General features: G+C 42.0%; 4 protein-coding genes across 21 annotated transcripts; 3 read left to right on the plus strand and 1 right to left on the minus strand.

Moving 5' to 3' along the window:
• The first annotated feature begins 403 nt into the window (after positions 1-403).
• On the plus strand, positions 404-121,943 carry LOC124139629 (E3 ubiquitin-protein ligase MYCBP2-like). Of its 14 annotated transcripts, none has more exons than XM_048387783.1 (90): positions 404-677; positions 3,435-3,501; positions 5,630-5,857; positions 7,869-8,022; positions 10,186-10,382; positions 12,008-12,146; positions 12,597-12,706; positions 13,239-13,304; positions 14,684-14,780; positions 15,876-15,946; positions 16,388-16,541; positions 19,252-19,539; positions 20,166-20,333; positions 22,443-22,598; positions 23,852-23,920; positions 24,772-24,883; positions 25,961-26,085; positions 28,088-28,216; positions 28,754-28,873; positions 29,067-29,148; positions 30,108-30,222; positions 30,974-31,067; positions 31,687-31,818; positions 33,083-33,161; positions 33,900-33,974; positions 35,462-35,631; positions 36,292-36,417; positions 37,593-37,720; positions 39,255-39,346; positions 40,448-40,582; positions 41,468-41,551; positions 41,873-41,969; positions 42,814-43,006; positions 44,087-44,361; positions 47,382-47,414; positions 53,059-53,115; positions 60,047-60,277; positions 60,989-61,189; positions 61,968-62,171; positions 63,126-63,260; positions 64,160-64,338; positions 66,573-66,712; positions 67,642-67,742; positions 68,937-69,140; positions 69,921-70,161; positions 71,078-71,196; positions 71,408-71,495; positions 71,965-72,020; positions 73,435-73,607; positions 74,019-74,163; positions 75,499-75,690; positions 76,841-77,012; positions 77,382-77,470; positions 78,276-78,392; positions 79,538-79,787; positions 81,049-81,173; positions 81,871-82,141; positions 82,547-82,573; positions 84,149-84,196; positions 84,770-85,093; positions 90,253-90,357; positions 92,135-92,486; positions 93,056-93,202; positions 93,310-94,858; positions 95,577-95,775; positions 95,924-96,135; positions 96,477-96,629; positions 97,198-97,338; positions 98,141-98,284; positions 100,846-100,936; positions 101,439-101,572; positions 103,074-103,139; positions 103,834-104,073; positions 104,448-104,603; positions 105,793-105,899; positions 106,788-106,938; positions 107,340-107,493; positions 107,896-108,028; positions 108,775-108,862; positions 110,094-110,213; positions 110,788-110,895; positions 111,986-112,114; positions 112,416-112,542; positions 113,167-113,279; positions 114,091-114,282; positions 115,674-115,781; positions 116,451-116,660; positions 117,501-117,611; positions 119,111-119,276; positions 120,248-121,943. In XM_048387783.1, exons 1-90 carry the CDS (start codon positions 562-564, stop codon positions 120,361-120,363), a joined length of 14,187 nt encoding a protein of 4,728 aa, XP_048243740.1. In that variant the 5' UTR covers positions 404-561; the 3' UTR covers positions 120,364-121,943. The 14 variants fall into 14 exon arrangements, with proteins under 14 accessions (XP_048243740.1, XP_048243743.1, XP_048243741.1 ...); XM_048387786.1 differs by having other exon boundaries at positions 79,538-79,766; XM_048387784.1 differs by having other exon boundaries at positions 60,989-61,183.
• Positions 121,944-123,148: 1,205 nt separating this feature from the next.
• On the minus strand, positions 123,149-167,108 carry LOC124139628 (histidine--tRNA ligase, cytoplasmic-like). Of its 4 annotated transcripts, none has more exons than XM_048388350.1 (15): positions 166,959-167,108; positions 165,855-165,964; positions 146,275-146,361; positions 141,846-141,965; positions 140,700-140,795; positions 139,784-139,909; positions 138,761-138,868; positions 137,996-138,094; positions 137,619-137,712; positions 134,119-134,246; positions 130,401-130,473; positions 129,456-129,634; positions 128,142-128,258; positions 126,416-126,562; positions 123,149-125,501 (listed from the first exon to the last, which is right to left on the minus strand). In XM_048388350.1, the coding sequence occupies exons 1-15, from the start codon at positions 166,999-167,001 to the stop codon at positions 125,433-125,435; spliced, it is 1,596 nt and encodes a 531-aa protein (XP_048244307.1). In that variant the 5' UTR covers positions 167,002-167,108; the 3' UTR covers positions 123,149-125,432. The 4 variants fall into 4 exon arrangements, with proteins under 4 accessions (XP_048244307.1, XP_048244308.1, XP_048244306.1 ...); XM_048388351.1 differs by lacking the exon at positions 166,959-167,108 and adding an exon at positions 153,271-153,417; XM_048388349.1 differs by lacking the exons at positions 165,855-165,964; positions 166,959-167,108 and adding an exon at positions 155,581-157,288.
• A 2,895-nt stretch (positions 167,109-170,003) lies between these two features.
• On the plus strand, positions 170,004-171,745 carry LOC124139627 (18S rRNA (guanine-N(7))-methyltransferase bud23-like). The gene has a single exon (XM_046506856.2). The coding sequence runs from the start codon at positions 170,855-170,857 to the stop codon at positions 171,686-171,688; it is 834 nt and encodes a 277-aa protein (XP_046362812.2). The 5' UTR covers positions 170,004-170,854; the 3' UTR covers positions 171,689-171,745.
• A 16,668-nt stretch (positions 171,746-188,413) lies between these two features.
• LOC124139626 lies at positions 188,414-230,827 on the plus strand. Of its 2 annotated transcripts, none has more exons than XM_046506854.2 (8): positions 188,414-188,710; positions 209,005-209,139; positions 213,580-213,826; positions 217,018-217,134; positions 217,731-218,370; positions 219,552-219,717; positions 228,883-229,304; positions 229,755-230,827. In XM_046506854.2, exons 2-8 carry the CDS (start codon positions 209,033-209,035, stop codon positions 230,387-230,389), a joined length of 2,334 nt encoding a protein of 777 aa, XP_046362810.2. In that variant the 5' UTR covers positions 188,414-188,710; positions 209,005-209,032; the 3' UTR covers positions 230,390-230,827. The 2 variants fall into 2 exon arrangements, with proteins under 2 accessions (XP_046362810.2, XP_046362811.2); XM_046506855.2 differs by lacking the exon at positions 188,414-188,710 and adding an exon at positions 207,710-207,883.
• Positions 230,828-236,068: the final 5,241 nt, after the last annotated feature.

Genomic DNA, 236,068 nt, shown 5'->3' on the forward strand with positions numbered 1-236,068 from the left:
TATCTGTTTTTAAAAGACACGGATTACAGAGAACACTGAGTTACTAACTACACTGTGTACTTAATGCATACCGCATGAATGCATTCAAAGTCTACGGTGATTCCGTACAGCGAAGTACAAAGCTCGTATGTGGTAACATGCCTATTATGACTAAGTTCTATTTTAAATCACGATATCGATCTGTGACTTGCAGCACATGCTTTCATCGTCAGTTAATCTGAAATATAGCATGTATATGTGCTCACGTTGAGATGAAACATTTAAGACCAGTTGTTAACATTCACGATATCAAAATAACCAAAATATAATTGCATTCAGTGCAAAAACAATTTCGATGAACATTTCCGGAAATATCCGGAACACTCCGACGTCGTCTGCTCGGGCACCGAACATTCCCAGAATTCATCATTCAAAATGTCAGCCTACGTCAAAATCGAAAACAGAACAGCAATTTCTTAATTTCTTGTGCATATATCTGAAGATCTGGGAAGATCGGTGGACAGGAAAGCGCTAAAATGCCTTGTAATATATGATTGATTGACTGAGGGAGAAAAAAATACAATGGCGACAGCGGTTTTGCAGTGCTCTAGAAGTCAACTGGACACGTTTTTGCGTGGCGAAGAGCTGTGCAACAAATTTCATGACCTCTTCCGCATTCGCGATGACAGCCCGAATAAGTGAGTCATCCTGTAACCCCTAATACCCTTAACTTACGATTTCCATATATGTGTGCACCTCATGAATATAGTTTTCATTCACGGGAAGGTCATTTTAGATCTTGAAATGTTCTGACAATTTGGTGATTATTTTGTAATATTTCTCCTTTTGATTTGATAGACCTTGGTAAAGTCCCAAGTATATTTGATCTAATGATCACTAAAGTGGAGCTTTTTCAGATAAGGAATATTTTGTGATCGTTTTACAATCACGAGGATAAATTCATGGGCTCCACAGAAGCGTTCACCATCTCATCAAACGTACCTATTTGATCTATCATATTGACGACATTGATTTAACATTGGCATAATTAGTGAACAACTCATTTATGAATGAAACTGAATATTGGCAAACTATTAAGTTTAATGAGTGAATACATGTGCCCTCTTTTTGTTTTACTAATAAAATAAGCCTGTAGGGGAATGTAGTATATTGAGAAAAAGAGGAAAAAAGATAAGAACAAGGAACTCACACATAAACGTAACATGGGGTGTTGTGCAGAAAGTGAAATGGTTAATGTCAAACTTTGGTACTGAATAGATATATCATGTAAATATTGATTGAATTATGGTGTCAACAATATGAATTTGGGATCTTTTGAATATATGCATCTTACTGTCAAATAAAACCTATCTTGTGGGTAATAATCAGTTGCTTTTATTGCCGAGTCATATAAGCTCTAAGGGTACTTACCATATTAATTTATTTTTTACCTGTGGTACGATTCCTTTCTGTTCCCTATCTCCCCTTCCACAAGAAATGTTCAAATTATACAAATTAATTCTGGGGTGGTGGGGTAGCCTAATGGTAAAAGTGTTCACTCGTCACGCCAAAGGGAGGTTTGATTCCCCACATGGGTACAATGTGTGAAGCCCATTTCTGGTGTTACCCGCTGTGATATTTCTGGACCATGGCTAAAAGCGGTGTAAAACTATATTCACTCACTCACTCAGAAATGAATTCTTATCATTATCTGGGAATGATAATATTGATTATAGCATTTATATAACTGAAAAAAACTCTCATACCAGACATGCAGGCCTGTTCCTTTTGCCATGTCATTTATTGTAAAGGGAAACTGAAAAAGAATGTTCCAAATGTATTATTGTCTGTCTTTATTCATCAATGTTCATGCTTGATTGCAATTGATCAGTGTTTGTTTTATGATCAATGATTGAGTGTTTAGAACAGCCCAATTATATCAGTCAGTCCGAGTAACTGATTTGTCTGCTTGCCCGAACTGTCTTTTGCAGACTTTTCAGTAGAATATAGTCTTCACTATTGTTATACCTCTATTAAGAATCTTGCAATTTCATTGGTTAATCTGTACCATGTGACGAAACAAAACATTTGAAGGCTTCTTAAACTTTAATATGAAAACAAGGACCGTCAAACCCGACCCCTTCAGTGGTCTGAGGAATTTCGGGTTAGAATAGATCCCCAGCAACCTTTGCTGGTCGTAAGCAGTGACTAAGTAGATTTGGTGGTATTGCTTGGTTGATTGTGTGTCATTGTACCCTGACAACATGGGATGTTGCTCATTATATCAGTCACTGGTTTGTCTGGTTCAGACTCTATTAACTACACGCCTCTATCATACAGCAGGAATATTGCTGAGTGCACGGTTAAACAACAAACAACATGAAGAAACCAAAAATACTAAGCTTTGCCAATGATTCTCCATTAATTTTACTCTAAAATCTACTGGCAATGATGTCAAGTTAAAACATTGGTCTTGTAGACTCATGATTTTGGCACAGACTACTGCTGAGTGAAGAACGGTGGTATCTTAGTGAGATTTCCAGAAGACATCTTCCTAGTGTCTGACTTTGTTAAGCTACACCAAATAGTGCAGCATAACCAGAATGTTTGAGCAGGATTAGAACAAAATGTTGTGGAGTATTTTTTGCACCTCGAACAAGTTGAACTGCAATTGATTTTTCAAATTTGCTATCTTCGCCCCATACCTAATTTCCTCACAATTCCTCACACAATGTAGCTTGTGATTGAAGTCTGATCCATTTCCTCAAATCCACCCATTCAGGAACCAGGGAAAAGTCCCATGAAGAATCCGGTTAGATCTTCGTAAGAGGCGACTGTACTTGTCATAAGAGACGACAAATGGAATTGTATGGTTAAGCCTGCTGACTTGGTTGATGCATGTCATCATATCCCAGTTGCATGGATCGATGCTCATGACATCAATCACAGGATGTCTGGTCCAGACTCGATTATTTTACAGACCGTGGTCATATCGCTGGAATATTTCTGAGTGCGGCATTAAACAACAAGCAAACAAAACAAACAAATCAGGGTAGAATACAGAGTTACACATTGGCACTCATCCTATAGTACTTCCCAAACTGCCAAATAGTTTAGGTATCATAAGGACTATTGGAAGTTTGCCATAGTTTAGGGTTTTGCTATATGTTATCATTATAAGGACTAGTGGACTAAAACTGTTAGTTTCTATTGCTGGATATGTTCCCAGTTCCCTGTTGTTGAGACTAAAGGCCTGGTGACTTGGTTGCTTGCCTATTATCTTACCGAATTGGCATGGGCCATTGCTCATATCATTGATATCATTGATTCAACCACTCGTTTGTCTAGCCTGCTTTTCAGACTGCCATTATGAAGCAGGAGTATAGCTGACTGGCGCTGAATAACAGACAAACAGAACCTGAAATCCTTAAAATCATTTTTTTTTTTCTCAACAGGAAAAAGGGTGACAAGAAAAAGAACAAAAAGAAGGGGAAGAGCAAAGCCAAAGAGAGGAACAAGAAGGTTTGTGGTCACTTTTTGTCCAGTGTCTCAAGACCGCCTCGGTGGTATAGTGGTAGAGCGTCCACCCGGAGAGCAGAAGGTCTGGTGTTCGATCCCCGACTGCATCATAAGACGTTAAAAGATGGTACTTGTTGTTACCCTGTCTGGCGCTCGGGATTAAGGGGCTAAAGCAAGGACTGGTCGGCTCAGAGTCAGTATACTGTGTCTGAGTGGGGTATTCATGTAAAACTGCGGCATGGTATCTCAGTGGGCTAGCACTTTAAATCGGCATCAGTTCGGACTAGAACAATCAGCCACACACACACACACACGTGTATGCACGTTGCTATATAAGTGCAATAATCTTGGACGCGACGTTAAACACCATTTCACCTCACCTCCAGTGTCTCAAACACCTTGTCAGTAGAGATCTACGGTATGTTTAGTTCACTAGATTGTGATGGATGTCAGCTTTAGCATATTTAGTGTGTGTAAGTTGTCATCAGGCATTGTCAGTTATAATCTGGTTAACAAGGATTTGTTTTTTTAAGGCTGAGGTGTTCACCTTGGACATGTTAAAGCTGTTGAATAATGAACAATGTTTTTCTTGAACGTGTAGAGCAAAGATTCATAAGTACTTGTAACTGATTTTAATTCTAATGGAAAATAGTCAGAATTGATTTGAGTTCCAGGAACAATTCACAACTGTAGGTTTTTTTACATACATATGATTCCATATACAACTGGGCACAAACTGTTAAAATGTACTGATATATCCTCGTGGTTTGGGTTTTCGAGCCCCTATCAAGTATTTCTGATCACATGTCTAATAACAATACCAATACACTGAAATGAAGTCTTACCTTTGAGAACATTTATTTCTGTTGACACTTGGATGGTCCAAATGACCATGTCTTGTTAATTTTATAGTGATTATCCCTCACTGAGAGGGACGACTTGATCAGGCGCCACCTCCATGACAGCTAAGTTAAAATAGCTGCACAACATGATCAGTCACATGACAATACACACAGTTTGTTTACAAACAGCAGCTGATACATCATTGGTGCATATGATGTTAGATGCAAAATTATTATCAGATCAAGTTTGATCAAATGTGCATTAGTGAGAAAGTAAGTTTGAAAGTAAGATTGAATATCAACCTCGTGTAGCTCTATTCGTATCATAACTTCAGTAGCAAGAGACTAACGCTTTACTGTGGGCTTTGAGGCGTCCACCTTGATTACGTCATCAAGCGCATGGTCATGTATTGTTTAGGGGCTAAAAAATAGGTGAGGCTCAAAAACATGTCACATGGGGATACATAAATCACCTTTTGAATATAACTGGCCCCGTCTTATGGTTAAATATATTTACCTGCCTATTTCAATTATATTAGTGATGGAATTATTTCACATATTTTAAATGAAATATATCGTTTGAAATTTTGGACAGTTACCTCAACCTTAATCACTGTGAACCCCCTTAGGGGTTCCTGGGGAAGAATAAATCCCCAGCAACCTATGTGTGTGGCACAAGGCATCTACGTGGATCGGATGACAAGGCTCCGTGACTTGGTTAATTGTGCAACCTGACTTTATAGGACATTGTTCATATCAGTCAGGGGCGGTCGGGTAGCCTAGTGGTTAAAGCGTTCGCTCGTCACGTCGAAGACCCGGCTTCGATTCCCGACATGGGTACAATGTGTGAAGCCCATTTCTGGTGTCCCCCGCCGTGATATTGCTGGAATATTGCTAAAAGCGGCATAAAACCTCACTCACTCACTCACTCACTCACTCACTCACTCACTCACTCACTCACTCACTCACTCACTCACTCACTCACTCACTCACCCACCAACTCACTCACTCTTCCACGCACCCACTCGCTCGCTCGCTCACTCACTCACTCACTCACTCACTCACTCACTCACTCACTCACTCACACACTCACTCACTCACTCACTCACTCACTCACTCACTCACTCACTCACTCACTCACTCACTCACTCACTCACTCACTCACTCACTCATTGATTTGTCTGGTCCAGACTAGACTATTTACAGCCCACCATCATATAGCTGGAATATTGTTAATGTTAAACACAGACTTAGTCACATTCTTCAGTTTCATACTGAATGTGTTTCAGCGTGAGGGAAGCCCTGATATTCCTGATGCCCAGTTCCTGTCTGTGGAGCTTCAGGGCAATGCTTCAGGCTTCAACGTATACGCCAGCGTCCGGCAGTCTGTCCTGGAGCAGTGTATGCGAGACACAGCACGGCTGTACCGACTCGCCACAACCACACAAACATCAGACTCGGAAACTGATGATGATAATGATGACAAAAACAAAGATTGTGCAATCAAAATACCAAAGGTAAGTCTTTTTGCAAATATTGTTATTACCTGTTTTAGTACCCATGCTCATGCCTTTCTAATACATTTTAAGAATAATTCTGTATATAATGTTTCTGTAAGTAAATAATTATAATATTTATGTAAGAAAATATGTGCATTGTCAGTCATTTGCACACTGGCAATAAATTTCATGACAATTTTTCAAACTTGACACTTGTCTATTTTGTGAGTCAAAAAGAGCTCTTATCACACTTTGTCCTTTGTTGGAAGTGAACTATTTCATGATAATGAATATTCTGAATTTGTCACATACACAAATGTAGCAGAAATAGATGCTGACATGACATAGATAGTGAGGTTCTCTTTGTATCAAATGAACCAGTTAAGGCTGCAGTGTTCATTATGGTTACTGACATGCCCAAGGGTCTTACAACAGGAATAAAGTCTAACAAACAAATTGACTGATTATGTAATAGATAGAGGACGAGTGCCGGGACTTGATGGGGTATAAATGTACTGTCTTGAGAACAAAGGGTTCGGCAAGTACTTTATTGGAATATGAACATATTGCCGGGAGAAGCCGAGCCCTTTCTTCTCATGAAGGTTAGGGTAGATCTTCAGCAAAACATGTTTGCTGTAAAGGGCGACTCTGCTTGTCACAAGATGCAACTAAAGGGATCGGATGATCAGGTTCGCTGACTAGTTCACTGCATGTCATCGTATCCCAATTGCTTGGATAACTGGAATAATGTTAAAAGCGGCGTTAAATTCAACTCACTCACTCACCTGCTTAGATTGATGCTCATGATCTCTATCACTGGTTTGTTTAGTCCAGACTCGATTATTTACAGACTGCTGTCATATAGCTGGAATATTTATGAGTGTGGCGTTAAACAAGAAACTATGTTAGAACACAGGCAAATACTGGAGTTCCATGATCTATACACTGCTTGTAGCACAATCTCCACCTTAAAATTTGTGAAGCAGATTGCACGATTTCATATGAATTGTACGGTTCGTGCAGTCAAGTGTTTGTTGTTGAAGGCCTGTCATGCTGAAATGAACCACGAGAGCTTTGTGCCTCTGTATACTTTACAGTACTTCATCAGTTTATGTACCATCTTCCTGAGACAAGGAAGTTATCTTACTGTAAATCTCCAGTTTACACACTTGCCGAACTAGGCTGGAATTTCTGTGCTCAATCATGGTGCCACCAGGGGCTATTACAAGTTATATCCCTTCTATGTCCCTCCTATTGACCAATCCCATTCCATCTCTCATATCACTTGCATTTGCTTCAAACAAAATGGCAGCGCCCAGTGAAGACGATCTGATTAATAATCTAGTTCTTTTGTGTATTGAAACTGGTCTTACTTTGCGAAGTGCATCATATCCCATGATCACCTTGATTTAAAACATGAACAGATTTGGAAAATGTCTGTTGCTGCAACCAGTCAAAACTCCCCACAGTGATAGATGACCACAACCATGCTTGGAGTTGAACTTGCAACTGAATGACTGTTATGTTTACAAACAAGTGGCAACCTCCGTGAGGCTGGATACACTTACCCCTGCTAAATTACTTTCTTTATTTGTCAATTTGAATTTCTATTTCATTAAAACTATCATGTAATTGATATAGTTAGTATGTAAGTGAGATGTTACACACAACAAAGTAAATTCATCTGGAAAACATGGTCAGTCATAAACTTTTTCAAAATGAACTTTGATGGCATTCCCAAACACATAAACACAAGTATGAACGTTTCTACATTTGGGGTTAGAGGGCAAATTTCAAGATTCTTGTAATGGCTGTGCCCACCTGATGTTACCGAGAGTGTAACGTAGGTGTCACGCACTGGGAAGGAGCTTGGAGAAGATGCTTACGTAATCCACCTGATCAAATTAGTGACCAGTCATTGGACGAAAGTATTAATCTGTGCTCTAAATATCATTCTTTGAGATTAACTTTTTTTTGTTGATAGGCCATGACATGTGGCTTACATACTCTCTATTCCTGTTATGTGCAGATCGTTGGCTTGGGCTTGAATGGAGTGTTTGAGCTGGTGCGTGAGACGAGGCACAAGTACCCCGACCTGTGTGTGAAGGCCCTGAAGGCCCTGCTCGACCTGCTACAGGGCCAACAGCCAGAGGGCATGAAGTGTGAACCACCAGATGTTGTTGGTAAGAATTGTCTGTGAAATGACTAAGAATGTGTTATCAATAATTAGGGATTTATTTGGAGATACAGAATTTAGGGTTAATCATGCTAATAACTATGGTTAGTCTGCTAGTGGGAGACTAGTAATGTGAATGTGTGACAAGGAATTTTATCACCATTTGTGTGGACCATAAGGATTATTATTTTTGACAATATGAAAATCATTGACAGTTTCTGAGGTGGTAGATTTAACAACAAATTCATGTATAGCTTGCTGGGCTTTCAAATGTTACATGCCCTTCTCCAAACTAACTGGCCCAAAATTAAATGTTGGAGGCCACGACTTACCCAGGGGGTTCCAAAAACTCCTCAACCCTAAAATGTCATTTCCTGCACTCTGAGATTAAATCTTGACTTCCATTTGCCTTATTTCTTGGTGATTTCATGAGCATAAAGATGTTGCACAGAACATTACAAAATGGCTGTCAGTTGTGTCCTTCTACTGAGATGATCTTGAGACAACCATTCACAGGACTTGATCCCCCCTAAATATTTTCTTATCGAAATTACATGATTCACAAGCACACACAGAGAAGGGGGGACATTTTGACTAGCCAGACAGACTACTTCATGTTTCAGCAAGTCTTTTGTAATTTTAACTGGCCATGGGCCTACAGGCCAGCAGTTAAATTACCCCCTGTTTATGGGTTTTGTTCAGTGCTACATATTCATTTGACTTGCTAAATATGCATCTAAAATAAGAATTTTGTGCAAATTACATGTACCTCTGGTTGTACTAAGTACCTACCAAAATGTGTATTGAGTGGTCAAAATGGCTACTGATTATGGACATAACTTAGATGGGTGACCAGCAGGTAGTTCTTGAGATTGATAGGAACCTAGTTCATTGACTCCTGAAAACATCCGTGATGACCCTCCATTTCTGAACAACATTTTTTCCATATAGTCCACGTCATCTGAGAGTTAATTCCCTTATCCTTACCAGGATCCATTGATTTTAGGTTCAAATCACAATCTCATTAAAATTAGACCTTAGTTCCCGCAACTGCTAAACAAAGATCTCAGGACATCCCATTTGGTTCACGTCAGACCGGCCTTTTGCGAATTTTGACCGACCAGTGGAATAAGTGACAACACATTCCGACTGACACTTTCCTGATCTGGTAAGCGACACTCTGATTGGTTGGATGAAAGGTAGTTCTTATGTGACCCGTAATTGGATGTCCTCAGATCTTTGTTTAGGGGTAGCGAGAATTAAGATCTGGTTTTAATGAGATTGGTTCAAATCCCAGACTTACTCTGACATGACCCTTGGTTTGGCTTTGTTACTTCTACTTGTGTTCCTGGGTTGTAAATGTATGCAGGATGCAGGTTGTGTAATCCTTGCTCCAAAGTGGTACATGTCTAAGACCTGCATCACTTTGGGTATTCCTCCCACAATGGGATATTACTTTAGTACTGTTCAAAACAACATGAAGCCGAACTCTGAATGGTATGTTGTCATATACTCAGTCATTGCCAGCAGTTCCATGATTTATGAACTGATATACTGTTCAAAGCAGCATTAACACTAACTCACTTGCTGACAGACCCGTGAAGATCGGGGTAGAATAGGTCTTCAGCAACCCATGCTTGCCGTAAAAAGGCGACTTTTCTTGTTGTAAGAGGCAAATAACGGGATCGGGTGGTCAGGCTCCCTGACTTATTTGATTCATATCATTGTATCCCAAATGCGTGGATCGATGCTCATGATGTCAATCACTGGATTGTCTGGCCCAGACTTGATTATTTACAGACCGCTGTCATATAGCTGGAATATTGCTGTGTGCAGCATTAAACAACAAACAAACAAAACACTTGCTGACTATTAATCTTTATATGTGGTGGCTCTTAAGTGATCAAATGAAGCTCTGAATGGTATGTTGTGTATTCTAATACTTCTAACATGCTGACAGAGAAATCTGGTGCTAAGAGATAAGAGCAATTAGATTTGGACTTCACTTTGGTAGCCTCTGGTTACAAATTTTTCATGATATTTATCATCATAACAAGGAGATTTAATACCCTAGATAATCAAAGATGGTTTAGGCTTGACCACATACTGCCTTTTGTGATCTGGTTGTATTGCTACCACACCAAACTACAGTCCATGTTTTTGTCTTCAGAGAACCTGTACAACTTGCTGATGGAGATAGCGACCAACGTGGGCTCGGACATAGTGTTTGACGGCCAGTCACTGACAGCTCTAGCCTGTTCTGCCCTCATCAGCCTCACTATTGCTCTGGGGGACACAGGGAAGCTGTTGAAGGCTGTCAAGGCTCTGCTGATGAGCCCCTCGTCACTGGCATCTCAAGATATACTGGTAGGTATAGTGCTTGTAACGTTGTATCATGCTGTCTCCAGTCCATTTCTGTGGTAGCAAAATAGCTAAATCAAAACATGCCAAATATGGTTGTGAAATAAGAGCACTTAATTTAATAGTTTCACCTAGTTCAGTGTGTAACCTTTGTATTAACAGGACCGCCACCATGGTCTAGTGGTAGAGCGTCCGCCCGGAGAGCGGAAGGTCCGGGGTTCGATCCCCGACTGTGTCATACCAAAAGACGTGAAAAGATGGTACTTGTTGTTACCCTGTCTGGCGCTCGGCATTAAGGGGCTAAAACAAGGACTGGTCGGCTCGGAGTCAGTATACTGTGTCTGAGTGGGGTATTCATGTTAAACTGCGGCATGGTATCTCAGTGAGCTAGCACTATAAATCGGCATCTTTCCTGGACTAGTACAAGCAGCTACACAAACACACACACGTACATGCACGTCGTTATATAAGTGCAATAATCTTGGACGTGACGTTAAACCCCATTTCACCTCACATTTTCACCTTGTATTAACAGTGAGTTCTGACAGTGATTCCTGATCAGTGTGATTTTCTATAAGTTTCTTGGTGGAGCAGAAACTTACAGCTATATAGTTTTCAGGTTGCGAAAATGATTTATTGGTGGCAGTATTAGTATATAAGTAGTAACTGGTAGTTAAATGGTATGTGAACCTGCTCATAATGAACTTGGGCCAGGTTTGATTCCACACAGTAAGTGTAAAACGTTCAACTCACTTTCAACTTACAACGCCCTGCCATGGTGTTGTAATGACTAGGGCATCTGCCCCAGGAACAGTAGGTCGGTTTCAATCCCCTGGTCACGTCATACCAGGTGTTGAAATAGGTTGCTGTAACCTGTGGCTTGAGCTCGGCATTAAGGGGATAAAGCATCAGTATCTGGGTGGGGTTTCCATGTTAAACTGAGGCATGGTATCTCACTATAAAACCTACATACCTCTAGACTAGTACCAGCAGCCACACACACACACATGCATTCTCATCATTATAAGTGAAATAATCTTGAACATGACATTACATCCCATTTAACCTCACCCTCCTTCAACTTGCAGCATTTTTATTGCAGTAAAAGATCAGTTACTTTAGGCTAAAAAAAATTAGTCTTGGTTCTCAGTCACCGCTCGCATCATCGTAAAGTTCACCGCATGTTTCGTTTTTATTTCCATTTTTAATTAAAAAAAAAAAAAATCCTTAAATCCAACGGTAGTCCAATACTGTATTCCAGTATTTTACTCATAAAGGAATACATTTATGTAGGGAGGCCCTTCCCAGGTTGATTGTACACAATTGCTTATTGATTACGCAACTGTTTATTGGTTACATACTAGTTTGAACACCCCACCCCACCCAAAAAAAAGACACCGCCCACTCGCTTTATATATTCAAAAAACGTTGCCTGAGAACCAATTCTTTTATTTTTTAAGCCTTATCATTGTATTTCTTTACTTCATCAGTTTACTTTATGATAAAGAAGGTCCATCTTTTGCCTTCTTGGAGGTTTGATTTGATGTTGATGTTCATGGACTTCTTGTGTTGAAGTGTCTTCCAACTAGCCCTGTATTGCAGACTGTATGATTTACGATGTGTGTCTACAGGTGCCAGGAATTCTGACTTCTCTACAGAAGAGCGTACAAGCCGTGTTACTGGGAAAGGCACAGCTGCCAGATTGGTTCAACAATGGGGTGAAAACAAAGTCCCACTCTCACAAGTTCAATATAGCGAACTTGAAAAATAGTGAGTTGAGATATTATGATGAATTGGGATGAATTTACAGATCACGTCAATGCTTAAAGAAGAGAATAATATTTAAATGTTTTGATGATGGTTTTGGAGAAGCCCTGTGGTACTATCACCACAATGATTGATGTTTATTAAGTCCTTATTAAGTTATGAAGTGCTGTTTAAATGCCTGTATAACCAGACCGGTTTCCTTTCATTTTATGCAGATTAATGTGTTATGATGCTGGATGAGGCTGGCTGTTTTATTGTCATACGAAAATCCATCCTGAAGTAACAGTAACGGGAAAAACCAGAAAGGTTAAAGTGAGCTTGCTTCCCACTCTAGAATATGTCTAGAATCTTGGCAGGTTTTTCTGAAGGAAAAATAAACTGAAAGGCATGGCCCTGAAACAGCTCTGGGTCTTGTCACAGAACACTTGTTTATGCTATTTGTTGTGTATCCAGGTGAAAGTACAGTGGAGAACAGTGCAGTGGCTAGTGATGGAAGATACCTGTATATACTCAACAAGAAGGGGCTGTTTAAGATAGGAACTGGATATGGCGGAACGATCAAGGTTTGTGTGTCTTGTAATGTCTACGCTAATGCTACAGAAAATTTGACAGAACAGTAATACAATCAAGGTATCTGTCTTGTAATGTTGTCCACACTAATGCTACTGGAAATGATGTCAAGTGACAAGTTCAGACTAACACACTGATTTACCACAGACTGATTCGGTGCTCACAGCTTTATCTTCTAATCTTTAGTACTCTGACAATGCCTCTTGATACAAATCAACCCGTGAAGATTCCGGGGTAGAATAGGTCTTCAGCAACACATGCTTGACGTAAAAGGTGACTATGCTTGTCGTAAAAGGAGACTAACGGGATCGGGTGGTCAGGCTTGCTGTCTTGGTTGATGCATGTCATCGATCCCAATTGCGTGGATCGATGCTCATGATATTAATCACTGGATTGTCTGGTCCAGGCTCGATTATTTACAGACCGCCGTCATATAGCTGGAATATTGCTGAGTGCGGCGTTAAACAACAAACCAACCAACCAACCTGATACAAATCTTCACCTTCATCCTGTTGTATCTTCCAGGGCAATGTCTACAAGCACAGAGAGAACTTCCCAGTCAACAGGACAGTGTGGCTTGCCTTCAGTGGGGTAGGAAATCACATTGTTTGTACTTTGACAATTGAAGATAACTGTTCATATCTTATAATGTCCCTCATGTTTTGGAACTGTAAAAGTAAGTTGATTCATTTGTACTCCAACATGTCCTGTGTTGAAAAGATGCGCAGTCAACTACGCTTTAAACGAACATGCTTACAACAAACTGCTTTTTTGTCCCCTCCATTTTCTGTATATATATAAATGCTGTATTTATGCTTATTATGAACTACGGTTATAACAAACTAAAATTAGTGGTTCCTTTGAGTTCACTATAACTGTAGTTTACTGTATGTGTAAATAAAATTGAGTTTATACTGAAGATTTTTTAATAGAAAGAGGAAAACTGCAGGACAAAGTTCATCCTCAAAATCAAGTGTATTCCATATTCGTTATTTTATTATCAATACCAAAAGAACCTTTTGCCACCATAGCTTTGTTTTGTCACGTGACCATGTCCATCCCTCGTATCACTAACCAGCCCATAATTTCACTCGCTTAACAGCCAATCAAAATGTCCTCTCTTATCTAGAGTTTGCTGTCATTGTAATTTTAGAATTGTGACTTTATACAAGCAAGCCCCTGATGAATTTAATCAATCCGAAAACTATTTTAGCTGGAAAAGATGTTGACCTGAGTATAAGGATGTGGGTCAATCTCATTAAAATAAGATCTCAGTTCTCTCTAAGCACAGATCTGAGGACATCCCATTACAGGTCACGTCAGACCGACCATTTGCAAACTTTGTCCGACCAATGGAATGACTGACAAGAAGTTGACATTAGCCAATCAGATGGCCGCTTTCTCATGTTTTACGGCATAAGTTTCAAACTGGTGACGACGCTTTGAAACATATTTTGACAGATTTTTGATTGAAATTTGAAAATTGAACAAAAGAACATTCGGGAATGGCTAACAGATGACCTAGTTTGGATGGATTCAGTCGTAAAGCCCGTAACTGTTTTTCGGAATACCCCATGTTAAATTTTTTGATGTTTGCATGATTGGAAAACACATTCCAACTGTCACTTTCCTTATCTGGTAAGCGACACTCTGATTGGTCTGATGAAAGGTGTTGTTCTGATGTGAATCGTAATGGGATGGTCTCAGATCTTTGTTCAGAGGTAGTGAGAACAAAAATCTGATTCTAATATAGAATTGATGTGGTTGGGAAATCCCTCCAGCATTGTGTCATTCCTACCGGACTCAAGACAAAGCTATGTTGGCGACTGATCCAGACTAAATGCTATAATACAATAGAGATACAATACACTCGTTAACTGATAAATGCCAAAGTATGGAGGCATGTATTGTGTTGTAAAAGTGAATTTTAATTTATGTGATTAAAATGAAACCGTGCCCCTTGTGTGCAGGGTAAACTGCTGTGTCGATCGGACAACAACTCCTCCCCCGGTCTGTGTGTCATCAACAGAGACAGTCTAGACGTGAAAGCACCATGTGATTTGGATGGTAGGTTGCTATGACAACAGAACAAAATATGTAAAGGAAATGATACAGACGGACTTCTTTTGGACATGAGGGATTCTGGGTCAGAATAGATCCCTAGAACCTCTTGCTTGTTTTGTGAGCTGACAAAATGCTACTGGTTTCCAAATGAATGTGCTCAAATACAGAAGACATTGTTTGGAACTTGAAGCTTGAAAGAACATTTATTAGACTGTGTTTTAAAAAAACAATATTTACTGTGTAATATCACCTTCCCGAGGCAATGGCATTATCTAACTGTAAAAGTCCAGTTTCCACACTTGCTTGACTAGGCTGGAATTTCTGGGCTCAATCCTAGCGCCATCAGTGGCTATTATGAGTTATGTCCCTCACCAATAAGATTTCACTCCTCATATCACTTACATTTGCTTCAAACAAAATGGCATCTCCCAGTGAAGACGATCTGAATGATGATCAAAATCTATGTTGGAATAAAACGGGTCTTACTTCGCGAAGTGCTTCAAATCATGTGAGCACCTTCATTAAAACATGAAAAGACTTGGAAAATAACTGTTGATGCCGAGTTGGCAGTACACATGCTATGAAAATCCTGCAAGCGACCAAAATCTGCATGGCAGTTTACAAACCGGATGAATGTTTTATTACATGATTGTGATTGGGCTATGCATATACTGGTTAGTCCAGCCAAAATAAAACTCCATAATTCCAGCCTAGTTCGGCAAGGGTTGAAACTGGACTTTCATAGTCAGATAACTCCCTTGCCTCAGGAAGATGGTGTAATATTTGCCAACTGACACACTTGTACTCTTGTGGTCTACACTTGGTTAGGTGTTGGTTGATCCATGTTTAGTTTATCAGGAAGTGTATATACTCCAATGTACAGTGTTTACATTAACCCTTCTGTTCTCCAGGGGCAGTCGGGTAGCCTAGTGGTTAAGGCGTTTGCTCGTCACGCCGAAAACCCGGGTTCAATTCCCGACATGGGTACAATGTGTGAAGCCCATTTCTGGTGTCCCCCGCCGTGATATTGCTGGAATATTGCTAAAAGCGGCGTAAAACCATATTCACTCACTCACTCACTCCTTCTGTTCTTCCCAGGTCACACTATTGGACAGAGTGTGTTATTCAGTGATGGGGAGAGCATAGGTCAAATTGCACCAGCAAAAGATGTAAGTATTTTCACAGGAAATGTTATTTATTGTGAATATTATGTATTCATATTTCTTCCCATTGACGATTATTTCGATTATCGCCTGGAGAGCAGAGGGTCGGGGGTCAATCCCTGGCCGTGTCGTTCCAAAAGACTTTAAAAGATGGTACTTGTTGTTACCCTGCCTGGTGCTCGGCATTAAGGAATTAAAGCTAGGTCGGTTCGGAGTCCATATACTGTACCTGAGTGGGCTATTCATGTAAAACAGTGGCATAGTATCTTGGTGGGCTATCACTATAAAATCAGCATTATTCCGGACTAGTAAAAGCAGCCACAATAATCTTGAACGCGACGTTAAACTCCATTTCACCTCATTTCACCACCCCTTGTCTGTGTAACTTCTCTGTACCAGTATCCAAGATGGTTGGGATGACTATTGTATGTGACGTAATTGTTGTAGTGTTTACAGCAGGACAGCTTTGTGGTCCGCACGTTCAGTCCAGATAAGAGTCCCATGTCTGTCATGAGTGAGATCCCCCTGAAACTCACCCGCAAGTGCATGGACGTGTTTGGCAGTAACTCCCTAGACCCGGAGATGGAAAGAAGATCTATCCGTGAGTGTTACATGTTGAAAATCTCCTGAGGTATTGAAATTAGTACTCTGTAGTAGTGTAACAGTATTTGTCTTGCGAGAAACCAGCATCTAATGTTCATCTGTTTGGGACATTCTTCTAACTCCTGCAAATAGGAATCCATCGTCAAAACTTCATGGGCTTGTTGTATACACTCGGTTCCTCCAACACCTTTGAGTACATACAGACCACCCGTGAAGATCCGGGGTAGAATAGGTCTTCAGCAACCCATGCTTGCTGTAAAAGGCAACTATGCTTATCCTAAGGCGATAGGCGACTAACGGGATCGGGTGGTCAGGCTCGCTGACTTTGTTGATGCATGTCATCGATCCCAATTGTGTGGATCGATGTTCATGATATCAGTCACTGGATTGTCTGGTCCAGTCTCGATTATATACAGACCACCGTCATATAGCTGGAATATTGCCAAGTGCGGCGTTAAACAACAAACCAACCAACTAAACCAAGAATACATACAGCTAACGTTTTATATGATGCTATTTCGAATAAAATGTTTATTTTATATTTTTGTTTGTGCAGTGATCCACATATCCTTTCACCTATTATTAACATTGATGTCTACACATTATTTCCAGTTGTCATTTATCATTCAAAATCGTCTGTGAACGATCACATTTCTTCTCTGTATCAAGTTACTATTTTCTATCCCAGAATGCAATATATTTTTCCCCGGGCATGCGCAGTTCTACGGATGTGACGTCATTTTGTTTTTCTATATTAACAACAAGAGCCTCAATGTCGTTCAGCTTGTTTCCATTGTTCTCTCAGCTGTCATTACGACCCTCCATCCATCCCCATCTCCACCAAGGGGCTGGCTCGGAAGGGGCTTTGCAAGCCAATCATTCTGTAAACTATCACTATATGGCTTGCGGCCCCCAAAGTATTTTCATTTTCACTTATACCCACAGGGTATCACCCTTTCTACATATTTCCATTTTATCTTTTTAGATCTGCCCGCAGGGTTCTAAATCATTTTCATATACATTTCAAATTTACTTATGCAACCCGCAGTCTGCCTTTTTATACTACTTACCCGCAGCGTAAGTTACCTTTCCATCACCGAGTCAGCCCCCGAATCTTATGCCATGTCTTGTATATGATAAACATTTGATCGTACTCAATTGTTTTGTTGTCACTGCACAAATGTCCTACCTCTAGCAAGAAGTAGGTCAGAGAATGCTCTGACCAATAAGCGCTCAGGTTATATCAGGTTAAAAAACAAAGATGGTGTCCCCATGTTGAATGAAACTGGTGAAAGGATTCTTTAGAAAACTTAACATAAATTGAAACTGATGTATTTTAATGACAATCTGAAAAGAACAATACCGTATTCGACATAATAAGCGCCCCGCTCTAATAAGCGCCCACAACGATATTTGCTAATATATTTGCTAGTGAACAATCCCAATTAGCACCCCTTCTGATTGATCAATGTACACAAGACTTATTTATTCGTGTATAATACATGTGTTATATATGCATCCTTAATTGTGGGAAATTAGATTTTGGAAAAATACATTTGTCGTATATAAACATTTCAAGCTGTCAGCATAAACCACGAAATTTACGATCTTTTAACCCTGTTGTTTTTCACCAAAATAATATTGTAATAAGAGCCCCCTATTTATAATTTTGAGAGTGCCCTGGGCGCTTATTGTGTCGAATACGGTATCTTTTTAGCATTAATAACAACAGGAAATCTTTCCTATATCCATGTTCCTTCCTTGCAACTTCTTACCCTACACTTTGCTTCTGCAAGGTTCAAGCCTGGATTATGACCGATTTGACCATGAGTTGAACACTACCTTTTTTTTGGCAGTGGAGTAGAATAGTGGTCAAAGCATTTGCTTGTCATGCTGAAGACCTGGGTTCGATTCTCCTCATGAGTACAATGTGTGAAGCCTATTTCTGGTATCCCATGGCTATGATATTGCTGGAATATTGCTAAAAGTGGCGTAAAACCATACTCCCTCACTCGCTACCCTTTTTCATTAGCTGACTTGTAATAGGCACTCATACCACAAACCACATGATGGCTGAATGTTTGGACGTGTACAGTGTATGTACAGTGTGTGTACAGGAATGTAGTGTACACAAGCCTGTGTGGCAAGAAAATAACAGCAACCAAGATGGATGCAACTTTGCTTCTCCATTTAAATATCCTGATGGACGATTTTATTTGGGGAAGCGAGCTGGGAAATTGCTGATGCGGCGTAAAACAATACTCATTCATTCATTATTGGGGTAGCTAAGTTGTCTGTAGCACTGATTCAAGTGTTGGAAAAATGTATAATTACCTATGTATAATGATGTATAGTAATGTATAAAAGTGTATATCTTTATTAAAAGTACTCATTCCCTTTGACTTATAAATCCCATTACGATTCAAATTAGGAACAGGCTTACATATGTAACCCACCAGGAGAAAAGAGACCTTATGGGTGTTAGGAAACAATTATGCTATGGCTTCATAAAGACGTTTGACGTCAACTTACTTTATGTGTGATGTCACGTATCTCTGCAATAAATATGAATTGAAACTTATGAATTGTATTTTTTTTGTTCTTATGATACAGTAGTTTTAGAGTATAATGAAAAGTCAAACTGATTTTTCACTCATAAGATCCCTTACGTCATGGTTGGTCACATATGTTTACAATCTCTGTTACAGATACAGGATTTGACGAAGACATTGCCTCGGTCAGCACAGGTAAGGAGTTCACCCTAATCCGGACTGTGGGGGGGAAGCTGTTGTACAGTGGCAAGTCAGCAGCCCTCGGGATCAAGCAAGGCGGCCCCTCCCAGGGGAAGTGGGCGGAGCTCCCTATCACCAAGAGCCCCAAGATAGTCCACCTGGCCGTAGGGCACGATGGACAACATGCTCTCATGGTGTCGGAGGATGGGGGCGTGTTCTTTGTCGGCACACCCAGGAGAGGGGAGGATGGAGATTCCAGTTTGTGTAAGTTAAGTTTCATCTGTGTTGTAAATTTGTAAACTGAAACTTGATGGTGTTTTATCATTGCTACTATATCATTGTAGTGAAGAGAGTGGTTAGTGTGGTGGTGGGGTAGCCTAGTGGTTAAAGCGTTCGCTGGTCATGCTGAAGGCCTGTGTTCGATTCCCGACATGTGTACAATGTGTGAAGCTCGTTTCTGGTGTCCACTGCTGTTATATTGCTGGAATATTGCTAAAAGCGGTGTAAAACATTCCTCACTCACTATTGGTTGGTGATATTTGGGTTCGTGATATGACTCTCTGTTTTGATTTTTTAAAAGGAAATTAGAGTAAAACCAAAGTTGGCAAGTGGCAGTTTCCAATCTTTTAAATATTTCAATTCCAAATTCAAGGGGAAGACCCAATATAACCTTTTTGTGATGAATATTAGTCATCTGACCAAGCACTGAAATGATAATTTGGTTATTTGACAGATTGACTGGGTGTGTGTGGTATGAGGCACTTTTATTGAAACAATAGAAGTACAATTCTCTGATAATAATGTTGGAATACAGATTCTGAACATGATAAACCCTCATCAAAGCCCTCTCTCTACAAGCTGTGATGTGTTCATATCATGTTACACTGCAGCCAAAAACCGAAGACAACCAAAACCAGTAAAACCAAAGAAGATGATCCGCCTGGAGTCGCGGTCGGTGGTGTACGCGGCCTGCAACAGCGGCAGCAGCGCGGTGGTCACCAAGGAGGGTGAGGTGTACATGTACGGCAAGGACACCGCACACTGTGACCATGCGAGTGGTAAGTCTGCTGCAGTCATGCTAATCTGGCTGGTTCTACTGTCTGGGACGAGATACTGGTCCGACGCCCAAGACTTGTGTATGGCAAGATCAACTGATGTTAATATATGTACTAAGCAGTGTTTGCAATACAGTAGACTACGGTTAAAACGAACACGCTTATAACGAACTGACGGATATAACGAACTTACTTTTTGGTCCCGACTATTGCTGTAGTTTTGCTGTATATATGCTTATAATGAACTACGGTTATAACGAACTAAAATTAGTAGGCCCTTTGAGTTCGTTATAACCGTAGTTAACTGTAATTTTAAAACCAAACAAGACAGTCGGGCAGGTGATCCATAAGAGTTGCCTACCAATCTTCAAAGTTACCTGTCCACATTTAGACATTATTAATGTGGAAAAATTGCAAAATATAAGAGACAAATAGTGTCTTGATTAAGTGGAAATAATGCAAACAATTACTTGAGAATCTACAAGGAGTTATGATAAAACAGAATTCATAAGTAGTAAAAATATTATCTGCCAGACAGTCAGACAGGTGGAGGAAAATTCATGCAGCCCGATAGAAAAGTTACCAGCCACTGGCAGGTGGGCAGGCCGTTATTTCGGACATTATGACTTAGCCCACAGTCTACTGAAAATAATGCCAAAATACGAGTTTGGGCAGGTAGATGGAAATTGTTTTTTGCACTGTGTCTTTATACATGTATGACAACATCTACAAAATCTGTAGCTAGCTAGCACTTGCCACAACCATCTAACTACAAGCACAAATAGTCAAAAGCAATGTTTTGTCTCAAGCCTCTGTCAGAGTTTCCTACTTCATGATTCCATACACCGACCTTAAGTACAAAACATGTTGTGACCCGTGAAGATTCCGGGGTAGAATAGGTCTTCAGCAACCCATGCTTGCCGTTAAAGGTGACTCTGCTTGTCGTAAAAGGCGACTAACGGGATCGGTTGGTCAGGCTCGCTGACTTGGTTGATGCATGTCATCGATCCCAATTGCGTGGATCGATGCTCATGATATTAATCACTGGTTGTCTGGTCCAGACTCGATTTTTTACAGACTGCCGTCATATAGCTGGAATATTGCTGAGTGCGGCGTTAAACAACAAACAACCCTTGGGCAAGTGACTTTGTTCGGCCTCTGTTCACCAAGCAGTTAATGGGTACCTGGTAGGATGAGATGGCAATGTGGCTGTTAACCTTCTAGCCCCTAACAGGCAGTTTGGGTTGTATGATCCCCAGGGAGCTGAGATTGATTGTAGAGTGCAGCTGAAATACTGTTCAAGACAGCATTTAACTGAACTCATGCCCATATTCCATGTGGCTGGCTGACCAGAGATTGCTATCATCCATGTTGGGGTTAACTTGCATGGATCATATAGGTTTATTCTTGTATTATTTTTCAGTCAAGTTTAACATTATTTCTTGTGATAGGTAGGTAAAGGTAGCCTGTGCTTGGTTATTGCAAAACTTCATAAACAGGTTGTACTTTTTGAAAGTTGAAACTGAATTGAATATAAATTGATACATGGGTAGGCATCTAGTTTATCTTTAACTACCGGAGTTTATTCATGATTGATGCATCAATGAATCCCGACACCCCTAATATTTTGCCAAGTACAGGGGTAGATTTAACAACAAATTTGTATGAAGCAGCAGGATTTGCTCCTTTTTAAAGTTACCGGCCTTTCTCAAAACTATCTGGCCTACAACTTAACCTTAGGTTGGGTAGCTACCTCTGCAATTTTTATGACTCCTTATCCCTAAAACACTGACATATATGTTTCTTTGAGTAAACCATTCACAGGACCTCATCCTCCCTACATATTTTCCCATTGACCTGCGTACAATTAAAAAAAAAAAATCATAGATGGAAAAGGGTGAAATTTTGTCTAGTCGGAGAGGCCATCTACTTTATGTTTCAGCAAGGTTTTGTAATTTTAACTGGCCATGGGCCTTACAAACACCCCATACTCTTTTGTTTATGAGGTCACAATAGGTGCTGTATATGTACTGTAATCATGTGTAGCCAAAAAGAAGGACCACTCTGAGCAGTGGTGTGAAAAGTCTTGACTAACCTTGACCTTATTTCCAGGTCATGTGACTGACCTGAAGGACGTGGTAGTGACCCAGATTGGCCTGGGCAAGGCCCATGCTGTGGCCCTCACAAACAAGGGTCAGATCTTCACCTATGGGATCAACAACAAGGGCCAGTGTGGCCGGGACTTCAACCCAGGGGCATCCAGAGAAAGTGAGTTTTGTCGGGGGCCTTGTGAGATGGAATCAATTAATAGTTCATCTTCCCGAGGCAAGGGAGCTAGCTTACTATAAAAGTCCAGTTTCCACCCCTTGTCGTACTAGGCTGGAATTTCAGAGTTACATTTTGGCTGGACTAATAAGTCAATGCAGAGTCCAATCAAAATCGTGTAACGAGCTAGACATACGGTTCGTTAACAACTTGGATTTGAATGTGCTGATTTCGGTCAACTGCAGGACTTGCAATGCATGTGTACCGTCAACTGGGCATCGACAGATTTTTTCCAAATCTTTACCATGTTATTAATCAAGGTGCTCAAATGTTTTGATGCAATTCAGGAGGAAAGACCTGTTATTACAGTATTTATCATGATAATCTTGAGAGGTGGAATCTGATTGGTCAATAGCAGGGACATTGAAGGGACATAACTCATAACAGCCACTGGAGGCGCTAAGATCGAGCCATGAGATTCCATCAGCAAGGGTGGAAACTCGACTTTGATAGTCAGTTAACTCCCTTTCCTCGGAAAGATGTAAATAGTTAACTGAGAGAAAAATTAGTTTTTGTTAAATAATTTACATATGGACTCTCTTCAGACTTGATAGTAAAATGGGCAGAAAATGTTGAGTGTGTGAAGACATTTCATGTCCATTGTGACTGTAAGAATGCTGAAAGACTCACCTCACTAACAAGTAGGATATATTTCCAGTTGATTGGTTGATATCCACCTAAATCAATAATGTTTGTTATACCTGAATTAAGAATCTTGCAATTCCATTGGTTATTCTGTACCATGTGATGAGACAATACATTTCAATGTAGACCCTGAAATCATGTGACCTACACACCTCGAATATTGACTCGAAAAATGATCAGTAGAATTTTGGTGAAACAAAACAAGTGAATTTTGGTGAAACGAAACGAATGATTTCTCTTGACGAGACCAATATGCAAAAACAAGTACCCTCTGACCCGACCACTTAGGGGGTCAGACCACCTCAGGGGTCAGGTCCACAGGTCCTTGTTTTTGCATATTGACCTCGTTAAGAGTAGTTATTTGTACAGTAATTATTTGTATAGTAATGACCAGTTTTGGATATGAATGCAGAATGTGGTAAACAAAATATTCAATCTCGTTCAAATCGGATCTTTTACTCTGAATGTTCTACAATTATGAAAGTAACAAGTGGATGTTACTCTTTTCGTATGTACTTCTCCCATTCAGTGAGGTGTTTGTTGTGTTGCAGCAAGCAGCAATGTGATGATGGCAGAAGAGGAGGAGGAAGTGGAGAATGATGATGCTCTGTGTGGACCAGGTCAGTGTATAGGAGTATGTGATGGAATGCTGATCAGTTGAAGGATTGTTGTACAGTATTTGGTTTGGTTTGGTTTGTTGTTTAACGCCACACTCAGCAATATTCCAGCTATATGACGGCGGACTGTAAATAATCGAGTCTGGACCAGACAATCCAGTGATTGATATCATGAGCATCGATCCACGCATTTGGGATCGATGACATGCATCAACCAAGTCAGCGAGCCTGACCTCCTGATCCTGTTAGTCGCCTTTATCAACAAGCATAGACGCCTTTTACGGCAAGCATGTGTTGCTGAAGACCTATTCTACCCCGGAATCTTCACAGGTCCGTTGTACAGTAACAATGTGATCCGCATATAATAATCAAAAGTTTGTACAAGGTTACTGTTTTGGGGGTGTTTGACGTTTATGTATTCTATATATGGTATTGTACTGCCAGGGCAATCGCCTGTCATTCAGGTCAGATTATATTCTGCAGGTGCAATCAAGCACCTTGCCCTGTCAACACCTATGCTTAATGGACAAGGATTATGATCGTCATAGCACAAAGATTCCTTTACTGGCTCAGTTATGTGACACCTGTGAAGATTCGGGGTTGAATAGGTCTTCAGCAAGCCATGCTTGCCGTAAGAGGTGACTATGTGACTAACAGGATCGGATGGTCAGTCTTGCTGTCTAGGTTGATGAATGTCGTTGTATCCCAATTGCATGGGTTGATGCTCATGATATCAATCACTGGAATGTCTGGTCCAGACTTATTTTAAAGACTTCTCTCATATAGCTGGAGTATTGATGAGTGCGAAAAACCCCAAAGAATTCTGTGGATGAGATTGTGTTCTGTCTGTGCAGGCAAACACCGGTGGAAGCAGGACCAGTGCATGGTGTGCACCGTGTGCGGGGAGTGTACTGGCTACGGCGTCAGCTGCATCAACAGCAACAGGGTGGACCGCAACCCTGGCATGTGAGTTACAGATTACGGAATCTAACACTGTTGGAATATGTCCACAGCACTATTGTGCCAGACAGCTAAGTTGGATTGGGTTGTGAGACTATAAGACTTGGCTGATTCTGTGTCATCGTGCTCTGATGGAGTTGATCATTGTTCATGTTTTCAGTCGGGGCGGTCGGGTAGCCTAGTGGTTAAAGCGTTCGCTCATCACGCCGAAGACCCGTGTTTGATTCCTGACATGGGTACAATGTGTGAAGCCCATTTCTGGTGTCCCCCGCCGTGATATCGCTGGAATATTGATAAAAAGCGGCGTAAAACATACTCACTCACTCACTCACTCATGTTTTCAGTCACTGTTTTGTCTCATCCACGCTCAGTCATTCACAGGTCGCTGTGACCTAGCTAGTATAGTGCTGACTTAAGCATTGAAAACAATTAATTCACTCTCACTCATTCTGGAAATTCAACACTGAGAGGAGCAATAAGATAAATGTGCCGTTCAGTTCAAGTGATCCAGGTTTGGAATTCCAGGACTTTTTAGCAGCTGTTACCGGTATGTAACTTAGAGATGGCGGATTATTCCATAAATCTTTATTCAGTCATTCCAGTAAAGGAAAGTGGCCGTCCCTGGCAGCTGTTTATTGTAATTTGAAGTGCCATGTCTTCCAGATAAGGTTACCAAGATTGTGATAATATAAACGTGATAAGGCTTAAAAAAAAAGAAAAAGAATCACTTCTCATGCAATGATTTTTGAAGGCGGGCGGTGTTTTTTGGGGGGGGAGGGATGAAGGGGGTTGTTCAAACTTGTATGTAACCAAATAAACAATTGTGTACAATCAACCTGGGAAAGGGCCTCACTTCATCAATGTATTCCTTGATGAGTAAAATACTTGAATACTGTATTTGGCTACTGTTGGACTTTGAATATTTAAGGATTTTTTTGTGTGGTTTTTTTTCAAATGAAAAAAAAAAAAACACACCGAAACGTGTTGCGAACTTTATGATGATGCATGCGGTGTCTGAGAACCAAGACTATTATTTTTTAAGCCTAAGAGTATGTCCTGTTTTCAACACTGTTTCTGTTTCAGGCCCTGTGGGTGTGGCGCTGGAGACTCGGGGTGTGCCGAGTGTGGGGCGTGTCGTGTGTGTGCGGGGGAGAAGCTAGAGCTTGAAGAGTTAGATGAACGAGGATTGCTTGAGGTGTTTGCTAAAGGTATTTATTCATTCTTTTAGCTTCTTAATTTCTACTTAGTCTACTAGTCCTACTAGTATTAGGAATGCAGTTAATTTTTTACTAGTTTGTTGTTTTTTACTTTCGTAATGTAAGACAAGTTGTTGCAATATCAATACTGTTATCCACTGTCCCTTTTGGAGTTTTGATGCAAAATAGACCCCCCAGGCCATTATGCTTGAACAAGCTGATTGCAAGTACAGTAAGTATGGTTATAACGAACTCAAAGGGATCACTAATTATATTTTGTTATAAACGTAGTTGGTTATAAGCACTTTGACTAAAATATACAGCAAATCTCCAGGACCTAAAAAACAGTTTGTTATATCCGTCAGTTTGTTATAAGTGCATCCATTATTAAGGTAGTATACTATTCTTTGGTGACCTCTGACCCGACTGATTGTGTGCTCTCGCTATCAACCACTGGCCTGTCTGACTCAGACTTCATGATTTCCACCTGTGGGATTCTGAGGTAGAAGACGTCCCCAGCAACTATCCTGGTAGTAAGAGGCGACCAAATGGTGGTCAGGATCGCTGACTTGGTTGATACATGTCATCGTATCCCAATTGCGTGGATCGGTGCTCATGATGTCAATCACTGGATTGTCAGGTCCAGACTCAATTATTTACAGACCGCTGTCATATAGCTGGAATATTGCTGAGTGCGGCATTAAACAACAAACAAAACAAAAACAACAACAAACTAAACATCTTTTTGAGTCAACTTGTGCAAACTTTCCTCTTAGCTTTATTTTCTGAATATTTTAGTGTTACTATATGGACAATTATTAGCTGAGCTTCCTAGACCAAACAGGCTTAAAGGGACAGGAAGTCAGCCGTTCGGCTTTATTTGTAATATTTGTTTCAAATATTCCAGAGGTACGCCCATACAGCACAATGTTAAAATGCCCCATTGTATTTGAAAATGTGGGCCTTTTTTCAACTTTAGGGGTTAAAAGCACAAGGCCCCACCCTAGAATTATCCCTGTACGTGATAAGTTTGATAAAGAGATGTGTCATATTATCTTTCAGTACAGATGTGGATTTAACTATCCTCATATACTAAATATAACATATCAAATTGAAATTTATCAAAGATATGGTGCTTTAACTGCTTTAAACTTAGGTCCCAGAGTAGTTATTGTGTACTCTATATTGGATTTGTGTGTATTGATTGATATGATTGTCATATTCTTATTGTAATTGAAGCCTTAAAACTAGATTCAGTTTTCATTTCAGTTTTATATAATTTGTATTCTTTTGCTTCATCATACTCATCATGTTTGAATATTTTCTTACAACAATTTTGAGATAAAAGTCAGCAGTCCGAACAAAATATAATTCCTGTGAAGAGCCCCTATTACATCACTGACATAAGTCCTGTATGGTCATCACACCATAAAAATCTTCAGATTTTCAACAGAAGTCCTCTTCACTGTCAACTATCCATTAACAGTTGTGCAAGTAATAGTATCTTGCTGCCCAAGCCTTATGCAAGGAGACAAACATCATTTCTTTTCTGTGTGTGCTTGCAAAATCTTTATTGGCAGTTTGTCACACTGAATTATTTAAATGTTTTTGGTTATTTTAGCCTGATATTGAATATTAAATAATGATGAAATATCATTCTATCGTGTCTGCTTTATTCAGTATTTGTCAGATACGATATTGAATATTAAATAATAATGAAATATCATTCTATCATGTCCGCTTTATTCAGTATTTGTCAGATACGATATTGAATATTAAATAATAATGAAATATCATTCTATCATGTCCGCTTTATTCAGTATTTGTCAGATACGATATTGAATATTAAATAATAATGAAATATCATTCTATCATGTCCGCTTTTTTCAGTATTTGTTAGATACTTTTTATTAAAGTAAAGTGTTTTTCATGGAACTTAGCATCGGTTTAGTGTAGTGGGTAGGAATTTGTCTTTCATTGAAGATGTTTACTGGCATAATTATGTTAATATAAGATGGACCAGTCCGTGTTTCAGCGAGTAGGCAGGGTGTGCGGCATGTGGAGCAGCTGGGCAAACGTCTGGAGCAGAAGATGGAGTTACGAAAAGCCCAGCAGAAACTAGTCAAGGAGAAGAGACAACGGGGTCAGTGTCACGGCTGTTCATGTTCTTGTCTCCTGGTGGAACATACCTTAAATGTCGGGTCGTAAATTTGGACTTGACCCAGCCCTACTCATCTGATACATACAAGAAAACTCTATATAAGTTGATGATACCTTGGTGCACTGGTACATCGTCAGTTTTCATGTGACGATACAATACACGTTACGTTTTTTTCTGTGTCGATAAAAGACAATACACTTGCTGAAAAAAATCACTTACTAGTTTTATGACCCCTGGCATTTTTGTCCGTCAGATATAGCAAAATGTGTTGTAATTAGCGTTTCAAGTTCACTACTAAAAAAAGCCGCTATGAACATGTGTCTGCAGATAGCTTTTCCATTTCAACCTGCTCAGAAATATTTATTGTCAAGAAGTTTCCATGTGATTTGACGAATTATGCATATCGCGAAACTTATGATATCGTGACATATGTATTGTGATATGTATCGTATCTTGACCTTGCTGTATTGTGTCACCCCAAATATAAGTATATAATAAGTAATATAAGTATTCTATCAGAAGGTGGAAGTGACCCGGAAGCCGAGAACATCAAGCTGGTGAGCCTGCCGCCCCTGGAGGTGCAGATAGGTGCCGGGGATGTGCAGGTGACGCAGATCACCTGTGGACAGCATCACACTGGTCAGTAGCAGTTCTACATTCACTCAACATGCTGGCCATCGTCTTTGATAATTTACAGGAGAAAACAGTTCTTTAAGGATTGAGGAAATTTCAAGAGATTTGATTAAGAACTTGGCAGGGTTTTTTGATTGATTTATTTAAATGATGACATTGTTATGCCATCATTTTCATTTGAATTATTTTGCATCTCCAGTGGTGCTGCTGCAGAACGGAGATGTGTACACATTCGGCAGCAACCACCAGGGTCAGCTTGGACTAGGAGACACTGGAGTCAGGTAATCAGGATTTATGATTCAGATACTAAATACTATGCATGTAAACTCACTGACGAAAGAAATGCGAATTACATATGAGTTGGTTGATATATGAAGTACCGTATTTGACGTAATAAGCGCCCTGCTCAAATAAGCGCCCACGGCGATATTTGCTGATATATTGGCTAGTGAACAATCCCAATTAGCACCCCTTCCGATTGATCAATGTACACAAGACTTATTTATTCGCGTATAATACACACTCGTGTGTTATATGCACCCTTAATTATGGCAATTAAATTCTGGAAAACTATATCTGTCGTACACAAACATTTCAGGCTGTCACCATAAACCACAAAATTCATCTTTCAACTCTGTTTTTTTCACCAAAATAATATTCTAATAAGAGCCCCCCTATTTCTAATTTTGAGAGCGCCCTGGGCGCTTATTATGTCGAATACGGTATTACTCATAATCAAGAGATATGAGATTGGTTTGAAGCACAAACGAACATACTGGTATGTTGTGTGAACCAATGCTCAAAAACGGATCACCTGTGACGGCATAGATCCATGACTCGAATACTGTTCAAAGCAGCATTTAACCCATCTCACTCACTCGCTCAGTGTGTGGATGACATAGTGACCAATAACTGACCATCACTATCTGGCGGCTTATTCACAAAGCTGTCTTAGCTAAGGCGTGTCAGCTTAATGTGGGAGGAAAGCCTGAAGTGATGCATGTCTTAAATGTTTGCCACTTTGGTGAAACGGACAAGCAAGGGTATGGTGCTGACAGACCTAGAAATATAATCGTGAGGAACTGACATTCAAACCCACTATCAGGTTTCTGACGTGCCCAAGCCCAAAGGACACAACTCTGTCCAGCAAATTGTGGTGCCTGAGATGAAGGGACCCTCCATGACACCCCCCACCCCACCCTCACCCAGACATTGATGTTTTGCTATACTTCTCATGTAGAGGCAGCCCCAGCAAGGTGCCCCTTCCTCTATCTGCTGTTCAAGTGGCAGCTGGCAGCTATCACACGGTCATCTTGCTGACCAGTGGTCAAGTCTACACATTCGGCAACTATCAGGTAAGAATTAATAAGAAGACTGCAGCTGAAAGAAGAAAGACTTGTTTTTCATGCATTGTCTGCATTATAAAGATCCGTCCATTTTGTTTCTGCATTATACCAACATTATTATTTTAGTCCAGGGTAGTTAAATTTTTCACAGAAAATTAATATGGTTGATAGCCCACATATATACTGAACCGCAACAGAAACATCACTTCTTGAAAGTACTTCATGAAAGTTTCCCATTGAAATATCAATGCATTTTTTGGAGGTATCTCGTTTTTGACATTAGTCTGTGTCCAAATTTAATGTTAATGGCCAAAAGTGCCACAAATATGGATATATGGGTCACCAAATGCAGCTAACAAGTGACTATGGTACAAAGTCCCGAATACTTTCCATGAAAATCAAAATGCATTTGCGTTGCCTTGTGCTTTTTCTGATAAATGGCACTCCAATACGTAGATCAAACATTCTTGTGTCGATACTAGCACCATGCCAAGACCTACAAAGAATATAGACTATAAGATGTGACTATGAAAAGGTTTTGTTCAGCCTTCATTTTTTACTTTGAGAAAAAGCTAGGAAGCTGTAGTATCCATGAAGACCGGTAGACATAGATTTCAGCTTCATTATTCTCTCAATACAAGTCAGGATAACTTGATTCATAAAGGTATAGCATCTGTGTTGAAACATCACATTAAAATAATTAAGAAATTTACATTCATAAATTAATCCTGTCTTCATTGAGATGATGTCTGTGTTTTAGAAAGGGGCTCTTGGTCGGATGGGCCCGGATGAGGGCGGAGTGAAGAGTAAGAAGGGACCATGGTACTCGATGCCTGGACCAGTCCCTGGTGTGGGTAAGTACCCTCTGCTTCATCAACATCTTGGATGAGGCGGGCGGTCGGGTAGCCTAGTGGTTAAAGCGTTCGCTCGTCACGCCGAAGACCCGGGTTCGAATCCCGACATGGGTACGATGTGTGAAGCCCATTTCTGGTGTCCCCCGCCGTGATATTACTGGAATATTGCTAAAAGCGGCGTAAAACCAAACTCACTCACTCACTTGGATGAGGCATCTCAAACATGCATGCTATCAAATTCCACTTAGAACATTATAATTCCTTGTCATCAGGATATATACTAATATGCTTATTTGACAGCTTCCTCACTAATGTGTTTTTACAAATTAAAAAGAAAATATTTGATCGTGATGCCAGCAGTTACTTCCATGATTTAAATGCATCTGATGTACTTCTCAGTTCGGACAAGTGATTGATACAATACAGTAAGAATATGAAACAATATGTAATCCTTCCAACTTTACCAGCCTTGGGACTAGCAGACTACTGGCAGCATCTAATCCTGCATTACTTACATCACAACACTTCCACATTAAGAAATACAAAATCATTTGATTGAAATTGCCAGGAACATTTCAGTGTCTCATTGGTCAGTAATGAGTGAAATTGCAAATTGCAGGTTCCCGATTTGGTCGTCGTGCCACGTGGATCGGAGCCAGTGGGGACCAGACTTTCATGAGAGTGGACGAGTCACTGATAAATGCTCACACCCTCGCCCGCTCAAACCTGTTCGCTAGTCAGACATGTATAGGTGAGTTTTTAATGGATTACCAACCTAGGAGGATAGGTTCCAATGCTCGTCCAAAGAGGTCAGTTCATGGTCGGACTGGGTGACTTGGTTAAATGATCATCTTCGTACCCCAAGGCATGGAGTATTGCTTACATTATCTATCACTGGATTGTCTGGTTCAGACGTGATGATTAACAGACTGCCATCATATAGCTAGAATATTGTTGAGTGCAGCATTCAACAACAGACAAAACTTAAGTGTGTATTGATACTCATACATACAACGTTTGCTGACACTTTCGGAGTGTACTGATGCTCATAGTCACGGGGTGTACTGATGCTCGACTCACTGTACAGGTCAAAGTAATATGGCTGTAATACTGCTTCTGAATGGGTTCGAATCCCTGTTTACCCTAATTATATTTCTAGGTCTGTCAGCACCATACCTGTGCTCGTGGGTTTCACCAAAGTGGTAAACATCTGAGACCTGCATCAGTTCAGGCTTTTCTTTCACATTAAGCTGACACGCTGTGGTATTACTGGAATTAAACCCAACTCACTCACTCACTCACTCACTTCTACTGACTTGGCATTATCTCCCCAATCTTGCTCATTGGAAAGTAGATGTGATGACATTTGAACTACATCCTTGTTATCCACATGAATAGCTGCAGTAATACCAGATTAGGTGTAGCAGGATCGTGAGGGGTGCATGGAGTTTAATGCGTCCTGTGTTAGGTTTTACAGAAATAAAAACAAATGCAACAACTAATTTATCTGACCGACGTGTTCCAATATGATATTGTAAAAGAATTAAACAAATTCAAAATTGATAGAAAACAGCTGTTTGATTGAGCAGAGGTTAACTTGTGCTATGTCACGTGACTTTCATTGACTTGGAAAAAGCGTGCAGCTTTTTGCTTCGAAGTGCGGTAAATGGGATTTATTCGGCCTCTCAGAAATCCACGTGCAGCCTGTAATGCTCATGGCGGGGTATAAAGGATTTTTCTCCTGCTGAGAAATTTATTTCCCTCCAAGGCAGGATACATCATATTTTATCAAGATGTCGTGAACCAATCAGATCTCATCATTCTGACATGGGGGTATAAGTATTTATGATACCATCTGAAAATGGATCCTGATGGTAGATGTATTAAGTCTGACAGTCTTATTGTTTAGGATACAGTGATTCTGTCAGATAAGCTGGCCTCGTTGGAAGCTAATGATGGGTCGCCATGTTTGTTATTAACTTATGGCTTGTTCAACAAAGTACATTTGTGTGCAGGTTTGATCCCGAAGGGCGAGGACAGTACAGCCATAATGAAATGTCTGATGATTAGTAAAGTGGATGGAAGTTGTAAGAGGTAGGTTCATGATAACTGTGGCTTCCTCATCATACACTTGTTAACTGTATCCTAGCAGATGTTCTACATGTCACCACTGAAGCGGCTGCAATGAAAGTCTGCAGGCTATTTTGGTAATTACTTGTTTTTCACAAAGTCTCATCTTGAAATCAAAATATATATTTTTTTTGCTTAAATGCTATTGCAGAGTGAGTGAAGAATGAATTAAATTAAATTAAAGAAATAATTGTTGTATTTAAAGACATGTCAAAGGGTTTCTTCCTTACAGACCTACTTTATATTCATTGCTGAAAAAACGAATTGAAGAAAGATTCATTTCTTAAAATTTTGGTTGGGCAGATTTTGAAATCAAGTTACCAAAAATACACCTTAGCTACAAATCATTAAGCACATCTAGTTCATTTGAAGGGAACCAACCTGTGAAGATCCGAGGTAGAATGCGTCTTCAGCAACCCATGCTTGCCGTAAAAGGCGACTATGCTTGTCATAAGAGGCGACTAATGGGATCGGTTGGTCAGGCTCGCAGACTTGGTTGATGCATGTCATTGTATCCCAAATGTGTTGATCGATGATCATGATGTCAATCACTGGATTGTCTGGTCCAGACTCGATTATTTACAGACTGCCATCATATAGCTGGAATATTGCTGAGTGCAGCGTTAAACAACAAGCAAACAAATGAAGAGAACTGTTCCCAATTGTAACCATTGTGCTTCATCTCCACTGTTTTATTATCAGCTTCAGTGGCTCGGAGCAGGTGGACTTGAGTGACCAGGCTGTGTGTCTTGACCCCGTCTATGATCTGCTCTGGGGGTGAGGAAAACTTTCAGATTGATATATTTTCAAAGCGATTCCAGGGAACATTGTGTTAAGGAATTTGGTCCTTGAAATCACCTGGTGTGACCCAGTCATGTAAGGCACTGCAATTTCATAGGAGCCAGAATCCAGTGATTGTGGGTTGGAATTCCTGATTCACTTCATTATGATTCTTGGTTCATCAGAGGGCGGCGGGGTAGCCTAGTGGTTAAAGTGTTCGCTTGTCATGCTGAAGGTTGAGTTCGATTCCTGACATGGGTACAATGTGTGAAGCCCATTTCTGGTGTCCCCCCCCGCCAAAGGCGGCGTAAGATACAACCTACTCACTGACTCTTGGTTCATCATCACCATACCCATACCCATACTCTCTCACTCACTCGCTCACTCACTCACTCACTCACTCACTCACTCACTCACTCACTCTCCCACGCACGCACCCACTCACTCACTCACTCACTCACTCACTCACTCTTCCACCCACGCACCCACTCGCTTGCTCACTCACTCACTCACTCACTCACTCACTCACTCACTCACTCACTCACTCACTCACTCACCCACCCACCCACCCACCCACCCACCCACCCACCCACCCACTCACTCACTCCATAATGAATGACATACAGTTAGATAATGAAAGATAAAAGAAAACAGTTATGAAGTAAAAGACCGCCTCCGTTGTCTAGTGGTAGAGCGTCCGCCCGGAGAGCAGAAGGTCCGGGGTTCGATCCATGGCCGCGTCATACCGAAAGACTTTAAAACATTGTACTTGTTGTTACCCTGTCTAGTGCTTGGCATTAAGGGGCTAAAACAAGGACTGGTCAGCTCGGAGTCAATATACTTTGTCTGAGTGGGGTATTCATGTTAAGCTGCGGCATGGTATCTCAGTGTGCTAGCACTATAAATCGCCATCAGTCCGGACTCGTACAAGCAGACACACGCACACGCACATGCACAAGCACACGCACAAGCACACGCACACGCTCTATAAGTGCAATAATCTTGCACGCAACGTTAAACCCCATTTCTCCTCACCTATGAAGTAAAACATTTATTAGACTTGAGGAAGAAAATTTACGGATGTCATCGTCTTTGTTGTGTTAGGACCACAACGTTTGGAGTATACTTACTCCTTCATCTGGTGAATATATGCTATGAGGCAGAGAGCATATATATGTACCTGTAAGAACAACAAAAGTATTAAGATAACAAAGGTGGAAACTTAAGAAGGGGAGCCAACAGATAACTGGCGCTGTGTTCCTCATATAAAGAAGTTGATATCCAAAAATTCTCTTCCTTAAATGTGTATCACTTCTAAAGGCCTTTCAAAGACTTAATTTATTAGACCTGTTATGTACCCTTATAACCCCCATCAATAATGGTTAGATGATCAAACACTGGTTACATTTTACAGATAGGAATGTATTTTGAAAGAGTTGTTTGTGTTGTTTGCGATTGCTACAATCCTGGATCCTTCCATTCAGATACTGTCCAAAGACCCAGGAAGTGAACTGTTACAATGTGCTGGTGACAGAGTCACACGACCTTCAAAGTGTTGACCCGGGTTACTGCGACCTGTTCAGCCCGGAGTTGGCTGTCCCGACCAGGATGGGGTGTCATGCCACACGCTCGCATGCAGCTCTACATATGCTAGGTGAGTCGTAAGTCTTGAGGATGTACGTTGGTCTGTATTAGGAGTTTCTTTTTACTTACTTACACATTCTTAGCAGTAACAGATGACAAAATAAACCTGATCTGTTCAGGGGTTGTGATTAGCTAAGTTGATAGTGTTTGCTTTACTAAAGTCTGATTCCACATATTTACATGTGAAGCCTGTTCTTTGGCCTTGTGGTGAAAAGCAGAGTTCAAAGGCCTTGAATTGAACTTCTGCCAGAAAATGGATTTAAGCCAGTTGGTATAGAGATAATTAACCTTGCATTTTTGGGAGGGTGCCTTGTAAAGGCCTTGAATTTTTTAACTGAAATTCTGTACAAGTCCATCTTCCCCAGGCAAGGGTGTTGACTGACTATAAAAGTCCAGTTTCCACCCTTGCCAAACTAGGCTGGAATTTCTGGCCTTGATCGTAGTGCCACCAGTGGCTATTACAAATCATGTCCCGTCTATGTCCCTCCTATTGACCAATCAGATTTCACTACTCATATCACTTGCATTTGCTTCAAACAAAATGGCGGCACCCTGATATAGGGTGGAAACTGGATTTTAATAGTCAGTTAACTCTCTTGCCTTGGCAAGATGGTACAAGTCCTGATTTGGCTCCCCTAAACCTATAGTCACTCCCTCCCTCTGTGTACAGGCTCTCTGGACACTCTGACCACTGCCCATCTCCTGAACATGACTGTGATAGAGGAGGCTCGAGAGAAGCAGTCCACGTCAAAGATATACACCAGGGAGGACTACTCCATCATCAATAGGTTTGAAAGTAAGTGCTTTTGGTTGGAGCAATGAATTCATCTAAGCCCTTACATAAGAGTTGCATCCCTTAGATGTGCCAGCATCTTCTGATCATGGGTTCCAGTTTCATCCTGATTGTGATTCTTGGTTTGTTCCATACCTGTTCTGCCTGATGTGTATATATGATAAATATATTTGCAGTTTTTATTAATCATTTCATTTTCTTAATTGAGAATCTGCCAGTTTTTAATGTGAAGTTTTGAATAGAATCTAATATTTGGCTTTGATCTTCCTTACTCAAATACAAATTTCCATAAAGCACTGTTTTTAAAGAGTAAAAAAAACACCAATGCTTGCCGTAAAGGTGACTAAGCTTGTTGTAAGAGGCGACTAATGGGATGGGGTGGTCAGGCTTGCTGACTTGGTTGATGCATGTCATCATATCCCAATTGCGTGGATCGATGCTCATGATGTCAATCACTGAATTGTCTGGTCAAGACTTGACTATTTACAGACCGCCGTCTCTATGATCTAATGGAGAGTTGAGTGTATCACAGTCTATAGTCTCTATGACCTAATGGAGAGTTTAGTGTATCACAGTCTATAGTCTCTATTATCTAATGGAGAGTTGTGTGTATCACAGTCTATAGTCTCTATGACCTAATGGAGAGTTGAGTGTATCACAGTCTATAGTCTCTATGATCTAATGGAGAGTTGAGTGTATCACAGTCTATAGTCTCTATGACCTAATGGAAAGTTGAGTGTATCACAGTCTATAGTCTCTATGACCTAATGGAGAGTTGAGTGTATCACAGTCTATAGTCTCTATTATCTAATGGAGAGTTGTGTGTATCACAGTCTATAGTCTCTATGACCTAATGGAGAGTTGAGTGTATCACAGTCTATAGTCTCTATTATCTAATGGAGAGTTGAGTGTATCACCGTCTATAGTCTCTATGACCTAATGGAGAGTTGTGTGTATCACAGACTATAGTCTCTATGATCTAATGGAGAGTTGAGTGTATCACAGTCTATAGTCTCTATGACCTAATGGAGAGTTGAGTGTATCACAGTCTATAGTCTCTATGACCTAATGGAGAGTTGTGTGTATCACAGACTATAGTCTCTATGACCTAATGGAGAGTTGTGTGCATCACAGTCTATAGTCTCTATGACCTAATGGAGAGTTGTGTGAACCAACAGGCCATGGTGGAGGGTGGGGCTACTCTGGCCACTCAGTCGAGGCCGTCCGCTTCATGTGTGATACAGACATTCTGCTGGGAGGATTTGGACTCTTCGGAGGGAGAGGAGAGTACTTCGGCAGGATAAAGGTAAGGGAGATAACTGCTGTTATTTTTTGGTATATCTGTAATTTCATATCATGATAACAAAATTGATATAATCTGAATATGAAAAATGAAATATGAACTATATTTTGGTTAATAGTCCATGTTTTGGTTTTTTTAATTTAATAAATGTGACGACACACAGCCTAACACATATATTTTATGATGCTCTAACATTTACTGTACACATCACAATCCAATTAACATTTGGTATCACTGTGTTGACCCACAATATGATAGTCGCTTTGAAACATGTTATGTGACAATGTTTCCTGAGGCAACAGAGTTAACTGACTTTAAAAGGTCAGTTTCCACTCTTGGTGCACTGGGCTGGAATTGGAGTTACATTTTGGCTGGACTAACGAGTCCATGCATAGTCCAATCAAAATCCCGTAATGATATCGACATCTGGTTCATGAATAATATGACAAATGCTGTGCCAAATTAGTTTGATTGTAGGATTTGCAGAGCAGGTGTAACATCAACTCGGCGTTGACACATATTTTTTTCAAATCGATTTAATCGTCTTGACTGGGTGCCGTCTTGATACCATTTTATTTGAAGCAAATGCAAGTCTATGAGAGATGGAATCTGATTGGTCAATAGGAGGGACATAGAAGGGACATAACTCGTAATAGCCACTGGTGGCACTATGATTGACCTCAGAAATTCCAGCCTTGTTCAGCAAGGGTCGAAACTGGACTTTTACACTCAGTTAACTCCCTTGCCTCAGGAAGATGAATGTTTTGATGTATTGGTGATTTATCCCAACCCCAAGTGCAAATAGGCTTTCTTGTGGCCCAAGAACGCTTATGTCCAGTTACTACTTGTTGATGTCCTGCGAATTATTGTGACGTCATAGCTGATTATTGACATCATTAGACAATTGTGGGTTTCTAAGACGTTGGTCCTCATCAGTACATTTGTTCTTATGGAGCAAAAAGTGTAAGAAATAATGGATAATGAAGAAATTATTAAATTTTATCTTATCCTGACTCATACAAATAAGTAATAAGTATGAGTCAGGATAAGTATAAATGATATTTTTACTCTAAAAAATACATACTTGCATGTGTAACATTCTGATATTACGAAACTCAAGTAGGAATTCATGCAATACCCTCGTTTCGTGAAATCTGTATGATGCATATGATCTTTTATTAATCTCATTGTATGTGTCAGCGTCTTATTACATAGTTTTCACACTGGACACTTGAAATATGAAATATGAATCAGCAGGGTTCCCTCTAGGAATTTTCTGACATGGGTCTTTTATGTGAAAATTTCAAATATTCCAGAGGTATGCCCATGCAGCATAATGTTAAAATTCCCCATTGAAAATGTGTGCCTTTTTTGCAAATTTAAGGGCAGAAAGAACAAGGCACCACCCTAGAATTATCCCTGCCTCAGTTAGATACCTACACTCGAGACTTATGACTTCAAGTTTGTTATCACATGTCTGACTACAGGACCTGGATGTACTGTATCTGCATCTGTATGTTGGCACAATGTGTTCCAGATCTTTGAACTGGGGGTGGATGGAGGTGAAAATGAAACAGATGGAGAGATGGTTGCCGAGACAGAGGAGGTGCCATTTGAATGTGCGGCAAGGTAGGACAAATTTAGGGAACTGTGTAGATAACTCAAGGTGGTAGGGTCAGTCTGCTTTTCCAAGCATTAGGTTAGGTTCTCTTTCTGGTTAGTCATCCTGAAATTATTCATGTCCCCCTAAGCTGTGCCCTGCTGTGATATTGCTGGAATATTGCTGGAATATTGCTTAAAGCGATGTAAAACCCAACTCACTTACTCACTCACGAACACCTAGCTATAGCTTCACAGTTAAACACTGCCTCTGTGGTCCGGTGGTAGAGCGTTTGCCTAGAGAGCAGAAGTTCTGGGATTTCGATCCCCAGCCGTGTCATACCAAAAGACGTTTAAAGATAGTACTGGCCACAAATGGGATCAGGTGGTCAGGCTTGCTGTCATGATTGATGTATGTCATCATATCCCAATTGTGTAGATTGGTGCTCATGATGTCAGTCACTGAATTGTCTGGTTCAGACTCAATTATTTACAGACCGCTGTCATATAGCTGGAATATTGCAGTGCAGCTTTAAACAAACTTGTTGTTACCTGGCTGGCAGACAGCATTAAGGGGCTCAAACAAGGACCAGTCAGCTTGGAGCCTGTATACTGGGGTTAAACTGGTATCTCAGTCGGATAGCACTATAAAATCAGCATTAGTCCAGGGTTCTATTCCCCTCATAGGTACACTATGTGAAACCCAATTTCTGCTGTCCCCCGCCATGATGTTGCGGGAATATTCCTAGAAGTGGTGTAAATCCATACTCCCTCACTCACACACTCAAGTTGACTCATACATCTAGATAAGCAGGACTTGCCCTATGACATGCCAATGCACCTGTTTCACCCATCTCATGTGCTCCTCATCAAGTTGACCCCTACATCTAGATAAGCAGGATTTGCCCTATGACATGCCAATGCACCTGTGTTTCACCCATCTCATGTGCTCCTCATCAAGTTGACCCCTACATCTAGATAAGCAGGACTTGCCCTATGACATGCCAATGCACCTGTGTTTCACCCATCTCATGTGCTCCTCATCAAGTTGACTCCTACATCTAGATAAGCAGGACTTGCCCTATGACATGCCAATGCACCTGTGTTTCACCCATCTCATGTGTTCCCCAGGGAGAAGTTTGCCATGCTGTTTGATGAGCCCGTCCACCTCCAGGCCAACAACTGGTATGTAGCCTGGGCCCGTATCTCCGGCCCCAGCAGCGACTGTGGCTCCAGCGGGCAGCCCTCCGTCACCACAGATGACCAGTGAGTAGCCACAACAACCTGTAAAAAATGGGATTTTAGATATAGACCAGTGTTCTGAATTTTAATGTAAATTTTGATACATTTTGATCCAATAGGAAACCAGTTCTGACAAAAAGCCATGGGATATAATCATGATAACAGACTGTAGTGACTTAGCAAATAGGATCTGTATATGTATGGCCTAAAACATATGTCACTAACAGCATGATGGATGTTGACAAACAAATCATTATCATGATTATCAAGTTTTTTCTGGGTAATGAAATAGTTTGGGCGTTATGTCAACCATGTGCTGCTCACACTGAAGATAATGAATGTGACACTGAAGCTAGTGTTGAAGCTAAGAGGACTTGTTTATTGTCAAATATAGTTTAAAGATATATAGGACTGGGCGATACACTTAAAACAGTACATATCGTTATGGTAAAGTTGGCAATGTTGCCTAAGAAATAAACGACAAGTGGGAGTTGTTTATCGTACAATAAAACATTGCAGGGAGAATAAACCATGAGGGGAACATATGTTAGAAATGTGTGAACAAGTTGCAACTTCGAGATGAAGGTACAAAATTGTATAGTAAAATCAAAATTGGGAGTCCTAGGTTCGAGATAGCGCTTTGTATTTATATCTGGAATTCGGGACAAGCGGGCAAATTTATATGTACATGTTTTTATATAGTGAGGTGGTCGGGACGGGAGAATAGGTTCGAAATATTGGTACAATCGAGATCGGGTTTGAGCGTATCTGTTTTTCAAATTATATTCATGCCATTTTACTTATCTGACTTGTGTATCATTTTGTGACAATGCCTGACTTACTGAAACTATACTAGTGTTGTGGACCATGGTCCGGGATGCTTAATATGATCCATGCTATTTTTCACAGAGTTGTTTTCAAGTTCAAGAGCTCCAAGAAGTCCAACAATGGCACTGATGTCAATGCTGGCCAGATTCCACAGTTGTTGTACAGGTGAGTTGATACAGACAGTTTTGTGAAGTAGCTGGGGGCGTCGGGTAGCCTAGTGGTTAAAGCGTTCGCTCCTCACGTCAAAGACCCAGGTTCGATTCCCGACATGGGTACAATGTGTGAAGCCCATTTCTGGTGTCCCCCACTGTGATATTGCTGGAATATTGCTAAAAGCGGCGTAAAACCATACTCACTCACTTGTAAAGTAACTGGGATTTTGCTGCCTGCAATGTTTATCATAAACAATCAATCAAGTGTACATGTATTAATATGATTATGATAATAAGGTTAGGAACATCATTGATGCTTGTTGTCACATTGCAGACTGCCATCCCGGGACAGTCCGAGTGTCATCAGGAGGACGGAGCTCGTGGAGCCAGCGCATGTCCTCAGCCAGGACTTTGCCCACTCCGTCACACCGGTATGTGTAGATGTGCAAGAGGAGGTAGTGTAGAGAGGGGGTAGTGCAGAGAGAATGTGTGCCAGGGTATTAACCGGATTGCTAAAAACAGGGTATACTCACTCAGGATATAATGGTCGTGCTGGTGAAACATGGTTGTGATATGGCTGGAATAGTACTGTAAGCTGCCCGAAACCCAACTCACTTGCCTGTGACCCAGGCTGGGATCAGTTGGTGGCCTCCGTGGATTTGCTGCAATACTGGCAACACTTACAACTTTGTGGGTGTCCGCTTGATCAGTTGCAGGAGATCTAGTCAACCACCTTCCCCCATCCTCCTATCTCTTCCTCCTCTTATTCCCCCCCCCCCCCCACACACACACACAACTGTCTGTGGGGAATCTTGGATACAGTTGCTAGTGTCCTGTGCTTGTCATTAGATTAGGTTTGCACTATGAGAGAGGAAGGTTGGTGGTTTGATCCCACGGGCGCGTATTACCAAAACACATGATATAGCTTGAACATTGCTGGTCACTGAAATACTGTTGGCAGTAAATCCAATTACTTACTCCCTCACTGGAACGCCTCTGTGGTCTTGTGGTGGAGAGTCATCCCGTAGAATGGAAGGTTGGGGTTTGATCCCTGATTGTGTCATACCAAAAGATAGTACTTGTTATGTTGCCTGGACTCAGAGAAGGACTGGTGGGCTTGGAGTCTGTGTTTGAGTGTGGTATCTCAGTGGGCTAGCACTATAAAATCGGCATCAGAAAATCGGACAAGTAGCCAGACACACACATGCATGCACATCGCTACATAAGGGCAGTAAGCTAGGACACGTCGTTAAACCCCATTTCACCTCCTTCCAGTTGTGTTTCGAGTCGCTGCTGCGGCTGCTGGAATGGGGCTGGACCACCTTCCACACAGCCATCAGTGAGATTGATGGACTCAAGGGACCCAACTATGAAGCTGCTGCGTCGGACCTGCAGCGTCTTGTCTACATCTGCCGTGCATGTCTCCGCCTCATACGCATCTACGTCAACGAGGTCTACCCTGATGGAGGTTAGTCATTTGTTTGTTTATTGTTTAATGCCACACCCAGCAATATTACAGCTATGACGGCAGTCTGTAAATAATCAAGTCTGGACCCGACAATCCGATGATTGACATCATGAGCATCAATCCACGGAATTAGGATATGATAGTCTGCGAGCCTGACCACCCGCTATCTTGGGTGATGAAAATTTGTCAAGTTTAGTTATTGTTTGAATCAACCTCAAATCTGCACAGAATTCATTCACAAATGATCTTTCTCTTCGAAATTAGTTGACAAAACAGTGGAAGCGATTTTTTTTTTCTCCCCCGTATCCATAACTACAAAATGGTGGTGACTGACCATATTGACTTTGACATCCTAATGTTTACTTCAGCAGGGATGAAATAGAATCTGCGTGTACAGTCAGTGTCAAACACTTTAGCTCCCAATATATTGCTATATGTATCTCAATACTAATACTTGTATTGCCGACCTGTGAAGATCCGGGGTAGAATAGGTCTTCAGCAACCCATGCTTGCCGTAAAAGGCGACTATGCTTGTCGTAAAAGGCGACTAACGGGATCGGGTGGTCAGGCTCGCTGACTTGGTTGATGCATGTCATCGATCCCAATTGCGCGGATCGAAGCTCATGATATTAATCACTGGATTGTCTGGTCCAGACTCAATTTTTTACAGACTGCCATCATATAGCTGGAATATTGCTGAGTGTGGCGTTAAACAACAAATCAAACAAAAAACAAACAAACTTGTATTGCCATAGTTTATTTGCCAATGCACATCCCTAGTCATGACATAGCAAGAATATTGCTGGGTGCAACAGGGATAGACTGTTCGTCTGATACTAGTAACAATCTTGTTGTTTTATTGCTGACTAGTTGGATATGACCAATGGTGTCTGTCCATGCTACAAACATGACAACTTTTCCTCACTTACTAATTGAAAACTTGCTATGCACAATTAGTGCCTGAACTGTCTTTGGCTTTCAACTTTAAGTTGACATGAAATATTATGACTGGTTTGATATTCACATCTTTCACTACAAACATATGTTTGTCATTGTCTTGCTTCATAATTGTATTACCAGTGACCAAAAAGAAATACCCCCTGGAGACCTCTTCAATGGCAGAACGTATTGGTGACACACGAGACCTACTGAGACGCATCCTAGCCGAGGAGGTTCACATGGTCAAGTTTTCCGTCTACCTCCGTGAACCGCCGAGCGTGTCAGCATTCCAAAACCTGAAGGAGGAGATCCTGTACGAGTGTCACCAGACGTTCCGAACATGCTTCCACGCGTTCTACCCAACTGGAACGCTAAAGTGGTGGTGTCTTTGTGACCTCCTGTGTCAAGCAGAGCCAGTAAGTTGACCTTTACAAAACTAGACTTCAGCCATTGTTGTTGCTTAGGATTGAATTAAAGTGAACTGCACTGATTCTTGGGGCTTTATTGGTACACTAATCAGGTATCCTCAGAGTTTAAGAATAATTTATGAAATTCAAAATTTGATTTATTAACAAAATGCAACACAGTTGGCCTTGTGCAGATAAAAGATAAAGCAAATATTTTGGGATCCCCTTAGCTTCCTTTTTGTCAGATACCTTGATAATTCTTGACAACAATTATTTATATTTTATAAAAAAGATACATAAGGCTAAAATTTTAAAAAAAAATGTCTTGGTTCTCAGACAACACCCGCATCACTTAAAAACAATGCGATCCAATATTGCACACAGTCACTTCTCATAACATGTGCACTGCTTCACTGCACGTCTTGTGTTATGGTCATGGCGGCAATAGGAGTTAGTATGTTTGTTTATGTAGGTTGTTTCCCAGGTTGATGGTTCACAGCTGTTTATTTGGTTACATACTAGTTTGAACAAGCAAAAAAACAACCCAAAAAACCACTGCCTGCCCACACAATATTTTCAAAAGTCATTTCACCGAGAACCAGTTCTTTTAGTTTTTTAAGCCTATTTTTTTCAAAAAAAATTTCCTCATGTCATGAAAACACCTTTACAGCCCCACTAATATTGGGATGATTTGTGTTGATTTAAACATATTAACACTTTGATATATAATCAGATTTTGGTTGAAAAATGTGTCAATCTCGTTTTGAAATTCATCAAATATTTTGTCATTTCTAATTTCTAATTTTGATGACAGAACTGCACATTGTATGACAGGGTAGGTTTTTATGATCTGGAAAATCTTTATGTTCAGTGTTGCTGGAAACTTGATCTCCTTTCCTGTAGATAGACTGAGATTTCCATGTTTCCTGCACACTTGATATTTGAATCTGTTCTGTGTGATATCCTGGTATAGTCTCCACATCGGTATCACTGTGACCTTGAAGGGATGACAGAGTTGTGTGTCTCCCTTGTGGTGGGCTAGGGTAGAATAGGTCAACTGTAATACTGGCCATGAGAGCTGAATAAATTCAGTTGTGTTATCAGGCTCTTTGAATGGGCTGGCTATGTGTCATCGTGCAATATAGGTGTATCGTTGCTCATTTTATGAGTCACTGGTTTGTCTGGTCCAGACTTTATGATATACATGCTGCCATGATATAGCTGGAACATTGCTGGTCACTGAAATACTGTTGGCAGTAAACCCAATTACTTACTCCCTCACTGGACCTCCTCCGTGGTCTAGTGGTGGAGAGTTGTCCCGGAGAATGGAAGGTTGGGGGTTTGATCCTGTGCCAAAAGATGGTACTTGTTGTTACCCTGCCTGGTGCTTGGCAATAAGTGGCTGAAACAAAGACTGGTTGGCTCGGAGTCAGTATACTGTATCTGAGTGAGGTATTCATTTTAAACTGCAGCATGGTATCTCAGTGGGCTAGCACTAACATCTGTATAAGTCTGGACTAGTACAAGCAGCCACACACACACATACATGCACATCGCTATGTAAGTGCAATAATCTTGGATGCGATGTTAAACCCATTTCACCTCACCTACTCCCACACTGTGGTGATACTGCTACAGAATAAGTCTCCTGGGCCCCGTTCCACAAAGCCGTCTTAGCACTAAGACGATTGTAACTCCCATACCTTAACATAGGCTTATGATACACATAGTGCTAAGATGGCTTTATGCAATGGACCCCTGGTTCCCATTCCTGTCATGTCCCTAAAATGGGGATTGGTCGCCTACAATGGCTGCAGAGTTTGTCCCGTTCTCTCGTGGCTCACCAGTATGGCTGACTTCCAATTTTATCTTTTTTTTTAGCATTTTGCACTCACACTATCAACCACATGTTGGCTGTTCCAAAAAGTTTCTACCATTCTATTACGTTTAATCGATAGCTCTGTATTGAAATGTAATATTCGTTATGTACAGTTATAGAAATAAGCCTTTTCAATTTTTGTCATATATATGTATATGTTTGATAAAATTTACAAATGTTTGAATGATTATTGAAGCATCAATGTCATATTTCCATTTTAAGTTTACATATAGAGAGATGTGGCAGTGCATTACCCTGCCCTATACGTAACACTAACCTGTACAAATAAGTTTTAGACTCTTTGGAAGCATTAGTGGTATAGAGGCCGGAGTATACACCTTCATCCTGTGTGGTCCCTGACACTCACACGCTCAGGCCTACCATAGACATTCTGTGTATGGATAAAAAATGATTGCAATGTCCACATTATTTTACCAATTTGTGCATAAAAACATTGACAAGTGTCATTGTTTGACGATTTTGAACGTGTTGTACTATCTGCATCAAATACGATAATAATCAGTGTTAGAAATTGGCACTCGTTCTATAGTCCTTGCCAAACTGCCCAATAGTTAAGTTGTCATAAGGTCTAATTAAAATTTGCCATTTTTAAGGGTTTTATGATATGATATCATTATGAGGACTAGTGGACTAAATATGTTACTTTCCGTCGCTGATAATAATAATTCCCTTCATATTGCACCAGATTCCAATAACCAAGCATACTAATAGATTACATTCTCAGCTCCCTTGGGTGTATACAACCCACACAGACTTTTTAGCCACGAGTATTTTTTTGTTCACAGTCCCATCTCATCCATCTCCCATCCTATTAGAAGCCTTTTTTCTTCCCTAGAATTCATTGTGTTAAAATGTACCCTTGATAAGTGTTGCTGCTTATTTAGATATTCCTTATCTAGATTTTCTTTTGTTTGATGCAGATATTGTAGTAGTATTTGTGTACAGATGGTGCTGTTTTCACCATTTTTTGTAGGCGAAGATGTTTTTGGACATATCATTTTTTTTGTCCATATTAAAGAAAACTTCTATTTTACTCATCATCTTGCTAATACTAGTTTGTAGTTCCCAATATTCTGTTTATTTTGTGATTGCTGTGAAACACTGACACCTTGTTTGTTTGCTGTACCAGATACTAGAAAAAAAGCAAAAGCATGAACAACAGGTTTGTATGAGACCTAATGGTAACTCACCTCCCATACCCTCAGCATGGAGCAGACTACCTTACCATTGTTCATACTTCTCTTGCAGGGACTTGATTTTCGAATTGATCTTAGCCCTAAGATTACCATAAAGTTATCAAAAGGAAATCATAGACTATTTCTGAAACTATTGTAGCCCTAAGATATCGTAAGAATGTCGTAAATCTAAGATAGCCCCATACCTGTTGTAAGTTTATTTTATCTTCCTACAAGATGGCGGCATACTTTTTCAAACAAATAATCTGCTTTATGTTGAAACACTGACATTTCATTTTGTTGAACTGTGATTCAAATCGACCCGCCAAATTCATACAAAACTCATCAAAGATTTCTCCTCCGAATTTTCACCACATAACTATGGTGTCAATTGCCTAAAATATAATACAGTAAACTACGGTTATAACAAACTCAAAGGGACCCCTTATTGAAGTTCGTTATAACCGTTTATTATAAGCATATACAATGTATTCAGCATGTACTCAGCAAATCCCCGAGACAAAAAACTCAGTTTGTTATGTCCATCAGTTCATTATAAGCGTGTTCGTTATAAACCGTAGTTTCCTGAATCTATCCTAGTCTATGCTGAAGAAGAGTGAAACAACATACCTTTGCGACAGGTTTTTGAAAATGTATCTTATCGTAAATTTAGGATATCTTATCTTTGAACGTAAGTTGTTCAGATTAATCTTAGCTAAGATTGTTTCGAAAATCTAGACCCAGACTCAGAAACACCAGTTACCTCCCTTTGTGTTGTCATTTCATGGGGTGTTGGAATAGTGTTGGAATATGTTTTTTCTCTGTTTATAATCACATTGCAGCAGTGTTTTAGACTTATTTGAAAATTTGACTCATCCTGAGAGGATATTTTGTAATTATGAAATGTAATTGTTGAAAATATATAATTATGTATAAAAAAATTCAGGAAAGATTGCTGACTGTTAAAACTTTAAGCCATTTGAAAATCATTCATTTCTACCAATTAACTTGGTCATGCTCAGTCCCTTCTTTTAGTAAACTGAGAGTTCTCTCCCCTTAGTATACTAGGTCATTGTTCAATCTCAAGGAAACAAATTTAATTGCAGGTATATTTGATTTTACATGTGAATTATAAATCGATAATTGTGGATCAATTAGATATCCCTAGAGAGGTATTCTAAGTTTCTGAATTGCTCTGTTGAAAGTTTATTTTCTTGGTTTTATTGATAATTGAATCTCAAATTATTGTTATGCATTTTAAAATTCTTTTGAAGCTTGTTCTTGTTGTTGCATTTTGGAAGTATGAACAATGTAAACCTTATAGTCAAAGGCATATTCATCAGTTTCAAACACACTTTACTCAATTGATTAAAACATAATGATACAAATAATCACAAATTAATATAGCAATTAACAAATACTGTAAATTTGGAAGTTTTGCGCCATGAAATTATTGCGAATTGCTAACAACTGCGTCTGGAAAGGTTTGCGACACCCTGTTGAAATAACCGAAGATAAAAAATATGTTGTTTTTTTATAAGTAGGAAGCGGCATAATAACATGGTAACTCAGTGTTTATTAAAACTATAGATGTGTTATTGCAGTTAACAAGGGAGGTTGGAGTAGCGTGTTTATCTAACAGTATCGACTGGCTGGCGTATGTCGGGACTACTCAGTGTTTTCGCAGTACCTTCCTGTTCGCAAAACTTTCCAGATTTACAGAAAGCGCTTTGATGCATGGATGATGCATTTATGGATGCATGTTCCAGCATGAATGCTGTGTGTGCTTGCCAGTTTAGTTGGTCTTTATGCATGGTGATTGATTATTGACATGTGAAAATAATTAGGTACAATAAATCATGAACTTAATGGGAAAAAATTGAGTGTTCCTTGCTCGCATTGATAAAGGACATACAAAGTGCATACTTGGACACAAGTTTATCAAGCAGTTATGACAGCCACCAACCATTTGTAGTGGTGTCTTTGTTCTTTGTAACTATAATCTTATGATTACAAGCAAAACACTGCTCACCCACATAGTAAGAATGTACAGTACAGCAGAGATAGCAAATGCTGTTATTCAACGGAACGGCTATCACCCATACTATGTCATGGAATTCTAAATTTAGTCTTGGTGTTATCATTTGCTGATTAGTTTTTGAAGTTCAAAGGCACAATCTCATTAATATCAGATTAGTTCATGCTAATGCTAAACAAAGATCTGAGGACATTCCATTAAGGGTCATGTCAGGACGACCTGTCCTATCCGTTTTGAATATATCAAACTGGAAATTGTGGGAGGGGGATAGTTAAGTGGTTAAAGTGCTTACTTGATACTCCAAGGCTCAGGGTTAAGTCCCCAATGACTACAATGTGTGAAGCCCATTTTTGGCCTCAGCTGTGATATTGCTGGAATATTGCTAACAGCGGCAAAACCCATACTCACTCATTCACTCAAACACACAAGGTGTAGACACTGCCTGTTGTGTCCTAGTCTTGAGCTGACACTGACTGGCAATGTTTGTACCTTTGTTTGGTATGCTGTATCAATCTAACAATAAATGACTTCCCTATCACAGAGACAATGTCTCATTCATGAGGCGCTGATCACAGCATCTCAATTACTAAATTGGGTGCACAAAGGTGCCAGTCGTCTAAGGTGCCGCAATTCCCCGTGCAGAGTATGTCCTTTGGCTTTCCTTTGCCAGAAACCTATAATCGTGGCTTCAAATCCCGGTTAATTATGTTTCTAGGTTTGTCACCATACCTGTGAATCACTTAGGGCTTTCTTCCCACATTAAGCTGAGACACTGTGATATCACTGGAATACTGTTCAAAGCAGCATTAACCCAACTCACTCACTGTAACTAAACTGAACATGGAAACATCCCGTGGAGTTTAGTCTCTCTTCATGACAATAGAAGTAATGGCATATCTTCATATAGTAAATATATGATGGAGTTGCAGTAAGAGTGATAACCAGGACAAGTCATCCAAGTCTTTGTTTGCTGGTGATCTTGAGAATGTCCGCTTGTCTGTGTATAGTATTTATCTTTTCTAAGATGGTATTTTTATACCTTCAGTGCCTGAAATTGGCACTTGTCCTGAAGTCCTTGCCAAGGTGCCCAATAGTTAAGGTATCATAAGGACTAGCCTACCTTTGTCAATTTTAAGGGTTTTGTTAAGTTATCATTATAAGGACGAGTGGACATATGGAAAATGTTAACATGTCATAATTTCTCTATGGTAGTGTGCAGATTTTCTTTATCAAATTAATAAAAATGTGGCGCTACTCTGATTCACTTTACCTGTAAGGAATATGTGACATGTTGTAAATTTGGACCTAATACACTTTTTGTATGATATATATTGCCATATATTTGCCATACATTTAACTATTTGACTTTAAGTGTCTGATTCTTGGAGGCACAGACTGACTTAAAATATGTCAGCAGACATCCTATTATCCAGGATTTCAATATTAAAGAGCTCCTGGTCTTGTCTGACTATCGGTAGAACCCGTGAAGATCCGGGTTAGAATGGTCTTCAGCAGCCCATGCTTGCCCTAAAGGCGACTATGCTTGTCATAAGAGGCGACTAACCAGATCGGGTGGTCAGGCTCGCTGACTTGGTCCATCCCATTAACTATAGCCACATGAAAAAATTGGGTCTTCTTGAACTTCTTTTGAGTAGTATAGATCAGTTGAGCCGTTGCAGCGCCCCAGCATCCATCCTACATCCACATCACTTCTGCTGACATGTATGGTTTTGGTATCACTTGAAGAATACTTGATGGGATGGTGCCACATTTTGTCAATGGAAGGTGAAGGTTGACAGACATAAAAATCAGTAATTGTCCACAAGGACAACACAAGCCATAACTGACGAGTCTGGTTTTCAGGTCATGATAACAAATATTGATGTATACACATGTCAAATTTGATGATTAGGAAAATTTATATGTACTTATGCGGTCTAAGGTCACATGATTGCTGCACAGGTAGAGTATCCACAGTGGAGCAAAATCTGAATGGATTGGGGGTAAATGTTTCGGTAGGTAATTAGAGCAAGAATTAATGATAATGCATGCTGTTTAAGAAGTAAATTCAAGTTTAAATAATAGGCAAAGATTGTTACAGCTGGTTTGTTCTCCAAGAAACCTTTAGACATTTTCTCAGAATATGTTTAAAATATATTGCATGTCTAAAGTAAGCAATTAGCAGAGTTCTTACCAAATTACCTATGACGGAAATCTGCTGCAAGTTTTCGTCCTTGACTGGCAACATTACCTGTGTGAGAAATGACCATTAGTCTCATTAATCAAATTTACCTACTTATGTGTAGTCCCTGACTGAAAATCCTTAGATATAGATGAGTTTGACATATGTAGATCTAACCTAAGTGCTGTCACATGTAGAATACCTGTGATATCTCGTGGAAGTCAGATCTTTTACCCCGATTTGATACCTCTCTGTCAAGATCTGAGAAAGACTGAGGTCATGTCAGATAACTTTGACCAATCAAAATGAAGTTCTTATCAGTATTTGTACCAATCGTTGAATTAGTTCTCATCTTTCTAAAATGACCAGCCCACCCTACATTGTCACCAAATATCTTAACTGCCTCTGTCAACTGATTCAAAATTTTTAGTCTGAACAAGAGATGACCCACACAAAACATCATGTTTTCTTGGCAGTATAACCTTTTTGGCTGAGATGCACTCAGAAATGACAGGATGTTTTTCTATTCACAATATAGAATGGCCTTTATTATTTTCCATTCAGAACTGTCTGTTTACATTTGTTTTCAAGATGCAAAAATCAAAATTGTTGCTCTGAATCGCTTGCTTCTGCCGAGAATTTACAGTGATTATAATGGAAGGTTTGTCAGTGCTTGAAAGAAGGGGATGTCACATTAGCGTAACTGATCTGATTTTATGAGATTGAAGACCTACTAAAACAGCTGACTTTGAAACTAACCCTCTGCCTTGTGGAATGAAACAAAACAGATACAGTGAATGTGAATTCAAATTCATAACATAGATTTGATAAACTATTTAGCACTTGCATATTGACATTACTATAAATTTGTACCAAATTACATTGTTTGATTGAAACTGAAATATACAATGAATTATTATTGATTGTAGATTTGTATACTCAGCTACAAAAGTTACTGTGATCATCCCAGTTTATGATAACTGAAAATGATGATTATGATGATTATGATGATTTTGACTCCGTGGATTTACAATATTTTCAATCTTTACTGAACCACTGGGCAAGACAGACCAGTGTTTTTTTATGGAATTTTTAATGAATAGTGTGGTAAAGAAGAAATCACCTTGCCTTATCCCTTCTTTTTCCCTTACAAACAGCCTGAATATTGAATGGTTAATGAAAATAACCTAAAATTTCACAACAAATTGTGTAAGCAAAACAGAAATTGTTTGGCAGAATTTGAAATTTTGAATCTTTATCAAAACTATTTTATGCCTATCGTGCCCAAATAAACACTATTTTAAGAGTTCTTTTTAATATAAACATCATAATCATAATATGATGAGTACATGATCATCGTAACTTTTGTTGTTGTGTATATTTTGAAGATTTTGAAAATTTTTCATCACAGTTAAATTTGGCAAGCCGAAAAAGCTACAAACGAAACATGTCGGGGCTGAGTATGACAGTGAGTACAAAGAAAGGAAAGAGGGACGTGTTTGCCGTAGAGACGGGTTATATTAGTTCACTGTGTCTTATATACACATGGCATTTCCTTGCTTGTTCAAAGTTGGACTGATATGTGTTTTGTTCCTTTACCTACATGGTTGTACACGACATACGATCAAAGTGGTGCGTGTGATATATTCACCTTAGAAGATAGTCTCACTTAACCATATAATTCATCAAATTATTCATGGTTAGGTTAAATGATTTAAGAATTCAAAATGACAGTTTTTGCATTTAACACACATTAGCACACATTTATGTTAATTATGAAAAGGTGGCATGCTCACAGTCGTGTTGCTTATATGAAAGCAACAATTATTTGAAAATATGTTCTCTTAACAAATTTGTTTTCAATTGCCATTCAAAATAAGAATAAGTATTTATTTCTAATATTTTGTGTTAACTTATCTGTATTAAAAAAACCTTTCTACATGCAAGAAAAATGATATTCTTTCACATCTTTTAAAGGTTAGAGTGTACAGATCAATAACCAAATTCATTAAAAAAGAAACCCACAGACTTTTAAATCCATAGAATTAAAACCTTTTGGAATTTTGAATTTTGAATGCAGTTAATTTGATTGAGGTGGGTGTGGTTGTGTGTTGATAGGTTGGGGTGGTGGTGAGGGTGGGGTGGGGTGTTGCAGCATCTAATTAAAACAGATTTTGAAACCTTGTCTGATGTTGAGGTCTGTGTAGTTGACCGATATTGTGTTATATTATGAGAGAGAGAGAGGGAGAGGGAGAGAGAGAGAGAGCATTCTACCTCACCCCACCCCACCTCACCTCACCTCACCTCACCTCACCTCACCTCACCTCACCTCACGTGTCTAGTCAGCTAATGTAAAGAGGCTGTGTATAGCACACACAAGTGAAATGAGCAGTCTCAATCCCATCTTCCCGAGGCAAGTTAGTTAACTGACTATAAAAGTCCAGTTTCCACCCTTGCCGAACTAGGCTGGTATTATGGAGTTACATTTTGTCTGGACTAACGAGTCTATGCATAGTCCAATCAAAACCGCGCTCCAAAATCGAAATCGAAATTGTCGTGCAGATTTTGGTTGATAGCAGGATTCGGAAAACATGTGCACCGCTAACTCGTCAACAGATATTTTCTAAATCTTTTCATGATTTTAATCAAGGTGCTAACGTGATTTGATAAACTTTCGCGATGTAAGACTCATTTTATCACATATATAGATCTTGATTATCGATCAGATGGTCTTGACTGGGCGCCGCTGTTTTGTTTGAAGCAAATGCAAGTGATACAAGAGGTGGAATCTGATTGGTGCGTAGGAGAGGCATAGAAGGGACATAACTCGTAACAGCCACTGGTGGTGCTATGATCGAGCTCAGGAATTCCAGCCTAGTTCGGCAAGGGTGGAAACTGGGCTTTTATAGTCAGTTAACTCTCTTGCCTCGGGAAGATGCCTTAATCCGTGCATGAAATGTGCCATCCGTCACCTGACGTTGAAGCTGCTTGTAGAGCACATGTCAAACGAGAATCATTGCAGTAGACTGAGAGTTCATTGGTCTCAGTTGGGAGTACCATACAGGCTTAAAGTAGTTGATCCCCAGATTCATATACTCCAGCAACAAAGCTCCATGACGCTAGGGTCCTCCTTAATTTTGAACACTAATCATACAAGTGTTTGTATTTAAATTGTATGCTTATCAATTGAATTTTATAAAAATTCCGAACATGAAATCCAACCTTTTAGTGATTTTTTAATTTTTTTCATGAAAGTTTTTGCAATATTTTAGTTGACTGCTATTGGAATACTCTTGACTGTTAGTCATCTGTTTGGTTGTGTAAATACTATGGATAAGGTATCCATAAGATACTGTTGATCAATGGCAATCTTGAAACAGTGTGCTCTTGCGTATAACAAGCCCTAAATGGGGGTTGTTGATGTAAATTCTTAACTGCTTTAGATAATGTCCTTGCTCCCTATAAGGTATTCACCTTTTCTGGTTCATAATGTTTTGTGTTTGGTTTTGTGTGTTTTGTTGACTCTACTGTATCCTTCTTCCCGAGGCAAGGGAGTTAATTGACTCGTTAGTCCAGCCAAATAATAACTCCATAATTCCAGCCTAGTTCATGAAGGGTGGAAAGTGGATTTTTAGAGTCAGTTAACTCCCTTGCCTCGTGAAGATGTATGTCATATATCATGCTTTATTTCTATCACTATTGGTTTCATGTCTATAAACTGGGGATTTGTCCCCAGTAGCCTATGCTTGTTGTCAGAGGCGGCTAAGATATTGAACTGGACCCCGTTCCACAAGGTGATCGTAGCACAACGGCAGTGGTTTGTGTGTGTTAAAGAATGGGAGTTGTGATACCGTTAGTGTTATGATAGCTTTGTGGAACGGACCCTGGTGGTTTCCGGACTCCAGTCTCTGTCCCCAGGACTATAGTCTGGAAGGTAATTTAAGGTACCGACGTTTACTACAATATCTGAAAAACTATTGGACCTACTCTAGTCAAAGTTGGTATGAGATTATTAAACAGTCATACATCATTGGATATTACATTTCTGTCTGTTTAGCTAATCACGGACGTTGAGACGCCCAATGCTAACACCGTATTCGTGTGTGCGTGATTCCCGTGACTTTCGAGTTGAGTTGATTGGTTCAACTGTGTCATATGGCCCTGTGACGCAGGGGTAGCATTATGCAGATGGCTGTTTCAATGAATGCTCGTTCCACCGGTGACGAACAGGTCTGGTTGTTGATGAAATATAGAGATAGCTGAATAGACAGATTTTTTATCCATGCACCGATTGTCTTTAAATGTAATATCCAGTTATGTATGACTGTTTAATAATCTCATACCAACTTTGACTGGAGTAGGTCCGATAGTTTTTCAGATATTGTAGTAAACGTCGGTACCTTAAATTACCTTCCAGACTATATATAGATGTTGAAAAATATGACTAAACTGCAGATGGTCAGACTCTGTGACTTATTTAATTGTGGGATATTGCTCATAATATCAACCACATGTCTGTCTGACTCCGACACGATTATTTAAAGGCTGCAGTGATATAGCTGAAATATTGCTGACTGTGGCGTAGTACAACAACACGTCACATGTAGGACATGTTTTTACTTTTTGTATTAATTATTGAGTTTAAGTATAAGGTCTCTTGCTGTATGTAGTTTTTTATATTTTTAGAGAAGGTTATGTAAATCTAAAAAAATATCAATGCAAATTCGAAGAAGCATTTTCTCATATAGCTTTGTATAATGATGTTCAGAGGAATCACTCAGGTGAGAAATGAGTGAGGTATGAGAGCTTTCTTTGACACAACGGAATTGCAAATCTTTTTATTATGAATTTCAAATAACGGTACTTTTAGAATTTGTTATAAAGTTATCTAAAATGATGATGATGATGATGATAATAAACAGTAATAACTAATAATAAGTTTTGTCTAAAAACTTCATGAAATTGTTATTTAAGTGTCTTAAGTGATTATTATGCTACAAATAGACTGTATGTCCTTTAGATATAAGGTTTCACCAGCTATACATAGCTAGCATATGTAATATATATACATATATGTTTGTAAACATTACATATATATCAATACAGGTATTATTAACATGTGCCTTGAAACATATACCTACATTTAAAACTACTAACATCATCTGCTTTTCCTGACTAATATACTAATCCATATACTCCCTCATTATTGGCTGTCTGTCAGTGTTCCCTGCTGAACACAAGCCTTAAGCTCAAGCTGCCTTCTTGGGGTTCCGCTGTTGTGCCCTCTGCCACTTCTTTAGTAAGAAGGGACCGAACTAGTGATTGGATGGGCACAATGGTGGCTGAATATGAACTGCACTTGAATGGCAATCTCTTTAGAATCATATCTTTACTCCGTTAAGATATCTCCATGCATGAAGATCTGTAGATGCCTCTAACATGGTTGCATCAGGTGGACTATTTCTACAGAAAAACACAGCAGAGGCTTCAAATTTCTCAGAACGAGTGAGCTAAGCATTCAAACATGAATATCTGAGTTATGCAATTCAAAAATGACTGATCAGGAAGTTCCAAATGCAAAAAAATAAAGCTGCACTATTGTGTTATTGTGGATAATTTTACATGCTGTCGTTTCTAAGAGGCCATGTAAACCATTTGTGTTTTGTGGAGTTTTTCTTTTGCTGTCATCAATATTTCTGAATTTGGGTAGTAAAAAAATATACCAAATCATTTGAGAAATGTGACATCTGATTGGCTCAAGAACCTACGCATCCTTCATTTGGATTGTGTGATCAAGGTTCGTTCAGGGTTTATCTCCTTTGGTGGTGTCCTCAGGTCTTCATGCAGACAGGTATCTCATCGGAGTACAGTAACCGTCAGCCATTCACACTATTGAGTATTGACCTCCAGTTTGTCTGATCCAGGCTTGAATACATGACATGTCACTGTAATACTGCTGTAATACTGCTGTAATACTGCTGTAATACTGCTGACTACTGCTAAAAAAACGTAAGAAAAATCACCCAGGAATTGACCCGAGGATCTGCATAGTCTGTGCAGTCTATAACAATAGTAGGGGTGGAAAGTTGCTTGTGGCCTTCAGTGCATGTATAAAGTCGGCGTGGTGTATTGATGAATACACGTACAGCATGATCTCCATGTGCTCCGAATGACACGCCACCGTAGACCCCTGTCCTGAATCACACTCCACTCTCGTCCCCTGTTCAATGGAAATGGAATCTTCAGTTGCGCGATGAACGCCACCCAAAATGAGGTGTTCACTCCAATTTTTCATAAGTTCTTTTAGCAGTATGTCATAATATGATGATAGTCTTTACTCAAGATTCAGCATTGTAAATGTCCTGTTAGGTGTGATAATTGTCTGTATACAAGAGAGTAAAAACTGATAGATATGTCATGACAAATGGAGTGAAGTTCCTTTTTGCCCCAAACTGTCCAGTTGCCATATACTAGACCTAGTTATCAGTAGATGCATGAATAGGGCTGTACTGATACACTTTGTTAAGCAATACATAAACATGAGTTGATACAGTACAATAAGTGACAGACTCGTGAAGATCCGGGGTAGAATTGGTCTTCAGCAACCCATTCTTGCCGTAAAAGGCGACTATGCTTGTTGTAAGAGGCGACTTATGGGATCGGGTGGTCAGGCGTGCTGACTTGGTTGATGCATGTGATCGTATTCCAGTTGTGTGAATCGATGCTCATGATGTCAATCACCGGATTGTCTGGTCCAGACTTAATTATTTACAGACTCCCGTCATATAGCTGGAAATTTGCTGAGTGCAGCATTAAACAAACAAACAAACAAACAATAAGTAACAACTTGACACTTGTCACTTTAAGATTCACCTGTGGGGATTCCGGGTTAGACGCTAGATCCCCAGCAACCTATGCTTGTCGTAATAGGCGACTGAATGGTCAGACTCTGTGACTTGGTTCATGCATGTCATCATATCCCAATTGCGTGGATCAATGTTCATGATGTCAGTCACTGGATTGTTGAGCCCTGACTTGATTATTTACAGACCACTGTCACATAGCTGGAATAGAATGTAGTATTAAACAACAAACAAGCAAACATAGCACAACATGTCAGGGAAATCAGGGACTACTTCAGAGAATCGTTACAGCCCTATGCATGATGGATTAAACTCTAAAGCTATATTCTTTATTCCTGGTTGTAGAGTCAGTGTCCGAAATAACTGCTTGCCCGCCTGCCCGAAGCTGGTAACTTCTCTCTCGGGCTGCATGAAACTTTCCTCCGTCTCCCAGACTGCCTGGCTGAAAAGTTTAAGACTACTTACATATTCAGTTTTATTATGACTCCATCCAGATTCTCAAGTAACTGTTTGCATTATTTCAACTGAATCAAGATGCGACTTTTCAATATTTTAAATTTTTTAATGTGGGCAGGTAACTTTGAAGATGGGCAGGCAACATTTATGGGTCATCTTCCCGGCTGTCTTGTTGGATTTTAAAAATAATTTCAAACACTGTATATAGTGTATTGGTTGCTGAATGAACATAAAAGTATAAAGAAAGGACATAAAGAAAGGATGGGGTATGGTGACAATCTTTTGGCCTCTAGATCTGCATGATGAGGGACACTTGTAGAGAATGTTATGGAAGGTTTTATATGGGTTCAGATGAATGAGAAAAAGACTTTGTTCAGTTACACATTTGCCTGTTTTGGACTTCAAACCAAACCAAAGATAGAAGTAAATCTAAAATGCTGACTTTCAGTTATCAGGAAGCTTGTTTCTTATGTTTGGACATGAACAAGTCTTTGACCCAGGCTGATTTCATAGATGTTGGTAGAGACAGAACAAATGTATTGGGCAAACTTCATCTCCGGTCATAGACTTGCTCTTACTCGTTGTTAGATGAGAAACATACATCCTATCCATTTTTGCATGTACCTCTCGTGTTATATATCCAAAACTTGCAAATGAGATAAACAAGCATAGTTGTGAGTCACATGAACCCTTATAATAACTGCCATAACAATATTTGAAAATTTTCTCTTTTCACATTTCCAGGGGGCCAAAAAGCGACTTGTCATAGCTTGTCCTTTGATAAAGTGTTGATGTGTGTTCCTTATATAGTTCATATCAGAGCTTGAAATCATGTTTTCCATTTACTTACTAACTTTTAATGTTGATACAACCTCTTTAGAATGACTTAACTTAATTCAACAATTCACATACTAAAAATGTTATGGTATGAAAATTATGTACAAATATTTTCTTGAATTTCGTTAGAATCACTATGCCAAGGGTAAAGGATGTTACTTAAACTCTTGTTCCATACCACAAGTGTCAGCCTTGTTAGACACTGATGAACGTAGTCTCTCTGACAGACTTTTCTGTCTCCAGGGGACCTCCAATGTTTGTGGGGTGGGGCGACTTTTGGCGGCAGTGATGGAGGCCATGTGCCACCCCGCCATCAAGCTCACAAATATCATGCCCATCAACTGTGAGCCCGAGGCGGAAGAGATACTACGCCGGCAATCACTCTGCATGGACGACAACACCAACAGCGCTGCCAGACTCGGGGAGATGCACAAATACCCGCTCCTGGCCAGTCATATGAGTTACAGAATGGAGGTAAGAGAGTTTTTTTCTGTAGACCCAAGTCTGAATTTTGACTCTGAGAATACTGAGATAATATCTGTAACTGTATTTATTTGGTGGAGGTATTTGGTCCTGTGCACAGTGCAGAGGTCACAAATCAGATGAAGCAGTTTACGTCATGGAGAGTCTTTGGATGGGTGACTGTTACGGCAGCTTGGCTCCTGAGAGTTATTAGGGCTTTAGTCCTGCCCCACACTGAAACACATGTGGTGTCTCCTTGGGCAAGTGACTTTCTTCAAAATGTACCTCTGTTCACCAAGCAGTTAATGGGTACCCGGTTGGATGAGATGGCAATGTGGTTGTTAACCTTCTAGCACCTCACAGGCAGCTTGGGTTGTATACTCCCAAGGGAGCTGAGAATGATTGTTGAGTACACTGATTCATTGACTGGGGTATAAATAGCACTTTGAGCATGCCCCTGTGTGGTGTGGAAATATCTGCAATATAAATGGCCTGTTATTAAATTGTTACAGGATGGGGTAGCCTAGTGGTTAAAGTGTTCACTTGTCGCTTGCCTGGGTTCGATACCCCACATAGGTACATTGTGTGATGCCCATTTCTGGTGTCCCTCAGCATGATCTTCCTGGAATATTGCTAATAGGGACATTAAACCTGTTTAACACACTTTAAGTTTTTATTTCTGATGAAGATGAAGATGGTGATTCCTATGATCTCTTGTTTCAGATTGACAGCATCACTGGCGGCAGTCACATCTCCTTCAAGGAGGTGCTGGACCGTCTCCTGCTCATAGTGGCGCTCCCTGTCAGGCAGGCATTAAGCAAGGAGAAGTCTGTCTTCCCATCTTCACTTGTTGCTAATACATGTGCACTGCTCGTAACCATCATCAGTGAACTTGCCGCGTCCTCCACTGGATTGGAAGTTGGTGTAATTTGATTTGATGTTGTCATAGATGTGGCTTTGGTGGACCAGTTTTGTATGTATCATTTGGTTCATCTGATGAGCAGGCTTTGTATATTTGGCACCCAAAGAAATTTAGTTATGGTTTTATCATATGCACAGTTTCTTATTTTTTTGCCTAGTATAAATATATATCACTAGGCACCAAAAGAAAATGCATATGATTTTATTGTATGCAGTTTCTTTTGTAATATATATATATATATATGATTTAGTTCATCGATGAACAGTTTTTTGTACGTTTGGTTTGAAGAAAAGGTTATGTTTTGAGGCAAGGTGTTTACTCATCATCGTCATCGTCAGTTAATTTGTCTGTTCCTGGCTTGAATTCTAAAGAGACAGTCAAGCCCATTTCTGGTGTTCCCTGCTGAGATAGTGCTGGAATATTGCTAAACGTGGCATAAAACCATACTCACTCACTCACTCTAAACAGACAGCTATGATATGGTGGTAAAACTGATTAAACCCAACAGTAATTGTGAAATTCCTTTGAATGACATCACTCAAAAAAGTCCTCTTGTATGTGTTTTACTGACATTTGCAACCGTTTTCAACATCTTTGGTAACTCAGCTTAATGGCATTTGATACTTATTTTTCATGCTCTTCAAAGTTTTTAAAAAATGGAGCAGAATTACTTTAATTTCTCGATGATAATCATAACATTAATCAAAATTTTACAAATCAATGTCCAAAAATATTTTTGAAAAAAAGTGTATTTCATACACTTCCCTCTACCCTCAACAGATTGACCTGAGTACCACATCGCGCCCAATGCTTGTGACGCCGAACCGATTCACACGTACCAGTCAGAGTGCCTACTGGAATGCTGGGAATGGAAGTCCAGATGCTGTGGCCTTCACAGTTGACCGGCCAGGCATCGTGGTGGCCGGAGTGTGTGTGTACGGGGGCGGAGGACATTACGAGTATGAGGTGGAACTTCTGGATGAGGTAGGAAGAGAAATACTAATGCAGTGTTTGAATTTAAGCATTAGGGTAAAGGGTCGTGGTCATAGCCCTCATGTTGAAAACAGTCGGTTCTATCTGAAAAGCGCTGGTCACATGATAATGTTCACTATCACTGTTCATTGATTTGGCGTAGTTATTATGAATATACTACTTGGCAAAGGATTGTGGGGTCTCTGGGGTAGGATAGGTCCACAGTACCGTTGCTTTTTGTTAAAAGCTAACTCAAAAAAGCATTGGGTGGCCATTATGTGTGGCCTGGTTGTACTGTAAATTCACCTGTGTATGCCTTTACGTCCTCACAACCCAACAATCGACTGACAATGTCAGACACCAAAGCACATGTCTTTGGCCAAGGACTCCTTCCGTGCTGCGTAATTGGTCTTCCTGTCATGGGCAGTTGGTCTCACTGTGCCTTGTTCCTCTTCCGGGTTACGGGGGTGGTCGGGTAGCCTAGTGGTTAAAGCGTTCGCTCGTCACTCCGAAGACCCAGGTTCGATTCCCGACATGGGTACAATGTGTGAAGCCCATTTCTGGTGTCCCCCGCCGTGATGTTGCTTGACTATTGCTAAAAGCGGCATAAAACCATACTCACTCACTCACTCTTCCGGGTTATTTGATTTCAACATGTATCTTTGGTCAGTGTAGTCTTATAGCACTCATAATGTTGACAGTTATGTTTTACGTTGATACAAGCATGCCAAGTTAACATTTACAATCCTATTGTAATCTGATGATATGGTTGAAATGATGTCAATCCTGGTTTGACAGAATGTTTTCGTGGTGACATCCAGGGATGCTGCAAGAAAGATTATTCTTTTGGTGTGTTCGTGTTATCCTCTACTCTCTGAGTTCATGGGCAAACTAGAACCCTGGTAGTATGATGTCATTTAAAAATGAGAAACATAGATGACTGTTGGCGTGATGTCATCTTTGCAGCAGGGTGAAGGTCAAGAAGACGTGTCACACACACAGCGGTGGAACAGTCTGGAGATTGTCCGTGGAGCATACTCCCCTGAGGACTGTGTGAACGACATTGCAGAGATCAAGTTTGATAGGCCAGTTCCCATCAAGGTATGCTCAAAGACAACTGCTTCTTCATCCAGTGATGGACTGTAGCGTCCATAGTAGACTCTGACTTGTTCTTTCTTTTGACATGTTGAATAATGTATGGTGATTGACAGAACGAAGAAACTGTACTTATTTCTGTGTCAGTACTTGTTTAACCTGGGCAGAACTGGTCCCTGTCAGGGATGTATCTATAACCTGCTTAAATGTTTGCATTGAATGCAATGTTAATATACCTCTGAATTTAGAAAAATAAAATCTGTAAGAATCTTTTTAGGAAAATAAGATCTTTAACAAAAATCCCAATTTTGAACAAAATAAAAGAATAGGTCTTCGGCAACCCATGCTTGCCGTAAAAGGCGACTATGCTTATCGTAAAAGGCAACTAACGGAATCGGGTGGTCAGGCTCGCTGACTTGGTTGATACATGTCATCGATCCCAATTGCGCGGATCGATGCTCATGATGTCAATCACTGGATTATCTGGTCCAGACTCGATTATTTACAGACCACCGTCATGTAGCTGGAATATTGCTGAGTGCGGCGTTAAACAACAAACAAACAAAGGATCCTAGATAAGTGTCTGCTGGTAGCCTATGGCTATCCCTGAGGTTATAGAGTGATGGTTACCACTTCAGTGACCACTAAGAGTTGAGAGCCCCCAAAAAGGTTTTGGAGAGAGTACATCCTGTTTAGACAACGCTCAGGTCCAGAATAAGAAGCAGTCTATTCTATATTGATGTTTTTTTATTTTGATCAGGTATGTTTTATTATGAAAACTGACATACCAAACTTTTCTCATTGTTAAGTGTCTGCAGCATTAAACAACTCTCATTCACGGATATTTTGTTGTGTTTTTATTATCCTTTCATTCGCAATCCAATTTCATTTGTTTTTAACTTCAGGAAGGAGTGAAGTACGCAGTCAAACTCCGCAACCATGGCCCCAGGACCCTGAATGGTGATGGTGGAATGAGCAAGGTGAAATGTTCAGATGGAACGACCTTCACCTTCACTGCATGTTCACTGAGCAGCAATGGCACCAATCACATGAGAGGACAGATCCCGCAGATCCTCTATTACAGGTGAAACACAGCTTCATTGTAATTCCTTAAACATGTAGGATAGCACTGAAATCTAAATGAAGTGACCTCTGGAGGGTTTGTGAGATCTGTATGGAGAGAGGCATCGAAATGGAGTAAACAGAATTTTTCAGAGTGTTATTTCTCAATTTTGTTGACTAAAACTGGATTTTGCGTGAGACCAGCAGTTACATCATTGCCAGCTGCTGAACTGATGGTGTGAGATGTTAAAGTGAGATCATGTTGACCAGAAGTTTATTAACATGAATAGTAGGTCATTTAGGATTACTGCATATGCCATATTACCGTATTTGACGTAATAAGCACCAGGGCGCTCTCAAAATTAGAAATAGGGGGCTCTTATTAGAATATTATTTTGGTGAAAAAAACAGTTGAAAGATAAATTTCGTGGTTTATGCTGACAGCCTGAAATGTTTATATACGACAGATATATTTTTCAAGAATTTAATTGCCCATAATTGAGGGTACATATAACACACGTGTGCGTATTATACACGATTAAATAAGTCTTTTGTACATTGATCAATTGGAAGGACTTGAGGTAACCAGGTTCACTGGAGTAAAATTTTGAATTAATGTCATTTGGAAGGCGGCATGACAATATGGATCTGTGCTCTCGTGCCTTCTCTACCACTGGTTTCTCTGGTCCAGGGCCACTTTCCAAAACATGATAATTGGGCTGGGACTGTTGGATGTCAGTGATAGCGTGTGAGATTTAGTAATGTCTGAGAAAGGAGATCACTTTTTGAAACGAGGCCCAGTTTTCCATTCCACAAAGCAATCTTAGCGCTAAGATGATCATAACTCTATGTCAAAGTATGGGAGTCACGGTCTTCTGAGCACAGAGATCACTTTGTGGAACTTTTGTAAGCCAAGGTAAAACCCCGCACACACGATGTCACTCTGGATGCCATGATACAATGGCTGCTGTGTTTCTTATACACATTCAAAGCAACAGCTGATGGACACAATATTCCCTTTACTATGTCACATTTATTTTGTTTTATTTTGTTTTTATATTTGAGACATGATTGTTATTAAGATCATCATTCACACGTACTGAAATGTCCCGGAGATTTCCAGGCTTTAAGTTGTTTTACAATGATACAAGTTGTTAAATACAACAAGTGTTTCCCTTCCTGCATGTCCTTGTATTTCCTTCCACCAGTGTATGTCCTGTTGACTGTACTGTGAGTGACAGCTAGATGTGTATGTCCTGTTGACTGTCCTGTGAGTGACAGCTAGATGTGTATGTCCTGTTGACTGTCCTGTGAGTGACAGCTAGATGTGTATGTCCTGTTGACTGTACTGTAAGTGACAGCTAGATGTGTATGTCCTGTTGACTGTACTGTGAGTGACAGCTAGATGTGTGTGTCCTGTTGACTGTACTGTGAGTGACAGCTAGATGTGTATGTCCTGTTGACTGTCCTTTGAGTGACAGCTAGATGTGTATGTCCTGTCGACTGTGCTGTGACAGCTAGATGTGTATGTCCTGTTGACTGTCCTTTGAGTTACAGCTAGATGTGTGTGTCCTGTTGACTGTACTGTAAGTGACAGCTAGATGTGTATGTCCTGTTGACTGTCCTTTGAGTGACAGCTAGATGTGTATGTCCTGTCGACTGTGCTGTGAGTGACAGCTAGATGTGTATGTCCTGTTGACTGTCCTTTGAGTTACAGCTAGATGTGTGTGTCCTGTTGACTGTACTGTAAGTGACAGCTAGATGTGTATGTCCTGTTGACTGTCCTTTGAGTGACAGCTAGATGTGTATGTCCTGTCGACTGTGCTGTGAGTGACAGCTAGATGTGTATGTCCTGTTGACTGTACCGTGAGTGATAGCTAGATGTGTATGTCCTGTTGACTGTACCGTGAGTGACAGCTAGATGCGTATGTCCTGTTGACTGTACTGTGAGTGACAGCTAGATGTGTATGTCCTGTTGACTGAACTGTAAGTGGCAGCTAGATGTGTATGTCCTGTTGACTGTCCTTTGAGTGACAGCTAGATGTGTATGTCCTGTCGACTGTGCTGTGAGTGACAGCTAGATGTGTATGTCCTGTTGACTGTACTGTGAGTGACAGCTAGATGTGTATGTCCTGTTGACTGTCCTGTGAGTGACAGCTAGATGTGTATGTCCTGTTGACTGTACCGTGAGTGGCAGCTAGATGTGTATGTCCTGTTGCCTGTACTGTGAGTGACAGCTAGATGTTTATATTCCAGTGCGCCCCAGGATGGAGAACACTATCACCAGACCACCAAGAACCTGGCGGAGCTGCAGGCCAGGAAGAATGCCATTGACATCACTGGCGCCATCTGTAGGATGACTACAGACCTCCTTCACCGATCACACTCAATGCATGGTAAGTCTCTGACAACAATAGAAACTAACTGTTTTTGTCCACTAGCCCTTATAATGCTAACATGATCAATACCCTTAGAAATGGCTAATTTCTTCTAGTCCTTATGATACCTTAATGGGCAGTTTAGCAAAGACTACAGGACTAGTGCCAATTTCTAATGCAGCCTCACAGAACATGTGTCCAATATCCTGGGGGTGACTGGAAGTTGCATTGGTGACATCAGTGGGGTGTTAGTGTCTGAATGTGTCAATAAGGGCAACCACATACTATCAGTGGTTGCCGAGCTATGAAAATCACAAGTTGAAAATGAACTTGTCAGATGCACATCCAATGACCTCTGTTTTCATCAACATTGATGGTGCAATTAGTAGCTGTCTCTCAACTGGCATAATAATATATCTGTTTCATTTGTAGAATATTCTTCATGTTGACTTTCGGTTCTGTCAGTGTTCTATCTAATATCATGTCACATGCTTGTCTGTACTGAACACCAGTTAGTTGTGTACACTACATTGCAGCAACAAATGATTTGTATCAAAGTCTGTCCCTCAAACTGAGACTACTATCCCGAACATGGCTCTTAGCATAATTTTTAGTAGAATTTAGTGTTACAGTAAACCATGGTTATAACGAACTCAAAGGGACTATTGATTTTTGTTTGTTATGGCCGTAGTTCTTTATAAGCATACATACAGCATATAAACAGAAAATGTCCGGGACAACAAACAAATAGTTTGTTATACCCATCAGTTTGTTATAAGCATAGTTTGCTGTATTATATGGACTATTATTAGCTGAGCTTACTGGACAGAACAGAATTTTACTTGACTCGAGTTTCGGTTTAGTGGCTAAAGTCACAGAGTGGTATCACAGCGATGAGATTTTCGTGTCATTTCTGAGATTTGACCCCTATGATGTTTGTGTTTCAGCGGAGGAGGTGTGTGATGTTATTGGGAAGTCCCATCTCTTCTCATCCCTGCTTCCCCTGTCTCTGGCCTATGTTGGACCTGTCGCTGCACAGGACCCCCGGGTAAGGACCACATCTACTTGCAAGAACCTTCACCCTATCTCTACATTTAACACATAAGGGATGACTTCTCCTTACTTGACTGACCCTCAACCTGTGAGGACCTAGGTTTGAATAGGTCACAAATAATCTCTTGCTTTTGGAATAATACTGAAAGGCAGCTAGATTCGATCCGATGGTCAGGATCAGTGACTTGGATGATTTGTGTCGTGGTAACCTAATGAAGTGGAACATTGCTCCACTGGTTTGTCTGGCCCAGACTTGATTGTTCAAAGGCCACGTACTAGCCATGAACTAGCTCAAATATTGCTTACTAAGGCATAAAACTAGAAACAAAGAAACAAACCCAATCACAATACTATCAAGAATATGGTAGGATGATATCATGGAACTATGTTGCCAGAGTGTGGCAGGTAAGGTCAGTGGAGGGTTCCCTTTGCTCAAACCCTGAAGGGATTCTTCAGAATCAGTCCCCAGCACTTCATTACCCATAAATTTTGTTTTCCCATCTTCAAAGTTACCTCCCCGCATTAGGACATTATAAATATTGTGAAATCATGAAAAATAAGAGACAAATCGCGTCATGATTCAGTTGAAATAATGCAAACAACTACTTGAAAATCTATGAGGAGTTATTATAGAAGTGTATATGTAGGTAGTCTTAAAACCAACTGATAGTCGGGCAGGTGGAGGAAAATTTAATGCAGTCTGACAGAAAATTTACCAGAGACGGGCAGACGGGCAGACGGGCAGGCAGTTATTTCAGACAGTGCTCCATGCAGCCATAAGAGCAGGCTTAGTAAGTGTGTTAAAATGTCCAGCCTGATAATTGTACCCTGACAACATGGATCATTGTCTTTCTGGTCTTCTTGGAGCTATCTGGATTGTTTACAGGTTGCCATGATAATGATGAATGTGGTGCAAAATAATGATAATGATAATAATAAATGGTTATTTGTAATGCCCTCTAGTCCATCTGTTGAAGTTTAATCAAATCATGAACACAAATATTATCCCGGTCAACAGATCAGTGTGCACTCGATTTTCTTTCTCTGCTCCCTGGGAGTATATGACCCAAGCTGGCACAGGAAGGTTGATAATAACACTTCTCACTCCCTTTGCTCAAAATGTTTATGGATATTGACCTGTCGCTCTCACATTTGAATCTACATGACAGTCATCTCCCTTGTGTTGTAGGGGGCAGTGCAGGTGCTGTACCTGATCCAGGAGATTCTGCCAGCAGTCGTGACGCTCACCAAGAACCTGGTCCCGCTACCACTCAGCAACTCGGCCGTGTTTGACTCCAGCGTGGTGGACAACAGCCAGAGCACCACCTCCCAGCACTACGCTGTCGTGGAGAGCGAGCACCCGTACAAGCCGGCCACTGTCGCCAACTACAAGGTACGGTCTCTACATGCATGGTATGAACTATTACAAAAATCGAGATATACAGAAACATGTCTGTGTAAGAACCAACTTAACATGGGAATGGGTTATATAAATGAATGTTTGTGTGACTGTACCCTCAATCTGGGTCATTGCTCATGCTGTCAACCACTGGTTTGTCTAACCCAGACTCAATTATTAACGTGGGCATGGGTGACCAGGTGTCTAAGGTGCTGCAATTTGCTTTGCAGAGTTGCATCCCTTGGGCACACCATAAACCTATAATTGTGGGTTCGAATCCTGGTTCAGCTCGATTTTGTTTCTAGGTTTGTCAGTACCATACTCATGCTTGTGGGTTTCATGAAAGTGGTAAATGTCTAACACTCACTCACTCACTCACTCACTCACTCACTCACTCACTCACTCACTCACTCACTCACTCACTCACTCACTCACTCACTCACTCACTCACTCACTCACTCACTCACACTCACTCACTCACTCACTCACACACACACGGGATCAGGTGGTCAGACTCGCCCACTTGATTGATGCATGTCATCGTATCCCAATTTTGTAGATTGATGCTTATGATGTCTATCACTGGATTTTCTGGTCCAGACTCTATTATTTACAGACTGCTGTCATATATATAGCTGGGATATTGTTGAGTGCAGGATTAAACAAACAAACAAACACTTGAAATACTTACCAGTGTGATTTGGTCCTGTGATATTTTCTTCAACTGACAAGTTGAACTGCACTGGATACTATACTGACGTTTGTGTACATCAGGTGGAGTTCCCGCCCTGTGTCAGGTGGATTGTGTTGGAGTTTGACCCCCAAAGTGCCACAGCTCAAGTTGAGGACTCGCTGCAGTTGTATGTGCAGGGCAGAGGTCAGGGGGAGACAACTCTAGCCAAGGTGACAGGGGTCACGACCTGTGATGACCAGGACATCAAACTAACTCACTGGCCAGTTCTAAAGAGGTTCTATGGTCACAACAACTGGCCCAAACAGGCAGTCATACTCCCAGGTAAGATGCAGACCTGGGCCCACTTGCACAAAGCGATCTTAGCGCTAAGATGATCTTAACTCCCATTCTTTAACATAGGCTTACAATTGTAGTAGCGCTAAGATCGCTTTGTGCAAGTGGGCCCTGGACATATATTAAAGCATTGTCCAATGCGCTGATTTCAGTGTTCTTTGCCAATTTTTATGCAGTGGGGTAAGCAAGTGAGTAATGTGTTCATCCAGTACACAAAGTCCCTGGTTTGATTCCTGATATGGGTACGAGGAATTTGATATAACATATACATGACATCATTTATGAGGTACCAAAGTAGTGATGTCCAATCTTATTAAAATCAGATCTTTGTTCAGCAGTAGCCAGATTACATGAGAACGACCTTTCACAAACTTTGTCTGACCAATAAATTGACTAACAAGAAGTCAACATTCGACAGAATAAGAAGTCGACATTAACTTATCCGAAAGCAGCTTTCTCAAACTTCACGGCACAAGTTTCAAAATGACAACTTTCTTTTCAGACTGTGCTTGAAATATATGTTGACAGAGTTCTCGAAAAAAAAATTGTTTCTGGAAAGTCTAATGTTAGTCGAAATTGTATGGTAGTACTTCACACGTGCTATGCAAAGTCTCCTCTGTTCAATTGTTTATCCCATTGAAGTGAGAGATAGATGATGAATATGACGGAATCAGTCATACAGGCCGTAACTGCCTTTCGGAATACGAGGCTGCATGATTAGAAAACACATTCCGGCTGTCACTTTCCTGATTGTTGGGATGAAAGGTCCTTCTGAAGTGACCCGTATTGGGATGACCTCAGATCATTGTTAATGAGATTGTTGTGATGTCAGGGCTAAACTAGGGGTCACTGTAATGGAAACCTGTCTATTTCTTTGTTGACATGATGCATTATTTTTGTCCAGGCAATGAGGTGGTGTTTTCCCTGGAGACAGCCTCTGACTATGTGAAGGATGAGAAGGCATCATTCTATGGCTTTAAGTGTACAGTCATTGGGTATGAGCTGGCTTCTAAGCCAGAGGAGGTGAGAATACCTGATGTGTTTTTATGAAACTGCTTTAGTATACCAGGAATAAATGGAGGGATACGATGTCTGTCTGCAGAATGTTTGTGGATTAGCTAGAACTATTTCCTAAAGATGATGACTGAATCCAATGGAACAAGCATGATGATGATGATGATGATTACGTCATAATGGTGATGATTAATTATTACTGATCCTGACTGTTTGGCAGAGTGTGCAGCAACTGGAGAGGGAGCTGAGTTACCTGGGAGGGATGTGTGCCACAGCTCTCATGAGGAGGGACGTCGCCCTGCCTCCAGGTGAGTTCCACCCACTTATTTAAGGACACTACATTGTAATATATTGTCTCTGCCTTGGAGCTCTTACCTCATGCTGACATGAACTCCAAAATGGATCTCTGTATTCCGGAACCCCACTGTTCTGCTGACATGTGCCAGGGACAGTGTGAATAGCGGATCATGAAAGTCGTCCTAGGCCCTCTTGCACAAAGCCATCTTAGGGCTAAGATTATCGTAAGCCTATGTTAAAGTTTGGGAGATTATTAGCATTAAGATCACTTTGTGCAAGGCAGCCCTGCACCTGATGTCATCAGGAACCGACCATTAGGAAAATAATTTTGTTCCAGAAAATATTTGCCTAAAAAAAATGCTGACGGTTAATAAAAAAATTATTATTATTAGCTATACTAAGTGGATGTCTTGAAAAAATGTCTAAGAGCTCTAAGCCGAATACAAGCTGGCTACCATGTCTACACATCTACTGTTGCAGTGACGATGGAGGAATTGGATGAGGAGATGGATATGATCGAAGAAGGAGCTCAGCTGGTGAGATGCGTTGTACATGCTGTACTTGCAACATCTGTACCGTCATGTGTCACCTATCTCACACAATCATGTTCTCAACAGCATGTCTTTTCAAATTATATGTGATGTGTGTATGTTTCCTTCATATATAGAAGATCTATGCTTACAGTAGGTGTACAGTGGGTGTACTGTTTATCATAAAACAGCTAAAAAAATCTGAAGAAAACCCAAGATGAGCCAAATGTTTGCAGTAAAAGGTTAACGTAAAAGGTTAATAAAAATCTGCTGACCATAAATTATAACATTTCTGTTTTTGGTAATTGAGCTAAAATCTTGTAAAAGTCTTATATAACTAGATCTAATGAAACAACCAAACCATGTGATCAGTGTTTAGTGTTTGCAAAACACAAATTACAGTAATGAAACAAAGCAGAACCAGCTCTCCCCACGATTCTCTAGCAGACGATCTGCACTTCCATAGAGATGATTTCACATTGTAGATTTAGGTTTGCAGCGATTTTACTAACAAACTAGATGCTGAAAGCCTGTTCATGATGTTTTTTTTACTGACCAAATGGAAAAGAAACAGATGACCGACGGAAGGCTCCAAATTTTACTGACTACTGACTTGTGCCACCCCCTATCAGGACCCTCCTAGATCTAATAGCACTGACTACTGACTTGTGCCATCCCCTATCAGGACCCTTCCCAGATCTAATAACACTGACTACTGACTTGTGTCACCCCCTATCAGGACCCTCCTAGATTTAATAGCACTGACTACTGACTTGTGCCACCCCCTATCAGGACCCCTCCCAGATCTAATAACACTGACTACTGACTTGTGCCACCCCCTATGAGGACCCTCCTAGATCTAAAAGCACTGACTACTGACTTGTGCCACCCCCTATCAGTACCCTCCTAGATCTAATAGCACTGACTACTGACTTGTGACACCCCCTATGAGGACCCTTCTAGATCTAATAGCACTGACTACTGACTTGTGCCACCCTTATCAGTACCCTCCCAGATCTAAAAGCACTGACTACTGACTTGTGACACCCCCGATCAGGACCCTCCTAGATCTAATAGCACTGACTACTGACTTGTGACACCCCCTATCAGGACCCTCCTAGATCTAATAACCCTGACTACTGACTAGTAACACACACTATCAGGACCCTCCTAGATCTAATAACACTGACAACTGACTTGTGACACCCCTGATCAGGACCCTCCTAGATCTAATAGCACTGACTACTGATTTGTGACACCCCCTATCAGGACCCTCCTAGATCTAATAACCCTGACTACTGACTAGTAACACACACTATCAGGACCCTCCTAGATCTAATAACACTGACAACTGACTAGTGACACACACGATCAGGACCCTCCATTAAGCCACCCACTCACCTTCTGTTTTCCCTTCTAGGTGTTCAACTCCCACAGTTCCCTGCTAGGGAAGGGCTTTGCTCTGTCTCACCCGCCCACCATCATGCAGGCCCTGGAAGGCAACCTGCCGTTCTGCTGGCAGTCCAACGAGAGAGCCTTCCTCAAGGACTTTGTGTCCTGCACTCCTGGCACCAGTGGAGGCAGACTTGCCAGGTATGTCCTAACTTTGGCATCTTGCAATATTTACGTCATCTATAAACATCTATTGTGAAGAGAAATTTGCATCATCAATCGTAAACATCATCTGTTAAAACTAGGGCCTCATATGGCAGGTTGGTTTGTATACTCCCCAGGGGGCTGAGAATAAAATTTGAGTACATACTGATCTAAAAACGTCTGTAATAATAATGTAGCGCCATGAGCATTCTCTTGGCGAATGGAATCTGGCTCATTATGAATGGACTTATTATTATTAGTTTATTAAAAAATCTGTAGAACAAAAAACTAATAGTCCTATACCAGGGTGAAACAAGACCAAAATTACAAAAGAAGTCCAAAATCTATTTTTTTTAAGAAATGACCTTGAAGTTTACAATACATGATGCTGCTGTTCCCATCCTCCAGATGGCTGCAGCCTGACTCGTACCTGGACCCGAAGCAGTGTGAGATCGTGTGTAACAAGGAGGAGCTCAAGTGCAGCTGGCCCGTCGTCGTCACGGTCCTCACTAAGGATCAGTATGGACAGCTTGTCAATGTGCAAGACCTTAGGGTGAGGAAAAGTTCCTACATGTCTGTGTACAGTTAGAGTGGGACCTCAGTTGCTGTGTTCAGTTAGAGTGGGACCTCAAAGCCAGTCTGAAACTGCTCGAATTTTAGTAGGTCGATTAAATATATATGTTAAAAACATATAAAGTTTAATATTTTGTAATTGCTTACTTCCACCTGTGAAGATCCTGGGTAGAATTGGTCTTCAGCAACCCATGCTTGCCGTAAAAGGTGACTATGCTTGTCGTAAGTGGCAACTAATGGTATCGGGTGGTCAGGCTCGCTGATTTGTTGATGCATGTCATTGTATCCCAATTGCGTAGATCGATGCTCATGATGTCAATCACAGGATTATCTGGTCCAGATTACATTATTTACAGATCGTCATCATATTGTTGGAAAATTGCTGAGTGCAAACCAACAAAATTGCTTACTTTCCCAATTCTAGTTTAAAAGCCATGAATTGGAACCACTGATTTAAGGTGTGGTTGGTGGTCTTGTGGTTGAAATGTTCGTTCACAATGTGACATTGATACAGTGCCAGAAGCCCATGCTTTGTGTCCCCCTCTGATGTGTGAATATTTTGAATATTTTTATAAGCAGTGTAAAACCAGGCTCACTCGAGCGCTCATTTTGTTCATATAGGCCTTCTCATAATCAGGCAAAAGACACGCAGTGAAACATTCATTAGACCATTTGTATGTCTGTTTGATGAATTTAAACTTGAAGCCTTGTTCTGACCATCTTCCTCAGTCAAGGGAGTTAACTGACTGTAAAAGTCCAGTTTTCACCCTTGCCGAACTAGGCTGGAATTTCCAGGCTCTAGCGTAGCACCAGCAGTGGCTATTACGAGTTATGTCCCTTCTGTTGACCAATCAGATTCAATCCCTCATATCACTTGCATTTACTTCAAACAAAATGGCGGCATTCTGATCGATATTCAAAATCTCTATTGTAATAAACCGGGTGTTACCAAGCGAAGTGCATCAGATCACTTGAGCACCTTGATTAAAAACATGAAAAGATTTGGAAAATATCTGTTGATGTCCAGTTGATAGTACACATGCTTTGCAAATCCTGCAGTCGACCGAAGTGTTGTTCACAAACCGGATGTCTAGTTTGTTACATGATTTTGATTGGACTATGCAAAGACTTAGTCCAGCTAAAATGCAACTCCGGAATTCCAGCCTAGTTCAGCAAGGGTGGAAACTGGACTTTTAGTCAGTTAGCACCCTTGCCCCAAGATGATGTGTTCTGACCAGTGGAATATAATGTTTCTTGAACAGATTGTGAGGATGATGTTTGCTGCTGTTGTGAATGCTGGTGTGTAAACTTGTAGATTGAGGTGAAGGCTGTGCCAGTCGACCAGAAGGACACTACAGGAGATGACATGAAGAAGATGAGGCGTTTGAGTCGCCCCGATGAAGGGGATCTCACATTTGGAGGTCTACCCCCACCGTCACTGGACACACCTTATGAGTCCACCTTCAAAGACAGGAAGGATATATTCCACTCTATAACCATCATGAAGGTAAGGGGGACTGTACTTCTGTCACTAGATAGCATTTGAAGCTATAGTTGGTTACTGAGTTGGGTTTAATGGCGCTTTGAACAGTATTCCAGTTATGTCACGGCGTGTCAGCTCTGACGAAAGAGAATGATATAGCAGAGATAGACACATCATCAGGTCGTGTAGGTCACTATGCACAAGGATTATGTGCATAACCCATTTGTTTGGGTGGTGATGCTTGGTGTGTTCAGGTGAATTGTTTTTAGAAGTTTGTTCAAGCACGTTTCCATGTAGAATCAAAAGAAGAAAGAAGAAATGCATAGTGTGAGATAGGATAAGTATGTAAATGTGCAATTCATTGGAAAATTTCCAATTTGACCTATTTAATCTATTTTGATTATTTAGTTATTAATTGACCTTCCTAACAGTAATGGCTGTGTCCTTTCCATGGCGTAAATGTTTCAATAGACTGGTATACCTTTTCGAGAGTACAACCAATCCGGGATTTTATCTGATGAAATATTAGCTCTCAAAACACTGGACCCCTATCCTCCTAGGAGTGCCAGGTATTTATGAATAGTTGTGTGGAAGAGTGAAGGTGCATACATGAATATACTGCTTATACACTGCGTATGTTAGGATGAGACATATCGTGGTGAAATGGAGAATGCTGTAGCACAAATTGATGCAGTAGTGGATGTGAAGCTGACTCCCTTGTGTAACACATATATTTACAAACCTTTAATTAAGTGTAAAAAAATGTCAAATTTGTCATCGAAACATCTCATATTCGTATTCAAGAATGCAATTTTGTTGTGACATAGTCACATGATTCTGTATGTCTTGAAGTCTTTAGGCAGCACTCAATGACAACCTTTAACTTCCCTGTAGTAGAGATCAGTACAAAGTGTGAAACCAAATGTTTCTACAAAGGAACTAGCCCTGATCTAATATGTGTGAATGGTAGGTGAATGCTGTCTTTGTGTTGTCTTGTAAACAGAATCCTGTATCCTGATTTGAAGTGCTACATGGTTTTTGTTTTCTCATTTTCAGCTTAGTAGTTCCTCTGGCTACAGAGAAATATATGTAACAGGGATACAGGAATTATGAAAAATGAAATATAAATAAAATGTTTCTTCAAAGCTTATGTAAGTCTCAACATTTCCCCCAGGCCTATGAGAACTACTCGTTTGAGGAGCTGAGGTTTGCTGCCCCGGCCGTACCCAGGCCGAGCGAGAACATGCTGGTCCGGGCCAACAATGACGGCACGTTCAGCGCCAACTGGACCCCGGGCTGTGTGGGCTTCTACAACATACACGCCACCATTGATGGCTTTGAAGCAGGTGCGTACATGTAGAGTGAGTGAGTTTGGTTTTACGCCGCTTTTAGCAATTTTCCAGCAATATCACAGCAGGGGACACCAGAAATGGGTTTCACACATTGTACCCATGTCAGGAATCGAACCTGGGTCTTCGGCGTGACGAGCGAAGGCTTTAACCACTAGGCTACCCGACCGCCCCGCGTACATGTAAAGGAAAGATGTTTACCGTAGTTGCAGGATATCCTGTTTTGGACGACCTTAACACTAGATGCACAGTAGAGCAGTGTGCACGTTAAGGTAAGAACCAAGATTGTTATTTTTTTTAGCCTTAATTGGTATCCCTAGCAAAGTGTTGATGTTGAATAATCATTTTTGTGTGGTGTGTTGCCAGGTGACGTGTACAAGGTGGAGGTGAAGGAACCCCCCCAGGGAGTCCCCCCGCCCTCACAACATGCCAAGAAGGCCCACCAGCCCAGCAGGGTAGGAGACTCATTGAATAGTATCAGTACATTCCTTCTACAAAACACTGTAAGATGTCATCAGTGTTAGAAATCGAGGGAAATATGTAAATGCAAACATATTTATCCAATTGCTAAAATATTTTAAAAAGTTAAATGCTATTGATTATGCTTTTATGCAGAACTGATAATACAGTGTTTTCCCTCTGTGTCGCTGTGGTAAAGTGTGAGTTTGGCAGCAGTGCATTGCACACAACTCCCCTTCTTTCAGTAAGGTTAAGTCATAGATGTTAAGTACTCTGAATATTGATCAGCAGACACCCTTAAAAGTATATATTAGGGTTGGGACAAGTCCAGGGTACTTGACCCCCTATTACACAACCCTACCCGGGTACCCACGGAAGGTCTCAAGAGATGGGTACATAATGTCCGATTGGGAATTGTTTTATCGCAGCCTTGGCAAACGCTATTTTCATACACGTATAGGACAATCACATCATGCATACTCTAAAATCGACAAATTATGTCTTTACTCAAATGTATTAAAGTCAGAAACAGTGCATGCATAGTCAGAAAGAAATGCAAACAAAAACAACTTTTATTGTTATTGTCATTAAACAATATATCACGTGACTAACACAGGTCCGAGTAGTCCTTTGGGAACCAGGGTCCTAATCAGGACCTACTCGACCCGAGTATCTGAGTTACCCATCCCAGCCACAGAATAAATGGAAAACATCTGCTACAAATTGTGCAGAGTAGGTCGACACAGATAATGCTCTGTTTGGGTGAGTAAAGCTTGGATTGCTTGTGTTTGTGTTGGCCAGATGCGGAAGTTTGTGGGGAAGTGCAGTGCGGGCCTGAGGGTGCGCGTCCACCCCACACTCCAGAGTGAGCAGATAGGTGTGGTCAAGCCTGGCGGGGTCATCTCCTTCATTGATGAGGTGAGTGATCTCATCATCCTGAATGATGAAGCAAACATCAATTCACATTTAGCTCATCTGGCCTGATAGTCCACGTCAGCCATGTTTCAATTGTATAAATGAAAATTGAGTGCTTACTGATCCATTGACCGGGGTAAAAATAGTGTAGCGCTATGAGCATCCACTTGGTGAATGGAATCTGGCGCAGTATAAATGCACTTATTGTTATTATTATTTATTTGCAAATACCTCTGGAGAAACAAAAAAGAATTTTAATATTAATTTGGCACTGTGAACTGATTTTTTTCTAAAACAAAATTTCACTACTTACAGGGATTCCTGGACAGAGTAGGTCCCCATGTTGTCATGTTAAACAGACTGACATGAGAATTGGGTGGTTCCAATGTGGGACCACCACTGATTGGGTGTCATGGAGTTTTGCTTACTTCAACATAAGGCATTTTATTCATTCCTTCTGGCATATAGACCCGTGAAGATCTGGGGTAGAATCGGTCTTCGCAACCCATGCTTGCCGTAAAAGGCGACTATGCTTGTCATAGGATGACCAACGGGAGTGGGTGGTCATGGATGCTAACTTGGTTGATGCATGTCATTGTATCCCAATTGCGTGGATCGATGCTTATGATGTCAGTCACTGGATTGTCTGGTCCACACTGGATTATTTACAGACTGCTGTCATATAGCTGGAATATTGCTGAGTGTGGTGTGAAAAAACAACAAACAAACAAAACCTGGCATAAAATGCGGGGCGGGATGGGAGGATATAGTCATACAGTCATCATCTGACCTGTCTGTCTTTCCGTCCGTAATTCGTTTCTGGAGCATAACTTAAACACCATGAAGTATTTTTCATCCAAACTTGGTACATGTTTTAACAAGGGGCTGAAGTGGTGCCTTTTGCTATTGTGGGGGATTTGTCATCTTCTGATGACTCTTGTCAAATTTGAGAAAATGTTAATATAAATGAAAATATTATTGTATTCCATTACAGGCATTTGTGTATATTCATGCATACAATTAAGTATGAAAAATGAAATTGATCAAACCATTTGACTGATTATGTGAATATTGTATTCTACAAATGTCAAAACAAGATGAGGCAGTAAGATTCTTGAAGCAGTATTACAGTTTAAGTAACCCTACAGATCCACAATGACGACGGGGTGTGGGTGAGGCTGAGCCCGGACTCCATCAAGGAGTGGTGCATCAGTGGCTACACGGAGGCATGGTGTCTGCAGTACAACCAGCATCTGGGCAAAGCGCTCCTCGTCCCCGTGGAGGAACCCAAGTCCATCCTGGACGAGATGGTCAAGGAAGCCATTCAGAGGAAGCTCCCGGAGTATGTGCGGGACATCTTGCCCAGGCCACGCAGAGGTCAGGAGAACACTAGTTATTGTATGTTATTGTTTTACCACTCAACATTTGCTTAGGTGTGGTCAGGTCAAATGGGGTTAACGTCTCGTCCACTTATATAAGTGCAATAATCTCGTCAAATTATTGCACTTATATAGCGATGTGCATGCTAGACTGATGCCGATTTTATGGTGCTAGCTCACTGAGATACCATGCCACAGTTTAACATGAATACCCTACTCAGACACAGTATACTGATTCTGTGCCAACCAGTCCTTGTTTTAGCCCCTTAATGCCGAGCGCGAGACAGGGCAACAACAAGTACCATCTTTTAACGTCTTTTGGTATGACGCGGCCCGGGATCGAACCCCGGACCTTCCGCTCTCCTGTAGTGGTAGTAGTAGTACCATCTTTTAATGTCTTTTTTTATGACACGGATGGGGATCGAACCCCGGACATTCCAATTTTGGGTGGACACTCTACCACTAGACCAAGGTGGCAGTCTTTTTACTGAGGACCACATCTTTGACGAAAGACTATTTTGGTCCTTAGGAAATGTTGAGTAGTATATTCATTTACCTGGTAGGTCATTTCATTATTCATAATGTTGTTTACTTTGTCAGTTTTTGTGGATAAATTAAAATTTGCACCTGTGCAAGGTGTTAAATATTTTTACAGTGGCATGGTTTTGTGTTTACTTAGTCTTTGTAAGATGTTTTCAGTGGCCAGAGACTGTATGAAGTGCATTTAGTCAGTTATTGTTCAAGAAGTTCATTGTTTTAGGCGCATGACAAGATGTGCCGATTGTGATAAAAATTTGACATGAAAGCTGTTTATTTCATTTTCTGATTATTGCTTGTGGTTCTAATCGATCAAATTAATTGAAAACATATAGTACATATAGGTGGCTTATCAGGTGGCAAATTCAGGCTTATCTGATATTGTTTAGCACTTGTACAAGATAGTCGGTAGCACTAGGTGGAACAGATATAAAGTTTGAGAAGAATAAATGAACATGTCCATAACTGTTAAGTAGTCTTGGCTTTTGTATGTCTAAGTTGTTGGATGTCATGTAGTTTTACACAAGTTTGGTCTTGCTGTGATTTCTTAGTGCAAGTTGGTCTTGACAATTCATGCTTTTTGTAAATTTAAAAAAAAACATATTTCTTTCTGAACTTGCAAGTAGTATTTGTCTTTATTGCTGATATATCTTGTTCTCTCCTCATGGATTGGTTTGGATTGGAACTTCCTATGTCAATCACTGGTTGAGATGTTGGATGTTGTATTCTCTTCCTGTGTTTAGGGCCAGGCGTGTACCAAGTGGTCAAGTGCGGTTCCTTCGGTCACAACATCCGCAGTCGCCCCAACCTGAAGGCAACGCCCATCGGCATGTTGACGCTAGGGAAGAGGCTGACAGCCATTGAGGATGTGAGTGTAACGTCATTGTTATATCTAGCCCTATGTTGATCATATAGCTCCTGTGTCATTGGGAGGATTGTGATTGTAGACATGATACAATGTGGAAATTGAGCTACTGACCAGTCCGGACAAACTTAAATCTTGAGAAGTGATTCAAAGAGTCCTGCCGAACAGCCCAAGTCACTGCTTATCAACCTACTTTGGTTTCAAGATCGTTCTAATCATTCACCTTCCCTGGCCATGACCTACTGGCCTTCACCTTAAACATTCTACTATCTCCCTGTTACTGGTTATGCTTAGTCATATTGTACTTGACGAACAACTAGTTATTACATGTAGAGACTTCTGTTGAAGTTAGTCAAGTAAATACAATTCAACAAAACTGTGCAAATCAATTATGTTTACAGTGTTTAGACATTATCAAACTTCCTAATAATTGTGACATTTGATATTTCAATACATCAAAACTTCAATATATTGTTACACTCTTCAAATATGATCCCGAATCGAGGCAGGACCATACAAACCCAGAGATAGAAACTAACAGTTTTAATCCTCTAGTCCTTATAATCACAACATATAGCAAAACCCTAAAAAAGGCAAATTTCTACTAGTCCTTATGATATCTTAACTATTGGGCAGTTTGGCAAGGACAATAGGACTAGTGCCAATTTCTAACGCTGCAGACCTCCATGTTTCCATCCAGGCAACTAATGTCGACGGCACCTGGGTCAAGCTGGACGTGGAGAGCGTTGACCAGTACTGTCACAGTAGTGAGACAGAGGCCTGGTCACTGGCCGCAGGGAAGGACAGCATTGTGTTTCTCCGCCACGAGTCCGAGGTGGGGCCGGTCGGGAAGGACCCCTTCTCCTTCAACACCCTGCCCGTCACATCCTCACGGGGCTTCGACTTCTCCGGCGCACACTGTCACTCAACCAGTCTCCCCAGCTTCAGCCTCAAGAGTGACTTCACCCTTGGTAAGTAACTGACTTCATGTTTGTAAGGCACGTACTTGTTTTCACAGTTAACCTATACAGTGAAACCCTGTTAATGTGGACATACCTTTCCAGAGTGAGTCATCCTTATTAACAAATCTCCTGATAAGTAAATAAAGTAGTAATTTTTGTGTACATTATAAATATAATATATATTCTCAACAAGAAGCTTCAATAAGGCAGGTTTTTAGTCAAACGGGGCTGGACTAACAGAGTTTTATTAAAATGTTGGACTGGAATTTGTAATGAAATATATAAAATCTTTGTCACGTTATAATTCATGAAAAATGTCAACATGAAAATATTTTTCTCTAATGAATATTTAAGTAGAAAATAGATATTTTGTTCAATAGACCCAGTGAGATTTGACAATTATGATATTTTCAGAGAGCTTTCTTCATCATTTTCAAGCAGGTAGAGTAATAGTTTGTGATTATAGACCTAGAGTGTATGCTTCACCATTCTAGCAGTAGTATGCATCTGGTGTCATTCATCACACAGAAAAGCAAATACTCATGATAATAATATAAGCATTATATAAGCTTAATCGCATGTTCCCCGTAATGAAAGTTACAATATATCATTTGCAGGAATACTTGAAACATATTGAGTGTGCATCACATCACATCATTACTGATTCATTATACTAACAATGTGCTGATTGTGTTTCACTTAACAAAACTGTTGCTGTATGTTCTGTATGAGGATTCTTGAGCATTATCATAAGAGCTGAAAAGTAACTAATTTTAATTCGAAAATATCTGGCAAGAGAGAGGTGTTACATATATTTTTGACTGCTATTGTTATCTTAAATATATCAAGGTCTGCTGTTATATTCCTGCTTTCTGAGTCTGTTACCTTGTGTGAAACTATATTCATTAATTAAACCCTGTGTGGACCTAGGTTAGAATAAACCTGCAACACTCTGCATTGTTGTTGGAAAAGGTGTTCAGACTTTATCGCGTGCAGCGTATCCTGATGGTTTGGGATGGTGTTCATTCTTTCAATCACTGGTTCGCCTTGTTCAGACTTTGTATACTTTGACATAGCTGGAATATTGCTGACTGTGGTTTTAACAACAAACAACCATTTCATTAGGTTATTAACTGAGTTTGATAAATAGTTTGCTTTGAGGAATAGCAATCACGAAATGAACTCAACACTTTTCTACTTAAAAAGCTGAATTGTGTCAAATAATTTAAAAAATATGATTTAAGAATGTCAAGTAATTTCTAACATATCGATTTGATACTGTTTGTTTTATTGGGAGACCTTAACATTATCAAAAGAAATGTAATTTTTTGGTACCCTTCTAAAAACACTTGATATCGTAAATACCAGATCTAAGATAAAAACACTTGATATCGTAAATACCAGATCCAAGAAACAAAATGAATAAGCCATAGTTATAAGATAGCCATTTGTGTTAAATGATACAGAGGGCTTGTACAAATCTACAAGCCCAAATTGTGTATGATGAGTTTGGTGAAAGGTCCTGTAGCAGTGTTCCCGCTGCCTTTTGAAACTGACAGTCCCCACTAATTTTTGTCAGTCCCAACAAAAACAAAAAAAGTATGAAAATTACCTGCTTTTAATTCTTTCAACATCATGAATTCATCTCTGAGGTAACTTAGATCTACACATCATTCACGCAAAGTTCAGTCACAATTTTCTCTTTTCTTTTAATATTTTGAAACAAAGTCACTTCAAAAATATATTTAACCTCGAAATATTCCCTTGCACTGAAAATAGACAAGGGGAAACCCTGATGGTAACAGACAAGCTGACTTTGTTAAAAAAAATATACTTATGGGAATATCATTGATGTATTGGTCAACAACAAAGATTTATAAGGTCATATGAATTAACGCTTCAAGCCTTATTTTAATGGTAACAAAGTGGTAATCGGTAAACGGGAACACTGCCTGTAGCACTGTGTTGTGTCTGTCCTAGACATATCTGCAGTATACACCCCTCTCTCTTTGCCAGGCTTCGCTCCTAGGAGCACCACAACCTCCTTTGCATTTGGGCATCAAGGTAACCCTTCGTGTTTGCCCTGTGTCTGTGACCTGTGGTTGCTGCTCTTTATTTTCTCATGCTCTTTGTCTTTACAGATAGTTCCATTTCAAACTGGTATTTCTTGTACAGTGACGTATTAGCACTTTCAACCCAAATATCTTTTTTCATATACATAATTCTTGTCCTGTTTTTTAATTTGTTGACTAAATTGGTTTAGTTGTACTTGAAACTTGATACTTGGGCTGAAGTTTTTGATATTTAAGTGTAAGTGGTTGAATAGTGAGTAATGTGTTTACCTAGGGTAATACTTTTGATTTCAAAATTAATTTGGTAATAACATAATAGAGACTAATTTTTGTGCAGGTTTATGTTTTTGATAAATAATAATTTTGTACCATAATGACATATTTGTGTGATCTATTTTGGGAATACATTACTGGTAATTTGGTTTGAATATTTTTTTTATTGATATTTTTATTCTGCACCAAATCCTGCTTATTTTCTTTTCCACAAATGCACATCAATTAAAGTGTTAGGTATTATATGCATCATGTCAGTATTTAGTTAATGATTTGATTTTCCCCACAACAGAAGCTGCGGCAAGTGTACCAATGTTCGGTCAATCCTCCGCCGGCGCCACCGCCAGCCCCTTTGAACCTGTGACACTTGTGGTAGACACTGCAGGAGACGACGCTCAGTCTTCAAGCGGGGGACCCTTCACATCCACACCGATGACCACGAGGAGAATGCCGCAGCCGGTCAAGGCGTATTCCGTGCCGGACCGACGAGCTCCGCAGACAGCCTACCTGGAACGCCAAGCTGCCGATCTAGGCATGATTGGAAAGGGGAGAGATGGGAGGGACCTGCCTCCGGAGCTGATGGGTGTGTCAGTCAGGGAACTAGTCAAGGCGCTAGGTGAGGATGTGTGTTTTGATGTGATGCTTTATCGCTCTTGTGCATGTTGAGCTTGTTGCAGCCTTGTGGTCAAAGTGATGTGGTTTGTCAGTTCACCAGTGATTGATCTCATGTAAAAGTGTGGCTTTCTGTCATTCCACATAGTGTTTCACATTCCACATAATATTTCATAAGCTGTGTTAGATAACAATGAGTATTTCATAGCCTGAATTGTTGAAATTTACAGGGTTGTATTTTCACAACTTTACATATTTGCAAATTGCTGTGTTTTCAAAATGAAGACATAATAATGATAATTCCTATTTGTTTGAAAAACATGAAAATGCAGGGACTTACCTGGGTTATTTCTTTTGGGGGTTCTGGGGATTCAAAGTCTTTGATTGTTGGGATCCCAGGTTCCTATATAGGTGATCCCAAGCTACAAAATGGTGATCCAAGAGAAGTGGCCTCTGTGTTTGATGAAGTTGCAATGGAAAATCTTCTTGTTTTGCCAACACACACGCACATATGACCCCGATCGATACGGAAACGGTACTCTACCCCAAGTGATGTATGTGTGGCCCAGTGGATGCACTCAGTTGTGTGGCAGTTTTCAAGTTTTCTGCATGTAGGATGCAGGCTTTCACATCTGGCAAATCCCTGAAACGAGCATGAAGGTCTGGGTTAGAATAGGTCTTCAGCAACCCATGCTTGCAGCAACAGGTGACTATGCTTGTCGTAAGAGGCGACTAACAGGATCGGGTGGTAGGGCTAGCTGATTTGGTTGATGCATGTCATCGTATACCAATTGCGTGGATCAATGCTCATGATGTCAATCACAAGATTGTCTGGTCTAGAATCGATTATTTACAGACCGCCGTCATATAGCTGGAATAATGATAAGTGCGGTGTTAAACAACAAACAAACAAACAAACAAAATTCCCTGAAAATGTGAAAATATTGAAAATTCCAAAAGAGCTTCCAACATTGCATATAAGCAAATGGTAGAAAATGTGTACTTATTCATTTGACAAATCCTTGGAGGTTAACAATTCTGGGGAATAAAAGTTTCACACATGTTGTAAAATTTGTACTAAATGAGGATGCTGTTGTTAGATACTATGAGGTGCCAATGGTTTGGCAGATTGCATGACAGTACGTAATGATGCTTGCACATCTACTCAAGATTTTGTTCCCCTGGTGTAGGATAAGTCATTTATAGGTGAACTTACATTGCAGTTCTACTGAACCACGCTCATTAAGGTGTCATTAGCCACTGGTGTATCAGTACATCACAACTTGTCACCTGATGACACCATACATAAAATGCTGCCAGGGTGACAATTTATGTTTCTAAGGTGTCGTGATTTTCAAAAAGTGCTATTTACGAAGGTTTGCAATAACCTAGCCCAGGCAGGGTTTGCTCTAGAAACATTCTAACATGGGTCCTTTATCTGAAGATATCAGATATTCCAGACGTAGACCCACACTTTCCCATACAGCGCAATGTTAAGATGCCCCATTGTCTTTGAAAATGTGGCTTTTTTTCAAAATTAGGGTCTAACATAGCACTATCCTATGGTCCTTGCCAAACTGACCAATAGCACAGGTATCACAAGGGCGAGTGGACATTTGCCCTTGTTAAGAGTTTTCCTATATGAGTAGTTAAGGTATCATGAGGAATAGTAGAAATTTGTCCTTGTTACAGGTTTTGCAATATATGTTATCATTATAAGGACTCGTGGACTGTAACTGTAACTATTCAGGTTAGTTCCAGAAGCAAATCTGATTGCAAAATTATTCAAGAACAAGCCTAAATTAACCATGGCAACAGCTCCTTGATAACTATGCCATGGAATCGTTCGTGCAATAATTGTGCAAATATGGTATCACGATGTGTGTCGATGGTCCCGCATCGATCGTGATGTGGGTGTATCTGAACACCCCTAATGTTGTCGTTGAAGGGGCCAAACTAAGTCAACGATAATGATGATGATGATAATGATAATGATAATAATAATAATGATAATGATGATGATGATGATAATAATGATTACTGCTCTTCATCTTGAAAACACAGATTTCATTAATACTACAGCAGCCTCTGGTGTTGATATGCTTTCATGTGTTTTTCTAACATTGTCACTTTACCCACTGTCGACTTGAATTGTTTGCCCTTTGTGCAGTGAAATAGTGTTGACTTATTGCAGTTTTCTTTTTGCTTGCCTCTGCTTGCTTGGCACACAGATAATGTGAAGTGTGTAAACGCTGTCTATGATAACTGCTGGAGCCAGGAGTTTCACAAAGTCCCACAGTTAAAAACAATATCCCTGAATTATCGATTCCGCACAATCAGTCCGCAAAGACTGGTGTCGCTTGTCGGTAAGATGCTTGTTGTGTGAATGGGGGCATGTGTATGACACTATAATCCTGTCTGATCTTCCTCTGCTCTATGCATGGTTATGTACATCGTCATTACTTGTTTGTATACACTACGCTACTTCATCGCTCATGAATACATATGGCCGCAATGCAATGTAGTTGCTTGTTTTAACCATCGAATCAAGCAAGGCCTGGTTCCACATGAGGAATACAAATAAGTCGTATGGTAGGGTGGGACGATTCACCAACTGTGTTATCTGATACGTGTCACGATACCTTGCTCACGATCCAATACATATCACGATACTTGCATGTGCTCATATCTGGTGCGTACGTCATCTTTTTATAGACAGGATGACCAAATACCTGGCACACTGACAACTTACAGATTTCACAATGGCACTACTCATTTACACTAGTAATTAGTATTTGGTGTGAAAAAAAATATAGAATACATTTAAGGAAAGAATAAATATATTTTGCTTAGTATGCAATTGTGATCGATACTTGTATCGAGAAGTAAACATCGTGATCTACCTATGCATTGGTGTATCGCCCCTCTACTATCCTATAAGGGCTCAGATTACGTTGTACAAGCCGCGATGTATCTCCATCAACAATATGTGTAACATGTGCCATAGCCTTGCTACTGTCTGCTCTACACACTGCTTTAATGGCAGCAATGGGAGGGTTCGCACAACGTTTATGATCTGATTTAACTCCCCCATTTCATTAACTTACAAGGGGGCATGGTTGGCCCCGTCGTCATAAGTGCCACAATTCACTGGGCAGAGGTGTCTCCCTTGGTCACAGCAGAAACCTATGATCATGGGTTTGAATTCCGTTTCGACCCGATCATGTTTCTAGGTAGTCAGCACCATACCCATGCTCATGGTAAACGTTTGAGACATGCATCACTTTGGGCTTTCCTCCCACATTAAGCTGACACACCATGATATAACTGGGATACTGTTCAAAGCGGCGTTAAACCAAACTCACTCACTTACTCATTAGCTTACTATTGTCACTACAACACTGTATAGTTGCTGTATGTATTCACAGGTAATAGAGGAATGCTATGTGTACAAACATGTCAACTATTGACGTATGAAATTGACTTTCTAAGTAGGCAGTAGATATCAATTACAATTCTCTGTGCAGAGTTGCATCCCTTAGTTGCCAGGATCTGCTGAATGTTGCTTTTGTATGTGCTCCATTGATGAAACTTGGGGCATTAGCACCCTACCTGTCCTCATGGTTTTACTTGTGTTGGCCTATTATTATTAAACATATTTTATTGTCCAAAAAGACAAAGGTATTGGGCACAAGTGCAACACTTATTACCGACTTCTGCCTTGTTGGCCTATATTTGTGTAGTTTTGTTCCCCTTGAGGCTGGGGGTAGAATTTGTCCCCATTACCCTATGGTAGTTGAAGAGGCCAGTATAGGATGGTCCAGTGACTTGGTTCATTGCAAGTCATCATTCCCTGGCTGTGTGGGACATGGCTCATTATATCAATCACTGGTTTGTCTGGTCCAGACTCAAGTCTTTACTGGGGAGAGAAATATGGCTGGAATATCGCTGACTGCAGCATTAATCAGCAAACATAGCTGATGACTTTCCTCCTAACATCTCTCAGCTCTTTCTTATGATATGATATATTTTAAATTTAGGCATAAAAAAATATAAAGTAATTGCAAGTAAATCAGAAATTAACCACTTTCGATGTAGTTTTGCACATTCCAAGTGTTCATTCTTCTGCAGAGGAGGGGCGGTCGGGTAGCCTAGTGGATAAAGCGTTCGCTCGTCACGCCGAAGACCCGGATTCGATTCCCGACATGGGTACAATGTGTGAAGCCCATTTCTGGTGTCCCTCGCCGTGATATTGCTGGAATATTGCTAAAAGCGGCGTAAAACCATACTCACTCACTCACTCTGCAGAGGAATATGCAGAACGGCTGTGTTCATGTTGTTGCATGAGGGTTTTGTGATACTTCTTTTCCTTTTTTTGATTCCCTTCTGACTAAGTAGTAATTTTCTTCAGGATAATAGAAACATATTTTTCAGATATTTATTATGAAATGTGCCATGATTGTTGTTGTATGTGCTGCTATGTGTGCTTTTTCAACTTTTTATGCATGTATATGAATCTTAATGTCATATTTCAAGTTTTATTAAGTGTATGCGCTGCGTAGATCGATGATCATGATGTCAATCACTTGATTGTCTGGTCCAGATGAAATTATTTACATACTGCTGACATAGCTTGAATATTGCTGAGTGCGGCAGTATAAACAACAAACAAACAATCAAAGCAGCATAAAGCACAACTCACTCCTTTATCACAGCTTGCTGAACTATGTGTCAGCACCATAACCGCACTTGTGGGTCTCTCCAAAGTGGTAAACATCTGAGGCCTGCATCACTTCTGGCTTTCCTCCACATCAAGCTGACACGCCGCGATATAACTGGAACACTGTTCAAAGCGACATTAAACTCAGTCACTCTCTCTGAACATTCTTTACATTGTCACAAAGCCAAAATCTGAAGTTTTGGCTGCTATATTGTCATTGCCATGGATTACATACAAATTCATTTGATTAGTTTAATAACCGATAAATGTTAAAAAAAAGGAGGTTGAAGGATTTTTCGTTGAGAATATTTCTAGATTTTTCATGAAAAGGAAAAGCTGTATGATGCTGATCGTGTTCAGCTTCTTATTGCGGTGGTGTGTGCACCTCCGGTGGGGTTTATTTTTTGCATCTAGAATTGACCAGTGTTTTGTATATGTTACAGGTGAAAGTCGAGCCAATGGTAACGGCCCCACCCCCAATCCCTCTCCTCCAGGCTCCCCCAAGAAAACATCACGCAGCTCCAGCCCAAAGCCAGCCAGTGACTCGGGTAAGTCCACATTGATAAGGATGTATTTTGACCAGGTCACCTCATTTTGCCACCTTTTGTTGTTTAGAATAGGTAAGGTAGTCATGCATGCTGATTGGGAGAACAGCAGCAGTCAGCAGGGGTTGTGCCAAGTTTTTATAAGCTTTTCACTTCCCCAGAATGGTATTACAGCAGCTATGATTGTGATGGAGAGGCCAGAGTTACTAGGTTGTGTTTTCAGCTTGGGGAATAAGGAGGAATCCAGGTCCCCATCTTCCCAAGTTTACTGACTTTAAAAGTCCAGTTTCCACCCTTGCCGAATTAGGCTGGTATTACTGGGCTCAATCATAGCGCCACCAGTAGGTATTACCAGTTATGTCCCTTCAAAGCCACTCCTATGGATCAATCAGGTTCCACCTCTCATATCACTTGCGTTTGCTTCACACAAAATGGTGTTGCCCAGTCAGGACGATCTGATCGATAATCAAGATCAATATCGTGATAAAACGGGACTAACATCGCGAAATGCATCAAATCACATGAGCACCTTGATTAAAAACATGATAAGATTTGGAAAATATCTGCTGGCAACGAGTTGGCGGTGCACATGCTTTGCAAATCCTGTAATCGACCGAAATCTGCACGACAGTGTACGAACCGGATTTTTATTGGACTATGCATAGACTCGTTAGTCGAGCCAAAATGTAACTCCATAATACCAGCCTAGTTCGGCAAGGGTGGAAACTGGACTTTTATAGTTAGTTAACTCTCTTGCCTCGGGAAGATGCCAGGTCCCATTCCACAAAGTGATCTTAGCGCTAAGACATTCATAACCCCCATATTTTAACATAGACTAATGACATTTCAAGCTGTTCTGTCCAGGCCTATAACAATGTATTTTACAAACAGATTAAGGAGAATTTGGTGTTAGCCTACCTATGATAATTTGGATTTCTGCACATGAAATATGTATATCATAACAGGAAATACAATTAAAATTATAAATTCTTGTGTGATCTTTTATCACAAAATGTCCATTTACATTGATATTTTGACTTTGTTTCTCCTGTTCATGTCAGCCAATAATTCACCTGAAGAGAGATTATTTTTGTTCAGTTTTCACCCGAAACTTGTAACCTAAAATGTGCTATGGATATTATGCTCTAGTGTACGGTGAGATGTACTAGGGAAACATGTTAGGACATTTTGTGGGAACAATCTCGTCCCAGCAACAACAAAGTCCTATATTTAAGAGTTTCTCCATGTTAATATTCCAGCTAGTTGAGAGTATGATCCCTGGATCAAACAACAAAATATACTGGATCTTGAAAGGTTCTGAACAAATTCTGATTACAGAGCAAGCCTCATTCACATATATGATGGTTAGAGTCAGTGTTTGAAATAATTTTAAAACCCAACAAGACAGTTGGGCAGGTGAAGCATAAATGTTGCCTGCCCTTCTGGAAAGTTACCTGTCCACATTCAGACATTATAAATATTTGAAATTCGCAAAACATAAGAGACATATCGTGTCTTGATTCAGTTGAAATAATGCAAACAATTATTTGAGAATCTACAGGAGTTATAATCAAACTGAATATGTAAATAGGCCAAAAAATTTCTGCCAGAAAGTCAGGTAGGTAGAGGAAAATTTCCTTTAGCCCGACAGAAAAGTTACCAGACACGGGCAGGCGGGCAGGCAGGCAGGCGGGCAGTTATTTCAGACACTGGTTAGAGTCTTAGCACTCTTGGCGAGGTTACAGCAGATATTGAAAACAGGTGTGGTTTCTTCTGCCAGGTTCTCCCCGATCAGCCTCCCCAGCGCTACGTGACCGAGACAGCCCGCGCCCAGGGGACTCTCCTCGGGGCACGCTGCAGAAGGAGGAAGCCTTCAAGACCCCGCCTGGCAGCCCCATACCTATAAGGAGCACTCGGGGAAAGCTGCAGAAGGACCATTCCTTTGACAAGAATGTGTCTCCTCCTGTGACGCCTCCCCCTGTGAGAAAGGAGCTGCCGCAAGTACCCCCAGCACCAGAGGGGCGGGGCAAGGTGGCTCCAGTGAAGGATGTGCCTGGATTACCAACAGTTCCACCCCCAGGAGCATCAGGATGTGGCAGCCCCAGATACGCCTCGCCGGTCAGAGGTGGCAGGTGGGTACAGTCATAAGGTGTTTCATAATTGTCTTTTGTTAGGTATTTTGGAAAGGAAAGTCTTTTAGGGAGGGAGTCCTATGAAGCCATAATGTTGACTTGACTAGGATTTGTATAATGTTTTTGTTTTAAGGATGTAATGTGACATTGCAGAACACCAGATATCATTATGATGTTGTGTTGGGCATTAAATAAAGTCATAGTCTCTCTCTTATGTTTTGGCATGAAGAGTCCAGTCGTCTAAAGCACCACAATTCATAGTACATTGTATCCTTTGTCGGGTTTGAATCCGGTTTGCCCCGGTTATATTTCTAGGTCTGTCAGCACCATACCGGTGCTCGTGGGTTTCACCAATGTGGTAAAATTACAAGACCTGCATCACTTTGGGCTTTCCTCCTACTTTAAGCTGACACTCTAATAATTGGAATACTGTTCAAAGCGGTATTACACCTAACTCATTCACGCTCTCTCTCTTATGTTGCAAAATTACAGATTAAGGGGTACTCTGGATCAGCAAAGGACTGTTTCAGTCTTCATGGTTATAATATGTAAAAATATTTTGATTTTAGCCCACATCGGAGAGTAGCCACAGGAAGTCCTCAACTTGGTGCAAGTGCTGCTGGTATAGTTCGGCCAGGTAGTCCTGGACAGACTGCCCCACAGATGACTGGAGCGTTTAATATAGGATCATCATCACCAAAAGATGAGGCTATAAGGTAATTTCATATCTTGAGAAATTTCAGTTACGATTTTGGCCTTATCCCGTTGGCTAATTGAAATGGATTTTGTTGCAAAATGTGTTTATATGTTCTTTCCGCTGCAGGTTGTCACCCAAGGCAAATAGGAAAGATAGAGGTCGGCAACTGAGGACCAAGCGAGAAAGAGCCTCATCCCCATCTCCTCGTGACATCAATCCTTTGATGAGGTCACGGTCATCTTCAGCCTCCACGATTCTTGACCGACCACGTGACCCGGTCAAGGAAGCCTTGTCTCCGTCAGTGGCTGAGTGTCTCCGGGCTGTGTTCGCTGCGTTCATGTGGCATGAGGGCATTGTCCATGATGCCATGGCGTGTGCTTCATTCCTCAAGTTCCACCCTGATCTGCCAAAAGAAATGTCCAAGTTTGTGAAAGAGAAGAAACAGGAGAAGATCCGAGTTCGTCATGCAACAGACTCCAGCAAAGATCTTTCAAAGGAGAAGAAAAAGGATAATATTAATGAGAGCAGAGTTAGGTTTAATCTTGAGCCTCTGATCAAAGACATCAGTGAAACGGAGCTGCTGAAGGGGGAGAGGGCACCAACCCCTCTTCGACCCCCAATCGCAAGAGTCAAATCTGAAGGAGACAAGTGGAAGTTGGAGGCCAAGGAACGAGACGAAGTTCGGGACAAGGAGGACAAGGAGCTTCCTCCCACCATCCAGCATCTGGTGTACTTCTGGGAGGAACTGTCCACATCCGTCCTCAAGGTAATAGGTCAAGACCTCATACTCCCTAGTCCTGCTCAAGCTGTGAAGATGAAGAAGGCGGAGAAAAAAGATAAGGAGAAGGATAAGGAAAAGAAGAGCAAGAAGAGGAAAGAGGCAAAGGCTGTTGCCAAGGGGAATCTATTTGGTGACGCAGTTGCTGGGATGTTTGGAGGTGGAGGTGGGGAGAGGGAGACGTTGTGTGAACTGTGTGGAGGGTCCTTCCCCCACCCGGTTACGTATCACATGAGGCAGAACCACCCTGGTTGTGGCCGGCATGCCTGTGGGAAGGGGTACAATAGCGGGGGGAACTTCTGTGGCGGCTGGGCGGGGAACTGTGGAGAGGGGGGCATTGGCGGCAGTAGCTGGTACCTCATGTGTGATAAGTGCAGGGACAAGTACCTCCGTGACAAAAAACAATCTCAAAAGGAAAAAGATAAATCAAAGAAGGTAAAGAGGAAATCAATGCTCTCAAAACAAGCTACCCTGGTGTCACCTCAGGAGGGTCATATAGTGTTGAAGAACAATGCTATGTTTCTCTTAGACCTGGCAAGTGCCTCTGGCTTTACTCTGCCCAAACATCACAAGAAGCCCCACTCCCGTGCCGATATGATTCTCCCCAGTGTCAGTGAGGACCTTGGGTCGGAACTAGAACCCTTCCCTCCTGTTCCCTTCCAGTATCTGGTTCAACAAAATGCCCAGAACGCTGATTCAGCATTTGCAGAGGATATTTTGATTGATGACGAAGAGAGGGTGTTTGTGAGGTCAGGGTCACTGAGCATGGCGAACAGGAGAACGATTTCATACAGACCCAGGTTGCCGACAGAACCGCGACATAGTCCGTTGGCAAGGTCAGGGTCACTTGGGCAGGATGTCCGACCATTCTCACAGTATTCACCGCCAGGACCAGTGGTAAGTATTTGTAAACTTATGTTCTGACCATATTTTCTAATGGTCTTCATGTTATCCCATGGTAGAGTTATCTCCGTTCGTATTGCACACAATATCGCTTCCGGTTTCGTTTGGTATCCTTGCTTTCGTTACATTCTAAATTGTGTATGTATATACATTCTAAGAGATTGTGATGTAATGGTGTGATGTAGGGGGTGGATAGTTTGGGGTAATGGTTGAGAGAGGTATGGCGTGTTACGGAGGGCTGAACCGATTGTGTCTCTGTGTGTGTGCTGTTATCAGTTGTGTATGTTGATTTCAACGCAGACTTATGTATGTTGAATATATGTACTGATTAAATGTTTGATAGGCATTACTTAGAAGTTGATGGATGATTTTTATTTACTGTAAAGGCATTGTTTTGGTATGGATCCTTAACATCCAGTCAGTGTTTTATTGTACAATAAACAAGTCCCACTTGTCATTTGTTTCTTAATTGAAATTAGGGGCGGTCGGGTAGCCTAGTGGTTAAAGCGTTTGCTCGTCACGCCAAAGACCCGGGTTTGATTCCCGATATGGGTACAATGTGTGAAGCCCATTTCTGGTGTCCCCCGCCGTGATATTGCTGGAATATTGCTAAAAGCGGCATAAAACCATACTCACTCACTCACTAATTGAAATTAACGTAGTGGATGGCGTGTTCAAGCTTCTAATGTTCATGTTTGTTTCTGCCGTGCAGGACCCCAGCATGAATGTGTCTGGTGAAGCCAAGGCAGTGGTGAAGAGTGCTGGAACGAGTCCGGATAACGAGCAGGAGCACTTCAAGAAGATCTTCCACCGCAGTATATCGGAGATCTCCTCCGATGATGAGAACAGTCAACAGGGGGCGCAGAACCGGGCCATGGCCAGGAGGAGAAACAACAGTGGAGGAGTCGGAGGTCGGTGGAACTACGTCAACTTACGACCCCATATCTCTTGTGTTTAGTGTTTAATGTTGCTTCACATTTGTTTAAATGGGTGTTGATCTGTTATGGTGAGATTGTATGTGTGAACATTAGTGTGCACTGATTGGTCCCTGTGCTGCAGATGGAGGGATGTCGTTACTGAAGCATCCATCAGCAGCCATGACAAAGCTGATCAACTCTGTGGACCGGAGTGGAGCACCCTCGGGTAACGGAGAGCGTGCGCTGCAGCGGCCAGTGATGGAGTTCATCATCCAGAGACATGACCTGGACAGTCTGCAGCTGGCCATGAGACAAGCACTGCGCAAGGCTTCCTGTCGTGTGTTTGCCATGCAGGTGAGATTCTTACAATGCTATTATAATCACATGATCTCTCAATAAATTGTTGTGAGTGGGGTATTTGTGACAATCTATAAATATCATCACATAAGGGTTGTATTTGTTATGATCTCTCAATAAATTGTTGTGAGTGGGGTATTTGTGACTTGTCTTTGAATAACATCACAGAAGGGTGGTGTTTGTAATGATCTTCCAGTAACTTGTTGGAAGTGGGGTATTTGTGACTTGTCTTTGAATAGCATCACATTAGGGTGGTATTTGTCACTATCTACCAATAACTTGTTGGAAGTGGGGTATTTGTGACTTGTTTATTATAGCATGTTTGCTACATGCTGCAGGCTTTCAACTGGCTGCTGCGCAGCGTGGTGCAGCAGGTGTGTCTGCACGATCTGTTCTGGTTCTTCACGGTGTCGCTCATGCCGCCCGTGGATGAGGAGGAAGAGGAGGAGGAGCCGGCCAAGGAGAAGAAGGATGTGAAAAAGGACCAGGAGGTTTGTGCCTACTTATAGCAGTATTTGTAACACCCTGCATTTCCTCACACAACTTCTTATACAACAGCCCTCTACGTAGCGATCATTTTGGTGGTCAAAGCGACTCGAATCTATGATTGGCGCCGTAAATTTATCTACTGCTCCCCACTTGACTACCTAAAAGTAAACATAACTGGCGACAATATTTGTTTAAGATATCTGTTGGCTCCTAAAAACTGAAGTTTGGATCCTTAAATATTCACATTAGGAGCCACATGGCTCCCTAACAAATAAATGAACTGACAGGGATGTACAATGATGATGTTCTAATAATATGTCCAATCTTCGTGTGTGGCAAGTGAAGAGCTATTAAAAATAAGTCAAATTTTTGTTCCAAAGTTATAAAAGTGTTAAAGGTTCCACAAAAGATACAGTTTTGATATACCTTGCTCTGTTGTTTACACAGTGAGTTATAGCTTGATACAGTACTGTTTGGATAATGTGCTGGGTCACAAATAATCAGGCCATGTATTGAGAGTATACGGCAGAAGTGAGACTTGTGTCAGCTCCCTGTCTTCTCTTTCTACAGGACGTGCCTCTGTGTGAACACCCGCTGTCAGACATCACGATCGCGGGGAAAGCTGTGGCCCCCCTCCCTGAGACGTTCCACACCCTGCTACAGACCATCTCGGATGTCATGATGCAGCTACCTCTTGGGTCCTCACTGCAGGTTAGTGGCAGACAGCCCTCACGTAGTTAGTTGTACCTCTGTGTGTCCTCAAGTCATGCAGCTACCTCTTGGGTCCTCACTGCAGGTTAGTGGCAGACAGCCCTCACATAGTTAGTTGTACCTCTGTGTGTCCTCAAGTCATGTTGCAGCTACCTCTTGGGTCCTCACTGCAGGTTAGTGGCAGACAGCCCTCACGTAGTTAGTTGTCCCTCTGTGTGTCCTCAAGTCATGCAGCTACCTCTTGGGTCCTCACTGCAGGTTAGTGGCAGACAGCCCTCACATTGTGAGATTGTTGAGATTCCTGTTTAGCAGAGAGACCCAGTATGTCATGCTTGTCATGTGGGGATCAGGCGTCAGACTTCAGTCTTTTCTCAAGCATTAAGCTGACATGCCATCATATTACTGAAAGGATGTTCAAAGCATTAAACCAACTCACTCACTCACTCACTCGAGTGATCAGGTTCTCTGACTGGGCTTAACCACATTCCCTGATGATATGGGATGTTGGTCTTAATATTAACCATTGGTTTGTCTGGTCCAGACATGATTATTTACAGGTTGCTATTAAATGGCTGGAATATTGCTGCGGTATGAAAAAAACCCAGCTAGGAAGCAAATTCTATGCTTGTCATAACAAGTGGTTAAAATGGGGATGATATGGTCACAATGTCTGCTATGTATGAGCTCACTCACTCACTCACTCACTCACTCACTCACTCACTCACTCACTCACTCACTCACTCACTCACTCACTCACTCACTCACTCACTCACTCACTCACCCACTGTCTACTTCTCCACAGAGGATGGGAGTATGTTGCTACTGTCTGGAGTTCACACAGTCGGACCACCAGTTCCTCCATGAGAGTCACGTCTTCAGCAACATCAGCCGCATCCTCAGCAAGTCGGATGAGGAGTCAGAGGAGATCAGTATAGATGCCTCACAGGTGAGTTCAGTAGCATGACAGAGCTACTCTACTGAATTGTGATCTTAACAATACCATGCACTTGCATAATGCTCACTTACATAGAAATAACAAAATCTGTAAATTGTGGCTGAATTCTTGGATTGAGTTTTGAAAAAAGCAAACATTTAATAACCTACATTATTTTTCTTCAGTCTCTATTTACCAATAACTCTTCAGAATGGTTAGATAATAAATTCACACCTACAGGGAAGGAATAGAGATGAATTTGTTAAATTTAAAAACACTTTTAACAATGAACTAAGTCCTTTTTGTTTATAGTTTCATAATTGGTCATAGTCAAAATTCCCTAAACTCTGAAAACAAAGGTTAGAGCATTGTTTTGAAATTTATTTCACTTCATAAAATTGCAATTTTCTGCATAATCTGGTCTAGTCTTTCTCAGTTATTGTAAATCATCTTGTAAGACGAACTTGATGGACCTAGCTATTGTATGATTATTATTCAGGGAAGACAATGGATGATATCGATGTTGGTGAGGACATTATGCTTGACTTTTGTGGCAAAAGTTTGAAACAGTTAACCTTGAATTGTGAATATTTTAGAGTCATTTGTACTCAGTTGTACTCATTTATTTTTATTCATATTGTGTTTTTTTCTGTTGAGAAGATTGGGGGAAATATATCTTATCAAGACAATGGGTCATTCTTGAAGTTTTGCAAGCAAAGTTTGGCTTGATTTCTATTCAGTGTTTTCGGTTTGGAATGGTTATGTTCACATTGAAGAAATTTATAGCCAAATATTTCATTACTCTTTGTATAATTCCACAGCATTCATTTTCATTCTTTTTATTATCCATGCTTTTGTCACTAGACTTGGTCCTTGTCAGGCTTTCCATTTGGGGCCTAAAGGGCATTCATGGCCCAGTACTGTGCTGAGTTGTGTCCCTTAGCCTTGCCAGGATTTGCTGATCAAGCATTTGAATTGATTCACCTTGATTAGGGATTTGTTAGACCCATGCCCATGGTCTTGGGTTTCACCAAAGTGGTATATGTCTGACATCTGCATCAATATGGCTTTCCTTACCTTAAGCTGACATGCTGTGACATGACTGAAATACTGTTCAAAGCAGCGTTAATCCCAACTGATACACTCACCTCTGTGTGGTGATTCCAGGTTAGAACAGAGCCCCGTTCCACAATGCGATCTTAGCGCTAAGACTGTCGTAAGTCTATTTTAAAGTATGGCAGTTACGATCGTCTTACGGCTACGATCGCTTTGTGGAACGGGACCCAGGTCCCTAAAGACCTGTGCTGATCGAAAGAGGCGACCAACTGGATTGGATGGTCAGACTCAGTGACACGTGTTATGATACCTGGACTATGAGGATCGTTGCTCAAAATATTGATCACTGGTTTGGTTCAGCCTCGATGGCCGCCAATGCATAGCTGGAATATTGCTGAGTGTGGCGTTAAACAACAAACAAACAAACAAACTCTCACCAAGTAAGAAGACTTAGGTGACGTTCTGGAATTTACTGAAATATTGTTCAAAGCAACTTGTTAAGACAACTGTCAGTCATAGGGGATTCTGTGTGAGACTACCTGATCCTTTGCACCCTATGGGGGCGGTCGGGTGGCCTAGTGGTTAAAGCGTTTGCTCGTCACGCCGAAGACCCGGGCTCGATTCCCGACATGGGTACAATGTGTGAAGCCCATTTCTGGTGTCCCCCACCGTGATATTGCTGGAATATTGCTAAAAGCGGCGTAAAACCAAACTCACTCACTCACTCACTCACTTTGCACCCTATGCTGGTAACAAAAAGTTGGGGTCAGGTGGCCAAAATGGCTGCTATGTTTGAATATTTGGATGAGTGAACACCAGCAAAGATAATTTCTTACCTATGATCTCGTTAATTGTGTTACAGTGCCTTGTTCGGAATAAAAATTTTTTTTGTATTATCAACCAATCCTGGAACATGCATGGTTCTTAGTGCTGTATTATTGCTGATTTATCACTCTGAGAAACCATCAATACAGTCTTCCAAATCCACATCACCAGGTCTGGATCCACAAAGACCTAAATTGCCTAACATGAAGGGGTTATAGGATTATTAATAGCATTCCTAAAGTTTTTAAATTTACAAATGTCATATTATTCTATTACTAAGCACATTCAATTATTCAACTATTTATGTTTCATGCCCATGAAGATCAGGATCAGATTGGTCTTCAGAACCCCATGCTTGTTGTAAGAGACGACTAACGGGATCGGGTGGTCAGATTCGATGACTTGGTTGATGCAAGTCATCATATCCCAGATGCTCATGATGTCAAATCACTGGATTGTCTGATCCAGACTCACTTATTTACAGACTGCCGTCATATGTATATATATGGGATATTGTTTAATGCAGCGTTAAAGAACAAACATTCACATTTATGTTACATGCAGAGCTATTATTGAATTTTTAACTTCAGCGCATTCGTTGCTTACTTGAATGACTTGGGGAAAGAAGGCATGTTTTCTGTCTGCATGTTTTGAGAATCACAGTTTCTTAGCTCACCCTGTGTTTCTTGCAGCTGGGTTTCAAGGTGTCCTGTTTGCGGGACCTAACAGCATCAGCAGAAATCAAAGCCTCTAGTCGACAAGCAATGATTGCCAGTCTAACAGGTAACATTCCAGATGAAATATACCTACTCGTCTCCAGCAGAACTGGGCGCACAGGTTGTTCACTCGTCTCTGGTGCCTCAATTTGCTGTGACAGAAACCTGTGATCGAGGATGCAAATCTCTGATTTGCCCTGACTATATTTTGATTTATGTGCCAATACGCCAGCCCTAAAAGAGATTGGTGGTTATTTTGTTGTCAGGGACATTTAACTATGTTATGTTTGTACAAAGTGATGGTTGTAAACACATTTTATGGGAAGGTGAATCAATTTGTTGTTGCCTTTACTATGTGGAACTTTATGTAACAATGTATAATGTCCTTTCATAAGTTCTTTCACCTGTAGGGCACAAGTGGCCCAGTCGTCTGAGGCTCGTACAGCTTACATACCCACTGTACAAATCACCCATCACCCATGCATATTCATTGGGGTCAACAGTCAGGTTTGTCAGTTTTCAGCTGCAGGTTCTGTGAGGTACAGGTGTTTTTGTGTGTGTTGTTGCAGATAATTCCACAGAAACATTTTGGGAGAGTGGGGATGAAGATCGGAACAAGCTGAAGCTGATTAACATCACCTGTTCCAACAAGTCCGACCCAAGGATGGTATATGCTCACATCGACAACACAAGGGATATTGGGGTAGGAGTTTTCATCTTTGTGATTTTGTTTGAAGTCTCCACCCCAAATTACATGGCCACCAGTTATTGGAAGCTTTACCTCCTTTGCCGTAAAAGGCGACTATGCTTGCCGTAAAAGGCGACTATGCTTGTCGTAAAAGGCGACTAACGGGATCAGGTGGTCAGGCTCGCTGACTTGGTTGATGAATGTCATCGATCCCAATTGCGTGGATTGATGCTCATGACATCAATCACTGGATTGTCTGGTCAAGACTCGATTATTTACAGACCGCCGTCATATAGCTGGAATATTGCTGAGTGCGGCGTTAAACAACAAACCAACCAACCAACCAACCTTTGCCAAGAATTTACTAGAAATAGATTAGGGTTGTGCAACATAACTGTATACCGGTATATTGCAATATGGCCGTCAGCAATACACGTATCGCAATACAACCCTTGAGTATTGATATTTTCCAGTACAGTCCCAGAAGAATTAATATATCATTATAGAAATTATATCTTGAGGCATTAGGATGGATGGTTTCCTGTCTAAACCATGTAAACAGCACACGCTTCACGCTGTTTACATAATATTCCATATTGCTGACACAATAGGTAGGCTCGTTATCTGAAGTCTGGATTATTGAATAAAGAAGTACCATTTGAACAGTACGAATATATATTTTGGGCCCAAATACATATTTCCATATGTACCGGTATAGCCCTCAGTATTGCGATATATTGCAATATGATTTATGTGCCAATTTGCCAACTAAACCCTAAAAGAGATTGGTGGTTGTTTTGTTTTGACAGGAACTTATAACTCTGTATTACTTATGTACATTTAACTCTATTACTTTTGTACAAAGTTATGGTTGTAAACACATTTTATGAGCAGGTGAATCAATTTGTTGTTGCCTTTGCTATATGGAACTTTATGTAACAGTGTGATACGATGTCTTTTCATAAGTTCTTTCATCTGTATGCCAAAATGTTATCATGAAAGTCTCGCGATAGTGATGCAATAATATCAACAAGTACCTTCAAAGTGGCGTGAAGAAAGCTAGATTTATCTCAGAAGTGGTTTTATCACAAATAAAGACACAGTAACCTTGTGTAATACCGTGATGCTGTCACAGTATTGGCTGGACAATTTCATAATAATAAGTAACCCGTGAAGACTCTGGGGTAGAATAGGTCATCAGCAACCCATGCTTGCTGTAAAAGGTGTCTATGCTTGTCGTAGGAGGCAACTAACGGGATCGGATGGTCAGGCTTGCTGACTTGGTCGATGCATGTCATCGTCTCCCAATTGAGTAGATCGATGCTCATGATATCAATCACTGGATTGTCTGGTCCAGATTTGATTATTTACAGACTGCCATCATATAGCTGGAATATTACTGAGTGTGGCGGTAAACAGCAAACATAATAATTATAAACCAGGGAAAGTTATTTATGAAATTTAACAAAATAACCAACTGTAATTCTAATAAGATGGGTTGGTTTACTCTGTCCAGAACAAGGTGTCCGTGGTGAACTTCAGTGCAGGAACCTGCCCAGAAGACATGAAGAAAGTCAGACAGGTAGGAAACAATCCCATGGACATGTTGCTGATGTTGAACTGAACACATGAAATCGAGGATGTTGTGATGGAGTTTGCATGGACTTCGATTTCATGTTTCTAGATCTGTCAGCACTCACTCACTCACTCACTTCACTTCACTCACTCACTCACTCACTCACTCACTCACTCACTCACTCACTCACTCACTTTAGTAGCGATGTTAGTAATATTCTGAAACAAATCATCATGATAAAGGTACAAGCACCTACACTGGAATGTCACACTGACAGAATATAAAATGCAGTTGAAATCTATAACTCAATTCTGTCTCATTGGTTACCAACACATGGACTCTGAAAATGTACCATCAAAGGGATGCCAGTGAAAAAGCTGGACACTTTATTGTACAGGACTTGTCAATCTGGATGACAAGCAGTATCATGAGTATTGTGAAGATATGTGACGTCATCACTGCCGTGGTCACGTGGGCTCTGTGTGATGGGAATAGCCACACAACTAGTTGAAACAACTTCTTCTTCAGCTGTACCTCACACAGCTTCATCTTTCTGTAAAAAGATCATCAGTAAATGTAATAAAGAGTAATGCAGGATAAGTTAAAAAATGTGCTTTCTTATAAAATTAATCTCCAAGTAGAGATGAGGATGTTTGAGGATCAGGTTGCCACATTGATAAAGATGGAGGTGTGTGTTCAGGTGGAACTGGAGCCACGCCATGTGGGCTGGGTGAGCTGTGCCCTGCAGGAGACCCAGTGTCGCCACCTGCAGGTGGAGCTGAAGGGCTCGGACCAGAGCCTCCGTGTGCGCCAGGTCAAGGTGCTGGGCAGCCAGGAGGATGAGGATGTGTATCTCCCGGTCAAGAAGACGGCGCTGGACCTGCAGGAATACAACTGTGAGGCGGAGACACTCCGGGTCTTCAGGATACTCACCTCACAGGTACTACAGAGTTGTTTCCCTTTGGTGTACATTGTTATTTGAAAAATCTTCTCTGCTTGATTGAAGTTTAATTGACATTTCTTATAATGAAGGTTAGTGATAAGTACTCCAGAAACTATATCCATTTTGTTTTTTCAAGGTTTTTTATTTTGGTGAATTCAAAATATTATTTATATTTTTTTAATTATTATTACATTTTGAACAAGCCAAATGAATTGGTTGGTAGTAGATCTGTAAACTGAACCATAGATAATGGGATGCTTTGAAACTATTCTGTGGCAATTTCAGACCTGAAACCTAGGTTCTGATAACTGGACAATTCTTTGAGATTTACCTGAATCGCATCACCAGCCATGCTTTTCTGTTGCGTGTAGGTGTTTGGTCGGCTGATCTTCACGGAGAAGGAGAACGACGATGACATGGAGGGGAAGAAGGATGTGTCGGATGCTCTGGATGTGGACAATGACCTGAAGGAACACATGGTGGGAATACTCTTCAGTCGCAGCAAGCTGTCTCACCTACAGAAACAGGTAGGGCGGAGGTCTGCAGATGTGTGGATGGAATCAGTCTCATGGACGTAATAAGCGCCCCGCTCTAATAAGCGCCCTCGGCGATATTTTCTAATATATTGGCAAGTGAACAATCCCAATTAGCACCCCTTCCGATTGATCAATGTAAACAAGAATTATTTATTTATGTATAATATGCACTCGTGTGTTATATGCACCCTTAATTATGGGCAATTAAATTCTGGAAAAATATATCTGTCGTATATAAACAGTTCAGGCCGTCAGCATAAACCACTTAATTTATCTTTCAACTTTGTTTTTTCCACCAAAATAATATTCTAATAAGAGCCCCCTATTTCTAATTTTGAGAGCGCCCTGGGCGCTTATTACGTCGAATATGGTAGATTACTTGGGTAGGGTGATAGAAAATACAGCAAATTTCTGGGATGTTTTCTTTGATAAACTGTTACTTTCCTTTACACACATTATTATTGTTCTCCATTTGATTCACTGTGAGGTCTATATTAGGGGTTTTCAGCATTGTTACATGGTTACATAGAGTTACATCCCTTAGACATACCAGGATCTGGTGATTGTGGGTTCGAAATTTCAAATTTGTCACATTTGTGCTTCTTTGTCTGTCAGCTACTGTGATAAAACTGAAATACTTTTCAAAGTTGTAAGATAGCACCTAACCCCTTGATGTCAGTTTGTAAGCCTCTAGTTTCTCGGATCAGTGGACTAGCCAGCGCTTTAAAGCTTGGGTTAACACTAGGGTACAAAGAGTGAAGTCTATTCTGTGTGTACCTACGTTTAATTTGTTATTTTACTATGTGATTACAACAAAAGCGGGTACCTGCAGTGTCTGAAATAACTTCCTGCCCCCCAGCCCGTGGGTGGTAACTTTTCTGTCAGGCTGCATGAAATTTTCCTTCCGACTATCTGGCAGATAATCATTAGATTACTTACGTATTCAGTTTAATCATAACTCCTTGTAGATTCTCTGGTAATTGTTTGGATTATTTAACTGAATCAGGATTTGTCTTTTATTTTTGTGTGTGATTTTGCAATATTTATGATGTCTTAATGCGGGCAGGTAGCTTTGTAGATGGGCAGGCAACACTTTGCGGGTCACCTGCCCGGTTGTCTTGTTGGGTTTTAAAATTATTTCAAACACTGGTTACCTTGTGTGTGAATGTTTTTCTCCCAGGTGTGTTCCCACATCGTTCAGGGAATCAGGAAGGAGGCTGCTCGTATCCGGGAGGAGTGGGAGGGGTCTCTCACACACGTCACTCGGGAGGTCCTGGATATCGACAGGTACGACGTCTAGGCTTACACAATACATGTAGGTCTGTAGGGTAAACAAGGGGCCAGGTAAGTCTCCTACCACTACAGGAGAGCGGAAGGTCCGGGGTTCGATCCCGGGCCGCGTCATACCAAAAGACGTTAAAAGATGGTACTTGTTGTTACCCTGTCTGGCGCTCGGCATTAAGGGGCTAAAACAAGGACTGGTCGGCTCGGAGTCAGTATACTGTGTCTGAGTGGGGTATTCATGTTAAACTGCGGCATGGTATCTCAATGAGCTAGCACTATAAATCGGCATCAGTCTGGACTAGTACAAGCAGCCACACAAACACACACACGTACATGCACGTCGCTGTATAAGTGCAATAATCTTGGACGCGACGTTAAACCCCATTTCACCATTTCACCTCACCTACCACTACAGTGTTAGCCTTGGGAGAGGATGGACGGGTCATGGTCATAAAAGTTGCTGCAATTTTTTGTGCATAGTTGTGTCCCTTTGGCTTGCCAGGATCCTATGATCATGGATCAAAATCCCAGATTGGCCCTGATTATGTTCTTTGGTTTGTCGGCACCATACACGAACCACCGACCTTCCATCCTCCGGGCAGACGCTCTGTCCACTACACCACAGAGGTGGTCCTTCAAAACCATGGAAGATATGACCTTGACCTATATTTATGGTTGCTTACAAAAAAAAAATTACAAATGATGCTCCCAATTGCCAACCAACCATCATTAAAGCATGGAATCAAACCTGTCTCCTGTTAATAGATGTTAAAAAAGTCATAATACTGAAGAATATGTATGGAAAGTGCTGGTTAACAAAATAATTCCTTGAAGAGATTTCATGCAATGAGATGCAATGTTCCTACTGTAAAGTGTATTAACTACTTGCAGGTCGTCTGATGTGTACTGCTTTGAGCTGTTGTCGATGGTGCTAGCGCTGAGCGGGTCGAATGTGGGGCGGATCTATCTGGCCCAGCAGTATGGCCTGATACAGGACCTGTTTGGCCTCCTTCACACAGCCACACCCAGGATACAGAGACAGGTAACGCCTCCCTCATCAGCCTCATGCTTGGGGGCACAGGTCCAGGCTCCACAGTTAACTGTGCAGAGTTGCATCCCTAAGTCAGAAACATATTGGTTGGAATCCCGGTTTGCCCCAAACATGTTTCTAGGTTTGTCAACACCATACCTATGCTCATGGGTTTAACCAAAGTGGTAAATGTCTAAGAATTGTGGTAATTGGACTTTTGTCAAGTTGACACACCGGGATGTAACTGGAATACTGTTCAAAGCAGTGTTAAACCAGTCAGTCAGTTTTGGTGTGAAAAGTCTGTACACAAATGTGCAATCTTGGTGTCAGAATGTGAAGGCAATGCTGTCACTTGCGATTTACTGATATCACAGAACCAAGACTATTTTTTACCATTTACTTTGCACTTCCAGGTTACCTCGGTGATGCGCCGAGTATTGCCGGAGGTGAAACCCCAGATCCTGGCTAAGATCTTGTCCATCCCTGCCCTCCCTCCAGTCGACTACAGCATCGTGTCGGTGGCCACCCGTGAGGAGGGAGACGCCAACTTCAACCCAGACACCCCAGGTTAGCCAGGCAGCTTGGGGGGCATAGTTTGAATATTTCAATACTCAGGCATGAAGTATGGAACTGCAGGTGGAACTGTTCCTTAATTGGGGACCTGTGAAGATTCCGGGGTAGAATAGGTCTTCAGCAACCCATGCTTGCCGTAAAAGGTGACTATGCTTGTCGTAAAAAGCGACTAATTGGATCGGGTGGTCAGGCTTGCTGACTTGGTTGATGCATGTCATCGATCCCAATTGCGTGGATCGATGCTCATGATATTAATCACTGGATTGTCTGGTCCAGACTCGATTATTTACAGACCGCCGTCATATAGCTGGAATATTGCTGAGTGCGGCATTAAACAACAGACCAACCAACCAATCCTTAATTGGGGTAACAATAATTTGATGTTGAAATTCACAGGTATCCTGGATGTGTTCCTCGCTTGTATCAGCAAGGCGCTGGACGTCCAGACCAAGGTGAAGAGTAGCGGACCACACAAAGGCGTCACCACTCGCACACTGTCGGAAAGTCTTCACGATCAACCATCTATAGAGTAGGTGGCCAGTTATTATATTCTCATAGTAGATAAAATGATATAATGTATGTCTCTAGTGTCGAATAAAGTCTTACTTTGTTATCCTGTAGTCATAATGTTTAGGGGATGAAGATGACCCATTAATATAACAACAACTTCAGATGTGTGCCATGGCCAGTACATAATTGTGTCGACCCCATAAAGATTCCGTGGTAGAGTAGGTCTTCAGCAACCCATGCTTGCCGTAAAAGGCGACTATGCTTGTCGTAAGAGGCGACTAATGGGATCGGGTGGTCAGGCTCGCTGACTTGGTTGATGCATGTCATCGATCCCAATTGCGTGGATCGATGCTCATGATATTAATCACTGGATTGTCTGGTCCAGACTCGATTATTTACAGCTGGAATATTGCTGAGTGAGGCGTTAAACAAGAAACCAACCAACCAACATAATTGTGTCAGACTGGTGACATATGGGATGGGGGGGCTAGCCTAATGGTTAAAGCATTTGCTCTTCATGACGAAGACCCAGGTTTGAATTCCCCACATGGGTACAATGTGTGAAACCCACTTCTGGTGTCCCCTGCCATGATGTAACTTGAATATTGGTAATATTTCAGCTTCTGTAAGTTAAAATCATAATCCCTATGTCATCTTGGTATCTCATGGGATGAAATCACATTCAGTATGATCTTAACCATGTCATTGGCATACAAGGAAATTCAAAGCCTGGCTTGCATTATTGTCGTGTATCTTTTTGTTCAGGCCGCATGGTCCTCGGTGGTGGATGAGAGGACTGATCTCTTCAGCTCTGGCTGGCACTATCATTTCCCTCATACAGGACATGGCAGCGGTAAGTCAGTCTCACACTACACTCTCACACTAGAATCTCACACAGTCACACTACACTCTCACAATCACACTACACTCTCAAACTACACTCACACAGTCACACTAGAATCTCACATTACACTCTCACACTAGAATCTCACAGTCACACTACACTCTCACAGTCAGACTATGCTCTCACACAGTCATACTACTCTCACACAGTCACACTACTCTCACACAGTCACACTACACTCTCACACAGTCACACGACGCTCTCACACTAGAATCTCACAGTCACACTACACTCACACAGCCACACTATAATCTCACACAGTCACACTACACTCTCACACAGTCACACTAGAATCACATAGTCACACTACAATCTCACACAGTCATACTAGAATCACACAGTCGCACTACACTCACACAGTCACACTACAATCTCACACAGTCACACTACACTCTCACACAGTTACACTACAATCTCACACAGTTACACTACAATCTCACACAGTCACACTACACTCTCACACAGTCACACTACACTCTCACAGTCACACTACACTCTCACACAGTCACACTACACTCTCACACAGTCACACTACACTCTCACACAGTCACACTACACTCTCACACAGTCACACTACACTCTCACACAGTCACACTACACTCTCACACAGTCACACTACACTCTCACACAGTCACACTACACTCTCACACAGTCACACTACACCCTCACACAGTCACACTACACTCTCACACAGTCACACTACACTCTCACACAGTCACACTACACTCTCACACAGTCACACTACACTCTCACACAGTCACACTACACTCTCACACAGTCACACTACACCCTCACACAGTCACACTACACTCTCACACAGTCACACTACACTCTCACACAGTCACACTACACTCTCACACAGTCACACTACACCCTCACACAGTCACACTACACTCTCACACAGTCACACTACACCCTCACACAGTCACACTACACCCTCACACAGTCACACTACACTCTCACACAGTCACACTACACTCTCACACAGTCACACTACACCCTCACACAGTCACACTACACTCTCACACAGTCACACTACACTCTCACACAGTTACACTACAATCTCACACAGTCACACTACACTCTCACACAGTCACACTACACTCTCACACAGTCACACTGCAATCTCACAGTCACACTACACTCTCACACTGAACCTGTTCGGTCTACTCATCTGCAGGGGAAGTTATCTGAGACATGGGCTGCAGTGACAAAGGCAGCCATTGCTGAGGCCATTTTGAATTTGACCAAATTGGATGAACCCCACCGAGCACCAGAAACCTGTGTGAAAACACCAACAGTGAGTAGACACTCCGTGTAATTCATCAGTTGGGGCAGCAGTAGGGTCGGCTACCTGAACCCTGAGTTTGATTCCCCACATGAAGCCCATTCTTGGTGTCTTCTTTGTAAAAACACTTATACATTAAACTTTAACAAAGTATTCAACAATGATCAGTTAATTTATGAATACGACCATACATTACTTCAAGGATAGAAAATTTGTTTAACTTTGAACACTTGGTCGGCTGAATGGCTTCCTTCTTTGTCTAATATTCTAATAATCTGTAAATTCCGAGAAGCATGATGTTTGCCGTTCCACATATGTTTTAGGAGCAGTATGTTTGTTGCATTGATTATTAAAATCTGAATGGCCAGAAAGGTATTTATGTAAAATGTATATGCACTTATTTAGGAACACATAGATACCAGAATAGAATAGAACAGGGCTGAACTTTGTGTCTTGCCCGTGACAGCATCTAACAGTTGTAGGGCAACAGATCTAGCGCTGTCTTGGGAACAGTGATGTTTGTCATCATTACAGCTCTAGCCCCACCTGTGTGGGCGTGTTTGTGACCCTGTGTTGTGTGTTGCAGCTGTGGTTGGCGGTGTCCTCGCTGTGTGTGTTGGACCCGGACCACGTGGATCGGCTGTCGTCCGGAGAGTGGGTGGCCAGTCCAGACGGTCAGCATGGACAGCCCAGGGTAAGGAGTATGTCTTGTCCACTGATGACTGGACTATATGATACTACATGTATGGGGGCAGCAGCATATGACAAATCAGATATTGATGTATTACAGGGTCATTGGGCTCTTTTTGTTCATGTCTTGTCTTGTGTTTGTTGTATTGCAAGTCCATAACTATGGGCAGCCATTCGGTCAAAAAATACAAAGTTGAAAAAAAGGACAAAAGTACGCAATTAAGGTCAAATATTACGAATAAAGAACTAAATGTTACTACTAAAGGTCAAAATACAAAACAAACAGACGAGGGTTAAACATACAAAGTTGAAATAAATGTCAAAAGTACGCAATATAAATAGACAAATGTTACGAAAAGACGTCATAAGAAAAGAAAGAACAATGTGTTCGAAAGAACGTCAGTGAGCATGAAAGGATGTTTTCAATAAAAAACGTCAGTGAGCACGAAAGGACGTTTTTGATAAAGAACGTCAGTGAGCACGAAAGGACATTGACAATAAAGAACACCAGATGGCGCTGCAATTTGTAAAACATTCTGAGTTTAATCGGCTTGTTCCGCCGTGTATATGATAACTGCATGCCGTGGTGCACAATGTATTACGTCATTCCTCGTGCACTCAGCCAAGTATCAGCAGCATGCATCAACATCGTGTGTCTGCATTGTGTTGGGTATAAAGTGTAGTGTTGCATCAGTTCAGGGGATGCTAAGATATTGTCTCATTCAGTCACATGGACCGAGCTTCCCCGTGAAGATCTGGGTGAGACTAGGTCTTCAGCAACCCATTCTTGTTATAGAAGGCGACTATGCTTGTCATAAGAGGTGACTAACAGGATCGGGTGGTCAAGCTCGCTGACTTGGTTGATGCATGTCATCCTATCACAATAGACATCGATGCTCATGATGTCAGTCACTGGATTGTCTGGTCCAGACTTGATTATTAACAGACTGCCGACATATAGCTGGAATATTGCTGAGTGCGGCGTTAATCAACAAACGAACGAAGTCTCATGAACAATGTCTCTTGCAACATGTCTCATTCAGCTTCATGATTCATGTCTCATGTCTCATGTCACCGTGTGTTGTGTTTTTCAGCCGACCTGTGATAACCATGACGATGGGGTGACTCCAGCCATCATCCTGTGTAGTGAGTGCGGGAATTTGTGTGCTGACTGTGACCGCTACCTCCATCTCCATCACAGGACTCGAACACATCAGAGACAGGTTGGTGCCGGCACAACTCAGCCGCTTTTCTACCCTTGTAACAAACAGTTTAACATATCAGAAAATGAAAATTCATTACAAAAGATTGTGTTCACAAGAACTTGAGTATTAATCATTGGAATTTGATATGGAATTTAGTATACATGATTTTACAGCAGCCTAGACTTTTAAGTGACCTTCATAAAAGGTCAAGGTCACTAGAGGTCAGATTATGAAAACTAGCTTGGAATGTTTGCAATATGTTTACAATATGTGTCAACATGTTGGAGTGCTGGTGTGTAATAAAGAAATATTCTGACAGGTGTTCAAAGAGGAGGAAGAAGCTATCAAGGTGGACCTCCATGAAGGATGTGGTCGGACTAAACTCTTCTGGGTGATGGCGCTAGCGGACTCAAAAACACTCAAGGCCATGGTGGAGTTTAGAGAAGGTAACTAATTGTCTTTTTGCATGTGGAGCAATGTGTTGTGGTTTAAAGTCAGATTGAGATTTAGTCTCTGGAATGTAACTGTGTACATTATGAGTGCTAGATTGTTGTTTATAGTATAATAGTGAAAAGCCCAAAGAATTTCTGAAAGTCTGGAGAAATCTGGACTTGTCAAACTATTTCATAGACTTGCTAAGGATGTTGAATATTTGTGTTTCAGGGTCTGCATTAGACTCTGGCTAATTGCCAGGTGGCATTACATTATGTTGTTATTCAGATGGTTCCGAAGCGATGAAAATTCGTGAGAGATACTTAACACGCTCTTGTCCCATTATATATACAGCCAAACAAGCTACTGGAAATGTCTATACAGTGCCCTCACCAGTCTAGTGGTACTAGAACATTCCAGATGTTTCTATAACATACAATCACCATCCGCGGTATACCGGACTGGAAGTCTACACACAACACTAGCATCTAAATATAGCAACTTCCTGATGACTGATCACTGTCCAAACACAATGCAATGGGGGCCTACAGAATCTCAACAGAAACAATGTAACGTTATGAACACAATGCCATTTAGAAAGTGTTCAGATAAAATACACTGCCTTTGTCACATTCCAGGCAAGGTGTCCAACACTGCGACAGTAGGCCCCGGGACCTGCCGGTTCTGTGGCACTACCAGCAACACAGGGATGCTGGCTATAGGCAACGTGTGCTCCGACCCCGACTGCCAGGTGAGTCAGATGCTGCTGGCATTACATCTGTCCGAGCATCCCTTTAGCAATTGGAGATCCTGGTTTAGAATAGGTCCCAGCAACCTATGCTTGTTGTATGAGATGACAGAATGGATTTGGTGGTCAGGCTTGGTGATTTGGATGATAGCATCATCGTAGCCTGACTTGGGATGGTGCTCATAATATCAATCACTGTTTTTCTGGTTCTGACTTGATTATTTACAAGTTGTATGGGTAGAATATTTCAGAGTGCAGTGCTAAACAAAAATCAACCAGCAAATATGGTGAAGCCTCATTATTGTGAAATGAATGGGATGAGACTAATCAGCGTTAGAAACAAACAGTTTTTGTCCACTAGTCCTTAAAATGATAACATATAGCAAGATCCTTAAAAAGGGCAAATTTCTACTAGTCCTTATGATACCTTACCTATTGGGCAGTTTGGCAAGGACTATAGGACTAGTGCCAATTTCTACCACTGATGAGTGCTGCACTCTGATTGACTCTTTGTTAAATGAGATTGGATCCCGTAAATCTTCATAAGGTCTTGTTGATTGTCAAAATGTTGTCCATAATACTGCTGGTATTAGACCATAGTGCAGAAGGGATCTGATGGGAACGTAAAATAACTTGCTGTAATTAATACCAGTACATGGAATTAGTGGAATTTGAAGTACAATATCATAATCAGATATTAATTATGTAGAAGCACCACAATGCGTGAAGTACCTATGAGATGCTGAATGTGACTCCAGACTCCATGTTTGACTGTGTTTGACTGTGTTTGACAATACTGACTTCTCCCCTGCAGGAACACGCCCGCAATGCCTGCACCCAAGTGCTGTCCTGCGGCCACCCCTGCTGTGGCATCAAGAACGAGGAACCGTGTCTGCCGTGTCTCCGTGGGTGTCAGTCTGCCAACCAACCCCCACTCAAGCAGGACTCCGATGACATGTGCATGATCTGCTTCACTGAGGCTCTGTCAGCCTCTCCAGCTATCCTGGTACGTGCATACAGTGTAGCCTGCAGCAGTGCTCATCACACATCAGACATTTGCTAGTGACCTGTAGAGCTCTGGGGGCACAGGTGCCCTGGTCTTAGAGCCGTATTTTGCAAGCTTCTTCCCAGCGCGTGACATCTTCGTTACACTCTCGGTAACATCGCTGCCACCAGTGTGGGTGCAGCCATTACAAGAATCTTGAAATTTCCCCTCTAACCCCAAATGTAGTAACGTTTATACTTTTGTTTATGTCTTTGGGAATGCCATCATATTTTATTTTGAAAAAGTTTATGACTGACCATGTTTTCCAGATGAATTTACTTTGTTGTTTTAATAATCACATTGGTTTGAGATTGCAGACTAACGGAAAATCAACCAACTTCTCCCTTACATTCTTACTATATCAACAACACTATAGTTTTAATGAAACAGAAATTCAAATTGACAAATGAAGAAAGTGTATTCGGCGTCACGACAGTCGTCACTTGTTTGTAAACATAACGGTCATTCGGTTGCGAGTTTAACTCCAAGCATGGTTGTTGCCACCTATTCACAGTGGGGAGTTTTGACTGGTGGCAACGAAAGTATAGAGAGCTCCGCGAACGGGCTATGGCTGTGAGGAGCTTGCCGTATTTTGCTGTTCAGAGTTGCTTCCCTTAGGAATGTCAGAAACATGATCATGGATTCGAATCCCAGATTTGACCTGATTATGTTTCTAAATTTGTCAGCACCATACATACCTGTGCACATGAGTTTAACCAAGAAGTAAATGCCTAAGACCTGGTCCTTCCTCCTACATCAAGCTGACACACAGTGATATAACTGAATACTGTTCAAAGCAGTGTTAAACCCAACTTTCTCACTCACTCAGTAGGGCCTAAAACTGTAACTTTGATCAGGTGTTTACAATGGATGACATGGCTGATTGTTTATCACCGTACCCAAAGATCGACAAAACTCCATAATGGAGGAATGTAGCCACCACAAAGCCATTGAGTATTGACGATGGGGATCGTTGCTCATCATAGAAACTGCTGGTCTGTGTGGTCCAGACTTCATTAGTCACATCTGATCCTGCGATAATCTCACATTGGACCCGTGAAGATCTGGGATAGAATAGGTCTTCAGCAACCCATGCTTGCCATAAAAGGCGACTAACGGGATCGGGTAGTCAGGCTCGCTGACCTGGTTGATGCATGTCATCGATCCCAATTGCGTGGATCATTGTTCATGATGTAAATCACTGGATTGTCTGGTCCAGACTCGGTTATTTACAGACCGCCGTCATATAGCTTGAATATTGCTGAGTGCGGCGTCAAACAACAAACCAAACCAAACCAAAAATCATCTCACATTGTTGTCTTCTGTTCATGTGATTGTGTGTGTTGTTGCAGCTCAAGTGTGGGCATGTCTTCCACATGCACTGTGGCAAGAAGATCCTGGAGAAACGCTGGATTGGACCTCGCATCACGTTCGGCTTCTCCCTCTGCCCTATCTGCAAAGTGAGTACCCAGGAGCAGGATGATTGGTAATCGAAGACAATAGACTTGAGGGGAGGGTCATGACTATAAAGACAAATGCATTTGTTGGAATGAAGAAAAGATTTGCCCCCTAATGACATGGTATCTTATAAAGTCAATCATATACACATGGAATTATATCTTTTACCAAAGAGAATAACCCTTGATGTTAACCAGCAGGTAACTGGCAGTATTTACATTGGTAGGATTTAGTATATGCATTGCCCACTTTTAGAGGGTGCACCTCACCCTTTGTTCTCGTAAATGTATCTTTATATCCTCATGAAGTCCTCCATTATTTACTGGGTGATGAGACCCGTGAAGATCCGGAGTAGAATAGGTCTTCAGCAACCCATGCTTGCCGTAAAAGGCGACTATGCTTGTCGTAAAAGGCGACTAACGGGATCGGGTGGTCAGGCTCGCTGACTTGGTTGATGCATGTTATCGATCCCAATTGCGTGGATCGATGCTCATGATATCAATCACTGGATTGTCTGGTCCAGACTCGATTATTTACAGACCGCCGTCATATAGCTAGAATATTGCTGAGTGTGGCGTTAAACAACAAACCAAACCAAATACTGGGTGATGATGTATTTTGTATACTCCCAAAGGAGCTGAGAATTATTATTATTATTATTATTATTACAGAACAACATCGAGCACCCAGTGCTGAAGGGCCTGCTGGACCCCATCAGGGAGCTGTTTGAGGATGTGCGACGGAAAGCCCTCATGAGGCTGGAGTACGAGGGCCTGCACAAGGCCGAGGTCATCACCACTCGCGGTGCTCGCTTCTTTGGGGACCCTGCTGGATTTGCCATGGACAGATATGCTTACTATGTCTGCTTCAAGTGCAAGAAGGTGAGAATCAAGAGCAGACAGTAATTGTGGTTTACATCTTGATGGGTTCTTCCTGGGCGCTTACAAGGATGAGTGGTCTTCTTTTGAAATTGTTAATGTGCCATGTCAAAGGTGATTTGAGTCAACTCTTTGTAACTGTCTGAAAGTCACATTGGCATTTTGTATTAGTTGAGAATTGTCAGATATGGATCTTTGCAGTTGCTGATGGCCTACCTTCAAAGACTTATGTGTCTTTAACATGTCTAAACTGTCACGTTAAAGGTGATTTTAGACTGCTGTTGTAATTCTCTGAACATCACATTTGCATTGCATATTGGCCAAGAACTGTCAGATCCTGTCCTTTGCACTTGCTGGGGGTCTTCCTTCAAGGAGGGGCGGTCGGGTATCCTAGAGGTTAAAGCGTTTGCTTGTCACGCTGAAGATCTGAGTTCGATTCCGGACATGGGTACAATATTATGTGTGAAGCCCATTTCTGGTGCCCTCTCCATGATATTGCTGGAGTGTTGCTAAAAGCGGCATTAAACAGTACTCACTCACTTCTTTCAAGGACTGATGCAGTGTTCGGAATTCCAACTGAAAGTCCAGGTGTTCTTGTCACAACTCTGATGTACCTGTGAACATCCGGGCGAGAATAGGTCTTCAGCAACCGCTTGTCATAAGAGGCAACTAATGGGATCGGGTGGTCAGGCTCGCTGACTTGGTTGTTGCAAGTCATAATATCCCAATTACATGGATCATTGCTAAATGTTAAAGTGTTAAATTTGAGTACATGTATCTTGTTTGTAAAATTTTGACACTCCAAATGCAGTTTGTATAATTTTGTGCACTTTTGTTTCTTAGGCCTATTATGGGGGTGAGGCGAGATGTGACGAGCAGGCTGGTGGTGGTGGGGACGACTATGACCCCCGGGAGCTGGTGTGTGGAGGCTGCTCAGATGTGTCCCGAGCTCAGGTAGGTTCATCAGTGACGAGAAGAAATGGGATTTAACTTTGCGTTCAAGATTGTTTTACTTGCATACAGACTCCAAGCCGACCATTCCTTGTTTTATCCCCATAATGCTGAGTACCAGTCGAGTAGCATCTTTTAATGCATTTTGGTATAACGTGGCCAGGAATCCAACCACCAACCTTCTGCTCTATGGGCAGATGCTCTATCCATGAACCATGGTATTGTGCACTGACAGTTTCTGCTGTTTGTTTACGCTGTGTATGGTGTGAATACTGTTGTCAATATGGCTGGAATATTCCTGCAAGCATTGTTTAGTCTTATCCACTCACTCAGAGGAAGGTTATAAACAAAATTAACAGTTCTGCTAGTCCAAGACTAGTACATGCAGGAGGACTTGTGACATTGTATTGTGGACAACCACTTTTACTATTAGGCATATGGCAACTCTGTAGCAGACAAGTTTTGCTGACTAGTGAAAATAAAAATTCATTTCTAACCATGATATGAGAGATTGTGAGATTGACCAATCAGAGAGCAGAACTACTGACCCCACATAAGCCCGTATACCGTCAGTAAAAATCCAAGATGGTTGTTACTGACCTAATATGAGCTGTATACCATCAGTAGAAGACATCTTGGATTCTCCAACACCAACCTCACATATTCCCACCCACCTCCAAATTCATTATTCCACACTGTTTTGTATTTTTTTTATAGTTAATTGTGATGTGCAAAGACATTTATCTTTTTTAAACCATGTCCGTGACTTTATTAATAAAGATTATAGTTAAAATTGTCAACAAGGTTTGTCCTCTAAGGTTTGAAGAGTAGTCTCCCTTTGACCCTTAACGTCAGCGTAATAAGCTTATAAGATTAGTGCGATTATGGATACCAAATAATGTAAACTTTTGGGCATAATAAATTTGTAATGGTGTCTTAAGTTGTCGTCTACGGTGTCATTTTAGGTTAGCAGAAAAATATTGGGCTCAGTTGACACTGTAGATGGCTTAGTAAGACACCATAACTAATAATGCCCAATTGTATTGCTTAACTGAAACAAACCAAAGTTTATTAGAAATATCTATATCAAGGAAGAAAGTAACTATTAAACTGTTGTGAATATTTTGAAATTATTAGCCCAGCCACCCGTGCAATTTTAGCAATTCTTATTCTTTTAAATACATAGGAACTATCATCACCTACATCTACCAGCCAGCTTGACAGTTACTGTGACAGGGGCTTGGGGCCAGTGTTAAAAGATGCAAGCTTTATATTTGTGGCGGGGCGGTCGGGTAGCCTAGTGGTTAAAGCGTTCGCTCGTCACGCTGAAGACCCGGGTTCGATTCCCGACATGGGTACAATGTGTGAAGCCCATTTCTGGTGTCCCCCGCCGTGATATTGCTGGAATATTGCTAAAAGCGGTGTAAAACCATACTCACTCACTCACTATATTTGTGGCAAGACTTCATTGAGGTAGATATCATATCAATTTCTGTTTTCAGATGTGTCCAAAGCATGGAACAGATTTTCTGGAGTACAAATGTCGCTATTGCTGTTCTGTGGCCGTCTTCTTCTGTTTCGGGACAACCCACTTCTGTAACGCGTGTCATGACGACTTCCAGAGGGTGACAAACATCCCAAAGACAGATCTGCCCAACTGTCCTGCAGGTAATGTCAGGGGAAGGGCTTTGGGATTATATACTACTCAATTTTAGATTGGGATAATCAGTTGTCGTTATATTTAATGTTTCACTTGACATATCAGAATCGGGGCAGGCGGGTAGCCTAGTGGTTAAAGCGTTCGCTTGTCACGCCAAGACCCGGGTTCGATTCCCGACATGGGTACAATGTGTGAAGCCCATTTCTGGTGTCCGCCACCGTGATATTGCTGGAATATTGCTAAAAGCGGCTTAAAACCATACTCACTCACTCACTCACATATCTGAATGCGTTTTGTGCTTTGTTGAAAGATTAAAATATTCTTATGAAAAGTGGAACAGTATATTATTGAAAACTAAGTGGAAATAAAAATAAAATAAAAGTCTTTCAACAGGACTTTTTAAGATGATTTGAGATTATATGGGGTTGGTGGTTGGAAACGAAAAAAAGGTTTGGTCTCACGGGTTCTGTCTTTTATATACCTTGTGTTTGACACCAAAGTTTTCCAGTTTTAAAAAATTGTTCAAGACAGAGTTTCATTTCAGCATTTTAATCTTCAAAACAAATTTTACTGTTGGCGAAATATAGAACCCCCTAAAGTACTTATTTACACAGATTCCTTGAACAGTTTGTTTAGGAAAACATATAGAATAAAATAATAACACTAGCTCACATCATGCACATTTAAGACAAAATTGGATGAAACACTATGAGTTAATTTATTGTGGACAAACATGTTCTTTGTATATAAACAGTAAACTACAGCTATAACGAACTCAAAGGGACCTCTAATTTTAGTTTGTAATAACCGTAGTTCATTATAAGCATATATACAGCATATATACAACAAATGGCCAGGACTGAAAAATAAGTTTGTCATATCGATCAGTTCACTATAAGCGTGTTCACTATAAACGTAGTTTACCATAAATTGCAGCTTAGATGATTATCTGTGACTTATGCCTGCTGTGTTTTGTCAGGTCCCCGTGGCAAGCAGATAGAGGGAGACGAGTGCCCTCTTCACGTACAACATCCTCCGACTGGCGAGGAATTTGCTCTTGGATGTGGTGTGTGTCGAAATGCACATACATTCTAGGTAAAGTGACATTGTATTGCACATACTTAGACGAGTCGTATGTCATAATACACATACACTCTAGCTGAGACGTGACGTGCAATGCACCAGATGTGTGTTTAAATTCACTTGCACTCTAGACGTGGCAAAAAATCACACATTCTTAACTTTAAAATTTGTTTTTATTGCTGTACATATCAAAGCTGTCACTGTTTGTCATCATCCAAAAACCATGCTCACAGAGGAGGCGTGTAGTCCCAGATCGGTATGCCACAATGTTGAAATGACTTTGTGCTGGAGTGTACCAACTGCTTGCTGCAGCCAAAGGGCAAGGTGTCCATGCCCACAAGGATAATTACCAAAAGTGCAATCCATATTTGAGACTGAGAAACCTTTATCATCATTGTTGGTCGGTCATTGCAGATTTTTATCATTTGAAGGCTATCAGGATGATTAATACCTGTTAGTTCCACGATCATGTTATATCCCAGATAATATTCAAAGATGTGCCAGTGTATGTGGACATCAGTGATGTAATGCCATCATAGACAGTCAACAGTAACTATGATTGGTTCTGATTGAAAGATGAATGAAATATCAAATTTATCTCATGTATACTTGAAGACAGTTATAGAAACTGTTTCGAAGTGCTGGGGGCAGGTGGCAGAGTCCATGAAGACTTCCCTGTGCCCAGAAACCTTTGATTGTGGGTTTGAATCCCAGTTCACTCTGATTATGTTTCTAGGTTTGTCAGCACCATACCCATGCTCATGGGTTTCACCAAAGTGGTAAACGTCAGACCTGCATCACTTCGGGCTTTCCTCCCACATGAAGCTGACACGCCGTGATAGAACTGGAATACTGTTAAAAACGGCGTTAAACCCAACTCATTCTGATTGAAAGATTAAAATTAAAAATCAAATGTAGCTCATGTACACTTGTAGACAGTTCTAGAAACTGTTTGAACAGTGCTAATTACCCCTGCAGCATCCAGAGGTGATGCTGCCTCAGAAACAATGCTGAGTCAGCAGTTGACTTTATGTCAGTAGTTGCATCGCTGAGTGCTCAAAGTTGCTATACCATGCTTTGCTACTTTTTCAAAATATATCGTCCTTTGGTCGCTGTCGCTGTCTGTACGTGTTCCTCTTAGAAACCAAAACTGCAAATTTTGCATAATGAGGAATTTAAATTTGCTGTTAGATATTTTTACACTCTCATATGTTGTATCCAAGCTTAAACGGTCCATTTTAATATTCCATTGTTTTAGCATGCCTGGTTCAAGTCTATGAACAAACACAAATGGTTTGTTCAGACGAGAGTAGGTGTGTCAATTGTACATAGATATGATGGTGTAGTTAAGTGTCTGTGTAGACAGTCGTTGACGTGTCTGTTGCTCCAGTGTCGTGAGTTGTGTGCGTCTGTGTATGTACGTGACTGGTGTTCGGACAGTTTGCGAGGGTTTCATGGACGTCGCCTACCAATGCTACAATAGGGAAATGTCATGTTTTTTTGTCTGTCATGTAAGTATCTGAAACCTCAAATGCTGTGATACAGGGATGTCTCATCCTACCAATTATCTTTTCAATAAAGAATATAATGTTTGAGAATGTTTGTTGTTTCTTGAGTAAAAGAAGGATGGACAAGAGTAAGTGAGTGAGTATGGTTTTGGACACCAGAAATAGACTTCGCACATTGTACCCATGTTGGTCTTCGGCGTGACGAGCGAACGCTTTAACCACTTGGCTACCCTGACGACCCCGGATGGACAAGAAATAGCAAGGAATAGTTAGACCAGCAATATCACAGGAGACCAGAAATCAGCTTCACACATTGTACCCATGTGGGAATTAAAAATGGACCTTTGGTGCAATGAGCCAATAATGCCACGGTACAAGACAAACTATGGAGGAGGGATTGAAACAACGATGCCGATTATTTTCAGAAAAAAATGAGTTTTTCTCAGATTCAGTGTTTTGCATTCACTGCCAAAAATATTTTGTCTGCATTTTGGTTAAACATATCTATCGTCATAACTTCATATATGTTAAGTGTTAAAAGTTAGGTCATAAACATATAACAAGATCTCAGGAGAGCAAGATTTCATTCAAGATTGCGGCTCCCTGCGAGTAATCACTTTCAATGTCGCCAGGGTAATTTATGACTGGTCAGTAATGTTCTATTTTATAACATATTTGATGTAAGGGATGTGGGTTGCTGTGGGAATGACGGTTAGACATTAGTCTGGGTCTGGGGCACAAGCCATGAATCACTTGGAGTAAGCAAATAATCGTCATCAGGTTCATCTGCAACGGTTCGAAGTTCTTGCTCGCTCTTGCAAGCAATTAGCTGTTTGCAACACTCCCTTGGTGTTGAGAGTGCTGCTGTGTGCGCACGTACATGTCTTGTTATCAAATATATAAATGAATAAACAACCTTGACTCAAGCGAAGTCATCCTGTAAATAGTCTGGACCAAACAATCCAGTGATGGATATTGTGAGCAATGGACACACAATCAACCAAGTCACCAAGCCTGACTTCTCAATCCATTAAGTCGCCTCTTACTTCCAACATAGTGGGGAACAAATCCAACTCGGCATCCTCACAGGGGATTGTCATCATGAAACTTTTTCATGATCGGCCACATTAATCTTAAAAAGTTATTATAAATTATTATGTGCCACTTAGCCTGATGTTTTAAGTTTTTTATTCCTTGCCAAGACCATGCTTGTAAACCACAGCACACCCTGCAAGTGGCACATGTAAGTCTCATTCTACCAGGTGGTCAGACAAAAGGAAATACACGAGTTGTGTTCATAGGTCAGTTTATTTTACATGATCATTTATGCAAAACCATATGGCTTTCAAGGTGCATCATCTCAATGTTATTTTTGTTAGTCTAGCAAAAAACATGATTTAATTGTAACCAGCTATGACTAGGTAATTTTTCATACCGTACTCGCCATAATGAGTGCCCTGGGGGCCTAGAGAATTGACAAAGAGGGTGCTTCTTGACACCATACACACAAAGTTAAATTTGTTGTCAGAGATTGAGCGGAAGGCATCAACTCCGTTCAAACATCAATGAAACATTCTTGATAATAGTTACTACACAGTAATATTCCATTTCTGAAAATACACACTACAAAAACAGTCCGTTTGGCTCTAAGTGAGAACAATGAATAGCAGAATAACTCAAAAACGGGAATAGTCTATTAATATCAATATGGTACTCCGCAATGAATACCCTGTACCCAACAATATCTGCTGTTATTTTATTTCCACCACTAGAAAAAGGTTGTTTAAGAAACTATCATGGTGTTATGTGTACAAGTTGACATCTTGAATGGAGGGGGCACAATGGTAGGAAGAACAGTGCAGACATGCACAGCACATGCTACATAGTATACGTCATTGTTGACTGACAAGATGCGCTACTCAGCGGATGTGAAACAGTTGATTTTTAAGGTGAATGACTTCTTTCAATGTGCAGCAGAAAGAGGAAAACCATTTTATGCCATTATAAATACTTGAAATGAGCTTCTAAAGCTCTTGGTATCTCTCCTAACAAGCTAGAAAATGTTGTCCGTCAACGGGACTCGAGGAATCTGGTGAAGCAGGTGGGGAACATATCAAAACCATGTAGGGTTGATAAATTAGACAGTTTGAAGAAAATTCAAGCCAGATGTGCAATTGTTTAACTGCATTCAGAAAATAAGTACATGTCACTAAGACTCGTGAAGAAATACCTTGAAACTGAACATGATTTAATTCTTACAAAATACAAGCTATGGCAACTTTGCATACATTTGGATAAGATACAGAAAGATAAGTGGGGAAAATAGGGCTGTGTCATGTGAACGATCTGACATCCTTCGTCTCCGAAATCATTATCTTCGAATCAAGCAAAAACGTGAAGAAGGATATAAGAGTGTTTTCCTAGATGGAGACGTGGGTAAATACCTCTCACACAGCCAGCAGTCATTGGGTACCCATTGGGGATAGTACGGAGTCTGGGAGAAAGTTACCAATGGGAAAAGGTGAAAGACTTTCTCATTCTCCATGCTGGCTGTGACCTCATCTTTTGAGCCAAGGCCAACAGAGACTTCCTCACAGAAATAAACGGCAAGGTATTTCTGGAGAGGGTGAAAAATATATTGGTCCCTCTTTGCCTGCCAAGTCCCTTATTATCGTGGACAATGCACCATATCACAGTATGCAGGACCAAGACAGCAAGGCCCCGACATCTAAACACCTTAAAGGAAGCAACAGACCCACATAGAGTTCTGACCATCAGCAGTGACACAAGCAGTTCTGACAATGAGGGCTGGGACATGAGCGAGTCAGATTGCAAATACAATGATCTTGAGATGACCCCTCTTATGCTGTCATTCCCAATACCACTGTGTGGCACGTTCGTTCCTCCTACCGTTCAAAATGTCGACACACACACACAAGTTTTTCCAGTTATGGGAAATATTTTTAACAAACAGCAGATATTGTTGGGTACAGGGTATTCATGGCCGTGTACCGTATGGACATTTAATAGACTATTCCAGATTTTGAGTTACTTTGCAATTCATCGTTTTCATTTGGAGCCAAATGGACTGAGGAAAATATGGATGGGCAAGTACATTTTCGGACTTTAAATAGAGGGCTTATGAAGGTAACTTTCAGAATGGTCTATAAGTTGGCTGGGGACACCTATTGGAGCAGGGTGCTTAATACGGTGAATACGGTAGACAAGTTAAATTTTGTTGTCGGGTCAGACTTTTAAGGTACATACACAAAGATGAAATAAATAGTAGTCCAACATTTTCACAAATTTCACATTGAACGTGATATTTATACACAACGTGAAGCCGATCACATGGTTCTCTTCATATGTGATAGATGAACATCGTCATCACGAAACATAGAAACAAATGTCTCGTATATCAATTAATCAATATCGATGCCTTTCACAGTCCTTAACAAAGAGATTGTAAGAATATGCATAATCAAAGCTTTCATGACAAGCTTATCACGAGATGTGGTAGACTTTACATCCTAAACAATTTTACATCTTATATTGATAGAGTGAGCCTAGCCTTCAACTGGAGTTGATTTCCTTCAGTTCTTTCTGGATTTCCTCGGCCATGCTTCCTCGTGGTACATCCCTCTGAAAACAACATACAGGTTGTGAGTGACTGTTGTTTATCACACGTAACAAGATTACAGTCCCAAACAGACAAACCAGTGGGTGATGGCATGAGCAACATTTCACAAATATGTTGACAACCTCCACCAGGTCACACATTGAATGAGCTAGGTGTAATGCTGCTTGATATTCCAAGACTCGTACTGGTCACACAACCATGAGATCTCCGGAAACAGAACCCATGACCAACTCTCCCCAGTAAGGCTTTCCATATATTTTACTGTGTTTCCCATCTCCTGCACGCCCTTAATTTTCATTCCGATGTGAAATAATACAAAGTTTTCTGATCTCAAATTTTCCCGGCGCTGTGGAAATTTATGCCCCAATGTGATAAAAACAAAGTACTCCTACCATTGCACACTAGTTAAAAACCCAGGTCAGCTTCATCTTTAAAATTCATCTGCCATATTTATGAAAGATTTGTTTCTGAAGCAAAGCGACTAGATCACTGTCATAAATTAAGTTAAAGACTATTATCAAGTGTTTTAACCTTCAAAATTTCATAAAACAATTTACAGAATAAGTGTATCAAATAGTTATTTATTTGTTTCTTTTTTTTACATCTGCCCGCTCTCTTGCAGGCTGAGGTTGGAGATGAGAAATAAATAGAAAAGTAAAGATGGCCTAAGAACAAAGGGACATTCATTCCAGTGTGTGAGTGAGTAAGTTAACACAGCTTTGAGCAACCCACAAGCAATGGTATAGAGCTGACAAACCTAGAAACATAATCGGAGTGAACTGGGATTCGAACTCACGATCATAGGTTTCTGGTATGACCAAGGGATGCAACCTCAGACAACTGAGCCACCATGCCCCCACAGGCAAACGAGATTTGGAAATGTATATAGTTTAAAGTTAAATAGCAGCATACTGACCTCTTTCCTGGTTGCCACGACCCTGAGTTTGATGATGCCAGCCTCGATCTCTGACTGCCCGATGATGATGGCTAGAGGGATGTTGTTGGTCTCACAGTACTGGAACTGGTCTAAGGCCTTCGGGTTCTTCTTGTACGAGCTCTCCGTCTAACACACAAACATTACATTTCAGTACAGACAAAATGATAGGCTTCGCAAACAGTGATTGGTGTACTTTTTGGTTGAGCATTTCAAGGATCATGTCAAGGGTGGATCAAGTATTTTTAAAAGAGAGGGGTCCAAAATATCAAAATCCCATCTTAGTCAAACTTCTTACCTACAACATGCTACATTTGGTTTTCCCAAGGGAGGGGGGTTCCGGACCCCCTGGACCCCTCTCTGGATCTGTCTATGCAAGTTATATGGGTATGTGTATTTTGGTCACAGTAGTCATAATAACCATCCCTGGAACAATAAATCGGTGGTCGATAACGTGACGATCACGACTGAAGCGCCACGACACACAAGAGCATATTGTACGACTATGTCAGCCATGTTACTGTACAGCTATCATGGTCGCCATAAACCAGTGGTCAATAGTCTGACAACCATCACTGAAGCACTGTGAGGCACAGCAGCTTGGTGTATGAGCACTGTACGACTATGTCAGCCATGTTACTGTAGAGCTATCATGGTCCCCATATTAACTATCCATAGAATACCTAAACCAGTGGTCGAAAGTCTGACAACAACCCATAGACCACCGTGACACACAACAGCTTGTGAGTGAGTGAGTGAGTGAGTGAGTGAGTGAGTGAGAGAGAGAGTTTGTGTTAAAGGGGAAGTGTACACGCAAAAATCACTTTCTTACTTTTTCTAAACAAAACGCAATTTTAGAATTAGTTAGTATCTGTGTTTGAAAATATACACTCATTTTTTTCACAGTGAAAGTAGGAAGCTCACAATTGTGTGAAAATGATATGCCGTTATGAGGCCTTCGTTTTTCGAGCTAAACAGGCCTGAGTTATCCCCCTTAGATTATGACGTATTTGGTGCCAGTTCAACTGGGTCCCTGTCTATTCTGAACGCAAAAGATATCAAGTACCAGTTTGCGGTAAAACAACATGGCCTACGACACACTCCGGCGCAGTGGTGACTCAGCATTACACTATGCTGGCTGGCATCTGAGACGCTAGAATCACACACCTATACCTACACCACGTGAAGCGGCTCTAACAAAGCATGATGACGTCATAATGTTTATCAATTGGCACCAATGACGTCATATTGCAAGGGGCATAAGCCATGGTGTTTTTGTTATGGAAATAGAACACTTGGTAAATGTGAAAAATATAAATCGTTTTAATGCAAAACATATGTTAATTAATTGTGATATTTTTATATTTTTGTCTATGACACTTCTAGGTTAACACTTTTATTGTGGAAAAAGTACAAGAAAATTAGGTTCATTTCCGTGTGAACTTGCCCTTTAACTGCTCATATTTTCTCAGATGTGGGAGAAAAGTCAAACACACAGAAAGAGTTTGTCCTCTAATGCTATCCATCCACACTCAGCAGCCTTGTGACCACATGATCCGCATCTTAATCATCTATGGCCATGCAGTGGAACTGGGGGCCTACATGCCCCTGATTGCCAACAAGGAAAGCCTACAGATACAACCGACCTCTGCCCCAATATATGCACCCTCAGTCTAACGCTTGACCTCCAGGTGTTGTGTCGAGTTACCTTGATGTCGGCAGACCACAGTTCCTGGCACAGCTTCAGCCTCTCCTCCAGCAGGTTCTTCTGTGCTGATATCACAAACACCTCGGTCTCAGTCGTCCGGATCTTCTGCTCCGAGGCCTACACAAACATCACCCTCAACATCATCAACACACTACATATGATACAGCACAGCTACTTCAATTCTCACTCTCACCTGTCAATGAACTGTGCAAGATGATTACCAGAGAGCAACTTGGACTAAACACAGCCAATATTAATCACCTAGTACCGTATTCGACGTAATAAGCGCCCCGCTCTAATAAGCGCCCACGGGGACATTTGCAAAGATATTGGCTAGTGAACAATCCCAATTAGCACCCCTTCCCATTGATCAATGTACACAAGACTTATTTATTCGCGTATAATACGCACTAAAAATATATCTGTTGTGTCTAAACATTTCAGGCTGTCAACATACACCACGAAATTTATCTTTCAACTCTGTTTTTTCCACCAAAATAACATTCTAATAAGAGCCCCCTATTTCTAATTTTGAGAGCGCCCTGGGCGCTTTTTACGTCGAATACGGTATTTGCCCAGCTTTGGACTAAACGTTAAATCTTTTTCAATTGTAAAAATTCAGACACAAAATTATCATAGTTCCCTTTGACTAAAAAACATGAAACTATGCTCTTAACCAGAATGCTTGAAATGATGACACAAACTACTTATTGTATGTCTGACAAAGTCTGCTACTCAGCATGTCTCAATGTTACAATGAAACAGTTTTCTTTCATGAGAGAAGGGATCAGGGACCAGTTCCACAAAGTAATCTTAGCGCTAAGACGACCGTAACTCCAATACTTTAACAAAGGCTCACGACAGTTGGAGTGATTAGACCGATTAGTGGAAGGGGGCCCTGAGAACCAAGGAATGTTATAGTCTTAGAAATAATTGAACTACCTTATTCGACGTAATAAGCGCCCAAGATGCTCTCAAAATTAGAAATAGGGGGCTCTTATTAGAATATTATTTTGGTGGAAAAAAGAGAGTTGAAAGATCAATTTCGTGGTTTATGCTGGCACACTGAAATGTTTATATGCGACAGATACATTTTTCCAGAATTTAACTGCCCATAATTAAGAATGCATACAACACACGAGTGCGTATTATGCGTGAATAAATAAGTCTTGTGTACATTGATGAATCGGTAGGAGTGCTAATTGGGATTGTTCACTAGCCAATATCTTAGCAAATATCGCCGTGGGCGCTTATTAGAGCTTATTACGTCGAATACGGTATCTGTAAGACCAAGCTACAGACAGCTGTACTCACCAGTGCCTTGGCCTCCATTATAGAGAAGAGTCTCTCAATGCCGATGCTCACACCAACACACGGCACCATCTTGCCCTTGGGGTCAAACATGCCCACGAGGCCGTCATAGCGCCCCCCTCCAGCCACGCTCCCCACCCCCGGGTTCTCCTCCCCTTGTGCTCCGGGCTTGTGGGTGTGACCTGCAAGTCACACAACAACATGGAGATCCACTGCACAAGCTACATCTATACTAAGACAGGGTGGAAACTGGACTTTCATAGTCAGTTAACTCCCTTGCCTCAGGAAGATGTCAGCTCCTATCAACAAGCAAACTCTTCTGCCTCAAACCGTCATGGTATGTCATTTTCAAGGACTCTAATCGGGTCTTCCATCAAGGCTTTGATTGTTTCTTACTTAACATGGCTCTCAGCAATATTCCAGCTATGTGACAGCTGCCTATAAATGATCATTATGGTGTGTGAGGAGAGATTTAACATATGTAACATCTCTACATGTTGCCGTTGCAGCAACAAGAAAATGGGGAGGGCTCCCAAAACAGGGTCTATGACAAAAATGCAAAATTTTTCAATGGTCATGAAATGAATTGACAGATACACTTAAATGGTTAAAATAATGAATGATCATTGGGGAGAGTCATTAAAAAGAAAAAGAAAATTCAGAAAAAGTATTTGACAGAAAGGACATACATTTTTTGTGTTTTCAGTTTCATGGAGGAATAATCTCTTTAATAGTGAGTGAGTGAGTACGGTTTTACGCCGCTTTTAGCAATATTCCAGCAATATCACGACAGGGGACCCCAGAAATGGGCTTTACACATTTTACCCATGTTGGAAATCGAACCCGGGTCTTCGGCTGACGAGCAAATGCTTAAACCACGAGGCTACCCGACCTCCCCAATCTCTTTAATAAATGACCAGTCCCTCCTCCGCATCCACAGCCACTGACCTTTGAGGACTCCCTCGTAGATGACCCCTGTGTAGTAGTCCAAGCCTCGGGCCAACGACAGGTCAAACTGAACCTACAATCCCAAGAATGACCACATATCAATCACGTCCATTATTCGAAACAAGCAAAATGCAGGGAATGCATCTGTCCATCAGTCATTTCACAGCGAATTTAAATATCCTGATTGAGTATTGTTTTATGCTGCAGTCAACAATCTAAGTTGTTCACCGGTCCCGGGGGGAGCTGATGTACCCTCTACTAGTATCAGGCTTGGCAACACATAGAGTGAGTGAGTGAGTGAGTGAGTGAGTGAGTGAGTGAGTGAGTGAGTGAGTGAGTGAGTGAGTGAGTGAGTGAGTGAGTGAGTGAGTGAGTGAGTGAGTGAGTGAGTGAGTGAGTGAGTGAGTGAGTGAGTGAGTGAGTGAGTGAGTGAGTGAGTGAGTGAGTGAGTGAGTGAGTGAGTGAGTGAGTGAGTGAGTGAGTGAGTGAGTGAGTGAGTGAGTGAGTGAGTGAGTGAGTGAGTGAGTGAGTGAGTGAGTGAGTGAGTGAGTGAGTGAGTGAGTGAGTGAGTGAGTGAGTGAGTGAGTGAGTGAGTGAGTGAGTGAGTGAGTGAGTGAGTGAGTGAGTGAGTGAGTGAGTGAGTGAGTGAGTGAGTGAGTGAGTGAGTGAGTGAGTGAGTGAGTGAGTGAGTGAGTGAGTGAGTGAGTGAGTGAGTGAGTGAGTGAGTGAGTGAGTGTTCACCGGTCCCGGGGGGGAGCTGATGTACCCTCTGCTAGTTTCAGGCTTGGCAACACACACTAATAGAGTGAGTGAGTGAGTGAGTGAGTGAGTGAGTGAGTATGATTTTACGCCGCTTTTAGCAATATTCCAGCAATATCACGGCGGGGAACACCAGAAATGGGCTTCACACATTGTACCCATGTCGGGAATCGAACCCGGGTCTTCGGCGTGACGAGCGAACGCTTCAACCACTAGGCTACCCGACCGCCCCCACTAACATAGAGGGTACACAACCCATGTCATGCCGAGGGACCGGTAGACAACGAATTAATCTTACCGCACACCTAATAATATTGCAGATATGTGATGCATGCATGTTTTGGTCTGAATCAGTAAGAATACCACAGTTACACCACAATTCATTTTTCACATTCATAGAAAAAATGTAGAAGACAGAAAACTAACAAAGTTATTTCTCCTAGATCAATTTCGACCCGTGAAGATCCGGGGTAGAATAGGTCTTCAGCAACCCATGCTTGCCGTAAAAGGCGACTATGCTTGTTGTAAAAGGCAACTAACGGGATCGGGTGGTCAGGCTCGCTGAGTTGGTTGATGCATGTCATCGATCCCAATTGCGTGGATCAATGTTCATGATGTAAATCACTGGATTGTCTGGTCCAGACTCAATTATTTACAGACCGCCGTCATATAGCTGAGTGCGGCGTTAAACAACAAACCAACCAACCAACCAACCTAGATCAATTTCATTTGGAAAATATATTGTAAATATCTGGAAAATTGTGTGTCAAATAATTAACTTTGAGCTACAAACTTGTGGTTGGTATGTTGCAAATGTAATGCTAACAGTTCAGCAAATCGAGCAGGGAACATTAGAAATGTACCTTACGTGTTTGAGGGGTACACTAAAAATCATAGAACGGGTCTCGGCCAATCAGAATCCAACATTTATTTGTAACTGTAAGGTAAGATGTAATAGAGCTACACCATGGCTGTCTGTACATGATCAAGACTGGATCTGCGACGCTTGATTTAGCCATATAAAACATGCACCAGTGCAACCTATTATTAAAACATTTATGTCTACATGCACCAATTGCACGTAATATGAAGCATACATCACTAATCCCTGTGTTATGTGTCATTTGTCATGCTCTCTTGGACTTGATGTCATTAAAACTTTAAGATTATGTGAATATGTTCCTATTAACTTTTACAGCAATACATCATTAATTCATGTTAAATCATGACAGTCATCAGAGAGTTGAGATTTTATTAATTTAGATGAGTATATGCATCTGTGTTTCAATGCTGATAGATTTAATGGGACCAGGATGCAAACTGGTTTTATCTGGTGCAAGCAGGTTTTCATGTCAGCATGAGCCTGGTGCAAGTTTCATCAAGTTCCTTAAACTGAGCCCTGATCTGGCAAACATTCACGAGTTGGAACATGATAGATCATTCATCCATACCATGAACATCACAAAACCACCTGTTGCCCATGTTGTCAAACAGTAAAGACTTTATAATTGTCTCCAAATACTACCGGTAATACCTACTGTCAACATATATTAAACACGCCTCTTACACATAGAACTCTGAAGAAGAGTTGGAACTCGGATCCTGCATGTAACAGAGAGGTAGCACTATCAAGTAAAGGACTGACCCTGTGAGAGATCCCGAACAGGTCACAGTACTGCATGTAATGGGGAGGTAGTACTAGCAAGTAAAGGACTGACCCTGTGAGAGATCCCGAACAGGTGACAGTACTGCATGTAATGGGGAGGTAGTACTAGCAAGTAAAGGACTGACCCTGTGAGAGATCCCGAACAGGTCACAGTACTGCATGTAACGGGGAGATAGCACTAGCAAGTTAAGGACTGACCCTGTGAGAGATCCCGAACAGGTCACAGTACTGCATGTAACGGGGAGATAGCACTAGCAAGTTAAGGACTGACCCTGTGAGAGATCCCGAACAGGTCACAGTACTGCATGTAACGGGGAGATAGCACTAGCAAGTAAAGGACTGACCCTGTGTGAGATCCCGAACAGGTGACAGTACTGCATGTAATGGGGAGGTAGTACTAGCAAGTAAAGGACTGACCCTGTGAGAGATCCCGAACAGGTGACAGTACTGCATGTAACGGGGAGGTAGCACTAGCAAGTAAAGGACTGACCCTGTGAGAGATCCCGAACAGGTCACAGTACTGCATGTAACGGGGAGGTAGCTCTATCAAGTAAAGGACTGACCCTGTGAGAGATCCCGAACAGGTCACAGTACTGCATGTAATGGGGAGGTAGTACTAGCAAGTAAAGGACTGACCCTGTGAGAGATCCCGAACAGGTCACAGTACTGCATGTAACGGGGAGATAGCACTAGCAAGTTAAGGACTGACCCTGTGAGAGATCCCGAACAGGTCACAGTACTGCATGTAACGGGGAGATAGCACTAGCAAGTTAAGGACTGACCCTGTGAGAGATCCCGAACAGGTCACAGTACTGCATGTAACGGGGAGATAGCACTAGCAAGTAAAGGACTGACCCTGTGTGAGATCCCGAACAGGTCACAGTACTGCATGTAACGGGGAGGTAGCACTAGCAAGTTAAGGACTGACCCTGTGAGGGATCCCGAACATGTCACAGTACTGCATGTAACGGGGAGGTAGCACTAGCAAGTTAAGGACTGACCCTGTGAGAGATCCCGAACAGGTCACAGTACTGCATGTAACGGGGAGGTAGCACTTTCAAGTAAAGGACTGACCCTGTGAGAGATCCCGAACAGGTCACAGTACTGCATGTAACGGGGAGGTAGCACTAGCAAGTAAAGGACTGACCCTGTGTGAGATCCCGAACAGGTCACAGTACTGCATGTAACGGGGAGGTAGCACTAGCAAGTTAAGGACTGACCCTGTGAGGGATCCCGAACATGTCACAGTACTGCATGTAACGGGGAGGTAGCACTAGCAAGTTAAGGACTGACCCTGTGAGAGATCCCGAACAGGTCACAGTACTGCAAGAGGAGCTTCAGGTCCTCCAGGCCCTGCACTGCCAGCTTCTGACTCTTCAGGGCCTCGTCCTTCAGCAGCTCATTGATCTTGTCAATGCCACCTACAAGGGAAGACAACTCAATCAGTACTGCTCACCTATTCAGCAATAGAAGCTTACAGTTTTAGTCCACTAGTCCTTATACTGATAACATATCGCAAAACCCTTAAAATTGGACAGCGTTACCTGAGTATCAAGGTGGCCAGACAGCGTTACCTGAGTATCAAGGTGGCCAGACAGTGTTACCTGATTATCAAGATGGCCAGACAGTGTTACCTGATTATCAAGGTGGCCAGGCAGCGTTACCTGAGTATCAAGGTGGCCAGACAGCGTTACCTGAGTATCAAGGTGGCCAGGCACCGTTACCTGAGTATCAAGGTGGCCAGACACCGTTACCTGATTATCAAGGTGGCCAGGCAGCGTTACCTGATTATCAAGGTGGCCAGACACCGTTACCTGAGTATCAAGGTGGCCAGACAGTGTTACCTGATTATCAAGATGGCCAGACAGTGTTACCTGATTATCAAGGTGGCCAGGCAGCGTTACCTGAGTATCAAGGTGGCCAGACAGCGTTACCTGAGTATCAAGGTGGCCAGGCACCGTTACCTGAGTATCAAGGTGGCCAGACACCGTTACCTGATTATCAAGGTGGCCAGGCAGCGTTACCTGATTATCAAGGTGGCCAGACACCGTTACCTGAGTATCAAGGTGGCCAGGCAGCGTTACCTGAGTATCAAGGTGGCCAGACACCGTTACCTGAGTATCAAGGTGGCCAGACACCGTTACCTGATTATCAAGGTGGCCAGGCAGCGTTACCTGAGTATCAAGGTGGCCAGGCACCGTTACCTGAGTATCAAGGTGGCCAGACACCGTTACCTGATTATCAAGGTGGCCAGGCAGCGTTACCTGATTATCAAGGTGGCCAGTCAGTGTTACCTGATTATCAAGGTGGCCAGACAGTGTTACCTGATTATCAAGGTGGCCAGACAGCGTTACCTGAGTATCAAGGTGGCCAGGCAGCGTTACCTGAGTATCAAGGTGGCCAGACAGTGTTACCTGATTATCAAGGTGGCCAGTCAGTGTTACCTGATTATCAAGGTGGCCAGACAGTGTTACCTGAGTATCAAGGTGGCCAGTCAGTGTTACCTGATTATCAAGGTGGCCAAACAGTGTTACCTGATTATCAAGATGGCCAGACAGTGTTACCTGAGTATCAAGATGGCCAGACAGTGTTACCTGATTATCAAGGTGGCCAGACAGTGTTACCTGATTATCAAGGTGGCCAGACAGTGTTACCTGAGTATCAAGATGGCCAGACAGCGTTACCTGAGTATCAAGGTGACCAGACAGCGTTACCTGAGTATCAAGGTGACCAGGCAGCGTTACCTGATTATCAAGGTGGCCAGACAGCGTTACCTGAGTATCAAGGTGGCCAGACCGTGTTACCTGATTATCAACGTCGGCCAGACAGTGTTACCTGAGTATCAAGGTGGCCAGACACCGTTACCTGATTATCAAGGTGGCCAGACAGCATTACCTGATTATCAAGGTGGCCAGACAGTGTTACCTGAGTATCAAGGTGGCCAGACCGTGTTACCTGATTATCAAGGTGGCCAGACAGTGTTACCTGAGTATCAAGGTGGCCAGACACCGTTACCTGATTATCAAGGTGGCCAGACAGTGTTACCTGATTATCAAGGTGGCCAGTCAGTGTTACCTGAGTATCAAGGTGGCCAGACAGTGTTACCTGATTATCAAGGTGGCCAGACAGCGTTACCTGATTATCAAGGTGGCCAGGCAGCGTTACCTGAGTATCAAGGTGGCCAGACAGCATTACCTGAGTATCAAGGTGGCCAGTCAGTGTTACCTGAGTATCAAGGTGGCAAGACAGTGTTACCTGAGTATCAAGGTGGCCAGACAGCGTTACCTGAGTATCAAGGTGGCCAGACAGCGTTACCTGAGTATCAAGGTGGCCAGACAGCGTTACCTGAGTATCAAGGTGGCCAGTCAGTGTTACCTGAGTATCAAGGTGGCCAGACAGCGTTACCTGAGTATCAAGGTGGCCAGACAGCGTTACCTAAGTATCAAGGTGGCCAGACAGCGTTACCTGAGTATCAAGGTGGCCAGTCAGTGTTACCTGATTATCAAGGTGGCCAGACAGCGTTACCTGATTATCAAGGTGGCCAGAGAGTGTTACCTGATTATCAAGGTGGCCAGACAGTGCTACCTGAGTATCAAGATGGCCAGACAGCATTACCTGATTATCAAGATGGCCAGACAGTGTTACCTGAGTATCAAGGTGGCCAGACAGTGTTACCTGAGTATCAAGGTGGCCAGACAGTGTTACCTGAGTATCAAGGTGGCCAGACAGCGTTACCTGAGTATCAAGGTGGCCAGACAGCGTTACCTGAGTATCAAGGTGGCCAGTCAGTGTTACCTGATTATCAAGGTGGCCAGACAGCGTTACCTGAGTATCAAGGTGGCCAGTCAGTGTTACCTGAGTATCAAGGTGGCCAGACAGTGTTACCCGATTATCAAGGTGGCCAGACAGTGTTACCTGAGTATCAAGGTGGTCAGACAGTGTTACCTGAGTATCAAGGTGGCCAGTCAGTGTTACCTGAGTATCAAGGTGGCCAGTCAGTGTTACCTGAGTATCAAGGTGGCCAGACAGTGTTACCTGATTATCAAGGTGGCCAGACAGCGTTACCTGAGTGTCAAGGTGGCCAGTCAGTGTTACCTGAGTATCAAGGTGGCCAGACAGTGTTACCGGATTATCAAGGTGGCCAGACAGTGTTACCCGATTATCAAGGTGGTCAGACAGTGTTACCTGAGTATCAAGGTGGCCAGAGAGTGTTACCTGATTATCAAGGTGGCCAGACAGTGTTACCTGAGTATCAAGATGGCCAGACAGCGTTACCTGAGTATCAAGGTGGCCAGACAGCGTTACCTGATTATCAAGGTGGCCAGTCAGTGTTACCTGATTATCAAGGTGGCCAGGCAGTGTTACCTGATTATCAAGATGGCCAGACAGTGTTACCTGAGTATCAAGGTGGCCAGTCAGTGTTACCTGATTATCAAGATGGCCAGACAGTGTTACCTGATTATCAAGGTGGCCAGTCAGTGTTACCTGAGTATCAAGGTGGCCAGACAGTGTTACCTGATTATCAAGGTGGCCAGACAGCGTTACCTGATTATCAAGGTGGCCAGACAGCATTACCTGAGTATCAAGATGGCCAGACAGTGTTACCTGAGTATCAAGATGGCCAGACAGTGTTACCTGATTATCAAGATGGCCAGACAGTGTTACCTGATTATCAAGATGGCCAGTCAGTGTTACCTGAGTATCAAGGTGGCCAGACAGTGTTACCTGAGTATCAAGGTGGCCAGACAGTGTTACCTGATTATCAAGGTGTATCAAGGTGTATCAAGGTGTACCTGAGCATCTGACGTAGCCTCCTATCTTGTCCGCTGCTGCTGCATCCAGACCCTTCTCATCAATCATCTCCGCTCTCACGTCATCCCAGAAGGTCTACAAATAGTATATACAATCTACTGTAAATTTTCAACACATGTCCATGGCAGATAAGGCTACATTTTGTTTGTTTGTTTAGTAATGTTTGTATATTCCAGGTATATCACATTGACCTGTATATAATCCAGTCTGGGCCAGACAATCCAGTGACTGATTATCTCATGATAATAAATGAAGTTTCAAATCAAAGCTAAGAAAGTTCATGGTTTAAATTCATAAAGTTTTTTTCTGCCATTCTTTTTATCTGAATGTTAAATACAAATACTGTAAACAATGTTACCTTATCTAGTTTATCTACAGCTGAGCAGATTGTTCGGAACTTGTCATCTGGGACACCGCACGCCGCAAACATTCCGTCTAGCAGCTTCCGATGATTTACCTGAGCAGAGAGATGATGTCAGTGGTCAGTCATCACATTATCGTCCTGGGCATCCTTCCACGTAGTGGTCTTAGCGCCACGACGATTGTAACTCACATACTTTAACTGGTTAACACAGGCTTACAATAGTTGTAGCACTAACATCACTTTGTGGAACGGTTCCCAAAACCTTCATTCATTCAATAATCATATCAATCGTTTTGTGTATTGCAAATTCTTACAGAACAGTCCTATAAATATTCATTGATCTTCATGACTATGAAATAGCCAACTGTTAAATATAGGAATATATAGCTGTGTGATCGTTCAGCAAGAGTGAGTGAGTGAGTTGTGTTTTACGCCGCTTTTAACAGTATTCCAGTCATATCACGGCGTGTCAGCTTAATGTGGGAGGAAAGCCCGAAGTGATGCAGGTCTTAGACGTTTACCGCTTTGGTGAAACCCACGAGCACAGGTATGGTGCTGACAAACCTAGAAACATAATCGGGGCGAACTGGGATTCGAACCCACAATCATAGGTTTCTGCCCAGGGGACGCAACTCTGCACAGCGTATCGGGAGCCTTAGACGACTGGGCCACCCGTGCCCCCCGTTCAGCAAGAACTTATACAGTTGACAAATGATGAGGAGATTCACCTTCATCACATAGTGTCCAGTGTTAACTCACCTTGACTACAAAGTCTCCCAATTCTAGTGATTCCAGGATTTCCACTACAATTTTTATACACTCAGCATCTGGTATCATACCGTCGTATTGGCCCGCAATATCAAAATCCTGCAACACAGAGGCACCAACATAACCCTTTTGCTAATTACATGGCTTACTTTAACAGAAAGAAAGGTGAGGTGAGGTGAGGTGAGGTGAAATGGGGTTTAACGTCGCGTCAAAGATTATTGCACTTATATAGCGACGTGCATATAGTGTGTGTGTGTGTGTGTGTGTGTGTGTGTGTGTGTGTGTGTGTGTGTGTGTGTGTGCTTGTACTAGTCCGGACTGATGCCGATTTATAGTGCTAGCTCACTGAGATACCATGCCGCAGTTTAACATGAATACCCCACTCAGACACAGTATACTGACTCCGAGCCGAACAGTCCTTGTTTTAGCCCCTTAATGCAGAGCGCCAGACAGGGTAACAACAAGTACCTTCTTTTAACATCTTTTGGTATGATGCGGTCGGGGTTTGAACCCAGGACCTTCCGCTCTCCGGGCGGACGCTCTACCACTAGACCACGGAGGCGGTCGCCAACAGAAAGAAAGAAAAAGTATCAGTGGTCTAACGAAAAATAAACACATTTTTGAAAACATAAATCTAAACATTCAAAATTATTGTCAGTTTGGTGAAATAAAGAAATCATGTTGTTTGTGTCATGCAAGTTAAAAAAGGGTCACTTACTGACCCATACTGACCCATAAGACCATGGTATAGTTTTGTTTTGTTACTGAAGCTTGTCAGACTTGACAGGAGTAAAACAAAAGTTTTATTTTCCTAATTTGTAAAAATCTGTTTTCCAGTTACAATTTCAGATACAATGTACAATGATTTCTTCAATATGCATGTATCTGCTTTACTGGTAAGATTTCGTCAATGTCTTCAGATGATATTTTTAACAGTAACTAGAAATGCATCTATCAGGTGACCCTGTGACCAGCTGTGCGAGGCAGCAAGTGGACTGTGACTTGACTACTTACACACTGGTAGAACTCCCGGTACCTCCCTCTTGTCATGGCCGGGTTGTCGCGGCGGTACACTTTGGCAATGTGGTAGCGTTTGATGTTGGAAATTTTGTTCATGGCTAAATAGCGTGCAAAAGGCACCTGACATACGTTAAGGGTCATGTTTCAGAGTGGACAACTATTATCTATGATTAATCATGTTAAAAAAGATTATGGGCCACTTGTAATTGTTCAAACTGTAAATCTTGACATTAATGTGAAAGTGGAATAAATGCGAAAAAATTGCGGGTGGTTTTCGCTTGCATTAATTCAAACTTCACATTTATTTCTCCAAAATGACTCAGCAATAAGATGGCCTCGCTTCACATTAATTTGGAGATGCATTTATTTAAAAATTTACAGTACTTCAAAACAGGACAGGCCTAGCCAGTGGTCAGACCCGTGAAGATCCGGGGTAGAACTGGTCTTCTGCAACCCATGCTTGCCATAAAAAGCGACTAACGGGATCGGGTGGTCAGGCTCGCTGACCTGGTTGATGCAGGTCATTTTATCCCCAGTGTCTTGAACCATTGCCAGGATATAAATCACTGGATTGACTGGTCCAAACTCGATTATTTACAGACCGCCTTCATATAGCTGGAATATTGCTGAGTGCGGCGTTAAACAACAAACAATACAATACAATAGCTAGTGGTCTGACAATAGTCAATGACGACACACATTCAGACAGTTACACTAGGATGTTGGTCCACAATGTGATCGAAGCACTACAACCCTCAACTCCCATACCATAGGTTTCTGGCACGTCTAAGGGATGTAACTCTGCACAGCTAATTCTGTGCCCCCTGAAATCACAGACAAAACAAATGTTACAGTTCTGTTTCCTACAGCCATAAAGATGAAGCCATGAACAGTACGAGGGCAAGGATACAGTGAGGTCATAGCGGAGAGACAAGAGTTCTCCCCCTTGGTCTGCCAGGTCATATATAAGTTTGGAGTCTTCACCATATTTCCCTGTCAGTGTTTCCTGAAACAAGACATAACATAACAAAGTATAAATATCTGGCGTATGGCAAGATAACCATCAATAATACCGTATTCGACGTAATAAGCGCCCAGGGCGCTCTCAAAATTAGAAATAAGGGGCTCTTATTAGAATATTATTTTGATGGAAAAAAGATAAATGATGAAAGATAAATTTTGAGGTTTATGCGGACGGCCTGAACTGTTTATATACGACAGATATATTTTTCCAGAATTTAATTGCCCATAATTAAAGGTGCATATAACACACGAGTGCGTATTTTACATGAATAAATAAGTCTTGTGTACATTGATCAATCGGAAGGGGTGCTAATTGGGATTGTTCACTTGCCAATATATTAGCAAATATCGCTGTGGGCGCTTATTAGAGCGGGGCGCTTACTACGTCGAATACGGTATACATACAGAGTATGATACACTATAAAACTTACAACATATCAGCTGACGCTATCATCTTTCATGATGGGCACCGTTATTTGCTTGTGTTACAGACTTTTCTGGTCAATGATGCCGACAACTAAGTAATACTCAGCAGTTTCTATGTAACCCGTGAAGATCGGGGGTAGAATAGGTCTTCAGCAACACATGCTTGCCATGTAAGGCGACTATGTTTGTCGTCAGAGGCGACTAACAGTATCGGGTGGTCAGGCTCGTTGACTTGGTTGATGCATGTCATCGTAACCCAATTGCGTGGATCGATGCTCATGATATCAATTACTAAATTGTCTGGTCAAGACTTGATAATGTACAGACCGCCATCATATGGCTGGAATATTGCTGAGTGCGGCGTAAAACAACAAACCAACAAACCAACAAACAAACAAATGAACATAGTTTCTGGTCATTGATTCTGTTCAAAGTAACAGAGTGAATTGAAAGAATAGTGCTAGGACCACCAGCATTTGTCCTGATGGACGTCACTTACACAACTCTATATCTATCAAATAGTGCAGTAATGTAAATAATTGTGTATATTGAATATTAAATCAGAGAAAACGCAGCCAAAATGCCCCATGATGCAGGCTGTTGCTACCTTTAGTTCAAATACTGGTGTGTCTATGGTCTCGGCTCCGTGGCGCTTGAAAGTTTTGATGATTTTGTTGAAGACTCCTTCCCTGATGGCCATCTGCTGGGGGCTGTAGTCCCGGGTGCCCTGATAACACAGGCGTGTATAGACAGCAGGGGATAATACAGCATCATACAGAGTCATACAGCATCATACAGCATCATACAGCATAGTACAGCATCATACAGCATAGTACAGCGTCATACAGCATCATACAGCGTCATACAGCGTCATACAGCATCATACAAGCGTCATAAAAGCGTCATACAGCATCATGGTGAGGGTGGGCGGGACGAGTCAGATACACTGATGCATCATGTACGACCCAGTATCCAGGCTGTGCATAAATATTCAGAGCAATATCCAACACTTTAAGGTGTTGGCAGCTTGTCATCCTGTTTGGTGAATTTCCACTTAAAACATGGCTTATGTAATGAAAACATTTAGTTTACACTAAACTTAAATCTTTCAAAATCATGATGCAAAGTGCGAAGTAATTTTGTCATCCTATTCTAGTCACAGTCTGTCAACTATTCCATGTCAGTCTGTCAATTATTCCATGTCAGTCTGTCAACTATTCCATGTCACTCTGTCAGCTGTTCCATGTCAGTCTGTCAACTATTCCATGTCAGTCTGTCAACTATTCCATGTCAGTCTGTCAGCTGTTCCATGTCAGTCTGTCAACTATTCCATGTCACTCTGTCAACTATTCCATGTCACTCTGTCAGCTGTTCCATGTCAGTCTGTCAACTATTCCATGTCACTCTGTCAGCTGTTCCATGTCAGTCTGTCAACTATTCCATGTCACTCTGTCAGCTGTTCCATGTCAGTCTGTCAACTATTCCATGTCAGTCTGTCAACTATTCCATGTCAGTCTGTCAGCTGTTCCATGTCAGTCTGTCAACTGTTCCATGTCAGTCTGTCAACTGTTCCATGTCAGTCTGTCAACTATTCCATGTCAGTCTGTCAACTATTCCATGTCAGTCTGTCAACTATTCCATGTCACTCTGTCAGCTGTTCCATGTCAGTCTGTCAACTATTCCATGTCACTCTGTCAGCTGTTCCATGTCAGTCTGTCAACTATTCCATGTCACTCTGTCACCTGTTCCATGTCAGTCTGTCAACTGTTCCATGTCAGTCTGTCAACTATTCCATGTCACTGTCAACTATTCCATGTCACTCTGTCAGCTGTTCCATGTCAGTCTGTCAACTATTCCATGTCACTCTGTCAGCTGTTCCATGTCAGTCTGTCAACTGTTCCATGTCACTCTGTCAGCTGTTCCATGTCAGTCTGTCAACTATTCCATGTCAGTCTGTCAACTATTCCATGTCACTCTGTCAACTATTCCATGTCAGTCTGTCAACTATTCCATGTCAGTCTGTCAACTATTCCATGTCACTCTGTCAGCTGTTCCATGTCAGTCTGTCAACTATTCCTTGTCACTCTGTCAGCTGTTCCATGTCACTCTGTCAGCTGTTCCATGTCAGTCTGTCAACTATTCCATGTCAGTCTGTCAACTATTCCATGTCACTCTGTCAACTGTTCCATGTCAGTCTGTCAACTGTTCCATGTCAGTCTGTCAACTATTCCATGTCAGTCTGTCAACTATTCCATGTCAGTCTGTCAACTATTCCATGTCACTCTGTCAGCTGTTCCATGTCAGTCTGTCAACTATTCCATGTCACTCTGTCAGCTGTTCCATGTCAGTCTGTCAACTATTCCATGTCACTCTGTCACCTGTTCCATGTCAGTCTGTCAACTGTTCCATGTCAGTCTGTCAACTATTCCATGTCACTGTCAACTATTCCATGTCACTCTGTCAGCTGTTCCATGTCAGTCTGTCAACTATTCCATGTCACTCTGTCAGCTGTTCCATGTCACTCTGTCAACTATTCCATGTCAGTCTGTCAACTATTCCATGTCAGTCTGTCAGCTGTTCCATGTCAGTCTGTCAACTGTTCCATGTCAGTCTGTCAACTATTCCATGTCACTCTGTCAGCTGTTCCATGTCAGTCTGTCAACTATTCCATGTCAGTCTGTCAGCTGTTCCATGTCAGTCTGTCAATTATTCCATGTCAGTCTGTCAACTATTCCATGTCACTCTGTCAGCTGTTCCATGTCAGTCTGTCAACTATTCCATGTCAGTCTGTCAACTATTCCATGTCAGTCTGTCAGCTGTTCCATGTCAGTCTGTCAACTGTTCCATGTCAGTCTGTCAACTATTCCATGTCACTCTGTCAGCTGTTCCATGTCAGTCTGTCAACTATTCCATGTCACTCTGTCAGCTGTTCCATGTCAGTCTGTCAATTATTCCATGTCAGTCTGTCAACTATTCCATGTCAGTCTGTCAGCTGTTCCATGTCAGTCTGTCAACTATTCCATGTCAATCTGTCAACTATTTCATGTCAGTCTGTCAACTATTCCATGTCACTCTGTCAACTATTCCATGTCACTCTGTCAGCTGTTCCATGTCAGTCTGTCAACTATTCCATGTCACTCTGTCAGCTGTTCCATGTCAGTCTGTCAACTATTCCATGTCAGTCTGTCAACTATTCCATGTCACTGTCAACTATTCCATGTCACTCTGTCAGCTGTTCCATGTCAGTCTGTCAACTATTCCATGTCACTCTGTCAACTATTCCATGTCAGTCTGTCAACTATTCCATGTCACTCTGTCAGCTGTTCCATGTCAGTCTGTCAACTATTCCATGTCACTCTGTCAGCTGTTCCATGTCAGTCTGTCAACTATTCCATGTCACTCTGTCAGCTGTTCCATGTCAGTCTGTCAACTGTTCCATGTCAGTCTGTCAACTATTCCATGTCACTGTCAACTATTTCATGTCAGTCTGTCAACTATTCCATGTCAGTCTGTCAACTATTCCATGTCACTCTGTTAGCTGTTCCATGTCAGTCTGTCAACTGTTCCATGTCACTCTGTCAGCTGTTCCATGTCAGTCTGTCAACTATTCCATGTCAGTCTGTCAACTATTCCATGTCACTCTGTCAACTATTCCATGTCAGTCTGTCAACTATTCCATGTCAGTCTGTCAACTATTCCATGTCACTCTGTCAGCTGTTCCATGTCAGTCTGTCAACTATTCCATGTCACTCTGTCAGCTGTTCCATGTCACTCTGTCAGCTGTTCCATGTCAGTCTGTCAACTATTCCATGTCAGTCTGTCAACTATTCCATGTCACTCTGTCAGCTGTTCCATGTCAGTCTGTCAACTATTCCATGTCAGTCTGTCAACTATTCCATGTCACTCTGTCAGCTGTTCCATGTCAGTCTGTCAACTATTCCATGTCACTCTGTCAGCTGTTCCATGTCAGTCTGTCAACTATTCCATGTCACTCTGTCAGCTGTTCCATGTCAGTCTGTCAACTGTTCCATGTCAGTCTGTCAACTATTCCATGTCAGTCTGTCAACTATTTCATGTCAGTCTGTCAACTATTCCATGTCAGTCTGTCAACTATTCCATGTCAGTCTGTCAGCTGTTCCATGTCAGTCTGTCAACTGTTCCATGTCAGTCTGTCAACTATTCCATGTCACTGTCAACTATTTCATGTCACTCTGTCAACTATTCCATGTCAGTCTGTCAACTATTCCATGTCAGTCTGTCAACTGTTCCATGTCAGTCTGTCAACTATTCCATGTCACTGTCAACTATTTCATGTCACTCTGTCAGCTGTTCCATGTCAGTCTGTCAACTATTCCATGTCAGTCTGTCAACTATTCCATGTCACTGTCAACTATTCCATGTCACTCTGTCAGCTGTTCCATGTCAGTCTGTCAACTATTCCATGTCACTCTGTCAACTATTCCATGTCAGTCTGTCAACTATTCCATGTCACTCTGTCAGCTGTTCCATGTCAGTCTGTCAACTATTCCATGTCACTCTGTCAGCTGTTCCATGTCACTCTGTCAGCTGTTCCATGTCAGTCTGTCAACTATTCCATGTCAGTCTGTCAACTATTCCATGTCACTCTGTCAGCTGTTCCATGTCAGTCTGTCAACTATTCCATGTCACTCTGTCAGCTGTTCCATGTCAGTCTGTCAACTATTCCATGTCACTCTGTCAGCTGTTCCATGTCAGTCTGTCAACTATTCCATGTCACTCTGTCAGCTGTTCCATGTCAGTCTGTCAACTGTTCCATGTCAGTCTGTCAACTATTCCATGTCACTGTCAACTATTTCATGTCAGTCTGTCAACTGTTCCATGTCAGTCTGTCAGCTGTTCCATGTCACTCTGTCAGCTGTTCCATGTCAGTCTGTCAACTGTTCCATGTCACTCTGTCAGCTGTTCCATGACAGTCTGTCAGTCTTTACACCCAAAACACAGAATGTTTATTTCCTAATTAACATTATGATTAATTGCAGTTAATTCCATTCACTTACCTTGGCGGTTTTGAGAACAAACTTTTTGGGGCCATCATCACCAAGCTGTGCTTTTAATTCTAATAATTTGGCAACTTCTTCTCCTATCTGAAACATAAATGAAACTGAGAACTGTATTTGTGAGTAGTACTCTTCAGAGATCAACTCAAGAACATGTGACCTGTAGTTCATCACAGACCAACTCAAGAACATGTGACCTGTAGTTCATCACAGACCAACTCAAGAACATGTGACCTGTAGTTCATCACAGACCAACTCAAGAACATGTGACCTGTAGTTCATCACAGACCAACTCAAGAACATGTGACCTGTAGTTCATCACAGACCAACTCAAGAACATGTGACCTGTAGTTCATCACAGACCAACTCAAGAACATGTGACCTGTAGTTCATCACAGACAAACACAAGAACATGTGACCTGTAGTTCATCACAGACAAACACAAGAACATGTGACCTGTAGTTCATCACAGACAAACACAAGAACATGTGACCTGTAGTTCATCACAGACAAACACAAAAACATGTGACCTGTAGTTCACCAGAGACCAACTCAAGAACATGTGACCTGTAGTTCACAATGGACCATCACAAGAACACGACACTTGGAGTTGACCAGGGACCAACACAAGAACATGACACTTGTAGTTCACCAGAGACCAACAGAAGAACAGAACACTTGTAGTTCACCAGGGACCATCACAAGAACAGAACACTTGTAGTTCACCAGAGACCAACAGAAGAACAGAACACTTGTAGTTCACCAGGGACCAACAGAAGAACAGAACACTTGTAGTTCACCAGGGACCATCACAAGAACAGAACACTTGTAGTTCACCAGAGACCAACAGAAGAACAGAACACTTGTAGTTCACCAGGGACCATCACAAGAACAGAACACTTGTAGTTCACCAGAGACCAACAGAAGAACAGAACACTTGTAGTTCACCAGGGACCAACAGAAGAACAGAACACTTGTAGTTCACCAGGGACCATCACAAGAACAGAACACTTGTAGTTCACCAGAGACCAACAGAAGAACAGAAAACTTGTAGTTCACCAGGGACCAACAGAAGAACAGAACACTTGTAGTTCACCAGGGACCATCACAAGAACAGAACACTTGTAGTTCACCAGAGACCAACAGAAGAACAGAACACTTGTAGTTCACCAGGGACCATCACAAGAACAGAACACTTGTAGTTCACCAGGGACCATCACAAGAACAGAACACTTGTAGTTCACCAGAGACCAACAGAAGAACAGAACACTTGTAGTTCACCAGGGACCAACAGAAGAACAGAACACTTGTAGTTCACCAGGGACCATCACAAGAAGAACAGAACACTTGTAGTTCACCAGAGACCAACAGAAGAACAGAACACTTGTAGTTCACCAGGGACCATCACAAGAACAGAACACTTGTAGTTCACCAGGGACCATCACAAGAACAGAACACTTGTAGTTCACCAGAGACCAACAGAAGAACAGAACACTTGTAGTTCACCAGGGACCAACAGAAGAACAGAACACTTGTAGTTCACCAGAGACCAACAGAAGAACAGAACACTTGTAGTTCACCAGGGACCAACAGAAGAACAGAACACTTGTAGTTCACCAGGGACCATCACAAGAAGAACAGAACACTTGTAGTTCACCAGGGACCAACAGAAGAACAGAACACTTGTAGTTCACCAGGGACCAACAGAAGAACAGAACACTTGTAGTTCACCAGGGACCAACAGAAGAACAGAACACTTGTAGTTCACCAGGGACCAACACAAGAACAGAACACTTGTAGTTCACCAGGGACCATCACAAGAACAGAACACTTGTAGTTCACCAGGGACCATCACAAGAACAGAACACTTGTAGTTCACGAGAGACCAACAGAAGAACAGAACACTTGTAGTTCACCAGGGACCAACAGAAGAACAGAACACTTGTAGTTCACCAGGGACCATCACAAGAACAGAACACTTGTAGTTCACCAGAGACCAACACAAGAACAGAACACTTGTAGTTCACCAGGGACCAACAGAAGAACAGAACACTTGTAGTTCACCAGGGACCAACAGAAGAACAGAACACTTGTAGTTCACCAGAGACCAACAGAAGAACAGAACACTTGTAGTTCACCAGAGACCATCACAAGAACAGAACACTTGTAGTTCACCAGATACCAACAGAAGAACAGAACACTTGTAGTTCACCAGGGACCAACAGAAGAACAGAACACTTGTAGTTCACCAGAGACCAACAGAAGAACAGAACACTTGTAGTTCACCAGGGACCAACAGAAGAACAGAACACTTGTAGTTCACCAGGGACCATCACAAGAACAGAACACTTGTAGTTCACCAGAGACCAACACAAGAATAGAACACTTGTAGTTCACCAGGGACCAACAGAAGAACAGAACACTTGTAGTTCACCAGAGACCAACAGAAGAACAGAACACTTGTAGTTCACCAGAGACCATCACAAGAACAGAACACTTGTAGTTCACCAGATACCAACAGAAGAACAGAACACTTGTAGTTCACCAGGGACCAACAGAAGAACAGAACACTTGTAGTTCACCAGAGACCAACAGAAGAACAGAACACTTGTAGTTCACCAGGGACCAACAGAAGAACAGAACACTTGTAGTTCACCAGGGACCATCACAAAATCTGTTACCCTGGTTACAACACTTTAAGGATGATTTACTGTTTCATTACTTATCCAGATGCCATCACTGGGAACTGTGCCATCAAGATTCACAGGGTTATAAAAACTTATATAGAATAAAAAAGATGAAAAAAATGTGTTCATATGTAACAGGGCAAAAGTGTCTTGTAAACAAACATGATGACTTGAGATAAGCATGACAAGTCGTAAAACTGTGTTATCAGAAAACAGGTAAATGTCAAAAAAAGTTCTCTAAAAAAATGACATTTTCCAACACAAATGTGTTGTTTAAAGTACCTTCAGTATAACACGATGGCTGGAACAGGACATGTTGTGGATAACAGGCTGAAGTAAATCTACAGGTACTGTTGCATCATCTCACACCTATCTAATCAGGTGGAATGGATCACGACCATAACACGACACACCCTAGCACTACAGGCTTATCTGTCACTGCTGACGCCTAACACGAAAACATTGATACATTGTCGCAGTTTACCAATCCTGCTACCCTGTCAAGCCAAGCCTAGTGGAATTCTGTATGGGCTACTGAAACTGCCATCCTAGCTGGCTCGGAGTATTTTGGACACTTTCTGAAAGTTATCCAATTCTTGATATTATTGTCATTTGTTTATAGAGAAAAATAGCCATTTCAAAGTTCCTAACATTGTTTGAACTTTGCATGTAATTTTTTTAAAATGGCAACAAAGGTAAGAAGAGTCATCAGGAGATGCCAAGTTTTAGCATGTTTAGAGATATCGTCCAGACAAACACACCACTATGACAGAGTCAAAGTCTAACTTGTTGCCATGGATATGGAAAAAATAAAAATTCTAAAAATCCCTAAATAGCATGAGGCACCAGTTGACAACGTGGTACTGTGTGCAAAGTTTCATGAAAGAATACCTATTATTTTTTTAGATATGATCTGGACAAAATGTGATTACAGACAGATGGGGAGACAGACATACAGATGGACAAACAAGCTGATATATAGTTAAATTGTACACATTCACCATGAACCAAGAATGATAACTGGGGCAAAGTGGGGATTCAAACACAGGAGCCATGGATCCTGGCATGGCCAAGGGAGGGAACTCTGCACAGTGAGTGGTGACTCCAAAGAATACACTAGACAAAGCCTGGTTGGGGCATGATGAAGGTTTGGAAGCAGTATGAACACAATCATCACCACGTGCATGAAGATTCCATAATGAGAATAACACATTGTATTACTGATAGCTACCCTGAAAAATGCCTGCTTTACATGATCCAAACAAAGACAAATCTTCCCAATCTACATCTGTAGTCTCCAAGAATGGCATGCTGTTTTGGCTATCAGAGATGTACTGTAACAGCCTGTGCCCAAAACTGTTCAGTCACATTGCATGGCATTATTTTCAGTAAATATTTTTCTGTGATTAGTATGGACTAGCACAAGCTGCTCTTCCTAGAGCAGAAAATATCTTACTAGACTAGGCTTTGGACTAGTGGTTTAAGTCACAGTCTGCTGAAACAAGTCGTCCCAGCAGTCGATAAAATGCAAACATCGCCAGATCTCAACTCTTTTCCTACCTTATTTTTCTTGCCTTTCTTTTTGGACCTTTCCGAGTCTTTGAGTCGGATGCTCTTATGAACACCACCATCATCATAACACTCCATTGCGGGTGCAGGGGTTGGGCAGGGTACTACTCTACGACGTATGGGAATATCACGGAATGTGTGCACGGTCCTGACACAACATGGCCGCATATAGAAGTCTATCTTATCATTTGTCCAATTTGGTCATTCAGATTACGGATGTGTGACGCAGTACTGCAGACTCTTATCTGACCTAAATATTAACTCTGAGAGTCACCCACATGTTCCTTTATCACTACCTAACCCCCCTGAATAAATCAAGTGGAATAGTCAATAGGCTGTCCTGGAAGAATCCATTATGGCAACAAGGGAAATCAGATAACTGGGCATACAAAGTGTCCTTATTTCATCAGATCTATGGGATGGTCATGTAGGTCTTGTTTCTTTCAATGAATGGTTATGCTTATCTGAAAGAATTCATGTAACCTAAGAAGAATGATAAGAAGAAAGTTGCAACATTGACGCCAAGACTTGAATTTCGCCATCAGGCACAGAGAGGAAACAGCCACAGCTGAAGATGGTGAGTGTTTGTGCTCTGTACTCTATGTTTCCCATCTCACTGATCTTTATCAAAGCATCAGTTGTTACAAAATAGACACAGTTAGGTATGGCAAGGCAACGACAGACAGACAGACAGACAGACAGACAGACAGTTTATTCAGTAAGAAGGCCATAGGCCCATAATACAGACAATGGTTGATTGCATGAACTACGCATGCCAAGGAAGTAGTCGATTTAAGTTTCTCTTAGCCGTTGGACTTTATATAGATATAAACATGTGTTATATACAACATCAAAGTTTTCTGATGAAATGATTTCAGTAAAAGAAGTTACAGTTTGAAACTTGATATACTGTTTAAGATACATATTTCTTAGGGCTGAATAACGCTCACATACAAGTAAAACATGAAATTCATCTTCAATAAAAGATATACCATTTTCTATACAATATTTACATAATCGTTCAGTGTATGGGACATTTGTGTAACGAGAGCTTATTAACCTGATGAACAATCCATTGGTTGGATGTGGTACGAGCAGGAGTCTGATTCAGGATAATCCCTGTTATTGGGATTATACCATAGTAAAATTCTCCTCTTGGCAATGACTGGTGTATTTCTGAACTAAGAAATAATGTCACATTTGTTTGTTTGTTATGTAACATTTCAGCCATATAACAGTGATCTGCAATTTATTGAGTCTGGACCAGACAATCCAGTGAGTGATATCATGAGCATTGATCAATGCAACTGCGATGACATGCAATCAACCGAGTCACATACGTATAAAAATGTCCCCCTTTCATTCACTGAGACTTATATTTCCCCTCCCACCCCAACACATTATGCAACATTTGTTTTCATTCATGCCCACCCTCCCCAATTATTGACAAGTCTCTACGTAATGTTCAAATGTATAAATGTGTTATTTGAAAAAAGAGAACTGTGTAATATATCTGATCAATTCCATCTTTATTGATATATAGATTCGCCCCATGTGGTCTATATAGTAGCTTCAGTTAGATTTAATACCTTTAAAATTCATTTTAAACTTAACATGTTAGCAAATGGAAGAGTTCTGATTCCCGCACATCTGTAAGCAGTTTCCATCCTCTGATAAGGAACTTGGTAACTGTATCCGACATAATAACCAAAGGTTCTGGCCTTGAACCAGTTAATCCACCATGACAGCCCCATTGATAAGTCAGAAAATTACTTACCATGCCAATGGCAATGGATAGCTCTTTTTATCTCTTACGTTTTGGGGGGTTAGTTCTTGGGTAATTAATTGAATGCACACATATTTTCTGTATATGTAGATGAATGGTCAGGGAGTATTACTATAAGGGTACACAGAGGATAATAATGCTAAAAGGAAGTACATGTAGTGCAATGGTATTGGGATCAGAGATTATCGTGAGATAAGTAACAAATATTTTAACCCTACTGTGAGATAAACATTTAGAAAAAACTAAATAAAAAACATGGCTCCTTATTCCCTTATATATTGGAAGTCATGTTTCACATAGCCCATGACAAGTTGACCCTTCAGCGTTAGAAATTGGCACTAGTCCTATAGTCCTTACCAAACTGCCCAATAGCAAAGGTATCCTAAGGACTAGTAGAAATTGGCCCATTTTAAGAGTTTTGCTATATGTTATCATTATTAGGACTAGTGGACAAAAACTGTTAGTTTCAAACCCTGCCCTTACAGCTAAGTGACACTACTCTGTTCATTGAATTTCCTCAGAAATTAAGAATAAAAGATATCTTGAAACATTACTTTGAAGGAAGTATTTTTGATTGGAACAGTATTTTTAGCATCCTGCCATTTGAACCTCATGAACTGGCTTTAATGTGAAGAGCTAGTGCTGAAATGGTCATGGTAATTAATCATAACAGAAAGGTCATAATACACTGGATAATCGAGGATGGTCTACTGTCATTCTATCGATTCCGTTTGTTGTTTTATGCAGAAATCAACAAAATTCCAGCTATAACACAGCATTATTTTAATCTGGGTCAGATAAACCAGTGGTCCACATCATGAGCAACCTCTGACACTATCAATAGGCACGATGACACCCAATCAACCAGAGCTTGACCACCGGATCCATTTTATTTGCCCATTACATATAATAGAGGGCTAGAACCTATGCTATCCACTCAAATCTATATCTTACCTGGTTAGATGACAAGAAACGCAGAGCAGAATGGTGTAGTTTGTTTTTTTGGTACAGCAGACGATGAAATCGGCAGAGAGGCAACATGGTGAGCACAATCACAAGGTCAGAGGATATGGAATGGAGAGAAGAACTCTTTCAGCAACTCTGGTGAATATAAACAGTAGACAAGGCTAGCAGAAACACCCCCCTTCACCATGCTACATCACATCAACACAGCCTCACTCCAGACAGGCATGCAGGCCTGGAAAAGTCATCTTCCCAATGCAAGGGAGTTCACTGACTACTAAAGTCCAATTTCCACCCTTGCCGATCTAGGCTGGAATTATGGAGTTATATTTTGGCTGAACTAACAAGTCTATGCATAGACCAATCCAAATCGACATCTGGTTCGAAAACTGCACAAAATAGATTTTGATTATCTATCACCTCGCCTTGACTGGGCTCCGCCATTTTATTTGAAGCAAATGCAAGTGATGTGAGAGGTGGAATCTGATTTGCCAATAGGAAGGACATAGAAGGGACATTACTTATAATAGACACTGGTGGCGCTACGATCCAGCCCAGGAATTCCAGCCTAGTTCGGCAAGGGTGGAAACTGGACGTACATAGTCAGTTAACTCTCTTGCCTTGGGAAGATGGGAATAGGCACATATATGTATATAAAATTCCCAGCCATCGGCAATATTGCAGCTATGTACACCAGGATTGGGCTTCATGATATGTACCAACACTAGGAATCTAACTCGGCCATTGGCGAGATGCCCCACTATTCCTTGGTGATTCCAGGTCGAACTCTGTCCCCAGCAACCTATGTTTGTTGTACAAGGTGACAAAATGATTTTATGTTTCTGGGCCGCGTTCCAAAAAGCAATTGTAGCGAAACGACAGCTGTACGTCTATGTTAAAGTATGGGAGTTACGATCTCTTTAGCTACGATAGCTTTGTGGAAGATCTGAGAGACATGACTCAATTCGTAAAGTACTCATGGCCAAATAATATCAAACTATACGACACACTCACACCTTCCAGGGGGGAACAATAGGAGATGGGGATTACCTCCCTTGACTAACAAGGCTAGGATTTTTGATAGAGGCAGGATATTTAATCTATTTTCCACAACAGATCTTTTCAAGCAAATCCAGGACAATTATCTTGTTAAAACCTGTGGGAAATTATACATTAAATTCCAGTATTTTGTATAACTTAGTTATTTGAACTATAGCAATGTGTGATGTATGTACTATTGTTTAAACAGATGTTGATAAACTATCACAGACATCTGTGGTACTGAGAAAGGTCATAATTTCACTTATAAAACTAGATGAAAAATAAGCATTAAAAACTGGCACTTGTTCTATAGTCCTTGCCAAACTGACCAATAGTTAAGGTATCATAATGACCGGTACAAATGTACCATTTTTAAGGGTTTTGCTGTATGTTATCATAATATGGACTAGTGAACTAAAAGGATTAGTTTCTAACACTTAAAATATGTTTTGAGACACCACAAGTAGGCTTGTACGTGTAGGGAATTGAACCAAGGCACAAATACAAAGATAATGCCTCCGACCTCACCATGCTCACATTTTGAAAGATCAGGATGAAAATGTAACAATTAAGGGATACACAACTTATTGTTGCGTTATTGTGAGAACTATCTTCACTGATTTTGTCACAAAAAGCTGTACATATATCAATGACTTGTACCCAAGAAATGTAATAAGTCAAAAGCAAAAGTCAGTAAGTCAAGTCAACCAAAATGGTGGAAAAACCATAACAAATTAATGCAACACCATTTGTGATTGGATGAATATATATGATCTGGCCAATGAATGTCGCGATAAGAAAAGCGCTTGACTAAGTCACTAAAGCTCTGATACAGATTGCATGATGCAAAGACACATGCTACTCAAAAGTTCAATTATGATTTTTGATGGCTGTGCATTGTTTTATTAAATCGACACTGTAAACTTGTAGGACTAATCCTTACAATTTACTTTACATTTATGGAATTATGAAACCTGACACCTTGCCCAGCATTTCTATCGGTCCAAAGTCCAACTACTGAAACAAATCATAAGTCAAATTATTATTTTATCAGTCTATGACCGGTGACCGACTACCATCTGAAACTCTGCGTATAGAATGTTTTTGTCATGCTGCATGAGAAAGAGTAATTTCAAGTCTATTATAGATGATATAAGATTCTGCTGACAGTATTAAATATAAGGAGTTTTGGTACACTTTTTGCAAACCTTTCAATAATTGCAGAGTCAGCAAATCTGATGTGGAAATAATAAACTGCACCTGTTTCTTATAACCTGGTGGTTTCTGGGCTTTCAGGTCAGCAATTCCTTCACCTATTTCCTGGATCTGCTTGTAGATTTCAAACTGTTCCCGAGTACGTCCAACAAGCACCACACCCTTACTCCCATCCAGAAACATGTTGGGCTGATCCGATGACATCTTTCTGCTTGGATTATCTCAACCACAGGACCTTATTATCCCACCGTGATACTTCTAGACTCTTAGGAGCTGTTGCAGCCTTCTGTGAGATCTCTGCAACTTTCTTATCTTCTGTGAGGTCTTGTCAACTTTCCTACCTTCTATGAGATCTTATCTTCTAAGAGATTTGTTCTTTCTAATCGTCTATGAGCAGATGAGATCTTATCAACTTTCTTATCTTCAATGAGATCTTATCTTCTAAGAGATTTGTTCTTTCTAATCATCTATGAACAGATGAGATCTTATCAACTTTCTTATCTTCTATGAGATCTTATCTTCTAAGAGATTTGTTCTTTCTAATCTTCTATGAGCAGATGAAATCTTTTCAACTTTCTTATCTTCTATGAGATCTTATCTTCTTAGAGATTTGTTCTTTCTAATCTTCTATGAGCAGATGAGATCTTTTCAACTCTCTTATCTTCCCATTGTACGATGAGATCTTTCTAGCTTTATCTTGAATGAAATCTTAGCAAATTTCGTATCTTCTACAATATCTTTTTCTTACCACAAAAATGTTCACATATTTTCACAGGATACTGTTTCATACGAATATCACAAATAATTATGAGAAATATTCACAAGAAATAATTTTTAGAGATCTGAAAATGAAATCTATCCTTTCTTCATGTTCTTAACAAGCACCTACTCAAGTTGAACAGCATAAGAGCTATCTGCTCGGATTCCTTGCATGAACAAGTCACAATGCCTGACTTGACTGTAATATTAATGCAGCAAAATTACTCTGAGTACATACTAGAATACTTGTACAACACAGTTGTCGTGGCGTGGGTATTTGAGATGACCGACACCTTGACCGCACCGTCACACCCTGAACAACACCTACAACTGCTGTAATCCCATACATCATAACTCACAAAGGAATTAGTTTTTTTCCAAAATCAAAACCGTTGCAACTTGTTTTGTAGAAAATAAAAAATCACATCAATCCAAAATCATTGAAAATCACAGCAGACGAGAGTGCTTGTTCCTTGTTTATATTCCTCCAAACACAATTGTCATACTTCCTGGTAAGTATTTTATATAATCCAAGTTTATATATCATGTATCTTTTGAATAGCTTCTGTTTCATCCATATATCATATGACAAATTTGTATATATCACAGCTATCCTCCAACCGATTTACATCTGTATATATGCCACACAGAAATCCATATATGCTTATAACTGTCAGTACATCCTCATCAACTCTCCTCCAGAACCGCAATACTTCGTTTTCTTCTTCCCCGTCAAATGCTCTTGAATAACAACTTTGTCCAATGCGAACAGGATTGTCACAGCTCTCCCACAAAGTCCTACAGTGCTGTTTCCTATGGCCGGTTACTGTGCTGTGCTGGTATTAAACTAACATGCCGCTTCCTACAGCTATATCACTGTACATTTCTCTAGTGTTGCATCAGCAGGAATCAGCTGTTTTTCCGTCCATGCCGGTATCGCATGGGACCCGAGACTGAAAACCTGTCAATACTTTACCTCAGTGAGGTCAAGTGTCACGGCTGAGGGAGTGCAAGGCTGTCGGGGAGCTCCTGGCGCTATTTATAGTTTATTGCATCAGCTGATCTGTTGATCCATGACAAGGGGACAGGTAACGGATACTTCATGCTGTGTATACCTGATATAATGTGGGCTGGTGCATGATGAAATACCTTGTCATTCCATAAAGGTGGAATATATATGCTATGCTGTCTCATAGAACAGGTCTACAGGTAGCACTTGGTGAAGCTGTGCTGCCTCGTAGTACAGCTTGTCTCTATTAATGTAATGTCATTGTACATGCTACAGGTGGCAGTGTAAAGTACCATATTTCCTCTAATATGAGACATGGTACACATAGCACAGGTAGCAGTTGATAAAGTTATGCTGCCTCGTAGAAGGCCAGTGTAAAGTACCATATTTCCTCTAATATGAGACATGGTACACATAGCACAGGAAGCAGTTGATGAAGTTATGCTGCCTCATAGAAGGCCAGTGTAAAGAAGCATATTTCCTCTAATATGAGACATGGTACACATAGCACAGGTAGCAGTTGATAAAGTTATGCTGCCTCATAGAAGGCCAGTGTAAAGTAGCATATTTCCTCTAATATGAGACATGGTACACATAGTACAGGTGGCAGTAGAAAGAATTGAATTATCAGGTATTAACATCATACAATGGCCCAAAGTCCAGAATCCCTTTATGACTGGATCTAGGCATATAGGTTTACAAGTGAGGTGAGGTGAAATTGGGTTTAACGTCGCGTCCAAGATTATTGCACTTATATAGCGACGTGCATGTGTGTGTGTGGCTGCTTGTACTAGTCCGGACTGATGCCGATTTATAGTGCTAGCTCACTGAGATACCATGCCGCAGTTTAACATGAATACCCCACTCAGACACAGTATACTGACTCCGAGCCGACCAGTCCTTGTTTTAGCCCCTTAATGCCGAGCGCCAGACAGGGTAACAACAAGTACAATCTTTTAACGTCTTTTTGTATGACGCGGCCCGGGATCGAACCCTGGACCTTCCGCTCTCTGGGCGGACGCTCTACCACAAGACCACAGAGGCGGTCTCGGTTTACAAGTAAGAAAGAGGCCTCTTATAAAGACCAGGGCACCTACAGCTAATGATTTCTTCCTATAACATTTTATCATCATAAAGTTTACTGAATAAAGGATAGGGCTGGGTTAAAAATATTCAGCTACATGACTTAAATAATTGTGTCAGGGCCAGACAATCAAGTGATTGATATATTGAGCAACAAACAATATGGGGTGTGATGATATGTGCTCAAACATGTTGCCATGACTACCCACCCATTAAATGAATCGCTTCCTACAACCAGCACAGATTACTGAGGACCAATTAAAACCAGGAATCCAAACAGAAATTAATAGTAAGCTGAAGTTAATAAGGGTCTTATTAGAGGAAATACAGCAATTGTTAGCAGTGCATGACAAATTAACCTACCAGAAAGTTCTGAACATGTTCCACGGGTAATTGTCATGCTCAGTAGCTAGTCACAAAGCAGTTGTGCATGGATGGACTATAGCAACATATGAAGAAAAGTTTATACCAGTGAATGTTTGTGTGCACTGGTCATGCAGTGTAGGAAGGAATAGTGGAAAGATAGACATGGCTGTAGTGTAGGAATAGTGGAAAGATAGACACTGCTGTAGTGTAGGAATAGTGGTAAGATAGACATGGCTGTAGTGTAGGAATAGTGGTAAGATAGACATGGCTGTAGTGTAGGAATAGTGGTAAGATAGACATGGCTGTAGTGATAGTGGTGATATAGACATGACTGTAGGAATAGTGGTAAGATAGACATAGCTGTAGTGATAGTGGTAATATAGACATGACTGTAGGATTAGTGGTAAGATAGACATGGCTGTAGTGATAGTGGTAATATAGACATGACTGTAGGAATAGTGGTAAGATAGACATAGCTCTAGTGATATTGGTAATATAGACATGAGTCATGTCTGTAGGAATAGTGGTAAGATAGACATAGCTCTAGTGATAGTGGTAAGGTAGACATGGCTGTAGTGTAGGAATAGTGGTAAGATAGACATGGCTGTAGGAATAAGGGTAAGATAGACATGGCTGTAGTGATAGTGGTAAGGTAGACATGGCTGTAGTGTAGGAATAGTGGTAAGATAGACATGGCTGTAGTGTAGGAATAGTGGTAATATAGACATGGCTGTAGGAATAGTGGTAAGATAGACATAGCTGTAGTGATAGTGGTAATATAGACATGGCTGTAGTGTAGGAATAGTGGTAAGATAGACATGGCTGCAGTGATAGTGGTAAGATAGACATGGCTGTAGTGTAGGAATAGTTGTAAGATAGAGATGGCTGTAGGAATAGTGGTAAGAGACATGGCTGCAGTGATAGTGGTAAGATAGACATGGCTGTAGTGTAGGAATAGTGGTAAGATAGAGATGGCTGTAGGAATAGTGGTAAGATAGACATGGCTGTAGTATAGGAAAAGTGGTAAGATAGACATGACTGTAGGAATAGTGGTAAGGTAGACATGACTGTAGTGATAGTGGTAAGGTAAACATGGCTGTAGTGTAGGAATAGTGGTAAGATAGACATGGCTGTAGTGTAGGAATAGTGGTAAGATAGACATGGCTGTAGTATAGGAAAAGTGGTAAGATAGACATGACTGTAGGAATAGTCGTAAGGTAGACATGACTGTAGTGATAGTGGTAAGGTAGACATGGCTGTAGTGTAGGAATAGTGGTAAGATAGACATGACTGTAGGAATAGTGGTAAGGTAGAAATGGCTCCAGTGATAGTTGTAAGGTAGACATGGCTGTAGTGTAGGAATAGTGGTAAGATAGACATGGCTGTAGGAATAGTGGTAAGATAGACATGGCTGCAGGAATAGTGGTAAGATAGACATGGCTGTAGGAATAGTGGTAAGATAGACATGGCTGTAGGAATAGTGGTAAGATAGACATGGCTGTAGGAATAGTGGTAAGATAGACATGGCTGTGGTGTAGGAATAGTGGTAAGGTAGACATGACTGTAGTGTGGGAATAGTGGTAAGATAGACATGGCTGTAGGAATAGTGGTAAGATAGTTAAGACTACAGTGTACATAAGATGAACTCTTTTTACAGCCAGGTCGGTATGCTGATATTTTTATTCATCACAAGAGACCACATCATGCTGCTGCAGCAGCCTACACATCGGCCCCTGGTTCCATGCTGAGGCATAGCTACAAATGTTGAAATGACAAAATGTCACAGTGAAGCCACTTCAGTCACAATTCCTTCCAGTCAGTTAGAAGTATAATGCACAATATCGAGTCCATTTCAGCCAATCAGAATCAGTTAAATTAGGATCACACATTCCTATTCTGTCCTTGAATCCCTGAGTGATGAGAAACTGGGATCTCAGGTGTATCAGCAGGAAAATGTCGGTCAATCTGGACCGCAATATGACCCCTCCATCATGATCTGGAGACACGCTTCGACAAACAATGGAGCAGAAATGTGGTTCGTCACAGTGGACCATCTCTTGTTACCAACTACCTGACAGTCCTGGTCAGAACAGGCCCAAGTACTATACATCTCTGTAATTTGAACCAACTGATGAGGTTTGTGTGCTTGCAATTTGTGACCTTCAGATATTCGAAATAAATGGGCATCAGCATTTATAAATCATGATTAGTTTGTGTGCTGTCTCACAATATTCTCACGGCAGCCTGTACTTCATCAAATCTGTCATTGATGTTGTGAGCATTCTGGCACTGAACTAGTGGCTTATTCTGCACCGGTGGCTTAACTTAGCCTGTATTGAAGGTATCCTTTGGGTGTTGGGCAGGGGTCCGGAAACCGTCATATGCGCCGGACATGTCCGATCGGGAATCTCAAATGTCCGGTTTAAAATATTGCTTACCGGACATTTAAATTTTTCTGTCCGGACATTTTAAAAAGTATTGTCCGGACATACTTTAATTTTGACCGGACATGATCAACAGCTAGGACTGAGCAGTTTCTGTCTGCAGTTGTAACACAATGAAGATTATCTACACTGAAAAGCTTTGTTTGTTTTGATTCCTGTAAATACATCGTACCTACATGATAGTCCAAGCGGTCAATCACTGTAATAGGCAATAAACTGAGTTGACACTGATTAATCAAGGATTAATTACTGAGAAAGATCTTGTTAATTTGAGTGAAAGGTGTTTACAACAGTACATAAATTGGGAAAGAAGAAAATTTAGATATTCATTTATATACATAATGACAAACATTTACGAATGGAAAAAAACCTATTAGGCTTTGAAACCCAAACTTAAATCATGGCTCCTTTGTCTTTGACCGTGGTCTAAATGAATTGTGAGTTAAACAAGATGTGGCAATGACAGAACTTCTTTTTTCCCCTATCATTTGTCTTGATGATAGAACAATTTTATGAAAAAGGTTTGTCGCCAGCGGGATTCGAACCTGTGAAGTCCGCACTGAAGGCTAATAAATGTAGTCTTCTGCCACGGCGACATGGGAGAAAGGGTATGAAATTAACAACTAAATATTTACATGCATCAGGTACCAACTGCTTATCCCTTTATGAACTGTGAAATGTGTTTTATGAAATTTGTATACAATATGTAATTCTATGCTTTCTAGTATTTGTACAGTACTTATGATTTTGTAGCTTTTCGTTCAACCAAACGAACAGATAGAAAAGAAATTACCGCTACTACTACTATTATCTTAAACCGGGGTATAATTACTCATAATAGGCCCATCAACATGGGCAAGTAATATTTAGTTGATTGATAAATGTGCTCGAGTTGGTCCAAAATGAATGGTATACTTGCCCCGGGACATGCATTTCATAACCCAAAACAGCAAAGTGAGAGGCGCACATGCAAAAGGCACTGATGACAATTATACAGAATAATTGTTTTTCTTCCTTGTTAGAGATAGAGACAACAGCAATATGCAAATATAATGTTCTGCATATACGCATACATCGACTAACCCAGTTTGCAAACAGCTTGAAATTTGTAGGATAGGCAGCCTTCATTGTGGTTATGGTTTACTGTATATAATTTTTGAATGATTATAAATTATGATTCTGCTTATGGTGGTGCTTACAGGAATGACTTGAATTATTCATGATAATCATCACATAAACATTCTACTTCCACATCTGAGCTGTACCCATCCTGCATGAACATGTAGGTTAATGTTTGTTTCTTTGTTGTTTAACGCCACACTCAGCAATATTCTAGCTATATGACGGCGGTCTCTAAATAATCAAATCTGGACCGACAATCCAGTGAGTGATATCATGAGCATTGAGTTACGCAATTGGGATATGATGACATGCATCAACTGAGTCTGCAAGCCTGTCCACTCAACCCATTAGTCGCCTCTTACGACAAGCATAGTCGCCTTTTGTGGCAGGCATGGGTTGCTGAAGATCTATTTTTCTAATCCCGATCTTCACAGAAATATTTGGTATGTAAATGAAATGGACAGTAGAGGACACAATGTGTATGGCTGTCTGAGATTGGGGCGCTTGCAAGCTTGACTGCCAGTGAAAGGACCACAGATTTCTAAATCTTGCGTTAAAATGTCTGAACAAGTGTTCTTTATCAAACAAATAAAACAACATTACAAGCAGTGACATGTAAACAATTGTATATAAAAAATTAAACAGTTATATTTGGTGAAACATGTGCTACATTTGGGCAAAATAGGTCCCTTTTCACAACAAATTTCTCCTATTTATATATTTTCTTGAAAAGTTTGTATATTCCATAAGCTTATTCCTCATTGATTAACAAAACAGATGTCGTTTCTTATGCACATGTCTGCACAGATTTGTCATCGCATTGAACCATGTTTCCTTGCTGACAAAACTGGGTGTACTGTTTAGCAGTCAAGTGACTTGCAGACAAACTGTTAAGGGGAGGTAACTAGTACCTGACTAATTTGGAATCAGAAGTTCCATGTAGCTAGCTTAATTATCTCTGTTTAAGTAGGGCTTTCATGCATAGTTTTTTGACCATTCATAATTGTTACGTTGGTTAGGACAACTTAAGAATATAATTGGGATAATTAGAAACTATTTTTCGATAATTCTCTGCCTAACTGACAATTTTTGGACAAACAGCAATTTTATTACCAGGACTAAATTTGAGTTTTTTTAGCGATATTTTCCAAGTATTATTAAGTCATTTGGTACTGCTTATATATAGAAGACAAATACTGTCCTGTCATTATTTCCTCTACCTATTTAAGAACACTTGGGCTTCAACCTCCAATGTAAGAAAGTGAGAGAGAGAGAGAGAGTGAGTGAGTGAGTTGGGTTTAACGCCGCTTTTAACAGTATTCCAGTTATATCACAGCGTGTCAGCTTAATGTGGGAGGGAAGCCCGAAGTGATGCAGGACTCAGACGTTTACCACTTCGGTGAAACCCATGAGCTGGGGTGAACTTGGATTTGAACCAACAATCATAGGTTTCTGGTGAACAAAGTGATGCATCTCTGCACTGAGATGATCTATGTGTGTTGACAAAAAGGCGATCTAGTCCCTGTAATAAATCACAATTGTGGTTTGTTTCTATTAATCATAAATGTGTATGTTTCGTTAATTAAAATTCATATTTAACATTGATTCTCACGATCAATGAAAATAATGTCTAAAGAAACTGACTTCTAAAATAACAACTTTAAATAAGGACTAGTTATTAGTTGTCTTTTGTGTGTGTGCATGTTTGGTGAAACTTACTGTAAGTTAATACCCATTCTGATTTGGAGAGATATGCTGGGTCATGAAAACAGAAATCTTCTTACACTAATACAGCCATCTCGAGTAAAGCCTACATGTTTTGTCTGTGACTGACGAACTACCAAATTTCAAGGTTTAATCATTCATAATCATATCAAAGTTATGTAATTGAATATACAGCTAGAGATCTGACTGATTCAAGTGAGTAGCTTTTGTGTTTTAGCGAAAAAAGGTAGCTTTTCGGCAATGTATTTTAAAACACTTGTGATTGTGTATAAGGGCAATGGTTTTTGTAACTTGATGTGACACAGCCTTGACTGTTGCCTCTTTCTGTTTTATCTGTAACATGTTGTATAATACGGACCCCATTACCTGTTTGTGAAGTTGCACCCAGTCGGGGTTGAGAGTGAGTGTGATTGAGTGAGTTGGGTTTAACGCTGCTTTTAACACTATTCCAGTTATATCGCGGCGTGTCAGCTTAATGTGGGAGGAAAGCCCGAAGTGATGCAGGTCTCAGACGTTTACCACTTCAGTGAAACCAACGAGCACGGGTATGGTGCTGACAAACCTAGAAACATAATCGGGGCGAACCGCTCATAGGTTTCTGGTAAGTCCAAGGGATGCAACTCTGCACAGCAAATCGGGGCGCCTTAGACGACTGGGCCAGCCGTGCCCCCTCGGGGTTGAGAGAAAAGAGATCATGTCAATGCTCGGTAAACAATGTACCACAGTGAAATAACGATGTCTTATGCAGATTCGGAGAATCATACCACTGATGATTATGACTTTGCATATTAATATTGCCATATTGCTTTGCCAACAGTATTGCTACTTGCTAGGGTGCCCTTAGTTATATTAATTAGCCAGTATTGTGTGTAATGTAGGGCTGGGACAGGTAACTCGGGTACTCGGGTCGGGTGGGTCCTGAGTTGGACCTGGGTACCCACAGTACTACCCGGACCCGTGGTTAGTCACATTACATATTGTCAAATGACAAAAACTCCCAGAGCTCAGTGGTTACACTACAAGTTGCTAATGTTCCCATTTCTTTATGATGATGCACACATTCCTTTTGACTTGTATATGTTTGAGTAAAGATAAAGCTTCAGTCAATTTCAGTGTATGCATGATTTGATCGTTTCATAGGAGACCATATATCTAAGTATCTAATATATGGTCTCTGGTTTCATACATGTATCTAAACAGTTTTTGCCAGGGCTACAGTTAAACTATTCCCAATTAGACATTTTGTTCCCAACTCTTGAGACCTGCAGTGGGTACCCGGGTAGGGTCGGGTAATAGGGGGTTGGGTACCCGGGTAGTAAATTTGGACTCGTGCCAGCGCTAGTGTAATGAATTATTCTTAGTGTCAATAAACTCTTAAATTGCTTTTAGATTGTTGTGTAATTCAACTTAATAATTGTGCGTGTGGTTTTGACCCATTTGCTTCTCTGCACTCGTAACAATAGCTCTAAAACAGTAGCAAGTCACCAGATTAACATGATTGCATCATTCACGGACGTATGTCTTTGCATCATTCAAGTAGCAGCTGAACTCGAAACACGAAGCAATTGGACGACTTAAGGATATCTACGCCGCATCACGCTAACATGTCACTGACAAAATAACACAATACTTAACAAAATAGAGGGAAAAGTGTGTATGACTAACAATTACTACTGCGTAATGTTATCTCGCTGTCATAACAGATTATTGAACACAACCCACGTGTTGAACACGCCGGCTCGTATTTTGCACTATTTTGACAGATCAGGTAACAAGCCTATAAAGCCATACTGATGCGTTTATGACCTCACCTTATCTTTGTCTGCTTTTTCAGCCTTTAATTTCCGTACTACTTCCCCTTGTTGTTTAATTTCATCTTTCAATGCCTTCTGAACGTCAGCCATGTTTTCATCGGTTTCATCTAAAAGTGAAACAGGAAGTATTACTGAATAAGGATCTAGGTGAAAATTCCTGCTGCGAACAGCATGGAAACAACTATGCTTAAACTTACTGAGAAAGAAGTGAAGACTATCCGAAGAAGGAAAGTTCACGCAAACAGGAAAATAATTCAATTCTAAATGCAAGCAGATATCAAAGCAAGAAAACCAACGTTGTCAAGCACTGTCCCATTGCCTGGCCCAGACTCGATTATTTGCACATCGCCTACAAATAGCTGAAGCTTGCTCAATGCGGCGTTTATTTTGTTTTTAAAAATTCTACTAAAGACCACATATATACTCATACCGTTCGGAATATGGTTTCTGTATCTACCCTTCTCATATCATAAACAAAACACGTAATAAAGATACATTGACAGAATTTTCATTCACGGCATATACCAGGGCGTATACACAAGTCTTATAGGCTCACAGCGATTGTATGTGACAATATATGGTAAAATAAGTCAAAGTGTAAAATGTAATTCACTAAGGCAATTTACAAAGTGCCTAAAAAACATTTCAGTCATTTTACAAATTGACTGAAACATCTGTCCATTTATTTGACAGATTGACTAAAATTATAAAAAGTTCAACTTAAGGGCCTAAAACATCACAATTTACTGATCATGTTGGGATTAGAAGCCAAAAATATAATATAATTAATTTTCGTTTACTTTTAAAACCATTATTTTCAGTCATCGGTGGAGAAATTCAGCATAAAAATGTTTGGCCCTTGTTGTCATAGTAAACTAATTGGAAAGATTTTTCAGCCCATTTGTAAAATGACGGATTTTATTTGTGAATCGCGTTTTGTAAATGCTTAAGTCATTTTACACACTGACTTATTTACACATTGACTGAATATTAATGACGCAATACATTCGTGATTTTTAAGTATCATGTTCGACATATAAAAGAACATATTCCTAATGTACATGATAATGAATAAAAGACGGCTGATGATGCTGTACACACCTGTTATAGCCCGCATTTCGTCTGTATCCGATTCAGTGGACATCGTTATGGTTTTGTATGTAACTATGTCTTCCGTACCAAGTAAACCGACTACCGCGCGTGCTGCAATGCCCTCTATGGGGATACAAATAAGGTTCCTGTTATTATACCTTGCGGGGGATCAAACTTATAGGCCCCCATGTGGGGATTTGGAGAGAGGTGAGTTGGGGCATTGGAGAGATATGAATTGAGGCCACACTTTTATTGATTGGTTTATGCGTTAGGAGACCTTTAAAAGGAAGACAGGTTTAGCAATACTTATATGTTTATTCATTTGTTGAAAGCAAATTTCTCTCATTAAAGCACTAATGCGTCAGTGAATGTTGTTTAACCCCACATTATTCCAAGTATATAATAGCGGGAAAAAGTAATTAAAAAAATAATTCTCAAATTACATAATGGATCTTTCAATGCATATTCATTGAGACATTTCCTCAATTTTAAGGTCGTGATTCACAGTTTGCACGTGAATGTTTATGCACGGCGCACAATTTGGATGTTTGTGCGTTTGTTGGGAGCATGATATTTACACACGGGTGGTTTTAATGTGAACAGCACATAATGATTGTTTAGCTATCAGGTGCTCATAAAACTTGTCCCCACTTGTATTTTCTTATATGTCTTCCATAACAAATCCACTTATAATGGTATTGGGTCTTTCGATGCCGGGACGACAGTTTTTCGAGATCAAGTTCTACCCTCTGTTCAAATGCAGGGACATAACGTCATGTTGTAGCAGGATAATGCCCACCCACAAGTTACACAACAGAACCGGTAATACTAACTCAGTTGGGCTAATCTTTGATTCATCATTGACCATACATCACGTTGCTATTTTCAATAACACAACATTTACACCACTTTCTATGAAGCACAGTTACCCCTTTCCGCTAGTGTATATCACAGCGGTTTGTCAATACTCGAGTCTGGAACAGGCAAGCCAGTGATGAAAACCTGCATCAGCAACTATCCACGCCATGCATCAAGGAATGATGATATACAATCAAAGGCACCCTGCCCGATCAGCATATCCAATTTAGTTGGCTCGGGAGGTCGGGTAGCCTAGTGGTTAAAGCGTTAGCTCGTCAAACCGAGTGAGTGAGTGAGTGAGTGAGTATGGTTTTACGCCGCTTTTAGCTCGTCAAACCGAAGACCCGGGTTCGATTCCCAACATGGGTACAATGTGTGAAGCCCATTTCTGGTGTCCCCCGCCGTGATATTGCCGGAATATTGCTAAAAGCGGCGTAAAACCATACTCACTCACTCACGAGTTGGCTTTTATACGACCAGAAATGAGGTGCTAGGGATCTGTTGTAACCTGGATCTCCACGGGTAAATAACAAGTTTGTTTCGCATGTGAATAAGTGAATTCTGTTTACGCAGAAGCGATGCATGTCTTAGACATTCACCTCCTCTGGCGAAACCCAGGAGCACAGGTATATGGTGCATGCTGACGTCTAGCGAACGGTGCCGCCTTAGACGAAAGCAATTCGTGTTCTCCTTAAGGGCACGATAATTTCAAGTTTGTTTGTATGTTTGTTTTGTCAAGTGAGGATTACGCTTTTGAGAGTCCCAGTCACAAGTCATTTTTACCAATGAATAGATGTTAATTTTATTGAGTTCATATTATTTCGTTAATAAATGTACTCTTTTGTCTCTTTTAGAAGATTTTAGGGGTTTTCCTCCGGGGGTATGTAGGTAGAAAATATGCTAGAATGAAGTTCACTATTAAATCTTAAATGAATGTTTTGTCATTTTTAGGCACGAAATTCTATCCCATTATTATCTTTGCGATTAAACGCCTAGAATGAAGAGTGTCTTAAAGAAAATATACGCCCGGGCGTTTAATCGAGGAAATACGGCATTTGTGGTCAATAAGGTACCTATAACGCATGTGCCAGATTACATTTTTTTCCTTTCGTTATCTAAGATTGTTGAAAGGTTTAAGCTATACATTCTCTAGTTGCCTGAAATCTGTCTGTACGGACAAACGGCGCACGATATGTGTTGTCGGGGTTGCTCTGGTGAGGTCAAGCGTTGTGGTCGATATCGATACATGCAGTGACTAAACTCACACATGCAGATATGCACGTGCACAGTGCGGGACTGGGCATGTTCTTTCTTTACTGTCGTCTATTGTATGTATTTTAACGAGCACCACACACCGATGGAATCCTTTGTTTTCTATTGTCACTCGCCGATAAAGCGGAATGATGATGACTGCTGCATCTGAGCTTGTAATACACAACATATTACATAGAACATGGAACAAATGCGAGGGAAACACATGTCTGAGCAAGCAAGGGTCCTTCTATTAGGAGGGGCTGGGATTTCGTTTTTATAAATATTTGTTCCAGAAAAAATCCACCCACCAAAGCACGCACGCACGCACACACAGAGGCACAAACACGCGCGCACGCAGGCATGCACGCGCACACAGAGGCACAAACACACACGCATTCACAAACACGGAGTTTTACGTCACTTTTAGGAGTATTACAGTCAGATATTTATTATTAATTTCGAAGGAAAGTCTCAAGTGACGCAATCCCATGCATGCACAATTATGTTATTGTTCGGTTCTTGTTTATGTCGCTCTCAGCAATATTCCAGCTATATGACGGCGGGCTGTAAATATTCATGTCCACACAAACAAGTTATTGATATCTTATAATAAACAACGATCCACAAGGTTGGGCACCGATGACAAACAAACAAACAAATCCCCGAGCCTGACCACAAATACATTTAGTCGCCTTGTTCGACATGATTAGCTCGCTAATATATATAGCCAGGGATTCCCTAAGACTTATTGTTTGTTCGTTTTGGTTGTTGTTCAACACCGCACTCATCAATATTCTATCTATATGACGGCGGTCTATAAATAATCGAGTCTGGACCTGACAATCACGCGCATCGAACTACGCAATTCGGGTACGATGGCATGCATAAACCAAGTCTGCCAGCCTGACCACCCGATCCGATTAGTCGCCTCTTACGACAAGCATGGGTTGCTGAAGACCAATTCTAACCAGGAATCTTCACGGGACCATAATTATGGTAGTGAAAAAACAATACCACATAATCATTAGGGTCTGGGATACGAACTCACAACCAGCGCGTCACGACAGCTAAAACGCGTAGTTTCAGCGAAACAGTTTAACGGTAATGAGAAAAATTGTCGATTAAAGTACATAACATTAATAAAACCTCATGACAAGTATTTATTACACATCGATGTAGAACGATACATAATATTAATTAATCCTGTATAATAACTATACATTACGCATGGATTTGGAACGGTTTTATAAGAAAAATCAAATCGTTTTCACGAGGCGTATTGTGTATATTTATCTGGAACACAAAACACTTAAAACAATATTTACACAGGTGCATGCATTCAGATAATGTAAGTGCACATTGTCCCTGTTATAAAGCACCTAAATCTGAAGGCAGATATGCAAATTTGTGTAGCCTATTTTGCATAGTTTAGGTGACCCTTATACTCATAGAAAATTGACCCTGTACATACTTGTCAATCTTAACAAAATCGAAAGCTCCCCACAGCAGGTATTATTTCGTTTTAGGATAAATATTCCATCTTTTTAGAAAAACCGGTGTAATTGGAAGGAAGTTCTGTTAGCAACGCCATGCATTTCAGACGCGGATCTGAGACACTAAGTCACTTGCTTCATATTGCGTCATGCACAAGCGTACTCTAACACCGAAGTAGTTGACTCACGACGCAACAGGCCACGGTGACATTATAGAGTGCACCAGAATGTAAGTCAAACGTACGCTACCGATCAAACACAAGTGTCTCTTGTCGGGGACTGTATCCGAGACTTGTTACCATGTACAACTTGCGGAAGTGGTGGACTTTTAAACCGGTTTTTCTTAAAACACGGACTGGATATTTCGTTTTACATCAACATTATGTCAAACTTGTACACGGAAACTGTGTCTTATGCAGGGGAATGTATTTCTTGTTAAATCCGACAAGGAATGTTTTCAAATTCCCCGATACTTTTGAACAAGTGGACGATTTGAAATCGTTCAAAGTAAGAACAGTTCGTGGCGGATCTGAAAGACGACCTGAGCTGATAGGCTATTCTGAGGATATTTATGACGAAGATAGATCGGCGGTGTACACTCAAAGTGAACGAATGCACAGAATTCAGACAGAACTAACACGAAAAGCCATTGAGCTACTTGAACATACAAAACCTCTCTCAACAAACCCCTGCGTCCTTGACATTGGTAGTGGATCTGGGATTAGCTCCGCCATCTTGAAAAAGGCTGGATATTTTGTTGTCGGAACAGACAGTAATACGTTTATGTTAAGTATTTGTAAAAATAAACTGAACAGCCAGGATTGTGTGAAATTAAATATGTTCTACCATTTACCGTTTCGAGCGAGTTGTGTTGGCACGGTTGTGAGTATTTCAGCGTTACAGTGGATCTACGCCCTGTCTGACTGTCACAGATACATGGGAATGCTGTTTTCGTCTCTGCACGACTGTCTTGATGAAAATGGACGGGGTGTTCTACAGTTCTATCCTCGGATGTTGTCAGACGTGGAGAACACTTTGGACGTTGCACAGAAATACTTTCCTCATGGTGCTCTGGTTTGTGATTTTCCTCATTCTCACAGAGGGAAGAAAATATATTTGATATTGATCAAATAAAATACATGTGAATATATAGATATGTCATTGAGTTAGTGAATAAATATGTTTATCATATACTGGACAGTGTTATCTATGCCATAGGGGGGCACGGGTGGCCCAGTCGTCTAAGGCGCCGCGATTCGCTGTGCCGAGTTGCGTCCCTTGGGCACGCCAGAAACCTATGATTGTGGGTTCGAATCCCGGTTCGCCCCGATTATGTTTCTAGGTTTGTCAGCACCATACCCGTGCTCGTGGGTTCCACCGAAGTGGTAAACGTCTGAGACTTGCATCACTCCGGGCTTTCCTCCCACATTAAGCTGACACGCCGCGATATAACTGGAATACTGTTAAAAGCGGCGTAAAACCCAACTCACTCACTATCTATGCCATAAACCAATCCGATAAACACGATTTGATAAATATACAATGAGGTACCCTAGCAGGAACTACTTTCAAGCTCCATACATCCCATCACAATTCGGCGCAGTGGTGACATCGCATAAAACCACTGCCACAGGTTCATTTGCACCTTCTTCTTTTCTTTGTAAACAAACGCGCTTATTCTGAAATCAGAACATATTGGCTTTACATATTGTTTTGCATAATTTGCATAGATAAGTGTGACAGTGAGGTGCATGACAATACATATTTATACATCAAAGTGACCGTATCGCTAGCTCTCCCAAAGTCTTCGAAGATAGCACGCGGAGCCACTTTTTCACGTTTCATGCTATTTGCTCAGTGAAAGTTAACCATTCTATTACATATGTTTATCTAGATGTGTATACATGTAATAGACTTGTCGAAAACACCTTGAAAGGACTGTAAGATGTGACAAATCGTCACATGGCGCTGGCCTGTGGCAGAGGTACTATGCTGGTCGCATGGAACTCTGGGAAAGAAGTGACATCGCATCTTCCCGCGTCAAAGGTGTTAACTGACTTTATAAGTCCAGTTTCCGATGCAAACATCGATGCAATGACTTCTTTCTCAATAAACTATTGACTAACGATTCCCATGATATGCTTTGATAGGGTTTTCACCGTGTTTGTGTAGACTGCACTATATGATGAATTGGACAGACCACTAAAACATTGTATTCATACGCTGTTTCTATACCTTCTTTGTTGAGTGAAATTACATTTGATTATCGATTATTGTTTGTTTTTTGTTTAACGCCGCACTTAGCATTATTCCCGCTATATGACGGCGGCCTGTAAATAATCGAGCCTGGAACAGACAATCCAGTGATTGACACCATGAGCATTTGGGATCGATGAGATGCATCAACCAATTCAGCGAGCCTGACCACCTGATCCCGTTAGTCGCCTCTTACGACAAGCATGGTCGCCTTTTACAGCAAGCATGGGCTTGCTGAAGACCTTTTCCTCCCCAGATCTTCACGGGTCTGGTACTAAGTAATACAATAAAGAATCTACAGGAAGTATCCTTTACTACTTTGTCAGGAACTGCTAAATTAGCAGTTTCTTCTAGCTAACCGATCTCGAAAACATCACATTTTCTGAAAATGGTCGTCATGATTTACCTGGTAATTAGGAAATGTCAAAATTGAGTATATAATGAAGTGTCATAAAATCACCAAGACTCGCCTGCACGGTAAGTAAAATCGACAAAATCCTTTCCGTATTGATAAGAAACCTCTGCCAAAGGCCGAGTCGATTGTACGATTCCGACTATATCATGAGAAACCACAGCATTCGTGAACAGCTCGTGTTATTCCGGGACAAGCCGAATGGCTTGCAGGTTACGGAAAGGGGCGAGTGGTGACGAATGAAACCATTCTTCAAAGACAGTTCCCAGTCACAGTCGTGCTCGATGACCCGGGTTCGACTTCTCACAGGAGTGTTGTGTGTAAATTCCATTCGCGGTGTCCCCTGTCGTGCGTTTAACTGAACATTGTTTAAATAAGCGCAATTCTTTGCTCAATCTCAGCTACACGTTCTAGTAAAAACAAATGAGTGAACGGCGAGTGTTTTTAAAAGTGGTTTCACTTCCCTCATGGCGTGTCATAGGATCGGGGGCACGAGCTGTATTGCGTGTTTATTGTTTGTTTGTTTGTTGTTTAACGCCTCTCAATATGCCAGCTGTATGACGGCGATGTGTAAATAATCGAGCCTGGAACTGACAATCCAGTGATTGATATCATGAACATCGATCCGTGCAACTGGGATACGATGACATGCATCAAACAAGTCAGCGAGCCTGTCCACCCGATCCCGTTAGTCACCTCTCACGACAATAACAGTCTTGTCGCTTGGGTTGATGAAGACCTTTTCTAACACACATCTTCACGGGTCTTGTAGGTATGTAGGTATGTAGGCCTTTGGAACACACAAGTAAAGAGAGTGAGTGGGTATGGTGTAACGCCGCCTTTAGCAATACTTTTAAATAGGGCCTGTCGGGTAGCCAAGTGCTCAAAGCGTTCGCTCGTCACGCCGAAGACCCGGGTTCGATTCCTGACATGGGTACAATGTGTAAAGCCTATTTCTGGTGTTCCCCGCCGTGATATTGCTGGAATATTGCTAAAAGCGGCGGAAAACCAAACTCACTGACTATTTAAGAAATAAACGATGAGTGGGTGTTGTTTATTGTACAATAAAACACTGAAGCGGAGAATAAACAACGAGGCACAGCCTCTTTCGGATGTTGTTATTTTGGTCATCAAACGTACAAGCCTTAAAATATGTACCTGTATTTACATAATGATCACTCCCTGAATAGAATACAACCTCGGCAATGTCGGACAAATCCATTTTATGAACAGGGGCGTTAATTTCTTTCCCGCATATTGTCATAAATTGCACGTCGATTATCTGTACCTTTTCTCCAATACCCATTGTCATATCTCTCCCACTGTGGGACACAATCGCCCGGCCATTGCGTTTATCTACGTTGCCCAGATATATCTATGGGGAACAACTCACTAGACACTCTCCTCTCAAAAATAACGTACGTCATCAAGTTGCGAGCGCATGTTCGTCATGATGACGAAATGACGTCGTGATAGAACAATGTTTTATCGTGAAATAAACCACACTTCGTTCTTCATTGTTCTTTGCGATTTATCGAGTAGCTATCTTATACGACGTCGTTTATTTCATAAATAGACGACCCGTGAAGATACGGGGTAGAATAGGTCTTCAGCAACCCATGCTTGCCGTAAAAGGCGACTATGCTTGTCGTAAAAGGCGACTAACGGGATCGGGTGGTCAGGCTCGCTGACTTGGTTGATGCATGTAATCGATCCCAATTGCGTGGATCGATGCTCATGATATTAATCACTGAATTGTCTGGTCCAGACTCCATTATTTACAGACCGCCGTCATATAGCTGGAATATTGCTGAGTGTGGCGTTAAACAACAAACCAACCAACCAAACCAATCATAAATAGACTGTGGCCAGTCTTGTGTTAGCCCCACTCCCTAGCGGTGGGACTCGTTAGGAAGAGAACATGCCACAACATCGGTACACCCTTGAAGCCTTGCTGAAGACCAATCCCACACCGAAGCCGGTTTTCCACTTACACCGACTCGTTAATAACTTAATTCTTTGAGATAACCTTTTTCTGAGCCATATCAGATGATCAGTTTAATTGTGCATGGATGGCCCCGAAACCGTAAGGGAGGGGAAAACTTGTGCCACTTTCTCATGTTCAGTGATTACAATACCAGATTACAGTAAAGTCCATTTTGATGAAACTCAGTAAGCTACAGCTCGCTACCTGAAATAACGTTATTGTAATGAGATAATGACTGAAGCACATCTCCATGGGAGCCAGCAACGCGAACATCCTGGTTTCTGATGTCGCTTAAAATAGATCGGATTAAATGAAGCAAGCAATGAAGGACTAACTTTCGATACCCCTGTACAGATTTGTTCGTCTTCGCGTGCAGCTCTCTCTCGCGTAGGAACAGTAGAGAACTTCAAAGACACCCTCACAGTCCTTGGAGGGATTTGTGGTGATTTGCCTCGCGCCTGGCCTATTGGCCATGGCCTAGGGTAAACCTATCTGCGTTATGCTAGGAACCACCGACTGCTGAACGAGGCTTCTGGGGCTGGTTCTATTTTACATACATGTATACATGGCTCAGTGGGGTAGATGGGAGGCGAAACATGAATGATGCCTGTATTTCTGTGAATTACTCGTATATAATTGGGGTATTGTGTGAAATGCTGTTTTTACGCCGCTGTCGGGAATATTATGTACTCACATTCAAAAGAAACACACATCCTTTAGCATGAAATGCTATTTGTATTTCTGTGAATTATTTTTATGTACTTGGAGTATTTGTGAAATAGAGAATCTAACGAGAGTGTCTCTTGATATCGCATATATCAACACGAGTTGATAAAAGTGGGAAAACTCCGAGGCTCGCCGAGGATTTTTTCCACTTTTATCAACGAGTGTTGATATATTTGATATCAAAAGACACGAGGGTGAGATTCTATTTATCATCCAACATCATTCTTCCAACTTTTTCCGTTTGTACACAGTAATAAGCAGTGTCTTAAGTGTAAAAAGTACTGCTAACAGCTTCAGTAGCAGAGCCATTAGTGATGTCATTTGATTGTGACGTCATGGTAACCAATGACGTCACAATGGTCTTCAAAACATTGAGATGCAATTTCATTGCAGCGATATCTACAGTGTAGATATCGCTTGATCTCACCAAAGCGATATCTCCTGTGGGAGCCAGTTTGGGATGATTAATGTTGTTTTACGCCGCTGTAGGGAAAATTATTTACTCACTTGCAAAAGAAACACACCTTAAAGTTTGACATATCCGAAAACAAAATACTTTAGGATGTGGGTTTCCTTAATCTAGTTCAGGGAGGCAAACAAGTGGTTTGTAGCATGAGCATGAACAACGTAGATTTGAACTGTACATTAGTTATATTTGAGTGAGTGAGTGAGTTGGGTTTAACACCGCTTTTAACAGTATTCCAGTCATAACGCGGCGTGTCAGCTTAATGTGGGAGGAAAGCCCGAAGTGATGCAGGTCTCAGACGTTTACCACTTCGGTGAAACCCACGAGCACGGGTATGGTGCTGGCAAACCTAGAAACAAAATTGGGGCGAACCGGGATTCGAACCCACAATCATAGGTTTCTGGCGTGCCCAAGGGACGCAACTATGCACAGCGAATCGCGGCGCCTTAGACGACTGGGCCACCCGTGCCCCCTAGTTATATAAGAAGTGTTTGTCGGTCTCACAGTCCCTGAACCATATTATTTTCCCTTCCGCCCACCCTTCACTATAATACAATAGCCCTATATATGAAGCAGATCTAGATTTTCCACAGGTTCTAAATCTTCCAACTCACTGTGTCTCCTTTTTAGTTTAGAGTTGTTTGTTTCTATCAAAATTATTTACAAGCGGAAAAAAGTACCTGTCCTTCATATAAGGTGGTGTAAATGCTATGCTATTGAAAAACAACAATGTTTTGGTCCGTTCGTCTGATGAAGGTGTTATCATGATAAATTCACTGACAAGACCCATACGCGGTAACAGGAGTGAGTGAGTGAGTATGGTTTTACGCCGCTTTTAGCAATATTCCAGCAATATCACGGCGGGGACACCACAAATTGGCTTCACACATTGTACCCATGTCGGGAATCGAACCCGGGTCTTCGGCGTGACAAGCGAACGCTTTAACCACTAGGCTACCCGACCGCCCGTAACAGGAGGGAGAGCGACACGCCCTAAAAGAGGCATGTTGTAACAACGGGATGAACAATGTCAATATCGGGTGGGACCACCATTTGCGTTGGTACAGGCGATGCAACGGTGGCGCATCGAAGGCATTTTGTCCTAAATGTCAACCAAAGACTGGCCCACCTGAGGTAGCTTTACAGGCTGGTTCTGTGGTAGGCGACGTTCTATCTCATCCCAGACGTTCTATGGGGGAGAGCTATGGGAAAACAGCCGGTCATGTTATGCTGCCCAAGAAGTTTGTTAAAACACGTGCAACATGTGGGCGGGCATTAATGCTAAAACGCTCTGGGCACGTGTAGACCCCCAGATGCACGACCATCAGAGCGGGCGGGCATTATCCAGCTTCAACGTGACGTTGCGTCCATGCATTTGCACAAAAGGTAGACCATGATCTCGAGCGATGTCATCCCGATAGAGGGGGTTGCAGGGGTGCGCACCCCCTCACCCCATCCCCTAATTTTTTCTACACATGTAAACCGTCACCTGTGCACTCATCATGCGTTATCTCCTTGTATTTTCACGAGTGACAGAGGGGCGGTCGGGTAGCCTAGTGGTTAAAGCGTTCGCTCGTCACGCTGAAGACCCGGGTTCGATTCCCGACATGGGTGCAATGTGTGAAACCCATTTCTGGTGTTCCCCGTCGTGATATTGCTGAAATATTGCTAAAAGCGGGGTAAAACCATACTCACTCATTCACGAGTGACAGTGAAAATATGACATGCAATGATAAATAGAACTATTATAGAATTATGGAAATATGCAACCCTCACCCCTGCACCCTTCTTAATGAAGATCTGCATCCCATCTCCCAGGAAAGCTGTATCTACACCAAGATTCGGACACACGGCCAGCGAATCTTAGTAGCAAAGGGATGCAACTCTACACTGTGAACTTCGTCACCAATGTCCATCGTTCCCAACAGAACAAAACGCCACAAGGTTTAGTTTGTTTGTATGTTTCTTTAAAGCCGAACTCCAGCTATATGGCGGCAGTCTGTAAACAATAAGTCTGGACCAGACAATCCATGACATGCATCTTCCAAGTCAGCGAGCCTGACCACCCGGTCCCGTTCGTCGCCTCTCACGACTGGCATAGTCGCTTTTTACGACAAGCATATACATGTAGGTTGCTGAAGACTTATTCTAACAGGGATCTTCACGGGTACTACATGGTTTAAGGAGACTCGAGTGCGGAGTGAAGCTCGACAGAAACTTATTCTGAAATGATATATTCAATACATATTCATGAAGACATATCATCGATTTTATGGTCGTGATTCACATTTTGGACGTGCTCGTTCATGCACGGCGCACAATTTGGATGTTTGTGCGTTTGTTGGGAGCATGATACTTACACACGTGTTTTTTAAGGGTGAGGTGAAATGGGGTTTAACGTCGCGTCCAAGATTATTGCACATATATATAGCGACGTGCATGCAATTGTGTGTGTGTGTGTGTGTGTGTGTGTGTGTGTGTGTGTGTGTGGCTGTGGCTGCTTGTACTAGTCCGGACTGATGCCGATTTATAGTGCTAGCTCACTGAGATACCATGCCGCAGTTTAACATGAATACCCCACTCAGACACAGTATACTGACTCCGAGCCGACCAGTCCTTGTTTTAGCCCCTTAATGCCGAGCACCAGACAGGGTAACAAGAACCATCTTTTAACGTCTTTTGGTATGACGCGGTCGGGGATCGAACCCCGGACCTTCCGCTCTCCGGGCGGACGCTCTACGTGTTTTTTTTAAAAAGTGAACAGCACACAATGCTTGTTTAGCTATCAGGTGCTCATGAAATACGTTTGTTTAACCGTAAATTACGCTTACGCAACGCCACGGCTTGCTGAAAATCAGCGTCTACGCGACACGGGTATGCAGCAAACAGGAATGGCGCAAAACAAAGTTCCTACAAATTTTAATTTTCATCGAAACACAATATCATCTCTTTGGAGACGACATCTGCAGCAGGGCAACCCTCATGACTTGCCACGGTCCGGTCGTCCACGAGTGATGTCACGCCAACAAGACAGCCATATTCGGTTGGTGCATCAAAGGAATTGATAGCAAACCGCTCAGGACAATTTCTCGGTTGGGACCAATTAGTTTCAGAACCGTACGCAACCGGTTGAGGGAGCACACCATTCGGCACCGACGTCCAGCGGTATGCCCAATTTTGCTTGCACGTCTTCGAACTACCGACATTCCGCTCTCCGGACAGACGCTCTATCACTAGGACCACGGAGTCGGTCATATAATTTTGAAAAGAAACAAACTACTCTCGTTATATTGAAAAGGAGACCTTGTGAGATGGGATCAAAATAAGTGGAAAATCTAGACTTACTTCATTTGCGGCTACAGTGGTTTTACGCCGCTTTTAGCAATATTCCAGCAATATCACGGCGGGGAACACCAGAAATGGGCTTCAGAACAAGTGGAAAATCTAGACTTACTTCATTTGAGGCTACAGTGAGTGAGTATGGTTTTACGCCGCTTTTAGCAATATTCCAGCAATATCACGGCGGGGAACACCAGAAATGGGCTTCACAAATTTGTACCCATGTTAGGAATTGAACCCTTATCTTCGGCGTGACGAGCGAACGCTTTGACCACTAAGCTACCCGACCGCCCCTTGACGCTACAGCATTACATACCTTAATGGCTTTGCGGAAGGGAAAATAATATGGTTCAAGGACTGTGAGATGGACTACTTATCACCCGATGGGTTCGCGGAGGTGTATGTTTCACAATCGTCTGTATTTCACATCGAAAGGTTCGCGCATTCCTGGCTTGCCAAGCGTAGTTACTCTTAACTGATTTATGCGCGGCAGCAAGTCGAACTTATTGCGTCACCTGGCGTGATATGTCCCGTGATGGGTAATGAGAGGTGAATGTGACCCGCCCCACCCACGGCGGGCGTATCCAACAGCGGGGGCGCCGGAGGACCATCAATCACCAGGTAATGTTTTTGTACAGAAAAAAACTCCCGAGGAACATATTCCACTGACGAACATTGTCCAGAAATTGTAAAAAACAAGTGTATGATTTTTAGGAGCAAGATATAATGAACAAACATAAGTTAAGGATCATGAATATTTTTGGGGACATATTTATGAAATTGTGTGAGGAAAGCCCGAAAAAGTGATGCTGGCATTTACTCCTTTGGTAAAATCTACGAGAACGGGTATGGTGCTGACAAACCTAAAAAAACCCAATCGTAGATTTCTGGCGCCACCAAGGGACGCAACTCTGCATAGCGGATTGCGGAGCCTAAGACGACTCGGCCACCCTGCTCCCGGCCGCCAACAGAATGGTGATGTTGGTTGGTTGGTTGTTTAACGCCGCACTCAGCAATATTCCAGCTATATGACGACGGTCTGTAATTAATCGAGTCTTGACCAGACAATCCAGTGATTGATATCATGAGCATCGATCCACGCAAATGGCATCGATGACATGCACCAACCAGGTCAGCGAGCCTGACCACCCGAGAATGGTGATGTAAGACGATGATGATAGAGGTTTACCCAGAGAAAAACAGAACGCCAGTATTCAATGCTTGTCAGAGTCGATTTTTAATTATTATGATCAGGTTGTGAGTCAGGGAGGTGACTTGGCCGATTATATGAAATCCTACCCATATTGCGTGGAGCGTTACTAATCACTGGTTTGTCCGGTCCAGACTCGAAAATTACGCACGCTGCCTTGTTTTCAGTGGTTTCTTGGTGAGAGAGGCGTAAAACAATATTCAGTCACCCTCGAGGTACATGATCTTTAATTATATCTATTGAGTTCATGAGGTTCACTGTAGATCTTTATTTTGACTTTTTACCTACATCAAGTAGCGTCATTTCAGATAAAACTTATCATTGTCATCTATTCAAGGGCAAATACTTACCGGGGACCTCACGTCGTCTTGCCTCGCTCTGACCTGCAAGAGACATGCGCAACAGCCAACATCTCATCTTCCTCAACCCAAGAACTCCCGCATCTGACAGGGACCCGGTTACCCGGTGCGCCGTAAATGACAGAAACGGTTAAATGAGTGCTGCTGGAATTGTTCACTTCATAGCTTTAACCCTTTTTTGTATCAAAACAAAACATGACATGCTAAGCGATGTTGTGTTTTTTCACTGTTATCTACAAAACACGAAGAAACCTGAGCGGACGGACACCATTGTGCGGTAGACATGGAACCAGTTTAATCATTAAGGTTGTCTGAGTTTATGCCCCCAGTTTCAGAGTGATCCTTGAATTTCCTTCATCCTGACTGTTTTGTTAATTTGTTTTAAAAAATGTTGCTAAAAATGTTTTGGCTTTGTTTAACTGTAACATAATATATGACAGGTTGAAGTAAATTTGCTGTCGGTAAGTGAGAGTGAGTGAGTGAGTTGTGTTTAACGCCGCTTTTAACAGTATTCCAGTTATATCACGGCGTGTCAGCTTAATGTGGGAGAAAAGCCCGAAGTTATTCAGGTCTCAGACGTTTACCACTTCGGTGAAACCCACGAGCACGGGTATGGTGCTGACAAACCTAGAAACATAATCGGGGCGAACCGGGATTCGAACCCACAATCATAGGTTTCTGGCGTGCCTAAGGGACGCAACTCTGCACAGCGAATCGCGGCGCCTTAGACGATTGGGCCACCCGTGCCCCCGGTAAGTGAGACATGTAGCTGTTTAAAATAGATCTGTCTTTGTGTTGTGATGACCACTATCGTCACAGCAAAACAATTTCGTCAATACGATAACGTTTCGACGTACCAGAACTCGCATTTGGGCATATGGTCTCTAGCCGCTTTAAACAGTACATTAACTATATCACCTCGTGTTAGCTTGTATTGGAAGGTGATATAGGTGTAGCTAATGACCACTTTCGTGAACCCCCAATAAAATAATACACGGGTATAGTGCTGACAAATCAGTCATCAAAATCAGTGAGAATTTGAGCAAGGCGACTAAATAGAACGGGGCGGTCTGGCTCGGCTCACAGGTTGTATGTTTGTTTGTTTGTTTTGTTTGTTTGTTGTTTAACGCCACACTCAGCAATATTCCAGCTATATAACGGAGGTATGCAAATAATCGCGTCTGGAACAGACAATCCAGTGACTGACATCATGAGCATCGATCCACGCAGTTAGGATACGATGACATATATCAATCAAGACAGCGAGCCTGACCACCCGATCCCATTAGTCGCCTCTTACGATTTTGTTTGTTTTGTTTGTCTGTTTTTTAACGCCGCACTCAGCAATATTCCAGCTATATAACGGCGGTCTGTAAATAATCGCGTCTGGAACGGACAATCCAGTGACTGACATCATGAGCATCGATCCATGCAATTTGGATACGATGACATGCATCAATCAAGTCAGCGAGCCTGACCACTCGATCCCGTTAGTCGACTCTTTCAACAAGCATAGTCGCCTTTTACAGCAAGCATGGGTTGCTGAAGACCTATTCTACCCCGGATCCTCACGGGTCCGCCTCTTATGGCAAGCATGGGTTGCTGAAGACCTATTCTACCCCGGATCTTCACGGGTCCGCCTCTTACGGCAAGCATGGGTTGCTGAAGACCTATTCTACCCCGGATCCTCACGGGTCCGCCTCTTACAGCAAGCATGGGTTGCTGAAGACCTGCTCTAACCCGGAACTTCACGGGTCCGCCTCTTACGGCAAGCATGGGTTGCTGAAGACCTATTCTACCCCGGATCCTCACGGGTCCGCCTCTTACGGCAAGCATGGGTTGCTGAAGACCTATTCTACCCCGGATCCTCACGGGTCCGCCTCTTACGGCAAGCATGGGTTACTGAAGACCTATTCTACCCCGGATCCTCACGGGTCCGCCTCTTACGGCAAGCATGGGTTGCTGAAGACCTATTCTACCCCGGATCCTCACGGGTCCGCCTCTTACGGCAAGCATGGGTTGCTGAAGACCTATTCTACCCCGGATCCTCACGGGTCCGCCTCTTACGGCAAGCATGGGTTGCTGAAGACCTGCTCTAACCCGGAACTTCACGGGTCCGCCTCTTACGGCAAGCATGCGTTGCTGAAGACCTATTCTACCCCGGATCTTCACGGGCCAGCCTCTTACGGCAAGCATGGGTTACTGGAGACCTATTCTACCCCTGTACTTCACGGGTCCGCCTCTTACGACAAGCATGGGTTGCTGAAGACCTATTCTACCCCGGATCCTCACGGGTCCGCCTCTTACGACAAGCATGGGTTGCTGAAGACCTATTCTACCCCGGATCCTCACGGGTCCGCCTCTTACGACAAGCATGGGTTGCTGAAGACCTATTCTACCCCGGATCCTCACGGGTCCGCCTCTTACGACAAGCATGGGTTGCTGAAGACCTATTCTACCCCGGATCCTCACGGGTCCGCCTCTTACGGCAAGCATTGGTTGCTGAAGACCTATTCTACCCCGGATCCTCACGGGTCCGCCTCTTACAGCAAGCATGGGTTGCTGAAGACCTGCTCTACCCCGGATCCTCACGGGTCCGCCTCTTACGGCAAGCATGGGTTACTGAAGACTCATTCTACCCCGGATCCTCACGGGTCCGCCTCTTACGGCAAGCATGGGTTGCTGAAGACCTATTCTACCCCGGATCCTCACGGGTCCGCCTCTTACGGCAAGCATGGGTTGCTGAAGACCTATTCTACCCCGGATCCTCACGGGTCCGCCTCTTACGGCAAGCATGGGTTACTGAAGACCTATTCTACCCCGGATCCTCACGGGTCCGTCTTTTACAGCAAGCATGGGTTACTGAAGACCTATTCTACCCCGGATCCTCACGGGTCCGCCTCTTACGGCAAGCATGGGTTGTTGAAGACCTATTCTACCCCGGATCCTCACGGGTCCGCCTCTTACGGCAAGCATGGGTTGCTGAAGACTTGCTCTTACCCGGAACTTCACGTGCCGTGCATGGTTGTAGAGGGAAACTAGTCCTGCGTTATCACTGTTGAATTTTTTAGGTATTTCTTTACTTAAAGCCTAGACAAGTCTAGTTTGCTTGATTATGCAGAAGAGGAAAGGCTCTTTCAAAGAAATTTAAATTTTTTGAAATGTTTTTATTAAAGACAAGTTTTCATTGACTAAGTGTAAGTCTCGAGGAAAACAAACACACAGATCTAGACGCCGTAATTCTTACCATGTGTGAAACCGAGACATTTCGACTTTGTAGGCAAAGAAGTGGGTGTTGAATGACTTGACTTCAACAAGCAAGGACTGCAAGTCGGCCTGTGAACAGTTGCCCTTCAATGGACGTTAAATAAAAATGAATGACTTTATCGTCGGAATAGCTCTTTCAAAAGTTGAACCATATACATTAGTGTGTTGTTTACATACTTCCATGTAACAAACACTTTAAAACAAAAAATCGTATCCTGTAGAAGTTTTCCGATGAAACGCAGTAGTTTTAGTTTTGTAAAGTGACATACTCATATTGAAATATAGAAACTGACATTTATTTAATGTCATGTTTTGTGGTGAGGTGAGGTGAGGTGAGGTGAGGTGAGGTGAGGTGAGGTGAGGTGTAACGTCGCTTCCAAGGTTATTGCACTTATATAGGGATGCACGAGTGTGTGTGCGTGTTTGTGTTTGTGTGTGTGTGTGTGTGTGTGTGTGTGTGTGTGTGTGTGTGTGTGTGTGTGTGCCTGCTTGTACTAGTCCGACTGATGCCGATTTATAGTGCTAGCTCACTGAGATACCATGCCGCAGTTTAACATGAATTCCCCACTCAGATACAGTATACTGACTCCGAGTCGACCAGCGCTTGTTTCAGACACTTAATGCCGAGCGCCAGGCAGGGGTAACAACAAGTACCATCTTCGGGCGGACGCTCTACCACTAGACCACGGAGGCGGTCTCATGTTAAGTGACTATGCAATAGTTATGTGACTACACTTTCTATTGTTTCCTCTGCTTCCTCTGCATTATCACTTGATTCAGTACTCTGGAGAAACACTGTTCTTGTACCAACGTTTCAGCAGGATGGAGGTGGGAATGGGGAAACCAGAAATGGGCTTCACACATGGTACACATGTAGAGCATCGAACCTGTGTCTTCGGTGTGACGAGTGAACGCTTTAACCACTAGGCTACCCCCTATCGAATTGAGATCAATGTCATATGTAGATACTTTCAAAAGGCTATGCTGAGATATGGGATAGATTGAAGTAAGTGAGTGAGTGAGTGAGTTGGGTTTAACAGTATTCCAGTTATTCCTTTGTATGTATGTATATACATAGTGTAGCCTCGCACTCTACAGTAAAGGGTTAAACGTGCAATGCCTGTAGAGTGAGTGAGTAGGGTGCAACGCCGCTTTTAACAGTATTCCAGTTATATCACGGCGTGTCAGCTTAATGTGGGAGGAAAGCCCCAAGTGATGCAGGTCTCAGACGTTTACCACTTCGGTGAAACCCACGAGCACGGATATGGTGCTGACAAACCTAGAAACATAATCGGGGCGAACTGGGATTCGCACCCACAACCAAAGGTTTCTGGCGTGCCTAAGGGACGCAACTCTGCACAGCGAATCGCGGCGCCTTAGACGACTGGGCCACCCGTGCCCCTTAGATTGAAGTAAAGAATAACTAGTGATGCAGATATACAAAACTGAACGTGAAAACACGCATACCCCTTCTGTATAAGACCAACAGCTCAAGCACTATACTGCCTGAACCCCGCCGTTATGCATCCCTCTGAAACATCCTATATTCAGGGGCCCAGCAACATCAACTTCTGTGATTTGATTTTCACATGTAAATATCCTGCCGTGAGTATTTTGCCTTCACACAAACGAAAACCTCATCAGCACGTACATCACATTGGCGTTATTCTTTTGAACCCATCAAACGACAACATTTCATCTGACGGGTGGTTTAGTCTCAAGTAGAGTAGGTAAGCATTACACGGGTCAGTGGATGTGTCTGCCCCGACACACATCTCTATTCGGTACGCGTAGGTTATCTCTTAGGCGTCTGGTTCCTCAGTATATCAAAGCATTGAGTTGCTGCTCCCAACCGCCACGCATTGAAGGCATGTTTGGTAGAAGACGAGGAATGATCGCTGAATTAAAGAAAAAAATAAAATGTTGTTATGTTGTTATCATACTGGCGGACCGGGGAGAGGGGTGGGAGCGGGGCGCGGTTGCACTTCCCCATTTTTAGTCAGACACCCTAAATTTAATTGCGCTCTAGTTCAAGTCAATTCGTGACCTTTGTATCATGTCCGACCCCCCTTTTCCAAACTCATGGTTCAGCCTCTATAAGATATATTCATATGATCAACAAATATCCATTTTCTTTCTATCCCTTGAATAATACGACCCGTGAAATTCCGGGATAGATTAGGTCTTCAGCAACCCATGCGTGCCGTAAAAGGCGACTATGCTTGTCGTAAGAGGCGACTAACGGGATCGGGTGGTCAGGCTCGCTGACTTTGTTGATACATGTCATCGATCCCATGATCGATGCTCATGATATCAATCACTGGATTGTTTGGTCCAGACTCGATTATTTACAGCCCGCCGTCATATAGCTGGAATATTGCTGAGTGTGGCGTTAAAGAAACCAACCGACCTTGAAATAATACCTGAAGCGCGCCTGTTTGATGCAAACATTATTATCAACCAATATAAACACATTTGACCATAGCAAAATATGTTCATGTTGTTTAATGCCGCAGTCAACAACATCCCAGCTAAACCAGGCGGCCTGTAAATAATCGATTAAGCCAGAAAGAACCTTGGTTGTCGGCACGGACAACGATCCAGGCCGTTGGTGTACGATGACACACCACCAGCCAGGTCCCCCAAAACCACCACCTGATCCCCATTGGACGTCACAAGCACGAGTGGTTTGCAGTACGTTAAGCGTTCTCTTACTTTGGCCTGCCTTAAGAGAATATTCTGACAAGGTCATATTTCGTCCGTGACCTTGATACCACGGCGACGTAATGCCGATTATCTACTTCACGAGAACCTATCACTGTGACGTCACACTTGAGTGCACACGCAGTTCCTAGTCTTTGCGCAGAGATATCTCGATCCAAACGGAGGTTATCTTATTTGTGACACATTTCTTTAAAAAAAACAAAAACCCAGGTAACTTCGTCCGTCACATTTGAAAATGAATGTTTACGAAGTATAACTATATTTCCCAGAACCTTAACCTCAATAAGATTGGCGGTGCAGAAATACTCATAAATCGATAGTGGTTATGCTATAAATCGCATCCACCTACTCATCAGATCAATACACAATTTGTACTTTCAAATTTCTATCCCTGCAGAATACAATAAGAAATGATTTATCATATCGTGAGCTTGTAATTCTTAGAACGAAAGTTGAACAAACTGAGGTCACAAACAGATTTGTGCAAGAACCTAGTTAAAAAAATAAATTTTCAACATAAAATTCATCAAATGTAATCCTTTCATTTTTCAAATCTGTAAATACTAACCGCCGATGAAAGAAGATTTTCAACATAGCAAACGCAGTGTGGTTACAAAGATATAAAGGGAAGCTTTTTCCCAGGGTGATATTTTTACTTTGTATTCACGCCCCTGCAGTAATCAAAGCCTGCTCGGCTTTCTCTAAGGTTGTGTCTTCTAACAAATTGGAATGTGATTTAGGAGCAACTTTCTACAAGCAATCAACGGAAACTAAAGTGAGAGTGAGTTCTTTTGACAAATTCACAAAAAGAGAATCAGCGAAGAGAATTAGTGTAAGGTCCGAGAAGCAAATTAAAGAAAGCTGTACTTTTCCGTTGTGCTGTCGTCTTGAAATAAACCTATTTTTCTTAATGCATCTGGAATGTATGAAAGAAACAGAAATAATTACGACAACATCCCCTAAATTGTCGCCGAGGGAAATAGCTTTCAAATATTTCCATATGCCTCGATTGATGTATGCGTATTGAGTAAACAAATTTGGTCTGGTTATAATAGCGAACCGTTCCATTTTTGTAAGTCGGCCATCCAATCAGAGACTCTGTTATCACCACGTGACGAGGGGATGCGGTACAGACTAGACTGTAACACCTTTACTCCTATACACGTTTTGTAGTCAGACAGATGCAAATGTCACTCAGGAAAACAATTTTCTTTTCTGTGAGCCTTGTTATAGATAAGTTTAGCACGTGGGCTGCACATCTTCTCAGCTCTTGGCGTGACCTACTCTAACACTCAAGCTGGCGGGTAGCGTTCTATCACTTGGAGACTGCACTTCAGTCGAGACGCGGACAAGTAAATGCACAGTACACCTGGATGATATATCCTGAAGAGAGTGCACCTACATGACCAGGTAAGACAAACTGACCCGAATCTCCCCACCTGTAGTCCACAGTCTAGGCGGCTCTCGTGCCGCGTTTAAATTCTGATTTAACCTGTTGCTGTATGTACGCTTCAACATGTTTAGACAGCAGTTAATAGTTACACTTAAATGTGCAGGGATAATCCATTTATACATGTATTCGTTTCTTAATGTCGTGGGGCGGTCGGGTTGCCTAGTGGTTAAAGCGTTCGCTCGTCATGCCGAAGATCCGGGTTCGATCCCAAACATGGGGACAATATGTGAAGCCCATTTCTGGTGTCACCCGCCGTGATATTGCTGGAATATTGCTAAAAGCGGCGTAAGAACCTACTCACTCACTCATAAAGTCGTTGATGGTTGTCTTCACTTTATTCAAATGTTTCTCCCAATGGTCAGTGACGTTTCTTTCCAATGCTACTCTTTTTCTCCTAAATAATGGCTTCTCATCAATTGTGTCGTAACATTTCTAATAATCTTTTATCGTATGTTGTTTTAAGCAATGTCACCTTGTTATCTTATATTAAATACCCGTTCCATTTTTTATAACGCATCTGTACCTTATATCGACACCCTGTCTTACTTATACTGGCGTTCGTTTCAATGCTTTAACTCATACCGTCGCTTATGTACGTCAATACTGTTTCCGTATTTTATACTGACATTCTGTCGCAGCTCTGCTAAAATGTCGATGAGACGTTAAATTTTAACTCGCTATTCCGACGTTCCTTGACGATGTAGTATTTACAAACTGTCCCTGCATCACGTTCTTCAAGCAGTATCCCTGACCATCATAGATAAACATCCCTAAAATCTGTCTGTTGTATCTTCTGTCTGTATGTTTATCCGAGGACAAAGCACTTATGATAAAGTAGACAATGAACGTTGGATGCACGATAAGGCGGTGTTGGGATTGATGTTGATACTATATTATATACATCAAGCATCTCCACGTAACCCTTTAACCGTAAAAGCCGCTTTGACCCCTTTTTCATTTTTTTAAACGGCGTGTTTCATGACCTTGGTTCAAACCAAGAAACACAATCAGTGCGAATCTCGGATTCCAGCAAGACTAAAGGACGCAATTCTGTAGATCCAGTTTAGAATTGATCTTTATATTAGCAACGCATGCTTTTAACAGGCAACCCTATGCTTGTCGTAAGATGCGACTAACGGGATCGGTGGTCAGGCTCGCTGGTTGGTGTTTGTCATGGTATCCCACTTGCGTAGATCGATGCTCATGATGTCAATCACTGGATTATCTGGTCCGCCGTCATATAGCCGGAAGATTGCTGAGGGGGGCGTTAAACAACAAACAGCGCCTTTGATGATTGAGCCACCCGCAGCCTCAAATGAACTGACAGTATGAATGTTGTTCTACGCTGTAGTTTGCAATATTCCATCTACATCACCGCGGCATGTAAATAATCGAGTCTGAGTGACTGAGTGAGTGATGTTTTACGCCGCTTTTAGCAATATTCTAGCAATATCACGGCGGGGAACATCAGAAATGGGCTTCACACATTGTACCCATGTCGGGAATCGAACCCAGGTCTTCGGCGTGACGAGCGAACGCTTTAACCACTAGGCTACCCGACCGCCCCCCTAATGGAGTCTGAACACGTCCATACAAACAAGTGGTTGATATAATGAGCAACGGTGCAATGACTCGTCAAACGACAAAGTCACCGAGCCTGTATCACCTGTCCATTTGTGTCCATACTACAAGCAGAGGTCACTTGGGACCACTTTCATCCCGGAATAACCACTAGGTGCCCCCAATTAGTGATGTAAAAACCTGCACAGGATATAAGAACCACTAAGAACCATAAGAACGGACAGATTACGCTGACTGACCCCCTTTTGCTAAAATCTGTGCCAGAATAAATGTTAAACAGAAGTGACCTACAATACGTCACACTTCTACAACGATTGGCAACGGAGTGCCCGCGGCTCCTATTCAAAGTGGGTCAACGGCTGGGTCAGATATCTCAACATGGCTTTCAAACATCGGTCTGACAGGAAATAAACCTAACTAACGGTAAACGTCCAGGGAAACTATGTCAATAACCGGTTATATATTAATTCTATAAATTACTAACATGACATTGGTTGCTTACAGAAAGTCTAGGACGATATATTTTGAAAATGATTTCCAACTGATTTTTATTGTGTTGGCAAGACTTTTATTATACAGTAAACTACGGTTATAACGAACTCGAGGTGACCACTAATTTTAGTTCGTAATAATCGTAGTTCGTTATAAGCATACATACAACATATATACAACAAATGGTCGGGACTAAAAATAAGTTCGCTATATCCGTCAGTTCGTTATAAGCGTGTTCGGTATAAACGTAGTTTACTGTACTAAAATTAGGCACGAGGCTCGGATCAATTGGCAACCCTTACAAATTGATTCAAATCGGTCAAAACCAACTTGTTTGTAAACAAAATCGTCATGATGCATATGAATCCCTCTGTTGACCATTACCCTAATTGACACATACAATGTCTGACACAAGTCACTAACTATAACTCGTGAAGATCCGGGGTAGAATAGGTCGTCAGCAACCCATGCTTGCCGTAAAAGGCGACTATGCTTGTCGTAAGAGGCGACTAACGGGATCGGGTGGTCAGGCTCGTTGACTGGTTGATGCATTTCATCGAATCCCAATTGCGTAGATCGATGCTCATGATGTCAATCACTGGATTGTCTGGTCCAAACTCGATTATTTACAGACCGCCGTCATACAGCAGGAATATTGCTGAGTGCGGCGTTCAACAAACAAACAAACAAACAAACAAACACTAACTATAACGAGCACAGACCCCCTTTAAGTTGTCTGTGTGTAAGCCTACATGCGACATTATCTCACCCTACATGAAAATACGACTTACTAATTTGTCAAGGAGCGGGCAATTATTTTCTGAGAAATCAATTGGAAAACATCTTAGGTTACCTTATCTCGCATAAGTATGGTTGAGCTGAAATGAACCGATGTTTATCAATGCATTGAGTAAAGGGATGTAACTCGGTTCGTTTATGTCGTCTTTCAGCTGTCAAAATGGCTGAATCAAAGCGTTTTTTCTGGGTGATACGTCGGACATATATTCTGGCTCTTTATTAATTATGTCGGTGATATGTACCCTGTGTGTGAGCCTACAGCTCGAGTTACACGGCTCACACACAGGGAACATCACGCCATATACCCCTCGAGATCGGTTGACATGCTATTTATTTACTGTGAGTCCGACACCATCAAACATACAAAAGAAGGTGATAAGAGTGCTATATCTCATTTGCATACAAAACACATTTGGCCAGTAGACTAAGCCTATAGATGACCTTGCATTATTCCACATGACAAAGTCTTACAAGGCCTTGATTCAACCCTTTGCTAACAGTTTGGGACTTAAAAGAGGTTGTTGTCTGGAGTAAATTGACTTACTGTAAGGACGCTTCAGTAATGTGTGTTTTGTAATAAAAAAACAACAGTTTGAAAGGTCAGCGTAGAACAGTAGTTTCTTTCATCTCTCGTAGTATGACAGTAGTTGGCTGGTTTGTTGTTAAACGCCGCACAATATTCCAGCTATATGACGGCGGTCTGTAAATAATCGAGTCTGGACCAGTCAATCCAGTGATTAATATCATGAGCATCGATCCACGCAATTGGGATTAATGACATGCATCAACCAAGTCAGCGAGCCTGACCACCCGATCCCGTTAGTCGCCTCTTACGACGAGCATAGTCACCTTTTACGGCAAGTATGGGTTGCTGAAGACCTATTCTACCCCGGAATCTTCACGGGTCAGTATGACAGTAGCGTTGCATAGACGTCAACTGCTGGTGTTAACTTGTCTATGTTTTGGGCAATGGACAATCGATGCATGGATAATACGCAGTTACTACCTGATGCAAACTACAAAGTTTTAAGGGGCCGTAAATTACTGATAACGTTCCTAGGTTGTAAGGGTTGCGCAGTCTATCAGAGCCTCACAACACAGGTATCTGATGTTTCTTGTTGTGCAAGAGGTCTTACGTAATCAATTAGATTCAAGAATGAGTTGGCAATGTCAATATTTACATGATTTTAACTTGCACAGGACAAAAGAGAGCGAGTGAATATAGTTTCACGCCGCTTTTAGCAATATTCCAACAATATCACAGAAAATGGGCTTCACACATTGTACCCATGAATGTGGGGAATTGAACCCGGGTCTTCTGCTTGACGAGCGAACGCTTTACCAACAGGCTACCCCACCGCCCCTATACTATCGAGAAGAAGTTAAAAAAACACCCGATTCTTTCATATTAGTATAGTCAATTTGTCATATGACAAATTATAGTCATGTGAAAGAATCGGAGTTCTTGAACTACTTGTGAGAAGTATATTGCCTTACTATGTAAAAAGTCTTATCCCTATACTGTTCACTTACGAAGTATTTTTAAAATTAATTTGAATGGCGTTTCCTTTGTATGTATGTATGTATATACATAGTGTAGCCTCGCACTCTACAGTAAAGGGTTAAACGTGCAATGCCAGTAGAGTGAGTGAGTAGGGTGCAACGCCGCTTTTAACAGTATTCCAGTTATATCACGGCGTGTCAGCTTAATGTGGGAGGAAAGCCCGAAGTGATGCAGGTCTCAGACGTTTACCTCTTCGGTGAAACCCACGAGCACTGGTATGGTGCTGACAAACCTAGAAACATAATCAGGGCGAACCGGGATTCGAACCCACAATCATAGGTTTCTGGCGTGCCCAAGGGACGCAACACTGCACAACGAATCGCGGCGCCTCAGGCGACTGGGCCACCCGTGCCCCCGTAATGCCAGCTTTATGACATCCAATGATTGATATCATGAGCATCGATCCACGCAATTGGGATAAGCATAGTCGCCTTTTTCGACATGCATTGTTTGCTGAAGACCTATTCCAACCCGGATCTTCTCGGGTCCTGTTGCGTTACGTCGCAGTCGACAGTATATGCAGCATAGTATACTGAACAACAAAAGTTCCTTTAATGCAAAGTTATGTTTTTTTACCAAATCTGAAACAATTTCGGTTCGCAACAGATAAAAAGACTCCTGTAAGTGTTCAAGTGGTTTGGTTTTTGAGTGAGTCCTGTTTCTTTGGTCTTTTGGAATACTGCCTTAAGGTTATTTAAATGTTCCAAAAATGTTTTATAAAATACTATGATGTCATCTACATATACTGAACAATAAAAGTTCCTGTGACATTGAATAACATTTAATGCCTGTAAGTGTTCAAATGGTTTAATTTGCCATACTGACTTCAGAAAATGCGTGATTTCATAAAAAAAACCCCCATGAACATGCCAAAATGTCAATTTAAAAATCAATAGCGTGTGTGTCCACCTCTGGTTGCGATGCAAGCAACACATCTTCTCATGGTATGGACAGGCGTCGCACAAAGTCCTGTGGGATATTTGTCCATATCTGCTGGAGCATGTTTCGAGGTTCCTTGAGTGTGTGGATCCATCTCATCCAACATGTGCTCGATTGGTGAGAGATCAGGGGAGCGAGCCGGCCAGGGGAGGGCATTCACGTTGAAGAGAATCCTGAACAAGTCGAGCAGTATGAGGCCGGGCGTTGTCATGTTGAAAGGTAATGCCTGGGCCATGACGACGCAAAAACGGAAGAACAACAGGGCCGATGATCTCGTTGTCCATTGAGATTTCCCTCTACCGCTATCAAACGGGTCCTCTGTCTTGCTGTAATCCCACCCCATACTATAACGCTGCCGCCCCCGAACCGATCTTCTTCTATGACACAATGATTGACGTAACGTTCACCTCGACGTCGGTACCCTCGAATCCGTCCATCGCTGTGGTTGAGGTGAAAACGAGACTCGTCAGTGAAAAGAACTTGTCCCAAATGCTTGGCCGTCCAGCGTAGACGCTATCTGCACCACACAGACGTGCTTGACGGTGGTTTCCTGTCAAAATGGCACGTCTTGCGGGTCTTCTGGGGACAATCCCTGCACATCTGAGGCGACGATGTACGGTTTATGAAGATACTTGTCGAAGGCCAGGGATGCTTCTTGCAGTCACTGTTGCTGGCTGGAATCGATTTCGTAGGTGTGTTATTCGAATCCAGTTGTTTTGTCGATTATTGGTTACGCGTGGCCTGCCACCCCGAGGATGGTCTCTGACTGCATTCCACTGTTGCCAACGTTGCCATAAACACCAAATGGTGTTTCTGTGGACGTTAAATTGTCTTGCAACATGACGTTGACTCGATCCTGCTTCAAGCATACCAATGGCTCGCAGACGGTCATTTTCGGACAGGTGTTGAATAATTGCGTAATTTAGTTTTTCTGAGTGGTTCTTTTCAGCACGATGCTAAACAATGCATATGGAATCCTGTTAACGCACATGTTTTTATATCCATTCTTGGGTAGTGAAATGCATGAGGCTTGCATAAAAGTCAACTTTTGCATGGAATGCATGCTTTTCTGTTACAGTTGCGTTTTTGTGACTTGATTCCATACATGTACTACAATATTGAAAACCAAACTTTACTTGTTTGAAAAATACACTAAAATATTGGTGTCACAGGAACTTTTGTTGTTGAATATACGTGCCAGACAAACCAGTAACCATATGCGCAGCGATCCACGTCACCCTCTTCCACTTGCAACAGGAAAATAGAAATCTATATAAAGATATTATGTTTTATAAAAGAACATGCTCGATATGTCGGGAAAATACCACTGTCTACAGCGCTTGAAAGACAACAGGCCTCTTGTAACTATTCCTAGTGGCGACATGTGTTATGTGACCCTTACTATGCTGCTTATAAACCCTTGGGCATAAGCTAACGTAGATATTCCTTTTCAGTCTTACGTTTTCTCACAGCGAATGTCATTTAGGTCTGTTTACAGTCACGACGAACAGGGTGTTTTTACTTACCCTCCAGGGGGGCGGGTAGCCTAGTGGTGAAAGCGTTCGCTCGTCACGCAGAAGACCAGGGTTCGATTCCCTACATGGGTACAATGTGTGAAGCCCATTTCTGGTGTCCCCTGCCGTGATATTGTGGAATATTGCTAAAAGCGGCGTAAACCTATACTCACTCACAGCTTTTCCTCCTGTGGGTGGACGTGTCTACAGCTGGTGCAATGTGAAGCACTAAAATTAGGACAACAACGATTACTACTACTACTACTACTACTACTACTATTACTACTACTACTAGCTGTTACTACTCCGGCAACTGCGACTACTACCACTACGGTTGCTATTACCAATACTGTCGTAATTTGTTTTTGTTGCATTTGTTTAAAGGTCAGTTTACAAGGGTTTTTAAAAAATTAAATCTTCACTTTGACCCACTAATACTTTCGAAAAAACATTCAGCTCAAAATGAAAAAGTCGCCTTCAAATGGGTTTACATGTCACAATCATTTCATAAAATTGATTTACTGTAGGGGTATGTTCTCGGAGATTACTGAAAATATAAGCACAATATTTATGTATTATTCAAAGTACTCCGTTTAGCTATTATATGCCGATATTGGGGCTGGGACGGGTTACTCGGGTACCTGGGTCGGGTGGGTACTGAGTAGGAGACCGCCTTCGTGGTCTAGTGGTAGAGCGTCCGCCCGGAGAGCGGAAGGTCCGGGGATCGATCCCCGGCCGCGTCATACCAAAAGACGTTAAAAGATGGTACTTGATGTTACCCTGTCTGACGCTCGCGGCATTAAGGGGCTAAAACAAGGACTGGTCGGCTCGGAGACAGTATACTGTGTGTGAGTGGGGTATTCATGTTAAACTGCGGCATGGTATCTCAGTGTGCTAGCACTATAAATCGGCATCAGTCCGGACTAGTACAAGCGGCCACACACACACGTGCATGCACGTCGCTATATAAGTGCAATAATCTTGGACGCGACGTTAAACCCCATTTCACCTCACCTCACCTCACCGAGTAGGACCCGGGTACCCACAGGACTACCCGGAATCCGTGGTTAGTCACGTAATATATTGTTTAATGACAAAAAAGTATCTAGAACTCTATGGTTGCACTACAAGTCACTATGTGCCCATTTCTTTCTGACTATGACCCATTCCTTCTGACTTTTCATGTGGTTGAATAAAGATATAACTAAAGTCAACTTCAGTGTATGCATGACCAGATTGTTTAATACATGTATTTAAATACGTTTTGCCAGGGCTATGGTAAAAAAATTCCAAATCGGACATTTTGTACCTGTCTCTTGAGACCTACAGTGGTTACCCGGGTAGGGTCGGGTAATAGGGGGACTCGTCCCAGCCCTTGCCGATATGTTGTTATCTGACGTGGACTCCGTTGAACAAAGCGATCCCAGGGCTAAGGTGATCGCAACGGCCATGCTTTAACATATTCTTACGATCATCGTAGCGCTACGATCGCTTTGTGGAAACGAGGCCTTGGCCTCTGCAAAGATCGTTCCGACTACTGGAAATTTCACCAAAGCGAATTCATGAAATACTACATCTGATACTAGGTCTAAAAACAGTCGAAGATGAATACAAAACCACATGTGTAATAATCGACGACTGTTCTCTGAAGATTGTTTTGAAGGCGAGATGGGCACGCCTGTTCCAACGTTAGATATAAACAAGATATTCAGCAAGGCTCGCAGACAGTCATTGTCGTGAGCGCGGCGCAGTCGGTACCTATTTAACTCAAAATGTGATATACAAGCGCTATTAACTTCCCACAGTCCTCACGTCTACCTTTCATTTGGCTTTCAAACGAAATTCAATGGTATAGCCGTCTTGTTCAGGAGCCATTAACTTCGACACACACAACTTGTAAATCAGTCAGCTCGCGAGCTGCGCGTGCTTGCACGAAGAGGCAAGCCACGTGACGCACGAACTACGCGCACCTGTAAGCCCACAAGTTAAGGGTTACAGATTTGAACGTTTTTTAAAAAAAAATACAACGCTTTAAAGAACTAGGGAATCTATTCTGGAACAAAATCACCTTGCACAAGGCTATGTTATAGTATAAAAGAGTAAGATATATCAGCTTGTCTCGATTTGAGTCACGTTTTTAAGGCGAGACTTTGCTTCCGAAGATACCCATAGCGTGATGGGATACGCATCTTGTTTGTTTGTTTGTTGTTGTTCAACGCCGCACTCAGAAATATTCCAGCTATATGACGGCGGTCTGTAAATAATCGAGTCAGGACCAGACAATCCAGGGACTGACATCATGAGCATCGATCCACGCAATTGGGATACATGCATCAGCGAGCCTGACAACCCGATCCCGTTAGTCGCCTCTTACAACATGCACAGTCGCCTCTTACGGCAAGTATGGGTTGAAATCTCCCCGAGAGTGGAAGGTCCGGGGTTCTATCCCCGGCCGCGTCATACCCAAAGACATTTAAAGATGGTACTTGTGTGTATCCTGTGTGGTGCTCAGCATTGAGGGGCCAAAACAAGGACTTGTCTGCTCGGAATCAGTATACTGTGTCTGAGTGGGGTATTCACTATAAAATCGGCATCAGTCAGGACTAGGAAAAGCGCGCAAACACACACACACACACACACACACACACACACAAAAAAAAAAAACCCCAACAAAACAACAAAACAAAACAAACTCAGAGCTCATACTATTGACCACTCATTTGCTTGGACGAGGCGAGGCCTGTGTACTTACAAGCTGCCCGGGTTAAGCACAGAAAAGAAGAAACGTTGTGGGATTACGGGTCAGAAATGGTCTCCAGTACAAGAGAAGAATAAGATCAGACAAGTGGTCAGGATCTGCATACAGATGGTCAGGAACTGTAGCCAGGTCATCAGGATCTGCAGCCAGGTGGCCAGGATCCGTGGCCAGGATCTGCAGTCAGGAGGTCAGGATCCGCAGCTAGGTGGTCAAGCTCTGCAGCCAGGTGGTCAGGATCTGCAGCCAGGTGGTCAAGCTCTGGAGCCAGGTGGTCAGGATCTGAAGCCAGGTGGTCAGGATCTGAAGCCAGGTGATCAGGATCTGAAGCCAGGTGATCAGGATCTGAAGCCAGGATCTGCAGCCAGGTGATCAGGATCTGAAGCCAGGTGATCAGGATCTGAAGCCAGGTGATCAGGATCTGCAGCCAGGTGGCCAGGATCTGTAGCCAGGATCTGCAGCCAAGTGGCCAGGATCTGCACCCAGATGGTCAGGATCTGCAACCAGGTGGTCAGGATCTGCAGCCAGGTTGTCAGGATTTGCAGCCAGGATCCGCTGCCAGATGGTCAGGATCCGTGGCCTGGATCCGCAGCCAGGTGGTCAAGATCTGCAGCCAGGTGGCAAGGATCTGCAGCCAGGTGGTCAGGTGACTGAATGCCATCTTTCCCAGACGGCGTTCATCCTATCAACCACTGGTTTCTCTGGCCCAGATCCAATTATTTACAGGCGGGAATGATATAGCTGGAATATTGCAGAATTCCCACTTATCGATTCCTCTATTAGGTTTCTTAAATATATTTCCTTATTATCATGTCCGGCCCGACCACCCCCAAATTGTTTCCAACCTAAATTTATTATTATTTGTAGGCACTGTGGAACATCAGAATAAGGTTAACCGTTATAGGTTTGCTACCCATTGAAGAAGTAAAAAAAACCACACAAATAAAATCCCCCTTCCCAACCCAGTCAGTTCTGAAGAAAATCCATGAGAAACAATAATATATTTAACTGGCCTAATAACACAATCACACTGATTATGCTCATAGGTCATATATCCATATTCATATATCTTTTACTTCGTCTATATCTTTCCCCGCCGTGATATTGCTGGAATATTTCTAAAAGCGGCGTAAAACCGTACTCATTCACTCACTCGTCTATATCCTAGAAAACGTTTTTTTACAATGGCTGTCGTTAAAATATAAATTCACACAATAAACGATGTAATAAAAAGGTTGAGATAAGCTGAAATATCAAATCTCCATCACACGCATTGTTTAGGACGCTGAGTGAGTGGATTAGCCAACGCGCCGCGTCAGCCTTTTTTTTTCACGAACTAGAAGACCTAGTTAACCACAATACAATCTGTCTGGGGTCTGGCCACATCTATTCATCTTGACATAGTGCCCAACACGTTATGACCAATTGGTTAGAGACAAGGGTATTCGATTAGTCATACTCAAGTAGAACCCTAAATCTCGCCATCCTTCTCTTCCCCAAAGGACTTAGCGACGAACGAGATTTGTACAGCACGCCGCGAGACCTGCGTGATTTAAGTCTTGCTCCGGGCTTCTAAATCTCCCCAATGCTATCTATCCCTCAGTTTTCCATTAAGTCCCGAATGGCTGTCCATATTTACTCACGTGCTGTGCTTATTTTTCTCAATTTCCAAATTGGACTGCCCCCTTCAGCGTTGTAAGCACGATGAGGTGACTGTTCTAATGTACAGTAATCTTTTCTTGTGCTGCACAGGCAGGAGGGATAGACGCACGGCTGTTCGACTTAACGCGATTGCTTCAAACTTATTTATTTCTTGTTAAAGCAATATCCAAGACAATGACCTTTTTGGGAAATCGATTTTATTGGGAAATATTCTGGTCTGTACGCTGATATCAGTGCACTAGGGTGACATTTCCTTAATTCCTAAATTTTATGGAACATACTTATCTATTCCTTTTCATCATCTCATAAACCATGAATGCTTGATGTGTGGATCTTTCCCTCGTGACAAGATAGCTTTGAGATAAATTATGGTTTTGTGAAAAACTGATATAGTATATTTCAGGTGAAATTATATTTCCTACTGTATTTATATCGTTATTTATGTTCTAGATTTGTCAGCACCATGCCCGTGCTCGTGGGTTTCACCGAGGTGGTAAACGTCTAAGACCTGCATCACTTCGGGCTTTCCTCCCACATTAAGCTGACACGCCGTGATATAACTGGAATACTGTTAAAAGCGGCGTTGAACACAACCCACTCTTTAATATCGTTTTAACTGAAGACGTTTACTGCTTTTATACCCTAATTTAAGTAGCGCTATTAGCCTGTACTTCCAAATGAAACAGTCATTGTGTGTTTACAATCTCGACATTCTGCATCTTCCCGAGGCAAGGGATTTGACCGACTATAAAAGTCCAGTTTCCACCCTTACCGAACTAGGCTGGATTTTCTGGGCTCGATCGTAGAGCCATATATGAATCAAACACATGTGAGGCAAACATCTTAAAACATCTGTAAACATGGTATATAGTTTCCCACATCAGGATATTGTGAATGGTATATATAGTTTTATGACGCCTTTAGCAATATCATGGCGGGGGACACCAGCAATGGGCTTCATACATTGTACACATGTGGGGAATCGCACCCGGGTCTTCGGCGTGACGAACGAACGCTTTAACCAACATCCCACCGCCCCAACAAGTCCTTAGATATAACCTAACCAGGGATCACGGCATAAATGATCATTCGGCCCACCTATATTCCGGTTGGCGTCGGATCTCGATTGAAGCTGGAATCTTCATCCACTAGTTTCGCTAGTTCATGTGACGATCTCATTGCACAATACAATCTGGCGTCAGTCGTGACCCATGTTGCTCCGTATTGTGGTGGCACGTGGTCCTGTGAACAGCGCATAGGTCACAACTAAGGCGAAATTAAGCAACGTTGGTCGCGGAAAGTAACTGGATGGGTGACCGCTTGACCTGCCCTTCACTGAAGCATATGTAAGACATGTGGTGTCTTCTTAGACAAGTGACTTTGTCAGAAATATGCCTCTAATCACCCAGCTGTGAATGGTTACCCGGTAGGATGAGATGGTAATGTGACCTTCTACCGCTTCACAGGCAGTTTGGATTCTATACTCCCTAAGGAGCTGAGAATGAAATGACCAGGGTCATAATTTCTGGTGTGGTCATATAGCGCAATATAAATGACGTATCATTATTATTATTAGTATTAGTAGTAGAATGCATATTTCTATTAACCATTAAAAAAACCAAAACTTCAGCCGTCATGCTGTACGAACTATAAGAGTGAGTGAGTATGGTTTTACGCCGCTTTAGGCAATATTCCAGCAATATCACGGCGGGGGACACCAGAAATGGGCTTCACACATTGTGCCTATGTCGGGAATCGAACCCGGGTCTTCAGCGTAACGAACTAACGCTTTAACCACTAGGCTACCCGACCGCCCCACGAACTATAAGAGGAATCGATCGTTATAAGGTTGACATAGATATAGTGCAATATCGCTACGCAACTCTCGCCCGATGTAGGTCAGAGGATAATCCGAATAGACACGAAAGGTCAAGGTAACCCAAGCTATTTTACCTGCACAACAAAGGCACTCAAGTGGTCAGATCTTATGTACGCTTTGTACTCTTATGTTTAACAGGTAAATATTTGCATACCCTTTCCGAGAGATAGCAAGATATTCCAGCAATCTGGCGAGCGTCATCCCTGGAGAGTCTTTGACCGTTGCATGCTTAGCATGTTGGAGGCGATCTGCACGGAATGCTGCAAATACGTAACCGTTCTTACGCAATCTGGTGGACAGAAATACAAGAAAAACTAGATAAAGTGCATGTTCCGTTTGTGGTTTTCGTGATAATTGCGAGAAAATGGTATACGTTTCCGGAAAGGGTTTATCTTCAAATAAAACGTGCCAAGTCTTGTTGCCAAAATGTCCCTTTCTATTTGTGATTGTTAGGCTTAAAGGGGCATACAGGCTTTTAACTATATTAATGTTCGTCCATTAAGTAACTGCTTTCAAATTAGTGTTTCCTTATTTCGGAATGTGTTTATGGTAAGGATTGAGTGAATGCGTTTAGTTTAATGCTTATTTGCACAGTATATGTCCTGAAGTGATACAGGTCTGAGACGTTTTGGTGAGATCGACGAGCACTGGTTGGTTTGTTGGTTTGTTGTTTAACGCCGCACTCAGCAATATTCCAACTATATGACGGCGGTCTGTAAATAATCGAGTCTTGACCAGACAATCCAGTGATTGATATCACGAGCATCAATCCACGCATTTGGGATCGATGACATGCATCAAGCAAGTCAGCGAGCCTGACCACCCGATCCCGTTAGTTGCCTTTTACGACAAGCATGGGTTGCTGAAGACCTATTCTACCCCGGATCTTCACGGGTCACGAGCACTGGTATGGTGCTGGCAAACCTAGAGACGTCATGAGTTGCAACCATTGATCACAGGTTTCTGAGGTCCGAACTCTGCAGAGCGAATTGCGGCGCCTCATATGTTTGTTTGTTTGTTGTTTAACGCCGCACTCAGCAGTATTCAAGCTATATGACGGCGGTCTGTAAATAATCGAGTCTTGACCAGACAATCCAGTGATTGACATCATGAGCATCGATCCGCGCAATTGGGATACGATGACATGCATCAACCAAATCATCGAGCCTGACCACCCGATCCCGTTAGTCGCCTCTTACGACAAACACAGTCGCCTTTCACTGCAAGAATTGGTTGCTGAAGACCTATATTCACGGGTCACCGCTTTGGTTGAGATCAACGAGCACTGGTATGGTGCTGACAAACCTCGAGACAAGGAGCAATCTGGGATATCAGCAATCGATCACAGGTTTATGAACTCGGCGAATTCCGGCGCCCGATATGACTTGACCACCTGTTCACCCCCTCAAAATAAACACCGAACTTCAGTAGCACGTAATGAAGCCGCGATTCGTAGCTCTGTATAGCCACACGTGGATGTCGGATTGTACAAGAGAAGCAGCACGAAGCTACGATGTCGCATTTGGCTAATGGTGGCATTACGCCCTATATTCGTAGGTAGAGAATAGGTCTTCAGCAACCCATGCTTGCCGTAAGAGGCGACTAACAGGATTGGGTTGTCAGGCTCGCTGACTTGGTTAATGCATGTCATCGCATCCCAATTTCCTAGATGGATGCTCATGATGTCAATCACTGGATTGTTTGGTCAAGACTCGATTATATACAGGCCTCCGTCATATTGCTGGAATATTGCTGAGTGCGGCGTTAAACAACAAGCAAACAAACAAACACAAAGATGAGATTTGGGATTCACGAACATTCGCATCAGTCTCCTCCGTTTGGCAGCACCAGGAACCGACAACATGTCCATTGATCATTCAACATTGAATCACCGCGCGTGTTTTTTTACGGCTTCCAAGCAATTAAGAAAGTCATTTCATCGCTTGATCTAGGCTAAAAATAATATGCTCACTTTCACCCCCAAATAAGGTCCTTATGGTTTAATTAAGGATTTCTTCAATTGGTTAGTTTCTGTAAATGTTTAATGTTGATCGATTGTTCAATTCGGGTCAATTTTCCTTGTAAGGAAAACATATATTTGCTGCACTGGGTAAAGGGCACTCACACGATACAACTAGTTGTATACAATTTGTTGCATGCAACCATTTGCATCGTGTGAATACGCAAGTCGGACCAACTTTTGACGTATGCAACTAGTTGTACCGTGTGAATGCCCCTTTAGCGACCCATTGCCAGTTTTAAGTGTTTCGGCCGTGTCGTGTCAAGTGTAACCTTCATTTACCGTACTGGTCTGATTAATGAGGTCCATTGTGTTAGGCTTCGGCGCATGTTCAATGGGTTACAACGTCCCTGCATATACACATAGTCGAGCACGCGGACACACTGACGTACATCTATCTGACCGAGTTCCCACTGCGAGGATTTGAGGGAAAAACCCCAAAACGTTCCAACGTTGGTTATAAAGGCCATGCGCCAGCTGTTTATATTGTTCATGACTTACATCATTGTCTGTATTCATTGTACTCCGTCATTTCTGTTTTAGCATTGTCTATTTGAGTGAGTGTTTTTAAGCCGCTTCTAGCACTTCTAACATTATCATGGGCTTCACACATTCAACCCATGTGAGGACCTGTGAAGATCCGGGGTAGAATAGGTCTTCAGCAACCCATGCTTGTCCTAGCAGGCGACAATGCTTGACGTAAGAGGCGAGTAACGGGATCGGGTGGTCAGGCTCGTTGACTTGGTTGATGCATGTTATCGTATCCCAATTGCGTAGATCGATATCGGAGATATAGCCGGAATATTGCTGAATGTCGCGTGAAAACTCCATTTCACCCCACCTATGTGTCATGACATACAAAACGCTGCTTGCAATCACCATTGTTGATTAACTTGTATAACGTATGCTTATTTGTTAGTTCGTTGTAAAATAGTTTAACGCCATACTCAACAATATTCCAGCTATATGACGGCGGTCTGTAAATAATCAAATCTAGAAAAAACCAAAATCCAGTGATTGACATCATGAGCATCGATCTACGCAATTAAGATACGGTGACATGTATCAACCGAGTCAACAAGCCTGACCATCCGATCCCGTTTGCTGCCTCTTACGACACACATGGGTTGCTGAAGATCAATTCTAACCCGGATCTCCGTGGGTAGTGTATCGTATTTAAATATATTTGTTCGATTCAAAAAAGTATGTCAAATAGACAACCAGTAAAAGACGTCTAACTATGTACATATGCAAGTGTTCGGATAAGGGAGGTTCGATTCCACATAAATCAACAACCAACAACAGCAAGACACAACTGACATTAGTATCAATTTTCATGTTTATCTCACGACCTTGGATCGTGAAGGTTACGTCAGATAAGACATTGCATACCCCCCCCCCCCCCCCCCGACCCCCCCCCCCCGGTCTAACTATATAACATGTTACTGATACTGCAGTTAAGATAAAGACACTCCCACCCCCGCACGAGCAGTACATGACGTCACAGAAATGTAAATGGTTAATTAACATACCTTTTTCTGAAAGGCCGTTTCCTCATTTATGTAATCGCGGAATGTTCCTTGATAGGGCGGTGGAGTACCCAAGAAGTTAAAGCGTTCGCTCATCACGCCAAAGACCCTGGCTCGATTCTTAACATGGGTACAATGTGTGAAGCCCATTTTTGGTATTTCCCGCCACTGGAATATTGCTAAAAACGGACCTCAAACCATACTCACTCACGTGCTAGAATCTTTTTGCAGTGATGTGGTCATGTCACTACAAAGTTTACGACTTTTCTAAATACATTTATATTGTTTATTGAATGAGTGAGTGAGTTAACGTACTCATTTATACGTAGCCCGAAGTGAGGCAGGTCTCAGACGTTAACACTTTAGTGAAACCCACGAGCGCGGGTATGGTGCTGACAAACCAAAAATCATAGGTTTCCGGTGTGCCAAAGGGACGCGACTCTGCTCAGCGAATTGCGGCGCCTTGGACGACTGGGCCAATCGTACCCCCGAGTGTATGAAAACAGTTAGGACTAGATACATGAATATCGGTTTGATGGCATGTCCAGTGTGTGAGGTCAAACTGAACTTCACGTGTCTGTGATTCACTCGGCTCTTCCAAGCCAAACAGACCCTTTTCCAGCACAGGCAGGAATCCATAGTTCGAAGCGGTCACACAAACTAGGGACAGTCGCGAACCTAATATGACTTTATACCTATATGAACCTAATATACCTTATTTCTTACACGTGAAGATCCGGGGTAGAATAGAATAGGTCTTCAGCAACCCCTAGTGTCGTAGAGTGACGTAAGAGGCGAACCCGTGAATATCCGGGTGGGGGGTAGGTCTTCAGCAACCCATGCTTGTCGTAAGAGGCGACTATGTTTGTCGTAAGGGGCGACTAACGGTCATGTCATTGTATCTCAATTGCGTGGATCGATGCTCATGATGTCAATCACTGGATTATTGGGTCCAGACTCGATTAATTACAGATCGCCGTCATACAGATGGATTATTTTTGAGTATTCGATACTTATAGGAGAGGTACGTTTCAACGTTTGATTTTGAGATGTGTATTTTCTGACAAAATACTATTTATTCTTCCTTCCGAGGACATTTATGTGTGCGACCTATAACTTGAAAACTAGTGCAAAGATTCTTTTCAAACACTTTCTGTACCAATAGGAGACGTGCAGTGCGAAGTTTGATTTCAATATTTGAATTTACTGAAATATACAGCCATGTTCCTTTTTTCACTTACACATTTGTGCGACCTATACCCTGAGAACTACTACATGGATTCTTTTTAAGGAACATTTAATTAAAGGAACATTTTCTATGCTAACAGGAAAGGTTCAGTGCACAGTTTGATTTTGATTTGTGTATTCTCTGAAAAAAATTCTTTTTAACTGTTTTACTTCAATATTTGTGCGACCTATAACTTGAAAACTACTTCATGGATTATTTTCCAAATGGGGGTACAGTTTGTATTCCAATAGGAGAGGTGCAGTGCAAAGTCCGAGAAAAGTCAAAAGTCAGTGAGAAAATATTGCTTTTTCATGTCTTGAAGTTGGAGTCGAGGTCGAGGGGGTTAGTGAGCCATTTTGCCTTTTTCCTGTTAAACAAAGAACGACCACTCTCAACAAACGGCCGCCAGGGCGTACGAACCATATGCGGCAGGATCTGGCGTTGCAGGTTTACTGTGAATCCATGCAATACATAACTACTCCACTGCAGCCAGAGGTATTTCGAAGGCAGCGGAATGAGATTGTCTCTGAATGCAAGTTAGCAGTTCTGTGATTACCGGATTCAGACTTCTGACGTCCGTTGCAACACACGAGCAGGTGGCGTTTACACCAATGTGATATCGCCCTAGTAAACTTTGTCTTACACAGACGGGACCGACGTCGAGGGGGGAAGGGACCGAAATTCGGTCAGCAATGAACACCCACACACTCCCTCACATTTCTCACAAAACCCATCAGAATGCATACTTGGAACTAACCCTTCCGTACCTTTGTGATTTTATTTGCATGCTACCTTGTTTTTATTGAAGCGGGTTTCTGTAGCACGCACGGCGTGAAGCCGCGCCTGAGGTGGAGATTGTTTGACTGATGTCTTGGGTTTCAACACGAGGCTTTTGCTGTTAGGGAATTCCACATTAGAGGGGAAAGAATGGAATTTCACTTGCGATAATAAAGTGTCCCTTGAACTTCGACCTACTTTTAGCATAATGACGTCGGCTTAAACGGTGATGATGTTTTGTACGACTGGTAGCATAATCATTACTGATAGTACAGTCCGATACTGGAGCGATGCATTCTTAGTCTGTTTCTGGGATTATCTTCGGCATTTGCGTAACACGCAGAGTTTTATCTTATTTTCCGTACCATTCCGCATCCGTTTTTGAAAAAAAGGTAAGATTTTGAAGTTTTGTAAACATTTGTTCCAGAATGGCGTCTTGCGTACACACACTCACAGTTTATTTCTGCAGCAGTAATATGCATATTTAGACCAGTGCATGCTGCTTTTATCGTAATTTGTGTTGATGTTGTTGACGGTAGAAATACTTAATAGACGCGTGTATGCACGTGCTAATCACTTGGTATGAGGACACATTAGATAACTGACAAAAACGAAAAAGGATTCGTCTGAAAGTAGTTGCCGATGTAATTGGAAAAAGGAACACCAACATGGTATCTGACTGCTGTATCTCCTAAGTTTACAAATAGCTGAATTACTCATGGATTTGATAGGAATAAGCCCACAACACGGATAACCAAAATGATAGGTTTAACCTTGATAGGAATAGATGCACAAAATGCCACTCAATTGAGCCAAGGTTTTTATCATCTTGGTTTATACGCGTAGTCTTCAGTTTGTTTACGGTGTACGTTTCATAAAATGCAGACATATAAAAAATGTTTATTCACCCTCTCTACACAAACAACACGTGAAGCAGCCCCATTTTGATAATAATACTCTGGCGTGGTTGACTGAGACTGTCAAATTCTCTTCTCTTTGTACGTACGCAAGGAAAAGGTAAGAAGAAAATAGTTGTATTATCCAGTTTTAGATATTTTATCCAACACATTCTTAATCATATCATTATCGCTGTTATTGTAATCCTTCTACAGTATACTACAAGTATTACGAACTCAAAGTTTAGTTCGTTATAACCGTAGTTCATTATAAGCATACTTACAGCATATATAAAGCAAATGCCCCGGACGAAAAAACAGTTCATCTTCCCGAGGCAAGGGCGTTAACTGACTCTAAAAGTCCAGTTTCCAGTGGAAACTGGACTTTTGTAGTCAGTTAACTTCCTTTCCTCGGGAAGATGAAAACAGTACATCATATCCGTCAGTTCGTTATAACGTATTATCTGCATATTTACGTGCATGTTTATGAAAACATGTGTTAATCAGATTATTGGACTGGTGTCATTTGCCGTGCATTTGATTAACGGTCCGAACTATTTTGCAACATTTTTTGTGGAACGGTGTATGGTTTTCACAGTATTTGCCCATTTTTTAAGTTCCAGGAAGACGTAGACATATGATATCATGATTTCCTGTGTTTTCGTCATCGTGGTGTGTGCAGTCAGTCACGTGATAGGACAAGACAACATGTCCTGTGAGGCACTGATGGATACTACTAACGTGACCCACGGGTGAGTCTTTTTTTTATTTGGGATTGAATGTTCTGTGCTTATTCTGGTTCAATATTTCGAACATAACTGTCAAATAACCAAACTTTAGAAACAAATGTTATATTTGGGACAACACTTTCTTAGTAAAGTACAGATTCTCGTACTTTTAGGGGGGTTGAGTCCCGTCCGATTTTTGTGCTGGCGATTAGGTGCCTCACTCTGGCAGTATGGGTTCGAATCCCGGGACTGAACCCCAAAAAGTACGAGAATCTGTACTTAACTAAGAAAGTGTTATCCCAAATATTACATTTATTACATTTGACCACTTTCTAAATGGCATTGTGTATACAAAACTTCAGGTTACCTTGTCATCAAATATTTGATTGTTCCCTTCTGCAAAACGTAGATTAAAAGAGGGGCCTGAAGTTAGCAGCGGGTTCGTTATTCGTTTTTCGAATAACGAAAAACAAGCCAGCACCGGGTTCGTTATTCAAAGGCTGTATATTAAACAACTACAGTATTGTGGTCAAATACACTGAAACTCATTTAATATTTTCGTCTTACAATGTCCAAAAGCTGTTTAGTTTTTCAGTACTTTTGAATAACGAAAAACTAAACTGCAGCATTTTAGTTTTCAGTTCATGTCCAACAAATTGACCAATGTGAGGTGGTCTAATCTATGTTCAAGCAGTTTTTAGTTACTAAGGGCTGTCTAAACAGCACCACTCATCTTTTGTCAAAACACTATTCAGTCGGATTCTTTCCGGCAGTTTATGGATGAATAATAACGAACTAAAAGGGAATAGATCAAACTGTATTCACTTTATTTGTAGGAAAGGGTTACACTACTACTTACACTCTTTTATGATAATTTTCATTACAGTTACATGTAGTGAGTTACCCAGACAGTATTTTCTATAAAAAGTCTTTCGCCAGATAGCAGTTATGTTCATTTTATAGGTAAATTTGCTGTGGACAGAAAGTTATATACGTCACAATACAAAACTGATCCATCTGACTGGTATAATACTAAATGGCAATGTATCTACACAGACTGCTTACACTAATGTTTACTGAAGTCTTGAACTCTACTGAACTATAATCTAAGTTAACTACACTATGCAAGTGGTTGTCTAGAACTGTGCAAACAAACGTGAGTTTAACGTTTCACCTATATGATGAATACAATCATGGGATCCATTCTAGATCAAAGTTACAAACCCAAACAAATCTAATGTCATAGTTTCAGACATTCGGAGAGTAGTAAGACATCTTACTGCAGTTGTGTGCTATGTCATCACCATTTACTGACCAGTCATGTAATTTATGAAAACATAGATACATTGTAAGACTGTTCTATAGTGGGTGATGATGGACGCTGACCTGAAACATTTTTCTTCTGTGGGAACGGATATAGGTGGTGTGGTTGAAGAAAGCGATACAGTGGCAGGGTCTACGAGCAGAGGCCACACTCATTGTACAATTAAATTTTCCTATGTTTATTTGTCCTAAAATACAGCCAATATTTAATGAGGGCTACTTCTGCAAAGGTTATCCCACAATTTAAGTCTTTATTGTAAATAAGTACATAAATAAAAGTAGCAGATTCTTTATTCCATTTATTTATATATTTTCTTCGACATGAACTGAATAACGAACCCGGTATTGGTTTGTTTTCCTTATTCAAAAGTACTGAATAACTAAACAGTTGTTGGGAGATTGACCATAGACTATCTTATATTTAATAGAATTGTTGGACATAAACTAAATAACGAACCCGGTATTTGAACACACTCTTGTAGTTGTTTAATATACAGCCTTTGAATAACGAACCCGGTGCTGGCTTGTTTTTTGTTATTCGAAAAACGAATAACGAACCCACTGGAAATACGGTATCTTATATTTGTTATACCAAGTCTGAATAACGACTCGGTGCTGGTTTGTTTTTCGTTATTTAGAAGTACAGAATAACTAAACAGCTTTTGGATGGTGATGTAAGACGAACCTGCTGTCATATATGAAGGTCCGGGCTTAATGACCCACATGGGTACAATGTGTAAAAGCCCGTTTCTTGTGTCCCCCGCCTCGATATTCCTGGAAAAATGACTATTAACTGCTTAAAACCCATCTCATTTACTCACTATGTGGTAGAGTGTTTTGGTTTGGTTTGTTGTTTAACGCCGCACTCCGCAATATTCCCCTTATATGGTCTGTAAATAATCGAGTCTGGACCAGACAATCCAGTGACTGATATCATGAGCATCGATCCGCGCAATTGGGATAGATGATATGCATCAACCAAGTCAGCGAGCCTGACCACCCGATCCCGTTAGTCGCCTTTTACGACAAGCAAAGTCACCTTTTATGGCAAGCATGGGTTGCTGAAGACCTTTTCTAACCCGGATCTTCACGGGTCCTATGTGGTAGAGATACTCATCTGACATTGGTATTTGAATTTGTAGTATCATCCTCTTGTTTAGTTCAACGTTGACGTCATATATACTCACCGCCAAAAGAAACGCGAATACGATACATGTTGGTTAATATATGAAGACTTACTCATATTCAGGAGATATTAGATGGGCACAGACGAATATACTTGTGACGTCATAGGTCCATGACTCGAGAGGCATCATTTGTCTCGTGCAGGATTAGCGTGTAAAGTCTGGAAACCAGCTGAAGCATATCGTGATAAGAATAAAGTCACTATGTGGATGAATTGATATGATCCATATGATAAAAAGTACAATAAAAAAAGTTCACATAATTTCATCGTCACTTTTCTATTCACCTGAAACATTCACCTGGCCCAGTTGTCTAAGGCGCCGCGATTCGCTGTGCAGAGTTGCGTCCCTTGGGCACGCCAGAAACCTATGATTGTGGGTTCAAATCCCGGTTCGCCCCGATTATGTTTCTAGGTTTGTCAGCACCATACCCGTGCTCGTGGGTTTCACCGAAGTGGTAAACGTCTAATACCTGCATCACTTCGGGTTATCCTCCCACATTAAGCTGACACGTCGTGATATAACTGGAATACTGTTATAAGCGGCGTGGTAACACTTGATTGAAAGTCAGTTTTGTTATTATGTGGTACACATGTGTGTGTGTGTGTGTGTGTGTGTGTGTGTGTGTGTGTGTGTGTGTGTGTCTTAGACGACTGGGCCACCCGTGGCCCCCATATAAATGTTGTAGACCGGCGCAGTGCTAAGTGCTACCGTGGACTTCCATACGATCAATACTACATGCAGTATGACTTGGAAGCATGTAGCGCATGGGAGATCTCTTCTCAGCCTGAGTCGATGCTAATACTACGTATACAAACCTCCGGTTTACCACTGACCTGTAAACAACGTTGGACGTGACCTTGAAATGTTAGGTGCCACCATAAGTTGCCTAGACGGGCTTTCTATGAAAAAAACAATGCCACCGTGGAACCTCCATCTTTTGTTTGTGGTCTATTTCTATATCCTGAACGTCAATCTTAGTTTGATGCAAGGAACCTCTTGTCTATTCCAGAATAGCTCCTTCAAATACCCTTAATTTATCAGCACAATATCATTGCTATTTGGTTTCACCAAATTGGTCAACGTCTACGACGTGCATGTGTAGGTCCAATTTCCGAGTCCTGTGATGGGATTCGAACCATGGACCTTCTGACGCCTTGCCCAGAGGTTGACCCTGTCAGCAAGCTGACAGGAAAAGAGTACCATCTGTTCTATGACTCCACCCTGCTACACATGCATGGCGTCCTCCCCCATCACCCTCAGATTTCAACCCATGAAGATCCGGGGTAGAATAGGTTTGCAGCAGCCCATGCTTGTCGTAACAGGCGGGACCGCCTCCGTGGTCTAGTGGTAGAGCGTCCCCCCGGGGAGCGGAATGTCCGGGGTTCGATCCCCGATCGCGTCATACCAAAAGACGTTTAAAGATGGTACTTGTTGTTACCATGTCTGGCGCTCGGCATTAAGGGGCTAAAACAAGGACTGGTCGGCTCGGAGTCAGTATACTGTGTCTGAGTGGGGTATTCTTGTTAAACTGCGGCATGGTATCTCAGTGAGCTAGCACTATAAATCGGCATCAGTACGGACTAGTACAAGCAGCCACACACACACACGTGCATGCACGTCGCTATATAAGTGCAATAATCTTGGACGCGACGTTAAACCCCATTTCACCTCACCTCACCACCGTAACAGGCGACTATGCTTGTGGTAAGAGGCGACTAACAGGATCGGGTGGTCAGGCTCGCTGACCTGATTGATGCATGTCTTCATATCCCAGTCGCATGGATCGATGCTCCTGATGTCAGTCACTGGATTGTCTGGTCCAGACTGGAATATTTACAGACTGTCGTCACATAGCAGGAGTTTTGCTGAGCGCGGCGTTAAACAACAAACAAACAAACAAAACAAGACTTAGAGATTTTCCTTTCACATCAAATCTAACTCTCTCATCTTTCAGGTCTCTGACCACCATCATGGCCAAACACGAGGCCGCACTGTTGCTGTTGCTTGGCTTCGGGGGATTCTCCATCCTCCTGGCTCTCCTCTACAACGCCATCAGAAAGTATGTCTTTCACGACGCCGACAACCTCGACACGACGTTCGACGCTGGTGGGAAAGTCAGCATGAGTTTGACGGCCGTCACTGTAGCCTCGCAGCTTCTGTGGCCTGGTGACTTATTACAGAGCACCACTGTAGCCATCAAGGTAAGTGTTCATCAGTAATCACTTATATGCTTCAATTGCCTCCGTGGTCTAATGGTAGAGCGTCAGCCCAGAGAGCGGAAGGTCCGGGGTTCGATCCTCGGCCGCGTCATACCAAAAGACGTTGAAAGATGGCACTTGTTGTTACCCCGTCTGGCGTTCCGAATTAAGGGGCTAAACAAGGACTGGTCGGCTCGGGGTCAGTATGTCTGAGTGGGGTATTCATGTTAAAGTGCGGCATGGTATCTCAGTGGGCTTGTACAAGCAGCCCAAACCACACGTGCATGCACGCCGCTATATACGGATTATCTTGGACGCCATTTTACCTTACCCCACTTAATGCTTATCAGGGTGTGAGTCTAGGCGTTACGACTTTGATATACTTGTTCACGTTTATAAGAAAACATACAACTTTAACTTCTGATTTATTGCATATAGCGACGTTTCGATGTAGATTCTTACACCGTTATCAGGCTAAAGTGACTACAACCAAGTGAAGAGAGGTTTATATACAGGATATTTGGTGATAAGAAGGGGATGCAGCTGGAAAAAGCTTCTGTAGTACCACGAGGACGTGCACGTGGGTGGTACACGTCTCAGACCTTCATCACTTCGGGCTTCCCTTCCCCACCCCCCATTCCGGGGTAGAATAGGTCTTCAGCAACCCATGCTTGCCGTAAAAGGCGACTATGCTTGTCGTAAAAGGCGACTAACGGGATCGGGTGGTCAGGCTCGCTGACTTGGTTGATGCATGTCATCGATCCCAATTGCGTGGATCGATGCTCATGATATTAATCACTGGATTGTCTGGTCCAGACTCGATTATTTACAGACCGCCGTCATATAGCTGGAATATTGCTGAGTGCGGCGTAAAACAACAAACCAACCAACCAACCAACCCCCACCCCCCTCCCACACACACATCCCACCATGATGTGACTGACAGTTATAACATTATTAAAGCAAACTCACTCATTCCTCTTTAACATAATACGACTTAAGGCATCCATAAGGACCTTATATGGAACTAATCTGAATACAATTGCTCAATGGATTTTGAATTACATTTCTCCCTTTATTTATATACTCTTAAAAAAATTAGGGATGCTGGGAAGTAACTTAAAATTTACAAAATTGTAAGAGATGCTAGTTTCTAGTACATGTTGAATGATAATAATGAAGGAATTGGGAACGCGTTCCACCCGGTAGTGACGTATAACAGTTGATGTTATAACGGCCATCGCTCTTGGAGGACGATAGGGGTAAGATGGGAAAGTTCAAAGTTGACGTTTTTGGATCAGTGTTGAGTAATACCGCCACGATTTGTCAAACGTTCATTCACTGGACGAGGCATACCTCCGAAAGGCGATTTGAGGGGGTCTGTCCCACTCCTCTGACAGCGCCTGGCCACGTTTAGCCAACGTGGTCGGTGGCATATGACGTTGACGTACACGTCTCCCTATCACGTCCCAGGCGTATTAGGGAATAGGGCGTAATAGGGAAAGGTCTATGCTCATTGTTGGCCATGGCATTCGAGGGATGTTGTGCTGCTGGGGGTTGGCGATTCGTGCACGGTGGACACGGGCGTTGTCGTCCTGAACGTCAACACGTCGACCCAGACGCCTTGCACACGGGACAACAAAGGGTGCCAGTATATCTTCCCGATAGTACTGTCCAGTGACCCTTCCTTGCACAATATGGAGTAGGGTTCGGTCAGTCATAGTGATGCCACCACACACTATAACCGATGTACCGCCATATCTGTCATGAGGTCTCAGGTTGACGTTCATTTCGACGTCGCCAGACCTGACCACTGTCAATGAGGTGCAAAGTGAATCGGGCCTTATCTGAATACATGACACGTGACCAGCGATGATTACCCAGTTTTGACGCTGTGTACACCATTGACTTATGTTGGCAGTATGACGTTGTGTAAGGGGCGGCACAACACGTGGTCGTAGACCATTGAGATGAGCTGTAGACGTTTTCCCGCATCGTAGGGCCTTGTTTCGGATCGCTCGATCCTGTACTCGTTCCGTTGACCTGGGACTCCCTGAATGGGGCCGATCGTCAACATGCTGGTACCTGTTCCATAGTCTGTTAATTACAGATTGTAACACATTGAACGTATTGGCCTCTACACGCTGACGTCTGCCAGTTTCCCGCACGCATAGCCCGTAGAAGCTCCGCGCGTTGCAGACGCCGCGTCTCTGGTTCATGCACAAGTAATGGATTAATTCAAGTAATAAATCACAACTGTATGACAGATAAACAGAATCAATAAGATAGAAAGATATAATGATCCACAGAGATAAATCTACCTTCCTTGAAAGTCTCAAAAGGAATGACACCCAATGCACGTGTGTGGCGCTACTCCGTGAGGTACGTGCAAACTATAAGATGTGTGTTGATGTTACGTTTCACAGACATATACCTACTTGCATTGGATGTTTGCCATCAACACTTATTTTTGTTCTAATACTTGGTATTAACATTTATATTACATGATCCTCAACTTACTTCTGAAGAGTACTGTAAAACAGGAAATTAATGCGAGCAGAATATTAATGCGAAAAATGCGAGTGACTGAAAGTCGTATTAATTTTATGCGCATTAATTTTGTACCATCAAAATAAGGAAACAATCAACAAACGAAATAAATCACTTCAGTATTATTTACTAGTATTACATCAAAAACAATGATATCAGATCATTACAAGTTGATAGCAGCCACTGACAACAATCAGTCACAAAGGTAATAGATAAATAAATTACTAGACAAAATAACAAAGTCACCTACACAAAGTGAAGTTGAGTAGTGGTCAGTTCACATCCTGTCAAGCAGCCCAGATTGGCGCCAGCCACGAATTATCCCATCAGTGTCCTTTACAAGCTTGTCAAGAGCAGACACGAACCAACGCGCATGAATCGGTTTCATGACATTAATCCGCAGGTAAACAGGCGTGTGAGGATTGTCACCTGATCTGTTTTCTACTTCTTTTCATCAAAGGGCCGAACGTATATACTAGTACTAACAGACTGTCAACTAAAACAACACCAACACAATGATAGCTGCAAGGAAACCATTCTCTTCGTATTCACTTAGTTACAATTAGAACTTTTAATATTGTGTATTTCCTTCCCTGAAAGAATTTCAGGTTTAAGTCGTTATAAGACCACGTTGGTATTTACAGAATGGTATTGCTGGCACCTTCTGGTATTCCGTGGGTGCGGTCACCAACATGATCCTGTTTCCCGTGCTCTCTGTCCATTTCAAGACAAGGGCTCCAGGAGCGAAAACATTCCTTCAGGTAAACACTATTAAAATAACGCACACATATTTTAGTGAAATGCCTTCATGCAGGAATAAGGTTTTTCATACGATGACAGTATAACGTCTCTATATTTAAGAAATAAAAACGGGTGGGAGTTGTTTATCGTACAATAAACCCTGCAGGGAGAATAAACCATGAGGTGCGCAGAAGGGAGAATAAACCATGAAAGGCGCAGCCCAGAGTGGTGTATTTCCCTGCAGTGTTTTATTGTACGATAAACAACGACCACGAGTCGTTTATTTCTTATATGGGATATCAACATTATGTACAGCCTCTTTTATGATGTTTCCCTAATATTCTCACAATTCTTACTTCGACTATCTCTACCTTTTGTCCCAATACCGATTGCCATATCTCTCCCTCTTTGAACTCGATCGTTCGGCCATGCCCAGCTACCTATATGGGGATTAACTCACTTGACACTTCCCTCTAAAAAATAACGTCGTCCAATTAACGACGTCATCAAGTGTCGAGCACATCTCCAGAAATGACGTGATGATAGAACAATGTTTTATCGTGAAATAATAATCTAAGATTAATATAGCTACTGATATTCCATATCCTACTTTCAGATTATCAACGCTCGGTTCGGGAAGCGAGCCCACATTGTGTATTGCTTCTTCGCACTACTGACAAACTTCGTGGTGATGGTGTGCCTAATGGTGGCTGGCATCGCCACCTTTCAGTCCATGATAAATAATGCCTCTCCGGAATTCTGCGTCCTTCTCATGGCAACCCTCTTTGGTAGCTACTCCTTCGTCGGGGGCCTTGGGACGACCTTCTACGTCTCCTACTTCAACGCTGTGCTCATCTTCATCATCCTTGTATTCTTCATCATCAACATATTCTACCTTGAGAATGCTGGCGACACGAGACTTCTTGGTAGCATGGAGGCCATATTTAAACAGGTCTCCTGTCAGGAAGGACCTGCTGGCAACGAGGGCCGCAGTTACCTAACGTTCTGGTCAGAAGGAGCTATCATATGGGGTATCCAAGGCGTGTTCGCTACGTCATCCTTGACCTTTTGTGACCAGGCGTCTTGGCAAAGTCGTATTGCTGCCAAGCCAGTGCAAGGCGTGTTGGGGTTCTTCGCCGCAACGTACATCTGGTTCGCCATCCCTTCTTCTATTGGAACAAGCACTGGTCTCGCCTACCTCGCTCTCAGCTCCTCAAACTCATCATTCGCCCTACCCTCCTCCGTCATTGATGCAGGTATACAGTGGGGATGTTTCTAAAATATAGTCTCTTTTATAATACAGTAAACTACGGTTATAACGATCTCAAAGGGACTACTATTTTTAGTTCGTTATAACCGTAGTTCGTTATAAGCATATATACAGCATAACCACAGCAAATAGTCGGGACTAAAAAGTAAGTTCGTTATATCCGCCAGTTCGTTATAAGCGTGTTCGTTATAACCGTAGATTACTGTATCTGTAACAGCAGGCACTAGCTAGGATTTGACAAAAAGGAGCATTGTTCTGTTAATCGAAACCTTTCGCAAGTCTAACACTATCGACGCCTCCTTTTAGTGCACAAAATTGATTCGTTCGTTTGTTAAACGCCGCACTCAAAATAGTCCAACTATATGACGAGGATCTGTAAATAATCGAGTGTGGACTAGACAATCCAGTGATTGACATCATGAGCATCGATCCTCCCATTTGGGATACGATGACATGCGTCAACCAAGTCAGCGAGCCTGACCACCCGATCCCGTTAGTCGCCTCTTATAAGCATAGTCGCCGCTTACGGCAAGCATGGGTTGCTGAAGACCTGTTCTACCCCGGATCGTCACGGGTCTGCATGTCCTGCCCTACCGAAACACGACATAACGTTTTCTGAATTAATTGAAGCTAAACTTGTTGCTAGACCACGGCTGTATGATGAAGTGTCTAGACTTACTAAAGGCTCCGTTTCGATTTGGAAAGTAATTCTTCTTTTGATTTAAGTCCGACGCCGAATAACTGCTGTTATTACTATGTTAAAATATAGCTTTGACTTAATAGTCAACTCATAACTACTTCGATGCAGTGTTTACTGAGTGAAATTGGGAAAAATATTTTAAATTGTAATACTGGAAACTTCGAAAATAGATCGAACTGAAAATATACAGACGATTCTTTAACCATGGTAGGAATTATGACGAACTATTCTATGAATAGTTGAGGAAATCACGCATTTGACTGGAATAGACGTGTTATGTCACAGAAAGATCGTTGGGTTCAACCCAATTTAATGCTTTCGTGCCATAACCCTTATCACATTGCGACGAACAAGGATAAATCTCATTTCTATGTTTTGAATTATTGCAGCTTTATTCCCCCTTCTCGAGATTTCAGTCAATAATGTGTTGTCCGTCATCCTGGATATAACCCTGGCCGATGTTGTAGGTCTGGTGACGCCGTTTATCGCACAGCAAGCCCTGGGTTATGGCGGCGGAGTCATGGTGTTAACGATGCTGACGATGGCCTTAATGTCGACGGGGTCGGGCGAGGTGATGGCGGTGTCGTCGATCATCGTTTATGACATCTATCAGACCCACATCAACCCCTACAGGTACAGAAGCACGGAGAAGATGGCTGTAGAGAGGATGGATGATGATTTGATGTGTGGGGTGGCGTTGTCGTTGTTGAGGGTGAGAGTGAAATATGGAAGAGGGTAGCGAGTGGGGTAGTTGGCATTGAGGATAGGGGCTTGGGCTTGATATCAGATTTGGGGGTTTGGTGTCAGAACGTGTCTATGAAGGTTGAGATTTGGGTTTACGGTGTTCGGATTTAGGTACATGTATATGGTCAGCGCATATACCAGAGGGAACTTAGGGCATTAAGGATTTGATCAGGCATATGATAATGATTACCAAGCTAGCTTGGATTTGGGGTTTGGGCTGTTGCATTTGGGACACGATTTGAATTCTGATTATGGTTTGAGTGAACTGTGGCTGGGATTGTGTGTTGAAGCCTGTTTGTTGTGGCTGTGACTGCGGGTGACTGGCTGTGTGTCGATGTGTGGCTGTGACTGCGGGTGACTGGCTGTGTTTCGATGTGTGGCTGTGACTGCTGGTGACTGGCTGTGTGTCGATGTGTGGCTGTGACTGCGGGTGACTGGCTGTGTGTCGATGTGTGGCTGTGACTGCGGGTGACTGGCTGTGTGTCGATGTGTGGTTGTGGCTGCGGATGACTGGCTGTTACGAAGTGGGGTTGTGGCTGCGGCTGCGGATGACTGGCTGTGTTTCGATGTGTGGCTGTGACTGGTGTTGTGGCTAGTTTCAGGGTTCTGGTTGTCGATGTGATTGTTGATGTGGTTGTTGTTGCAAGAAGTAAGAGTTACAGTACGTGGTCAAATGTAGATTAAGGAATGGCGTGATCACGTGTTTAATGAATGTGTTTTAGCACTCGATACCCACAGTGTAAGTGAGAATCCGAAGAAGTTGATGTTTTTTCATACTTTGATATAATCATACTATAAGACATTTACCACTCCCAACGTATCCGACGACGAGATGGACTGTAATGTCTTTCGACAATGTTGTCATAAGACCGGCAAGATGTCTCTTCGCGTGATTGTACTTTCTGCTGACGGAAGCGTTCATAAAATAATATGCCAACGCCTATTTTTCTCGCCTGCGTTGAGATTACTCTGTTGTGGTTCGTACAGTGTTTTCATGCGCAGATGTGGACGTGGGTCAGGATGGATGTGTGGGTGTGGGTGTGGGTGTGGGTGTGGGTGTGGGTGTGGGTGTGGGTGTGAGTGTGAATGTGGATGTGAATTCGGGGGTGGATGGGGATGTTGGTCAGTATGGATGTGTGGATGTGGGTGTGGATGGATGTGTTGATGTGGGTCAGGATGGATGTGTTGATGTGGGTGAGGATGGATGTGTGGATGTGGATCAGAATGGATGTGTGAATGTAGGTGAGGATTGATGTGGGGATGTGGGTGTGGATGGATGTGTGGATGTAGGTGAGGATTGATGTGTGGATGTGGGTGAGGATGGATGTGTGGATGTGGGTGAGGATGGATGTGTGGATGTGGGTCGGGATGGATGTGTGGATGTTGGTCGGGATGGATGTACGGATGTGGGTGGGGATGGATGTGTGGATGTGGGTGAGGATGGATGTGTGGATGTGGATCAGGATGGATGTGTGGATGTCGGTCGGGATGGATGTGTGGATGTGGGTGAGGATTGATGTGTGGATGTGGGTGAGGATGGATGTGTGGATGTGGGTGAGGATTGATGTGTGGATGTGGGTGAGGATGGATGTGTGGATGTGGGTGAGGATGGATGTGTGGATGTGGGTCGGGATGGATGTGTGGATGTGGGTCGGGATGGATGTGTGGATGTGGGTGAGGATGGATGTGTGGATGTGTGGATGTGGGTCGGGATGGATGTGTGGATGTCGGTCGGGATGGATGTGTGGATGTGGGTGAGGATGGATGTGTGGATGTGGGTGAGGATGGATGTGTGGATGTGGATCAGGATGGATGTGTGGATGTCGGTCGGGATGGATGTGTGGATGTGGGTGAGGATTGATGTGTGGATGTGGGTGAGGATGGATGTGTGGATGTGGGTGAGGATTGATGTGTGGATGTGGGTGAGGATGGATGTGTGGATGTGGGTGAGGATGGATGTGTGGATGTGGGTCGGGATGGATGTGTGGATGTGGGTCAGGATGGATGTGTTGATGTGGGTCAGGATGGATGTGTGGATGTTGGTCGGGATGGATGTACGGATGTGGGTGGGGATGGATGTGTTGATGTGGGTGTGGATGGATGTGTGGATGTGGGTCAGGATGGATGTGTGGATGTGGATCAGGATGGATGTGTGGATGTGGGTGTGGATGGATGTGTGGATATGTGTGTGGATGGATGTGTGGATGTGGGTCAGGATGAATGTGTTGATGTTGGTGTGGATGGATGTGTGGATGTGGGTCAGGATGGATGTGTGGATGTGGATCAGGATGGATGTGTGGATGTTGGTCGGGATGGATGTGTGGATGTGGGTGGGGATGGATGTGTGGATGTGGGTGGGGATGGATGTGCGGATGTGGATCAGGTTGGATGTGTGGATGTGGGTGAGGATGGATGTGTGGATGTTGGTCGGGATGGATGTACGGATGTGGGTGGGGATGGATGTGTGGATGTGGGTGGGGATAGATGTGCGGATGTGGATCAGGTTGGATGTGTGGATGTGGGTGAGGATGGATGTGTGGATGTGGATCAGGATGGATGTGAGGATGTTGGTCAGGATGGATGTGTGGATGTTGGTGGGGATGGATGTGTTGATGTGGGTGAGGATGGATGTGTGGATATGGGTCAGGATGAATGTGTGGATGTGGGTCAGGATGGATGTGTGGATGTGGATCAGGATGGATGTGTGGATGTGGATCAGGATGGATGTGTGGATGTTGGTGAGGATGGATGTGTGGATGTGGGTCAGGATGAATGTGTGGATGTCGGTCGGGATGGATGTGTGGATGTGGATGTGGATGTGGATGGATGTTGGTCAGGATGGATGTGTGGATGTGGGTCAGGATGAATGTGTGGATGTGGGTCAGGATGAATGTGTGGATGTTGGTCGGGATGGATGTACGGATGTGGGTGGGGATGGATGTGTGGATGTGGATCAGGATGGATGTGTGGATGTGGGTGTGGATGGATGTGTGGATATGTGTGTGGATGGATGTGTGGATGTGGGTCAGGATGAATGTGTTGATGTTGGTGTGGATGGATGTGTGGATGTGGGTCAGGATGGATGTGTGGATGTGGATCAGGATGGATGTGTGGATGTTGGTCGGGATGGATGTGTGGATGTGGGTGGGGATGGATGTGTGGATGTGGGTGGGGATGGATGTGCGGATGTGGATCAGGTTGGATGTGTGGATGTGGGTGAGGATGGATGTGTGGATGTTGGTCGGGATGGATGTACGGATGTGGGTGGGGATGGATGTGTGGATGTGGGTGGGGATAGATGTGCGGATGTGGATCAGGTTGGATGTGTGGATGTGGGTGAGGATGGATGTGTGGATGTGGATCAGGATGGATGTGAGGATGTTGGTCAGGATGGATGTGTGGATGTTGGTGGGGATGGATGTGTTGATGTGGGTGAGGATGGATGTGTGGATATGGGTCAGGATGAATGTGTGGATGTGGGTCAGGATGGATGTGTGGATGTGGGTCAGGATGGATGTGTGGATGTGGGTCAGGATGAATGTGTGGATGTGTGGGTGTGGATGGATGTGTGGATGTGGATGTGGATGTGGATGGATGTTGGTCAGGATGGATGTGTGGATGTGGGTCAGGATGGATGTGTGGATGTGGGTCAGGATGGATGTGTGGATGTGGGTCAGGATGGATGTGTGGATGTGGATCAGGATGAATGTGTGGATGTGGGTCAGGATGAATGTGTTGATGTTGGTGTGGATGGATGTGTGGATGTGGGTCGGGATGGATGTACGGATGTGGGTGGGGATGGATGTGTGGATGTGGGTGAGGATGGATGTGTGGATGTGGGTCAGGATGAATGTGTGGATGTGGGTCAGGATGGATGTGTGGATGTCGGTGAGGATGGATGTGTGGATGTGGGTCAGGATGAATGTGTGGATGTCGGTCGGGATGGATGTGTGGATGTGGATCAGGATGGATGTGTGGATGTGGATCAGGATGAATGTGTGGATGTGGATCAGGATGGATGTGTGGATGTGGGTCAGGATGGATGTGTGGATGTGGATCAGGATGGATGTGTGGATGTGGATCAGGATGGATGTGTGGATGTGGATCAGGATGGATGTGTGGATGTGGATCAGGATGGATGTGTGGATGTGGGTCAGGATGGATGTGTGGATGTGGGTCAGGATGGATGTGTGGATGTGGATCAGGATGGATGTGTGGATGTGGATCAGGATGGATGTGTGGATGTGGATCAGGATGAATGTGTGGATGTGGATCAGGATGGATGTGTGGATGTGGGTCAGGATGGATGTGTGGATGTGGGTCAGGATGGATGTGTGGATGTGGATCAGGATGGATGTGTGGATGTGGATCAGGATGGATGTGTGGATGTGGATCAGGATGAATGTGTTGATGTTGGTGTGGATGGATGTGTGGATGTGGATCAGGATGGATGTGTTGATGTGGGTCAGGATGGATGTGTGGATGTCGGTCGGGATGGATGTGTGGATGTGGGTCAGGATGGATGTGTTGATGTGGGTCAGGATGGATGTGTGGATGTGGGTGAGGATGGATGTGTGGATGTGGATCAGGATGAATGTGTGGATGTGGGTCAGGATGAATGTGTTGATGTTGGTGTGGATGGATGTGTGGATGTGGATCAGGATGGATGTGTTGATGTGGGTCAGGATGGATGTGTGGATGTCGGTCGGGATGGATGTGTGGATGTGGGTCAGGATGGATGTGTTGATGTGGGTCAGGATGGATGTGTGGATGTTGGTCGGGATGGATGTACGGATGTGGGTGGGGATGGATGTGTGGATGTGGGTCAGGATGGATGTGTTGATGTGGGTGAGGATGGATGTGTGGATGTGGATCAGGATGGATGTGTGGATGTGGATCAGGATGGATGTGTGGATGTGGGTCAGGATGAATGTGTTGATGTTGGTGTGGATGGATGTGTGGATGTGGATCAGGACGGATGTGTTGATGTGGATGTGGATGTGGGTGTGGATGGATGTTGGTCGGGATGGATGTGTGGATGTGGGTCAGAATGGATGTGTGGATGTGGGTAAGGATGGATGTGTGGGTGTGGATGGATGTGTGGATGCGGATGTGGGTCGGAATGGATGTGTGGATGTGGGTCAGGATGGATGTGTGGATGTGGGTGAGGATGGATGTGGGGATGTGGGTCGGGATGGATGTGTGGATGTGGGTCAGGATGGGTGTGGATGTGGATGGATGTGGAGTTATGTTGGTGGAGATAGATGTGGGGTGTGGATATGGGGGATGCGGATGTTGGTGGGATGGATGTGGAGGATACCGGTGGAGAGTGATGTGAGGTTGTCGGAATGTGGATGTAGGTGGTGAGTGATGGACGCGGCAGCGGAAGTAGGGTGTGCGTGATGGCAACTATGATGTAGTTGTTGGTGGAGTTTGTTCTTGCTCACTTTTTAAACTATTTTAACCAAAGAATTTCAGACATAACGTAAAAGGCTCACTCACACAACCATAGATAAATACTCAGAACACCCGTGCAGATACCAGGGTAGAACTCATATGCAGCATCTAATGCTTGTCACGAGAGCCGAGTGACATTTTGGTAGTATGGTCTAGTGCCATCGTGGATGGTTAGAATAGGTCTTCAGCAACCCATGTTGGCTGTAACAGGCGACTATGCTTGTCGTAAGAGGCGACTAACGGGATCGGGTGGTCAGGTTCGCTTACTTGGTTGATGCATGTCATCGTAACCCAATTGCGTGGATCGATGCTCATGATGTCAATCACTGGATTGTCTGGTCCAGACTCGGATTATTAACAGACCGCCATCATATAGCTGGAATATTGCTGAGAGCGACTTAAAACAACAAACAAACAAAGAGACAAACAAACAAACAAACAAACAAATTGGATTCGGTTTCGGTTTCAGATTCATTTATTTACCGGCCTCCCCTGTATAGCTGGAATAATGATTGTGGCGTTACAGTCACCGAGAATAGGACCGTTATAAAGACAAATTGGAAGAGAATAAGCGTTGAGTTCTTCACTAGTGCGGAAGGTCGCATTCCCACCTGCTACAACCTGTGGTAATTGTGCTCGAGGCTTCCTACTGAATATTATCCACGTATAAATGAGGACTTGGTGAATTTATTATCTGAAAATCAATAACTTCTTGGTTTGAAGCACACGTCACTTTGGGAAGCTAAAGGGGTATATATAATGTTGTTGACGACCAATTTATCCATGGCAGACATAGCTGTGGAATATAATTGCATTAACGAGGATGTTTATAATGTATCTTTAAAATAAGTCTATGTTAGACAAATCTAATGAATCAAACAAGAAAATATTTATTTCTTAAACGTCCCAATTCAATATTGATAAAAAATCAAAAATCTATAAGTTGTTAATGAAGTTAATATGGTGATATTTACAGATGACATTAATTAATCAAACTTAGAGATATTTGGAGATTGGTACGTAATTGGTATGATTGATTTAAGTTCCATAAACCTTGTGGTTTTACAGAGGTGAGGTTAGGTGAGGTGAGGTGAGGTGAAATGGTGTTAACGTCGCGTCCAACATTGTTGGATTTATAGTGACGTGTGTGTGTGTGTGTGTGTGTGAGTGAGTGAGTGCGTGCGTGCGTGCGTGTGCGTGTGCGTGTGCGTGTGCGTGTACTAGTCTGGACTAATGCCGATTTTATAGTGCTTACCTTGCCGCAGTTTAACATGAATACCCCACTCCGTATGCTGACTCCATGAAGACCAGTCCTTGTGTTATCTATCTTATCCGAGAGCTATGCAGGGTAACGACAAGTACCATCTTTTAACGTGAATCTTAACTTTTGTCCTTGTTACTGATTGCGTTATGACATGCGGCGTAAAAGCGATCCGAATAAACAAAACAATGCTTTGCCAACTTAAAATACCAATCCTAGTAGGGCTGGGACGCGTCAAAATTTACTACCCGGGTACAAACCCCCCCCCCCCCCCCCCCCCCCCCCCCATTTAACCAAAAAATGTCCAGTGCACCGCGATCGTGTTCCTTCAATCTGTCAGTGACCTCTATAGTAAAATAATTCACCGTTCACCTCTACCTACTAACCAAATTCATTTGGAAATGAGCAGACTGTAGTAATGAAGGTAATATATACCCTGTGTCATTAGGTAGCCGTACCAACGACACCGGCTTAGTGGCCCATAACTAACTAGGGGCTCTTGGTCATTATTTGGCTGGCGACTGTCCAGTCTTGCTGTGAATCTGACCAGCTGCTAAGTGTTGTTACAGTGGAGCCTTAATAGGATGGGCATCAGGTGGTGAGACAGCTAGGCTGTTGAGTTGCGAGATGAGACGTGGCCAGGCATGCTAACCATACAATATCGGGCGCCATTCGTACCTTACGTGCTTTGTTTAGTCAAACAGGCGTATTTTTCTAATATACATTACAGGAAAATTACAGGAACATTATTTTTTTTGTCACTTTGGTTGCGGCGTGTCTTGCTTTGTACCTCCTGAAATGTAGAGAGTTTGAGTGAGTGATATATTATTTATGATTTTTATATCCATACAGTCTTACATATTTACACACAATATTAATGATGAATATAGAAACATAACATACAATAGTCCAAATATGATCTCTGTCCATTACTCTAACGGGTTCACCATTGTGATTTTCAAGAATACATGTGTAGTACCGTTATACTATTTTGACGTCCACATGTGAAATACAAAAAATTCAGGAATATGCGCGGACGCACGCATACTATTCAAAGGGCGTTAAAATTGTTCTCTCACTCATTTATACTACTCAAAAGAAGTTAAGGATCACCCGATTCTTTCATAATGGTAAAGTTAATGTCATGTCATGATAGATTAACTATAGTAATATGAAAGAATCAGGTGATCCTTAACTTCTTTTGAGTAGTATATTTTCAACGTTTAAATTTTAGGGGAGTCTTGTGCGTATGCATGTAGTTTCAATTTCGTGTATTTAGATGCCATATGTGTTTAAAATGAAACACGCAAAACAGTTATTCCGGTTATAGGAACTAAACACAAAAATGTTTAGATCTAAACATGTCTAGCATGTAGTAAGACGAGTTCTATGGATGAACAACTTCTTTATTACAATTAGTGCGACGTTTCGGTGTAGATCCTAACACCTTTATCAAGCTTGACGTTTCGGTGTAGATCCTAACACCTTTATCAAGCTTGATAAAGGTGTTAGGATCTACACCGAAACGTCGCACTAATTGTAATAAAGAAGTTGTTCATCCATAGAACTCGTCTTACTTCATCACACCAACTTCTAAATGCCACTGAAAGAAGATATGTCTAGCATGTGTTCAGTACTAATATGTTTCTTCAGAATTACACCTTAAATGATATATATGTGACAACAAGCTATATTTTGTATAAGTAGCCTGCGCAAGTATAATAGTAAAATATTAAAAAATATTTAAATTGATTTGATGTTTATTCGGTATATAGCGTAAATATGTAAATATAGTCTTGATTGGAAACATATAACTATAGCACAACACACACACACGCACGCGCGCGCACACACACACACACACACACACACACACACACACACACGCACGCACACACGCGCGCGCGCGCACACACACACACACACGCACACACACACACATCTTATACCTGAACTAGTTCTAGAGATGAGGTATCCAACACGAAGCACAAAACTGTAAATGATGATCCCAGGGAAGTCCAATCTCAGCAGCGTCTTGTTAATTTGTGTGACATCGTACCAGGTACTCACAATATCGACCCTCGGTTTCTCAGCTCATGGTCTGATTGTCACTGCATGCCACCTTGATATATCTATCACTGAGGGGGCTGTTTTCTTTACGCCGTAATGTAACATAATATAGTTAAATCACCGCGTGGATCTAAACCCCCAAAACATCGGATCCTGGCACGACAAAGGGACGCAAATTTGCATGACGAGTGACGACGGATTCCCCCGTTCCTCCTGGAGTATTAGTAGATAAACTTGAAACCAAATTTATTGACTCTATGTTTCAGAAAGGGACACACAAGAAACACGTGTCTTTTGTGTGGCAAAATGAAACCCTTACCAAATAATGCCACCAGTGAAAAGGACGAGCTGCAACCGTATTGCGAATGCACCCCAGCCGTGGACTGTCGTGACTGTGCACGTGACCAGAAGAACAATATTGAGAAGAAGAACCTAGGAGGTCAAAGGTTGTTCCTGTGTGATCAGCATGGTCAGTTCCGGAAGTACCAGGAGTCTCTGGTCCAGTTCAAGAGCTGGTGCATCTTGTGGGTAACGCTTGCCATCATTCCCCTGGGGCTGCTGGTGAACGTCGCGGGGTTCGATCTGAACTGGGTCATGATGGTGGGGTTCATTATCACCACGCCCTGTTTCCCGGGGTCCGTGCTGAGCATCGTGTGGCTGAAGACGTCGGCCGTAGGAGCCACTGCAGGTGGGTAGCGACGTCGTAGTATAGGTTGTAGTAGCTGCCGTCGTAGTTATTGTAGGAGGAACAGTCGTAGTTGTTGCATGAAATGATGCAAGTGAAGACGTATTTTGTAATCTTTGAAGCAATGTAAAGAAACGACTTCTTCGAATAACATTCAGATTCGAATTGAAATCTAGACGTGGTCACCATGGCAACAGACCCGCCCCTTTGCACTTCGAGCCGCGTGGCGTGGCTATAAGAGACCAATATACTCAAAAATCAAGTTTGCTCGTAGCGCTTTGTTACTCACTCTCTAACAGTAATTATATTAAAAATAAAATCACGAGAATGAAGAATATTTTTTTTATCTGGCTAAACATACACACGTAATGCTTTGTTGTGTGCTGATCATATCAAGGGCATAAGGGTTCGCCATTGTGGCTGTTTGAAAAGACTATTTCTCCCTTACTGCAGGTGCCCTTTCCGGTTTGGTTGGAGGTCTCACAGCGCTCTTCTCAGTCGCATCCACCTTCGACGGCGGCCTCAGCAACTTCCTCGTCAACACGTCTCAAAACTACTCCGTCGTGGCAGGATCTAGCGCCAGCTTTGTCGTGTCACTTCTCGTCACCATTGTAGTATCTCTCATAACACACGAGATCTCGGACGAGACGGCCGAGATGACAGAGTGGCAGAAATTACGCGACATAGATAATCCTCTAAATCCTTGGGGAGAACATTTTAAGGAGGATTTCCCATCACTCAAAGGAGCAAGACCTTCGGTTAAACAACTAGACTCTGTTTTCAGGAACGCCAAATTGACGGCCTATGTCGGAGGAGCTGTGAGTTTGACACTATTCATTGTTATCCTGCCAAGTGTCATGTCGGCGCTTCACGTTCTGACGTCATCACAGTTCCGCGCTTACTTAATGACTCTGCAGATTTGGTGTTTCCTCATGGCTGCGGTTGTAGTTATAGTCGCTCCCATGGAAGAAGTGATATTGGTTGTTAAACACATACGCGGCAGGAAGGCAGCTGAAAATAAATCTTTATTAAACGGCGGCAACAGAAAACCCGATGCTGAAGAACTAAGGGAGACAACCCTCCTCTGATAATATGGATATTGTAAAGCATATTGATAGGTAGTATCGTTATCTGTTTTATGCATCATTCAATATATATTGTTATGACTGTCTATAGTCAATTGTTGCTTGACAATGCACAATCACATTTTGTGTAATATGTAAGTGAGTCATTTTTTTAGTTTTAGGACTTAGTTTTGACGATGATAGCTTCATTGTATACTACTCAACGTTTGTTAGAGATGACCATTATAATTGAGAAGCAACTCATCACTGGTATGATCCTGTGATGGCGGTCGGAGTATTTCCTGTGGATGATTGGCCAATGACATATCATTGCATGTGCTGCGAAGAAGAAGAGGAGACAATTGAAAGAGACAGTTTCAAATAAGTGATTAAACAATCAATTTCATATTTCAATAGAAGTGTGACTTTTTACACAATAAAATACATGTTGTCATTTCAAAATTATATTTTATATTTAAATATCACTAGGACAGCTCGGGCTTACAAGAAATCTTTCCGAATTAGGGTCGTATCGGAAGTACCTGGATGGATCTCTTGAAATAGACCAAATTACTAGTTTCCAGTATGCAGTTACAAAGAATCTCCAAAATTACTTGGAACTTGGGGAAACGTACACTGCGTACACTTCGGCTCTTAGGGGCGGTCGGGTAGCCTAGTGGTTAAAGCGTTCACTCGTCACGCCAAAGACCCGGGTTCGAATCCCGACATGGGTACAATGTGTGAAGCCCATTTCTGGTGTCCCCCGCCGTGATATTGCTGGAATATTGCTTAAAGCGGCGTAAAACCATACTCACTCACTCACTCACTTCGGCTCTTACCTCAGTTACCATACTGTGAGAGGTTTTCGACATTGGTCTTGAAGTATAAGGGGCAACTGATAAACAGTTACAAATCACCGAAAATTTAGATTTATTTCATAACTTCAAATGCCTGTAAAGTCCTTATTAAACCTTCGACCTAAAAGGGCGGGTGTACAAAGTTATATCAAGGAATTATGTTCTTCCTTCCTTCCGAGGACATTTTTGTGTGTGATCTCTAACTTGAAAACTACTACATGGATTCTATTTAAACTTGGTGAACACTTTTGATACCATAAGGAGAGGTGGAGTGCGGATGATTTAATTTCAATATTTGGATTTAATTTTTTTTTTACATAGACTTTCTTACTTAAACAGTTGTTACTTTAAAATTACAACATAGATTATTTTCAAAGTTAGGGAACAATTTTCATAGAACCGTATTCGACGTAATAAGCGCCCAGGGCGCTCTCAAAATAAGAAATAGGGGGCTCTTTTTAGAATATTATTTTGGTGGAAAAAGACAGTTACAGGATAAATTTCGTGGTTTATGCTGACAGCCTGAAATGTTTATATACGACAGATATATTTTTCCAGAATTTAATTGCCCATAATTTAAAGGGCATATAACACACGAGTCTTGTGTACATTGATCAATCGGAAGGGGTGCTAATTGGGATTGTTCACTAGGTAATATGTTAGCAATTATCGCCGTGGGCGCTTATTAGAGCGGGGCGCTTATTACGTCGAAAACAGTAAGAAGACGTGCAATGCAAATTTTAAATGGGAATTGTGGATCTTCCGAGAAAATATGAATTTTTACCTGTTTTTGGACTTTTTTGTATGCGACTTATAACTTGAGGACTAGCACATGGATTCTTTTCACTATGAACACTGTCTACACTAATAGGAGAGGTGCAGTGCAAAGTTTGATTTTGATCCCACAAATATTGTTTCATGATGGAAGTTTCTAATACATTTTGAGTGGTATATTTGAGGTTCAGAAAAAGGCATGCCAGTAAAAGCGTGGTTCATCCAGATACCTGAGGTCACGATGTCTGAAATAGGTTTGGATCTGTGTCATGATTTGTGACTCACCATAAGAAAAAAGGGACCTTTTTGTTGCTAGGATACAAATGTGCTGTGACGTCATAAAAAAGACGTTTGAGGTCAGTTTTAAGCATAAATCGCCATGTATGCGGACTCTACAAAAAATATCTGATTAGTTCGTAATGTAATAAAACATTATTTCAAAACATTTCAGTATACATGTCTACTTTCAATTAATCAGACATTATTTCTAAAAACTGCGGGGCGGTCAGGTAGCCTTGTGGTTAAAGCGTTCGCTCGTCACGCCGAAGACCCGGGTTCGATTCCCGATATGGGTACAATGAGTGAAGCCCATTTCTGGTGTCCCCCGCCGTGATATTGCTGGAGTATTGCTAAAAGCGGCGTAAAATCAAACTCACTCACCCACACTCTAAAAACTGCAATCATTACATAAGCAGGTATAAGTCTGTAGATGGAACTTAGCAGAAAATGAGTCCAAATGTATGATGCCATGTATCTGTATTAATATTAATTGAAGGTATAAATTTTTTTTTTGTGGTCCAAGTAGTCTGTAGTTATAAGGGGCGGTCGGGTAGCCTAGTGGTTAAAGCGTTCGCTCGTCACGCCGAAGACCCGGGTTCGATTCCCGACATGGGTACAATGTGTGAAGCCCATTTCAGGTGTCCCCCGCCGTGATATTGCTGGAATATTGCTAAAAGCGGCGTAAAACCACACTCACTCACTGTAGTTTTAAAATATAACAAGTGGTCAAAATGTTTTCCCCCCATAAGGTCCCTCATGTCATGGTTGGTCACGTTAACTGTATCGGGTGTGAGATAAATTCTTACACTGATCATGCGTTCGTTATTGTCATCCACTGGAATTGATGTTCAAATCGACGTTTTGTCCCAAAAACCTACACCTATATCACACGTACATTGTCCATCGTTATGTTTTCATATCAGTCCACTGGAGACATGGAACGTGGATAATTGCGGTTGTTATTAAAATACGATTTATAATTTTCTATGTTTTTTATGATTTCATTTAAATACATCTGCTTTGTTCGTATTTAATTCATGATTTTTAGGATTCTGTAATAAATAGAATAGTTCAAGGTGCCAAATTATATCATATACCACTAAAGTAACTGTGCTTCATATAAAGGTCAATAAAAAAAAAATTATTCTCAAATTAAATACTAGTACGCACCTTTCAATAATTATTCGTGAACACATCTTGACTTTAAGGTCGTGATTCACAGTCTGCACGTGCAGGTTCTGGCACGACGCACACTTTGGATGTTCGTGCGTTTGTTGGGAGCATATTTACTCATGATGTTTTTTAATGTGAACAGCGCACAGCGTTCGTTTTGCTGTCAGGTGCTCATAAAACACTTTTGTTTAGCCGTATATAACGCTAAATGCCACAGGTTGATGAAAGTTAACGCGCCGTGGATATGCCGGACAGTATCATGTTCATCGAAACACAATATTATCTCTTTCGAGACATGATCTACAGCAGGGCAACACTCATGACTTGCCACGGCCCGGTCGTCCACGTGTGACGTCACGCCAACAAGACAACCATATTCGGTTGGTGCATCTACGGAATCGATACTAAACTGCCACAATAACAGATCGGACAATTCCTGGTTTGAGAGACCAAGTAGTGGCAGACCGGTTGAGTGAGCGCAAAATTCTGCTCCGACGTCCAGCGAAACGCCAAATTTTGCTTCCTTGCCACCACCACAGTCACCTCTAGCATGGTGTAGACAGTATCTGAGGTACAGAGGACAATGCTGGGACAGTATAAAACTGTTCACAAATGAACCCGGGCGGTCGGGTAGTCCAGTGGTTAAAGCGTTCGCTCGTCACGCCGAAGACCCGGGTTCGAATCCCGACGTGGGTAAAATGTGTGAAGCCCATTTCTGGTGTCCCCCGCCGTGATATTGCTGGAATATTGCTAAAAGCGACGTAAAACCTCACTCACGCACTCACAAATGAGCCTAGCTTTAATCTGGACAGCTCTGGTGGTCGTGCAAGGGTCTACAGGTGTCCAGTAGAAATTTATAGCGACGCTTGCATTATTTAAGGTCGTCACTTTAGGGGTGGAAGTGTAATTGTGAGTGAGTGAGTGAGTGAGTGAGTATGGTTTAACGCCGTTTTTAGCAATATTTCAGCAATATCACGACGGGGGATACCAGAAACGGGCTTCACACATTGTACCCATGTGGGGAATCAACCCGGTTCTTCGGCGTGACGAGTGAACGTTTTATCCACTACCCCTGGAAGTGTAATAGAATCGGGTAGCATCACAACTCATGGGAGAACACAACCCAAAAGGAGCAAGTCTGGAATGAGATGGAGACGCCTACGACAGGACCCGAACCAGTCAGTAACGCTAGTTAAGTGGGACCAATCTTTGGTTGATATTTGGAAGAATCATCTGTGTCTTCATCTGAGTTTGGTCACATCCGGTTTTGACGTTGTAGATTGAGTTGTTACACCACCCCTAGTATAGGGCATGTCGCTCTGTCTCCTGTTACCAGGAATGGGTTTTTGTCAATGCATTTGTTATGATAAAACGATGATCAGACGAATAACCAAACAGTATGTTGTTATACATGCGCCATTTACACCACTTTCTATCAAGCACAGTTACTATTCTATATTCCGATGAATCCATTTTAGCCGATACCTGTTTTGGGAATGTTTTTGCCGACATCTTCTTTGCCCCAAATGTGGAAAAACATCCAATCTATTGCCACAGCTGTTTGATCAAGTATAATGACGGAATCGGTCGCCCAGCTCTGCCAAAGCCTTATTTATGGAGAGTCTGTAAAGCACGGATTTGCTACTCTCGCAGCTTATGCGGGCTTTAAGTGACCCTAACATAGACTATATTTATAACACTGGCATAGCTTAAATACGACAAAGTGCAACCAATATTACCACGTTACAAAAATCAAGAGGGGAACGTGTGGCCCAGTGGTCTTTTATGTTTTCATCCTCAGCTGACCTCCTCTGTGGTCTAATGGTAGAGCAGAAGGTCCGGAGTTCGATCCCCGGCCGCGTCATACCAAAATACGTTAAAAGATGGTACTTGTTGTTACCCTGCCTGGCGCTCGGCATGAGGGGCTAGAACAAGGACTGGTCGGCTCGGAGTCAGTATACTGTGTCTGAGTGGGGTATTCATGTTAAAACTGCGGCATGGATTCTCAGTGGGCTAGCACTATAAATCGGCATCAGTCCGGACTAGGACAACCATACATGTATTTGCGTTCCATCCTGATTGGCGTCCCTGTCTGTCAGCACCATGTCTCGGAGGTGTATCTAAACTGGTAAATGTCCATAGTCTGGAGTCATGTTGGTTTTTCTACCTACACCCAGCTGACACGATGTTATAGACGAAATATCGACCAGGGTGGAATAATATCCCAGCCCATTCACTCACTCATTCACTAAGGCACCACGCCTCGTTGTTCAGAGTTGCTTTCCATGGGCGTTCCGGAAACCTGTGAATGTCGGTTCGAATCTAGGTTCGCCCTGAATACCTTTCTTTGCTTGTCGTACGTGCTCACGGATTTCACCAAACTGATGAGCTGTGATATAACTGAAACACTGTTCAAGGCATTGCCAAACAAAACATTTTGCTCGTTAGTTATCGAGTGAGTGAGTTGTGTTTAACGCCGCTATTAACAGTATTCCAGCCATATCACAGTGTGTCAGCTCAATGTGGAGGAAAGCCCCGAGTGATGCAGGTCTAAAGCCTTTTACCAATTCGGTGAAATTCACGAGCACGAGCACGAGAAACATAATCGGGGCGAACCGGG

This window comes from Haliotis rufescens, unplaced genomic scaffold (genome assembly GCF_023055435.1).
Source record: "Haliotis rufescens isolate VD_foot unplaced genomic scaffold, xgHalRufe1.0.p SCAF_7, whole genome shotgun sequence".
Classification (NCBI taxonomy): Eukaryota; Metazoa; Mollusca; class Gastropoda; order Lepetellida; family Haliotidae; genus Haliotis; species Haliotis rufescens.

Coding starts and splice junctions, on each gene's coding strand:
- LOC124139629 (XM_048387783.1), top strand. CDS start 562: ATGGCGACAGCGGTTTTGCAGTGCTCTAGAAGTCAACTGGACACGTTT. Junction 5,858..7,868: donor GTGCAATCAAAATACCAAAG/GTAAGTCTTTTT, acceptor TGTTATGTGCAG/ATCGTTGGCTTGGGCTTGAA. Junction 63,261..64,159: donor ATAGGCCAGTTCCCATCAAG/GTATGCTCAAAG, acceptor TTTTAACTTCAG/GAAGGAGTGAAGTACGCAGT.
- LOC124139628 (XM_048388349.1), bottom strand. CDS start 155,739: ATGTCATCGGATCAGCCCAACATGTTTCTGGATGGGAGTAAGGGTGTG. Junction 137,713..137,995: donor CTGTAGATAAACTAGATAAG/GTAACATTGTTT, acceptor TACTATTTGTAG/ACCTTCTGGGATGACGTGAG. Junction 129,635..130,400: donor CTACGAGGGAGTCCTCAAAG/GTCAGTGGCTGT, acceptor TGTGACTTGCAG/GTCACACCCACAAGCCCGGA.
- LOC124139627 (XM_046506856.2), top strand. CDS start 170,855: ATGTACAACTTGCGGAAGTGGTGGACTTTTAAACCGGTTTTTCTTAAA.
- LOC124139626 (XM_046506854.2), top strand. CDS start 209,033: ATGATTTCCTGTGTTTTCGTCATCGTGGTGTGTGCAGTCAGTCACGTG. Junction 213,827..217,017: donor GCACCACTGTAGCCATCAAG/GTAAGTGTTCAT, acceptor TGGTATTTACAG/AATGGTATTGCTGGCACCTT. Junction 219,718..228,882: donor ACCCACATCAACCCCTACAG/GTACAGAAGCAC, acceptor TCTATGTTTCAG/AAAGGGACACACAAGAAACA.